Raw genomic sequence first — 230,375 nt, forward strand, 5'->3', positions numbered from 1 at the left:
TCGTGAAAGTGCGGACTCAGAGGAAGACTGTGAGGGTTTAGGGTGCCATTTAGGACAGGGCCTCTGCTGTCTCAGATGACATATTTGTCCTGTGTTGGCCACCGCAGCTTCTTATATTGCAATTTTCAACCTCACCACTAGATGCCGCTAAAATTTACACACTGCACCTTAAATGTAATGTAACTTACTCAAAAATTTCAAGTTAAGAGCAATTAAAATGCATGAGTATAAAACTGAAATCTGCCAGTTCTGCTTGCTTTAACTTTGAATTTCTAAAATTGATGTAACTGATTACCTCATTTTTCAAGTTTTGCCAACTTATTTGGGTTTACAGTGTAGATAGATAGATTAAAGACTCATCTCTGCTCTGTTGCTCTGTGGCCTTAGAGTCATTGTAAGTGTTGATTATGCATTGGATATGTTTTAAATGTGTTTGTATTGTAATTTTATATATGTAATGGCAAATGTGTTGTAACTTTTTGTTTTGCATTGCACTTCAACAACAGGTGTTATTTTTGAATGTGCTATAGAAATAACGAACATGATCGAACATGTTAATGCTTTCGGTTCCTTTTAAAAAAGAGTTTGAGGATGACACATGTAACTCATCTTATTCATACTTCTGTCTTTTTACAGCAATACACTCTTTTACATATTTCCTAGAAATCTGCTCTGGGCAAATAATCCTATTTTCCTAGAACTGCATTACTGGCAACATAAGACATACACTGTAAGTTGGGAAACAGTGAGATAGGTTACCTAAGGTTTGATTTAACTGATTTAACATTTAAATCAGACAATGTGCCACCAAAGTGTACCTGTTGAATAGACTGTATTCATAACAGCACTTTTAGTTACTTTTTCCATTTAACAACAATAACCAAAGATTAATTGGCAACCACAAAAAAATAAGAACTTCTGTCCAATGGCCTTCTGGCAAATTTTCAGCTCTTATTTGACACAAATCTGGCAAAAAAAAAAAAAATGTTTAAATATGACACCAGTTCTAACGTTCAACCAGAGGGAAACCAGAGCAGAGGAGAGACTGTGAGTCACTTTGTCCAAACTGAGGCGCTAGTCACAGCCATAGAGCAGTAGTACAACATGCAGTACACAGGGAGGAGCTTTCAACACCTTTCAGACTACTGTGGGGTGACACAGGCGTGAATGCTACAAACAGATTTTGTGGTACCCTAGGGCCTCCTTGGAAAACGCCTGTTTCTTCTATCGCAAGTTTTTCCATCTTGATAGCAGAGATGACGAGAGATGAGCTAATGTGCGAACTAGTATGTAATGTTTGGTTCTGGCTCAAAGAGCGTTACCTTCTTGGCATCCTCTCAAAGCCTAATCCCTCGCGTTCGACACCTACCTAGAATCCTTCCTCAACAACAAAAAAAGCATTACAGGAATATTACATCTTCATCTTCTCTGGTCATAAACACACACACCTGCAGCAGTTGCGCAATAAAAGTCCAATTCTGCCTTTATGAGCTTCCTCCTGCTCATGAACATCTTCAGCTGGACCAGGCCCATGTGAGGTCATCACAACCATGACATCATCACTATGAGCTTGGTCCAAAGAAGCAGGCGAGGGTCACGGCAACCTGAGGACCACAGTTGTGACGGATGCTTGTGTTTGTGTGTTTGAAGATTACTTAGTAACCACTTGGTAATGTTGTTGAGAACCACCAGTTGGCATCCTCAGTTTTATTCAAGGATGTGTAAACTGTGACCAAACATCTGACAAAAAAATGGACTGTTAACTTATTATTTACACTACCAATCAAAAGTTTGGAATAATTAAGATTTTTTAGTGTTTTTGAAAGTCTCATACACTACCATTCAAAAGTTTGGAAACATTACTATTTTAATGTATTCGAAAGAAGTATCTTCTACTCATCAAGCCTGCATTTATTTGATCAAAAATACAGAAAATGTGTCCCCTGAATGTGTCTGTGAAGTTTCAGCTCAAAATACCCCATAGATTTTTTTTAATTAATTTTTTTAACTGCCTATTTTGGGGCATCATTAACTATGCACCGATTCAGGCTGCGGCCCCTTTAAATCTCTCACTCCCTGCCCTCCCGAGCTCTTGACTATAAGTGCAGTTATACAGTGCATAAACAAAGTTCACACAGCTAATATAACCCTCAAATGGATCTTTACAAGATGTTCGTCATTCATGCTGCATGCATGGATCGGATCATGTGAGTACAGTATTTATTTGTATGTTTACATTTGATTCTGAATGAGTTTGAGGCTATATGCTCCGTGGCTAACGGCTAATGCTACACTGTTGGAGAGATTTACAAAGAATGAAGTCGTGTTTATGAATTATACAGACTGCAAGTGTTTAATAATGAAAATAGCGATGGCTCTTGTCTCCATGAATACAGTAATAAACGATGGTAACTTTAACCACATTTAACAGTACATTAACAACATGCTAACGAAACATTTAGAAAGACAGTTTACAAATATCACTAAAAATATCATGTTATCATGGATCATGTCAGTTATTATCGCTCCATCTGCCATTTTTCGCTATTGTTCTTGCTTGCTTACCTGATTCAGCTGTGCACAGATCCAGAGGTTAATACTGGCTTGTCTAATGCCTTGAACATGAGCTGGCATATGCAAATATTGGGGTCATACATATTAATGATCCTGACTGTTACGTAACAGTCGGTGTTATGTTGAGATTCGCCTGTTTTCCGGAGGTCTTTTAAACAAATGAGATTTACATAAGAAGGAGGAGTTTGAAACTCAATGTATGTCTTTTCCATGTACTGAACTCTTGTTATTCAACTATGCCAAGGTAAATTCAATTTTTGATTCTAGGGCATCTTTAATCTTTTTTCAGCAAGGATGTTAAATTGATAAAAAGTGATAGTAAAGATTTATATTGTTAGAAATATTGAATAAATGCTGTTCTTTTTGACTATTTATTCATCAATGAATCATGAAACAAGTATCACAGTTTCCAAAAAATATTAAGCAACACAACTGTTTCCAACTTTGATAATAACTGAGTATCAAATCAGAATATTAGAATGATTTCTGAAGGATCATGTGACACAAAAGACTGGATTTAATGATGCTGAAAATACAGCTTTGCATCACAGAAATAAATTATATTTTAAAGTATATTATAATAGAAAACCATTATTTTAAATTGTAATAATATTCCACAATATTACTGTTTTTTTTTTTTTTTTGATCAAATAAATGCAGGCTTGATGAGCATAAGAGACTTCTTTCAAAAACATTAAAAATAGTAATTTTCCAAACTTTTGAATGGTAGTGTATGTTCACCAAAGCTGTGTTTATTTGACCAAAATACAGTAAAAAACAGTAATATTGTGGAATATTATTACAATAAAAAATGAATGATTTCTGAAGGAACATGTGACACTGAAAATTCTGCTTTGCCATAAAGGGAATAAATTACATTCTGAAATATATTAAAATAGAAAACAGTTATTTTAGATTATAATAATATTTCACAATATTACTGCTTTTTTAGTCAAATAAATGCAGCCTTGGTGAGCATAAAAACATTTTTAAAAACTTTATTATTAGTGTGCTTCCACCAAATCCCAGATGAACATCTGATTATCTTTAACTGACAATCCATGTTATCCATAATTGTTCTGCGTCCTGTCTCACGTCAACTTTTTGCTCTCTCTCACTCTCTCTCCACCTCTCTTAGTCATCCCAGGATGTGTCAGAATTTCTATAGTTTTTCAAGGTCATGCCCAGTGGAGCGGAGAATGGCAATCACCGGAGAGAAAGAGCAAGTGGTGCCAAACCACAGCTTTTTCCTGAACACACCCCCCTCAAACAGCCCAACCAACCTGCCCCCACCCCAGAGACACACCTCAGGTAGGGGGTAAACCACTCCTCACACCCGTCCCCTTGAACGCAAGGGGGTATAAATGGAGGTGCGAAAGAGGAGAGAGCGATTCAGAGGACGATCGGACAACCGAGATGGATCCCATGGCGAGACATATCACATTGATGTTCTTCATGGCCTGTTTGGTGTGGACGATATGTTCAGCAGCACCAATGCAGTGTCACTTCAACTCTCAAGGTGAGAGCAAATGTCCTGTTTCATGATATTCCCTTTAAATCAGTTTTATTTCAAGGCTTGAGGAGGCTCTCAAGGCTTGAGGAGATTGATATTCCTTGTGTTTGACGTCTCTCTTCACAGCTCTGTGTGAACATGATGGAAAGCAGTACTCTATGGGAGAAAGCTGGATGGAGCAGGGCTGTGTGCAGTGCACCTGTCTGCACCCCGTGGGAGTGGGATGCTGCGAAACGTAAGAACCATAACACACATTGCATCTGTTTCTCTATTGGATATGAATAAAAAGATCATCATGAATGAGAACGGTGAGATTTATTTATTTATTATTTTTGGTGCATTGAGAGCATCAATGATTCTGTGACGAACTTTTAACATCCATGGAAACTTTCCAATGCACAAAAGGCTCTGTATAGTGGAAAAAGGTTCTTCAGATTATTCGAATGGTTTTCACACTTAGAAAAAAAATTTTCTTCAAGAACTGTTCACTGAATGTTGTTTTGCAGAACCCAAAATGGTTCTTCTATGGCAGGGGTTCCCAACTCTCAAGTAGATCAGATCTACTTTCCAGTTTGGCTCCAACCTTAATCAAACTCACCTGCCTTTAACTTTAGAGTAATCCTTAAAGTATTAGTCCACTTTTAAATAAACTTTTCCTGATAATTTACTCACCCCCATGTCATCCAAGATGTTCATGTCTTTCTTTCTTCAGTTGAAAAGAAATTAAGGTTTTTGATTAAAACATTCCAGAATTTTTTTCCATATAGTAGACTTGAATGGGCACCAAATGATTGAAGGTCAAAATTAGTTTCACTGCAGCTTCAAATTGTCTACACTGTCCCAGATGAGAAATAAGGGTCTTATCTAGTGAAACCATCGCTCATTTTCTGAAAAAATTTGAAAATTATATACGTTTTAACCATAAATGCTCATCTTGAACTAGCTCTCTTCTTCTTCTCTATTAGAAATCCGGCAGTGTAGACTGCCCTCCACAGGTCAAAGTTTGAACTAATTGTTATATACTATTGAACTAGCATATTGCATATAAAAATTAGTTCAAACTTTGACCTGTGGAGGGCAGTAATACGCTTAGCAGATTCTACACTGATTGATTTCTAATAGAGAAGCTAGTTCAAGATGAGCATTTATGGTTAAAAATTATATAATTTTCATTTTTTTTTTCAGAAAATGAGCGATGGTTTCACTAGATAAGACACTTATTTCTCATCTGGGATCATGTTGAACAATTTGAAGCTGCAGTGAAACTAATTTTGACCTTCAACTGTTTGGTGCCCATTGAAGTCCACTATATGGAGAATAATCCTGGAATGTTTTCATCAAAAACTTTCATTTCTTTTCAACTGAAGAAAGAAAGACATGAACATCTTGGATGACATGGGGGTGAGTAAATTATCAGGAAAAGTTTATTTAAAAGTGGACTAATCCTTTAAGTCTTTTATTATCTTGTTCAGGTGTGTCTGAATAGGGTTGAAGCTAAACTCTGTAGGAAAGTGGTTGAGAACTCTTATTCTATGGCATCACTGTGAAAACCACCTTTTGAGACCTTTAAGAGATACTATTTAGCTGTTTTGTACTTGTTGCTACACGGAACTAGTCCATTTTGAATTGTATTTCTAATAAGTGTTCAATTACAGTGTGCATCGGCCTGTGGACTTTCCTCCCTGGTGTGAAGTTCGAGTTGAATCTCTGACCTGCCAGGTCATGCTGGTGTTGACCTCTGATCCTCGTCTGCCCTGCATTCCTGGAGAAGACAACAATGTTGACCCAAGACATGGAGCACTCAACATGAAACTAGAAGGTTAGCATGGAAGAGGAAGCCTTCAAATCATAAATCACCTGCCTGTCAGCTAACATCTGTCTCACTGTTAAGTGAGATGGGATATTACTCCTATAACAACTGTATTCTCAAAACATAACCATTACCATTTAAGGAAGCATTCTCAATTTAAAGGAAGCAAGGAAGTGTTTTGACATGTACAGCATGTAGGGGAGAACAGAGAAAGCATGTTTTTTGAATCCTGTATTGAGTAAGTGATCAGTTCTTTTTATTTGTATGGAATGGTGTGCATTATGTGTATTTGTGCCTTTTCTGCCATGTTATTATCACATCGAACAGTAGCACTCGTATGGCCTGTCATTCTCTTTTACAGTTTCTTCTCTCCATAGCCAAGATGTTTTCAAGCTCTGAGAGCAAAATTAAGTGTATTGCTGATTAAATCATTGCAATAAAACTCTTTATGAGACAAGTAATATTGTGATTCGATAATAGATTTTGTTCGTTGCTAATTTTAAGCAGCATAACCAAAGCTTCTTCTTAATCATGTATGCACTACTGTAAATATCAGCTGACAAGCTTAGTAATATATGTAACTGTTCACTAATAAATATGTATATTAAAAATATTCTCATTTCTCTTTCTATTGTCTTTTAAAGTCATCAAAATGTTCAACAAATCATCAGCTACAAATAACTCTTAAAAGATTTTATTCAGTTATGATTTGCATATAGAGAAATGTACAAAATACCTTGTAATAGAGGAAATGAAATATAACACAAACCATTTGTCATTATAATTTGCATACATTGAAATATAGACAATAAATATAGATATTTTAACACAAGAGGTAAAGCAGTCTGTTGGTCAAGGCTTAAATGTTAAAGTAGCTTAAATAAAGAATCACCATCTCATTGCATGGCAAAAGATAAGAACCAATAAAACAACTCCAAAAATAAGCTACTTCAGAATTTGGAGCACTAACAACACATCTCACAACAACAACTCGTTAGTTTTTTTGATCTTCTACTCAAATGTTGATGCTGTTTGTCCCTGTGAACTGCGAAACATATGAAGCTAGCGTGGGATTGGTGGGAAGCACTTTGATTGGCAGGTCCCAACTGAAGGTGTCCACATCCACATGCTCCGCCCCAGTCCATAATGTGACTTCTGACTGATTCTGCAGAACCACCGGTGCCTCCACTGGTTCCCGTGCTGTGACGAACTCAAAATGCAGTCGCCATCTTAACGTCACTGGGGATTAGAATTAAAATATAGAATGGAAATATTTCCTTTTTGTTGATTTAAAAATGGAAAATGAACTAAATATAAAAAATATAAAAATCCAGGCTTAAGCAAAACAAGAAATAAAGCAATAATTAAACCAGAGCATCATTATATAACCTCTTTTATGAGCAAAGGTTTTCTAACCTATATCTGTGGTGAATCCTGGTGTAACATTGAGGGGTACAGGGAGAGAGAAATGGCTGGAGGCTGTGTGCAAGCAGGACTCTAGGTGTCGGCCATGACCAGTGACACTGACAGCCTGGCCGGGTCGTCTCTGGTACTGCTCCTGGACCTCCTCTTCACTTTGCAGACTTACGGAATACTGAGCAGACATGAATACACATGAACGTTCCATGAAGCATTTACATTCTCAAAAGTCTGAGGGTCAATAAGATGTTTTTGAAAGAAATTATTTACCTTTATTCAGCAAGGATGGGTTAAATTGATCAAAAGTGACTGTAAAGACTTTTACATTGTTATAAAAAAAAAAAAAAAAAAAAATATATATATATATATATATATATATATATATATATATATATATATATATATATATATATATATATATTTAAAATAATTTGAGTATTCAGCAGCACAACAGTTTTCATCATTGATAATAATAAGAAATGTTTCTTGAGCACCAAATCAGCATATTGGAATGATTTCTATTGGATCATGTGACACTACAAAACTCAGCTTTGCATTACATGAATAAATTATGTAAATATTTTAAAATGTAATAATATTTAACAATATTACTCTTTTACTGTATTTTTGATGAAATAAATGCAGCTTTGGTGAGCATCAGAGACTTCTTTCAAAAACATTTTAAAAATATAGCTGCAAGTAGCAGGCCTTTAAAGGGATAGTTTGCCCAAAAATGCAAATTCTGTCATCATTTACTCACCCTCAAGTTGTTCCAAACCTGTATGAGTTTCTTTCTTCTGCTGAAGATAAAGGAAGATATTTTGAAGAGTATGGGAAACTGAACAGTTCTGGGGCACCACTTACTTCCATAGTATTTTTTTCCCTACTATGGAAGTCAATGGTGCCCCAAAGCAGCCTGGTTACAAACTTTCTTCAAAATATCTTCTTTTATGTTCAGCAGAAGAAAGAAATTCATACAAGTTTGGAACAACTTGAGGGTGAGTAAATGATGACGGAATTTTCATTTTTGGGTGAACTGTCCCTTTAAGCACATGCATAAAAAGGTATAATGTTTTAATTAGCAAGCCTGTAACCATCTTGATCATAGATGGAAAAGACCATTTACAGCAAATACAGGCAATTTCCCATAGGAAATGTATGGTTTATAAAGCTTTTTAACAGTTATTGAGGTTGAGCCAAAAACCTAGGACTAGTTCGCCAAAGTTGTTTTTTGAAACAATCTCCAATATTTAACAAACGATTCGATGGACAGCGGCAGTCCTAGCGGCAAAGTTGCTCAGAATGTGGAGTTGTACCATGTGGTATGAACAGTGTTGGGGAAAGTTACTTAGTAAGTAATAAGTAATGCATTACAATATTGCGTTACTCCCTAAAAAAGTAACTAATTGCGTTACTTCATTACTTTTTATGAAAAGTAATGCGTTACATTACTTTTGCGTTACTTTTTCTCACTGGGGCTGGGCTTGTTTGTTTTTTAATAACAACAAAAAAGTTCTATTTTTGGCAAAAGGGCCCTTTCACACCAAAAGTGAAATGAATAAGCCTCAAGCTGAAGGAAAAGCATATTTACACCTGTACAGTAGAGGGCGCAGCTCAAACAAACCTTTCTAATCTAAAGTATTTTTTGCTTATTAGTATGGTTGAATTAGGTATATTGAAGATCAGCAGCAAAGACATTGGTTAATAATTGAGATTAAATACATAAAGTATTTTTGTGTAATTTAATATAGTTAATTATTACAGGTTTGCAAAAAATTCTGAGATTGCATTTCACTGTTTTTATTCATTTTGAGGAATACTGAATGTTTTCGTGCAAGTGAGATAAGTAAATGCACGTTCACATTTAGTCTAAAACTACAATAACCCTCATGTTCACACAGCGCACACAACACCTCTGCACTTTATTTCTCTCAGCATGGGGACAGGAGAGCTGTCAGTCAATAAATGTGAAAAAGTAACTTGCGTTACTTATTAGAAAAAGTAACTTAGATATTTTGTTGTAAATTGAAAAAGTAATGCGTTACTTTACTAGTTACTTGAAAAAGTAATCTGATTATGTAACTCAAGTTACTTGTAATGAGTTACCCCCAACACTGGGTATGAATGGGCAGGCCCAGCGAGTTTCATTAGGAACGGCCTCCGTTAACCTTGTCTGATAGCTTCATTGGCATTTTTTTGAGATACGTGAATCATACGTCTTCACAGGCAATTTTGGCACCTTGGACAAAGACACTGTATGCCAATTTTCAAATCAGTCAGACTTGCATAGTTGCAGCCATTTTTATCTTTTTCCATGTTATAGTGGCCAGTCCCTGCGTCCTTCATGCAACAGAATGAGCTCATATGTGTGCAGAATTTGGTGAAAATATCTCATTCCGTTCACGAGTTATAGGCATTTTAGTAAAATGCCCACTTCAAACGTTTTGGCGGCCCTTAGAGACCATGAATCAAAATGTAAACTTTTTTTGATAATTATTGACTCCAGAGAATCTTGCTGCACTGGTTTGGTTCCGATCGGGCCAAAAACCTAGGACTAGTTCGCAAAAGTATGTATCCAAAATACCTGAAAATTTCACAGAGCGATGATCAAATCCATGCATGAGCCAAGGATTCCAATAATATAAGACACTTGAGACACAACGGTTTAGGAGTTATGAGCGATCAGGGCGAGTCTCTGTGACACTGTAGACGTGTGTTTTCAGCACTACACGCTTGAACCCCTAAAAAATCCTACTGCCCCAAACTTTTGAACAGTAGTGTATACTATACCTGTAAACATGGAATATCCCCTTCTGAGAATGTGAAGGTGCCAATGACATCTTCTCCGAGCCTGTACACGGTCTTAAAGATGCAGAACTTAGCCACCTTTCCCCGCACATTTGTGATGTTGAACATATCTGTGAAAGAAATGCATGTGCTCATTACCAAAATTAACAGCTGACACACAATTCAAAACTGAGCAGAGGACTAAAACATGATCATAGATAATGACAAACACATGAGGCTTCCCACAATCACTACAAACCACATTCACTCACGCACATGGGCATCGACGTGAGGTGGTGATCATTAGCATATCCAGAGCTCTTTCTAGCGGTCTTGTATCTCTTCGGCTTCCTTCCTCCTCCTCCAGGAAGGGGTTTGAGGGAGCCACTTCCTCATCTTGAGGGAACGGAGGCTCTGGCATGCCTGGAAAAGAACATCTTCTTACTATGGTGTGGGACATTATATTTAGACCTATTAGCATCATCCAAAACAAGCTAAAGTTTCTAGTTACAAATATAGAGACACTCTATTTATTCATTGTGGCATATTTGTCACTCATGGTTAATTTATTCAGCAACAGTTGGTCTCAATATGGTGGCCAACATGAAGAGGAAAACTGCTTTTTCTAAGCTGATATTAATCAAATCCTCATTTTATGTGAGTATACGTCATTTTACACTTGTTTCTAAAAAGATTAATAGTTTCTTTGGGTGTAAAAATAAAATAATTGGGGGGAAAATATTAATGCATCTCAAATGCAGCCTGGTGAAAATGAATCTCTGTTTGCATGGACGAGGCTGAAAGGAAAACCATACACAAAGAGGGCTAAAAAAACATGTGTGCAACCTACCATGCAGCACTAGAACTCTGAAAGGGACTCGCAGTAACTTGATGGGTGAGTTGACTCGCTGACAGCCAATTGTGAGCTTGTACACATATTTCACCGCCTGACCCCGGAAACTGGGTGGACCGTCAGTGGGCACAACCTCACTATAGGTATCTGAACGAGGGGAAAACAATATTTGGAGGTAAAAAAAAAAAAAAAAAAAAAAACTTAGCAGAGTTCTGCTGCAAATGTGTGGTGTCTCCTGTAGTTCAGGATGCCAGGCATAATGCGCAATTACATATAGCTGAACTGTTGGTCCTGTGTCATGAGCCAGTTTACAGTGAAATATTACCCTGATTATGGGGGTTCACTTCTTATTACTTAAAGGATTAGTTCACTTTCAAATAAAATTTTCCTAATAAGTTTACTCACCCCCATGTCATCCAAGATGTTCATGTCTTTCTTTCTTCAGTCGAAAAGAAATGAAGGTTTTTGATGAAAACATTCCAGGATTATTCTCCATATAGTGGACTTCAATGGCCTCCGAACTGTTGAAGGTCAAAATTACAGTTTCAGTGCAGCTTCAAAGGGCTTTAAACGATACCAGACGAGGAATAAGGGTCTTATCTAGCAAAACGACCGGTCATTTTCGAAAAAAATGTAATTGTATATGCTTTATATAAACAAATGATCGCCTTCCACATGCTTCCGCCAAAAGCGCACTTTCGTATTCTTCAAAAAGCTTACGCTGTATGTATTCAACTTACGGAACAAACGCAGCGCCAGTTCCATTTGTTCCGTAAGCTGAATAAGGAAGGCGTAGGACATAAAGCGTAAGCTTTTTGAAGAATATGAAAGTGCGCTTTTGGCGGAAGCACTTGGAAGGCGATTATTTGTTTATATAAAGCATATACATTTACATTTTTTTTCTAACATGACCGATCGTTTCGCTAGATAAGACCCTTATTCCTCATCTGGTATCGTTTAAAGCCCTTTGAAGCTGCACTGAAACTGTAATTTTGACCTTCAACCGTTTGGAGGCCATTGAAGTCCACTATAAGGAGAATAATCCTGGAATGTTTTCATCAAAAACCTTAATTTCTTTTCAACTGAAGAAAGAAGGAAATGGACATCTTGGATGACATGGGGGTGAGTAAATTATCAGGAAAATTTTATTTGTAAGTGAACTAATCCTTTAAAGTTGTGAGAATGTAAACAACACAAACTCCGTACAAAAAGAAAATGTAATGTGTCATCTAAAAGTGTGTTTCAAATGCAGTTTCTTACAGGTCTTGCTCTCTCCGGGGTCCAAACGAAGGTCACAGAACAAGATCTTAGGCGGTGTGTCCAGCACACACTGCCCTCGTTCACCTGGATCAATGAAGAAACAGGGAAATCGTGAAATCTCTACTCATGCTCTAAATTCATGATTCTGTTCATGTAATTCATGCTCCATTTTAAGATATTTAAATGTAACATATTCTTATTAATACTGTGTAACTGAGTATTCTGCATATGGCAAGAACATCATACTCATCAACAGAACTATTTGCAGTTTCCACAACCTGAATGTTTGTACTGCAACTGCCAAAATCAGAAAAATATTTGGAATACTTTCTGTTCCAAATTAACTAATATTTACTTCTGACATACGACAACCATTTAGATATGGCCGTTTTAAAAAACTGATCATGATTCTGGTCACTTTACCTTTGATTCAATATTAAAAAAATTTGTAAAATAAGTGTGAGATCAGCTTCTTATTTTTCACCTCTGCTTGGTATCAGCACAGTGTCACTCTCAGCTTGCACGTCCTGTTTGGTGCCCTGAGCGGGCAGAGCCACGCGACTCTCGCTGGCATGGAACTGGCAGTGAATCTGAGCACTGGCCCAAGCCAACATCTCACTGTGGAAGATGAACAGACTCATTCAGGAGTGTCAGCACATATTTTGACTAAAATGTGGAGAAACACCAAAGCACGGCAGCATTTCACTTGTTAATGAGGCAGTGGACAAAAAGCAACCTTGCACATTACATTCATGCTGATTATGGTGTTCTTTACCTGCTGGCAGATGTAGACAGATGTGATATGGGGTTTGTGAAGGTTATGAGACACTCCAAAACCTCCCCGGCCAAAAACACAGGCCCTCGTGCCATAGATGCCACCACCTCAATCATCTAAGGAAAAAAAAAAAAAAACGGAGAGGGAGAAAAACGTTACATGCAAGGCACTTAAAGGATTAGTTCACTTTCAAATAAATTTTCCTGATAATTTACTCACCCCCATGTCATCCAAGATGTTCATGTCTTTCTTTCTTCAGTTGAAAAGAAATTAAAGTTTTTGATGAAAACATTCCAGGATTATTCTCATTATAGTGGACTTCAATGGCCTCCAAACTGTTGAAGATCAAAATTACAGTTTCAGTGCAGCTTCAAAGGGCTTTAAACGATCCCAGACGAGGAATAAGGGTCTTATCTAGCGAAACGATCTGTCATTTTCGAAAAAAAAATGTAAATGTATATGCTTTGTATAAACAAATGAACGTCTTCCAAGTGCTTCCACCAAAACCACACTTTCGTATTCTTCAAAAGGCTTACGCTGTATGTCCTACGCCTTCCCTATTCTACTTACGGAAAAAATGGAACTGGCACTGCGTTTGTTCCGTAAGTAGAATAGGGAAGGTGTAGGACATACAGCGTAAGCTTTTTGTAGAATACGAAAATGCGGTTTTGGCCGAAGCACTTGGAAGGCGAACATTTGTGTTTATAAAGCATATACATTTACATTTTTTTCCAAAAATGACCGATTGTTTCTCTAGATAAGACCCTTATTCCTCGTCTGGTATCGTTTAAAGCTGCACTGAAACTGTCATTTAGACCTTCAACAGTTTGGAGGCCATTGAAGTCCACTATAAGGAGAATAATCCTTGAATGTTTTCATCAAAAACCTTCATTTCTTTTCGACTGAAGAAAGAAAGACATGAACATCTTGGATGACATGGGGGTGAGCAAATTATCAGGAAATTTTATTTGAAAGTGAACTAATACTTTAATAGATGTTGATTGGTTTGTTGGCTGCTGTAATGTTTTTTTGTTTTGTTTGTTTGTTTGTTATCTAAACTAGGCGACCAGGGGTGTATTCCAGAAAGCAGGGTTAACTTACTGTCACATATACCCTGAACTCTCGGTTGATTAACCCAAACCTTGCTTACTCGTGGTATGCTGGTTCCAAAAATGTGGCCGGGAGTAAGTTCAGCCAACCCAGAGTATGTTCCCGGTTAACACACAAGACATTCTCAACAGAGCGACGAATCGATGATTCACCATGGAAACAGACGCTAAGAAAAAGCGCCATTCTACTTCATTCTTCTTCTTTTGTTTAATGGCGATTTACATAACCTACTTGGTGCACATCTCCACCTATTGGGTGGTTATGCAATCATTTTTTTAATCTTAATATTGTTTGTTTGATGCTAATTATTTAATAAGATATCACATATATGATATGTATTTTATTATAGAAATGATAGCATAGAAAATGAATTCATATATTAGAATTGAATAAACATTTAGATATTGTATAATATAACATTGTGTATATAACTGTAACTATATAGCAAATTTAGATACATTAATATAACCATATTGATAATATAATACGCATCTGAATTCCTCTTAAGCTAACTAATCCTTGAACATAACCTGCTCCGGAGCAGGTTATGTTCAGAGAGCAAGTTGCTATGGCTACTTACATACCCTAAAAGTTACCTCCGTTTTTGGAACCGAAAGTTGAGGTTATCCGCTTACTTACTCTTAAACATACCCAGGTATGCCACATAACCTGCTTTCTGGAATACCCCCCTGCTAAGACCAGCAAACCAGCGTAAACCGGTTTAAGATGTTTTAGCAAGGTAGAGAGTAAATCATGCAAAAGATAAACATTGTAAAGTATAGCGTAGTCTTAATGAATTTACATTTGAACGTATTTAATACCTGTGACACTGATTAAAAGAGCAAGAATCTTCTAATTAATCTGACAGGAACATATGTGCAAAACTAGACTGTAGATACAGAGCAGCTAACATCTATATTTAAAGAGCACAAGTCGTGCAGCGAATGTTTACTATGTTGTTAGTAGGTAGTCTTAACATTATTTCATTAGTTCCCTTTACAATACCTCGAAGCTGCTTAAAACAAAGGACCACTATTTCTTCCCGTCGATATTTTCAACGTCTTATCCCTGACCACAGAAATTAAAAGACAGAGTTCCCGGCGACGCTCCAGCAACTTAAAAACAAAACAACATGAGACGGTTTTCTCTGGGCCATTATGAGGTTTCCCTGAGTTTTTCCAAACGTCATTCAGGCTACATTTATAAATGGAAAATTAAATGTTCCCATAATATGGACATTGACTAGATAAAAATGTTCGTTATGTATATTATTTTGTATTAGTCATTACAACATAACATGAGAAAGTATAAGATGTCATCGTTTTATCAACTCCGGTATAGCGATGTCCAATTCGTGAACAAATCATTCTTATGAATCGATTCCTTTGAATGATTCAGTTGAACGGGTTCACTGTCTGAACGATTTGTTCTCTCGGTACCTCAATAATAGCTTTCTGAGTGAATATAACACATGTGTTTAACATACTGCTATACTGTGGCTTTACTGAAACGTTTTAGAATAAAACATATCAGACGGCTTAGTTTGTCAGGATCTTTGAAGCAAACTGTTCAAAAGAACCGATTCGAAGAAACGAGCACTCGCGATGAGCCACTCGCATTGGCTCCGTGGCAAATGTGACGTAGACGTTCCAAACCAAAGATAAAAAGGGGTGGTCGGTTTTCATCAAAACAAAACTGATAAGGAAAACGTAACGTTTAGTTGTTTTAATAGTCAAGTGATGGCTTTTGAGACAATATATATATACAGAACTAGGTGTATGTTTCTTTGTCAAATACTGAGATGACGACACTGCTGGAAGTCGCTCCCCCGAGTGTGTGCTCAATGGTTTAAGCCAACAGAAGGCCCTACTGTACTGCATTATCACTGGGAATTGATCTCGGACTTTGACCAGTTCATTTTTAAGAGATGGCGATTCGCTGTTCTGCATAAGAATATGTGTTCTTTACCGTCTTATGAATGCTAAATGTATGCTTTTCGTATATAAAATTAGCTTTTGCTGTTCACTTTGAAACATTTTCCCAAGATCCAGCCGTAAAAAGGTGGAACAGCAGCAGCCGCAGGGACACCGGGTGGCTCTTCTGACACGGTCATGCTGGCGAGCGTCAAAACAAGTGCAGCTCGCCACTGATGCGCAGGCAAGGGTAAGAGAGATTTACATTGTACATTGTGGGTTAGATAACAATGGGAAAGACATTAATTATGCATATGGAAGTCTAAAAAGCAAATATGACAAGTAACCAGAAGTTTAGAAAGAGGCGATGAGGTTCAGAAGCATTATTGGACAATATTGCAATAGATCTTTCATTGAATGTGACTTGCCCGATTCTGTAAAGGTGCTCCGTTTCCTAAATAGGCCGAAAATGAAGTTTTACTATTTTTAAAAGTAAAACAAACAGGATGATTGTGTGTCTAAGGTAGGCCTAATAATATCAATTGATCTTATTTTTATATGAGCTGTAGCCTATACAATTTTTACAACACTGACCAGAGTTTGGGACATGTTTAAATACAGTAAATAAAAAATTAACAAAAGTGTAAAAAATGAATGGAAAACTACAGCAGAAAAGAATCATGATTACAAAAAAAAAAAAAAAGAAAAAGAAAAAAATGTCAGAGGTTTAAGGAATGTTCTGTTATTTTGTAAAGGTGAGAAATCACGGATAAAATATGGGACAGAGCTTTTTCATCTATTTTCATCATGTGTCAAATCAAGGTTGTTTATTGCTTTAGCCTTTAAATAAAGGGAGTAGCCTATATTGATTAACGCTTTTATCTATTTTGCATTTTTTAAAGGATTTAGGGAGCCGATCTTTACACTTCTGGTTCGGACTGGTGATCTGAGAGCTTTGGACTATTCACCTGGCCAAATTAATAACATAATAATAACTCATTTTAATATATGAAGACCAGTGGTGTAATGTAATGAAGTACTTAAGTATTTTTTGGGAGAATCTGTACTTTACTTGAGTTTTTATATTTCTGTCAACTTTTACTTTTACTCCGATACATTTCCCCAAAGCATTTTCGTTACTGAGAGGATGCTAACATTAGTAGTACCTCAAGCGGTTAAAACAATGTGACAAAAACACCAACTGTTTAATGTCACGATTGTTACCATTCATTTGCATTAGTTTATATCCATTTGTTCGCTGTTATGCATTCATTATCCAGCGATGTTGCATATTTAAACTGTATTCTCATCATGCAGCGACAGAAACATAAATCAGAAATGCATTCGATTTCAGTTCTTTTATCAGCACTGAAACGCATATTTTGATTATATAATCATCAAGTTTTCTAAAATAGAGCCGAATAATGTGTGAAAGTATACATATAATAGACCCATGCTATATGCCTTTGTGTGTAAAGATACACTTAGAGGCTTTTGCATCTGAAGTCTTCATTTATATATATATATATATATATATATATATATATATATATATATATATATATATATATATATATATATATATATATATATGGGTATATGTAGGTTATGTCATGACATTGAATGATTTTAAGTGTTAAGTGCAGTCGAGAATCTCAAGACAGGCTTAGGGTGTGCAGACATGTTATTAATTTGGCCAGGTGAATTGTACCAGACGGAAAAGGTTACATTTGCCTGAAGTAAGGGTGAAATGAAGGAAAGGGCAAGGTTTGTTAGTTAATTGAACAGTAAGGGATCAGATTACATCCCCAAGAACATGGTTGTTGCTGGCAGTTGAACTCTGTCGTTCCGTCACCCTGGTGACAGGTGAACTTTGTGTTCGTATGTAGATTACCTGCCTGTGCAAGCAGATCAAACGTGATCTCAGCTCTTACCTGCACAACGCAGTAGGAAAGATGTCATTTCTAGATTCATCATGCGTCAAATCAAGGTTGTTTAGTGCTTTTGCCTTTAAATAAATGGAATAGCCTATATGGATTAACACTTCTATCTATTTTGCATTTTTTAAAGGATTTAGAGAGCCGATCTTTACACTTCTCGTTTGGTCTGGTGATCTGAGAGCTTTGGACTATGGATTTAAATGACAGGACATCTCTAGCCGAGCTGATGAGCCGGTACGTTTCTACAGAAACAGGATTTGGTGTCCCCAAGGATGGATGGCGGATCTGTCTGGCACACGAGTTCAAAGAGAAGCGGAAACCATTTCAAGCCAAAGATGTCTCGATATCCAACATGATTATGCATCTTTCTTTAGGTGTCAGGTATGTTTAACAATACATATTTCAGTAGAGGATCCCCAGATTTACTTGTTCATTCATCTGTTTTTTCTCGCTTCAACTATAGTAAGCACAATTTACTAAAGAATAGACTATTTTCTTCACATCATAGGCTGTTAAAATAGACCATTCTATATATCTCAAAGGCTTATATAGTTGAAATAGGAACAGGAAATGTTGTTAAGTGGTTCTATTTTGACATGTTTACATTCCCTTCTGCTAAACCCTTCTCCACTTGGTTCTTATTAGCCAGCTTTAATCAACCAGTGTTTTAAGGTAATTGATAACATCTTTATAAAAAGAGGACAACTCATTCTGTTTATTGCATCTCACATACTAGTTAAAGGGTTAGTTCACCCCAAAATTCTGTCATTTATTACTCGCCCTCATGTTGTTCCACACCCGTAAGTATGGAAGAGGATTAGGGCCAAGCAATAATAAAAAAATAAAACCATCTCGAGATTAAAGTTGTTAAATTTCGAGAAAAAAGTCGAAATAGAATGTTGAGAATAAAGTCATTAAATTACGAGAAAAAAGTCGTTAAATTACAAGAAAAATGTCAAGATAAAATGTTGAGAATAAAGTCATTAAAATACGAGAAAAAAGTCGTTAAATTACGAGAACAAATTCGTTAAATTATAAGAAAAATGTCGTTAAATTTCGAGAAAAAAGTCGAGATAAAATGTTGAGAATAAAGTAATTAAATTATGAGAAAAAAGTCATTAAATTACGAGAACAAATTAGTTAAATTACGAATTTGTTCTCAATTTAACGTCTTTTTTCTCCTAATTTAATTACTTTATTCTCATAATTTAATGAGTTTATTCTCAACATTTTATCTTGCCTTTTTTCTCCTAATTTAATGACTTTATTCTCATAATTTAATGAGTTTATTCTCAACATTTTATCTCAACTTTTTTCTCGAAATTTAACCACATTTTTCTCATAATTTAACGAATTTGTTCTCGTAATTTAACGACTTTTTTCTCGTAATTTAATTACTTTATTCTCAACATTTTATTTCGACTTTTTTCTCGAAATTTAACCAGTTTTTTCTCGAAATTTAACAACTTTAATCTCGAGATGGTTTTATTTTTTTTTATTATTGTTTGGCCCTAATCCTCTGCCGTACGTAAGACCTTCGGTGAGTAATTAATGACATCATTTTTTATTTATTTATTTATTTTTTTTTGGTGAACTAACCCTTTAATTATGCAGGCGATCAGCACTGTGATTGACGTGAGTAATGAAATCTTTAGAATCGACCCCTATTTACCTGTGCCAGGTGAGGCTGTTATTCCTCTCTGACTAGTTAGACTGTTACATTGTAACTAATACATTTCTATGAAGTTCCTCTCTTCCTCAAGAATGGTCTTGCAATAAACAGCTTGATCACTTTTAGCTTGGGTTTAGACACTGTTGTTTGACACTATTAATTTTTCTTCAACATCAAGCTATTGCTGCATGGAATTTTCCACTGAAGCTGGTTAATCATTGTCTGTATCAGTCAATATTGTCCCTGTGTGGTGTTTTATTCCACGTTAATGACTGACACAAAAACTGCCATGAGCTTTATAAATCTTTATTGTGCGTTTCAGCAACTCTGCTTCAGTATGTAAAGACTGTATTCATGTTGCTTAGTCTTCACCACACTTGATTGAGTAATCACAGTCCATACTAGCATAGAGCCACAGCTAACCCTTCATAGTAGGTGAAGGTTGCACATTTTTAATGCGAAAATATATAAAATAACATCAGCAATGAACAGACAATGGAAAGAAAAACAGAGACAGTTGACAGCTTTTTCCGTCTTTCCCATAATGCCATCTGCCCTGTTATGTTTGTGTGAATCAGTCTCTGTTTCTAAGCGCTGTTGTGCTGAGTGCGACGACTGAAAACAGCTGCGTGTGCATTATAGCGGGATAATGAGGGAGACAGAAAGGAATGAGTTGGATGGAGTGGTTTGAGAGTGACTTAACGGAAATGTTGTATATGTGAGAGAGGTTAATCATTAGGACTGACTTTTGATCTGAGAATCATTGTTGAACACTTGATCTTTGAAATCAACCCAAACAAACACTCCCCTTCCTTCATTGCAAGAGGCAATATCTCTTTATCATAGCAGAAGCAAAGCAAAATAAAACTTCATGAAAAATAAAGCGAAGATGATGAACGAATGACAAGGAAGTACAAAAAATGACATACACTAGTATATACAAGCAAGAGTTTTCAGCAGCACACACTCAAATTCAGCACACACTCCATTTTCAGGCCTTCCTGCTTAAAGGGTTAGTTCACCCAAAAATGAAAATATCTTTATCTTCGGAAAACAAATTAAGATTTTTGATGAAATCCGATGGCTTAGCGAGGCCTGCATAGACAGCAATGGTACTTCCTCTGTCAAGATCCATTAATGTAATAAAAACATATTTAAATCAGTTCATGTGAGTACAGTGGTTCAATATTAATATTATAAAGCGACGAGATTTTTTTTTTTTTTTTTGTGCACAAAAAATAAACACATTTTTAACAATATCTAGTGATGGCCGATTTCAAAACACTGCTTCATGAAGCTTCGGAGCTTTACGAATCAAATCGGCGGTTCGGAGCGCCAAAGTCACGTGATTTCAGCAGTTTGGCTTTTTGATACGCGATCCAAATCACTAATTCGACTCATTCATAACGCTCCGAAGCGGTGTTTTGAAATCGGCCATCACTATATATTGTTAAAAAGTCGTTATTTTGTTTTTTTGGCGCACAAAAAATACTCTCGTTGCTTTATAATATTAATATTGAACCACTGTACTCACATGAACTGATTTAAATATGTTTTCAGTACCTTTATGGATCTTGAGAGAGGAAATGTCATTGCTGTCTATGCAGGCCTCACTGAGCCATCGGATTTCATCAACAATATCTTAATTTGTGTTCCGAAGATGAGCGAAGGTCTTACGGGTGTGGAGCGGCATGAGGGTGAGTAATAAATGACATTATTTTCATTTTTGGGTGAACTAACCCTTTAAGTCTTTTCTTTTTTGTAATGTCACTCAGCCATGTCTCTTTCTACAGTCTTTAATCAAAACCCCCTCTTGTTCACTCTCTCTCCTCCACCATTATGAATGTATACGCCTCCTATTGCTGATTGGCTTCGAGTTTATTGTGGTGCTGCTCGGTCTGAGCCACTTTCAACTGAGTTTTTCAGAAATTGCTTACTGCACCTTTAAGAAGTTGAATTGTGATTTATACACATAGATACATGTCACTATATTCAACAAAGTCTCAGTTACCCATCTTCACTGTACATTAATATCACTTAAAGACTGTTTGTGTGTATTACAGAGAGAAAGGTCAGTTTTGTAAATTTCTCCTTGCTTTATGTTTGTCTGAGCAGGTATCTGAGATGGTGGTACAAAAAGACCCAGGTTGAGAAGAAGGCTCCTTTTATTGATATGTTTAGGGCTTTACCACTGAACCAAATTTATGGTAAGGGCAAAGACAAACAGAAGTATCAAAGCAATAACAGAACTCTTAAAATGACTCAATGTAATGGAGGATGTTTTTCGTGCAGGTGCTCCTCTTGGTGGCATTGGGGGAGGCAGTATCACACGTGGATGGAGGGGGGATTTCTGCCGGTGGCAACTAAATCCCGGAATGTACCACTACAAAACCGTTATTGCTAACCAGGTAAAAAGCCATACTACCATTCAAAAGTTTAAAGTCAGTAAGATTTTTATTTTATTTTATTTTTTACATTTTATTTTTTATTTATTTTTTAATTGCACACATCATGAACAACCAGCACTACACACAACCATAAACATAACAAAATTAAACAGGGAGGGAGGGGAGGGGGGGGGGGGGGTACATATGCAGTATGTCCTTTATAACACAATGGAGGGAAAAGAAAACATATCCAATTTACATTAGCATATATATAAATAGCCAAATAAACAGGGAAATATAAATGTATTTATTATTAAAAATTATTATTTATTATTAAAATTAACAATTTTCCCCTTATGGGTATATACTGGAATCTTCAATAATCCCTAGAGACTTCACTGGTTCTTTCCATATTTTACCCATGAGATGGAACCTAAGTTTTTCCAAAGATATAAGATCCTTTATCATAGCTAACCAATCCCTATACAGTGGGGGGTTATCTCCAACCCATTTATTCATAATGGCCTTCCTTGCCAACATCAACAAGGGGTGAACAACATCTTTGTGTTCCTCAAAAGGAGGTGGTAAAATACCAAGTAAACACATAGAAGGTGAGGCTTGAACTATTACTTTACATATGTCTGAGAGGGCCTTGCAAATTAAACACCAAAAATGTTTTATCTTATTACATTCCCACAGACAATGGAAAAAAGTACCAAGAGAATCTTTGCACTTCATACAATTAAATGACACCTGTTGGTTAAATTTACTTCATGTATATGGTGACACATAAGCCCGGTGTGCTATATTAAAGGGATAGTTCACCCAAAAATGAAAATTTGATGTTTATCTGCTTACCCCCAGCGCATCCAAGATGTAGGTGTCTTTGTTTCTTCAGTAGAACACAAATGATGATTTTTAACTGCAACCGCTGCCGTCTGTCAGTGGTATAATGCAAGTCAGCGGGAACTTGGACTATAAGAGTAAATAAAACACGACAGACAAATCCAAATTAAACCCTGCGGCTCGTGACAACACATTGATGTCTTAAGACACGAAACGATCGGTTTGTGTGAGAAACCGAACAGTATTTATATAATTTTTTACCTCTAATACACCACTATGTCCAACTGCCTTCATCACTCGATTAGTTTGGTCTGATCGCGCTCTGACAGCGGCAGTGATGTCTCGCGCATATACTTCAATGAGAGCGAGACATCACTGCCATTGTCAGAGCGCGATCAGACCAAACGAATCGAATGATGAATGCCGTTGGACATAGTGGTGTATTAGAGGTAAAAAATTATATAAATACTGTTGGGTTTCTCGCACAAACCGATCGTTTCTTGTCTTAGGACATCAATGTATCGTCACGAGCTGCAGGGTTTAATTTGGACTTGTCTAAGCAAGTTTTATTTACTCTTATTATAGAAGTTCCCATCCACTAGCATTATTTGACTGACAGACAGCAACGGTTGGAGTTAAAAATCATCATTTGTGTTCTACTGAAGAAACAAAGACACCTACATCTTGGATGCTCTGGGGGTAAGCAGATAAACATCAAATTTTCATTTTTGGGTGAACTATCCCTTTAAACTGCATTTCTCTGAATTTGTTGCAGACAGAAATAATGGCAGGAAGCTTAAAGGTGCCATCGAACGTTTTTTTACAAGATGTAATATAAGTCTAAGGTGTCCCCTGAATGTGTCTGTGAAGTTGCAGCTCAAAATACCCCATATATTTTTTTAAATTAATTTTTTTAACTGCCTATTTTGAGGCATAATTAGAAATGCGCCGATTCAGGCTGTGGCCCCTTTAATTGCTCGCGCTCTCCGCCCCCCCAGAGCTCTCGACTCTATCACTGCATAAACAAAGTTCACACAGCTAATATAACCCTCAAAATGGATCTTTACAAAGTGTTCGTAATGCAGCATGTCTAATCGCGTAAGTATAGTATTTATTTGGATGTTTACATTTGATTCTGAATGAGTTTGATAGTGCTCCGTGGCTAAAGCTAACATTACACACTGTTGGAGAGATTTATAAAGAATGAAGTTGTGTTTATGAATTATACAGACTGCAAGTGTTTAATAATGAAAATAATGATGGCTGTTGTCTCCGTGAATACAGTAAGAAACGATGGTAACTTTAACCACATTTAACAGTACATTAGCAACATGCTAACGAAACATTTAGAAAGACAATTTACAAATATCACTAAAAATATCATGTTATCATGTCAGTTATTATTGCTCCATCTGCCATTTTTCGCTGTTGTCCTTGCTTGCTTACCTAGCCTGATGATTCAGCTGTGCACAGATCCAGACGTTAATACTGGCTGCCCTTGTGTAATGCCTCAATCATGGGCTGGCATATGCAAATATTGGGGGCGTACACCCCGACTGTTATGTAACAGTAGGTGTTATGTTGAGATTCGTCTGTTCTTCAGAGGTCTTTTAAACAAATGAGATTTATATAAGAAGGAGGAAACAATGGTGTTTGAGACTCACTGTATGTCATTTCCTTGCCGAGGTAAATTCAATTTTCAATTCGATGGCACCTTTAATAATGTATTTTTTATGTTTTATATATATATATATATATATATACATATATATAAATTTTAGCAAGGATGCATTCAATTGATCAAAAGTGACAGTAAAGACATTTATAATGGTTTTTTTTTTTTTTTTTTTTTTTTAATATTCCAAATAAATGCTGTTCTTTAGTACTTTCTATTCATCAAAGAATCATGAAAAAAAATGTGCCATGGTTTCCACATCAATATTGAGATGCTCAGTTGTTTTCAGCATTGATAATAAATGTTTCTTGATCATGAAATCACCATATAAGAATGATTTCTGAAGGATCATGTGACATTGAAGACTGGAGCAATGACAGCTGAAAAATAAACTTTGCCATATTTCACAATATTATGTTTGATTTTTACTGTATTTTTGATCAAACAAATGCAGCCTTGGTGAGCATTTTTTTCAAAAACAGTTAAAAAAATCTTACAGACCCCAATCTCTTGAACGGTAGTGTATGTCTAAATATAGGTGTATTAACTAGTATTTTGTATTCATTATGACTCTGAAAAATGAGTAAATCAATTAGTCTTTTGGTATGTAATCCATGTGACATCAGTGGGTTATGGGCAAGTGTATGTTGTTATATATGCAGGTGTTCAGATCTCTCCTTCACCCATTTTAAGTCTGTTTTAACTGTCTTTATCTCCTAGTTTACAGTATGTCTGCGCAGGGGGGGTCAGACAGTATACCAGCAGGTGTTGTCCACAGAACGACCCCCAACTCTTCATGGTTGGAACTGGGGTTATTGTGGTGAATACGCCTTTTACCATGCCCTGTACCCACGAGCCTGGACCATCTACCACCTGCCTGGCCAGAACGTCACTCTCACCTGCAGGCAGGTGTCACCTGTCATCCCTCACGACTACAAGGTGACAAGCACATTGTACACACACACTCATTCAACAACGACTTATTAAAAGTGACAATAGAAGCATTTATTATACTACAAATTTCTGTATTAAATAAATGCTGCTCTTTTCTGTTCGTCAAAGAATCCTGAAATAAATGTATCACACTTTGTAAGCAGCACAACTGTTTTCAACATTGATAATACTGAAGTAAATTATTGAGCACCAAATCAGCATATTAGAAAATATTTCTGAAAGGTCATGTGACACTAAAGATTGGAGTAATGGCTGCTGAAAATTCAGCTTCGCCATTACAGGAATGAGTTTAAGTTTAAAGGTGCCCTAGAACGTTCTTTCACAAGATGTAATATAAGTCTAAGGTGTCCCCTGAATGTGTCTGTGAAGTTTCAGCTCAAAATACCCCATAGATTTTTTTTTTATTAATTTTTTTAACTGCCTATTTTGGGGCATCATTAACTATGCACCGATTCAGGCTGCGCGGCCCCTTTAAATCTCGCGCTCCCTGCCCCCCGAGCTCTCGACTATAAGTGCAGTTAAACAGAGCATAAACAAAGTTCACACAGCTAATATAACCCTCAAATGGATCTTTACAAGATGTCCATCATTCATGCTGCATGCATGCGTCGGATCATGTGAGTATAGTATTTATTTGGATGTTTACATTTGATTCTGAATGAGTTTGAGGCTTTATGCTCTGTGGCTAACGGGCTAATGCTACACTGTTGGAGAGATTTACAAAGATTGAAGTTGTGAAGTTTTGAATTATTCAGACTGCAAGTTTAAAAATAGTGACCGCTCTCTTGTCTCCACGAATACAGTAAGAAACGATGGTAACTTTAACCACATTTAACAGTACATTAGCAACATGCTAACGAAACATTTAGAAAGACAGTTTACAAATATCACTAAAAATATCATGTTATCATGGATCATGTCAGTTATTATCGCTCCATCTGCCATTTTTCGCTATTGTTCTTGCTTGCTTAACTAGTCTGATGATTCAGCTGTGCACAGATCCAGACGTTAATACTGGCTGCCCTTGTGTAATGCCTTGATCATGGGCTGGCATATGCAAATTTGGGGGCGTACATATTAATGATCCCCACTGTTACGTAACAGTCAGTGTTATGTTGAGATTCGCCTGTTTTCTGGAGGTCTTTTAATCAAATGAGATTTATATAAGAAGGAGGAAACAATGGAGTTTGAAACTCAACGTATGTCTTTTCCATGTACTGAACTCTTGTTATTCAACTATGCCAAGGTAAATTCAATTTTTGATTCTAGGGCACCTTTAAAATATATAAAAAGTGGATTTTTTTAATATATATTGTAGTAGATGAAATTTGCTGTTTCAAAACTAATTTCTTTTTCAGTAATAATGTGAAATACATACATAAAAATGTTGTGAGTTTTGTTTTCAAATTTGAATCCACCAAATTTGCAGCTTCAAAACGAATCTCTTTTTGTCTTTCTCAGGACTCCAGTCTTCCTGTGGCTGTGTTTGTGTGGGACATTGAGAATAAGAACGACTACGCTCTTGATGTTTCCATAATGTTCACGATGGTTAATGGGTCAGGCCATGAAGACGATAAGAGTGGGGGCCACTGGAATGAACCATTTCACCTTGAAAAAGAGGGAGAATCTGTGTCTGGGGTTTTACTGCATCACCAGACGCCTGTCAACCCTTACACTCTGTGTATAGCTGCAAGAGAAAAGGTAATGCATCAGTGTAAATCTATAAGCACCAGGTTTTGCTTGTAGTAAATGCAGGAAAACAACTCCTCACAGACAAAAGAATCATGCCAAACAGGTTCCACCATCAGCTCGCTGTACTATGTGAGCTCCCTTTTTCCTGTGCAAATAAGAGTATTATAAATGTGAAAGACATGTTAAAGACAGCTTAAGCTGTTGATTACTGTTGATTGCATTTCATTCTGCTGTGAAACACATACACAAAAAAATATATAAGTGTTTTTGAAAGTCAGTGGAGTCCAATGTTAATTTGGACCCTACTGACTGTCATTTTATATATTAAACATTCTTCAAACTATATTTTATGTTCCACTGAAGACATACAGGTTTGTAATGGCATTAAATTATGACAGAATTAAAATGGTGATGGTGAATTCTCCTTTAAAATCTAGCTAGGTAGCTCACTAGGTTTTGAGACTGTTGTTGTGCTTCCCCTCAGTCTGACCGAGAGATCAGTCACCAGACAGCGTTTAGCCCAAAGGGAACCTGTAGTGCTCTGTGGAGTGACCTCATGACCGATGGACGGCTCAACTCGCCTATGGACTCCAGCACACCCACACAGAAAGGGGAGGAAGTGGCGGCAGCCCTGGCTGTGAGCTGCTCGGTGCCTGCTAACAATCACAACAGTGTGGAGTTCAGCTTGGCCTGGGATATGCCTAAAATCACATTTGGCTCCAGAGAGAGAATATATGTCAGGTATGTGTATATGAACAAATGATAAATCTCTTCCTTTCATGGAGCTTATAAATACATACATTATTTGCTACTTGCTGGCTGGCTTTCAGTGGGAGGGAGATTCTCATTCTAGAGAGCATTTGATTGGACAAAAAATAGTGCAGAGCACCATGAGTCATCAAAATATTTGGCCTGTTTTCCGAGAAGTGAACAACTGTAAATTTTTAATGCAAACAGCAGCATTAAGTTGTGCAGGGGGAAATTATTTCAGGTCAGAGAATCCAGATGAATTAGACCATGATGTATAAATATTTTAATGATTAAAAAAAAAAGTGGATTATTTTCGGCGTTTCCAACATATGGTGACACAAAACTTGCTTGTGTTTGTTCTTTGATCTGCTCTCTAATCTTTCTTTCATTCTCTATACATTTTGGATCAGGTTACCTTGTACAGACTGACGTCTTTCTGTTCTATAGTGTGTGTGTGAATTGGGTGTCACAGAGATGGTATTTAATTTTTATCAAGCACAAGAATGTTTAACCACAACAGAAAATAAGTTTTTTTTAATATTGCATTTAAAAGACCCTATGATGTGATTAAAGATCCATGTACACTATTATTCAAAAGTCAAAAATTTGAGGTCAGTAAGGTTTTTTTTTTATTATTAATACTTTTATTCATCAAGGATGCATTAAATTGATCAAAAGTGACAGTAAAGACTTTTACATTGTTACAAAAACATTCTATTTCAAATAAATGTCTTTATGTCCCAGTATAGTCCTTAAAGGGTTAGTTCACCCAAAAATGAAAATTATGTCACTAATGACTCACCCTCATGTCGTTCCAAACCCGTAAGACCTCCGTTCATCTTCGGAACACAGTTTAAGATATTTTAGATTTAGTTCGAGAGCTTTCTGTCCCTCCATTGAAAATGTATGTACGGTAGACTGTCCATGTCCAGAAACGTAATAAAAACGTCATCAAAGTAGTCCATGTGACATCAGTGGGTTAGTTAGAAGTTTTTGAAGCATCGAAAATACATTTTGGTCCAAAAATAACAAAAACTACGACTTTATTCAGCATTGTCTTCTCTTCCGGAATCCTTTCCATTGAATTGATTCCATTGAATTGATTCAACTGAATTGATTCCATTGAATCCTTTCACCTGTCGGCGTTGGTAATGCACTTTTACATCATTGTTTTTGGTGATTAGGATATCCGCGACATGCACACTTATGCACCATTTTAAAAAATAGCTTGAATACAGCGTGCGTCTCCCTCAGACTGTAAACGAAACTCTGGCGCACCAGATAACACGTCAGCAGCGTCTTACATCAGCAGTGCGCTGCAGTTCACTGAGGAGTCATGAACCCGGATGAACAACAGACCTGGAAGAGAATACAATGCTGAATAAAGTCGTAGTTTTTGTTATTTTTGGACCAAAATGTATTTTTGATGCTTCAAAAACTTCTAACTAACCCACTGATGTCACATGGACTACTTTGATGATGTTTTTATTACCTTTCTGGACATGGACAGTATACCTTACATACATTTTCAATGGAGGGACAGAAAGCTCTCGGACTAAATCTAAAATATCTTAAACTATGTTCCGAAGATGAACGGAGGTCTTACGGGTTTGGAACGACATGAGGGTGAGTCATTAATGACATAATTTTCATTTTTGGGTGAACTAACCCTTTAAAGTAGACAGAGTGCATTTATGATTTACAGTTCTCTTAATTGAGAAAAAATATTGATAAAAGAACTTAATGTCTTAAATGAAGACACAAACACTTTGATATGTCTTTTTCATGCTTCATGTTTCAAAAGGAAACCGCACTTGTCAAGCGATTTCAAAAGATTTTTACAAGGAAGTGGTGAGGCTGTGATATAAGCTTCATGAACGGAAGATGCTAATAATAAATGAGCTCAGAAAACATCAGGAAACTTCTGAAGGGTCACAGTTTGTGCTCCATACAAATTCAAATAACAGCAGCACTGATGATTCGTTTAATCTCGGAGAACCTAGGAAACGATGCATAAATACTACAAATTAAAAAAAATGTCATTACTTTTGTTTGCATTGTGTTAATGAGAATGAGACTTTGTTGCATTACAAAAATAATGGGAATTGGGAATAATGTGCTTAATTGTTATATGAAGATCTTAATGGTCCTAGAAATATGCTTTATTTCGTTTATGCAATATATAATTTTGAGATGAGGAAATGATACACTTTGATGCTATGAAATAATAACCGTGTGTGTATGGTGTTCGTTTCAGGAGATACACGCGTTATTATGGCACTAAAGGAGACGCTGCCCCATCTCTGTCTCACTACGCGCTCACACACTACAGTAAATGGGAGGAGAGCATTGATGAGTGGCAGAGGCCGATTCTACAGGATGGGTAAAAAGAAATGTCATTTCCCCTTGAAAAATTTAAGCTTGATGGCATAACAGCACACCCTGTCAGTTAATCAAGTTCACGGCTGATTTGTGTGACTCTTATTATTTACAAAAGACTGTGTGTAAGCGGGCAGTCATCTTTCTTGTAAATTGAATTGACTACTATTTGTCTGTTGGGCATAGACAAGAGCAACTCTTATATGTCATTTTATGCATATTACTCTTTTGTTTCACCATACTGTTGAGTGCACTTCATATAGAATGAATTGTGTGTTTTGAGTGGTATTGCCCGAGTCACATGCAGCATCCTAATTCTGAGTGTCCACTTTTGTTTCAACATAAGGCAGCTATTCTTTTCAGTTGTAAGGCTGATTAATTTGTTAATGTTTGGCCATTTTGAGATTAGCGGTATCAGCGATATCCATGCCAGCTTGGCATAACTCTTTGTCGTGTCATTTTTAAAATTTACTGACAGCCTTGTCATTGGACAAAGCACATTTTCTATATTTACTAAATGTTGTGTGAAATAATTTATTTCAGGATTAATTTTGTGTTTCATTTTATTAAAATCTATCAGTCACCGGTAGACCTAAACACTGTGTTCTTCTAGGTCTCTTCCGTCTTGGTATAAATCTGCTCTGTTTAATGAGCTCTACTTTGTTGTGGATGGTGGAACTGTGTGGGTGGAGCTTCCAGAGGACGCTGATATCAGCGGTGGGCTTCGTCCTGAGGACGGGGGGCTTCCAGCCCAACCTGAAGTTGTCAAGGAGTACGGCCGATTCGCTTACCTTGAGGGTACGACAGTAGGGCTGTAACCTTCAACATTTACCTTAAAGGATTAGTTCATTTTAAAATGAAAATTACCCCAAGCTTTACTCACCCTCAAGCCATCCTATATGGCTTTCTTCTTTCTGATGAACACAGTCGGAGTTATATTAAAGGTGCCATCGAATTGAAAATTGAATTTACCTCAGCATAGTTGAATAACAAGAGTTCAGTACATGGAAATGACATACAGTGAGTCTCAAACTCCATTGTTTCCTCCTTCTTATGTAAATCTCATTTGTTTTAAAGACCTCAGAAAAACAGGCGAATCTCAACATAACACCGACTGTTACGTAACAGTCGGGATCATTAATATGTATGACCCCAATATTTGCATATGCCAGCTCATGTTCAAGGCATTACACAAGGGCAGCCAGTATTAACGTCTGGATCTGTGCACAGCTGAATCATCAGACTAGGTAAGCAAGCAAGAACAATAGCGAAAAATGGCAGATGGAGCAATAATAACTGACATGATCCATGATAACATGATATTTTTAGTGATATTTGTAAATTGTCTTTCTAAATGTTTCGTTAGCATGTTGCTAATGTACTGTTAAATGTGGTTAAAGTTACCATCGTTTATTACTGTAATCACGGAGACAAGAGAGTCGTCGCTATTTTCATTATTAAACACTTGCAGTCTGTATAATTCATAAACACAACTTCATTCTTTATAAATCTCTCCAACAGTGTGTGATGTTAGCTTTAGCCATGGAGCACTATCAAACTCATTCAGAATCAAATGTAAACATCAAATAAATACTATACTTACACGATTAGACATGCTGCATGACGAACACTTTGTAAAGATCCATTTTGAGGGTCATATTAGCTGTGTGAACTTTGTTTATGCAATGATAGAGTCGAGAGCTCTGGGGGGGCGGAGAGCGCGAGCAATTAAAGGGGCCGCAGCCTGAATCGGCGCATTTCTAATTATGCCTCAAAATAGGAAGTTAAAAAAATGAATTAAAAAAAATCTATGGGGTATTTTGAGCTGCAACTTCACAGACACATTCAGGGGACACCTTAGACTTATATTACATCTTGTAAAAAAACGTTCGATGGCACCTTTAATAAATATGCTAACACATCCAAGCTTCATAATGGCAGTGAACCGGACCAACCAGTTTGAAGCTCAATAAAGTGCATCCATCCATCATAAACGTACTCCACCCGGCTCCAAGGGGTTAATAAAGGCCTTCTGAAGTGAAGCGATGCGTTTGTGTAGGAAAAATATCCATATTTAACATGTTATAAAGTAAAATATCTAGCTTCCACCAGACTGCCTTCTGTATTTAACTTACGAAGAAAGTGTAAAACTCTCACAGTTGAAAACGCTTGTGCTACGTCCTACACCTTCCATATTCAAATGACTAAAAAAGCGTAACTGACGCGACATCAGTAATGCTATTTTTCTTACACAAACACATTGCTTTGCTTCAGAAGGCCTTTATTAACCCCCCGGAGCCGGATGGAGTTTTTATTTATTTTTATTTTGGACAATTTTATTTTTTTTAGTATTAGTCATTATGTGCTTTTGTAATTTTTAATAGTTTTTTATCAGTATTCTTATATTTCTATATAGCTTTAATTTATTTTATTTCAGTTTTAGTTTTAGTCAGTCATTTTGTTGTGCTTTGTTATTTTTATTAGTTTTTATAAGTATTATATTTCTACATAGCTTTAATATATTTTTATTTCAGTTTTAGTCTTATTCATTTTTTTATGTGCTTTTGTCATTTCTATTAGTTTTTTGTTAGTATTTTTTATATTTCTATATAGCTTTAATACATTTTTATTTTAGTTTTAGTAATTTTACCCACATTTCACAGGCGAGGCTTAAGCCTAGTCTGAGACTAAAATGCATGTTTGAGCTGTTTTAACTGAAAGCAACTTACACTGACATTTTAAAATATGTCAGTGCCATTGTTTTGTTTTGTTTAAATAGTTTTAGTCATAGTTAATTATTACAACACTAGTTCTAATCAGACAAATTTTCATACTTTAGATCTCAGTTCACTAAGTTTAAATCAATTGTGTGTTTCTCACTGTCTGGTCCCAGGTCAGGAGTACAGGATGTATAACACGTATGATGTGCACTTCTATGCTTCATTCGCTCTCATCATGCTTTGGCCCAAGCTGGCTCTGAGTCTGCAGTATGATATTGGTGAGCTAAGCTTCCATTTTTCTGATAACATTGATGACAGCATTTAAATTCATTAGTAATAATGTACGTTTTGTGTTTTAAATTAATTTGTTGATACTCTCCCATTCTGTTTTGCATTTTCTGTTTGTTTAAATCTCTCTCTCTTTTATTCAGCTGGTAGTGTCGTTCAGCATGACCCTACAGAGAGGTTAAATCTAATGGATGGACAGTACTCCCCCGTCAAGACCCGGGCCGTGGTACCTCATGACATTGGAGACCCTGGTCAGTTGTGCATAATAGGATACCATGAATTCACACATATTGGTTGTGGCAAAGACAGAAAGAGAATTCACCTAAAATTAAAATTGTCATCATCTTGAACCTCATATTAATTTTTTCCTTGTGGAAAATACAAGGTATTTAGCTTCATGTTTAATTATGAGATACATTTGAGTGTCTCATTGTAGCTCAATAAAACCTACTCTTTGATTTCAAACAGACGATGAGCCATGGGTTCGTGTCAATGCTTACTTGATCCACGATACAGCCGACTGGAAGGATCTGAACTTGAAGTTTGTACTTCAGGTGTTCCGAGACTATCACCTGACTCAGGATGAGCAGTATCTGAAGGACATGTGGCCTATATGCCAAGTGAGTTGTATTGTGTTATATTTTAGTAGTTTGTATAGCATCATATTTTCTGTTTATGTGAATGTAGAGGCATATTATCAAGCGCCAAGTGTTTTAACATCTGATATTCTGGCTTATTCAGACAGTCATGGAAACAGAGTTGAAGTTTGATAAGGATGGTGATGGGCTGATAGAAAATTCTGGCTATGCAGACCAGACATATGATGGATGGAAGGTGACGGGACCCAGGTTGGGGCTTAGGATGTTTTTTATTTCATTTTATTTAAATGAAATTTCTCAGAATATTTAAACTATGATTTTTATTTTTAAATTATATTTAAAAAAAACCTGTATCATGACATAAGTTTTGTAATATCCTGTGTGGCGGCTCAAGTAACCCTTGTGTTTCTGCACTTCCAGTGCATACTGTGGCGGTCTGTGGCTTGCGTCAGTGTGCATGATGTGTAAAATGGCACGTATGCTGAATTGCGAGTCTGTTTATCAGAGATACAGAGATATTTTAGAGAGAGGAAGTGCGGCCTTTGACAGACTCCTGTGGAATGGTGAGTGTAAGCATACACAGTGCTATTTAAATGTATTTTTCCATTCCATATTAAAAACTATTCTCATGCTATTTATATGCTCATAGTATGGATGTTCAGTCTTCCATTAGGTTTGTTTCTACACTGAGGTATCATTTGGAATGTCTTTCTCTTTCTCTAATAGGCAAATACTACAATTATGACAGCAGTGGACAGAGTCTGTCCAACAGTGTAATGTCAGACCAGTGTGCAGGCCATTGGTTCCTCAGGGCATCTGGACTTGGGGATGGTGACTACCAGGTCAGCCTGAGAAAGATTTTGCAAACATTTGTTTGGATTTTTACCACTTTATTTTCATTTAAAATAATTAGGGACCAAGCACCAAAGGTGCGGAGGCACCTATTGTTATTGTTGGCATTCTTTTTAATTATTCTTCTTCCGCTCTGGGATTCTATGGCAGCCCATAGAACCGCTTGCGGGAAAGTTGTGAAATTTGGCACACAGTTATGCTGCGTTCACACCAGACGCGACTTGCGCGAATAAATGTTGGATGCTTGAACATTTTGAGTTTACTCGCTTCATTCGCGCGTGAAAATCCCTTCACAACAGACACGAATTCGCGTCATGAGAGGGGCTCTCCCGCTCCTTTATGTATCCCAGACTCTCCCACTGCTTTCTGCACACTTCCTCTGAATAAACACAACTTGTCAGTGGGGAAATAATTGTAAATTACAGCGTATAAGCTCAATTGGTCGTCTTTAGTTGGCTTGTAGTCTTAATATGTATATATATATATATATATATATATATATATATATATATATATATATATATATATATATATATATATATATATATAGCTCAAATTGAGTAAAGACCGTTTTTTACAACTTATCAGATTGTCCGACCTCCTCACTCACTTTCTTTCAAACACGATCCTTTTTATTTCTGTTTCTGTAAATGTATGAAGATGTACAGCGACGATGATTTTGTCCTCCGTTGTTGTTTCGAATTTCTGCCTCAGCTCCCTACGTCACGTCACTACTAGAGCAAGCTCCTGATTGGTTAACGCGGCGCGGAAATTCACCAAAGTTCAGATTTTTCAACTTGCGCGATTCGCGCAAATCACGCGTTAAGCGCGTCAAACGCCCGAATCGCTCAATTTTCTTGCTGCGTCATTCGCGCGAATCGCACCACAGGATGTCAATTCGCGTCTTTGCATTGACTTAACATGTACATCACTCGCGCTTACCGCTTCATTCGCGTCCGGTGTGAACGCACCATTAGAGGACAGTCTGATCTGTGTCCAAAGCAAATTTCCGCCATTTTGAATTTTCTGAAAAACCTACTTTTCCGAACTCCTAGGCTGTTACTCCGATTTTCACGAAAATTGAACCAGATCATCTTCAGGCCATGCCGACAAAAAGTTATGGAATTCAAGTCGATTTCTCAAACCGTTTTCGAAAAACACGCAAAAGAATTGTACGTAGTGCTTGCGAAAATAGACTTGAGGCTGTATCTCCGCAACGCTTTATCGTATTCAGACCAAACTTGGTACATGTCATCACAAGCATGACCTGAGGCAACATGCAGTGTTTCGGCACAGCGCCACCTACTGGTCTGGAGATACGAAAAATGGCTATTTTTGCTTATAACTTCTGATGGATTTGTCCAAAAATCATAACTTTCCTCGTTGGATTTGGGGCATCATGCCGAGTCGAATGATATCCAATTTTCCCATATCGGCTATTTTCACCAAAATTGAACCGTATCATCTTCAGACCATGCCGACAAAAAGTTATGGATTTCAAGTCGATACGTCAAACCGTTTTCGTATACCAGAGCAACGAATTTGAGACATGATGCAAAAAGGACTCTTGAAGCTGTATCTCTGCAATGCTTTGACATATTGACACCAAACTTTGCAAGTGTCATTGTCACCTCACTCTGACCATACCGCATGAATTTTGTCACAGTGCCACCTATTGGTCGAAAGTGATGAACCATTAAATCCTAATTTTTGATCATTTTTCAGCTCTTTTGCCTAAAATGACCTTAATAGGTCTTTAATTGCTCACTGTTGCAGTTGGTCTAATGCTCACAGCCATGTTGGCTGGCTTCTTGTGCTGTTTTTGTGCTTGGCCCCGTAATTGCTGCTTGCAACTATATTTTTGTATGATTTCATTAGTATAAGAAATAATGATAATATTTAAAATACGGTTCAATGACTTAACATACATGTGTTAGGTGTCATGTGCCAACAATAAACAACAGTTTTGATTTATATTTAAAGCTGCAGTCCGTGAGTTTTGCCTCTTTGTTGCCATCTGTTTGAAACTTACAATTGCAATTATTTGCGAAATTATCATTTTATGTGGGTTGTGCATTGGAACGGCTCCTCAGAGCGAATGAATCTAATGTTTTGTGGAGAATGTGTGGCTGTCGGTCACCGCACCAGTGGATACAGTACAGGCACTTCAGAATCACAGATTGACAGTCTGACAAAGTATGACAAAGTCTGAATAGTAATATGTCTGCCACATTTGTTCTGACCAACTAAGAAAAAAAAGCTTTACAATAAATCGCGCTACCAATGGTGATTAAATCTAACGATCGCTTAGCTCATATCACATCAAACCGTGCAAATTATTATTATTGTTATACTTTGTTCAAATTGTTAATGTTAACAACATCAGCATTGCGTGACTACGTGTATTTAGTGTGTATTAGCGTTACCTGTAGATTTCAATTTCTGTACAGTCTAATCTCTAATTGTCCATTTGTCATACCATACAATCTTCCATCAAAATGATAAGTTTAATTATTGCTGTGAGAAAAGGCTATAAATGATCCACCACCTGCAGCATCCTCGTATGTGATTTAGCCTACCAGCTGGGACTCATTCTTTATGTAAACAGACGTGACGTAATGACGCAAAGACGAGCATCTTCATGCTCAAATTTCCCGCGGAAACACACCAGTACCACTCAAATTAGAAAACATTATTACAAGTTTACTGTTGTGAATCGGGCTAAGGTAAGGAGATGGTTTGGACACTGGCTGGTTATGTATTGATTTTGGATAATTTTTTAACCAAAAAAAAGTTACAGACTGCAGCTTTCAATATAAACAACAATTTACACAAGTGTTCAACATAAGAAGTCTGTTATGCTCACCATGGCTGCATTTATTTGATCAAAAATTAAGTAAAACAATTATATTGTAAAATATTATTACAATTTAAAACAGTATTTTGCTGAATTCAGCTGAATTTTCAGCAGCCATTACACTGCAAAAAATGCTGTTCTTACTTAGAATTTTTGTCTTGTTTCCAGTCCAAATATCTAAAAATTCTTAGATCAAGAAGCATTTTCTTGACAAGTAAAAATTATCTTCTTGTTTTCAGAAAAAATAAGTCAAAATTAAGTGAGTTTTTCCTTAAAACGAGCAAAATAATCTGCCAGTGGGGTAAGTAAAATAATCTTAATCCAGACTGAAAACAAGATTATATATCTTATTTTTGGTTTGATATAAAATTATTTTACTTAACCCTCTGGCAGATTATTTTGCTTGTTTTAAGGAAAAACTCACTTAATTTTGACTTATTTTTTCTGAAAACAAGAAAATAATTTTTACTTGTCAAGAAAATGCTTCTTGATCTAAGATATTTTGACTAGAAACAAGACAAAAACTCTAAGTAAGAACAGCATTTTTTGCACTGATGATCCTTCAGAAATCATTAAATCATTAATATGCTGATTTGGTGCTCAAAAAAACATACATTAATACTATGATGATCACATTTGAAAATAGTTGTGCTGTTTAATGAACTGTGAAAACAGAGATACAGTTCTTTTTCAGGATTCTGTGATGAACGGAAGAGCTGTGTCCCAGTTCAGAGGCTGCATCCTTCGAAGGGCTCGGATTTAAAAGGCTTATGTTCTCCTTGGTCCATTTATGTACATAATAAAGATAATAAAGACATATAAAATTGCATCTTGGTAAAATATGTCAACATTTGAACCTTTAATTTGAAGCTTCAAAGTTTTTTGTTTGTTTGTTTTTACATTTGTATTGTTACATATTTGAGTATGTTGAAACCAATACATTTTAAAAGTGTAATCTGGCATTTTCTTTCAAAAAATTCTGTTGTTCTATCGCATTTGTACGAGCCTTCGAATTGGAACAGCCTTTGTCGCACTGCTGTGATGCATTCTGCCTTCGAATGATGCAGCCTCTGAATTGGGATGCAACTATGTGAATATTTATGTGTAAATTTATTTATATTACACAAATTATGCTATTGTTCGTTGTTAATTCATGGTCGTTCATAATACATTAAAGGATTAGTTCACTTTCAAATGAGAATTAGCCCAAGATTTACTCACCCTCAAGCCATCCTAGGTGTACATGACTCTCTTCTTTCTGATGAACACAATCGAAGATATATTAATAAATATCCTGACTCATCCGAGCTTAATAAAGGCCTTCTGAAGTGAAGCAATGCATTTGTGTAAAAAAATATCTATATTTAACAAGTTATGAAGTAAAATATCTAGTTTCCGCCAGACCGCCTTCCGTATTCAAAAAAACGGAACTGGCATCACGTAAAAAATATTTTAAAATATCTCAGATTATGTTCATCAGAAAGATGAACACCTAGGATGGCTTGAGGAGGGTGAGTTGCACTAATTTTCATTTGAAATTGAACTAATCCTTCAATGTTAATTTATACAACTTGAAATGTTTAAAAATCTATAAAGAAATAAAAAGATTAATAATTGCTGTAGAAATATTGTGCATTGCTAGTACATGATACCTAATGGTAATGAATTAAACCTAATTGTAAAGTGTTACCAAAATACAGATACATCAGTTTAGCATGGGTCATTCACATGTGAAGATTAATTGTCCTGGAGAGAAAATACGTAACATGCATTGTGTTTTACATCCATTTCTCTGTGCAGGCTTTTCCCAAGGAGAAAATTTGTAGTGCATTGAAGTCTGTGTTTGACCTCAATGTCATGAGCTTTGCAGACGGGCAGATGGGTGCAGTGAATGGGATGAGGCCAGAGGGTGTGCCTGATCGTTCCAGTGTCCAATCAGATGAGGTGTGGGTGGGAGTAGTGTACGGATTGGCAGCTACAATGATACATGAGGTAGGTCAAACCTCAGGTCATATCATCAGGTTTCAGATTAAGCAAAACGTTTAGTTTTCTCCTAATAAATCTCTCGGCATCTCCCAGGGCCTGGTGGAAGAGGGACTGCGCACTGCGGAAGGCTGTTACCGTGCTGTATGGGAGCGAATGGGAATGGCCTTCCAGACTCCCGAAGCGTATTGCGAGAAAGGCATCTATCGCTCTCTCGCTTATATGAGACCTCTGAGCATCTGGGCAATGCAGCATGCACTGAACAATCGACCAAACCACAACAAAACCACTGATGAAGATGTGGGATAGGACTGAGCTGGAGCCTTAAAAATCTGCTGAAGGGAACTTGCACTGTCGAGCCTCCATAATATACAGTAGTGACCTCTTAATCCTTGCATTTTGAACTTTAAAAGACTGTAAAAGAGTTTCGGATGCAACGTCATCGTGCCGTTGATTCACACAGAACCTAATTTCCATTATTTTGTAAAAATGACTTTTCCACTGAAAAACTGCATAAGCTTTACCACAGTCCTTCCGTGTAGCAGCTGTAAATTATAGTTTTACAAATGGAAGTGTAAAGGCCTGGTCTCAGTGAACTGACATGCTGTTCATTATGATACAGTGTGTAGGGTCATTGAATCGAGTAGTTAGAGTATGATTCTTTATAATTTTCACTTTGTTTTTATTTCAGTTATGGGAATGCTTGAAGAAAGGACAGTTTTTTTGTTTTGTTTTTAAATAGCTGTCATCGTACGTGTCATAAATCATCTATCTGAGGCTTTGACAAGTCAGTACTGTACATTATTCTATAGAATTGTAAGAGATATATAATTGAGTAAATTGGAATGAATGTTTACTGCCATCAGATTCATTTTTCCCTCACATGCATCATTAGGCATTTATATTCTCTTTAAAAGTTCTGGTGATAAGGAAATGGCAACCTGGCCAATGTTAAAAATCAAACTCAAAACCCTGAGAAGCACAAGAGGCAAGCCTGGCTTTAGTGTGTGATTTAAATCACTGACTGGAAGTGAATTTGACCTTTGTGACCTTTTAGGGAAGCCACAGCAGTGCACATTACTATTCAAAAGTTTGGGGTCGGTAAGATTCTGTCAATGATGCTCACTAAGGCTGCATTTATTTGATCAAAAATATTCAATATTGTGAAATATTATTACAATTTAAAATAACTTTTTTGTTCTGTAATTGTAATTTTATCCCTTTTATGTCCGTTCAAAGGGACTTTTTAAAATGTTACAATGTAAAATGACTTCTAAGCAGGGTTATTCTCATTAACTAAAACCATAAAACATATTCATTATTAGAAATAAAATAAACAAACTAAAATAAATACAAAAACTAGAACTTGTTTTATTTCAGCTCCTTTCCAATGCAACATTTATCATCTTCATTTAGTTTAAGTACTAAAGTAATGTGGTAGATTTTCCCCTATGCACCTGACTTAGGTTTACCCGTTTACCTGGGGCGTCTCCTAATCGACACTCAATAATATTTCGGTCAACGTCTTGACCCTTAACTTGCTGCGCAGCAACAACCAGATAGACTCCAGACTATGCCTTAGAACATGCTTTATTCACAGCCAGAAGTCCTCGTATCAATCGCAGAGAATCCCACCAGCAAGAAGAATACAACAGTTTATATAGGATAGGAGCATGGCAAAGCATTCTACAATATGACTGGTTCTTCATATGTCAAACCTCATGTTACTAGGTAAAGCAAGATGCCCAAATCATGTTTATTAGTTCGTTGGTTACTCACTATCATGGGGCTATTATATTTAGATAGTTGTCTAGCTGTCCCTAAGTGTCATTTCCACTTTTCTTATATTTGGACATGATTCAGAAACACACAGACTTAGGCCCATGCAAGGTTTGAGGACATTTAGTTTTCAGAAGCATATACATGTTATTCCTGCAAGGGAAAAGAAATGTTAGTTATGATTAATTAAAAAATTCAATCACAGTAACAAACTAAACCTTAATAAAAACTATACAGATATTTTAAAACAAACAAATAATGTAGATGTAGGCGTAGAAACATCCTAAGCTTATGAATCTTGAGATTGTGTCCTAGGGGTACTTTGATAAGAATATATTCAATTTTCAGACTCCTAACTTGCTGTGAAAGCTTGTAATATTGGCCAAAGGAATGGAGTTGTAAGTCTTGTCATAAAGTAGGCTGTTTAAAGGTGCTAAAGAGGATGTTTTGTTTTATACATTTTTGCAATATTACTTGAAACTGTCTTTACTAACTGATAAAAGACAATTTATTAGGTGCACTGAAAGTAATAATATTAATATACATCATCTGTGCACGAGGTAGGGCCTTAAAAACATCAGCCAATCGTTTACGCGATCATCGCGTAAACGATTGGCCCTCTGGCTTGTCAATCACTGCCATTACGTTACTTGCGGCTGTGCGCTCCAGTAACTTTCCACACTCCACAGGCGCTGCATGCAATGTTTTTGTCAGGAGACAGGAGTAAAAACTGCAGATTATGAGTTACCTGCGGTGAGTCCGACATAATGAATCCACTAACAGCGAATGCCGGTGGTAAACACTCGTGTTCCAATACTCGTGCACGAGTTTTGGGAGGCGTTCCCTCGAAATGAGCTGTGAAGGAGGGGGGTTGTTCTTACGCATGCGCTCATTTCAAAAACTCACTAACAGTCTTTGGTTTCTCAGTCGACGAAAAGATCCTCTTTAGCACCTTTAAATTATGTTTCTTTGAGTTATCACAAATGTGATGCCTAGATTGGGAACCGAGTAACAATCCATTTAATGATTTCTATAGCGTGCATCTAACAACAATATATGCAGTAACCAGCATAGAAATAAAATACAGCATGGAAATAATATAATTGCCTTCATGACGCAAGAGTAAAAAGCAGCAGTGCTAGTTTTTTGGTATCAGCCACCGCTAGAGGTCTATCTCGAGCCTTTCAATCTGTTTCCATCAGTTAGTACAGACTGAGATCTCTGTGGTGCACTCCTTCAGTCCTGAGTGCACCATGCCACCATCGCTCTGGAGTGCTAGAGAGGCGTCTAAAGTGCACTCGCTGTTTTGTGTGTGTGTAAGATGTGTCACACAGAGCTAGGTCTTATTTTAAACACTCTTGTTAAAAAATATATGAGAGTGCTGATAATTAATTGATGGCCCTCCCAGACTGCACAAGCTACTGTACCACACGGCTAGTCAGAGGTAGAGCAACTCACAAATTTCACAAAACAATAAACACGAAACAGTATTGTCACACTGGCGGTATGAAAACACCGTCTTTTAGCATCTACATCTATTTAATAGATGGATTCCCAGCTAACAAAAATATCTAACATTATGTTTTGATGTGAAAACGTTATTTTTGATTGTTAACTGAACGTTCAAAACAGTTTTTTTGTTATGCGAACGTTAAAGGAACATTCCATTTTATAATTTTGCAAACATTATAGGAATGTTAGCTACTTTTGATTTATTTCTAAACATTCCGAAACTAGGTATAGACCAATTTGGTGTTTGCAAACAGCGATGACGTTTTTTATGGGCGGAGCCTACCTGGTTGCAGAAAATGACAGTTGAGCAGTAGCAGTCTATGGAAGCCACGAAATAAAAGAATAAAAAAAAGTTAGTTTCGAGTTTATATCTCACAATTCTGACTTTTATTTCTCGCAAACCTGAGTTTATATCTCACATTTCTTACAAACAAAAACAGAATTGTGAGATATGCTCGTTATCCTGTAACTCGTTATACTCGTTTTCTGAATTGCAATTTATCCCGCAATTCTGACTTTTTTCCCCTCAGAATTGTGAAATAAACTCACAATTGCGAGTTATAATGGCCGAACTGGGAGTCATAAACACGCAAATGTAAGAAAAAAAGTCAGAATTGTGAAATAAAAATTGTATAGACTATGTTTAAAAGTTATCTATGGAAAATGTTATAGGTTTAAATATTATTTCATGCTGTAACTGCTATGTATGTATGTCCTCTGAACTGCATATGTGAATATTGTAATAATATGTAGACTTACTGTTTACATCAAATTCCTGCTTTAATAGTAGACTAATCCTTGCAGGTGTCATCAGTGCAGTCTGTGAAACGTCTTCGTTTAGCTTCAAAGGACGTTTTCAACGATGGTTTTCTTTAAAAATGAAGACTATATTTTTTTGCATTCCGATTCCAACATCCAGAGGCACAACAAAACGTTTTTCTCTTATTCTGTGGATTTTGCACATTTTCCTCCAATTGCTACCGCTATTTTTCTGCAACCACTATGCGCGCGCAGCTGCAAGTGACGTAATTGTGACGTCTGCTCTAAAGAGGTCTATAACATTTATTGTTGACTTTAATGTTGTGTTAAAGGATTAGTTCACTTTCAAATAAAAATTCCCTGATAATTTACTCACCCCCATGTCATCCAAGATGTTCATGTCTTTCTTTCTTCAGTCGAAAAGAAATGAAGGTTTTTGATGAAAACATTCCAGGATTATTCTCCTTATAGTGGACTTCAATGGACTATATGCACGGATTGTTCTTTAGAACTTCCGCAATAATATAAGCCAGCTCGAAAACTTCCGGTGAGATGTCATTTGCTGGTGTGTTGAGCATCAGTACTTAGTTTATAATCAGAATATAGTCACTTAAATAGTCAGGCATAGCATTAATTTAGTTATTCAAACGTAAGACAGCATAAAAAACAAATAAATAAAGACGTACCTCAGTGTTCCTCCTCTGCTAAATTCAATTCAACCATCAGTTTTCACAAAAAAAGCTTCAAAATTAAATATTTATTGTGCACTTTAGTTAGTTTAATTGAATAAAATGTGTGTTTTTACAAGTGTGCTGAAATCATTGATCTTGCGCTGCATTGACTGACAGCTGCTGTGATTACAAAGAGAGCCGTGCTCGCTTTCTGTGTCATTCATTCATGAGATTTTTTGAGTATTTCGTAGCCCTACTTCACATTGACAAAACGTATTTTTAAACCTAGTTATTTTATAATGTTTAATATTTAGTCAAAAACGAAATGAAAAACGATTAGAGGAAATGGCCGATATATGCGCAAATAAATGCTACTTTGCCGCCACCTGCTGGTTATAGTGGTAATTATTGTCTTTTTTATTTTTAAATAATTGTTTTCTATCAAATGTTGAATTTCCCACATTTTTAAATGTTCGGTTGTACAATGAGGACAATCTCAGAAGGATGAACAAATAATGTTTGCGGTCATAACATTAAAAATAACATTTGAAGTACTGGGGAAAAAAAGACACGGCGTTTTTAAACAGTCCCAATAGCTTCGTCTTTTTTGCAATCACTAAATCTGGTTTATTGGCAAATTAGGTAAATGTGATAACTGCATTAAAATATACAACATTAAAAAGTCAACCACTGATGGTTTTGTGTGTGTCGATGTACAGAGAGTACAGAATGAACAGCTAACAGTTCACCAGAAATGCCTGAGCTGGCTTAAAGACAACCAGGAAGTAACCTTGCATATAGCCTATTGGACCCAAACTGTTGAAGGTCAAAATTACAGTTTTAGTGCAGCTTCAAAAGGCTTTAAACAATACCAGACGAGGAATAAGGGTCTTATCTAGCGAAACGATCGGTCATTTTCTAAAAAAAAATTAAGAATTATATATGTTTTAACCATAGACGCTCGTCTTGAACTATTCTCTATTAGAATTCTGGCAGTGAAGATGCTGCTAAGTGTATTACTGCCCTCCACAGGTTATAGTTTAATTTTGAATTACTGGAATAATGTTTGTTCATAACTCTGAGAAAACAAAGGTTAGAAAATAAATAGTAATATAATACAAAAATAGTCCTTAATAAAATATATGTCATCCCAAAAAGACAAGCATAAAAATGAGGAATATTCAGGGTGAAACTGAAGCCAAGAAAACTGTCTGCAACACCACAGTCCTTTTCCTATTCTATCCTGTATCAGAGATTAATGAAGCACAAAGAACATTCGTACCATGAAAATGAAAAAGATAAGCTCTAAACACTTCATTGTGCTCCTGTGCTCGCTTTGGCTTGAAGATGCGGATGTGTGCCTTTACTTGCAGGCCCACAAAGATAAGTTAGCTGCTTTTGGATTTATCTAAATGAAAAATGAGATCACAAAGTGCCTGAGTAGCTAGCACATCCAAACTACGTTAATAGGTGCCCATTATTACCATTATCTTCTTCCATAACAGAAACTTAAGCTGTAATTAAATTTGAGGCATTAATGCTACCTTGCGAAATATAGCCTGAGAATATGGAAAATGGTCCTATATGTAAAGAAAGAGCAGGACAGATGCTTTAGAGCAGAGAAAGAGGGACGGTATTGAAGGTAAAATGTCTTATCTGATCTTTATTTCAGTAATTCTTTTAGCAGTGTTGGCAAAACAGAACAGTCTACAGCCTGCTAGGAACAAAAAAAAGGAGATGTGGGAGAGATTGGAAAGAGAAAAAAAGAGGGAGGAATAGAGGAAACAGAGACAAAGAGCAGACTGCACATATGAATTAACAAACTTTGGTACAAGCAGGAGAATAAGACCAAAGACCAAATATCCATTATTATACCACAATGTCAGAATTATGTTTTGACATAAAAAAGACAAGCAAGAGATGCACACATCGAGAAGCCATATCTTTGGGAAAGGCATGCCACGGAGAGAGGGGTACGTTGTGGATGCTGATTAACTTTGACAGGATAAGAGGTGGAACAGAGCCACCACATGCACCTGTTTTGGCTAGATTGGGGTGGGTGAAGGTACAGAGGAAGAAGTGAGAGTTAAGAGCTCAGAGTTCACACTGACGGATCCTTGCATAACACAATCTCCAGCTCTGTGCGGAACAGCTTCCCTCCGTCAGACAATGCCATGATGCTTTTCTTTGAGCTAGCCAGACTTTGAGGGTCAACAACCTAAAGGAGGACACACATAGACGTCTATAAGTATTCAGACCAGTCATATTGTCGCTGAAATGCAGCATCGCTGCAGCCTTAAATATTTAAGTATATATTTTTAAAAATACTGTTTGGAGGTTTGAGGGTGGTAAGATTGTTTGGGAATGAAGTCTCTTAATGCTCACTAGGACTGCATTTATTTTGATCAAAAATACTGCAGAATCAGTCATATATAAAATAACAGTTTTCTATCTTACTGTAAGATATTTTAAATAAATGTAATTTATTCCTGTGATGCAAAGCTGAATTTTCAGCGTCATTACTCCAGTCTTCAGTGTCACATGATCCTTCAGAAATCATTCTAATATGCTGATTTGGTGCTCAAGAAACAATTCTTATTTATTATATATTAATAATAATTTAAAAAAAAGTTGTGCTGCTTAATATTTTTGTGGAAACCATGATACTTTTTTCAGGATTCTTTGATAAAGTTCAAAAGAACAGCATTTATTTGAAACTGAAATCTTTTGTAACATTATAAATGTCTTAAAGGTGCCCAAGAACGTTCTTTCACAAGATGTAATATAAGTCTAAGGTGTCTCCTGAATAGTTTCAGCTCAAAATACCCCATAGATTTTTTTAAATTAATTTTTTTAACTGCCTATTTTGGGGCATCATTAACAATGCACTGATTTACACTCGGTGCCGCCCCCTTAAATCGTGTGCTCCCTGCCACACCAGCTGTCGACTATATTATAGCGCATTTACAAAGTTCACACAGCTAATATAACCCTCAAATGGATCTTTACAAGATGTTCGTCATGCATGCTGTATGCATGCTTCGAATTATGTGAGTACAGTATTTATTTGGATGTTAAAGTTTTATTCTGAGTGAATTTGAGGCTGTCCTCCGTGGCTAACGGCTAATGCTACACTGTTGGAGAGATTTATAAAGAATGAAGTTGTGTTTATGCATTATACAGACTGCAAGTGTTTAAAAAATGAAAATAGCGACGGCTCTTGTCTCCGTGAATACAGTAAGAAACGATGGTAACTTTAACCTCATTTAACAGTACATTAGCAACATGCTAACAAAACTTTTAGAAAGACAATTCACAAATATCACAAAATATCATGTAATCATGGATCATGTCAGTTATTATTGCTCCATCTGCCATTTTTCGCTGTTGTTCTTGCTTATCTAGTCTGATGATTCGGCTGTGTGCAGCTCCAGACGTTAACTGGCTGCCCTTGTGTAATCCCTTTTATAATGCTGGGAACATCATGGGCTGGCATTATGCAAATATTGGGGCGTACACCCCGACTGTTACGTAACAGTTGGTGTTATGTTGAGATTCGCCTGTTCTTTGGAGGTCGTTTAAACAAATGAGATTTATATAAGGAGGAGGAAACAATGGTGTTTGAGACTCACTGTATGTCATTTCCATGTACTGAACTCTTGTTATTTAACAATGCCAAGGTAAATTCAATTTTTGAATCTAGGGCACCTTTAAGTGTCACTTTTGATCAATTTAATGTGTCCTTGTTGAATAGAAATATTAAATTCTTTTAAAACAAATCAATCCAAAACTTTTGACCAATAGTGTATACAATACATTTCTATCCATCGATATTCATAATTTGATATTTTAAAACATCAATTTCATATAGCTTCGATTACCATTTTTCCATTCCTTTTTTGTGATATATTTGCCACTTCAAATGCACTTCAATTAAAAGAGTGCTAAAATCCCATCCAACACCAAGTTACCATTTTATGTTTTTGATAGAGGTCTCTCAGCAGTGCATCCAGTTCATGTTCATCAATGTAACCATTTCCATCCTGTTAAAGAAAAAAAGGAGAGAAACTGTTAACAGCCCATTCAATAGCTGATGGATACTATTGCAGATAGAGCAAATGCTCTAAAAAAAAATTCATCTTCCAGATGAAAACATGCACATCAAATAAACGTCTCCGTTGTGTATATGTGCTATTTAGGGAGGATGAGGTTATTGTGCTTTGTGGTTGAAATAGTTGTTATTTTTTGTGTATATGGTCATGTGTGGATTACTAACCCACAATACAAGACAAATTAACATGGACATAAACATGAGAAATATACACATTATCTGACCTTGTCATAAAAGTTGAAAATTGCTTCAAATTCTCCAGCAGATAGTTTGAAGTTCTGGTGATGAGGAGGAAAAAAAACAGACATTAGTTTATGCCCAATGTATATGTGTGTATAATGGAAGGTTTTACTGTAGTGTAATATCAATTTGCCTTTAGATTTGATTTCGAAGGTCTGAATTCTCATAACTAGAAAATAATCCTCCAAATCCTTTGGATTATAACAGAACAGTGCAGCAACATTTAGCATCATTCCTACTTAAAAAATATATATATACCATTAATAAACGTGCCGATATAAAATAATAGTGTGATGCAATCATGCCAGACATAGCACACAAAAGTCATTTAGAAAATGGCTTTGTGTAATACAGGATTGTTTATTTATTTTGATGGTATTCCACTAATATTCAATTCATATCTGAACTGCATTGCTCTTTATTCTATGTATTAATTATAGCAGTTTACAACTTACAGTTTGTCTATAGAATGATACCCTTTCATGACTGAAAAGGCAGAGGACATATCTGTCGCCATATTTTGACCCTGATAATGCAATGAGGCTAAACGTGGACCAGTTATTCCAGCCTTAACATATTTTCAGTGTTTTTGAGGAAAAAAAAGAGAGAGAGAAAAATAAGAGCGTCCAGTGAATGTGAGACTGGGCCAGATCAGTAAATCTCCAGGTTCAAGAATAATCTATGGAGATTATCGTAACTACAGTAGGATTGAAGTAATCCCTATCAAACCATGATCTCTGTGTCCGAAATCACTTACCAATCTGCCGTCAGGTTCACACACACACACACACACACAAATGTATACCCAAATACACATTCGCCTGTAATCATGCATGTTTTCTACATGACTTCAACATTGATCTAAAAAAGAAACTCTTGCCATATTGCAAATCTCAGCTTTTTCTGCTCTGATCGTATGCTACTGCCATTCTTCTGTAACCGCTTACAACTGCCAGTTTATTCATTTTTGCTTCTCGCCCTCCTAGCTTCCAGTATATCACACTTTTATTGTGCTAGTATTACTGCTGCACTCTGTTTTTGCACATTTTAGTATTCTAACCCTAAACCATGTCTTTTGTGCTACAAATGTCATTTACACTGAACTGGCATTTGTACCTCTTATTTGCCAATTTGCAACTACTATTTTTTACACTTAGTTGTTAGCAGATATATTCCATTGAGTTCGTTTACATGCACATTCTTAACCCCGTTATGCTTAATAAGACGGCAATGCACGTGGTCATGTAAAAGCATTAACCCATTTTACTTTATTGGAATAAGGTTATAAATGGCTTTAAAAATTATAACTGAAGTGCTCTTGTGTGATAAAAGCAGGCATCTATCAGCAAATGTGTAGCTGTTGAGCACGTGAACACAATGGCCAATCAGGGGTGTTTAGGATTGCGCTCAACAGTGGTCAAAATGCTAGGGTGAAATGCTGGTATCGTCAGATTTTTTTACATTTCAGTACCGACTTGGTACCGGAGTACATACTTTTTACAAGTCTTTTGTAGTAGGGGATGAGGAAATATATCATAAACCCTGAATCTTTCTTGACTCAAGAAATTACAGTATAAAAATGTGTTCTCAAGTGGTACAGTCAAAATACTGCTTATTTATTTAACATCACACCTCACATAACAAATGCAATACAGAGTCAGATACACAAATGATTAGTTTGTGACGTCACTACCGAGGAATAACCTTCAGATTTAAAAAAAAAGTCTTGTAAACAGGGTTTACTTGCATTGCCAGGTTATTGGTTAATTTAACGGGGTAAAATTAAAAAGCTGATTTTGGGGAGTTACCAGCGTATCACTGTATATGTAAAAATGCTCATTGACTCTATACCAGTTCCTGGAGGGCCACACCACTGCAGAGTTTAGATGTGTTCGACTTAACACTCTAAAAACTAATTCAGGGGACCTTTAGTCATTACTTAAATATATATATTGTTGTGAAATAAAAAATCAAGTTCTGAAATGCTGTTAGACTTTTTACTTGTAATTGTTATTTTATTGAGCTTGGATGACACACAAATTATGCCTATTGATTCGATATACTATCATGACTTCAGTTAATCAAAAATGTATTTAATTTTAAGTTCTGTTAATGTAAAATACAATCTGATGACGTGTAAACGCGTTTCATTGTTTTGAGTTGTATGAACACTTCTTTTAATTTAGACGAACTTAAGTTAAGTGAAACTGGGCTGGGATATATATTTCCCATCATGCTTTGCCCATGGCACTTGAAAGGGAGAGTAAATGCTAAAATTAAGTGTTATATAATGTTTTTTGCACAAGATTAATGGTAAGGGAGATTTAGCAGTAATTAGTGTTTTGTTATGCTAATTTAGAAGAGTTTCTGTTAATGTGGGTTTTTGGAGATTTACCATCATGGTGACAAGCCGTGCTTGGTAAGTTCATGTTACTTAGAAATGCGTTTTATTGTGTCTAAAAACCGTCTTCACCTTACTTAAAACATTATGTTGGATCAACTTAAATAGTTGCATCCATGTTGACAATTTTTAAGTTCATGTTACTTAGAAATGCATTTTATTGTGGCAAAAAACCGTCTTCACCTTACTTAAAACATTATGTTGGATCAACTTAAATAGTTGCATTCATGTTGACAATTTTTAAGTTCATGTTACTTAGAAATGCGTTTTATTGTGGCAAAAAAACGTGTTCACCTTACTTAAAACATTATGTTGGATCAACTTAAATAGTTGCATTCATGTTGACAATTTTTAAGTTCATGTTACTTAGAAATGCGTTTTATTGTGTCTAAAAACCGTCTTCACCTTACTTAAAACATTATGTTGGATCAACTTAAATAGTTGCATCCATGTTGACAATTTTTAAGTTCATGTTACTTAGAAATGTGTTTTATTGTGGCAAAAAAACGTGTTCACCTTACTTAAAACATTATGTTGGATCAATTCAAAATATTGCTTTGAATTAATGTAATTCTCCCAATTGGCTTAAGTTAAAAATTCTAGTGGAAAATGTTAACAGATTTTTTTTTTGTTGAACCAATGTTTTATTTTTTAGAGTGTTGAAGTAGCGCTGTGCAGACCAAACGGTATATGACATCAAAGTAGAGCAAGACTGATTTGAAACCATACGGAGCCTCTCGCGATACTTTGTCATACACCAATCAGTCTGCGCAGCAAAACTTCAAATTGAACACAGCTATTAGCTTCAACCTTAATTAAACACATCTGATCAAGCTAATCAAATCCTTATAGGCTTATACAGGTATGTGTGTTGAAGCAGGGTTGGAACTAGTGGCGTAACTTTGTTTTAAAAAGTGGGTGGAACAGGAGCGTGTGTGTATGGTGGGGTGAAGATTGCATATCAGAAATGTAAAACTGCCTAATAAATGCACAATTTATTGACAGAATTCATGTTTAATATGATAGTTTCATCCATACATATACAATAATACAATATATTATTAGTCTCGAGAGTATTTACTTTAGTGAATAAATATATACACTACCGTTCAAAAGTTTAGGATCGGTAAGATTTTTAATGTCTTTAAAAGAAGTTTCGTCTGCTCACCAAGGCTGCATTTATTTAAATAAAAATACAGTAAAAACAGTAATATTGTGAAATATTATTACAATTTAAAATAACTGTTTTCTATTTGGAAATATTTGAAAATGTAATTTATTCCTGTGATGCAAAGCTGAATTTTCAGCATTATTACTCCAGTCTTCAGTGTCACATGATCCTTCAGAAATCATTCTAATATGATGATTTGCTGCTCAAGAAACATTTATTGTGCACAGATGTACAAAATATTTGTGTACAATATTTTTTTTCAGGATTCTTTGATGAATATAAAGTTCAAACGAACAGCATTTATTTGAAATCTAATCTTTTGTAACATTATAAATGTCTTTACTGCCACTTTTGATTGATTTAATGCATCCTTGCTGAAAAAAAAAATTTTAATTTCTTTAAATTCTTCTCAAAAAAATAAAAATAAAAATTCTTACTGACCCCAAACTTTTGAACGGTAGTGTAAAATGTTACAAAAGCTTTGTATTTTAGATAAATGCTGTTCTTTTGAACTTTCTTCCTATCAAGGAATCCTGAAAAAAAAAAGTATACAACTGTTTTCAACATTGATAATAATAATAAATGTTTCTTGAGCAGCAGATCAGCATATTAGAATGATTTCTGAAGGATCATGTGACACTGAAGACTGGAGGAATGATGCTGAAAATTCAGCTTTTCCAACACAGAAATAAATTACATTTTATATTATATTCCAATAGAAAACAGTTATTTTAAATTGTAATAATATTTCACAATATTACTGTTTTTACTGTATTTTTAATAAAATAAATGCAATCTTGGTGAGCAGACAAAACTTCTTTTAAAAATATTAAAAATCTTACCGATCCCAAACTTTTGAACGGTAGTGTAGATCCACGTTAAGTATTCATTAGTCCTAATGGGCTAATAGTAGAATTTTTTTTATGCGTGCCAGACGATCTGGGTTCTAATCTGCTCTCGTATAGCCTTTTTTTTTCTTCCTTATATTATTAAAACCAAAGATGTTCATCAGTGATTGTATATCAAAAGCAGGGAGGGACATGTTCATGTGCATTTTGGTTTGTGATTTCACAGGAACGAATAGAGAGTCTCCGCAACAGCGTTGCGTTTCAAAAACATCCCAGAGCCAGATCGCCCCTTATCTAACACAAACGAATGACTTGCTAATCTACTAGAGATGTTTCTTTTGTATTAGTATATATCCGTGCCGCAAAATTTCAAAAAGTGGCAGGGACAATATCGACCCTGGCAAAAAGTGGTCCCGCCCGTCCCACCCGCAAATTACGCCTATGGTTGGACTTAAACTCTGTAGGCCTGTGCCCTCCAGGAGCTGAGTTTGACACCCCTGCTCTATACTTATATTTAAATAAGGTTTACTCCTTTGGCAGACACTTTTAATCAAAAGAAGAAAAAAAAAATTACATCGCATTTAAGGTTTACATTATTAGTTCATACATTCCCTGGTAAGCAAACCCATGATCTTGGTGTTGCTAATACCATGCTCTTCTGTTTGAGCCGCAGAAACACTATATTTGTACTCTGCCATCTAATCTGACATTATGAAGACTGCTTGATCTTACCTGAAACTTGAGCAGAAAATTCTCTTGCACAGGAAGCAGTCTAAAGACAAAATATAACATCCAATATTATATCATTTAAACAATATTGAATTAATATGCAACTCACTCTGAGGCCTTCTCACCTAGCCATCTCGGACAATCCCAGTTTCCCATCACCATTCAGGTCAAACATTTTAAGCTTCAGGGAAAAAAAGCATAAATTAAAGAGCAGTCGTGTGTGTTGTGTATAAGTGTGAATTGTGTGCGTCTACTCACTATGGTCTGTGTATACTCATTCAGTTTCTTGTCATCGTAATGTCTGTTTGCTTTCTTCAACAGATCTGAGAGAAAGCCCTAAGGCAAAGAAATGTTTTTATTTAGTAATGGATCTATAATAGCAATAGGAAGCTCTGTGTGACCTATTGAGTTATACCTTCAGTTCATTGGATTCAATGTATCCGCTACGGTCAGTATCATATTTTCTCCAAGCCTGAAAAATGAAACAATAGCATTAAGTCAGACACCTCCACACTTCCCACACATATGTACAGATTCTTTGCCCTGCAAAGGTGAAACGGGCAGGGTTTCAATCAAAAATGTTCAGATTTGTATGTGATTATGTCATTCTCGTCTTGATTAAACCAGTGAATTTGGTATTTGGGAATTACACTGGGATTACTGGCGAGCTGATCTAATGTGGAGGAATGCCAACCTGCCCTGATTTACCAGCATGTGTGCATTATTGCACATGTGTGTAGTCCTCTGTAATGCTAGCAAAATGTTCACAGTTCTGAACTCATCTTTACTCTTCCACAACTCAGATGTTCTACAGAACGAACATGTTTTGTATTATTTACAAAATCACCATGTTGTACAAATGAACCTCCCTTAACCCAGTTAGTCAAACATACACACACTCTGTTCTTTTATGTATTGCAGTCCATTCATAATGGATAACCTCCAGCAAATAGAGTTTTCTGTCTCTCTCTCTCTGTTTCACACAGATGCACGCAAAAGCACCTTAGCTATTCAAAGATATACATGTTTACAATAAAACAATCATTTTTGAAAATAACTAATCTCAAAACTAATGTAGAAGTTGCTAATGATGTTGGTTGGATTACTTATATGCACATTGAGTAGAGATTCATTTCACTTTAAATCTCAACAGATCACGATATCTATAAGATATGGCAACAAAATAATCATTGTGTGTTTTTGTGTGTTACATACTGCCATAAACTCTGCACTGGATCCCACATACTGTCTGAAGCACAATAGAAAATTCTGCTCTGTTGGCAGGATCTGGGCCAGCTGTAAAAGATAAAGCAAGAAAGACACGTCATCCAATCATTATCATATTTAATTATCAAAAGAAAAAGTAAAATAGTGTTCTCTTGAAAAGATACCGACATTTAAAATATATATATATATATATATATATATATATATATATATATATATATATATATATATATATATATATATATATATATATATATACAGTACTGTGCAAAAGTCTTAGGCCACCATTAGATGTTGTTTTAGCAATGATATAATGACCATATGTAATTATTTCTCAGTCTCTTTATTAGAATATAACCAGAAAATACAGTAAATTTGAATGCATTAAAAAAAATCCGGAAAAAACAGGCTAAAGTGCAATAGGCTAAAGTGGCAAGTATTTACTGACCTTCCCTTACATTTGAGCAATAGCAGGAACCTGGCTCTCTTAAACCTAAATGTATCGTAATAAAGAGACTGAAAAATATGGATGGTCAACAAAGCTGGTGGTAGCCTAAGATTGTGAACAGTACTGTATGTATGTATATATATATATATATATATATATATATATATATATATGTATGTATATATATATATATATATGTATATATATGTATATGTATATATATATATATATATGTATATATATACATATATATATATATGTATATATATATGTATATATATATATATGTGTGTGTGTATATATATATATATATATATATATATATATACATACACACACACACACATACTCACTGGCCACTTTATTAGGTATACCTGTTCAACTGCTCATTAACACAAATATCTAATCAGCCAATCACAAAGCAGGGCAGCAACTCAATGCATTTAGGTCAAGGTCAAGACGAACTGCTAAAGTTCAAAAGTTCAAACTGAGCATCAGAATGGGGAAGAAAGTTGATTTAAGTGACCTGGCAGGGTTGTTGGTACCAGACGACTGGGATTTTCACACACAACCATCTCTAGGGTTACAGAGAATTGTCAGAAAAAGAGAAAATATCCAGTGAGCGGCAGTTCTGTTGCTGAAAATGCCTTGTTGATGCCAGAGATTAGAGGAGAATGGCCCGACTGGTTCAGGCTGATATAAAGGCAACATTACCTCAAATAACCACTCGTTACAACCATTACACAAGACCACACCGGGTGCCACTCCTGTCAGCTGAAACAGGAAACTAAGGCTACAATTTGCACAGGTTCACCGAAATTGGACGAAAGAAGATTAGAAATATGTTGCCTAGTCTGAAGAGTCTGCTGCAAGCCTGCGACAGTCAGATGGTAGGCTCAGAATATGCCATAAACAACATGAAAGTATCGACGGTTCAGACTGGTGATGGTGGCGCAATGGTGTGGGGGATGTTTTCTTGGCACACTTTGGGGTCCTTATTACCAGTTGAGCATCATTTTATGACCACAGTCACATTTTCCCTCTTCCCTGTCAGTCTGTTACGCAGTTGGCGCAGTGAACGCATTACAGTGCTTGAGTCAGCGTTCGGACGTAAACACGGAAGCTCTGCAGTGCGTTCGCTGCGCCAACGGAAGAGGAAAAATTGTTGAATAAAGTCGTTATTTTTGTTTTGTTTTTGCGCACAAAAAGTATTCTCGTCACTTCATAACATTAAGGTTGAACCACTGCAGTCCACTGCAGTTTAGTACCATTCTGGACCTTGAAAGTGGTGGTTATATTGCGAATCATATACCTCTCGGATTTCATCAAAAATATCTTAATTTGTGTTCCAAAGATGACTAAAGGTCGTACAGGTGTGGAACGACATGAGGGTGAGTAATTAATGACATCATTTTCATTTTTGGGTGAACTAACCCTTTAAAATGAAATGTTTTCTATTCTTAACCACTACATTTAGACCCCAGTCTATAATTCCATTGAAATGGATTTCAGCACCATGGACAGCCGCACAGTGGAGCACAAAGCCCTTATCCAAACCAGCCTTTTTGCTACACGATCAACCAAGTGCTGCTGTTTGAGTTGATGCCTGTGTATAAAGCCTCTCTCCCTGACTTAGGAAGAGAGTGCCTGCGAGAGCTGGACAGGGATGAGAGACCATTTCATGCTCTTGGTTATCTTTTCCAGCCTCAACAGAGGAGCTCATCAATGCTGAATTACTGAAGGGACACAAAACCATACCGAAGCGAACAGTAAGTAAAGCTCTAAAAGCATCAGTCTATGACAAGTTCCACCTCTGAGTGCTCTGACACACAAACCTGGGCCTAGAGTATCGCCCTTTGTCTATAAAAAGCGAAAAGCACTTTTTAAGCCTTACAATCCAAGTAATGATTTGTTCGATTGAAGGATGTGGATAGTATTACTACATATAGGACAAATATAGTTTTATGATCATCTAATGGTTATTCTATATGTGAAACATATATAGATTGTGTGTGTGTGTGTGTGTGTGTGTGTTGGTAAGATGAATCAAAGCTGAATTTTCAGGTGCTCAGGAAACATTTCTTATTATTATCAATGTTGTAAACAGTTGTGCTGCTTAATATTTTGTGAAAACCGTGCCGCTTTCTTTTCAGAATTCTTTGATGAATAGAATGTTCAAAATAACAGCATTTATTTGAAATAGTAATCTTTTGTAACATTACAAATGTCTTTACTTATCTACTCCTATTCTGCCTTTGATTTATTTTGTTATTTGTGTGTTTTCTGCTATTCAGTATAATAAAATTGCTTATTGTAAAAAGTTAACATCTATATTCTGTTGATTTACGTTTCTCTGCTAAAAGATACTAACATAAAGTATTATTGTTCGTACCAGCAAGAATGAAAAAACAGCTACTAACTTCAAAAGATAACTTTAAAATACGTATATCTCACTAACAAAGTCAAGCAGAAAAACCCCAAAAGCAGGAAATCAGAAGATGACAGATACGACGATCCCAACATGGCTAATCTGAGGTTCCAGCTTAGACTCACACGCTGCACACAGAAGAACAGATCATTGACTCTGAATGGGCGTCTGAATGAGCTGCTGAAATCCTGCCAGCTTTCAAGATAAAGTGGCATACCTGAGATTGTGTACCAGATTGAAAAGAGAAAAACCACACTAGAAGGATTTTGTTCATAGTCATTCGTAATTTCTAATACAGTGAGATTTACATGATGCAGATCATTTGAATATACAGTACAGTAACCACATCCCTTCTGCATTAACTGCATGGTCTCTTCTAAGTAAGCTTTAATCTGGTGCACGGAGATTCTCCTCTCATCCTTTCAAAACCATTCTACCTCCACTAAGCTATATAGGACCAAGAAATAGGTCAAGAGAAAGAAATATAACTGCTAAAAACATTCAAAAGCAACAAGCCAAACAAACTTAATAGCTTCATAACTGATATTAATCGGAGAAAAGAAGGAGTTCAGTTTAGTGAGGTTTTTCTTCCAGCATAAATCATTCGATCCATTCGCTTGTGCCGTCATTATGATGGACGTCGCCCCCCATCCTCTCCCTCCCCCTCATCCATCTCTCCCTCCACTCATTCATCTCACTGCCCCTCCCTTCATCATCCCCTCGATAGATGCCACCTTTTGCCCTCCTTCAAGCCCCTAATCTGCCCTCATTGTCCTCTTTATATTTCCTCCTGGTGTTCCATTAATCTCTGCAGAACGGTCTCTCTTCGGAGCTTCAAACCTTTGGCTGTAGTCTACTTTAGTAATGAAAACGGGTGGGAATTTACCTCTGACATCTCAATCTTCCCATCGCCGTTCTCATCGAATTTCAGCATAAACTCTTTCATCCTGTCTTTGAATGAAGCATTTGAAGGATCCTGAAAACAAACCAAAGCAAACATGTCTGACATGTAAAACAGTACCGTTTCTTTTCGTTTGTTGTCAAATGTTCCAAGAGAACTGTAGCAGAAAAATCTTTAAAACACGCCATGCAGAAAATGTATTGACATAATATCAGCCAGATGGTATCTGCTCAGATGGCATGTGCATTAGGCTAGATTAATCTAGGCATCTCATTCTGTAGTTCTTAATAACTGTATGCGACATTCAGATCACCACTTATCGAGTACAACTGCATCTGATGTTTTTACCATAATTAATGAACACACACACACACGCAATGCTTGACTCACCACACTTTTCCGCGCTATCTCGAGCTCACGAATGAAATGTTCCAGTTCCTTCCCTTCAATGCAGCCGTTCCCTAGAAGAAAATTAACTTAAGTTCATTTATTTAATGATGAGTTTAACTCACATTGTCTGATGTAACATGACAATCAGTTTCTCTTTATAATCAGTTCTTGTCTCGTTGATTTAAACTGCTGAAGGACAGATTATAGATAAATTCATTGAGCTTCAAAGGGATTTTGTCCATATATTTCTTAGAAAATGATGTCTGCTTTTTACAGGGAAAATTCTTGTATCTTATACACAGTTTGCAGTTTCTCAATCTAGTCATATTTTAATTGATCTAGTTCAATTGAATTTAATTTATTGTTAACAATTTAACAATAACGGATGCTAAAGAATAGCTATTTCTGATGTGCAGATTTCAACTACTTGACTTCTCTAAAAACACCCTAAGATCATTTGCTGATCTTAGTGGGCCTCCCATCCTGGCCAGGTGGATCTGTTTGCTGGTTTTAGAAAGTTAAGGTCTGGACACTTCTTTTTTTTTTCAGATGATCTGGCAGATAGACCAGCTTAAAGGGTTAGTTCACCCAAAATAATGTCATTTATTACTCACCCTCATGCCGTTACACACCTTCGTTAATCTTCGGAACACAAATTATCAAAAAAAAAAAAAAGATATTTTAGTTGAAATCCGATGGCTCAGTGAGGCCTCCATAGCCAGCAATGACATTTCCTCTCTCAAGATCCAGAAAGGTACTAAAAACATATTTAAATCAGTTCATGGGAGTAGAGTGGTTCAATATTAATATTATAAAGCGACGAGAATATTTTTGGTGCATCAAAAAAAAAAAAAACAACGATTTATATAGTGATGGCCGATTTCAAAACACTGCTTCAGGAAGCTTCGGAGCACAAATGAATCAGTGTATCGAATCATGATTCGGATCGCGTGTCAAACCGCCAAACTGCTGAAATCACGTGACTTTGGCGCTTTGGCACTTTCATAACGCTCCGAAGCTTCCTTTCAGGATCCATCACTATATAAGTCGTTATTTTGTTTTTGTGCACCAAAAATATTGTCCTCGCTTTATAATATTAATATTGAACGACTGTACTCACATGAACTGATTTAAATATGCTTTTAATACATTAATGGATCTTGAGAGAGGAAATGTCATTGCTGGCTATGCAGGCCTCACTGAGCCATCGGATTTCAACAAAAATATCTTCATTTGTGTTCCGAAGATGAACGAAGGTCTTACGGGTGTGGAGCGAGAAGATAAAAGAAAAGAAAGAATGAAAGATAAAAATATGACACTCCCTGCTAAGCCTAAAACAGTCAAAGTTGGTTTGCTGGTCTTAGCTGGCCTCCCAGACTGGTTGTGCTGATCGGTTGTACTTTTCAGCAGGTCAGACTAGAAAACCAACTGGCCGAGTTCCATCTTTGCCATGTTGACCAGATGAAGAGCAGACTGGCAGGCCAGATTAAACTAGCTAAAAAGAGCAAAGCATCTTAGGCTGTTCCCCCCACCCAACCCCAGCAGGGCTGGTTCTCTTTCAACCCCCGCCCATCACTTTTCATCTTCGAATTCTCTCAAACGCTGACACACAAATCAATTCGAAGGAAAGATTCCATTCCAGAGCGAAATCAATAATGCCAACAATGCCTGTGGGGCATAATTTACTGAGCTGCGAAAGCGCGTGCCTAGCGCTGAAAGAAGTTAACAGGGCGATAGCAGGCAATCATCCCACCGGCGCTTTTCAATTTCCCTGAATTATTCAAGAATACGCCTGTGCGTAAAACTGCATTGCACATTGCTTGAGGATTCAACTTGAGTTAGCGTTCGTTCCGCTAGACCCGTGTTGCCAGATCCCGACCGGTTCTGACCAAAAGTATACTAAAACACTACTTTTAATGTGGGGAAAGCAAAACATGAAAATGCATTCTGGAAATAAGAAAACATCTCAAACTGCGACTGTCCATTAATATTCAAAAGCGACTTAATAAGTGGAAGTGGCTGCTCAAATAGGCTTCTTTAACTTTTTAATTTTTAAACGTGTAACTCAATGAATTACTTTCTTACAAGTCTTGGAAACTAAAATAAAAACGTAGTCTACGTAGTCAAAAATGCTAATGTTTTGAAAATAAATGAGTAGAAACAGTAGTTTTTGTTAAAGGTTTAATTCTTTGTTTGACAAGAATGCATCAGATAGTATTTCTATTTCTCCATCACTTAAAAAAAACTGCGTACGCTCAGGGACTCTTTCCAAAATCATAGCCTGTATTGACTAAGTTTTTCTATTATTATTTTTAAATTATCATTATTATTTGCTTTTGTATTTTAACATAAAATGTACAGTATACTAATAATAATTTTAATTAATTTTAAACAGCTAAGTCAAATGCAATAGCCTACATAATTCAGGGTAACGTAATAGTACGACTAAATTAATAAAGCTTTTCGTCCCGGGACGTTATACTCACCATCAGCATCGAATTTATTCCAGATGTCGAGAAACTGGGTGGCAGTGAGTTCCGCCAGGTGCAGAGAAATGGGCTCTGGTGCTTTATTCGCCATATCCTGGCTATAGTTTTTCTCTCCCTTAGGTTATATTTATTTCTTCTTCTTCTTCTTCAAAGAAACAAATGTCCTGTCTTTGAAGCACTCCTCTACCCCTATGCGAGTCACTGAAAGTAGCCTGACAGAGGCAGCAGTTTTAAACCCCCACCGCCACTGTTGACGCGAGCAGTTCACACGCTCACCAAAGGGTGGCAGTATATAGCGCGTTTAAATACAGCTTCAGCAGTCGAGTCGAGTTCATTCAGATATGTACTCCAGGAGCATCACAGCAGGATTATGGAAATTAATTCAAATCTTACGCGCTCGTACGCTTCCACGAGCAGAAAATAGCATCAAAGTTTTTATAAAGTATATTGACAGTGACCAACATTGCCTGGAGTCGCTTAGAAATATATGAAAGGCTTTATTTATAAAATGTACAGTCAGTTAATGTAAAGGCTAATATTCACACGTGTCTATATAAATGTAGCCTACTATTTAACAGAACTTGAAAGGACATTGTTCATTTTATGCTTGTCCAAAACAACATCTTGATAGATAGATAGATAGATAGATAGATAGATAGATAGATAGATAGATATGTTTAGCAGCATCAGCTGTGGGATTTTCATTCCTTGCCTCCCCCCTCTTTTCCAATATTTTAACCACTGAACGCATCCATCTATTTATAGAAAAAAGAGAGAAAATGAGACAGAACCAGAATTAGTTTGGGTGGAGCACTGGGATTACAAAATGATAGAGAGACATATGGGAGAAACTGTAAAGGCATGGACAGTACTCTGTCAGAGATTGCATAAACAAAATAAATTGACATCATTCACTCACCAGTGACAAGCTTGTCTCAGCAGTTTGGACTGATGGATGCTTACATATCTCTGCAGGTCCTGGCTGAGTTGGTGAATGTTATCCAGCACCTTTTCATTATTACCTTTTAAAAAGTCTGCTGTAATCCTGTATGACATGAGTGGTGATGAGAGACACTTGTAGAAGGATATGCTGGCAAGCCCTTTAAAACTGCACTTACTGCAAGAGAGAGCGAATGAGAGAAGGAGCATTTAAGAGATTAAAAAGGGCAGTAAGAAGGCTGGCAGAGATTAAGTAAAATCTCTTATGCTCACCAAAGCTGCATTTATTTGATCAAAAATACAGTACAAACATAAATATTGTGAAACGTTATTACAATTTAAAATAATTATTTTCTATTTGAATACATTTTAAAATTTTCAGTAGTCATCATTACTCCAGTCTTCATTGTCACATGATCCTTCAATAATAATTCTAATACACTGAAACTTGAGAATAAATGTATTATTGTCAATGTTGAAAACAGTTGTGCTGCTTAATAATTTTGTGTGAAATGGTGATATATTTTCTTCAAGATTCTTATTCTATTCTTGCATCCTTGCTAAAAAAAATCTTAACCCCAAATTTTTGGACTTTAGTGCATATACCTTTAGTGAATAAAAATAAAGGTGCAATATGTAAGAATTTTGCAGTAAAATATCCAAAAACCACTAGGCCAGTGTTATATATTTTGTTCACTTGAGTACTTACAGTATCCCAAATGTTTGCAACTATTTGTAAATCGTGAGAAAATTGCAATTTTAACCAAGGCTCCGGGACGTGTGAGGAGTCGCCTGTCAATGGCGTCATACCCGCGTTACCCTCGGTTCTTTAATATTTATATGTTTTAAAAGGCAAGGGAACAACTGTTTTGATGTATTTATAGACAGAAAACTAATTATTGTTATATAGCTCAACACATCATACTCATGACCGGAAAAGCGGAAGCGGCGCCGGTGACTGTGTCATAATAAAAGTCCTGCTGCTCGTGAGGCGTGTGTTGCGCAATCGCTCCAGCGGCCTCGTTCAGCTCCAACAACACTCGGTCCTGCTCTGCTTCACACTACAGTAACGTTAATAATTGCATCCATGAACATGATTTCTTCCCTTATCCTATCCCAATTATTTTCCACCAGCCATTGAGGTGAAGACCACATGTCCCAAGATTCCGCTCTCAAACTTGCCGTCACCAAGCTACGCCTTTGTTTTGAATAGGCCTCTAGCGACCTCTAGCGGACAAAAAATATTACATATTGCACCTTTAACAGTTCTCAGAATAGCATACTACACAATGTTAGGTGGATTCAATGGACCTATCTAAATTAAATAACACACATAAATCATATGTTTCTGCATACAAATGATGATCAGGTGCAGTTCATACATTCCTACAAAAAAAAGAAAAAAAAAAAGAAAAGAAAAAAAACAGTGCTGTACACAAACAGATTTTCCATAATCCAAATAAGTGACATTGATGACTGTCCTTCTGCCACCACAAAACATGATCTGATGCAACAGAGTGGCACATGTCCAGTGTTAGAGCTCAGTAAAGGGAATCTCCCTATAATCAGACATACAATGCCATCTGCAAAATGTACCCACATATGTAGAATGTTGTTCATCTGATGTAAAGGATAATACATATTTGAAGGCTATATGCAGTATTTTGGCTAGAACACATGCAGCATACACATATGTGCTTGATCCTTTCCAAAGTCAAGAATAAGCCATGCCATATTCATGTGGTCTGTGATGAGCATGACGTCACTAACATTAAAGATCCTCCTGCTGCAATACCATCATAATTTTACACTCAGCAGAGCTAAGACACACACAGGGAAGGTCACCTACTGTGCATGAATGGATCCAGTCACTCATACACTCTTAAAAATAAAGGTTCCAAAAAGTCTTCCACAGCCTGATGCTTTTTAGAAAAAAAAACATATAATGGTGTTTCAAAGTCCCCAGGATGACTTCCACTCTTAGAAGAAAAGGTTGTGAATAGAACCTTAAATGGTTCTGTAACGGTGGCTGTTTCAGAGGAAGTGCAGCAAACATTTATTCAAACAAACATAAAGTAAATCCAGGCAAAACTGATAAATCCAGACACGGGCAAGGAAGGCAAAACAAAACTGACAACAAGCACACGCATAACATCCATGGAAGAACAACACCAGACAAAGAACATGAGAAACACTGGGGTATACAGTTGTGGTCAGAATTATTGGTACCCTTGGTAAATATGATCAAAGATGACTGTAAAAATAAATCTGCATTGTTTATCCTTTTGATCATTAATTCATACAATTAGCAAAAATGTAACCTTTCATTGAAGGAAAAGAATTGAAAGTGGGGGAAATCACATTGTGAAATAAATGTTTTTCTCCAAAACATGTTGGGCACAATTATTGGCATCCTAAGAATTTTTCATGACTAAAATATCTCTGAAGTAGGCTATATTTCCATTCCCAGGGTGATCATGAACATGAAATTGTCCAGCCATGACTTGGCTGCCATGACAGCCATGACAGGAGTATAAACATGAGGAAACACAAAGGCCAAATTCCCTTAATCATTCATCAAAATGAGTAAAACCAAAGAATATAGTTCTGATGTGCAGCAAAAGATTGTTGAGCTTCACAAAATTGAAGGTGGCTGTAAGAAAATAGCTAAACCATTGAAAATCCCCATTTCTACTATCAGGGCATAATTGAGAAGTTCCAATCAACTAAAGATGTTATAAATCTGCCTGGAAGAGGACGTGTGTCTAAATCATCCTAATGCATGGTGAGGAGGAAAGTTTGAGTGGCCAAAGACTCCAAGGATCACAGCTGGAGAATTGCAGAGATTAGTTGAGTCTTGAGTCTCAGAAAGCCTAAAAAAAATGATCAAACAGCACCTATATCCCTACAAGTTGTTTGGGAGGGTTTCAAGAAAAGTCCTATGCTCTCATCCAGAAACAATCTCCAGCACATTCAGTTGTCAGACACGACTGGAACTTCAAAAGGGACCGACTTCTACGGTCAGATGAAACTAAAAAAAGAGCTTTTTGGCAGCAAACCCACCAGATGGGTTTGGTGCACACGTGGATAAAAAGTACCCCATGCCCACGGTTAAATATACTGCTGGATATTTAATGTTGTGGGCCTATTTTTCCGCTGGAGGTCCTGGACATCTTGTTCAGATACATGGTATCATGGATTCTATTAAATACCAACAGATAAAAAATCAAAACCTGACACTTCTGCAAGATATCCAATAATGGGCCGTGGTTGGAACTTCCATCAGGACAATAATCCAAAACAAACATCAAAACCAACACAAAAATGTGTCACTGAGCACAAAATGAAGCCTCTGCCATGGCCATCCCAGTCCCCTGACCTGAACCCTATAGAAAATGAGTGGAGTGAACTGAAGAGAAGAAGCACCAACATGGAGCTGGGAATCTGAAGGATCTGGAGAGATTCTGCATGAAGGAATGTTCTCTGATCTCTTGTCAGGTGTTCTCCAAACTCATCAGGCATTATAGGTGAAGACTCTGAGCTGTTATCTTTGCAAAAGGAGGTTGCAAAAAGGATTGAATAAAAGGGTGCCAATAATTGTGGCCAACGTGCTTTTGAGAAAAAACATTTATTTCATAATGTGATTTTCCCCCCACTTTCAATTCTTTTCCTTCAATGAAAGGTTAGATTTTTGCTAATTTTATGAATTAAAGATCAAAAGGATCTTTGATTATATTAACCAAGGGTGCCAATACTGCACACAAGGGGCGATTGGCAAACAAGAAACACCTGGGAACAATCAGAAACTAATCAACAAGAAAAAGTACAAAGGACTACAAAACATGGCACAGAACAGGAAATAAGTCCACATAAGACCTGGGAACACAGGCTGGGATCATGACAGACCCCCCCTTAAAGGTGCCAGGAGGGAAGTGGAGAGGAGACAGAACAGGGGGAGGGACAGAGGGCCTGGCCCATGAGGTGGGAGAAGGACTGGAGACTGAGGCAGATTGGGAAGCCAGGGCGGATCAGGCTGAGCAGGTGGCCGGAGCGGATCAGGCTGAGCAGGTGGCCGGAGCGGCACAGGCTGGACAGGCAGCCAGGGTGGCGCTGATGGGACGAAGATCCCCATGGCGGAGCAGAAGACCACCACAGCAGCACAGACTAGTCTGAAGACCTCCACGATGGACCAGAAGACCACTACAGTGGCAGGGATTGAACTGAAGACCCCCACAGCAGACCAGAAGAAAACCACAGTGGCGTAGACTGGACTGAAGACCCCCATGGTGGAACTGAAGACCACCACATCTGTGCAGACAAGGCTGGAGACCACCACTGTGGATCTGGCAAAGGTGGCAGAACAACAACAGAAAGCTCAGACAGATTAGTGATGGCCCCAGAGGCCAAACAGAGACAGTGGAGGATTCAAAATCTGCCTTGGCCAAAGCAGGGCTGGCAGAAATTTCAAGAGTGATCTCCATGGTCCTGTCCAGGAGAACAGGATGTTCAGGGGTGACCTTCATGGTCACATCTGTGCAGACAATTAGTTGAGAAACGACCTCTGTGGTCATGTTGATGCAGACAGGCAGCTCCAGAATGACCTCTGAGTCATGTCAGTGCAGACAGGAAACTCAGGTATGACCTCCGTGGTCGCAAAAGGGCAGACAAGAAACTCAGGAACAACCTCTGTGGTCATATCAAGACAGACAGGGAGTTCACAGGCTGGAACTGACACATGGCTGAGCTCTGGGGCAGGAGTGGGCTCTGAAGTGGGCTCATGGGGGCTCTGAAGGGGACTCCTGGGCTGAAGCTGGTTCTAGAGCAGACTCATGGACTGAAGAGCAATGTGAGGCCCAAACACACAAAATGGCCACGGCTATAACAAGCAGCACTGAGGATAACGGCAGTCTCAGAAACAGGCAGCGCTGCAGTAGACAGATTTAAGGGCACAGGCCTTAGAATGCCAGCTGCTCTTGCTGAGATCAGCTGTGGGTCTGCCAAGTTGGAGATCAGCCTCTAAAGGCCTTGAAATGCCTGGATGTCTTCAAATGCGACATTCATAACAACAGGGAACACTAGTGTGGCGGCAATGACGGCTGGAGATTCTGGCGTTGGAGGTACAGCGTGAATGTCGCATTCATCCTCCACAGCACCCACAGTAAAAGCAGACCTGCTCAGCTGCAATGCTAGGTTGATATAAATCCTAGAGTCCAAATAGGGTCCCATAGTGGCATGATCGAGCTGAACGGCTCAGATAGCCCCTCCCTCCCCCCACACACACAGAAAAAATATAATGAGGGAGACCTCCTCTATCTTGGTCAACTGAGCATTGAACCTTTTTTTCAAATAGCATCCCTTTTTCCTGTTAATGGGGCAGGAGTGGGCTCTGAAGTGGACTCATGAGCTAAAGGGGGTTCTGGAGGGGACTCCTGGGCTGAAGCTGGTTCTGAAGCAGACTCATGGACTGGAGAGCAATGTGCGGCCCAAACACACAAAATGGCCGTGCTATAACAGGCAGTACTGAGGATAACAGCAGTCTCAGAAACAGGCAGCGCTGCAGTAGATACTGTAAGGGCACAGGCCTTAGAATGCCAGCTGCTCTTGCTGAGATCAGCTGTGCGTCCGCCAAGTTGGAGATCAGCCTCTGATAGCCTTGAAACGCCTGGATGTCTTCAAATGCAACATTCATGACAACAGAGAACACTAGTGTGTCGGCAATGACGGCTGGATACTCTGTCGTGGTAGGTACAGCGTGAATGTCGCGTTCATCCTCCACAGCACCCAGAGTAAAAGCAGACCTGCTCAGCTGCAATGCCTGGTTGATATAAAATCCTAGAGTCCTATAACTTTTTTTAATAGGCGATACATGTTTGATTGATAAGATAGAGACAGAAAAGAAAGATAGAAAATGTGAGATTAAAGACAGTTCTTAAGTAAAAGATTTAGTCCTTTTTTAAATAACAAAGCTTAAAAAGAAAAGGTTCAATTTAGTAATTTATCTGAAAGGGTCACGTGGGCTGACTAAACACAAATTCTGTGTATCTGCCACTCAAGAGTGCTCAGGCTGAAGTACTAATAGTAATGGATGCGTCCTCACTCACACACACTCAGCAGTGGAACTTTCCAAATTACAGCTGGCCAGTTTTTCTCAGGAACAGAACATGCGCACACAGAGACAGTGGTAGAGACGGTGCATATATATTTATACTGTCTGGAAAATGTGTGTGTGAAAACAAAAATACTGTATGACTATATAAATACATGACTGACTTTGATCTCACCATTCAACAGAAGCAGCTCTGCAAACAGAACCAGCATCCTATAAGAAATGTTGCATGAATTATTGAAACACTCCACAAAATAAAGCACTTTCTTTAATATATCACGTCTTGGCATGCATTGCTAACTCAGTGCTGAGACCATAGAGTTATGGAGGTTTCCCCTGACAGATCAGTTTAATGTTTAACTCATAATGCATTTCATTCCACTAGAGATTAGAAGAGAGTGACATTAGAAAGAAGCTCCAAGAGCACTGGATTACTGAATGTGTGCATATGTCAAGATTTCAGAAAGATATATTATTGTGAATAATCCCATATGCAGTGCAGCTATTAGTGACATAATGTTTACGCATGTGCAAATGCAAATGCGTGTCACTTCACTTTAAGCAGTATATTCCTGTATTACTGAATCCTTTCAGGAAAATGTGCATTCATAGAAAAAGTTAAGCTGATAGTTACCAGCAGACATACTGTAATGAGGCTGAAGGAACATCCATGGAAATCCCACTCCAACTATGAATCTGTTCATAGTCCTGATGGTTTATAAACCATTAAAGGGCTTCACAGCAGGTGGCTGCTGCAGTTCTGCAAAGTGTGCAAAATTTACTCTAGTATGTGTGTTTGTATTCATCAATGTAACTCTTACTACATCAAAATGCTCATGCGGCCCATCCAATACATGTTAATGAGTGTGCTCAGGGCTTTAACAGTAGCCATGTACAGGCTGACAAATGATTTTTTTAAAAATAGCCAATAGTGTTTCGCCTAGATCACAGCTCGGCCAGAGCTGTTGAGCTTGTAAAGCCCAATATTCCTAATAATTTCTAACCGTTTCTCCTCCAAATCTCCTCCATATTGCTTTAAAATGTAGCAGTGTTTGTAGAATACAAATATGTCCGAACGTTTTGTAGTCTGAGCCGACTCGCACGTATGATCCGCTATCTCTGGATCGGAGCAGATTGTGCTCGCGCTGCGGCGGTTCACGTGACACTAACGCAAAACAGACTTTATTCGCATCAATGGAAAGCATATTTACACTATCTCCCTATATTTACACATTCCCTATCCTCTATATAGTGCACTATGTGCCATTCACCATATAGAAACTAGTAAATGTGTGAACAAATGACCGATTTCAGCCGCAGCTTCAGCTTCTGTTAATAGTGTAGGAAGGGGCGGGAATTCAGATTCTAGAGAGCATTTGATTGGACAGAAGATTTGATGAGAAGCTGAAGTTTGCAGTGATGTCATGAAAATCCGTGATCCGTTTTAGCGGAAGTTTTGAATGCTTATATCTCCTAAATGAGAATTTTGTCATTGTTTTGGAACAAACCAGCTTATTCATAACCTTAAGGTTAACATAGTTATATTAAAAGATAAATTCACGGGGATATTTAAATAGGCTTACTTAGTGGTGATCTGTTTTTTTCCGTCTGGTTTTAGAGTTTTGGGCATTTTTTTATTTTGCATAAACTATCTAGACTGGTTTTAAAGTTTGGGGCATATTTATTTCATTTTATTTTGCACAAACTATCTAGACTGGTTTACATTTCTTTCTTTTTTTTAATAATTTTTAAAATTAATATTTTGTAGATTTAAAAAAAATGGTTGCCCCTGGTAAAATAGTAAACTATAGTTATACAAGTGGTTGTGGCTTAACAGCTTATTGTCTAGAATCTTTGAACTGTTAAGATTCTAAAATAAAAAGAAAGGAAGACTTTTTTTAAGCTTTTGCATTTCAACCTGCTGTCTTTCACTATTTGTTTTACGTGTGTATTGGTTTCAATAGAAACTGAATGAAATGGTTGTATGAGGATAGTATTCTGAGATTAGCAGAAAGCCGCAGATCAGATGCAGATGCGAGCACAGAACTCTCACTCTTGCTGTGCAGAAATCCATCCATGCTAAAAATAATCACAGTGGATAGAAAGGAGTTCTTCACATTGAAGAAATGAGAAAACAATGTGTGTGGGCGTGATAAGAGAACTTGTCAGATATGTGCAGAAACATTTACCTTCACAAGACATAAGATGGCACTTCTCCACATATTTGTAGACATTTCCATAACACATTTCTAGACAGAAAAATGGCCATAGGTTGTTCACGGTCTTTTGTTGGGTCACTCAGCTGGAACCACATCTGTCAACATAAAAAATGTATAACTCAGATAACATAGCCACTGGCTCACACTTGACTATTATGTCAAAACCTTTTTACTTAGACTTAAGTGGTGAACATTGAAATAGTCACAATATTTATTAAGGAAAAGGAGCAAATGCATACCAAAAATTGGGTTGGCCAGAGCAATACTTATTTTTTCATATTCTACGTAAGAACAACAATCAACACTGGGAAACTAGGAGAGGATACAAATTTTTGGACCCCTCTATACTATTACAAATTAATGTTCTCAATAAAGCAATGAACACTGTAACAATACGACCCTGCAGTTAAATGATTTCTATACTTACGTACTGTACTGTATTTGCACTGTCTTCTTTGTATGTATCAGATGGTCATTTACTTCTTCCAATTTTAATATATATAAAAAAAATGGTCTCAAATCTCAAGCAAATGGTCCCATTGTGGTCATTTTTTTCTTTCTGGCATATTTGGGCCAATATATATATATATTTTATGTCACTTTTTATGTTTAGCAATTGCTAGAAATATCCACAGTATATTCATCATCAAATGTTTTCTTTATAATTTTTTGTTTGTTTGTTTTGTTAATTTGTTTCTTTAAAAAATAATATATGCAATAGAAGAAAATGCAAGGCAAAATAAGGAAATTGAGTTGCATTATTATAACAGCTATTAATTCATAAACACTTTTGTTTGAAAACAATGCTGTTCAATGCAAAAGATTAAGAACTAGTTTACAGTTTCAGCATAGTGTTAATGAATACATTCACACACAAGTGCCAAATGTATATGATGTACTCAACCACACACTCATGGGCTAAGCCAAAAAAGGTCAAATATTTAGCGGTCTTTTAACCATATTAATTACAAATCACTGGTCAGGAAATTAGCAAGAATTGCACAAATACTATGACTAAAGTAACATATATATATAGCCTTCCCCTTTGTTTTCTTTAAACATTCAAGCCATTCGGGTAAACTTACAGCTTTTTACAGGAAGAAGAGTCAGTGTTGTTCCACTCAATGTTAGTGCCTTCAATCAGTTCATGAATAGTTGAAAAATGTTTCCTAGTTATTTTGAGTTTAATGTGAGACCAAATATTCACTATAAAGTTCAAATCTGGACTCTGACTAGGCCATAACATTAGCCTGATGGGCTTGATCTCAAGCCACTTTTTGGTTGTCTTTGCAGTTTGGGCAGGATTGTCTTGTTGGAAAATAACATCTGATCATTCCTCATTAGATAACAGCTTTTCAATTGTGGGAAGCAAGCCATTTTGCAATATACTCCTGTACTCCAAAGCTCACCAATACCAACAGCTAAAAATGCTCCCTACACAGTCAACTCTTCCTCCATGTTTCACTGTGGTAGAGACGCATTTATTATTATACTTCTCAGCAGATTTTCAAAGACGCCGCTCTGGAGCATCACCATGCATCTTGTGTTTCATTGTGATTCATCACTCCACACAGCTTCCCATATTCTGCCAAAAAACTTCATTCTGTCTTTGATGCATTTCTGAGACAGCAATGGCTTTTTAAGTAGTGCATTTGCTTACATTTTTTCAAAATTCCTGACCAATAATTTGTTGTTAAGAAAATTAAAAGGATACTGTTTAGGTATTCTTGGCTTGGCCTTTTGTTCTCTTTTGGAGTGTATATACGACACAATATGTGCATATAGTGCCATTTGACCTTACATTTTGATAACAGTTTCTGGCCTGGTTCCACAGACAGGGCTTGGATTAAGCCAGGATTAGACCTTAGTTCAATTAGGACATTTAAGTAGCTTTTATAAACATGGCTCAGAAAAAAACATTACTGGCACTGACATATTTTAAGAAAACTTTCAGTTAAAACTAGGCCTGTCGCAATAATCAATATATCGACTTATAGCACAATATATGTACATAACCTCAATAATTTTTGGTGACGCAATATATAGCCCATTATGTTTACATGATAATGAATGTCACCAACATTTTGCCAGTCATGCTGTCATCAGCAGTTCCTACACAGAGCAGTCATCGACAGGTGAAAAAAGACGTTATTTGAGGCGTTATAGTGTTTTCCTGACAACTACAGACAGTTCTTAAGTTTTTTTTTTTACTTGTTACTTTGCACTTTTTTAGAAAATATTTACAGTTTATTCAAGTTTTTTTATTTAGGATATTACATTTTTTGATCCTTCATTTCCATGATCTAAAGAATTAAATGGCTGTGGTCATTTCCTACTTGCATTATTATGCTGTTATGATTATATATTCAGTGGCATAAAATGGTCTTAAAATGACAATAATATCCTTTATCGCAATTATTTCTGGAACAATATATCGCATAACAAAAAGTAGTTATCATGACAGACCTAGTTAAAACAGCTCAATAATGCATTTTAGTCTAGGCTTAAAGGATTAGTCCACTTTTAAATAAACTTTTCCTGATAATTTACTCACCCCCATGTCATTCAAGATGTCCATGTCTTTCTTTCTTCAGTCAAAAAGAAATTAAAGTTTTTGATGAAAACATTCCAGGATTTTTCTCCATATAGTAGACTTGAATGGGCACCAAACGATTGAAGGTCAAAATTAGTTTCACTGCAGCTTCAAATTGTTCTACACGATCCCAGATGAGAAATAAGGGTCTTATCTAGTGAAACCATCGCTCATTTTCTGAAAAAAATTGAAAATTATATAAGTTTTAACCTTAAATGCTCATCTTGAACTAGCTCTCTTCTTCTTCTCCTCTATTTGAATTCCAGCAGTGTAGATGCTTCTAAGCGTATTACTGCCCTCCTCAGGTCAAAGTTTGAACTAAATTTTATATGCAATATGCTAGTGCAAGTATATAACAATTAGTTCAAACTTTGACCTGAGGAGGGCAGTAATACACTTAGCAGTGTCTACACTGCTGGAATTCAAATAAAGAAGAAGAAGAAGAGAGCTAGTTCAAGATGAGCATTTAAGGTTAAAACTTATATAATTTTCATTTTTTTTTTCAGAAAATGAGTGATGGTTTCACTAGATAAGACCCTTATTTCTCATCTGGGATCATGTAGAACAATTTGAAACTGCAGTGAAACTAATTTTGACCTTCAATCATTTGGTGCCCATTCAAGTCTACTATAAGGAGAAAAATCCTGGAATGTTTTCATCAAAAACTTTAATTTCTTTTCGACTTAAGAAAGAAAGACATGGACATCTTGGATGACATGGGGGTGAGTAAATTATCAGGAAAAGTTTATTTAAAAGTGAACTAATCCTTTAAGCCTTGTCTGTGAAACTGGGGGTCTGTTTGTTGCTATTTATGGCCTCAACAACTAGATAATTTCATAAAAACACTCCATATATGTCCATTGAAGAAAGGTTTTAATAAATCAGCCAGGACAGAGAAATTGATCAAGGCAACTCATATAATTTCAACCATTTTAAAAAAATAGGCAATGAAACATAAATATTAAAATAAACATATTGAACAGCATATGCTGTTATATAAATATATATCCAAGAAAAAAATCTTAGTCATATGCAGCACATTAGAGTTTAAAGAAAGATTTTCCCCACTATAAATATACAAAACAATATATTCTGTGTTCCAATACACCCAATATATCCTAAATATGCACTGTGGCACTGGTACAAACTGAAGCTACGGCTTCAATTGAAGCAAACTGAGGCATGATTATACTCAAAAATAGTCTAACTGAAAAGTTCTCCCAGAGGATATAGCCATATAGGGCTAGCATTATGTGCCGTATTCAACCTGCATGAGCACATGCAGCTGCTGTCGGATGACAGCAGTATTGAAGGAAGACAGGAAACGAGGTAATTCCCCTCTGAGAAGTTCCTCTAAAGGCACAAACTGCAGAACCTGCCTCCCCAGCTCAAGTTTAACTTTCTTCATGTTCTCCATCACGTCCCGGAGAAAGTCCAGCAGCCGGGGTAGGACTGAAGGTGGAGAGAAACCCATACACACAAGAGCAGCATGAGGCCAACCAGACAAGGAACGGAATGTAATGTAACGAAAACACAGGTGGAGTGTGAAAACTAGGCCGGATGTGAAGCGGGTTAAGGCCGAACATAAGGGAATCACAAGGGCTGACCCAAGACGCTGGTTCTGCAGAGCATAAAGCACAGCGTTCAGAAGCTCAAGTTGATAGTCTGGTTGTCCGTCGTGCAACGTGGAATCCTGTACCTCACAACAAGATGGTCCTTGCAAAAACTCTGGCTGGAATTTAACGCCTACAAGTGTGCCATCACACCAAGACCGGCTTCTCAGCACCAAACAAGATGTCACATCAGGATGGCTGCAAATCTCAGATAAGATGCTTACAGGGGAGTCAGTCCTGCAGGAGTTGCACATTGGCACGGCTCTGTCTGAATGATTTACCGCCTTGACCCTCAGGTTCTCTTCCAGAGCTTCATTCAGGAAGTCTAGCATTTCTTGATCACAGAAGGTGGAACTGCAGACTTTGGGCAGGGCAGCTCCCTCAAGGGCAAACCAGGTTCCCAAATCGCACTCATCCAATGGGCCACTAAGTACAATCTCACATCCTTCTGTTCCTGCAAGATGCTTCTCAATTAATGCCCCATAATTTCCTTGAGCAAGGCGCTGCTTCCATCCCTGAAGTTCCATCTCTTTGCGCTGATTGAAAGAGCCCATTTGCTTCCTCTCGCAGTGTTTCACCCATCTGGCCACACCACCACGGCAAACCCAGCTTTTCCGAGGAAGGTAATGAACATTGAAACGTTTTGTATAAAACTCTGCTGCATATTCCCTGAGCTGCTCCAATCGCCTGCGCTGTTCTACACTCATGCCTACAAAAAGCTTAAGGTTCTCCTGGATTGTGTTAACTTGCAATGCATGGAAAAAAGCACATATCTCTTCATGCTGACTTAGAAATGAGTCTGGAATGCAGCGGCGTGGAAAGAGCGCCACAGTGGTTGACAGGTCTGGCCCGTAATTACGGATTAACTTTGAGAGCAATGGTCGAATTTGTTCTTTGGCTTGATAGTCCAAGCACACTATATACAGTTCTGAATTTCCAGACTTGCTTGTGCCTGGCTTGAAGATGTTTACAGAACGGAAGCAGCATGCAAGGAGATACAGAAGACAGACAGATGAGTGTTCAAATAGCGTGAACATCTTCAGAACAAATGAGCCTCCAGTTCCTAACAGCAGTAGCGCACAAACGGCTTCGCAATATTGTAGCGGAGCAACTAATCTCTCCTGCTCTCCTGGGTCTCCCTGACAGTCAAAGCTTCCATCTGCTGTAACCAAATCAACACAGCGCATGTTGCTCACAAATCTGGGCAGTTCCAGCAGATGCTTCTGAAGCATTATGTCGCCTGTGTTGTCGGATCCAAAGAACCACCAAGGCAGAGTGTGTGCGATGAGTCTGTCATCTGTAATAGTGCAACCACGCCCGTTGGCTTCATAGTATGGATTTAGTGTGTTCGCAATCCAGCTCCAGTCACAGTGAAGGCCACTCGTCTTTAGGAAGTGATTCAGAGCTGATATGAAGGCACCAGGGGCTTCACACAAGTGTATGGAGTTCAACTCGCCACTCTTCAAGGCATTGTCAGGAAGGAGATTAAAAGTGCCAAGGATCTCATAGAACTTGGCCCAAGCCTGCGTGCACAGCTCTGCGTTTGTTGTGGAGCGAAGGTGGGCTGTAACAGTGCCTGCTCGGTTGGTGAAACAAGTATGCTGGTGCCATACCGACAGGTCTTTATCGCTGAGTTGATTCTTCACTTCATTTAGTGATCGTTTCAGAGCCTGCAAACGTGGGTGACTTGCGTGAGGATCACAGAGCACCACACTTGGGTCAGGTAATTTCCATTCTCCTCCAGCAGGGGGAACATAACCTCTGACCTTGTTGAAGAGGTGGTGAAGCTCCGCACATATCTCCTCGTCACAAGTTTCTAGGGCATTTGATTTTTCTGGTGCCGTTCTTTTTCTCACTCCCCGGCCCCGGTTCATCTTTCAAACCTATGTTCGGTGACATCAATCACTCACAAAGCTGGAAAAGACAAAAACAATCGATCAAGATTTTTCTACATTAGCAGTATAATATGGCAGAATATGAATAGTTTAAAGGGATAGTTCAATCAAAAATGTCATCATTTATTTACTGTTGTTCCAAACCTGTATTGTCTTTCTTCTGTGGTACACACACACACACACACACACACACACACACACACACACACAAAAAAAAATATTTTAAAAAATCTTTGAAGTCAATGATAAAATAGTTTGGTTACAATTTCATGGACAAAAAAGAAAAACAACAAACACTGAAACATTTCTTTTATGTTCCACAGAAAAAAAAATTGTACATGGTTGGAATGACAGGAGTAAAATGACACAAGTTTTATTTTTGGGGTAAAGGGTTAGTTCACCCAAAAATGAAAATAAAGTAATTTATTACTCACCTTCATGTTGTTCTACACCCGTAAGACCTTTGTTCATCTTCGGAACACAAATTAAGATATTTTTGTTGAAATCCGATGGCTCAGTGAGGCCTGCATTCACAGCAATGACATTTCCTCTCTCAAGATCCATTAATGTACTAAAAACATATTTAAATCAGTTCATGTGAGTACAGTGGTTCAATATTAATATTATAAAGCGACGAGAATACTTTTGGTGCGCCAAAAAAACAAAATAATGACTTATATAGTGATGGCCGATTTCAAAACACTGCTTCAGGAAGCTTCGGAGCACAATGAATCAGCGTGTCGAATCAGCGGTTCGGAGCACCAAAGTCACGTGATTTCATCAGTATGGCGGTTTGACACGCGATCCGAATCATGATTCGATATAAAAGATTCATAACGCTCCAAAGCTTTATGAAGAAGTGTTTTGAAATCGGCCATAAGTCGTTATTTAGTTTTTTTTGGCGCATCAAAAATATTCTCGTCGCTTTATAATATTAATATTGAGCCACTGTACTCACATGAACTGATTTAAATAATGGATCTTGAGAGAGGAAATGTCATTGCTGGCTATGGAGGCCTCACTGAGCCATCGGATTTCATCAAAAACATCTTAATTTGTGCTCCGAAGATTAACGAAGGTCTTACGGGTATGGAACAATTATTTTCATTTTTGGGTGAACTAACCCTTTAATTGTAAAGCTAGTAGATATTAAACTTCTGAAATGTTTCTAGTGAGTTCCTAATAGTTTTATTCGTTTTATTACAATTCTCTATTAAATTGATATTTAGGTAGTTTTTTTTTTTTTTTAGGGTTTCAGGATACAATTTATATGAAAATGTAATGTTAGATCCTGTAACTGGACAACCATTCTTATAAGTCTGTCACCTTTTTAAAACACTTTATTGCCTTCACTGGTTCATTTTAATGATCCTGCACTTTGACAAATGTATTTTAACATTAGTTAAAATTGCACAAATATCATATATATATATATATATATATATATAATTTTTTTTTAGGTGGTCACACAACTTCCCAAAAGAACCCAGGTAAAAAATACTAGTGTTTTTGAACCATACTATAGTAAACTGTAGTATACTGTATATATTATAGTATTTACAACACTTTGTTAATGAATGCTACAGCATACAATAATATTAAATATAGTGAACTGATCTACTGTAATACTGTAGTATACTTTAGTTTTTACTACAGTAAACTGTAGTGTATTGTAATATAATATACCCTATACATTAAAGAAAACTTAGTACAGTATTGGGTAATGTAATTTGTTTATATTACTATAGTTGTTATATTATCACAGCAACTATAGAGTTTCCACAACAAATTAATTCAAGTACTTTACTATAGTATGGTTCAAAAACACTATAGTATTTACTATAAATTACTATAGTATTTTTTCAACTGAATCCCAACTACCCATTAAATTCCAGTGATGCAATTTCCTTGCATCAAGAGGAGCTTATGATTAACTCATTTTATAGACCATCAAACAAAAGTCCATGACACAATAGGAAAAACAGCCTAAAACCCCCGTGTTTTCATTTATTTCATATAAGTATCGTGGATTGCATGTCTGGCTAGCTAGCAAACAAGCTAACGAGGCTACAGTATCTTAGAAATGTAAATAAAAGCTTCGTACAAAAATTATAGTTTAATTTATCATTCTTTTACCATGTTACTTTATGAACCGCTGCTTAATATCAACCGAATCTTTAACAGAGCTGACAGATGAACGCAATCGCTGATGTGGGACTGTTGTGGTGGCTAGTTTAGTGAAGATTTGCAGGAAAATCCGATGTGTCGATTACGGCCTGCTAAATTGAACTGGAAACGAAATTGATAGTATGATTTTGCTGTTTTGCATTAACGTTTACCAGAATTCGATGTCAAGAAACTAACAGAATGAGATCTGCTTGTGCTTACCGACCTCAGCACGGGTTCAGCTTCCTCAGTGTTATGCAGCGCGACACTCGCTTACAAGCTCGGCTGTGATAGGAGGAGGGGAGTGACTTCCAGCAAGACACACTTCTGTATTTCAATTCATTGTTAAGGTTACATTGAGATGTTGAAATTAAATTGTTAATGTTTCACTTTTGCTGTTCTGACGTGTTCTTGCATTTACACTTAATATGTATATTTATGACATAACATTGACTGTTCTCATCTAGCTGTTGGCTGTCTAATAGGGTTGCCAACTTCTGCAATAAGGGACAATCGTGATTCTTTATAGGAAAATAAGGGACAGATGAGATAAGGGACACTCAACATATTTGTACTATACCACACAGTGTAGGCCTATGTCATTTCAGTATCTGCAGTCAGGTTTGAAAAAGAAAAGGTTCTCAGACATAAACACATTTGGGTAATTTCTTGTCAAAATCAACAAAATTTCAAAAACTTACCCTGCTCAAATTTTTGGTTTTCTTTTTTCTTATTTTTTCCTGAAGAAAGACAAACATAAATGAAGAAGAAAGCCAAAATATTAATTGTAATGGATGTATATTTACTAAGTTTTCCAATATTTTGTAGATTGGGGTCAGAATTACACAGTTAAATCTGTTGATGTTAGCAATCTTTGTTGCATTATATGCCAGAAGTTCAAAAATGGTAAAAAGCACTTCTTATGTTTTTCGCCCAAAGTTTGCATTTCTTTAACTCATATTACAGATATCTTAATATCCTTTTAGATTCTAATTCTTAATTTTTTTTTTCTTTTCTTAATTTTAAAGGCCCAATATGGTTAATTTCAAGGGATCTCAATGCGCCTCCATGAGTAAATTAGTACACATTTTTAATGGTCGCACATTTTTCTAAAGAAATAATGTTGAAACTGGAAATGTATCTTGTTTTTTTCTATCAACACGATTGAACATTTTTGTCTGAGTGCCATAAATAGTATTTTTCCAAAAGTTTGTGTGCCTGTAATTCTATCTCAATATCCATCTATATTCTCATTCTTAATAAACCTTTCTTTTGTAATCTTCATTTTCAAGCCCTATATGGTCCATAGATACAATGTGGCTCCATGTTCAAATTGTTGAATTTTACCCGTTTTCTATAGCTACACCAACAGATATTAAACATCAACCTCTATTCAAAACCATAAACTTAAAAAAATAAATAAATAAAAAATTGTCAGGAAGACAGGCCTACATAGATGGCATAAAATGTGAAAGCATAATAACTGAACATCTTTGAAATTTCAGCCAATAAAGCATTTTTTTTGAACAATGGCACTTAAAAGTTTGATCTAAATGTTGTTGCAAACATGAATAAATGAAAATGCATATTTTTCAATTAAAGAGAAGTAGAGAGGATTAGCTTAGTATGGGCTGCTTTGAGACTTTATTATTTTGTTCCAATAAAGTTATGGCTACTTAAATGAGCATAACATGTTTTTTTTCATTTTGACATTATTTGCATTAGTGAAAGACGACTTCCCTTTTTGATCACGTCTTCCCTCAGGGAGATTGCATGTTTTCTAGCATGGCTGTATGTTGCTGAAATCAAAACGAGAACAGTGAAAGGGATTTGCCGTTAGCGCGAGACCCGCTGGATGTGAAACAGAAGCGACCGGCCGGCAGAGTCTGCTTGGTCTTAAAGCCTTCGGCGAACGGCTATGTTCGCAAATTTGTCTCAAAGGAATGCTTAATTCTCAGTTTAGAGCATATGCCTAAGAATACGGGACAAACTGCGTATGCCTTTCATACGGAACACTTCATTGATGCCTTAAATACGGGACGATTAATACGGAACGGTTGGCAACCCTACTAATAAACTGGCTTCTGATCTGCTCTCTTACACACACACACACACACACACACACACACACACACACACACACACACGCGCACACACACACACACACACACACACACACACACACACACACGTTGGGTTTTATGGGGACTTTCCATATACTGATTTTACTTCTATACAAACTGCATATTCTATCCCCAAACACAACCCTCAGAAAACGTTCTGCATTTTTACATTTTCAAAAAAACTTAATTCGGTATGCTTTTAAGCTGTTTTCCTCAGGAGGACCAAAAAATGGTGCCACAAGGTCAAACAATTCCGGACCTTGTGGTGATATTTTGTCCATACAGCGTGGGGAATACCTCATGTTATTCATTCAGCCACAATCTAAGACAACAAAGGTACTAATAAGACATCCATTATTTAGGAATGTGTCTTTAGTTTATTATATGCCTGGTATAGTTTACAGTGACATACTATCTTTTAAATAATCCCACCAGTTAATTTCAGTTCTAGTTATTAACCATAATGACAATTGCAGAAGTCCATCTCAAGCCTTAATGCATTATATGAAGCAAAATCTGGGTTGTCAGAAAGCTGTGCATGATTTACGTACAGTTTCTTTAATCTTTTTTATGCCTTTTTGTGCCCTGTATTATTGAATGCTTTGATAATATTGTAATCTGTTCTAGTGTTATGCTTTATTGACTATGATTATAATCATTTTGATATAATCATCATATGCATTATGTGCTTTTCTTTTAATTTAATTTATTTATTTTTTTCCAAGGACATTGATACTTTTATTTAACAAGGCCACATTACATTGATCAAAAGTGACATTTATAATGTTACAAAAGCTTTCTGTTCCAAATAAATGTTGTTCTTTCAAACTTTCTATTCATTAAATGATCCTAGAAAAATGCATCACAGGTTATACAAAAATATTAAGCAGCACAACTTACTGACAATAATAAGAAATGTTTCTTGAGCACCAAATCAGACTGATTTCTGAAGCATCATGTGACACTGATGATGAAAATTCAGCTTTGCCATTACATGAATAAATTATATTTAAAAATCAGTTATGAAAATCAGAAAACAGTTATCACTACATTGTAATAATATTTAACAAAATTACTGTTTTTACTGGATTTTTTTTAATCAAATAAATGACTTGACGGAGCATAAGAGACTGAACAGTGGGTTATTTTTTATATAGATATGTTTGGATATACATATAAGCATATAGCTTTGTTAGTACATATATGACATAATTTACATTATTTGCTATTGCTTCAAATAGTGTGTGTATCTGTGTTGAATCTCTTAAACTTTCTCACACATAAAAACAGGCTGTACTATTCATTGAGCAAGATCCACTGTCCAATTCTTTGATTTATAAAACAGCATGTCTTACAACAAATTGTGTTTTAACAAACAAAATGTATTGAATTCAAATCATGTCACCCATGGAAAATGGGTGAAGAAATATTGCCACTAAGCAATAGAAATGTGCGTGAGCAGAGATAAGAGCGATGCAGAGAAATTTCCCCTGGCTCAGCATATTGGAAATATGCGGCCGTATAACTGCCTGTGCATGTGTGAATTTAAGGCACAGTAATCTGTCAGGGTCAGATCATTACTATGGAGATGACAAGCATGCTTGCATGAATGGAGCGGTTTATTGCCATGGTGACAGGCAGATTTTGACCCCATTGCTCTTGTACAGTAAATGCCCAAGAAACAGAAAAGGGTCAAGGGATAAATTCAGACCTATGTTTAAGGTTACAGTGGGAAAGAGAATAAAAAGAAAGGGCACCAAAACACTATATAGACTTATAGAAATGTATACATTTATTGTTCTCATGCCAACTAATTCTGAGACATCATTGTCAAATGAGCAACATTTAGATGACCAGAATAGAGCTGAGCTGATGTGTGGGTGCTGTCATGCATAAATGTACATGTGTGCTCAAGTGTATTCATCAACGTAAGGGCGCTTGTGCTTGCATGTGCATTCAGCTGTCTCATATGGATGCGCACTCATGCGTATGAGGGTTGCGTTAAAGTGAGCACACTTATGTTGAAATGAGTGGATTATAGAATGCAGAGTGCTAAGAGATTGATACAACTTGACAAGGGTAGAGAGAGAGTATGATATGGTTTCTTAATTGTAACATCTTATTGCTGTAATCGGAAGATTGCTGCCTTTGAGCTGGGTTAACGTCACTGTAATAAATATATATCGAAAGTCACTCAGGATTAAAGTGCCTTGTAAATGACTGCTTAGTGTTTACTTACTTTTAGGGGTCTATATATACCTTGTTCACTTTAACACATTGAGTCTCAGAGGGATTGTTAATGTTATGATCAGTGTTTTGTTCTATGTGTAACTTCAAATTGGTACCCTGCTTGAAGGGTACCAACACCAGAAAAATAATGGGGAGCACACTGACAAAAGCTCTTTGCTGTAAACTGCAGCACCTCCTAATGTCAGAGCCTGAGATCTGGCTCCCGATGGTTTAGAATGAGCTGACCTGAAATGTTAAAGGTGCAATACATAAGATTTTTGAGGTAAAATATCCAAAAACCACTAGGCCAGTGTTCAGTTGAGTACTTACAATATCCCAAATGTTTCCAACTATTTGTAAATCGTGAGAAAATTGCAATTTTAACCAAGGCTCCGGGACGTGTGAGGAGTCGCCTGTCAATTGCGTCATACCCGCGTTACCCTCGGTTTCCAGTTTTATTTTGTAGAAACCATGGAAACACCAAAAACGCTTTAATATATTACATGCTTTAATAGGCAGGGGAACATCTGTTTGGTTACGTTTATAGACAGAAAATGAATTATTGTTATATAGCTAAACACGTTTAGTCTTATTGTTTAAATCAAATTTTCTTGATTTTTTGCGAGTACCATGCTTTACCATGCCTCAGAGAAAAACACTATTTTGTCAAGTAGCTAACATAGCATAATCAGATGCAACTTTATCTTTAGCAACAGTAATACAGCATTTTCTCCATCATACAATATGTTTTAAAATTAATTGCATTCCATTTATATCAACACAAGCCATCCAGCATATTCTAAAATATATTCTAAAATCGATCTTACTGCAGTGTGTAACAGTGTCTCACAGCAGCCGCCGAGCGAACGCACAGATTAACGTTATAACATAATTTATAACATCACTCAGATGTATCTAATATGATAAACAGAGCTGCGTTACCTCATACTCATGACCGGAAAAGCGGAAGTAGCGCCGGCGACTGTGTCATAATAAAAGTCCCACTGCTCGTGAGGCATGTGCTGCTCAATCGCTCCAGCGGCCTCGTTCAGCTCCCACAACACTCGCTCCTGCTCTGCTTCATACTACAGTAACGTTAATAATCGCATCCATGAACATGATTTCTTCCCTAGTCCTATCCTTATTCTTTTGCACCATCCGTTGAGGTGAAAACCACATGTCCCAAGATTCCGCATTCAAACTTGGCGTCATCAAGCTACACCTTTGTTTTGAATGGCGGACAGAAATCTTACATAGCTACTGCACCTTTAATTTTACTAAATGTTTTATTAGCATCTTGTTATTTTTGTTTTTTTAAACTTTTGCTCCTGTTGAGAGATTTAAAACCAATCTGCAAAAAAGAAGAAGAAGAAAAAATCCCTCCTCCCAAAAAACCCCTGCAAAATATGTAACGTATTTTTGACTATATTATGTGTATTAATTCTAAATAGAAACTACTTTTTGAAGGTTCTGGGAATTGCATATCTTTAAGGGAAATATAGGGATTTTTTTATGATGCTTCTGTCAGACTCTTCAGATCAAACTTGGTGTATGTGAGTATTAGTATATTTTCTCATGTGTTTGACAGGTAATTGATTTAGACATGTTTTTGCAGTCTCTGATCATTTGGCTTTCCAGCTTAATAGCTCAATGCAGATGTTCTAACAACATGACAAACTGGACATCTCTGAACTTCTGTTAATCACATAGCTGAATGGATAAGGAAATAGTTGCTCATCAGTGTGGAAATGATTGGTAAAGAAAGGTAAGTGCTCACACTGAAGCTTTGATCATACATGCTGCGGACTGAGCTTTCATTAAATGGTTAAAATGCAGTTTGTGTATTCTCATGTCCAGAATTTCTATCATGTCACACTTCTACATGATATGAAACAACAGCTCCCCCATGTGGACTTTACAGTGTTTTGTGTATTTTATATTATATGACTCAGTTTGAGGAAAAAATATTTTCAAATAGAGACTGAAGTCTCTTTTCTGGTAACATTTAGCATTCCCAAAGAGAAAAATGTAGGCTACTTTTATTATGTTTGTTGACAATGTCACATTTTTATAGCGGAAAGTTTGAATCTTAACATTACTTTATATTGCATATTGTAAATTCTTACTATACTTTATTTATGTTGTAATTTCCCTCTATTTAGGCTGCACGTATTTTAATGTGAAATGCATGCCATCTATTTTTTTTTTTTTTTTTTTATATAGCTTTACATTTTGCTACATTAGCTTTAGTTTTTTCACACCTCGAGTTAAAGAGACTCTTCATTTATAGTTCAAGTCAAAGAAAAATATTAGTATTTCAAATAACAGGGCTGAAATAAGGAAGTCTCAACGTTATGGGAGAGCAATTCACTTCAGTTGTTGAATAAACATGTCAAGTTTGGGTATCCTTTCAGTTCGCTGTTGTAGTTTGAAAGTTATGACTCAAAAGTTGGTAATAGCCAACTTTCCTGAGTTTTCCCCGACAGTCGCACAGCGGTCAATAAAGTTCCCGCCCCTACTATAATTTCATTGGTCAGTCAGAGCAAAGCGCTGTCCTAATTGGCCGTTCCATCTGTTAATCAAATCTACTATTCAGTCTCAAGCACTTCCTCCGCTAGGAGTCCATGGAAAGCCCATCACTGGCCAACCCACCGCCTGTTCCCCTCATGCCTGGAGTCTCCGGTTGTCGTGATGAGGTTGCATCGTGATTGCATGGCGGTCGGACGGAGCTGAAAGCACAGAAGTCATGATGGAGACCGTAGAGCAACTGGTGTCTTTCCAGCACATCCATGTGCAACTGAACGGCGGCGCTCCATGGGGATTCACTCTGAAAGGAGGGCTGGAGCACGGCGAGCCACTCATCATTACTAAAGTAAGACTGGAGTTTACAAAGAGTTAGAAACTCGTACTACATGCTTGTGTGTGTCTCAGTGATTATATTCAAACACTTTGTTACATTGTGCTGAAAGTTTAACTCACAGTTTATGCTTGGATGAAATTCAACGGTGCATTGATGGATGTTTGGGAACTAGTGGCAAGGAAATGGATATGATATAAACATAAGACCAAGAGCATCCTTAATGCTCTTGTTTAAACTGTTATTTTCACAAATGATAGTCCACGAATCTCATGGGATCTGTGAATCATTGACTTTCAAGATCCATGAAAACCCAAAGAAAGGAATGAATAATCAATGTTTTCATAAGAGACAAACAATAGTGGATGATTGAACATAGGTGAAGACCAGGGCACTTCTGCATATATTACATTATCCATTCACTATCATGAGTTTTGATAGACCAAATAAATTGGTGAAGCTGATTATTCTGCCAAACAAATGGCTAAATATCGGCCTGGTTAAAGTGGTCAATTCAACCAGTGTAAGATCCAAAATCTACTGACAGCTATATCAAATGATTTGTGTTTTTAAATTTTTTTTTTTTTTTGTGAAATGCACATAAATGTATACATTTTGTGTACATCCTGGTGGAAGTGGTCATTCCAACTAGCATCAGATTCAAAATCTAGTGACCGCTGTCTCAAAGGATTTGTGTTTTCAAATACTTTACAGTGAATTTTTTGTGAAATATACATTTTGTGCACATCCTATGTATTTCATCACTCGTATTGCTCTGTTGAAATTACATCTGCTTTCAAAAGCTGAGTGCATATTATTTGTATTATAGGTTTTCATTTCATTTATTCCACATAAACTGCAGCTGCAGCCTGCAGAGATATGGGATTATGAAAATCAGGCTGTAATAAAAACGATCAGTTTTAGTAATTTCTTAGGGTTCCTTGCTGTTTTGTGTCATCAGCTCATTGAGTATTTTAATATTATTGGATAAAGTTGTTTTTTTCAATTATTAGACAATATATACAGTATGAAGAGCTCATTTTTATTATTACTGATCATTTTGTTCAACAAAAAAATTCTTTGAACATGACTAATTTCCTATATGCCTTGGGCTCATGTGTATAAAAGGTTCTGTTTAAATTACTGCACAGTAGTACCACATCCCAGTTGGTTTTACACACTAAAGATGAAGTTAAGTTAATGCTTTTTAATTTAATCCACCTATGATTGCATATCTTCCAACTAGAGAAAGTAGTGTTTTTTTTTCCTCACAGGGAGGTAAAGAAATCATGTTTTATTCCTTCTCCTTCCACCCCCATTTCATTTCCAATGGCATTTGACCAAAAAGTGTTGATTTATTTTTCTTAAATGAAGATGTTTTGGGGGGACAAGACCCCCAGAGATCACATTCCCAGACTCTGCCCTCTGAGTCAGTGGGGAGGAGGGGCTGGGGTCATGAGGGGGAGGCTGGTATTTTTTTGTCTGACAGAAGGAAGAAATTAATTTGATTTGTGCCTATTCAGCATGTCTTAGGAGTTTACAGTTGTTTATTATGGTGCTCAAAACATCTTGATAACTTGTAATGTGCGCTGAGTCCGGTTTGGCTGTGTAGTTAGTTGGTAAAATGTCTTTTCTTAGCTCTGCTGTGTTTAATTTAAAGTTTTTTAACACTTGGCATGCAGCAGTGATATTGTCCCTTTTATCGCTCCCAGGTTTTTGACATTTACATGTCATTTGATCATTGTTTCTCAATGAATCGCCAGAAAGGTCATAATGCATTCAAGATGAACACATTTTAATGATTCTGAGATAAAACTCCATTCTGAAAGAGAGTTGTTAAAAGACATGCATTACCAATATGCTTCTAAGGTGTCATTGTTGATTTATTGTAATATTGAGAAGTTTCTTGTGAGGTTTTGTAGCAGGCTGGTTAGTTCTCGGTAAGTGTCAACTCTTGGTTGGATCATGGCCAATCTGATAACCATTGAGTGGGCTTGTTAACTGCTTAACCTGAAACACATGCTTTGTTTGACACACAGACCCTGCATATGATTCTGTACGTGTCTGTATCTACCTGCATCGCTCAATTTTTGAGGACTTTATTCGGATATCATCAAAAATGTGATATACAGAGGCTTCCTCAAGTGTTGGATTTCATTATCTCTGTTTGCATGAGCCTTCTGGGGCACATGGCTCCTGTCGCTTGTCGCTGCCACTTACACTGATAGTTTTTCCATCTGATTTGGAGGCAAAGCACAACCTGCAAATCTCTTTTTTTTCTGCATGGAATTTCTTGCCCTCTGATCCTATCTTGTTCCATCTTTGCACCCAGAGGGCATTTTTTACCCCCTTCTCCCCCCAGTGGTCTTAGTAGACATTTATCTCAAACAGCAAACATAAGGACCTGGTGCCCAAGGCCAGACCCCCCCCCCCCCCCCCCCCCCCCCCCCAAGGGGTTCAACATGTGCTCACATTGAAATCCCATGATGGGTCATTGTGACCTCAGCCAGCAGCAAGAAGATATCGTGGTATGGTTTTGGAAGATTTATCAACAAAAACAGTTCATGGATAATACTAGGCATCTCTTGTGCTACATAAAAGTCTGAAAGTTGCAAGTTAAAGGGTTAGTTCACCCAAAAATGTAATTTCTGTCATTAATTACTCACCCTCATGTCGTTCCATCCCGCAAGACCTTTGTTCATCTTCGAAACACAAATTAAGATATTTTTGATGAAATCCGAGAGTTTTTTTTTTTTAATCTCCCTTAGAAAGCTATGAAATTGCCACATTCAAGGTCCAGAGAAGTACTAAAGACACCATTAAAATAGTCCATGTGACTACAGTGGGTCAACCTTAATGTTATGAAGCGATGAGAATTCTTCAAAAATAATGACTTTATTCAGCAATTTTCTCTCTACCCTGTCAGTGTCCTATGCAGTTGATGCAGTGCAGTGCTTCCATGTTTATGTCCGAACGCTGGCTCAGTATTGGCCGACGCTGTTCACGTGAGCACCACGACACGTGATGCTGATGCAGGAGCCGGCCAATACTGAGTCGGTGTTTGGACATAGAACACGGAAGCTCTGCAATGTGTCTTCAACGTAAACGTTCAATTTTTTTTTTTTTTTGTGCACAAAAAATATTCTCGTTGTTCGTAACTTTAAGGTTGAAACACTGTAGTCATGTTGACTATTTTAATGATGTCTTTATTACTTTTCTGGATCTTGAATGTGGTAATTTCGTTGCTTTCTATGGGATATAAAAAAAAAAACGTGGAAATTTATCAAAAATATTTTAATTTGTGTTCTGAAGATGAATGAAGTTCTAAAGGTGATGATACACGAGGCAACTTTTTGAGCAATGTTGCTTGGGCAATTTCCCCTTGAGAATGAGCAACAAATTTATATCTGGATTCTTTAGATCAGTCATGGGCAATTTTTTTGAGATCCTCCAATCAGAATGCAAGCAGCTGATCACATGACCGGCTTGGAGATTTCAGAAAAAATTCAAACAAGATGGCAGCCTCTCAGCCAAAGACACAAGACGCGTCACTCGTATTGTTTTGAATGGGAGAAAGTGCAACGCACAACATGGCGGAATAAGTCCCGCCTTCTAAATAAGAGCCAATCGCCGATTGGTAAAGTCATCGCGTCACTTCAGCGGCCGTTAGAAGCTCTGGTTCCTATAGTTTTTTAACACTTGGGATGCAGCAGTGATATTGTCCCTTTATCGCTCCCAGGTTTTTGACATTTACATGTCATTTGATCATTGTTTCTCAATGAATCGCCAGAAGGATCATAATGCATTCAAGATGAACACATTTTAATGATTCTGAGATAAAACTCCATTCTGAAATTGAGAATGAGCAACCAATTTATATCTGGATTCTTTAGATCAGTCATGGGCAATTTTTTGAGATCCTCCAATCAGAATGCAAGCAGCTGATCACATGACCGGCTTGGAGATTTCAGAAAAAATTCAAACAAGATGGCAGCCTCTCAGCCAAAGACACAAGACGCGTCACTCGTATTGTTTTGAATGGGAGAAAGTGCAACGCACAACATGGCGGAATAAGTCCCGCCTTCTAAATAAGAGCCAATTGCCGATTGGTAAAGTCATCGCATCACTGCAGCGGCCGTTAGAAGCTCCGGTTCCTATAGAAACAGTCAGACATGTGCCTCCGAAATTAGATACAAGAGACGCTCATTTAGAACTGCGCATGCACATTAGCTTGATCCAGCTTGAAAAATACCATTTTTTTTTATTTTTTTTTTGTCATGATTCGAGCATTTAAAAACAAAATTTATGAGATGGTTGTTGCCAGATTGCATTGGTGATTTCAAATATGAAATTTAATCGAAAGCTTGTCAAACAGCTTTAGAGAATTTGATGTTTCCCCATTCAAAGAGATAGGAGCTGCACTTGAATGCCCGAGAGGCGTTTCAAAGATGGCCGCCGAGTGAAATGACTTGTTTTAAAGGGACTTTGCTCTCATTGCAGTGGAGCAAAGAAAAGGAGAGTGAACTTATATCTTTTTACACTGGTAAGTTGTCATGCGTCAACCCAAAACAGGGAATTTACCTCATTTAATGCTTAAAATACCAACAGGTGTCCAATTTAATGTGCGTTAGCTGTAATTTAACCATCGAATGTTTTCAGTTAAACACTAAAAAGACGTGTTCCGTTTAACGTCTGTAGTGGCGTAGGCTGTAGGGCGCATGGCACGTGAATGTAGCTTTTGACGCAACCGATGTGGGTTCGAATCCGCTTTTTGCCAAACTCTTTCTTCTCCCTTTTATCATCACAAATCAGATTAGAAATGCATTTATATTTAATAAAAATGAAGAAAATATTTGAAAAGTTGAAATAAAGTGCCTAACAAGTGTTTATAATAAATTATTTATTGGGTTGGCAATACTGCCAACTGTCCGTTGCCCTATATAGTTGCCCTGTGTCTCATCAGGTTGCCCATTGACGGCAACATTGCTCAAAAAGTTGCCACGTGTATCATCACCTTTACAGGTTTTGAACGACATGAGGGTGAGTACCTCATGGCAGAAATGTAATTTTTGGGTAAACTAACCCTTTAAATGGACTCAGATGGAATTTAAAAGTATCAAACTTGGTCTTGCATCCCATTGTAACTTAATTTTGAGCTGAACATCTTTAGGGTTTCAAAGCAACTTGTCCCCTGCGTGACAAAACATTGCCAGACTTGTGATTTTCAAAATTGTGGTGGAAAAATGCATGTAAACCATTTGTTTACAAAGAATGCTTGGTTATTTTCCACATTTGTGCCTGTGCAAACCCCCAAAATCCTCAAAGGCTTTTGCATTGAAATTGGCATTGATAGAACAAATAAGGAACAGGCTGATTTATGTATAAAAACCTCATTGTTGCTGCTTCCCCCCCCCCCCCCCACCACTTTGTTAATCATCCCTCCCTCACATTCCCTCTCTTTTTTTGTTCTCCTGTTAAAGTGGAGATGGAAACATTGCGCATTTCCCTTGCATTTCTCTTTCTCTGCTGTTACGTTTATGTAGACCACATGGCACTCCAATCATCCCTCTCTTCCCACTCCTAATCGGTCAGTGGAACTTATTCTCAGGCGCTGGAGTTTTGAGGTGAAAGATTTTGGACAGAGAGATGGAAATGTTTTACTGCATCAAAATGTTTATGTTGTAAGTTTGCTGGCAGTTTGAACTTGCAGTTGAGCATAATACTTACTGCCTGTTTTATTTCTTTCCCCCTAACAGCTTTAGTTCCGGATGTATTTTCATTTTGTTAGTATATTTATTCTCTTCATAGCAGGCATATCAGTTTTAACCCATGCACCAAACCAAACAGCTTAGAGGTGAAACCCAACATTACAAACTTTGATTCAAAGCCAAAAAATAACAGAAAAAAGCACAAAGGCTGTTTTTTATTTTGAATTATTTTATGAGGAATTAACTACTTGTCCCATGAAACACTAATGACATAATCAAAATTAAACAAAATATATAAAATTAATTACTTTAATTTAATTTATAGTCAAGTTATATTTTACAATTATTTTTAGACAAGTATAGGGTTGAGTATCATATTTTATAGTAGACAAGTATAGGGTTGAGTATCTTATTTCACACAAAAACAAACCCAGCTGAACAAAGATTTGATTAAAATGAAGTGTTTTAAGGTTTTCAGGTATTCAGGTAAAGAAACTGTAATCAAATGTAAAATAACATTGCACTTTATAAATAAATTATAAATTACAAATATAGTTACAAATGTTATTCAGTCAAGAACTGAATTTTGTCTTTGACTCTTGTTGTTTGATTAACTGCAGCAATATTAGGCTGCTGTCACTTTAAGAGCTGCACGGATCCAATATACTGTTATGCGTTGAAGTCCATTATAAGGAGAATAATCCTGGAATGTTTTCATCAAAAACCTTCATTTCTTTTCGACTGATGAAAGAAAGACATGAACATCTTGGATGACATGGGGGTGTGTAAATTATCAGGAAAATTTTATTTAAAAGTGGACTAATCCTTTAAAATGCACACAAAGGAATTGATAAGACGAATTGAAATTGTAATTTTGTAACAAGTATCCGATTCCAGATTTGGAATCGATTTTCAACTTCCAACCCTAGACAAGTATAAAATACAATAAATTTAAACGCTGTTGCAAAAAAGTAACGAGTAGTGTATAATTCTTCTGGAAATATTTAAAAAATTTAAATCATACATTTTTATCTACAGAAGCACATATTGTTAACAACCTTAAAGATCATGGTAGGTCTTATAAAGGCATTTGTCTATGCATTTATTGCTAAAAAGCAGTTGCTTGAGACAATGAATGAGATTTTTATATCTAGAACTTGACTGTTGCGGCCTGATTGGAGCCATTTTTTCCACTTCTACTTCCATTTTTATCATCCCTATGTTTAAAGTGATCTCTTTGTTTAAAGTAGGATTACTTCCCCATTTCTGTTATTCAGTAACACCATACTTCTGTTTCTGGATAACTTCCCAAAGTTAAATCATATCAGTTTTGGATTGCTGTGTGGAACTCATCAGTCCTGAGAGGTAATGCTTCCTTTTCCCACTGTTATTGCAATTGGATTTAATAGAGTAAATATATTGTTTCTTCGATTATTTGATAAAAGGCTGTTTGTTTTGAACGATGTGTTGATTGTGGTGAAGTCCACAGCTGGTTATGGGTGTGGGAAGGATCTGATATGTGACCGGAATGTGAGCTTGGCTCCCGTTGCCTTTGCCTTGGGCAGCAAGGCTTTGATGGTGGGAGAGATATTGGGGTCTTATTGCCTGAGCCCCTCCACCACAAACACTCACCAGTGTTTCCACATGGTCTCTTAACCGAGCTGGGAGTGACAGGACTTCTAATCAGTGAGACATGTGTGTTCATTGTGTGTTTGTTCTCTGAGTGAATGGGTAAATAGGAAAGGCTGTAGAACGATATGATGTTATAATGATATCTGCATAAAGAAAAATATTACTGGACACTCTGATTTTATTTTATTAGCTTATTTTTTTTCCAACATTTTGGCAGCAAGCCTTTGTCTAATGAGTTTTGTGTAATTATATTTTTTGGATTTTGGTCAAGTAGAAATATTTAAATATGCTTTAAATGTAAATCGGCCCTAAATGGTGGTTGTTATATTCTTGACAGTAATCATGTGAAAATGTAACAAAAAAATATTAGGGATGCACAATATATTGGTTATCAGACTTTTGATGTGTACAGGTTGCCAGACAATATTTTAGCATTTTAAATAAAGATTCTGTCATTAATTACTCAGCTGCATGTCCAAAAACTCCATGTTCCAAACCCATGAGACCTTCATTCATCTTCGTAACGCAAATTAAAGGTGCCGTAGAACGTCTTTTTAAAAGATGTAATATAAGTCTAAGGTGTCCCCTGAATGTGTCTGTGAAGTTTCAGCTCAAAATACCCCATAGATTTTTTTTAAATAAATTTTTTTAACTGCCTATTTTGGGGCATCATTAACTATGAGCCGATTTAGGCTGCGGCCCCTTTAAATACTCAGGCTCAACGCCCACGGAGCTGGCGCTTGCCTTTAACAGCATAAACAAAGTTCACACAGCTAATATAACCCTCAAAATTGTTCTTTACAAAGTGTTCGTCATGCAGCATGTCTAATCGCGTAAGTATGGTATTTATTTGGATGTTTACATTTGATTCTGAATGAGTTTGATAGTGCTCCGTGGCTAAAGCTAACATTACACACTGTTGGAGAGATTTATAAAGAATGAAGTTGTGTTTATGAATTATACAGACTGCAAGTGTTTAAAAATGAAAATAGCTCGGCTCTTGTCTCCATGAATACAGTAATAAACGATGGTAACTTTAACCACATTTAACAGTACATTAGCAAAACATGCTAATGAAACATTTAGAAAGACAATTTACAAATATCACTAAAAATATCATGATATCATGGATCATGTCAGTTATTATTGCTCCATCTGCCATTTTTCGCTATTGTTCTTGCTTGCTTACCTAGTCTGATGATTCAGCTGTGCACATCCAGACGTCCTGCCCTTGTCTAATGGTTGATTATGGGCTGACATATGCAAATATTGGGGTCGTATATTAATGATCCTGAATGTTGAGATTCACCTGTTCGTCGGAGGTCTATTAAACAAATGAGATTTATATAAGAAGGAGGAAACAATGGTGTTTGAGACTCACTGTATGTCATTTCCATGTACTGAACTCTTGTTATTTAACTATGCCAAGATAAATTCAATTTTTAATTCTAGGGCACCTTTAAGATATTTTTTTGATGAAATCCGAGAGCTTTCTAAGAAAGTGCAATAGTAGTAAAAGGTAGTTTTGCGCACAAAAAGTATTTTGGTCACTTCATAATATTAAGGTTGAACCACTGTAGTAACATGGGCTATTTTAACAATGTCTTTGCTACTTTTCTGGGCCTTGAAAGTGGTAATTGCATTGCTGTCTGTGAGGGATCAACAGAATTTTCATTTTTGGGTGAACTAACCCTTTAAAGTTCGTCTAAACAAACAAAACAAAAGGGTTAGTTTATCCAAAAATGAAAATTTTGTCATCATTTACTCACCCTCATGTTGTTCCAAACTTTTCATTCATCTTCGGAACACAAATTAAGATATTTTTAATAAAATCTGAGCCAGTTCTGTACTCTCCATTGACAGCTACGCAACTACCACTTTGACGCTTCAAAAAGTTAATAAAGAGATCGTAAAACGAATCCATATGAATTAAGTGGTTTAGTCCAAATCTTCTATAGAAACACAATCGATTTCTATGATGAACAGATTGAATGAAGGCTTTTATTCACTGAACATTTGGCCTGTATGGAGATTATTATGTTTTTCCTAATTTGGTATAATTACATACTTAGCGTTTAACATCAGTGCAGCCTGATGAAATGTAAGTTTTATGGTCCTTTCAGGATTTTCTGTGAAGACACATGGTAAATGATGATCAGCGAGTCAGTTTTCAAAGTTCATCTGTGTTCTGCAGGGGGCCTGACCACATCAAACACTCCACCAAAAGCTTGTCGGCCAACCTCGTATCCAACATTTGGGCTCAACCAGCCGTCAAAACCACTCCAAAGTCCTCTTTTCTCCCAGGGAGGTGAGTCTGGGGGAGGGGGATTTGTGTGTGTGGAGGAGGTTAGCTGAGGGGACAAGGTCACTTCACACACATTACGACCTCAAAAGACTCACTATGGCCCTATTCATAAACGGCAGGAAACTGAGAAATGACAGGTCCTAAATTGAGCCATCATGATGCTCCTCCTCTCACCATGCATCCTCTCCTGTCTGCTATGACAGTGATGGATCAATCCAAGTTAACTTTGGTCCAAAGGTTGCTGACTTTCTGACATCCACCATTGTCTTTTTCGGAAACGAGGCCTGCTATACGCTCAATATTTGCAATTGAGGCTATAATAGAGCAATCTCAGAGCCATGGGGTGACGTCAAGCATGTCAGACTTCCAGATTTGTGATACCTCCAATATTTGCGTACATGCACACTAGCATCGGTCCAATAACAACCCAACTCGCCAAAGTAATTTATTGCCAAGTGTACTGGGAAGTGGTTTGATGTTCCTTTAATTTGCCTCGCGTTGAACTTTGTTAAAACAAAGACAATATCTGCCCGTCAGGAGGCTTCTTCTTGGCTGCACTTCAAAAATGGCTTCTCACCTCTCAACGAGAGAGACCTTATTATGAGAGCACAGACACTGCTGTTACTGGACTTGCATCAAAAGGTGGAGGTTTTCCCAGTGCACGTTTAAAGCATGATTGATCACTTTGGGATGTTTGTGGAAATGTCCACCAGCGGTGATGTATGTTGTCCTGATCATATTAAGGATGGATTTTTAAGTGAGTCGAATAAGCTGTACTGAGTTAAGAATGTGATCAAGTAACTGAACAATAAAGGCAGGTTGTTGATCTGGGTGTCATGTATGTGATTAGTGGTGTGTTAATACTGACTCTTGGTGAGTGTTGGGTTTCCAGTATGAATGCCAATTAATGTGGTCTAATAATTCAGTTTTGATATATGTGCTCATGTGCCTGGTAATATAATCTCAGAGCTGTCTGTGTTCAATTAGTAAGTTTCAGCTTTTTTTTGTTTGCATAGTTTTGTTTGATGTTTTGGAATCACTTAACTGTAGTGATGATTTGTAGAGTATTTTAAAACTATTACAGTTGTAAAGGTATAATTCACCCCAAAATGAAAATAATTGTATAATTTACATATCTAATATAGTGTTATTATAGCATTATTTATATTGTCATTTTTATTGGTTTTTGTTTTTTCTTATTAACCATAGTTTATTTTTATTTCAGTTTTAGTAATTTTAGTTTTTTAATCTAAAATTTGTTTTATATTTTATTCTATTATTGTTTTATTTTAGCTAAAGTTAACAGTAACAACACTGTTTTACGTACAGATATTGTGAATGGGGAATTAGGTGAGGTTCAAATATATAAATAAAAAAACATAAATTCTGTGCTATATGTGACCCTGGACCACAAAACCAGTCATAAGTCACACGGGTTTATTATTTGTACCAATAGCCAACAATACATTGTATGGGTCAAAATGATCAATTTTTCTGTTATGCCAAAAATCATTAGGGTATTAAGTAAAGAACATGTTACATGAAGATATTTTGTAAATTGCCTACCATAAATATATCAAAAATTTATTTTGGATTTGCATTGCTAAGGACTTCATTTGGACAACTTTAAAGGCGATTTTCTCAATATTTAGATTTTGTTTGCACCCTCAAATTCCAGATATTCAAATAGTTGTATCTCAGCCAAATATTGTCCTGTCCTAACAAAGCATGCATCAATGGAAAGCTTATTTATTCAGATGATGGATAAATCTCAATTTCAAAAAATTGATTATGACTGGTTTTGTGGTCCAGGGTCACATATTCCAAGTCGTCTGAAGCCATATGATCGTGTGTGTGTATTTATATACAGGGAGTGCAGAATTATTAGGCAAGTTGATTTTCTGATCATATTTTTTTTCCAAGTACATTTTACCAATTCCAATCCACATCAATCTTAATAACTACCATTAATATTGTTTTTAATCATTTATAAGTGATACATAATAGTTCATGAAGGCTGGAAATGAAAAACGCCTATTATTCAGGTGTGCAGAATTATTAGGCAGGTTTTCTTTTACAGGCCAAATGAGCCAAAAAAGAGATTTAACTCAGACTGAAAAGTCAAAAATGATTAAATACTCATGAGAAGGACGCAATACTAATGCAATACTAGAAATTGCAAAGTTAAAGCATGACCAATGGACAGCAAAACGCTCATTGGGTCAGCGGGGTCATACAAAAACAGGTGGAAAAGAAAAGACGCATGTTAACTGCAAAAGAATTAAGAATTAAGGTGAAGAATTAAGTGTGAAACCATCAGGAACCCTTTAGTCTCCAGCGCCACCATTTTCCAGAACTGCAACCTACCTGGAGTCTCCAGAAGTGTGAGGTGTCAGGATCTCAGAGACTTAGGCTAGCTAAAGAATCCTAAAAAATGACCCGCTCTTAATAAAAATCACAAGCTGAAGTGTTAGAAAATACATGAAGACTGGGTTTTTATAGGCCTTATAGACAGACGGCTTGAGAGTGACTCTTGAAGGACCAGCACCACATCCTCTTGTACCACCGTTTGAAGAATTCATCTTCCAAAATCTGACAGTAAGTTTTAGAAGATCATTTTTAGTCCATATCTGCAAGACGGACATTTCAGGATAAGAGATGGACTAAAAGTGAACTCCCACATCTTACTGCCAGATTCTGGAAGATAAATTCTTCAAATGGTGGTACAAGAGGATGTGGTGCTGGTCCTTCAAGAGTCACTCTCAATCTGTCTGTCTATAAGGCCTATAAAAACCCAGTCTTAATGTATTTTCTAACACTTCAGCTTGTGATTTTTATTAAGAGCAGGTCATTTTTTAGGATTCTTAAGTCGTTAATCTCGATTCTCACACTTCTGGAGACTCCAGGTAGGTTGCAGTTCTGGAAAATGGTGGCGCTGGAGACTAAAGGGTTCCTGATGGTTTCACACTTAATTCTTCACCTTAATTCTTCAATCTTTTGCAGTTAACATGCGTCTTTTCTTTTCCACCTGTTTTTGTATGACCCCGCTGACCCAATGAGCATTTTGCTGTCCATTGGTCATGCTTTAACTTTGCAATTTCTAGTATTGCATTAGTATTGCGTCCTTCTCATGAGTATTTAATCATTTTTGACTTTTCAGTCTGAGTTAAATCTCTTTTTTGGCTCATTTGGCCTGTAAAAGAAAACCTGCCTAATAATTCTGCACACCTGAATATAAGGCATTTTTCATTTCCAGCCTTCATGAACAATTATGTATCACTTATAAATGATTAAAAACAATATTAATAGTAGTTGTTATGATTGATGTGGATTGGAATTGGTAAAATGTACTTGGAAAAAAAATATGATAAAAAAATCAACTTGCCTAATAATTCTGCACTCCCTGTATACATAATTATTATACACAGAACACACACATATATATTACGTAAACACAGACTTCTATTTTGCAAACGATTAATCGCAATTAATCGTTGCAGCCCTACAATGTTCAATTTTCAGTATTATTAAATCTAATATTTGCCTTCATGTACATTGAAATATGATGTTTCCAGACACGCTGAGCCAGGTTTGATGTCAATGATGCCAAGCACCGTTGGTTATTGTTCTCTCATAACTGTTTGCAACATGCCATATTTTAATGTAAATTAACTCAAATGAAACTTGAGAGGTTGGTGCAACATAAGGATAACTAAATGATTTTTCAGACTTCCATTTTTGAATGAACTATCCTTTTAAATTGTTTCTTGGAAACACTAATTGTAGTTATTTACATGTTAGGTGTGTAATTTGTTCAGCTAGGACATTTTTAATTAAGACATTTTTAAACCATGACTGTTATAATCGTACAGCTAGGTTAATGAGCTGTTCTTTGCAGTGATTTTCTGTGGATGTTTAACATGTATGTCGAATTAGGTGTTCTTGTGCTGTTTTAATGGTCTGAGAAGGAAGTCCATGCAAACAGCATTTGGCGGTTAAGACTGTGAAGGCAAACAAATTGAGGAATGTGATAAACCAATTCTCCACAGAAAGGCATTTCTTCCTCATGAGTCTCCTTGAAGCAAAACATGCACTGTAAATCTTGTGTGTGTGATGGACTAAATGATTCTTGATGTATTTCTCTCTACTATTATTTATTTGCACTTCTTCTTAATTGTTATTTGTTGGCCACTACATTTCTTTGGTGTGTAATTTGTTCACCAAAAAGCCTTTCTTGTGAATATAGGTCATTGGCTGTTGATTCAGTTGCAGTGGTGACCCATGGCTGTGTGTCACACCTTTAAAAGTCTCGGAGCACAATGGAACTTTAGACTCAGTCGGGCCGCGGCCATAGCTCAGCTCACTGAGGTAGCGCTCTCTCATTTTCCCCCAGCCTGAGCCTTGAATGAAGCCTTTGTCACCCTCTCACTCACGCTGTCTCACCCACCTTTTCTCTCTCAGCCTCTCTCTCTCTTTCTCCCTCCACCCCCACTCCTCTGTCTGTCCTCATAAATGAAGGAGCTAAAAGCCAGCAACGATATTCTCACCCACTCTGACCTTGAATGCATCCAAGTATGTCACTTTTCCAGGTTCGCCTGCGTTCCAAGGTCTTAACTCTTACTTAGAGCAAAATCTCCCTTCCTGCGGTCCGGATCCTTCACTCCCATCTCCTCCCCATTTATGAGATCAGACCGGCTCAAGGACAGAGGTGTCCCAGCCTGCACTGGTGACCTCAGATACTGAAGAAAATGTTCTGATAAGCCCTTTGTTCTTAGTGGGGGAGCTTTGTTTCTGCTTTGCTGTAGTGCTGAGGTGTTTTCTTAGCTTCAGATAAACCAAGTTTGTGTGTGGGGAGAGATAAAGGAAACTTCAGTAGGGATAATGCATATGTCAGTCAGCCAGTCAGTCAGTTGGGTCGTGTTGTTGTGTGGAGACTCAAATCCTTGTCCAACAGTAGACAAAGGCAGTGCTGCAGAGGAGGGGGTTACTCAGGGCTCGCAACCTCATTCTTCTCTCTTTTATGAGCAGCAGAAGACTGTGATGCAAGCTTGTGTGCTTGAATGCATTCACTGACCACCAGCTTACAGAGTTTTGAATACAACTGCTCATCAATCTCTGTTGTGTGGCTCAAATGCCTCCATTAATGAGAAGATTTTGCCAAAGAAGTCACAGATGAGTCAGCAAAATGACCTAGAAAGTTCCCTTGGCATATACAGGTGCAGCTCAATAAATTAGAATGTCGTGGAAAAGTTCATTTATTTCAGTAATTCAACTCAAATTGTGGAACTCGTGTATTAAATAAATTCATTGCACACAGACTGAAGTGCTTTAAGTTCTTTATTTTAAACAGAAATGTCAGGCTTCTGAAAAGTATGTTCATTTCTATGCACTCAATACTTGGTTGGGCCTCCTTTTGCATGAATTACTGCATCAATGCGGCGTGGCATGGAGGCGATCAGCCTGTGGCACAGCTCAGGTGTAATGGAAGCCCAGGTTGCTTTGATAACGGCCTTCAGTTCATCTGCATTATTGGGTCTGGTGTCTTTCATCTTCCCCTTGACAATACCCTATAGATTCTCTATGGGGTTCAGGTCAGGCGAGTTTGCTGGCCAATCAAGCACAGTAACACCAGTCATTGAACCAGCTTTTGGTACCTTTGGCAGTGTGGGCAAATCCTGCTGGAAAATGAAATCAGCATCTCCATAAAGCTTGTCAGCAGAAGGAAGCATGAAGTGCTCTAAAATTTCCCGGTAGATGCCAGCTTGACTTCAGAAAACACAGTGGATCAACACCAGCAGATGACATGGCAGCCAAATCATCACTGACTGTGGAAACTTCACACTGGACTTCAAGCAACATGGTTTCTGTGCCTCTCCACTCTTCCTCCAGACTCTGGGACCTTGATTTCCAAATGCAATGCAAAATTTACTTTCATCTGTAAGGAGGACTTTGGACCACTGAGCAACAGTCCAGTTCTTCTTCTCCTTAGCCCAGGTAAGACGCTTCTGACATTGTCTTTGGTTCAGAAGTGGCTTGGTATGTGGAATGTGACAGTTGTAGCCCATTTCCTGAAGACGTCTGTGTGTGGTGGCTCTTGATGCACTGACTCCAGCTTCAGTCCACTCCTTTTGAAGCTCTTAAATTGGCTTCACCGGACAATCTTCTCAAGCCTGCGAATTCCTTTCACTTGTACACCTTTTCCTACCACAATTTTTCCTTCCAGTCAACTTTCCATGAATATGCTTTGGCACAGAACTCTCAGCCAGACCCTGTAGAGGGTCTTGATGATCATCTTCTGGACAACTGTCAAGTCAGCAGACTTCCCCATGACTGCTGTTGGGATAACTGACCTAAACCCCGTATTTATACCCTGAGAATGGTAATTTAATAGAACTTGAAATTAAATATTCTAATAATCTGAGATACTGATTTTTTTGATTTTGATGAGCAGCAAGCTGTAATCATCAAAATGAAAACAAAAAAGCCTGGAAATATTTTACTTTGTCTAATAAATCTAGAATATATTTAAGTTTTACTTTTTGAATTAAATTACAGAAAAAAAAAACTTTTTCATGATATTCTAATTTATTGAGATTATGAAATTACATGTAAATACATTTTAAGTTAATAATAGTAGTCAGTGAGACATGCATAAAATTGTTTTAATTATTTTTCACAATAATTATTCAAAATTCACAAAAGATATCTGAAAAAATAAAATACTTCCAATTTATTGACAAGGGAGAATTTCTGTTAATTTGCCTACTGTGCTTTATTATCTCAAAATGGTAAAAAATTTCAGCTCTATTATTGTCATGGCTGACATTGTCGAAGACTATAGATATAGAAAGATGGTTCACTCCTATTAGTTATGAATGGGAAAAATTGCAACACGCAATATGGTGGAATACATCCCGCCTTCTAAGTAAAGAGCCAATCGCTGATAAAGTCATTGCGTCACTGCAGCTGCTGTTAGAAGCTCCGGTTCCCATAGAAACCTGAGACTCGCGCTTAGGACTGCACATGCGCATTGGCTCGTCTAGCCTGAAAAATAAGCCTTTTTTTTAACGGTATTTGAACATAAGAAACAACATTTTGCTGATTTGAAATATGTTATTTAATTGTGAGTTGGCCATGCAGTTTTTGAAATTTCAGGATTCCCCCATTCAGATAGATAGGACTTGATCTTGGATGCCTGAAATAGCTGCCCAGAGACGTTGCAAATATGGCCGCCGAATGAACAGACTTTCCTTGAAAGGGACTTTCACTAGTTTTTACCATGTTACCACTTACCATTTTAATAATTGTAAGCAAACAAACAAACAAACAAAAAATAAAGTTATGCATAAAGTTTTTTTTCTTTAAGCATAGGGAAAAAAAAAAAGTTTCCAGTGACCAACCTGTTAGTTGGTTAACTGCAAGCTACTTTACCATATACTATATTTTTTGGTAACATAATTTAGTTTTTTAACTATATAATAGTTATTCAATGAGATTTTTATTTAACAAATAAATAATATATACTGTTAAAATGTATTTTTGCTAAAATTGTATGCATCACTTTTAATGTATAGGGATTTTTTTACGTTATGAAATACACTTTTTAGAATTTTTTTTTTTTAATTAAGCTTTATTAATATTCTGACTTATTTGTAAAGCACTTCAAAATACAATCACATATTAAAGGTCTTGTGAAGACATAAGGAATCACACCAAGGCGAAAGAGTTTAAGTTTCCTGGAATGAGATGGGGAAGTTTCCTGAAAAGGATTTGGGTTGGAATGGCAGCTGTTAGGCCTCGTCTTGTGGAGGCCAATGGCGGATTCTGGGCACTCTGGGGTTTCCAGAGTGACCCACTGACTCTGCTTTTGATTGCTGTGGAATGAAAGCAAAGCCTGGGATAGCTGACTGTGTGTGTATATATACTGTATGTGCGTCGGGGCATGTTTGTATTTTTTGAATGGATGTTCTGAATTGCATTCCCCCTAGATTTTGGCATTTGGTATTAATTTTCACATTGAATATGTATAAACACTTGCAGGGGAACAAATTGCTATGCAGTGAGCCAGTTGGGAACATTATTATGTTTCATCCAAGGAAATACACCTAATGATAAATACATGGCATGGTTTTAGTTTAGGTCTTAAGTTTCACTCCATGCTATAATAGCTCAGGATAAGTGTTTATTCCAGTTTTGATTTTATTGGAAATTGCATTGACTAATTCTTAACTTATGTACACATACTTAAGTCTAAAATTCAATTTTAAATGTCTAGACTAGGCCAAATGGAACTTGTAAGTAAAACGTTAGTAGGAATATAGTCCTTTCTCTGTCCTCCTCAATTGCTGTTTTTTTTTTCTTCTTCTTTTTTTTTTCTTTTGGTGCGTATGCATTCCCACACATACATGTGACTTATTTTCAACTCTTTCTTCACTCCAGCTGCTGTGATGTGTGTTGTTTTTTCCGTCAGGATAACTGTAGAGCAAAAGAGAGCCAAAACCCATATTCACCACACTTCCTAGATTTGCCTTGGATGTCTTCGTCTCACACACTTCCTCATTATCCCACACCTTTCTTTCTGTTTTTCCATGGTCTCATTTCAAGTGTGCGCGTACAGCGCATCCTTTCCCAGAGGGATCAGAGACACTTTGTATGTGATGTTTTGTCACAGGATATATAGTAATAAGTCATATAGACACAGGTCACCCTTATGCTCTGGGGCTGTTTCTGTGCTACCTCTGGCTGCTCTCTGTTCATGGATTTCTGACTGGGGAAACCATTATAGGCGTTGATAAAGCAGCACTTGTTTCAGAGTAGTGTTCTTGGACAGCCCTCCTCCATTAAAGGTCCCACTGGAAAAAGTTGTGAATTACGGCTGAAAAATGACTGTGTCCAAACATATATTGTAGGTCTTGTGAAAAATGTTATGACAGGTTTCCTTACAAATGAGTTTATTCAGAGGCTCAACCCTCCCAGATTAGTGTCAATCAACATGAAATACCGTAATGTTCTGAATATAAGATGACCCTCCCCCTTCAAGATTTATCTTTTGGAAAAAGGCTTTTTGAAGACCAGATGTCTTTTATAAAGAAAATGCTTTATTTGAAAATAATTTTCATACAGCATATTTTTAAATTTTTTAATTTTTGTATTGAACGTATTGTAAATGCTGGTAAAATGTACCAACAATCACATTCAGAAATAAATACTTTATGGCATACCATAAAATAACCTTTAGTTCTCATTTCCAGTAGATTTCAAAGACTTTTTTATGTACAGTGACAGATGTTGGCATGTCAAAAAACACAGGTGTTTGATCCGCATTACCTATCTGATCCAAGGGATATGAATGTTTTTCCTTAGCAGTTTCTCCTTAAAATTGGAGGCCAAGTGCTGGGCAAGACTTGTTCTGCGGCGTAATGCTAATCCAAATAAGAAATGAGGGGCTCACTGGTGGGTAAGTTCAGCTCTTTGGCGATATCCAGTGCCTTCAGCTGATGATGGATCTGGTTATGGGCAGACCCTCATTTAGTTTTTCTGCTATGTACTGACACTCTTGACTGTCAGTTTCTTCAAAGTGGTCGCTTTTAGGACCGCGGTAAACTTTTCTTTGACTGTTAGTGATGGTGGGATCACCATCTTCTAACATTATACACTGGCTGACATCGTATTTCTTGGCTGCTTAATGAGTTGTTTGATGAATCTGCTGCATTTATCAGTCCTGGGGGGAACACTCATTTTACATGTATTTGGCCCTCCCTGTTGTTGCTGGGTGTATTATTGACTAGGGCTGTGCAATTAATCGCAATCGCAAAACAATTGCAATTTGAGCACATGCCGTTTCTAAATCGCATAATACTGCAGTTTTATTTATTAATTTATTTATGTTTTAATTCAGAATATTTTGGAGTATTTTGGATTCGGGAGAGAGGATGTGTCAGAGAGCAAGGTAATTTGCAAGATTATTGCAATGAAACGGGGCAATATAACAAACCTGTTCCAGCACTTAAAACAGCGCCATAAACTGTATGATCAATGCATGTCGACGAAGTCCATAGAAACTAACAATAGCACACCCCAAAGCCAGCCTGAACCAACTGAACAAGTATCTGTTGTTCAAGCATTTGCAAGCATCACGCCTTACCGTAAAGACGACTTCCAAAGGCTAATACAAACACACGACAAAAGATACCAAAAGATGTCATCTCTGTTTATCAAGCTGTTAAAGGGTTAGTTCACCCAAAAATGAAAATTCTGTCATTTATTACTCACCCTCATGCTGTTCCACACCCGTAAAACCTTCGTTAATCTTCGGAACGCAAATTAAGATATTTTAGTTGAAATCCGATTGCTCAGTGAGGCCTCCATAGGGAGCAATGACATTTCCTCTCTCAAGATCCATAAAGGTACTAAAAACATATTTAAATCAGTTCATGTAAGTACAGTGGTTCAATATTAATATTATAAAGCGACGAGAATATTTTTGGTGCGCTAAAAAAAACAAAATAACGACTTATTTAGTGATGGCTGATTTCATAAATTAATCAGCGTGTCGAATCTGCTGTTTGGAGTGCAAAAGTCACGCGATTTCAGCCGTTTGACAGTTTGACACACGATCTGAATCATGATTCGATACACTGATTCATTATGCTCCGATGCTTCCTGAAGCAGTGTTTTGAAATCGGCCATCACTATATAAGTCGTTATTATTATTTTTTTTTTGGCGCACCAAAAATATTCTCGTCAGTAAAGCCGGTTCCCTGATTGCCACTAAATCGCCATCACCTGCTTTCAAATGCAGCGGCATTTAATAGACAGAGCCGTAGTTCACTGACAAGCCACGCAATATCGCGACAATGTGACACGTGACAATCGCATGCGATATATCGGTCAGCCCTACTCCCTATGAAGTCCTCACTGAGCCATCGGATTTCAACTAAAATATCTTAATTTGTGTTCTGAAGATTAACGAAGGTCTTACGGGTGTGGAACGGCATGAGGGTGAGTAAAAAATGACAAAATTTTCATTTTTGGGTGAACTAACCCTTTAATACTATGTTATTTAATTGTGAAATGTTTTGTTATGCACTTCTTGTGTACTGAATACATTTAGAATGTTGCATATTTGAAAAAGCAAAAACAAATAAAATCGCAATTGCAATATTCATTAAAAAAATTGCAATATGATTATTTTGTCCATATTGCACAGCCCTAATATTAACATGTAAGAGTCTAGAGACCCTGAATATAAGACGACTCCATTTTTTTTTTTCAGATGTATTTCTAAGAAAAAAAAAACATTGTCTTATATTCAGAACAATACAGTACTTATTCTACTTGTATGGAACATCACGTCATAAAATACAGCTTGATATGTCCATTCCGCACTCTTTTATCTCTTACAGTTTCATGCTCTCTGTCTGCATTTCACTTTGCATTCAGCGTCCAAGCATTTTTTATAAAACAGGCAACTGTGTTCCTCCTGTTCCCCATGTTTCTTTGCCTGTTGTGGGATAGGCAATGCTTGGTAAGACTCTTTTGGTTTCTAGGCAGCTCAGACGGATCGTCCTTCTGGCCAGCTGTGGCATAATGGCGGGCAGTGAGCCAGACTGGCAAAGAGCGACGCCCTGTTATTTATAGAGCGATAGAGGGGGTGACCTCATGCCGCTAGGGCTGATGCTGGGACTGGGAAACAGGGAGCCTATTCTTCACTGCTGCAGAGGCCTGCGGTCCATACAGACCCTCTACTCACTGCAGATTGGTTTTCATGCTCCTACTCTGATTAACGCGATGAATACGAGAACTGTTCTGATCCTTGATGTGTTGACGCAGGTAAACCTTTTGCATTGTTTAACAATTTAACCAAAAGCAATGAGTCCATCTTGTGAGTGAGAATTTTCTTTGCGTTGCATTTTTGCATGCATTATGCAACTATATTAAACAGTGAAATGGCCAGCAGTGGACTTCTGATAGTGGGAAAATATATTTCATTTGATATTCTATTCAACTAAATGCACTACATTTGCAAAGGAAAAAACTAATTAAATTAAGCATAAAATGTAAATTCACCTATTTAAATTCATCTATATTCTATATGCATCTTAATGATCTTTTTGTGAACTATTCATCTGTGGATGTTTCTTTATTGTGTCTGGTGTCGTATGCCGGACTTCTCCAATCATTTAGTCTGCTTAAACCCTGCCCATTTCTTACAATCCATTGTAAGCTTGCATTCAGATCTGTCTCTATCCAGTCAAAAACCCAAACCCCCGCCTTACATTTTTTAGATACCCCATTTTACTCTGATGTACATCACATCACAATACAGAAAAAATGATCTGTTGCTACTTCTGTTACATTGCGACTTTAACTGCATAATTTATTTTACTTGTTGTTGGACATGCCATTGGATATGCCTGGTGGATGGCAGAATGGGCAAAAAAATAAATAAATATGGGTCAATGATGTACAAGGATTTTTGACAGGCCAATTTTAAAATACAAAAAATAATATCTATTGCAATTGTTCAAACATTAAGAATGTTTTGTGAACATAAATTCATATTAACATTTTAAATTAAAGTGATTTTAGTGGGGTTTGTTTGTTTTGTTTTTTATCTAGATGAATTGGCCATAGCCTTAAAAATGTCATATGGTGCAACCATGATTTATCTTAAAATTAATTAATTTCTTTAACATGCTTAACATTTTACTTTTCTCAGTAATTAAAGTGTTTAGAAACAAAGTATTTGCAGTTTGCTTGAGATTCTGTAAAGAATTACTTTATATTTTTGCTTAAACTACATTTAAGAAGGCAACTTTGAAGTTAAACACTTTTTTTTCCTGTAAATCGCATAAAACTGATAAAAATGTTTTAAAAATACCATTCACTTAAGCATACTGTATCAGTGATTCATATTTCAACCACAGAAATTAGATATTTTATTTTTAATTTAACAGTTATCGTTATTATTTGTCGCACCACATGATCTGTGGTCGCTCCGAATGACACTAAGACCTTAAATTTAATAAAAATCTATTTAAAGAGATCAATAAACAATCAGTTTTATAAAAAAAAATAGATTTAAACCAGATTTTATTAAAATTTCACAGAATTTTCATGAACACAAAGTTTATGAACATTTTTTATATTACAAAAATCACATTGCAAACATAAGTACACCATTTCATTTAAGATGACTTTCATTTAAGTTTAAATGAATTAATACTTTAATTCATCAAGGACATATTAGGCTTAAATTGATCAAAAGTAACAGTAAAGACATTTATAATTTTACAAAAGATTCTATTTCAAATAAATGCTGTTGTTTTGATCTTTCTATTCATCAAGGAATCCTGACAAATAAAATATATCTCAGTTTCCACAAAAATATGAACATTGATAATATTCAGAAATGTTTCTTGAGCAGCATATCATCATATTAGAATGATTTCTGAAGGATCATGTGACACTGAAGACTGGAGTAATGATGCTGAAAATTCAGCTTTGATAGCAGGAATACATTTCAGTTTACTATTTATTCACATAGAAAACTAATATTTTAAATTGTATTAACATTTCACTCTTCTCCAAGCAAGGTGTAACTTCTTGCTGCAGGGTCAGAATTAACACGCCAGCAGTTTTTGCTTGGCATCTGGTAAAATAGATTGAAACAGTTATAAATAAATAAACAATAAATTACTAATAAATGCATAATTACCAAACTGAAATTACATGCTCTAAACATTTTTTTATATATATTTCTCATATTGTACAATACAAACATAAACTGTCTGAAATATTTTTATAAAATGACCCAAATTGCATAAAAATCTATTCCAAATGATACTAAAATAAAGTACTTTATGTATATAAATCATCAATTGAATATAAAAGCACAAAAACTGCCACTCAAAAAAATAAATCTATCATGGAAAACACTCTGCAGTGGTCACACCACATGATATTTTCAAATTCAATCAAAATTTACAGGCACAGAATTGGCCACCTAAACAAAACAAGCTAGCTTCCCACAAAAGGTCACTATGAAATGATTTGTAATAAAAGTATATATTTGCAGAGATAAGTCAATATTCATTGTTTTGAGGTCATACCACATGATATCCAAATGTGGGAACTACATACCAGCCGTTAAAAAGGTTATTTTTTTTCCAAATTTAAGACGGAGTTACAAACCTGCTCGCTGCTTCCATGGGTCCTTCACAAATTGGTATATAATGCAACTTCCTGTCTTTGAATGGATTTCAACATGTAAGTCCCAAACTGGTCGTCATATTTCATAAAATGGACATCATCGGACAAAAGTTTGTTTGTATATTATGATGGAAATATAAATACGAAATGCTTTGCAATTTTGTTCAGGATTACAAAACACGTTGGAAATCATGCCAGTTAGTGCACCACATGATATTTTGACACTTTAAATAACAGAAAATTTCAAAAAACATTAATTATTTGTAAAGTTAAAGTGAGTCCATGCATGGGAGAGGTACTACATATATATATATATATATATATATATATATATATATATATATATATATATATATATATATATATATATATATATATATATATATATATATATATATATATATATATATATATATATATATATATATGTAGGGGTGTGACGAGATCTCGTGGCACGAGATCTCGCGAGACTAAACTGTGACGAGATTTCTCGTCGAGGCGAAAAGTAGTCTCGTGATGTTGCCATGACAGAGTGTTAGGATGATTAGGAAAGAATATGCCACCGCTACGTTTACATTACGCCTCCACTGTCGTTTTGCTTTGTATTTAAATAAAAAAAAAACATTTAATTCAGTCGGATAACGGTCGCCGCCGCTCCATATTCAGAGTACGCGCGACCGTTGAAAGTGAAAGTAAACGCGAGCGCGCATTCAAGCGTGATTTCAATTCCCCGCATTTGACAGCGGCTCCCCGATGAATACAGTACAAATCATGTACAGTAAGGTCTGAAGAGACTGAAATCATACAGAAGAGAAGTCAGTCAGTTGAGTTAGTAGCAAAACCTTTTACAGTGCTTGAGTATTGTTGTCTTTTACTGCAGATGATAATTCAGTCTCAGAAAGTAGAACTGAAATGACATTCATTACAAGATGATTAGTTAAAACATTTAAAATACACCTGCAGAATATTTGTTCTAGTCATGCATTTCGCCATCTTGTCTCGTCTCGTGAGCTCAATCTCGAGTCTCGTCTCGTCTCGTGAGATACCGGTCTCGTCACACCCCTAATATATATATATAATATGGTATCTTTTTATGCATTTAAACCAAATTTTAACTGAAAAAATGCAACCAGACAGAAAATTTAGGCGTCACGTCATTGATCCATAGAGAGAGAGAGAGAGAGAGAGAGAGAGAGAGAGAGAGATGTGTGGGTGATATTTTGACTTGGTCCAGTAAGTAACCACCACAAATGCAATGGACTAAAACTACTCAGAACACCTTAGCAAGTAATTAGCAGTGACTTGGCAACTACGAATAACACCTTAGCAGAGTTTTGTCAAATTTTGCACTCACTCAGGACTAGAGACATCATACGATCTAGACTTTTTCTTTTTTTTTTTTTGAGCGTTAAACTATTTAATACTGGATTGTATACAGTGTGTAGTTCTGGGTCAGCCCAAATGTCCTTTGTGCTGAATTTAGCAAACATATTGTTGTGGGAGAGGTGAAGTCTAACTTGCTTCATCACTGTCCGACACAAACAGACACCCCTCCCTCCTGCGGTCTCCGAGTCTGGGAGTGTAAATGCATTTTTCGGTACACTGACAGCATAACTAGGAATTGCCTCTCAAAGCCGTTATTGTATTAAAACTATTCCCATCCTGGGACTTATAATTTTCGAGTCCTTCTCTTGTAATTTAAGGCGTTTCTCGCCTCCTCTAGCTAAAACTCAGACTGTATTTTATCTTGAAAAGGAGTGAGTGGAAAGGAGTCACAGTGGTGCCGTTTGTTTGCTGTAGCCTCTGGCCTCACTACTCATGTTGGGTGTTTTTATAAACACAAAAGGCAGAAAGTTCCCCCTAACATTCACCTCCTCAACCATATTTTCCACCAGGTCCCATTTGAAGAATGGGTACGGAAATTCTTATTCTTCGCATGGCATGTAAGGAGTGGTCACTCCTGAGGGAGATTAAAGGAATGGGGAGACCGAAAGGGATTTGTCACGTAGGACTGTTCAACCCTCCATAAAGGTCCCATTGTGAACTTTATTTCACGATCACCAGGGAGCAAGTCAGTGCTCATGCCCAAACCAAACAAGCAATCGTGTACTCGCACAAACACACACACACACACATATACAGGTCTGATGGAACATAGGTGTGGTTGCAGTTATTTTTATCAAGCCTCCAAGGAGAACATGAGCTCAAGGGAAAGGAAAGAACGAGTGGGAGAATGAGACTACTGGGTGGGCATACAGGAAAGGAGAGAGAGAGAGGGCAAAGGATGGAGGTTCAATGAGGTCCATGTGGTGTGTGTGCACCAGCTGACGCCAACAGTGTGACAAAAGTTCTTCACTCTGGGTTCTCTAAATAATGCAACCAGATCTGAGAGTGAACACGCACGGTTAAAGTGCCATTACATCATGGCCCCGGGCACCCGTTGAACAGATTAAGTGGAGGACAGCGGGTGAATTCTCTTTTATCTTCTTCCCTCTCATTTTATTTTGGTTTCCCGGTCTTCCTCGCAGGGAGTTGTGGAAGTTCTGAGCACTTTGGCAGCTTATGAGGTAAGAAGGTGCGTGTGAGTTGTTTTTTTTTATTGCCAAGGGGGCACTCGTGTATGCCTGCCAACTATGTGAATTTGTTCTTTTTGTGCAATAGTGTTACATATCCTGCCATAAAACATACCTGCTATGAGGGTTACCGGGCTTTTTCCAATGGAGTATGTGAAGCAGATTGGATTTTAGGGTGGAAAAAGGCTGCGTTTGTTTTGAGTTTAATGAACTAATGGAAGGTCAGGCTACATCACTTCTCTCCTGCACCTGGAGAACATACTGAACACCAATTTCATTTAAACTCACACAGAAGGTTTATTGGATTTGCTGGACATATTCAGGTCTGAGATGTTACACTCATCCAGTCAGTTGAAAAAGAGTTATTCAACAAGTGTCATCTGTGTTGCAACAAACGCATGCAACCTCTCAGAATTGAGATGAAGCCCCTCTAGTCCAGGCTGAAGGGCTTTGCGGATGTTGATTATGATATCCGTGGAAACAGTCTGTTTGGAGCAGATGGGAAGGAGGAACGGAGTGAGAAAGAGCAATGTCCTCAGAGAGGCTGTAATTGTGACCATACATAATGTTTCCATTACATGCGACCAGCTATTTTGCATTTTAAACCAGCCAAATACATGAGAAAGACTGCAGGCCACCATTCACTGAAGATCTAGACAGTCATTCAGTCAGCATTTCAGACTTATGTTATGTCTTTTCTCCTCAGTATGTCAAGAACAACCCAAGAATATCTTATAGTGGATCCAAAGGTTACGTTAAGGCCGTGACGCACAAAGCCGTCATTAAAGATCTAGCGGCAACAAAACCCGAATGTGTTGTTGCCTCACGTCGGCTGCGTCTGGGCCAAAAAGCTGCGCTTGAACACACCGCAAAGACTACAGTTAACTGCTATCTAGCATGTGTGTTCTGCGCCTGATGTGTGTAAGGAAATAACTGTCTGTATTCATATTCATAATTCAAAAAGGGACAACGAAACTAGGACTGCAGATTTACAAACCGTAAACAAAGCTTGCTTATCATTTTGAATATCAGTCATGCTGTTCACTTTCTTCATTCCATTCGGCTCATGTTATGAAAATATTTTGGTCGCTAAGCTGAACAGCCAGTCAGAGTTATCTCTTTAAAGGTGCCCTAGAACGTTCTTTCACAAGATGAAATATAAGTCTAAGGTGTCCCCTGACTGTGTCTGTGAAGTTTCAGCTCAAAATACCCCATAGATTTTTTTTTTTTATTAATTTTTTTAACTGCCTATTTTGGGGCATCATTAACTATGCACCGATTCAGGCTGCGGCCCCTTTAAATCTCGCGCTCTCTGCCCCCCCGAGCTCTCGACTATAATACAGTGCATTTACAAAGTTCACACAGCTAATATAACCCTCAAATGGATCTTTACAAGATGTTCATCATGCATACTGCATGCATGCGTTGGATCATGTGAGTATAGTATTTATTTGGATGTTTACATTTGATTCTGAATGAGTTTGAGGCTGTGTTCCGTGGCTAACGGCTAATGCTACACTATTGGAGAGATGTTGTGAAGAACTAAATTAAGTTGTGTTTATGAATTATACAGACTGCAAGTGTTTAAAAAATGAAAATAACGACAGTCTTGTCTCCTTGAATACAGTAATAAACGATGGTAACTTTAACCACATTTAACAGTACATTAGCAACATGCTAATGAAACATTTAGAAAGACAATTTACAAATATCACTAAAAATATCATGTTATCATGGATCATGTCAGCTATTATTGCTTCAGCTGTGCACAGATCCAGACGTTAATACTTGTCTAATGCCTTGAACATGAGCTGGTATGCAAATATTGGGGGCATACATATTAATGATCCCGACTGTTACGTAAAAGTCGGTGTTATGTTGAGATTCGCCTGTTTTCCGGAGGTCTTTTAAACAAATGAGATTTATATAAGAAGGAGGAAACAATGATGTTTGAGACTCACTGTATGTCATTTCCATGTACTGAACTCTTGTTATTCAACTATGCCAAGGTAAATTCAATTTTCCATTCTATGGCACCTTTAACCAATGGCCTTGACGCTGATTCAACATGTCTCCCTCCAACTAGAGCCAACGTGTAGAACACACTGCAAAAACTAGCCCAACAGACTCCCAGACGGCCCGACGTTGGCCGACCGTCTGCTGGTGTGTCACAACCCTAAAACTTTTTATCTGTTTTGAGTCAATAACTCATTCAGAAATAACTGTATCATTTAGTCATTGTTATGAAATAATTTTTAATGTCTATCTTCTCTTCTACTTCTGTCTCAAAACCATCTCTGGTCTCTTTTGAAGTCTTTGCTCTTTCAGGTCACATGAGTCGGTCAAGTGAACAGCTTCTCAGCTTCCCAATCTGAAATGACTGAACGCCACAGATTTCCACAGAATTAGAACATCCGTCATTCACAAAGTTGCCCTTTTCGGTTATTAAATATGTTTGGCTGATTTGATCAGGGCTGATATGCTTTCAGCTACCGGGTACTCTCCGGTCTGTTTAATCATTTTATCCCTTCTAAATTAATTTCACAGATTTCTGCATATTTTCCCCCAAGATCAGCACAGAAAATGCAAAACAGTCTCCAGATTCTGTCTGGTTCTGCTTATGGGACAAAAATCTTACTGAATATTTTGTGAAGTATGAACTCTATCCACATCCTGACACTCGCTGTCCCCTACCAAGCATTTTATTCAGGCCGCATGAATATTCCCTTTATGCCCCTCTGGACACGTTCTGTCTTTGATCTCCCTGAAAACCACGCTCAAATATTCCTGCAATGCTCACTGCATACACACATTCACGCACAACACATGTATCTGTTTACTCTACAATGCAGACCAAGAGTTGGCATTGGATAAGGCTTACAAAAATGGTTAAGTGTGTGTGAACAAGTTTCAGAAAGATTTGGTTTCATTGTTGAAACACGGAGGCTCACTTGTTGCAAAATGGTGACGTGTATCCAAGCATGTTTTTTTTTTACTGTCTTGAGTATGTTTACTGGTTTTGTTTCAAAGTCAAGAAAAAATAGCCTGTTTTTGCGATGCGTTGCATGCTGAACTCAGCAAAAATACAATGAAAATACAGTATAAACCTATTTAACACATTTTTTTTGTCATATACAGTAGGCTTTTATGATATCTTGATTGCTTTATTTTAAATTTTTATGCATTTGGCAGACTTTTTTTATCCAAAGTGACATCTCTGGCAATCAAGTCCATGACCTTGTCATTGCAAGTAGGGCTGTCAAACGATTAATCGCGATTAATCGCATACAAAATAAAAATTTGAGTTTGTATAATATATGTGTGAGTAATGTGTGTAATTAATATGTATATATAAATACACTCAAATTAATGTATATATTTAAGAGAAATATGTTATTTATGTACAAAAAATGTATTTATATATAATATAAATTATATAAAAATATAAATAAATACATATACTTGTAAATATTCCTCAAATATATACATGGATGTGTTTGTATTTATATATACATAATAATTACACACAGTACACTTTTATTTTGTATGCGATTAATCATGATTAATCGTTTGACAGCCCTAATTGCAAGCACTATTTTCTGTTTAAACTACTATTTTATGTTGCAGTCTAAAATAATGGAGTGAACTACTTGCCCATTGTTTAAAAAAAGCATGTCTGGCTATGTGATTTATTTACCATTTAGATGTAAATTTGAACTGCTCTAATCTAAATTAGATTTTATGGCAATCAGTTTTATGCAGTAGTTCTCAATAGTCCTGCTAGTTCTCAACAGCCCACTCCTAAACCATTTCATAATTTAATGCATTTAATAAAGGAAATGTGGTTATATATTATATACTGGTTACTGGTAATTTTTATATTATATAATATGAATCTTTTTGTATACACACAGGATGGCTCTAAAGACCAAAATGCAAAAAATGAAAATCGATTTGCGAGCTAGATTTGAATATGATTGTTAAGTCGAGTATGAAACTATCTCTAGGGCTGAATATGGCCCCCAGGCCTGTAGCTGACTTCAATTTGAACGTTTTGTGGCATTAGCTGTGTATTTGTGTAAAGAGAAATGGGCTCTAATGTAAGACCTAGAACTAAATATGATACTCCATTGTAATGTATGTGTCTGCCAAACACGAAAGTTGTACGTTTATGTTAGAAACTGAGATTTACATGTGCGTGACTGAGTGAAAGTGTGATTGTGTATGTTTTGACTGGGCTAATATTTTGTGTATGGGAATTATGTGGCTTTTGGATATGATCTTTGCCCCTTTGTCCTATTTTATGTAGGAGGCTCCCTAATGGAATAACTTGGTATTGTGTGTCTGTACATACATGTTTGATGAATGGCTCTGAACTCTGTGCATTTACAGTACAACATTGTATGTATAGTTGACTTCTGCCCCCTCTGCCCAATGTTTTTAAAAAGGAAGTGGTTACTTGTGAAATGGACAAGGCTGTGCGGGTAAACGTGCTTATCTGCAAGTAAGTTCTGTCAAGTGTGTGTGCTTCTCTGATTTAAGCATTTAACCTCTACATCCTCTTTGATGGAAGAAGAGAATATGTGTTATAAAATGGCTTTTTTTTCCCCAGAAGTCCCCGGAAATGTTTTTTTTTTCCACTCTGTGGTGTGTGGACACATATTCAAACATAATATTTAAACTTAAACTGTTTCTCTCTCTTGCCTATAGATAGAAGAGGGAGGAAAAGCAGCTCATTGTAAGAAGTTGAGAGTGGGGGATGAACTGGTGAACATTAACGGCTCTGCTCTCTACGGCTCCCGTCAAGAAGCTCTCATCCTCATCAAAGGTTCTTACAGGGTTCTCAAAATCGTCGTTCGAAGGTATACAGACACAGACATACATACGCTGACTTAAGTTGTGGCCACATATTGTTTTTCCTATTATCGAGGGCAAAATCAAGAAATTTCAATTGGAATCCACATGATCAGGAATTTTGTGTGAGGGTGAAAGATTTCTCTGTGCAGATTTTGCATCAGGTTCAGTTTGTCATGAAAAGGCTCCTTGGTTTTAAAGTGACTTCTGTGTAGGCTTCATACATCGCTACACTATTCAGGGTTTCTGCTGGTTTTAAAAAGGTCTTAAAAAGTCTTAATTTGCCCTTACCCAAATTAAGGACTTAGAAAGGTCTTAAATCAGAGCAGAACACATTAAATTCATGAAGTCATGATATTAAATGCTGCATACATTGCAAAAATGAGTATCTTCCTCAGTATTTTTCTCCTGTTTTCCAATATAAATATCTAAACCTCTTTAAATCAAGATTCATTCACTTGAGATGCAGATGTAAAATAAAGTCTTGAAAAATTGAAAAGAACAAATATGTGATAATGAGTTATGAACTTCCCTTTTCTGAGCCCATTGGCAGATATTTGTTCATGTTTTAATCATAAAACATTTTGTATCTCCAGTAAGTGCATTTTGAATTAAGAATATTTAGACAATTGCACTGGAGAACAAACTGGAAGACAAAAATAGTGAGGAAGAACAGCTTGTTTTGTAGTGTGATCAGAAGATACAGTAAAAGATATTTCCATAGTGGTTGGGAGCAGAGGTATTCAAGCTACTTCTCTGTAAAATATATTAAAGTAATGGATATCTCCCTAGACATTTACATTTAGAGAACATATTGATGTATTGTGTTCCCTTTGGTTTATTCCTTAAATATTCTTTACTTAGTCTTAAAAAGGTCTTAAAGTAGGGCTGCTCGATTATGGCAAAAATCATAATCACAATTGTTTTGGTCAATATTGAAATCATGATTATTTACCACGATTATTGGTGGGGCATATTACAAGTCTTATTTCATGATACGATTAATTTTAAATAACAGTGAAATTTCACAATTACTGATACTTCAGCAAAAACTAATACTAGGTTAACTAAAGTAATAGGTCCTCAAAACACTTACAGGAGACAAGTAAACAGTCAAATAAATAAAATAATAAAATAAGTACAACAAAACAAAAATTAAAATTAAAACAACAATGCTTTAGGTTATACAGGAAGATGTTCTAACAGTGGTATTCAGACATGTAATAGCCTACAACAGATATTGAATATAGTTATCAAATGTAAAATAACACCTCATTAAAACTTAAAAAACATTAAACATTAAAAGTTATTCAAGAGCATTTAAGAGCAAGTGATTTCATCTTTGTCTTTTGTAGTTTAATTAACATTAATGGGTTACACTTTATTGTACAGTACCATAGTTGGATTGTAATCACTCAAATAAGTACTGAGTACTATAAATTAACTACATGTACTTGCTATACAGTTACATTTAAGGTTAGGGTTTGGTTTAGGGTTAGTTACATGTAATTATGCATAATTTACTGTTATTACTATAGTAAGTACATGTAACTATGGCACTAAAATAAAGTGTTACCTTAATGACTGCAGCAGATTTATTAGGCTGCTGTCACTTTAAGAGCTGCACAGATCCAATATACTGTTACACGTTTTTTTTCTCTCAGCTGTTTACATTCATTTAAGACGTAACCAACTGTGTTTATGAAGACCTGCCAAAACTGCATTTCGACATTTTTGTGTGTAGGCTATTTGACCGTTTAGGATACATGTCCCAAGCATATACGAAGCCCACAGCATAGGCTACTTTGCATATGCGTGTTCCGCCCCGTCTCAGAGCGCACGCACAGAAAGCAGCCTAGGGAACACAGTATCTCTTTTGCAGCTTAATGCACTTTTAATAAGGCTATTTGACATCAAGCACATCATGCACATTAGCAACAGTAGACTGTAACACTTTGTAACACTCTCTTATCCGGCCGGTTTCGAATGTTAAGCATTAAGGCGCACCTCTGTGAAGGAATTGGATGGTGCACTGGGCGGAATGCGGCAGCGGCACAATAATCGCTTTACGTCAATTATATTGTTTTCATAATCGTTGGAAGCCAAAATCAAAATCAAAAAATCAATTTCTATTAATTGCACAGATCTCGCCCCCCCATTTACTACCATAGAAGGAAAAATAAATACTATGGTAGTCAATGGGGGGAGAGATCTGCTTGGTTACTGTCATTCTTCCAAATATCTTCCTTTATGTTCAGCAGAACAAAGAAATTCATACAGGTTTGGAACTACTTGAGGGTGAGTAAATGATGACAGAATTTAAATTTTTGGGTGAACTATCCCTTTAAATTCTTAAATTTAACTTCATAAAACCTTCAGAAACCTTGCTATTGACAATAGACAGTGTATTTTTTTTTTTGCCCACAAAATTTCACCCACAGTGTGATTGCACCTTTATAGTGAAACTGCCATTTTGACGTAGACACACAGACACAAACAAACACACATAAGCAAACTTAATATGCTAACTTAATATGTTTGGTGAATTTTTGTAGACTAAATCCAGTCATGTCATGCAAATTCACTGCTTTGACCAACAGAAAAATCCGTGGTTTGCAAGTGATTAGTGTGTGAACTTATCATCACTATACTATCAGTAATAGACAATAGACCTTTTTCGCTCAGAAAATTGCATAGTTATGAATGAAACTGCCATTTTGACTTCAGAAACATCACACCTAGAGGATGTGACCGGGATATGCAGTGTTTCGCAGTGGCTAAATCCACCAGTAGCCTCTGATTATGTGTCTGATGTTTATTTTAGCTGACGTGATGCAAGTTGACCTCAGCAGAGTTTGGCAGACAGGAGAGTTTTGTCACCCATGACAGACGAAATTTAATGACACACCCTGTTTGACTCACTCAGAGTAGCCTGATCTAGGATCAGATCTTCTGATATCAATATTAATTATCACTAGCTAATAGTTATCAGGAAGTAAATGTTGAAGCTGTATCCAGGTCAGTGTTGGTCTGACCACAGGGGTTCTTCCCTTTCCAGGCATGTGGACAATCAAAGTGTCATGTGATAGTGCCTCACTGTGGCTGTGTGCAGAGGCGCAGTTGAGGCGTCTAACCAACACATGCACACACTCGCAAACATTTGAAGAATTTTAGTGATGCATTCACATGCAGTTGGTGATAAATGTTTACTTTTTATTGCTAGCTTTATGTGTGCAGGGTAAATGAGGTGCTGTGTGTGTTGTTGAGTCTGGACTAGATGTCCAGTCAACTGAGTCCAGCACATTCCAGTGTGTTGAGGCCTCACTGCATTAGCAGCTACCAGACAGATGAGTGTACGTCCCACGCTCCTCCCTCTATCATCTTCTTTCTCCTCTCGCATTTATTTATACTGTCCTCCCTTCCTCCCACTCCGTAAACCTACAATCTCCTCTCTTCATTCTTTTCAACAACAGTCTCGATAAAAACCTCTATAGCTTTTATAACCACATTTTCTAGATTAAATATTCTGGTATATTTTATTCTGTATATTTATTATGTATAAATAAATACACACACATACATGTATTTATTTAAGAAATATTTACATGTATACATATTAGGGCTGTCAATCTTTTTTTTTTTTAATCACGATTAATCACTTATCATGAAATTAAGCATACACCATTCATCTTGTTTAACACGTCCATTTGCCATCATTGCCTATATCCAGAAAAGTAAACCATCAGATTGAATTGTGATTTTCCACAAAACTGTATTTTTCAGCTTTTTTCAAGGTAAATTTAGATGTCTTTCCAAAAAAAAAAAAGGACACCAAATAACCAAATGATATGATTTCATATAATTCAAACATTTATGTAGGCTACACCAAAGCACCCATAAAAAAAATCACAGCAAAAAAAAAGTGTAGTATGTGCAACAGCAAAGAGCTTGTTTACATTTTAGACAAGTCAAGTTGCGATACTGAACAGGACCACATGGAGATGCCAAAAAAAACTAAACCAACCGCCTTGACCTGCATATTTAGTAAAGGACACAGCAACATACACAGGACAAATCAAAACATATCCTGAATGTGTGTGAAAACAATGTGAATGTACTGAAATGTGTCTGTGCATAAATACAATGTGCGATCAGTGCGTCAAGAGCGCTCATACATGATTTGTTTGTGCATCAATATAACAGAGTCACGCGTGCTTAATGTCACCGCAATCGTCTTTAGTTTGATTGCAATCCTTGTCCTTCAAAACTTTCATAGCAAGAAGCTGGTTTGCTTTATCCTGCCGAGAAACATAGTTTTCATATCATCTGGCCATACAGCGGTGGGATGTTTTGATGTTCCGTTCAGACAGGAACAGCGCGATGCGGGAGGGCTCGCGCTCTTCAGATACAATGACACAATATGACAGAGAGTTTGTGTTTTAAAGCGAAACAGACACTGGAACAAATTATTCTCTCTGCCATCTCTGATATAATCAGCATGGACTTTAAGATCACATCTAACTGTTACGTAAATTACGTTATGACGCAGTTTCACATGCTTTCCGTTATTAATTCAAAATCCTTAATGCGTTAAAATAATTTGACACATTTAACGCGTTGATTTTGAATTAAACGCATGCATTAACGCGTTAACGTTGACAGCCCTAATACATATATATTTATATAATTTACATTCTCTAACATCATTCTGTAGCCATTTTGTAAGTTGTATTACCCCATTTTATATCCTCTTAATAGTTTATAATTTAAAAACCCTTATTTTTAGAAAAATAATCTGTTTATGGAGCCATATGAGAGTTAGTCTGAAGTGATGGTTTATAGTTTGAAAATTTTGAACATATTAGTATGTTTCTTACACACGCCTATCGTTGCTTCATCTACTGGGGATGTATGGATTACCGTCGTGTTTGTTTTGTGTGGTTTTTGAAGTGTCATTTTTTTGGAATACTATCTACCTTCATTACATAGGCACGCAGTGATTATTTTCCTAAAAATCTCCGTTTGTGTTCATCTGAAGAAAGAAAGTCATACACATCTGGGACAGTTTTCGGTGGAGTATCCCTTGAGCTTAACTTTATAGGTTCTTAACAGTTTATAACTTTTTTCAAAACTTATTCTCTAACCTGAGATAACATCTAGGGGTAGTTCTGTCAAACGATTAATCACGATTAATCGCATCCAAAATGAAAGTTTGTGTTTACATAATATGTGTGTGTGCGCTATGTATATTTATTATAAATCACGATTAATCGTTTGACAGCGCTATCTAGGGAAGCCCGATATATTGGTATCATATCAGTTACTTGTCGGTATTATGGATTTATTTTAATCAAAATTCGCTGAGTATTTAATTAAACTTAAAACTCATTAAATTAAATTCATAATTTTACATTTAGATTACATATGCTGTTATCTAACACTCGCGTAAAGCTAATCTTTGTAAACACTAATTTTACTAACACTGTTAAATAAAATCTTTAACAAACTTTAAGCAAATCTCTAAATATCCATTATTTATACTTTCTATCATAATGCTCAATATAATTGTTTTTTATGTATTTAGACTAAATTGTATTGAATTTTAATATCTACCATACTTCAGCTAGAATTTTATTATTTATAAATCCTTAATAATAAACTCATTTTTGAACCTCTTGAGTATGCTTTAACCTGTAAACTTATTCTGAAGCCTTTGAACAGTTTCTAACTTTTATAACCTCATTCTCTAGCTTCAGTGTTCTTTAACTTGTATGACCTCATTTTATAATCTCTCATTATTCTTTAACCTCATTCTTAAACCTCTCGACAATCTTCTAACCTCTTGACATTCTCTGTTTATCTTATCTGTAGTAAATAAACCAATTCAATATGCTGTTTATTTTGGTCCATACTCAAACACCAACCCTCACTCACAAGATTCTCAAAACACAAGAATTCTCATGAGATTTTTTTTTTATTATTATTCAACAAAACACAACCTGCTTGAGTGCACTTAAGGTATGAGAATTTAGAATCACAGTCTCAGACTGTAAACATGCTTTTAGCTGAAGAAAAATCTGAACTTTTAAACTTCTAGGTTTAGGATAGCCATCCAAACACCAGCTCTGCAGAAGCTAGCCACAGAGTCAGAGGTTCAGAAGTGAGGGAGAGGAGAGGGGTGTAGAGATGGAAAAAATTCCTTTTCTTTTTACATCCGTTTATTTGGCTGCAAGTCAGAAATGCTGCAGTCTCAGTGTTATTACCCTGCCTGTGGTTTCTCTCTTGCTGTGGTTTTCTAGGCAGCACATCCTACTCTGTGTGTGTGTGTGTGTGTGTGTGTGTGTGTGTGTGTGTGTGTGTGTGTGTGTGTGTGTTTTGTATTTTTCTGTTTGTGGGTTTGAACCCTAGTCACACCAGCGGGACTGTGCCGGAGGCTTTTGAAAGAATCAGATTTGATTGTTCTATGTGGATAGACTGTTGCTGTACATGTTGTCTTTTTGCATGTAACCTGTTTTTATATAATGCTAATGTGTTGGATTGGTTAGAACGCTTGCTTGGCAGTAAATCTAACATAGGCACTGCTGTGTCATTTAAGGTCAGTGCATTTGCCGCCATGTTTTAAATCGTGTCTGCATTGTCAGAACATTCAAACGGCTTTAACGACTTTTCATTGTCACTGTTCCTCCCCTTTAACCTTTTGCAAAAAAAAAAACGCACGCACACACACACACACACACAAAAAAAACACTATTGACCTTTCTGCATCATCTAAAATAGTTGTATCAGCTTTCTGCCGTTGTGTGTGTGTTTGTGTGTAACAGAATCTTCATTGCTGGTTTATGGCTGAAAGTAAGAGACTTAAGTATGACTGTGTATGTGAGGTTTTTGTAATGGTGTGTTTGTGTGAGTGCATCTTTGGACGTCACTAAAGGTCACATGCATCACGCAGGGCTCATTTCCAGCTCCATTTAAAGGCCAAGGAATGTATGACTATTCAGTTAGCACCATGATTGAGATTTTTTTTTTTTTTGTGTGTGTGTGTGTGTGTGTGTGTGTGTGTGTTTTTGTGACATCAGGACACAAATTTGTAGAATGACATAGGTATTACAAGGAGAGGGTGACTTATGAGGACATTACCCCATGTCCCCATTTTTCAAAAGGCTTATATATCATACAGAATGAGTTTTTTTGAGAAAGTAAAAATGTGCACAGTTTCCTGTGATGGAGAGGTTTAGGTGTAGGGGTAGAGGAGGGCGATAGAAAATACGGTTTGTACAGTATAAAAACCATTACGCCTATGGAATGTCCCTGTGTGTGTTTGTGTGTCTGTGTCTGTCTGTGTGTGTGTTTAATGCTAACCTCCCTGCCATTCATTAGAAATTTAGCTGAAATTAGTTTTTGCAGGGTAGGTTGTTTGAGCAAACAGCACACTATTCACAGTAGCATAAGAATATACAGCACTCATAAATATTGTGCAAAACAGTGGTTCTCATACTTCTCATACTAACTGTTCTGAAATGTACTTCTGTTGTAATGAGTAAGGAATAATTAACATTAGGCTATTGAATTACAGAAAAATAATGCACTCGTGTGTATAATTATTTTTCAGTAATTCAAAGGACTGGAGTCAATTGTTTCACTTATATCAGCTTGTAACGGAAACTTGAGCCATTGATAGGCAGTTATTGAGCAAGATAGAATGAGAGAGAGAGAGAGAGAGGGAGGGAGAATGACCCGAGTCTGTGAGCTCTCAACAGTGTTTGGTAGCAGCATCTCAAAGCTGTACTTTAAAAGAGCAACATTACCGCCTTGCTACTGAGAAATGTCATGCAAATTTTCACTTTGCATGACAAACTATTTTATTGAAAAAGTAAATTGCAGGTCAGTGCTGACAACAAGTTTCTGTGTGCGTGTTTCAGTCTGTGTTCAAGTGTGTGTCTGTACTGTGTGTGTGTATGTGTGCAAAGAGAGAGAGAGTAGGAGAAAGAAAGCGTGCTTTCTATAGAAAAAAAAGGTAATTTAGTGAGAGACTTTTTTTTTCATTTTTTTTTTTTTCATTATCTTTTGTTAATCATATTTGTTTGCTTTGTCAGTGTTTTATGTGGGTTTTGGTTCATTGGCTGTAAGGAAATAACTGATATGGCAAAGAGATATGGAACTGTAATGCGGTAGTCGACAAACCTGGAACTACTTCATAGCTGTTACTGGAAAATAATTGCATGCCTTGGAATGTTCGTCAACCAATCAAAATCAAGCATTCAGCAGCCCTGTGGTATAAAAATAAATAACTCCTATATATATATTGTCAGTTAAATGTCGTACATATTATTTTTTTTTAGCATTTTAATTAAGATTGTTAATATAACTTAACATTTAATAACTTAATGATTTAAATAATTTTAAAGGGGACCTATTATCCAAAATTCACTTTCATAAGGTGTTTGAACAACAGTGTGTGTGAACAACCAGCCTATAATGGTAAAAATCCACCCACTCCTTTTTTCTTTTTTTTTAATCCTCATAAATCATAAACGGTCTCTCCAAACGAGGGGTTTCAGATTTCCGAAGCCCCGCCCATGACTGTTGATCTGCCCTGTTAGCATAGACACCGCCCTGAGTGAGCCGCAGCAGTCCGCCATTTCTGTTTCCTCGCTGTAGCACCTGGAGATATACAATGTCTGCACCAAAAAAACATATATGTTCTGTTATTGGATGTACCAATGAACATAAGAGTCTCTATAGACTCTCTGCATCTGAGCCAATGAGGACACTGTAGCTGAATTCCATTTATGAAGGAAATTTGATGAAGAAAGTCGGTAAAGTGTTATACATTTGCACAAATCATTTTACACCAGACTGCTTTACAAACAAGGGTCAGTTCAACACTGGATTTGCACAAAAGATTAATATGATTATACATGCTAATCGATGAGTTGAATCAACTTGACCATTCAGAAACGTCCAGTTGCATTCTAAAAGTTGTAACTTCTTCCTGAGTCTCTCCATCAGTGTCCGACTCCGGTTCGAAGTATGTAAAGCTGAACACCCCTACTGACAATTTCTGACATTTTGGCTGTGTGAGATTCTCCAGTTTTGTTGTTGTTAAGTATCCAAAGCACAAGCTGTTAAAGCTCCGCCCTCCTCTGGAAAGCAGGCCGGAAGCAGCAGCTCATTTGCATTTAAAGGGACACCCACTAAAACAATGTGTTTTTACTCACACCTAAATAGGGGCAAATTTGACAAGCTATAAAAATGATCTGTGTGGTATTGAGCTGAAACTTCAGACTCATTCTGGAGACACCAGAGACTTATATTACATCTTTTGAAAAAGGACTTAATAGGTCCCCTTTAAGGCTTATTGGGTCCCCTTTGGTTGAGAAATACTAGTGTAAAGAAATCCGGTTGAAATGACACAACTAATTTTATTGATATTGTTCAGTAATGAAATATGTATTTTTTATCTATATTTTTGCATTAGAGCTGTTGTATTCCCCGGCTTCTCTTTGTGAATGGGAAGGTGAGCTGTACAGTTAAAGGATGTTTGTGGGATGCCATGTCCAAAGACACACTGTATTGTTTTCCTGCACACACACTTTCTATTGTTCAGCAGCAGCTGTCTGGAATGCAGATTTCATGCACTTTGTTCATTGGACCAAACTTATAATTGCCCACATTTGTGCCTTCAACTTTTGGGTTGAATACTAGTTTCTTATAAGTACTAAAAGAATGAAAATTTATTTTATAAACTGGAAGAAATTGAAGTTTGTCTAATTGATGTTATCTAAACGTGATGTGCTCTGCCTTGAGGTGTGGTGCCTATCTTGCAACAGAGAACAGTGTGCTTCTGAAATTTCTGGATGTCTGGTTCCTCCTAGTTCCAACTCCCACTTCCTGTTACACATGCTGACTGTAATAGCTGCTTTAGGAGCTGTGCTGGGAACCATGGGACAGAAATGTTTATTTACAGCAAATATCCATTGTCAGGGGCGGAAGAACTGTTTTAAAATGCATGTTTTGTCCCTGACTTAAGCCAAGTTTGAAACACAGACCTTATTTGGACTGCAAGCGTATAAGATATTTAGATTCACAAACTCTTGCTCTGACTTAAAGGAAGGGTAGCTCTTTACAGGAAAGCCACGTGAGGGAGGGAAGTGGTGCTGTCTTGCTTTGGCATATATCTCTGGAGTTATTGAGCAATTGGCACATACGCCATTTGCCAGAAAAAAAACTACTGCAATAGATTGTCCATATATAACAGCTTAAATTTTAAAGGTGCAGTGTGTCATTTCTGACCTGCTAGTGGTACCAAATGGAATTGCGATGTAATTCCCCAAAATATTTGGATTTTGATGTTGTTTAGACCACAATTTTCTTCAAAATATATGGAACAGCTGTGAGTAAATAAAGATAACATTTTCAGAAATGTTCAACTATCCCTTTAAACCACCCCAGAGCCAGAAATTGACAAGTACATGTTGAGCTGCTCAAACGAACAGGAATATTTTGAAAGCACCACAGTGTTCACACTATTGGGTGTAATTCAAATAGATGAATTACACACATTACCTTTAATCATTACCAATTTTCCATGTCTCAGCATTTCTTGTAGCATTTAAATAGAAAAAGAGCAGTTAATAAATGATGCTTTTAGCCATGTGCAAATCACATTACAGGAACCAATGGCTGTAATCTACTGTAAGAAGCCAACTGGCCAAATGCTGATATAAAGCTGTAAGCACCACTGCTCTCATGAGGAAATAAAGTGCGGAGAGCCACTTCAGTAATCATCTATCAAAGGTTGCCTGGTCTCTTTGGGAGAAACCCCAGTTGCACTTCACTCTATGAGTTTATGATCTTGTGGTTTGGAGAGGCCGTGGAGGAGAGTTATGAAAGACAGAGTCTGCAAACTCAGGAAGCTTCTAGCGGTAAGACCCTGTCCGCTGCGCTAAGGAACAAGAAAGAACAAAGGAGACTCAATGCCAAAACAATGGACATTCCTTACATTCCCAAGACCACCACCCCCCTCCTGACTTTCCACATATTAAAAACAAAACTCTAAGACCTTTCAGACTCCAAAACTTTCCATGTGCCAGCCTCAGTGTATGGTGTTATTGAATATGTTTTTGATCAAATTTGAATGGGATGTATTGGTGGGGGATAATTATTTTAATGCTTTGGCCGATAATATGAAATTTGGATAATCTTTTTTTTTTTTTTTGTAATTATTTGCTAAAGATGTTAGATTTAATAACATTTTTGTCATGACAACTCTCAAGAGTGTTTGACATGGTAATGGATCCGGCAATGTTGATATGTTTGGTCTTGGCAGAATTGATCTGCTACGTCGCTGCTGCTGCTGTGCAATTACAGGCTTGCTGCTGTACAAAATAGCATACATATATTTTCATGATTCGATTTCTATTCACATGCTTGCGGTTCTATTCGATTTGATTATTTTGGATGTAGCATATCAGTTACAGTACATGGCAAATTTTCTAATGCTGTAAACTACACATGGGAGTCAGTTGGTACTACTTTACTATAATATTGAAGGTTAAAATGAACTTATTTTTATACAAACACTTAAATTACACTCAATGATGTTTTATGATAAATAAAGTTTAATAAAGTATAATTACATAATCATATTTCTATTCCAATTCGGGGTTTTTTTTTTAAATATAAACATTTAAATCATGGCTGTCATAACTGATTTATTCAAACATGCATTAAATATTGAAGAACATTATTAATGAATATGTAATGTGCATAGCTATATTCATCAGAATGCTACTTTCTAGAGCTGACTAATGAGTTTATGGTCACTGAATATGGTTTTTCTGAAGTAAATGTGACGTTACATGACATTGTTTACAAGCTGTTTTATTGACGTCTTTCCAAGGTTGAAACACTGAATTTCGGTAAGTTGTACTGTATCTTTTAAAGGTGCCCTAGAACTTCTTTTTAAAAGATGTAATATAAGTCTAAGGTGTCCCCTGAATGTGTCTGTGAAGTTTCAGCTCAAAATACCCCATAGATTTTTTTAACTGCCTATTTTGGGGCATCATTAACTATGCACCGACATATAGGTTGCGGCCCCTTTAATTCTCGTGCTCCCCCGCCCCCGGAGCTCGCGCTTGCCTTGAACAGCATAAACACAGTTCACACAGCTAATATAACCCTCAAAATGGATCATGTGAGTATTGTATTTATTTGGATGTTTACATTTGATTCTGAATGAGTTTGATAGTGCTCCGTGGCTAAAGCTAACATTACACACTGTTGGAGAGATTTATAAAGAATGAAGTTGTGTTTATGAATTATTTTGAAGACTGCAAGTGTTTAAAAATGAAAATAGCGATGACTCTTGTCTCCGTGAATACAGTAATAAACTATGGTAACTTTAACCGCATTTAAAAGTACATTAGCAACATGCTTACAAAACATTTAGAAAGACAATTCACAAATATCACTAAAAATATCATGTAATCAAGGATCATGTCAGTTATTATTGCTCCATCTGCCATTTTTCGCTATTGTTCTTGCTTGCTTACCTAGTCTGATGATTCAGCTGTGCACAGATCCAGACATTCTGCCCTTGTCTAATGGCTTGAACATGAGCTGGCATATGCAAATATTGGGGGCGTACATATTAATGATCCCGACTGTTGCGTAACAGTCGGTGTTATGTTGAGATTCGCCTGTTCTTCGGAGGTCTTTTAAACAAATGAGATTTATATAAGAAGGAGGAAACAATGGAGTTTGAAACTCAGTGTATGTCTTTTCCATGTACTGAACTCTTGTTATTCAACTATGCCAAGGTAAATTCAATATTTAATTCTAGGGCACCTTTAACATACCTTCAGATGTTTATTCATGTTTATTTTGCACTGTAAAGGCCCCGGTATACTTCAAACGAAAAAAGAAGAGAGGATGTTCATGTGCGCTTCACGCTGCCGCTTCTCTGAGGCGCTAAAGCGATCTGTCACGTCACATTAAACAGTGCCAAAACGGTATTTATTTTTTGAATCTCATAATCAGATGGACGTCATTTGAAATCTGAGACTTTGCTTCATATCAAAAGTAACAAATCACAAAGATTATTGTGATTTATTGGATGGGAGTCGTGCTACATGTTCGGTTCATTCATCAACTGAAAACAGACTAGACTAATCGATTCTTGGGATTTAAGAATCGATATCGGTTCATAAAAATGAGAATCGATTAAAATCGAGAAATCAATATTTTTGTTTTTACCCAGCACAATAAATTACCCTTAGCAGATCTATACAGGTGGAGCTGGGGAAGGTGGAGGTTTTCTGAAAGCGCGTTGCAACTGCTAGAGAAAATGCAGACCAGTATTTGAAGGTTGAGCTGCAAGCTCATTGGCCACTGATACAGCAGGAACCAATCAGCTGTACCCTGAATGATGTGGTTGCAAGCAGATTGAGTTAAGGACTACGACATCTAGAGTTTCATGACAGAACTTTTGTATTTATCAGTGTTATTAAATTATTAGTTTTAGTAAAGATTGTCTTTTCCTTTGCTATCATATAATGCTCACTTAATCTAAATGTTAAAATAAGAGAAATGAGCATGCAGAATTGAATATATAGTAACAACCGATATGGTCTATATTGTGCATTTGTAGTTTATATAAAATGTATGAATAGTGTGCGAGTGAGTATATGCTTATATTTCAGTGGTAATAGACAAAGACATGCTCCTTTTCCTGGATTATGTCAAGTGCTCAGTCCAGACAGTCCTTCATGTGTGGGTTCGTCCTTTGGGATTGCATTACAGTCGGACTGCGCATATTGAAATTGCTTCTTTTTTATTAACAGTCCCAGGGCTCTGCGCCATAGGCTGCCTTGTCTCATCATGGTAAAAATGTTCTGTAGTATAACTCTGATATACTGGACATGTGGACAAGATGTAGGTCATCAGTTAGATTAACCTCTGTTCAGTTGCCAGGGAAAGAATAAACGAATTGCAGTGTTAACATGGATGTAGACTATGAAGCCTTGTGAACTGCTCTGCATCTGTTTTAACATCTGTTATTGAAAGTTTGTTTAGAACGGTTTGTTATTGAGTCTGCAGTCTCCCACACTTTTATTCATTTACTTTATACTGTGTGATTGAAAGGCCACCGGGGTCATGACCTGACACATCTCTCTGCTATTTTTTTCTGTCCAAAATAGTTAGGAAGGGTTTGATGTGGCTGATAAGCTTTTAGGCCGTGATGCACTTTTATATGCATTCTTTCTTTCCCCTAGAAAAGTACTAATCAGAGTGAAAGAGAATCCAAAACAACAAACATGCTATTGTGCTGGAGAGCCCAACTCTTGACTGCTCCCTTCCTGGACTGGGCTTTTCGTTGTGCCCGTACTGGTAAAAGCATGGGTGATTAAATGGAATGCAGCCTTTGCGTCTCGCACGCTTTTTTCGGGGGAGCAGGCGACCAGAGAACAAATGATGATGATGATTGCGCCAACTGAAAGTGGAGATGGGTGTGTGTGAATGCATGCATGCAGGCTTGCTTATTTATTTCACGGGAATAATACAGAATGAACTTGTTGCATATATTTTCATGCAGCAGATGCCCTTTATCTAGCTATTAGCTAATTTGAGGACAAATGTCCATTAATTTAGGGATATACAGATGAATGAAACATGGTACAATGTTTAAAAACACATATTAGTACCAACTATTTTGTACTTTGTTAGCACAAAGAAATTGAAACAGACTAATGTGATTTAGTTTTTATGCTTCTCTTTTTGCATTTTCTTTTTGAAACAGTTTGCTTCTATATGTACAGTAGGTAATGACATGACCATCTGGATCCTAGCAGAAACAGAATTCCCAGATCTCAATTACAATCTGTACAAATCACAATAGAAATGCTATATTCTTGATCTTTATTATTCTTGAACTAAAGTGACTAATTGTTACTTGGATATGGACATGGTAATTAATGTTTTTCCTGCAATAAGACAGAGAGGACTACTAACGGGCTATGATGGTTGTGAAAATAAAAGAGAGGAAGGATCTTTGACTAGAACACAGCATACAGTACTATTGACTCATCTGTGTGTGTCACCAATGTTTCTTACAATAACCAGTGACATCACACCTTAAGATAAGATCAGTTCATGGTTTAACTACCGTTCTATGCTATCATACACAATCTCAGTTCCTATAACGCATGTAAAAGCAAAATGTAAAACTTAAACCCTGGTTAGAAATTGTCACATAAGGGCATAATCCTGGGTTAATGTGTTTTTAAACCCAGAGTTAAGGCCATTTTTTTTTTCTTGTGCAATGCTAACCTCAAATTTGTGTTGTCAAAGATATATGCCGTCTCTCAATTCGCCCTCTTGTTCTATGGCCTAAAAGAATGTACTCTTTTTGTGAAGAAAATGTACTTTTGAGTGTGTAGCAGAAGAATTTTTGACCACCTCCAAAGCGCAATGGGTTGTGGTTAACATTAGTTGTTAAAGTGTGCATGGATCTGCACTTCAAATTTTGAAATAGTAGACCATCTGGGTACCTTTGGTATCATTTAAACTTGATACAATTTGGGATGCACTAATTCTAATTTCGAATTCCATTTAGGACTGATAGTATGCAAATTAGGATGCAGTAATACAGTGTGACACAATAGGGCTTTTCACATATGAAATAGTTAACCCTGCTTCATTCTAAACCCCGGGTAAATGGAATCTTGGGTTATCTTGCTTCACGTTTCACACCATTAGACAAGGGCAGAACGTCTGGATGTGCACAGCAGAATCATCAGACTAGGTAAGCAAGCAAGAACAATAGCGAAAAATGGCAGATGGAGCAATAATAACTGACATGATCCATGATATCATGATATTTTTTGTGATATTTGTAAATTGTCTTTCGTTAGCATGTTGCTAATGTACTGTTAAACGTGGTTAAAGTTACCATCGTTTCTTACTGTATTCACGGAGACAAGAGCCGTCGCTATTTTCATTTTTAAACACTTGCAGTCTGTATAATTCATAAACACAACTTCATTCTTTATAAATCTCTCCAACAGTGTGTAATGTTAGCTTTAGCCCGTTAGCCACGGAGCACTATCAAACTCATTCAGAATCCAATGTAAACATCCAAATAAATACTATACTTACATAATCAGCATGCATGACGAACATTTTGTAAAGATCAATTTTGAGGGTTATATTAGCTGTGTGAACTTTGTTTATGCAATGATAGAGTCGAGAGCTCGGGGGCGGGGAGTGCGAGCAATTAAAGGGGCCGCAGCCTGAATCGGCGCATTTCTAATGATGCCCCAAAATAAGCAGTTAAAAAAAATAATAAAAAAAAAATCTATGGGGTATTTTGAGCTGCAACTTCACAGACACATTCAGGGGACACCTTAGACTTATATTACATCTTGTAAAAAAAACGTTCTAGGGCAACTTTAACAACAGACAATCATAAATTGCCTTGATCCTTACATCATTAAAAATGTATGCCTTTGTACAGCCATTGAAACTTTCACTTCCCGTGTTTAGGTTCAGAGAAATTGTTAAAAATGTTGAACAGTGACTTAACAAACATTTTAACTAGAGTAGTGAAGAGCATAATTTGCAGAGAGAAATGTGTGTTTCAGAAGACTTAATCAGTGCATACAGATGGAGAAGCATTTATTAAAACATGTTGTGTGCTCGTCTTGTGCTGTATTTGTCTAGGCAGTGTTACTGACCTCATAAATAAGAATGTCAGCTGCGCATTTAAAAATGTGTGATCACAAAAACTGAATACTCAAGAAAAATATGGACCTTACATGGCATTGAACAATATAACCTATAATTACAATTTTAGTAATAGTTAAAGGGATAGTTCACCCAAAAATGCAAATTGTCATAATTTACTCACCCTCATGTTGTTCCAAACCTGTATGAATTTCTTTCTTCTGTGGAATTTTAAAGGTGATATTTTGAGAAATGTCTCAGTGTTATTTTTTTTTTCTCAGTGTTTGTCGATGGGTACCAAAACTCTTTGGTTACCAACATTCTTCTATCTACTCGTACAGGTTTGGAACAACATGTTGAATAATGTCAGAATGTACCTTTTTGGCTGAACTATCCCTTTAAGAATTCAACCGAAGAACCCATTAGTGGGAGGTTGTGCTCCATTATAATTTGTCCTACACGTGATTGTTGGGTTTTTCTTTTATTGTCAGTGTTGTAGCTGTTAATCAGGCTGACCCCATTCTGACTTCCATCAGCCCTTCTGATTTGAGCAGGAAAAGCTGTTTATTAAGCACAGCTGATATGAGTTAAATTTCATTTTATTCTCTCTTTCTTTCTCTCTCTCTCAGGCAGTTTCTGGAATAACAAATCACACTGTTGCTTCTCAGATGTGCTTTGCATTGTTGTGCTTTCTACACTATTGAAAAGAGCAAGAATACATGTACCTGGCCCCATGCCCCAGGGACAATGCGCCGTTTCGTCTTATTCCACCAATTTGTTTCCCTTTTTTCACATACAGTATATCTTCCTCTTCTCTCTCTTTCTCTACCTCCCCTCACTCTCTCAACACCGCTGGCCGAAATTGACTGCTCTCCCAGGGAGGCAGGAAGCGGCCCTCGCATTTTTCCCCCATTCAAACAATAATAGGAGAGAATGCTAGGTATTATTTTAGCAGTGGCTTGCCGCTTTATCTCCCCCAAACATAGTTTCCTCTCCGTCTGAGCACCGCTTCCTCTCCCCCTAATGTCATTAGAGAGAGAGTGAGTGGGAGGCTGTGTGTATGTATGCGAGCGAGAGAGAGAATATGCCGTTTAGTGGACTGAATGTTTGGTCTTCAGTTGTGACTTGAAATATTGAGAGAGAGAGACAGAGAGAGAGAGAGAGAGAGAGAGAGAGGGAGAGGGGAAGTGGGGGGAGTGTTTGTCTGTTAATTTTTTCCTGGACTAGGAATCTGGTCAGAGCCTCTGGCTGCCTCATTACAGCTAAATGACCGCCAACCTTCACTCATGTGAGCGCTGAAGCCGTTAGTGTCCTGATAAAGACTGACCACTCACTGCAGACACAGACCTCAGGGTTGTCCTTTGACTCGAGACGTTTACTGATGGTTTAAACCTGAACTTCATCTTGAACCTGAAGCTGAACAGTCTTGAATTGGATTCAACTCAGAATATTTGTTTTACTGTGAGAACATCTGGAGTTGTCAAGTGTTGTGAGTATCTCAAGAAGTTTAGTTTTGCACGGAAAACCTCAAGTGGGGGTCAAACCAGCACTTAATTCAACCTGGTTAACCTATTTCTGTTTGGTGCATTTCAGCGGAGCAGTACTGCCGTGCTAAGGCAAATGCAGTAACTACACCAACACTGAAACTGAGAAAAATGGTTTTAGAGTTTGTTTTTGTTTAGTTTTTTTTATCAATTTTGATTGCTTTGGTAATTTTGTGTTTTCTATGAATCTGAGCATATTCAGCCAAAACTGTCTCAGGACAGATCATAGTCTAAGAGTCATAAATTAGTTTTGACAGCTAGCTGTATGGAGACTCAGATCAGCTTGGTGTTATGTTTGATGTTTTAAAACTGTTAGATCAGCAGTGTTTATTGGACGAGAATGACAGTGTGAATAGCTACTGTATGAGCTGTCTTGTCAAATCTTGAATCTTTTAGGCAAATGTGGTAATTGGGATGAAATATTAATTACATTTATTGTTTATAGGTCTCTGAAAGAGACATTAACATTTTGACGAGCTTTCAGGTTTATACTGTAATTAAAAAAAAAATAGCCTCTGTTTACTAAATGTCATATTTGTTTGTGTGAATAGCATGTGTATTTTTAATGTGTATTCGTTTGTTTAATTTGTTGTATTTGAGTAAATATTCTTTTTTTGTTTACCATAACCTCGCTCTGAAAACTGCTATTAAATAGCAGATATCACTGTTTGTTTCACAAGTGTTTTTAATGTACACTACCAAGTTTAGGGTCAGTAAGATTTTTGGATTTTTTTTCAATAAGGATGAATTAAATTTGTCAAAAGTGACAGTAAAAACATTTATAATGTTGCATAAGATATTTCATTTAAATGCTTTTAGTTTTTTACTTTCTTTTGTATTAATCTTTTCCTGTTTCCATAAAAATGTTAAAGGGTTAGTTCACACAAAAATGAAAATTCTGTCATTAATTACTCACCCTCATGTCGTTCCAAACCCGTAAGACCTTCGTTCATCTTCTGAACACAAATTAAGATATTTTTGATGAAATCCGAGAGCTGTTTGACTCCTCTATAGACAGCAATTTAACCACCATTTTCACCATTTACTAAAGACATCGTTAAAATAGTCGACGTACAGTGGTTCAACCTTCACTTTATGAACCGTCGAGAATGCTTTTTGTGTGCAAAAACATAACAAAAATAATGACTTTATTCAATAATATCTTCTCTTTTGTGTCATTCTCCTAATTGTTTACGTTCAGCGCTTCCAGGTTCTACTCAGAACTCTGGCGCAGTATTGGCCGACGCATGTGTGTGTGATGCTGACGCAGGAGCCAGCCAATAATGAGTCGGCGTTCTGACGTAGAATCTGGAATCGCTGAACGTAAACGGCATATGAGAATGACACAGAAGAGAAGATATAGTTGAATAAAGTCATTATTTTTGTTTTGTTTTTGTGCACAAAAAGTATTCTCGTCGCTTCATAAAATTAAGGTTGAACGATGTCTTTAGTACCTTTCTGGACCTTGAAAGTGTTGATTATATTGCTGTCTATAAACGAGTCATATACCTTTCGAATTTCATCAAAAATATCTTAATTTGTGTTCCGAAGATGAACGAAGGTCTTATGGGTTTGCAACGATGAAGGGTGAATAATTAATGACAGAATTTTCACTAACCCTTTAAGCAGCATAGCTAGTTTCAACATTGATAATAAGAAATGTTTTATGAGCATGAAATCAACATATTAGAATGATTTCTGAAGGATCATGTGACACTGAAGACGAATAACGGCTGCTGAAAATTCAGCTTTGCCATCATATGAGTAAATTACATTTCAAAATATATTCAAATAGAAAACAATTATTTTAAATTTAATAATAAATATTTCAAAGAATTGCTGTTTTTACTGTATTTTAATTAAATAAATGCAGCCTTGGCGAGCATAAGAGACCCAAAACTTTTAAATGATAGTGTATAATGTCTCCTGTCCTGTCCTGTCCTGTCCTGTGTGTTATTCCAAAAGATTGTTGTTCCTTATATATTGCATTTTTGGCTATTTCTCACTTGCTTCTATACTTTTCTAGCCTCTCGTGGAAACACAAAAATTATTATTAGTTGAAAAATAAGCCCTTAAAATCCATTGTTCCCTCTGGATCATTATTGCCATCTGGAATGTTTGTGAATACTATACTCCTGTCAATGGAACTGATGGGATCTACCTGGAATCTGGGCCTCGTTCCATTAATGCTGCTACTTTATAAATTAATTGGCAGTTTTTTTACTGTAGATGTCTTAGAAAAAGCGTCAATCAGCCATTTCAGTAATCCAGTGGACAGCAGATATGAAAGCGTTCCAGATGGTGAAGTCAAACAGATTTCCCTTGATTCCTGTATGTGTTTGCCAAGATTGACACTGCTTTTTTGAGTATAGGTGCTTTTCTTCATTCTTGAATGCTGTGGTTTCCAGATTGTGGTTTCTTTTTGTCAGTAATTGGTACTTGGGAATATTTGGGCGATTGAGTCTGTTCACTGTATACACGTCTTTATGACTTTGTGCTTGTTTGTATCTCTGTTCTTCGAGCAGGCGCAGTGTGCCAGTGATCCGTCCCCACTCTTGGCACCTGGCAAAGCTGTCAGAGGCACCCTGCACTACGGGCACTGGTGACCCTTCAGATGGCCCCTCGGCTATGCAGCTCCACTTCACACCTCTCAGTGTACCGTGGCACTCTGGAGGTGACAACAGGTTGGTATAAATAACCATTATACAGATGAAGTAATCTGTATGACCATTCATCTCGTTTTAACATGTCATTGTTTTACATTTATTTAGACACTTTTTGAAACATTTCCATTAATCTACTAATAGCTTTAACAGATCTTTGTGTCTGTGTGAGAGGGAGAGAGAGATCTCATTGTTGAATTAGGGAATTTTGCTTCCAGCAAATTTCACAAGGAAAACAATCAGAGAGGAAGCTGGTGATCTCACATCTTATGTCAACATGTGGCTCACCGGATGCCACCACTATTTTCAGACATATGACTCAGACATTCTTCACACATCACCAGCAGAGTGACCAAAAAAACACACAAAACACACAAAAAAGCCTGTAGTACAAAACACAACATTGACTTAAAGGACTAATCTTTAACTTTTAACTTCAACTTTAATGTTTGTTTTGGGGGATTTCTTTAATGTTTTATCAACCAAATAGCCAAAATTGTCCACACACTGGAATTTTTTATGCACCTGAGAACAGACTGTTTTTGTTTTTTGTTGTTGTTGTTTTTTTGAGTTTTTTTGATGTATGAAATTTCTTTAGTGTTTTGCCGTGGAGACTGTGAAACCTAATCACAACACCTGTAACACAGAATGAAAATGCCTACATGATTATCAAATTAAAATATCTGTAAAAAATAATCTGAATTTGAGACTCATGGATCCTGTTTCCACCTGGTATTAAGATGCATTTTGGTCGATCGGATCACAAGTGGACGATGCTAAATACAGGTGTAAACAGGGTGTAAAATGTTTTGAGCTTGTCCACTTTCGACCACTTCCAGAGGTAGTGGAAAACACATTCGACTGGATTGCTTTCGTAGTGGAAACTCTCATGTTGTTGAATGTGTTCGAACAGCCGCAAAAGACCGCCTACTCTCTACCTACTAATGCGTAAACATTATGGGAAGCGTGTGCTAGCCAGACAGGTTTTAATCTTTGCCAGCTGAAGACCCAAATTTGGTTTGAAGATAAGACTTACCAAGCACAATGTTCTCTCACCATTCCTGATTTCTTCACAGCGTTCGGCGTGGTATTGTGGCTATCAGAGCAGAAACAGAAGCTAATGCTCTTCGTATGTTTTTCCATTGTCTCCAGGCATGTTCATATGTAAATTGCTTATTTTGTCCATTAGATCGAAAGATCTGAAAAAAAAACCTTACATTTACCCGCCCATAGACCCTCCCCTCGAAAAAATCAGGACAGGAGTGTTTGAAAGTGGACAAAAGAGATTAAAATACCAGGTGGAAATGGGTATGTATCTCCTTCGTCCACTCCGATCAACCAAAACGCATTTTAATACAAGGTGGAAACAGGGCCATAGTTGTCACATATAGATATAATTTGATACTGAATAGTGTAAATAGTTACTTTTTGTAAACAATTGTTGAAATCCTTATGGTGATAGTGTCACATCATCTAACTTGGTTCACTTCTGTTTCATTGTGCAGTGAGCTGTCCATGCAGTGGGGCCATATCACCAGGCACTACAGCACAGACCGCAGCAGCTCAATAGGGAGTATGGAGAGTCTGGAGAATCCTCCCAACCAGGGTTACTATGACAGTCAGCTCTCTCCCATCGATCCTGTCATCTTCAACAACAAACGTGACTCTGCTTACAGCTCATTCTCAGCCAGCTCAAACACATCTGATTACACTGTTCCTGTCAAGCCTGAGGAGACCAACTCCATGGACAACCTCCTCCAAGGTCTGGGTTCTTCCTGCAGGTATCCAGACGGAGGCCAACATTCTGCCCCCAGTGGCACTGGAAACCAGCAGGGAGAGCATCAGCGCTCCAAGATACTGTCTGACAGAACTGAAGCTAAAGTCCGACCATCGTCCTATAGCTGCGAGGAGGAACACTGTGCACCACCGCAGCCACCAATGAGGAAGGATAGCTTTAGGGCTACTAGAGGCCAACCAGCAGATAAACGTTGTGTGTCTGCTCCTGTAGGCCTCCCAAGTGTAAGTGGCTGCATGGTTGAAGAACAACCCCAAATCCAGGAAGTTTTGACAGGCAATGTTTATTTGAACGGAGCAAAGAGCAGAGACAACGAGCAAGAATGTAAAGGGTGCACCACTGAAACTTATTATACCTTAAACTCTCAGAGAGACTCAGGTGGAGATTTCAAAGCAACTGTCAGTGAGAAAAAACACTTTGAGAACTGTTCAAAATCTGTGGTGGCAACTTCACCTCCTCTGAGTCCCTTTTCACAAAGGAATATGGATGAGAACCTTGATACCCAACTTCAACCAGAACGTAAACTTCACTCAGCAATGCACAGACACAGTGCACCTGAGAAACTTCTAGCTTCTCAGCTGCGTATGATGGATATTTCTGGTGACAAAAGTGATCATCGTGCATCTCCAACTTGCCAGTGGTCACAGTCTCCTCTTTATCTGAGTGATACTAGTCCAAATAGTTCTCAGGGCAAGTGGGGAGCAAGCCGATGTTCCACGCCTGGTTCGGTGGCAACTTCCGAACTTGAGGATCCCAGGGTAGAGGAGGAACCTCTTGATTCTGGACAGAATCTGTGGGAGCAGCCCGGAAATCCCATGGGGAATGGATTCTCCCCCACTAACTCTCAGACCTATGAGAAGAACATTGGTTCTGTAGATGTGGACACTCACCTAAATGAGAATGGAGGAGAAGTGAGGGTGGATAATGGCAATGCCACAAAGCAGTCGCAGAAACGGCAGTTTCGTAGTTCCAAGTCGCGTCGCAGAAATGAGCGTTTTGCCACCAACCTCAGAAATGAGATCCAGAGGAAGAAGGCCCAGCTGCAGAAGAGTAGAAACCCTTGTGGTGAAGAGACCGTGGAAGAAGAGGTTGCAGATCTCAACACAGAGGCAGTAGCTCCTCCAGAGTACCATCAACCCAGACCCCAAACCCTCCCAAGTCCTCTTACCCATCCACCCACTGCCTCTGTGCAAATATCCAAACAGATACCTCAACAAGTTCTTGATACCACACAAGCTGAGGAACATTCCAGCATCAGGGTTGTGTGCGTCCAGTCATCTCAGACCCAAACTCAGATCCCTCAACATGCCAGACAAGTATGTGTGCATGTGGTGGAGGAGATAGCACCTGCAGGTAAACCACGTCGATGGCGTTGGACACCAGAACACAAGCTTCAACTAGAATCTGAGACCTCTGAGAGTAAGGAGAGAAAGGAGGCTACCGGACAGATGTGGTCTGGAAAAATGGTATCAACAAGAGGGAGAGCAGGTTCTTCCAGCGGTCGTTTAGGTCGATCAGATGAGTGTGACATCCCTCCCTTTGCAGACCGCAGGAGGTTTTTTGAGGAGACTAGCAGGAAGTTGAGTCAGTCTGTAACAAACTTATCAAGTCTGACAAGTCGAAATCAGAGACTGGACAAGCCGGGTAGGCTGAACCATCCATCCTCACCTGAACCTATTGAGATGGCCTCTAACCTGGGCCGGAGAAGGTTTTCGTATCAAGATGTGCCCTATGTCAACTCACTGGACACTGGGAGACAGTTTATGAGAACCCAAAAGGACCAAGAAAAAATGATGGAGAGGCTGATGGAGAGAGAGCAGGAGAAGGAGAAAATTAAGGAGCAAGAGAAACTTAGAGAACAAGAGAAGCTTAGAGAACAAGAGACGCTTAGAGAACAAGAGAGGGAGAAGGAAAGGTTAAAGAAAGAGAGGGAAAAAGAGCAACAAATGGTGAAGGACTGGGAGGAGAGGCAGAGGCTGCTTCAGAGAGAACAAGAACGGGAGTCTGGGAGAGAAACTGTTCGCTCTGAACACAATATGAACAATGACACAGTTCCTCAGTCTTCATCTCACGACGCCTATCGGAAGCAGCCGCCCACACCTCAGGTTCCTTCCTCCCTGCAGTCCTCTGAGCATTTCTATAGCAACACTACCACTAACATCCAAAAGCCTTGCTCAGCGTTCCACCCAGTGACCACCCAGCACAATCAGTATGATGGCTACCACGTGAATCCACCCTACAAGGCCAGGAGCTACACCTCAACTGAGGTAAGACTGGGAATTCAGCATTGTCCATTGTCTTAAAAAGGCATTGTCAAGCTTTTCTGATCCAGGCTCTCAGCCAACCCAGGGAACCACTAATATAAAAATGCCAGAATTTCTGACAAGCATTACCAAGCATTGCAATATATTAAATTAGTGTTGATGTGGTTTCCCATTTACCTTACTTATTAAACTCACACAGAATGATGTACAAGTATTGGGGGATAACTTATGGATGCAAATGTCAAAGTATGCATTATATATCGAATAGGCATGCACATGTCTTTGCAACATAGACACATTGTTATTAAATTATTTATGCCAGTAAGAGTATAGCTTTCCTCTTGCAATTCACTTTCAAAGAACAACCTCATAAATTCATAATGAATAGCCTGTGTATGTGCTTATAATGAATAGCCTGAACTTTCCTGAAAGAGGGTGTGATTTGCTTGCTTTATTTTGGTTATTTACAGTTCTAAGCTTCTATGAGCAATTATAAAAACATATTGTGAAGCCATTGAACCACTTTTTTCAGTTAAATAGTTTTGAATTGAAAATAGCCTAATTGCATATGGGATGGAAATTGTGGTTTAGTTCCTGTCAGAATGATACTTTTATGTTATCTGTAAAATATTATGTATCGTCTTTGTGCATTGATTTATATGCACACTGTTTGAACTGAATAAGGATGAAACTGTTTATACTCTACTTGAGCTGTTATTTTAAGACTCTTTGGTGTAGTGCCATGTAGATGGTAGTGAGACTGTTGTTTTCAATCCTCAGTGCAGACTTATTTTAATATTAGCATTCATGCAGGTCAGGATATATTGAAACTGGCCTTTCTCAGTGTCTCAAAAGGCAAAATGTTGGCTAGAACTGTATAAAAATCATAAATCGGCTCTAAAACAACAGGAAGATTGAATATGTATGCTATCTCAACAGTCACTATTCTTGATGCACGTCCTTTCGTTTTGAAAAGTGTTTGGTTTTAAAATGGTTTTAAAAGTTTCATTGTAAAACAGGAATTAATGCTCTAACTGATCTCTGAGCCATTCTTATTCATTCAGTATTTTTAGATAGACAAACTTTATTGATCCTTGAGGGCAAATTCAGGTGAATTCAAGAGGGATTTTTCCTTGTTGTGGAATCAAGCCCATGCACTCTGGATAAGAATCAGAGATACTATTCAGAAGGAAGGAACAGTTTGATATCTAACCATTGTATTTATTTTGCACTTTATGTGCTTTGAAAAATCTGGGCTCTAGATGGTTGGCACAACAGTTGTTGGAATGAACCAGTATTTGTATGGTTACATAGAGCAAACTCCTGCTTTTCTACTGTACCACTGAGCATGGCATTTAAACTCTTTTGAGAGAGGGTATATGCTAAATATGAAACTATATGCTAAATAACAGATTGGCCAAAAGGTATAAAGTTACATAAATCACTGTTTTACTGCTTTACCTATTTACCTAGGTTTTTATTATTTATATATTTTTTGCAGTTGGAATAGGGTGCAAATAGGGTTAGGTAAAAACATAATCAATGATAAATATAAGTAAAAAAATAAGTAAAAAACATATTTAACATATCTGACATAGCACGGTATGACATAGACTACCCAAAGTGTAAGAGAGGGGCTGTTGCTCCCGACTTCATGGGTCAAGGTGGCAACAACATGATAATACAATATGAATTTGCCTGTAAAATATATTTTTTAAAAATAATATTTTATTTTTTACTTATATTTAAATATATGGCAAATGTATTTTACAGGCCCATCCTGTGCAGGGACAGGAACAAACAAAAAAACTAAACCGAAACTACAGCTTAACCGAGAGGTAAGATCCTTTACTTATATACATATTGTTATTGACAAACCTGTACCTGGAAGAAGTATAGCATAACATTTCTTATTCCACAGGGACTACCCAAAGTGTAAGAGAGGGGCTGTTGCTCCCGACTTCATGGGTCAAGGTGGCAACAGCATTACAGGTGGCTGCACTGAGGAGCATCTTTTTTCACCCCTTAAAAACCGTGCTATGTCAGAGAACGACATTCGCATGGAGACACAAAATGTTCCCAATCACATTTCAAACACCAATGTCGGCAGAATGCGTGCGTCCACTCTTAGCGACCTGGATGAGAATGGAGTATGTGTCGGTGAAGTAAAGAAGAAAAAAAGGCCTCCGCCACCTCGTCCACCGCCCCCAAAATGGGAGCAGTTCCACAAGAGGCGGGCATCCCACCACAACCTCTTCTCCTCCCCGCCACTCTATTCCTCTCCCTCTTCCTCTCCACCTCGGGCACAGCCGTGCACATCCCGGCCGCCCAGCGTGCCTGAATTGACACGTCAGCGTTCCTATAGTCTTCCTCCGAGGGAGGTTTCAGAGAGCCATCACTGCTGCAGTCAGGAGTACTCCGTGGCTCCCCCCAGCCCTGCTTTTACACGTCGAGCTTTTAAACCTGTAGCTCTGCCCCCGAGAGAGAGAGACATAAACCTTCAGAACTACGACATGAGGAGAGAAATTCATCAACCTTTGCTGCATCCTGAACCATGCACGAGGTAAACCGTACCATCCAACCCCACACGTATCAAGATCCGTGATGAAGAACATGACAAATCTTTTTAACGATTTTTCTAGTTTAAAGCACATGTGCTAATTTCATAGAAGTGTACTCTTTGTATTTATGGTGATTTCATATAGTTTTGATAAACCATTTCCAAGAAAACTTGAAAATCAATAAAATAGGGCTGTTCAATGATAATTGTGATTATCGTGTACAAAATAAGAGTCTGTGGTTACGTAATATGTGTGTTTGTTCTGTGTATAAGTATTATGTATATATATAAATACACACACATACATGTATATATTTAAGAAATATATGCATGTATGTGTAAATATACAGCTATGGAATAAATTAAGAGACCACTTAACATTGATTTCTGAACTTGGAGTGGTCTCTTCATTTTTTCCATAGCTGTATATATTATATATAAATATATTTATATTATATATATAAATGTAATTTTTTATAGAAATATAAGATATTTTTCTTAAATATATACATGAATGTATGTTTATTATATGTTTATTTTATATATATATATATATATATATATATATATATATATATATATATATATATATATATATATACATAATAATTATACACAAAACAAACACACATTTATTACATAAACACAGACCCTTATTTTGTACACGATAATCACAATTATTGTTGAACAGCCCTAGGTGTAACCATTAAGTAAAAAGTAAAAACATTAGCTTTAATACATGAGGGAACACATCTCAATCATTTTTTTTATGGAAATTATTATTTGTTAGTTTCTTTTAAGTTTTTTGATTATTTATAAGCAGTGAAACAGTAAAAATAATAATAATAATATAAGACTAAGCCAGACTACTAAAGGTATTATTTACTTTTTTTTTTATTATTATTTACTATTATTTGTTGTATTTATTTATTTATTTATTTATTTTTACTTCATTATGATATACAGTACCATTTATGGGGTTGGCAAAGAAGTCTCTTGTGCTCACCAAGGTTGCATTTATTTGATCAAAAATACAGTAAAAACAGTAATATTGTGAAATATTATTACAATTTAAAATAATAATTTTTATTTTAATGTTTTAAAATGTAATGTTAATTTTGGAATTTGGAATTTTCAGCATCATTACTCCAGTCTTCAGTGTCACATGATTCTTCAGAAATCATTCCAATATGCTGATTTGATGCTCAAGAAACATTTCTTATTATTATCAATGTTGTAAACAGTTGTGCTGCTTAACTGCAATACATTGACTGTTTGATGAATAGAAAATTTAAAAGAACAGCATTTATTTGACATATAAATCTAAATGTCTTTAATGTCACTTTAGATCCATTAATGGACCCTTGCTGAATAAAAGTATCCATTTCTTTCAAAAGAAAAAAAAAATCTTACTGAACAGAAACTTCTAAATGTTATTATTGAATGAATTGCATTTTGAATAAATTACCTTCATGTCTACCCTCTTTTAGAATACCCGTCCATACTGCTGCAGCGTCAGATGAGCCTAGAGTCACACTGGTGAAGCCCATCTTTCCTGAGCATCGAGTTGAATGGGACCGGTCCAGTTCTCATTACCCTGCACAGGGCACTATTAGGTCTCTTGAAATCCCAGAAAACAGCTTGTTAGTTGGGCCTGTGTATCCAGAATCCTACTTCTCCATGAACAACTACCACTTGCAGCCCCATCAAGCAGGCTTCCCTGAAACAGCCCACAAAAACCAGATTATTTCCTCCCGCAGTCCCAGCAGTGTTGAAGATGGAAACCTGCCCCTGGAGACAGACATCGATGAGATCTGTGAGAATGAGCGAGTTGGAGAAGTTCAGAGGAGGGAAGGAGAGGACAGGATGGAGATGCAGGGTTTTGCTCGGCCTGTTATGGTGCTGGAGACCGACATTGACAACATGCCCGAGCAAGGGGCTCCAACGGCGAGAAGCATTAGAGGGCCAAGGAGCTCCCTGGTGGACTCCATTCTGGAGGATGATTATGGTATATCTAGGAATGAGCTGATTGGAGAGTTCTTTCCACACAGTGTAAATACAGAGATGGGTGGAGAGAGCTGGAGAGGGGGCTACCCAATCAGTGGATCAACACTAGAGAGGTGCGACAATCTTCTCAATTTTCTGAACTTTAACTTTCCTTTTCTTAACACTAATGTTTAAATGCCATGATAGTTATGGTTGTCATGGCATTGGCATGCTTCAGTTCGGAGCCCCTAGGGACATGCTGATGGAAGGAAACAAATATTTCAATGATTTTGTGTTCTCTCGCGAAACTTTGCGTTCGCTCAGAAAACATTTGCGTTCCATCACAAAGACTTTTGCGTTCCCCTGAGAAACTTTGCATTCGTTTGCAAAGAACTCAAAAGGTTTAGAAGCAAACGCAACGTTTCTCAGCGGAATGCAAGAGAATGCAAAAGCATTGACTTATTTTTCCTTCCATCTCGTATTTTTTTTTTCCACCACCATATCCCTTTAGGGGCTCCGTACTTCAGAGTAGTAATTCAAGATTATTGGAGTACATTTTACATGAAAATACTGTTTCAGGCTTTCTACATCAAAATGTCATGTTTAATTCTGTGTTACTTGCCATTTCTTTGTAATTATTTGTGAAATTTACTAGCAATTTCTGAGTGAAAATTGTTTCAAAAGTACATTTTACACATTTTTTCAGTGTATTACAAAGATTGTTACAGTGCCTCCACCTTCACCTCCATTTTTTTTTTTTTGCTTCTGAAATATCCATGACCTTTTTTCTAGGCCCACTAGAATGGGAACATCCACAGCACAAGTCTCACGATCAACCTGTTACGACACATCAGCTGAAAACGCGCAACTTCTTGCCAAGATTCGGGAGATCTCAAAGAGGAAAGAGGAGGAGGAAGAACTCAATTATAAGGTGAAAGATTCAGAAATGTATGGCTCGCTTATTACATACTTTGAAAATGTGATCCAGGTTCATACAATTTTTCACTTTGGTGTAATTTCAGATGTGGCCCCAAAGTTCATGGACACTTTAAATGTTACTGAAGTACATACTTCACTTTTCTAGCTTTTTTTTAAGTTGATTTTTTGGATGTATGAAGACAGTTCCTATGAAGAATTAGGAGTGAAAGTTAAAAAAATGATATATCGGTTCATTCAAAAATTGAATTGGAAAAAGTCACTATTAAAATTGACACAAAGAGCCCTACTTGATTTACATCATGTTAAAAATGTAGTTAAGTAAAACAATTTAAAAAATCTGTATTAAGATTGACAAAATATTTTTTTAAAGTATTTAAAACTGTCATACATGTGTGAATATACACTACTATTTTCTCAGTCTCTTATGCTCACCAAATCTGCATTTATTTGATCAAACATGCAGTAATATTGTAAAATATTTAATATATAATAGGTATTTTATCATTTAAAATAACACTTTTCTATTGTAAAATGAAATTTACTCCTATAATGCCAAAGCTGAATATTTAACCAATTTTTAGTCACATGATCTTTCAGAAATTCTAATGTGTTGATTTGCTGCTTAAGAAACACTTTTTATCATGAATGTTAAAAGCAGTTGTGTTGCTCAATATTTTTGATAAGAAGGTTCAAAAGAACATATATTTTAAACAGAAATCTTCTGTAACATTTGAATTGTCTTTACTGTCACTTTTGAGCAATGTAATGTAGCCCTGCTGAATAAAAGTATTAATTTCTTTCCAAAAAAAAAAAAAAAAAAAAAATTATATATATATATGTGTGTGTAAGAAATTAATACTTTTATTCAGCAGGGCTACATTACATTGCTCAAAAGTGACAGTAAAGACAATTCAAATGTTACAGAAGATTTCTGTAATATATAATTTGTATAATTTGTAATATAATTTCTGTATATATATATATATATATATATAGATATGCCACTTCTCATAGTGAATGTTTATATTTACAGAAGCAGCTGATGGAGAGCCTTCGTAAAAAGCTGGGTGTCCTGCGTGAGGCACAGAGGGGCCTGCAAGAGGATATTCGGGCCAACACTCAGCTGGGAGAGGAGGTGGAGAGCTTGGTGCTTGCTATCTGCAAGCCCAATGAGGTGGACAAATATCGTATGTTCATCGGTGACCTAGACAAAGTGACCAGCCTGCTGCTGTCACTTTCTGGGAGGCTGATCCGAGTGGAAAGCGCCTTGGACTGTGTTGACCCAGAGACCGGCCACCACGAGAGGGTGAGGAGAGATATATTGTCGCAAAATGTTAACTATATTATCACCCAGCAATATATGTTAATGTCTGCATGAAATGGAAGTTGTGATGTTTTTTTTTTCTTCCTTATTGTGACGCATATCTGAGTGAAACGGCTTCTTGGTTAAGAACAAATGTAGGGTGGGACATGATTTTGTCTATCGGGAACTGATTGGATTGTTGGACAGTAATGGTTTGTTATGGAGGAGGGTGTGCATCAACGTCACTTTCCCGCCGGAACACGCCCCCTCAGCCAGACTGAGTGGCAAAAGAGCCTGCTGCATGACTGGATTTAATAGGAGAAACTGGAAAAATGCAAGTAAAACAAATGTGTATCAGTTTAAACTAAAGGTTGGACTCGATATAGTTTTTCTTATAACTTACCAAAGATCCATGGATATTGACATGCAGCCAGGAATTGAGTTTCCTACATTTATATGTGCCTGATTTCGACTCTGGGGAAATACATTAAGCAAATTTCCCTTGTGCACGCTTTATATAAATATAATATATGTAACCTTAGGTGTAAATCCGGGTGATTACTTGTATCAATGTTATATATATCATCATTTCGTCCAGCCCTAAAACTTGTATAGTTTTTGTCAGTGTTTTTAAAAACATCCAATTGTACAGAAAATAAGATGGTAAATATTTAATTGATGAGTTGTCAGTACAATATATAACAATACAATATATAGGGTATGATTTACCTCAAAATTCAGCATATTGACACAAAATGATAACTACAAATTCATGTTTCTCTGCCTGGAGTCCAGCTGCTTCTGTGAATTGCTGCGATCTATTTGCTTCTTTTTTCTGTAGCTTTCAGCAGTCTGTAAAAATATACCTCAGATTTTGTCAAAGCTATTTGTACAGTCAATCTCAAAGCTCTTTCCCATTTTGGATGTGTTTTGTGTGTTTTTCGCAGCATTCACACTGAAAACCAATGCTGCCACTCAGTCTTTTGCCACTCAGTGGGCATAACCGCAGTCATAACGACCAACGGTGACATCACATGCATACCCTCTATTGCTGTGATGTCATGTGAGTGACAGGTTGTCCCGCCCTTGCGCTAATAAACACATCATTAGAGAAGAGAAGAGTCTGCAAGAGAGAGAAGTTATTTAGAATGAGGTCACATTAATAAAAAAAAGGATTTGCACAAATAATAAATTATTGAAGTATTTATAATAAATACTAAATACTATAATAAGAATGGACCATTTTGATTTCATGGAGACTTAAAAGTTGGATGTATAGTACATTACCTGCATACAGTACAGTACACAAACGTAAAGCAATATATAATACAATATAGGATTGATTTTTATATATATATATATATATATATATATATATATATATATATATATATATATATATATATCACCGTAAAATATCAAATATATTATCGCCCAGATCTAATTTGCTAAATGCTACAATAGAGACAGAGTGCATTTAGGCCACGCCCACACCGGGAGGGAAAATAATCCAACCGTCTCCATTGACTCCACTGAGTTTCTGCACGCTGCTCTTTCTGTAGAGCCGCCACAAATGGGCAGTATACAGTGGGGTACAGCATGCTCTAAAAAGTGTAGTCTTCACAGATCCTGAACACATACTAAATTTGTGAATCATCATGTCCCTATCATCAGACAGGTCATCATTTATATAATGTCCTAAGTATTTAACCTCATCACATACTTTAAAGAGATAGTTCACCCAAAAATGAAAATTTGATGTTTATCTGCTTACCCCCAGCGCATCCAAGATGAAGGTGACTTTGTTTCTTCAGTAGAACACAAATGATGATTTTTAACTCAAACCATTGCCGTCTGTCAGTCAAATAATGCATGTCAATGGGAACTTTTATCTATAGGAGTAAAAAAAAAACATGCACAGACAAATCCAAATTAAACCCTGCGGCTCGTGCTGACACATTGATGTCCTAAGACACGAAACGATCGGTTTGTACGAGAAACCGAACAGTATTTATATAATTTTTTACCTCTAATACACCACTATGTCCAACTGCACTGAGCGTCCGGTGTGTGAGGTGTGAAAACGCGCTCTGATGACGGAAATGATCTCTCGCGTGTATCAGTCAACGAGTGCGAGAGATCACTTCCGACTGACAGACGGCAACGGTTGGAGTTAAAAATCATCATTTGTGTTCTACTGAAGAAAGTCACCTACATCTTGGATGCCCTGGGGGTAAGCAGATAAACATCAAATTTTCATTTTTGGGTGAACTATCCCTTTAAGGATAATACCAGACAAAGAGAAGTCAGGATATGTATTTTATGTAAGGGCTTTACAAATAAAATTCATTTGCCTTGTATGCAGTAACATCTATCTATTCCTTTTTTTTTTTTTTTTTTTTGACTTTAACATTTTATTCAATGGCCATGTCATATTCTCGCTTCCTCTCTCGTTCTTTCTGTGATGTTATAGCAACAACTTCTGGAAAAGAAGAAGCAGCTGCTGGTGCAGATGGGAGAGGCTCAGGAGCTCAAGGAACATGTGGACCGGCGTGAGCAGGCTGTGGGCAGGGTGCTGGGATGTTGCCTGACCCCAGAACAGATGCGTGACTACAGTCACTTTGTGAAGATGAAAGCCGCCCTACTAGTAGAGCAGAGGCAACTGGATGACAAGATCAGGCTCGGCGAGGAGCAGCTCAGGGGACTTCGAGAGAGCCTCGGCCTGGGGCTGGGGGTCGGTCTGGGGTACGGGCATTACTGAGAAGGGCTTTAAATAATAGACGTTATTTTAAGATTACTGTTTGTGTGTCTAACAGGATTCGAATTGGACTTTGTACTGAAAAGACATTGTACTGCAGTATGTTTCAAAGAACGGACATTGCATTGATTTAACAATTGAGTGCAGAAGAGCACAGAATGATGTTAAATTTGACTACAACACTACTTGAAGTTGTCTGTTAGGACTTCGGCTGCACTAAAGTTTGCGCTTCCTCAGTTAACCTCAGTCGACGCCAAAGAACGCATGTGTGCGTATACTTCTCATTGAATACAGCAGGGGGAGTGTCCATGCACTGCTATTTATTTATTTATGTGTGTATATAATCATACACACAATATATATATATCTCTGTCAGTAAATTAGAGAAACATGGATTCAAGGTCACATTGCTTTAACAGTAATTTACAGCCTTTCTCTGCTGCACGTATCTGATTTCATTCCACTCTTTGGCATGGTTTCGTTTAAAATGTTTTGTTTTGTGAAGTATTTGTATGTACATTAATAAACGTGTACATAGTGGATGCTAAAGTGCGTCTTTAAGTCACAGAAGTTTCATTCTGTCATAACTGGAACTTTTCTTAAATGAAACGTTGTGGCCTATTATTGCAGTGTTTTCAACAAGTGACCTTTTTTAATGCTTACATTTCATATTTAGTATGCCTTATAGTACTTGTTACACCTTTCTCAGATAATTATTATTGCCAAAGATAAAGTTTATGTCTTTGTGAACATTAGAATATAAATGTGCTGTGCCTATTTTGAGGAATGACATGCATAAATGTTTTGAGAAGACCAGCCTTGCCTTACCAAAGCCCTTATGTAGACATGTTTTCTTTGAATAAGAGTTTTTAGTTAAATGAGATGCACTGTGTTTAACCTTATGTATCATCTCACACGCTGACATGGCAACTTTTGAGGCGATCGCTACTAGATTTCCTTATCTTTTTGAGAAACTGGACATTTCTCTTGAAGAAAGGAGAATGCTGCTTCATTGACCATTTACCGCCTTGAAAGTCTTTTTTTATTTTTGCAAAACAAAGGAACGTGAGATGAAGATTAAGGAAAGATTAAGAAGAGTGAGATATAGTTGATTTGTATTTGAAGGGTTTGCTGTATAGGAATGAAGAATGAATGTAAGTATTTGGTTTCAAAAATGCAGATCAAGAAGGCAAATGTGCCTTAGTGCTTATTTGTGCTGTTTTAATTTTTGCTTTACTTTGTATAAACGTTATAGTTTATTTACTATAAACTCTTGTTCGTTTGTTGTATCATACATTGTAAACAGCTGGAGATGAAAGGAAATATTTGGTCTATTGATAATTTCATCCTGTTTTTTGATTAAAAAGATTCACCTGTACAATTAAAAATATCTTATCACAGTTATGCCTCAGTTCATTCTGAAAAAGTTAGGAAACTAGCTGAAATAACATTTTAGGGACTTGACATGCTGTGTGGTGTTGCATGATATACTCCCAATATTTTGCTAATTAATTTATAATTATGCATGAAGATTTTAGAGTATTTTTAAAATACATCATCATCATCGCACTCTTTTGTTTGAACATTAATAATCATTCTAATGTTTGAGATATGACTTAATAGGTTAATAGATTGTCTTTACGTAATTAATAATCGAGGGTGTTGATTGGATGGAAGGGATGCGCAAACGTGAGCTTGAAGCTGGCGGGAAACGTAAACGATAAATAAAACGTGCAAGCATTGTTTTTTACTCGCAGCTCTTCATTGCTGGCTTACAGTAAGATACAACATGTTTGGCTTTGCACGAGCTCTCAGAAGCAAGAGATTTCCTCTCAGACAGCAAGCCTTTACCCAGCGTTTCTACGTTACCTCTAAATCTGAAAAAAGCAACGTCGGCGTTGTGGTAAGTTCAACGGGAATGCAATAATAAAGGGAAATAAGAGTGATTTTCATGAAATAGTTTTTCCGAACAGTTTTTAGTTTTTTAAAAAAAACTACTCAATTTTTCTACATAAGAATTTTAACTTGTTTTGATGTTTTTAAACATTATAACAACGCCATTAGCTCATGTTTCCGCGCTTTGTGTTGGCGTTTAGATTGTTGAAGCCATGATTCATTCAACTAATTTGAGACAGGGAGCCTGGAGCAATGGGCGTGCCGAGAGGTGAACTGAACTGAAACTACCCCTAACTTTATGGTCATGTCTCTCTATGGCTCTGTTTATGGCTCTGTCAGGGTGTGGGGGTAGAGTTAGTGCAGACAGCTGTGTCGACCAATCATAAAGACCTTACTTCACGCCCCTACCTTTAGCCACGCCCATTGCTCCAGCCTGCTGTTATCCCTACTTGGCTCATTTAGAACCTAAATAATTTAAAGGGTTAGTTCACCCGAATATTAAAATATTGTCATTTATTACTTGCCCTCAGGCTGTTCCACACCCGTAAGACCTTTGTTAATCTTCGGAACACAAATTAAGATATTTTTGTTGAAATCCAATGGTTCAGTGAGGCCTGCATAGCCAGCAATGACATTTCCTCTCTCAAGATCCATAAAGGTACTAATCAGTTAATGTGAGTACAGTGGTTCAATATTAATATTATAAAGTGACGAGAATATTTTTGGTGGACCAAAAAACAAAACAAAATGACGACTTGTATAGTGATGGCCGATTTCAAAACAATGCTTCATAAAGCTTCGGATCGTTATGAATCTTTTGTCGAATCATGATTCGGATCGCGTGTTAAACCGCCAAACTGCTGGAATCACGTGACTCTGGCGCTCCAAACTGCTGATTCGATACGTGGATTCATAATGCTCCGAAGCTTCCTGAAGCAGTGTTTTGAAATCGTCCATCATTATATAGTTTAAAATTCATTATTTTATTTTTTTTATTTTTATTTATTTTTTTTGGCGCACCAAAAATATTCTCGTCGCTTTATATTAATATTGAACCACTGTACTCACACGAACTGATTTAAATGTGTTTTTAGTACCTTTATGGATCTTGAGAGAGGAAATGCCATTGCTGGCTATGCAGGCCTCACTGAGCAATCGGATTTCAACAAAAATATCTTAATTTAACATGAACTAATAATGAACTGCACTTATACAGCATTTATTAATCTGTTAATTTCAACATTTACTAATACATTATTATAATCTTGTTAACATTAGTTAATGCACTGTGAACTAACATGAACAACTGTATTTTCATTAAAGTTAACGAAGATTAGTAAATACAGTAACAAATGTATTGCTCATGGTGAGTTCATGTTAGTTAATGCATTAACTGTTTAACTAATGAACCTTACTGTAAAGTGTTACCAAATAACCTAGTCTGTCTAGCTGCATCACTACATTAAACAGACAATACAGGTCAAACTCCTCTGAAACAATTTATGTAAAAACATTATTATGGCTCCTAAGATACACTGCATTTAAAAGTTCAATGTTATATCAAATTTCATTGCAATCAATTTTTAACTGTAACAATTACAATAATGCGTAACAATTTTGTTAACCATCAACATCATACATCAAAATAATGCCATACTTGTGCAGAAAAATTCAAGTTCTTGGTTTAGTAGGTTGTTGACCTGAATAGAGAACTGCTCGGACGTATTCAGTCCGTTTCGTGAACCTGTTCAACTTTAAAAAAAAAAAAAAAAAAAAACACAGAAGTTGGGCATTACTGGAATGTATGCGTGTCTACAGGTTTTCATACTTGCCTCCTTTTTTGCAAATATTGTGTACTCAGGCATATATCCTTCCCCTCACACTTTTAGGAGAGTGTATTTGTGATGGCCTTTATCTCTATTGCCGTCCTTGGTCCGGCTGGATGGATCCTGTCCAACTCGTCTGACTCCCACAGAAAAAAGAAATGAGGAAGGAGATTGATGCCTCCAGCTGGAGATTAGATGCATCTTTTGTAGCGCAGTGGTTTGCGTTGTACAGGATTCCAAGTGTAATTGATGTTCCCCAAACCTACTTTAGATAACCTTCAGACTGTACAAGGCATAGAATGTAAAATGAACACTTATTTCATTGTGATGTCCAAGATGAAATTAAACAAATTGATTCAATGGTGGTCATTCTTTTTGTTACTGGCTTGGATCCACATCTGATTCCCCTCTCTGTCGTCACGTTCGCAATTAATGAAGCAACCACAAATTCACTTTTGTCATGTGAGGTGTAAGTCCCTTTAATAAAACTCATGAAAGGCAGTGTAACAAAGGGAAAACACTAAAAGCAAGTTGACAACATTTACAACCACAAAAAACCTACTGTACAACCCTAATGATGCTGTCTGATGCAGTCTTTTTTTTCTGAGATTAAGAGCCTTAAGTTTTCTGTAATGGGGGGAAAAAAATCATTTTGTAATGAGTGGAAAACTGCAGTGAAAACTTTATTGTGATTAATTATAACAGAGCCTTGCATACATATGTATGACTCAACTTGGCTGGAGAGCTGGGATGGTTTCTTCACAATGGAACCACAGAATATATAGAGTATCACTTATACAGGATGTCATAGTGACCTGGGCGGTAGAGCAGGAAGATGCGTGGCTCACTTCCTTCAGGGAAGATATGATTGTTCACTGTTCCACCCTCTCCTCTGTCCATGTATTCCACTAATATGGGCACATTCAGTGCCTGTGCTAAGGCAATGATATGGATGTGGTCGCTTTCTTTCGACATGGGTTCCACCTCCTAAAAAAAAAAATAAAACATTGACTATTAGGCCGAGTATAATTGGTAACTCTTTGAATCCTGATTAATGTAGCTCAACAGGGCCGTTTCTATGCCTCAACGCCCATGTAAACAAACTCCATTTGCCACATGTTAATTTTTAAAAACATTTGTCCAGAAAACATGAAACTCTTCCATTTGTACATGGAAACAGGGCTTGACGTTAACTTTTTTTGCTCACCAGCCACTGTAGCTAGTGGTTTTCCAAAGTTACTATCCACTCAGCATTTTCACTGGCCACAATTTTGACATCAATACCATGGGGGAAAACTGCCATATAGATATTTTTAATATCTCATAATTTGGCAGCAGGTATATTAGGCTGCTGTCACTTTAAGACCTGACTGACACACTAATCCATTATATTGTTACACCTGCATTTTCTTTAACTGTTTACGTTCACTTGAAACATAACTGTTTACATGAATACTCACCAAGACCAGCATTTTGACATTATTTCGTAATTGTATTTGAATGTTTAAGTGCAGTAAGCAGCAAAAAAGAACTCAATTTAGTAGCCTACTGAGAGGCGGTGAGTAAAATTATGCACAATATGCACAATCCCACATCGAAATTCAAGCCCTGTAACGCCAACAATTTATTGGCGTTACAGGGTTATGGAGTGAGAATTGTTGCATTATTCCAAATAGATTGAGATTCACAAATAAATGTAAAAAGATTCACAAAAATGAAACAAATTCACAAATAAAAAAAAAAAAAATGCTGACGCTAATGCTGGTATGCAGGGAAGGAGACCAGAGGCCATTTTTTTTTAATGGATGTCAATGAAGGAGGCTTCACTACAATGAATAAAACACTTGTGAAGAAATAGCTCATTTAATTAATCAACTGCCTGTCCACTAATCCTTAACATGTTTTAGGCTAGACAATATTTTTGTTGGGAACTATATGTAGATTTTACTAAGAAAAACGTATTTTATAAGAGAAGGCAGAGTAGGGAATGTTGCAACAGGTAGGACTCATTTACAGCATTACCACCAGCAGATGTGTAGCAGTATTTAATAATAGGAGTTGTGAATTGTAATGACTGACTACCATGTGTGCCTATTATGCTGATGTAATGCATTTTAATGAATAAAGAGAAAATGAATAATTTAATTATAAATATTGTATTATATTGTATGTTTAATGAAAAAAAAAAAGACGTGCTCTTTCTATGGCTGTTTCAACAAATAAATTAGATGTGAATTGTAATAATTGATGACTGCTGTGTATGCCTAATAATGATATTTTAATGAATGAAGGTAAACAATAAATAAAATTATTCTTTCTCTAGCTTCCAGATTTCAACAATGAAATTACAATTACATTGTAGCGACTAGTATCACCGTTTTTTAATGAACAGATTCAATTCTAATCTTAAATGTACACAGTCTAACGAAATTCAAATTTTAAACGTTTTACTGTACCAATTTTATGGGCTTTATACTTCCTATTTGAGCCAATGCAAATTAATGAGCAAAGTTATTTCAGGGCAAGACCACCCTGCTTGTAATGCAAATCATGATTGGTTGCAGCAAGAGTGTGCTTTGATTGGTCAGTGCAATGGCTGTATTGGCTTAAAGGGTTAGTTCAACCAAAAATTAAATTTCTGTTAATTACTCTCCCTCATGTCGTTCCAAACCTGTAAGACCTTCTTTCATCTTCAGAACACAAATTGTGCACAAAAAGTATTTTTGTCCGTTCATAACATTAAGGTTGAACCACTGTAATCACATGGATTATTTGAATGAAGTCTTAAATACCTTTCTGGGCCTCAAAAGGTGCAATGAAGTTGCTGGTTCAGAAACTGGTATCTTAATTTGTGTTCCAAAGATGAATGAAGGTCTTATGGGTCTGAGATGACATGAGGGTGAGTAATTTATGACAAAAATTTAATTTTTTTGGTGAACTAACCCTTTAAGTAGATGGAGGGTGGAGTCCACTTATTTGTGGATTTGTCTGCATGTCTTGACACCAGAAATGTTTCAAAAAGTCAAAAGTTTCGCTGTTGGGGAGATGAGAAAGTGCAGCTGGTATTGTGTATCTATTCTATAGAAAATTAGTATTGGAAGCATTTCAGATATTTCAGTATCGAAAAAAAAAATTGATATTTTTGACAACACTACATTGCACTTAGTTTATTATTTCATGCCTTTTTAAAAGACTACAACTGAAAAATATATACTATATTTAAAATTCAAGTGTCAATGTCAAGCCCTGTGTGGAAATAAAATCTAAAGGTCAGTAACATACCGACATCTATCTCTTATGAAATATTTAAAAAAAAAAAAAAAATCCTTATCCTAATCAACTAATTCAACTAATATACACTGATGAGCCAAAACATTATGACTACTCACAGGTGAAGCAAATATCGTTGATCATCTCCACATATTAAGGACTGTGTAGATTAGATGGTAAGCAAACAATCAGATCTCGTAATCAACTTGTTGGATGCAGGTGAAATGGACAGGAATAAAAATCTGAGTGACTTTGAAAAGGGCCAAATTGTTATGGCAAGGCAACTGGGTCAGAATTTCTCTGAAATGGCAAGTCAGCGGTATCAACAGCGGTCCGCGGAGGGACAAACCACAAACCGGCGACATGGTGTTGGGCACCCAATGCTCACTAGCCGTGTTTACACTGCCGGTCGCGTTTCCACTGTCACTTCCGGGGCTTGATCGTGCCTCTTCGGTGCTTCCTCGGTGCCAAAAGCATGGGTTTTTCGGCCAACAAATGGTCTACTATGGTATGTCACACAAATTTATGATGGTTATAGGAGGAATGCGCCACACCACAGTGCATCGCACTCTACTACATATGGAGCTGCGTAGCTGCAGACCAATCAGAGTGCCTATGATGGCCCTTGTCCACCATCGAAAGCTCCTACAATATGCATGCGAGTGTTGGAACTGAACCTTGGAGCAGTGGAAGAAGGTCGCCTGGTCCGATGAGTCCAGTTTCTTTTACTACACGTGGAAGTGATGGCACCAGGATGCACTGTGGGATGACGACAAGCCGGTGGAGGAAGTGTGATGCTCTGGGCGATGTTCTGCTGGGAAACCCTGGGTCCGGCCATTCATGTGGACGTGAATATGACACGTGCCACCTATCTAAATGTTTATGCAGACCAGGTACACCCGTTCGTGACCCTGGAAGTGGCCTCTTTCAGCAGGATAATACGCCCTGCCACACTGCACATATTGTTCAGGAATGGTTAGAGGAACATGATGAAGAGTTCAAGGTGTTGCCCTGGTCTCCATATTCCCCAGATCTCAATCAAATTGAGCATGTGTATACCACAGATTGAGAATGCTGCATCAAGTTTGATCCACGACGGCTCCACTTCACAACCTACAGGACTTGAAGGATCTGCTGCTAACATCTTGGTGCCAGATACCATAGGACACATTCAGATGTCTTGTAGAGTCCATGCCTGGGCAGGTCAGTGCTGTTTTGGCAGCATGCAGAGGACCATGAAATATTAATCCATAATGTTTTGGCTCATCAGTAAAGAAGTTCCACTGAAAAGTACATTAAAATTAACATGTCAAAAACAAACTAGTTCACAAGTAATAATCTTTTCACCTGCTGGCAAAACTCTTTGACAGAGCGGCCGCCTTCTATGAAGTGCTGAAAGAACACATGCTCCCGCTGCAGGTATCCAGAGGTGAGAAGCCTCAGGTAAACCACTATGTAGTCAGACACGCTCTGGTCATTGAAGGAGTTCAGCAGCTCTCCAAGTGATTGCTGCTTTTCACACAGCTCAATCAAGTCCATGAACTGACAAAGGAGAGAAACCATAGTAAGCATCAATTTACAACACAGTCAACATAATTCAAATAAAAATCACAGGATTTAAGCCTTGAGTTTTGAAAAGAAGAATGCATAGTTTTTTAAGTGCTCCAATTATGCTATTTTAAAGGTTAGTTTTGGAGGTCTCCAACAGGTTTACATGCATCAAAGGTCAAAAAACACTTTCATTTTCTCATTATATACACTGCACATCACCACATTTTTCAATGATTCTCAAACGACTCATCCAAATATTCAGTCTCTCTAAAACCCTCCTTTCCGTGAGCCTACTCTGCTCTGATTGGCCAGATGGCCCAGTCTGCTGTGATTGGTCTACCGCTTACAGCGCGTGTTGGAAAACAAAATGCCTATTACCATATCTGAATTTCATCTCCAGATGCTTCCTAAAGCTCAGTGATTGTACACAATGTAAAGACAGTAACAATGTCATCAATTTTAGCATATCAACCACTGATTCTTTAAATCCTCATCCTTTGGAAGTGTGTACAAAGAGAATTTGCTTTTGCAGAGCAAAAAAAAGCATCTTCCTGACCCGAGAACAACACGAACCAGCTACAGTGTTTGAGTGTTTCGGGTCAAAGTAGATGTCGTTTGCAGGCAGCCAATAGGTTGTTTGCAATCACGTGGTTATGGTGACGCGCGAAATTCTGGTGGAGGGCAAGCAGTGAAAATTAGAATGGAAGAGATGGAGAAAAGTCCTTTCTGTGCTGGTTTAGAAAGGTATAAACAGAAAATCACAACATATGTTGTCACGTGATCCATGTTATGAAGAGGAGCGACTTTTCCACTGAATTGAAAGACTCGATTGCCATCTAGGAGGTAGATATAGAGAATGTAAAGCTGCCGTCACGCCGCGTTCAGTTCGGTTTGTTTATATCGCGCTGCCTTTCTGCTAGTGAAGTTAGGGCAGTATTTGAGTTTCTGTCGTAATTTTGAATCGAGAATCGAAATTGCTGAATCGAGAATTGCATCAGGAGCTCACATCATCGTTCAGGGAAAAAACTGGTCAGTGTAAATGCAATTTTTTGCCTTTTCTACATGTAAAAACACACAAAGGGAAGCAGGCTGAGGAGTTGACGGGAAGACACCGTATAGCAAATGTAATGTCACTGATTGAACCCACTGCACTCCCTATCACTCAATAAAATAATCACATAGCTGAGTGTTTTTGAAAGTTTTGTATTTTGTTTTGGTGTAATAATTAACATTACATTTGCGAGTATGACTCTCACTCGGCTTGTGAATGAGTATAACTTGCACACAGCCACTTCAAAACTGTTCACAAGCTTCTATGGGTTTGATTTTGGTTGTCATTTGTTACAAAAAAAAAAAAAGAAAAGTGTGTCGGTGTCTGTCCGCTGAATGCCCCTCCGATCTCCTCCGTGGTCATATGGGAAAGTGAATATTTAAAAAGACAACATTAAAACTACACTCACATTTAATGCTACACCTTTCCAAAAAAAAAGAAATGGATCGACTTCTGTCAGCTTGTAAAACATTTATTTATTTGGACATTTTCTACCATATGCTGGCTGAAGCAGCAGCGTGACACTGTTTTCACGGTAAACAGATCAACGTTGTAAACAGAATTCTACAAAACTGAAGTGAAAACATCAAATTACCATTCAATGGGATAAAAATAAAATATCTTCTCTTCCCTACAAACGTTACCATGAAGAGTGTGAATATTTAACCAAGGTAAGCAGGTATCCATATTCATTTCAGTATCGGCAGACGCAAAACGCTATAAAAAGGTGACAACTTTTAAAGTTTAAAAATGATATAAGTTATGTAAACGATAAGAGCTCCTTGTGGGTTCTCGGATTGATCGATTTGAGCAAGTATAAACGATGCAAAACATATGAAGTCTGAGTTTTTGATAGGATTCCTATATAGAAAAATCACTGCTTGCCCTCCAGCCGCGTGCAGCAGTGACGTCATGTGCAAACAACCTATTGAAGGCCATAGGCTGGCATTATGCAAATGTGTTACTGCGTTACGTATGCAGGTCCCGGAATAAGACTGGAATTTCTGACGACTCTTTTAGGTGGTTCAGAGTCAATCCTTTCCTTTGGGAGACAATAACTTCATTTATCATGCACTTTCGACTTTACAACTTTGCAGACCGCTTACATTCACAGACAGCTATATTACACATGAAAGGTAATATTCGAAGGGGCACTTTAAATAAAACCTTTTCAAACTCACAGTGTTGTGAAAGTCCTCAATAGTAAACTCAGTGAAGCCCTGGTTTACAAGGTCCAGTTTGCTCTTAGCTGCCACAGCTTTGAACCTATAGCGCCAAAATAGAGACAGGATTGATAAATAGGCATTCAATAAACTGGTTATACACTGCTAAAACAATGACAGAGCAAAACAATATACACAATATACAAAATTGCACTTCACGTAAATAAGCTTGCTGCCATCTCCTGAATTAGTGTATAATTTCCAAACAAAAGCAATGGTATCGGCTTTAAGCAACCCAAAAAAACAGTACCACTACCTTTGCAGCTCTTTGCTGTCTTCCAGTAGTGTCTCCAAATGTGCAAATCCAAAAGCTCTGTAGAAACAATTTCCATCCGGCCGTGTCTTCCGAATGTACGCATACTTTTTGTGAAGGTCCTATGAATGTAAGAGAAACGCATGTAAGAGAAACCGTTTTACAAAAGGTTTCGGGCACTTGCTAAGTAAACTCGTGAAACTGTGTTGACCTTTATCTTGAGCTGGTAAATGGTGTCCTCTGCAGCATATTCACCCTGAAGCACAGAGAGATCTTGTATGTCCGACACTAAAGGGTTAGTGGTGGCTATCTATTAAAACAAACACACACAAATAGAGGGTTAGTTCATTTACTCACCCTCATATTGTTCCAAACCTGTGTGATTTTCTTTTTCTCTGTGGCATATAAAAAGGGCAGAACGTTACTGCTCTTTTCCATACAATGAAAGTAAATAGGGAAAGATGCTGTTAATCTCTACAAAAACAATTCATATGAGTTGTGTGCTATAGTCTAAAGGGCAGTTCACACCAAGAATGATAAATATAATGCTAAAGTTGTTTTTTTTTTACTTTAAAAAGAATAACGCAGTCAAGACCACAACTATAACAATATCACAGAGAAACTGATGAACCATTTTACAGGCAATTAGAATGCTATGACTTTAAAGAGCTTGAGCATTTAAAGCAGCAGACAACAACATAAGTGCAGCGTGCTTAAAATAAACAGAATATCATTGTCCATTGGTGTGTTATAGTTATTGTTCTTGGTATCAAAATGCCTTGGGGCAATTCCATTTGATGACGTTAATGACAGAAATTACATGCTTCAGCTTTAAATTCTAGATTGTTCAAAGCTATCAAAGCCATGGTAGGTTTAGATGACTACAGCGTACAAGCTGTATAGACTACTTGCAGCCAGGGTGCTTTATTTTTGGAGCATGACAGCCCATCTCTTTAAAGGTGCAGTATGTAAGATTTCTGTCCGCCAGAGGTCGCTAGAGGCCTATTCAAAACAAAGGCGTAGCTTGATGACGCCAAGTTTGAGCGCGGAATCTTGGGACATGTGGCCTTCACCTCAATGGACGGTGGAAAAAAATAGGGATCGGACTCGGGTAGAAATCATGTCCATGGATGCGATTATTAACGTTACTGTAGTATGAAGCAGAGCAGGACCGAGTGTTGTTGGAGCTGAACGAGGCCGCTGGAGCGATTGCACAACACATGCCTCATGAGCAGCGGGACTTTTATTATGACACAGTCGCCGGCGCCGCTTCCGCTTTTCCGGTCATGAGTATGAGGTAACGCAGCTCTGTTTACCATATTAGATACATTTGAGTGTGTTAAAAATGATGTTATAACGTTACTCTGTGCATTCACTCGGTGGCTGCTATGAGAGACTGTTGCACACTGCAGTAAGATAGATCGATTTTAGAATATCATATTAAATGCTGGATGGCTTGTGTTGATAAATGGCAATTCATTTTAAAACATATTGTATGATGGAGAAAATGCTGTATTACTGTTACTAAAAATAAAGCATCTGATTATGCTATGTTAGCTACTTGACAAAATAGTGTTTTTCTCTGAGACATGGTAAAGCATGGTACTCGCAAAAAAAAAAAAATAATAATAAAATAAAGAAAATTTGACTTAAACAATAAGACTAAACGTGTTGAGCTATATAACAATAATTAGTTTTCCGTCTATAAACGTAACCAAACAGTTGTCTATTAAAACGTAAATTAAAGCGTCTTTGGTGTTTCCATGGTTTCTACAAAATAAAACCGGAAACGGAGGGTAACGCGGGTATGACGCAATTGACAGCCGACTCCTCACACGTCCCGGAGCCATCGGGATATTTTAAGTACTCAAGTGAACAAAATATATAACACTGGCCTAGTGGTTTTTGGACATTTTACTGCAAAAAACTTACATATTGCACCTTTAATTGTATAGAATTAAAAAACAGCATTAACACAGCCTAACATTTCAATGACAGAAAAAAATTATATATTAATGTTTCAGTGAACTATCACTTTAGACACATCTTGAGAAGAACTCTATTCATAACTGAAAAAATAATAATTTGACAAGACATACACAAAATCATCAGCAATTTGTTCAGTAACAAACATTTACCATATATGTATTTTTAAATGCAGCATTGAGTCATGACTCTGATCCTCACCTCTTGCTGAATGCGGTCCTGCTGTGCCATAATGGCTTCATCATGTGCGAGGCAGTTCACTCCTGCAAAATAAATAAGTGATAAAGTTTTAGAAACCTGCCACACAAGAACTGGATCTGACCCAGTGGACAGTGATGACCAATGCTGGAGTTTAGTTCTTTCACCTCATGTCATTACACGATCCGACGGAATGTAAACAAAGTCGTGTGTAATGAGTCTTCTAACCATAATCTAACTGTTATCATACAATTAAAATACACAAAGATACACCATTTATCTCCTAATACACTGATTGAATGTAAGTGAATGTTATAGTCTACAGCTGAATGGCAAATAAGGCTTCTATTCAATTTAAGCAGATGGCTTCAAATAAAATATTTTAGTAAACATTCCCTAACGAAAATCTGACAGTGCAAAAATGTAAGGAAGACTGTTTTGTTGTTGTTAAATGAGCCCAGAGTTTACTCTTTGTACAGCTAATGCTCCTGCTCTGGATTTCCTCCTCCTGCTCGTGCAGCAGTCAAAGCAGACTCTTTCTCTAATGCAAGCTCCCTCGTGCAGATGTTTTGTTTTCGCATGCCATTGATCTTTTAGACTGCGCGAGGAAATTTTATTTTTGCACTTACCCTCCATCTCTCCCTGTGATGATTCCTGCTGCTCATCCGCCATCTTGATTGAGTTCGTTTTCCACCGCCCCCTCTCTCATGTACACTTCCGGGTCGTGTCATTCAGGATAATAACACATGCTGCCAGTGTTTTGGTTTATCTTGAACGCCTTTACCTAAGCTGGGTATTTGAAATGTTGTCATTTAACAGACTTGCAGTGTCGCTGAGGACCCTTCAAAAACTGGCGGAGGCTCACAGATGGCACCATACCAGTTTGACAAGTGCGTGCATATATATTTTCAGTTTCACTTAGGTAACTGTTAGAGATTCACTTTGATGGACATCAAAGTGTCTGTAAGTGTCATTCAGTGATATTTGTCAGGTAGTATTATCAAAAAAATCACTTGCAGCATCTTTAACCTGTTAACTGTCACTGGCCCACCGCCATTACATATTTAAAACAGTAATAAACCTAAATTAATCTTGACAAACTATATATCATTTGAAAGCTTAGAATCTCTAGTTTTCATATTTGGTGACTGATTTTCAAAAATAAATTACTGAGGAGCAGTAATTTATCAATTTGCAACAAGCATATTTTCATACTCATAAGGCATGTTCAGACCTTTATTTTAAAATAGCGATGAACATGAAAAATCATTAAAGATTGGTTGAAACATGTTTGTTTTCATGCCAAGAGTTCAAAAGATAACATCCATTCAATTTTTTGAGAAAAAAAGGTATGAAAATGTTTTTAATGGGAAAAAAAGAAATACATTTATGATTGTGGCGGCGATCTATAACCCACATTCATGTTGTTTTTATATTTATTAGTGGCTGAATTCATATCAAATAATGCCAAACTTCCCATACTACTTATATATAGGATGTCTACTTCATAAATAGTATGAAAATAATGGAAATATAGGATTTAGATCACTCAAATACGGAAGAGGATTAGGGCCAAGCAATAATAAAAAAAAAAAATAAAACCATATCGAGATTAAAGTTGTTAAATTTCGAGAAAAAAGTCGAAATAAAATGTTGAGAATAAACTTGTTAAATTACGAGAAAAAAAACTCGTTAAATTTCGAGAAAAAGGTCGAGATAAAATGTTGAGAATAAAGTCATTAAATTACGAGAAAAAAGTCGAGATAAAATGTTGAGAATAAAGTCGGTAAATTACGAGAACAAATTCGTTAAATTATGAGAAAAATGTCGTTAAATTTCGAGAAAAAAGTCGAGATAAAATGTTGAGAATAAAGTCATTAAATTACGAGAAAAAAGTCGTTAAATTACGAGAACAAATTCGTTAAATTATGAGAAAAATGTCGTTAAATTTCGAGAAAAAAGTCGAGATAAAATGTTGAGAATAAACTCGTTAAATTACGAGAAAAAACTCGTTAAATTACGAGAAAAAACTCGTTAAATTTCGAGAAAAAAGTCGAGATAAAATGTTGAGAATAAAGTCATTAAATTACGAGAAAAAACTCGTTAAATTACGAGAAAAAACTCGTTAAATTTCGAGAAAAAAGTCGAGATAAAATGTTGAGAATAAACTCGTTAAATTACGAGAAAAAACTCGTTAAATTACGAGAAAAAACTCGTTAAATTTCGAGAAAAAAGTCGAGATAAAATGTTGAGAATAAAGTCATTAAATTACGAGAAAAAACTCATTACATTTCGAGAAAAAGGTTGAGATAAAATGTTGAGAATAAAGTCATTAAATTATGAGAAAAAACTCGTTAAATTTCGAGAAAAAAGTCGAGATAAAATGTTGAGAATAAAGTCATTAAATTATGAGAAAAAACTCGTTAAATTTCGAGAAAAAAGTCGAGATAAAATGTTGAGAATAAAGTCATTAAATTATGAGAAAAAACTCGTTAAATTTCGAGAAAAAGGTTGAGATAAAATGTTGAGAATAAACTCATTAAATTACGAGAAAAAACTCGTTAAATTTCGAGAAAAAAGTCGAGATAAAATGTTGAGAATAAAGTCATTAAATTACGAGAAAAAAGTCGTTAAATTACGAGAACAAATGCGTTAAATTATGAGAAAAACGTCGTTAAATTTCGAGAAAAAAGTCGAGATAAAATGTTGAGAATAAACTCGTTAAATTACGACATTTTATCTCGACTTTTTTCTCGAAATGTAACATTTTTCTCATAATTTAACGAATTTGTTCTCGTAATTTAACGACTTTTTTCTCGTAATTTAATGACTTTATTCTCAACATTTTATCTCGACTTTTTTTCTCGAAATTTAATGAGTTTTTTCTCGTAATTTAACAAGTTTATTCTCAACATTTTATCTCGACTTTTTTCTTGAAATTTAACTATTTTTTTCTTGAAATTTAATGAGTTTATTCTCAACATTTTATCTCAACCTTTTTCTCGAAATTTAACGAGTTTTTTTCTCGAAATTTAACAACTTTAATCTCGAGATGGTTTTATTTTTTTATTATTGCTTGGCCCTAATCCTCTTCCGTACTCAAACCATATATGGAAATGAAGGCGCCTTTATATGGTCAATAATGGAGCTTGGTTGTCATCTAGTGAAAAAGTGTGGTACTGCGCCCAAACAAAATCTTACTGAAAGCTCATTTTTTGAGATATCAGTCTCGAGTTTGGAACACAACTTGTTCAGATTTTTGGCTTTGATTTCCTTGCAGTTTTAGAGTAAAACTTGTTTTGTAAAATATATATTTTATATAAAATATAAACTTCTTAAACTTCTGTAACTTTTTTGTTTCACTTACATAAATTATTTCACTTCTACAGTAATCTGCCTCTTTAAAACAAGACCAACCTTATGTCTATATTCCAAATTATTCTTGAATTACAACCATTTAAGTTTGGATTGTGCATTTTCATGTCTAAAAAAAGGGGGGGGGGGTTAACAGGTTAAAAGTATTTTTATTCTATATGTTAATTATGTATTACTGGTGTTCACAGATGAGTTGATTGAAAACATGGACAAAAAAGCAACATGGGACAGATTCTACACAGAAAATGGAAGCAAAGGCCAATTCAAAAATTTTGAATGGTTCTTCGGATTTCAATCAGTCAAGGACTTCATTCTTCCTGTACTTCAGACCATGTCTCATTCCCACAGTGGCCCGTTCAACATCCTGGACATGGGTTGTGGCACATCTGCATTAGGACCCTCTATCTACAGATCATCTCCATGTGTTGTGAAGGTTACTTGTGCAGATATCTCCCCAGTGGCAGTGAAACTTATGGAGAAGCACACTAATTCTGCATCAGTACAGCCATGCAACCCATCCTCTGCTCTTGCTTTCCTGGAGCTTGACTGCACACAGTTGAGAGGACGCTTTGGGACCAGAAGCCTTGACATGATATTGGACAAGGGTACTACAGATGCTTTAGTTAGGTCTAAAGAAGGTCAAGTTAAGGCTGGACAGATAGTGAGGCAATGTTTAGAGGTGCTGAAGCCCTCAGGGGTTCTCTTGCAGTTCTCAGATGAGGATCCTGATGCCAGGCTTGTATGGCTAGAAAGAGAAGTCAGAGGAGCAGAACTGACAGCTGATGTAGGAGTGCAAGAGGTGGGGGAATTGAGAGGTGTCAGCTATTTTTGCTATCAGATTTCTCCTTGTACTAGCCCCCACTCTTAAAATACAATGCATTTAAACTTCTAAAAGGGTTTTCAAGTGACAATATAGTCTAACAATACTGAACAATATATTTTTTTTTGCACTTGCATAGTCAAAAGCCTGTTTACATTATTTGCATCAGATGAACAAATCAATGATACACTTTTGTAAAAAAAACAAAAACAATTTATTGCAAAAAAAAAAAAAAAAAAAAATGTTTTTGTCAAACATTCTGTGGTGCTTATTTTTCATCAATGTGGGAAATTACTTTAAGAATCATAACATTAAATGAAACCAACATAATTTAAAACAAAATATACAAATAAAGAGACTGTTTAGTGCTTAGTTTAACATACACAGTACACCCTCCAAAAAAACACTAGGAGAAAAACACAATAAGGCCTATAATTTCAACAAGGTCTATAACTGCCATGCAGAACCTGTGCCTTTTAACATGAAAGGCTTGGAGGATGAGATTTTGCAACAGTGTTGTGTATTACAGTCATACACAATGAGATTTTGTCTTTATGGATTTAATATCTGTAGGGATGCCGTCTCTCTCGCTTTCGTGGTTTTCTGCGTTTCTGCTTCATGACCAAGTTGTTCACTGGCCAGTAGGGGGCAGCATTATTAGCACCTTAAAAACATAACCAGCCTTTTAGCTCGACTTTACATTAATATTATATTCTGATGATTTGAGAAAATAAATAAATCTGTACCTCTGTAGAAGGCTTCCCTTTCAAAGCTCTGGTAACCTGTCAGGTCGGGAGGCAGATCATCATTGCTATACTGTGAACCGAAGCCACTGAACTGCCTCATCCTTTGGCCCTGTGTCCAGACCAGACCTGGAAGAGGAGAATAAAACTGTCACTTTAATATTAACAAAATAACCAAACATGACTAAAAACTACAACATCCACAGTGCTTATTAAAATTGTACAATTAGTGTTTCGAAATGAGTCATTATGAGGATTATTATGCTGGTTAAGTGAATCTTCTTAAAAGAGGCTTGATTGTTACCATTGTTGTAGTGGGTGGCGGGCATCACTGGTGGATAAAAGCATCTCTGGTTGCTATACGATCCTGTTAAAAAGGCATGTTTTGAATTGTGAAAGTTACTTGGAGAAAAAAATCTGTGGTTAGTAAATTTTTTAAATATTTTTGAAAGAAGTCTCTTATGCTCACCTAGGCTGTATTTATTAGATCAAAAATAGAATAAAAACAATAATATTGTGAAAAATGTTTCCTTATGATTATACATAACCCGTTTTCTTCTTCCTCCCCTCCCCCTTTTGTCCATGCTTTACTGTATGTTTGCCCTTATTTAACCAATAATGGGATCTGTAATCGTTGTAACTAAGCTCTAATGTTAAGGGCCTTCATTGCTCTTTGAAGGGAAAAAAAAGATTCTGCATCAGATGAAACAAACTAACCCTCAAATAGATTTCTTGCAAGAAACTCATCCGTCTGACAAAACGTGAGAAATTAAAGAGGTCATGGGCAGATAAAGTCTACTTTTCTTCTCATTCATTGGGGAGAAAGAAAGGATGGGCAGATAAACTGTACTTTTCTTCTCATCCATTACATCCAGTGTCTATATCCTGATACATAGACAAGTACATTTTACTTTAGCAATGACTTATAAGGATATTACGGAAGAGGATTAGGGCCAAGCAATAATAAAAAAAATAAAACCATCTCGAGATTAAAGTCGTTAAATTACGAGAAAAAAGTCGTTAAATTACGAGAACAAATTCTTTAAATTATGAGAAAAATGTCGTTAAATTTCGAGAAAAAAGTCGAGATAAAATGTTGAGAATAAACTAATTAAATTGAGAAAAATGTTGTTAAATTATGAGAACAAATTCGTTAAATTACGATTTTTTTTTCTCGTAATTTAATGACTTTATTCTCATAATTTAACAAGTTTATTCTCAACATTTTATCTCGACTTTTTTCTTGAAATTTAACAAGTTTTTTCTCATAATTTAACAAGTTTATTCTCAGCATTTTATCTCGACTTTTTTCTCGAAATTTAAGGACATTTTTCTCATAATTTAACGAATTTGTTCTCGTAATTTAACGACTTTTTTCTCGTAATTTAATGACTTTATTCTCAACATTTTATCTCAACTTTTTTCTCGAAATTTAACAAGTTTTTTCTCGTAATTTAACGAGTTTATTCTCAACATTTTATCTCGACTTTTTTCTCGAAATTGAACAACTTTAATCTCTAGATGGTTTTATTTTTTTTATTATTGCTTGGCCCTAATCCTCTTCCGTAGAATATAGAGGGAAGATTTTTTGGGGGGTTTTTTACTTTCTGGGGGGGGATTTTAATTGCATTATTTAGACAAGTCTCTTACGTGGCCTATTTTTTAAACACCCCACTCTCCAGAATGAAGATGATACTAAAATACCAATCTTCTGAATTTGAACTTGTAAACATGTGGAGAAGCAAATTTCCAAATTGTAGAGATTTTACGTTTTACTCCCATAGACATGCATCTTGTCCTAGGATAGATTATTTTTCTTCATAGAATAGCTAACATGAAGATACTACCAATGACAGATCTCTTCACCTATGGGACTAATACGGGGCATAGGGCTAAGCACAAACTTCCAAACAATGTAGACTAAACACCTCAATCCTCAATGGTAAAGCATTAATTTCTTTCATCACAGCAGAACTTAAATTATACCCAAGTATAAATGGCTCTACAGAGGCATCACCACTTTTTTTTAAAGACCAAGCTTCTGCGCACATACACACTAAAACACGCAAACCTATAGACTAATAGAATGCATTAAATGTATTCGTTTTTTCAGTAGGAAAGGTGTCATTTAAGTGGCCCCTAAAGTAATAATTTAAAATTTTTACAATGGAAGTGATTCAATCAAAAACCAACTTTAGCTCGATAATAATTTTTTCTATTGTCACTGTGAAACTGCTTTGAGACGATGTGTATTGTGAAAAGTGCTATATAAATGAAGATGACTTGACCCGACTTTGGGATTGTGCAAAAGCACATTTTAGGGGTCGGATTATTTCGTTTGCAAGTGCCAAGAAGAGAGAAAGGCTAAACAAGAAGTATTAAAACAATTAAAAATTTAGAAAAAAAACAAACCTCAAACCACAGCTACTAAAATAAAAGATGCACATAATAGCTTAATTGCTAATAAGATTTAAAGTGATCTAAGGTTTATTAACCAAAGATTATGAACATGGCAATAGGGCTAGTAGACTGTTAGCAATTACATTAAGAAAGCAAAGATCCTCAAATATTGCACAAAAAAAATAAAATAAATAAAAATCTAGTAACTCTATCAACCCCCTTAGCAAACCTGATGAATTAGCAGAATCCTTCACAGGATTCTACAAATCCCTCTAAGAAAACCTCCAATACCTGTTCAGGTGATAGTATACTGTCTGGCATCATTACTGACTGAGCTAACACAGTCAATGGAAAAAGGACTTGGATCAGCTTATTAAAGAAAGCAAAATTATTGAGAATCTCTATTTTGAAGAAGAATAAAAGTTCGGGCCCTGATGGATATATAAATTAATTCAATACTAGTTCTTCAGAACTTTTATAAAGAGCATATTACAAACTGCAATCTGGTATGGTAGCACACTTGTGGAGGGATAAAATCATTGCTGTAAATCATAAAGTGGGCAAAGATCCTGATGAATGTCAATTATTTTGGGCTATTTCATTGTTGAGCAGTGATTTTCATATATTAGCTGCCATTCTTGCAAAAATAAAATTATTAGTCAAAATATATATCCGAGAGAGATTCCAGAGAGATATTATGGATATACCTCTGGAAGTGGTCGAAAGTGGACAAGCTCAAAGCATTTTAGACCCCGTTTACACCTATATTTAGCGTTGTCCGCTTGTGATCCAAAACGCATCTTAATACCAGGTGGAAACAGGGTTTAGGAGTTAAAACCTGATCCACCATCATTCAGTGTCAGGATTCAAAAAGTGTGGGAGCTGTTCGAAATGGAACAAAGCAAGCAAATAACAAATATATTATTTTGATAGCAAATATGATTTTTCAACATCATTACAGTCTTCAGTGTCTCATGATCTTTCAGAAATTCTGATTTGGTGCTGAAGAAACATTTATCATCAATGCTAAAACAGTTGTGCTGCGTCATACTTTTCTGGAAATCATGATATATTTTTCATGATCCTTTGATGAACAAAGTTCAAAAGAACAGAATTTATTTTGTAACAATGTAAAAGTCTTTACTGTCACCTTTGATCAATTTTATGCATCCTTGCTAAATAAAAATTCTCATTTCTTTTAAAAAAAATGTACTTACTGGGACCAAACTTTTGATTGATAATGTACCTTGATAGCGAGCAGGAGCACTTGAAGTAGCTGTTTGCCAGCTATGGTTCTCACGTAATGGTGGGTGAGTATCTGCATTAATCTGGTCTGCAAAAAAGAAAAGCAGAAAATAGCAAACATAAATGGGTGACTAAGGTCACATCCACAAAAAGCCAGAGCTTTCCCTATCCGATCTTTTTCCCCCCTTGTCTTAAGAAATATCTGCGAACACATGAAACCACTGAAACCGACTCAAATCAGTGTAGTAAACAAAATAGCCTAGGTATTTCCTAGTACAATAGGTTTATTGAACATGTAGTTAGAATTAGTTCCAAAATGTAAAAATAAATTAGAGCTGCAAGCAGCGATGAAAGGGCCCTTGCACCTGGGCTCATCACCACCCGGTCCCGGTGGCTTTAGGAAACTGTGAACAGTGGGTGATATTCATTTAAGCGGATAAATAGAGGAGAAATATGATCATTTTATAATGACAATAAGTAATTTTGATGCACCACACTTCCTGCTGCCAGCAGGTGGCGCTTTGACTATAACTGAATATTGCCATGTTGATGTCTTCAGGTCAGGACTAATAAAAAACATGTGAAGTTTGGAGCAGATCAAAAATTGTAACTCAGGCATACAACAACTTCCCGTTTTGTGGCGTAAATTGCATTCATTAGCACTTAGCCAGGTGTTGTATGATTTAACGTGTTTCTAGTATGTCTGGTACTATGTGGCATATTGAAATGTGTTTCAGGGATTGAATTACAGTGTAAAGCATGCAATTTCCTGTTGCCAGCAGGTGGCGCTATGACTAATTGAATATTGGCAAATAAATTGGCATTCATGCATTTCATCACTCTGATATATCAGTGATATACCAGACATTTTATACCGCAATAACGATATATATCGTCATATAGCCCCGTCTTAATGTAGTATACATGCCAGATCAGTATGTGGCGCTGTAATTCTGCCACAGAGATATACTAAAAATGGAGAAGAAGACTTGGAGCATGCACATAAACCTTGCACGCTGTATACAAACTTCAGTAAAGCTAAGTAATGAAGCTTTACTTTAGTTAAGCTAATAGGCTCAGTAGCTTCTGCGGCACGAACAAGCATGTAGTCCGTTAATGTTGTTGTTGTTACGTGACGTAGCGGTGTCTGACTATGGTTGAGACGTGGGGTGATGACATTGTGTCACAAAATATACGGATTGGCTGTACACACGAAAAAACAACGAGTGTCGTTTTCAGATTTATCCACTCTGGGACCCACTTTCAGAAAAATATCAGTTTCAGGCTCCCAAAACGCTGGATCCATCTGAAAGAAACGCCGATGCGATACAAAATATTTACATATACATCTAAACATGTCTCCATGTGGACGGTCTCTCTGAATGATTCATGCATCTTTAAGCAATTCACCAATTAAAAATATAATTATATGAACTGTTTGTTTGGTATGGATCAATATATCCCAAAATCATAATCATAGAAGCTTATTTTACAGCTTTAAACCTCAGCTAACCAATGGCACCAACTCAATCTGCATTTCTCACCAAGTTTTGGCAGTTCCACTCCCCACGCCTGAGCCACATGCTCCAGGATGAGGCATGTGATTTTGCGATGGGCGACAGAATTCCAGTGCACACCATCATGCATCCTGTGCTGCAGGCTGAAACGAAACTGGAAGTGTAAGTCCAGCACGTCGAAGCCAAAATTATTGGCAAGAGTGGCTCCAAAGTAATTCGCCTCGATCACATCGAATCTTAATGTGGGACCCATGTGCTGAATCTGAGTTTGTGGGTAAGAAGAAAAAAGGATTATTGACTCATCACTGTTCATGAGGGTTCATACGCTACCACTCTTTTTTATTAACCACCTCTGGGACCAGGAAACCTCCCACAATCTTCTTTCCCAGAGGCATTGTCATGTTCCACACAACCAGGCTCTCTTCAGGCAAAATGGCCTTTAACTTCCTGAAGAACTTGTTAAGGTTCTCCTTGTACTCTGAAGCCCATTGACGGCTGTACCTGTGTAAAACAAAAAATCATGTTAATCAAAAAATAAATATAACATGCTAAATATCTTTTGTCTGTAACAAGCTCTAATGAAGAGCACTCGTACCTGGATATATCCCACACACAAGAGTTCACTATAACCAGGTCTGGTTTAATGCCCTGTTCAAAGTCAGCTAGGATACTCTCCATATATCGGGAGAAAACTTGCGTCACAAAATAGAAGCGGACCAAGTGGTGATCAGTACGGTACTGTCTCACTTCTCTGTACGCAGTGCCGTTATTCATCTGACCCAACCGACCGCCTTCCACCAGGCAATCCTGCTCAAACGAAACCTCACCCTAGGAAATATGGATAAGATTGATGCATCATCAGACATTGCTTAAAGGGTTAGTTCACCCAAAAATGAAAATTATGTCATTAATGACTCACCCTCATGTCGTTCCAAACCCGTAAGACCTTCGTTCATCTTCGGAACACAGTTTAAGATATTTTAGATTTAGTCCGAGAGCTTTCTGTCCCTCCATTGAAAATGTATGTACGGTATACTGTCCATGTCCAGAAAGGTAATAAAAACATCATCAAAGTAGTCCATGTGACATCAGTGGGTCAGTTAGAATTTGTTGAAGCATCGAAAATATTTTTGGTCCAAAAATAACAAAAACTACGACTTTATTCAGCATTGTCTTCTCTTCCAGAATCCTCATTGAATTGATTCCATTGAATTGATTCCATTGAATCCTTTCATCTGTCGGCGTTGGTAATGCACTTTTATGTCGCTGTAGCTGTTTTTGGCGATTAGGACATCCGCGACATGCACACTTACGCACCATTTTAAAAAATATAGCAATACCAAAATACAAACAATGTAGAATAGCTTGAATACAGCGTGCGTCTCCCTCATACTGTAAACGAAGCTCTGGCGCACCAGATAACACGTCAGCAGTGTCACTGTCCGGAGCAGAAGGGGGCGGTAATGCACCAATAAGCTGGATGCCAACCACCATAAAACAGGAAAGAAGAAGAAGAGGCGGAGTCGTGAACGCGAATTGACAACAGACCCGGAAGAGAATACAATGCTGAATAAAGTCGTAGTTTTTGTTATTTTTGGACCAAAGTGTATTTTTGATGCTTCAAAATGTCGCGGATGTCCTAATCACCAAAAACGACCATGGCGACAGATGAAAGGATTCAATGGAATCAATTCAATGGAATCAATTCAATGGAAAGGATTCCAAAAGAGAAGACAATGCTGAATAAAGTCGTAATTTTTGTTATTTTTGGACCAAAATGTATTTTCGATGCTTCAACAAATTCTAACTGACCCTCTGATGTCACATGGACTACTTTGATGATGTTTTTATTACCTTTCTGGACATGGACAGTATACCGTACATACATTTTCAATGGAGGGACAGAAAGCTCTCGGACTAAATCTAAAATATCTTAAACTGTGTTCCGAAGATGAACGGAGGTCTTACGGGTTTGGAACGACATGAGGGTGAGTCATTAATGACATAATTTTCATTTTTGGGTGAACTAACCCTTTAACCAAAAAACTTTACATGGGATAAGAGAATATTCCTATCCTTCACATACACAACAGCTTCAATTGCTCCAATATATTGATTACATGAAATAAAAATGATCAAAACTGTATATTTGAAAAGCCTTTTGCCAAAATAGCTTTTGGACACAGCACCTGATTTTTAGCTGGTCATCGGATGGTAGACCATCAACTATGTCCCAAATTTTAGCTTGACAACCTTAAAATGGTATAGCCAGCTGAAAATGTAGCTGGTCTATCATGGCCTACAGCAGAAAATGAGCAATTTAGAGCAGCTAGAAATAAGCTACCATATTCCAAAACCATAGTCTGTTTGAACATGTACATTTTAGGATTAGTAAAAGGAGACACACAATTAATGAAACATCCATTCACATACTGACCTTGTTTTTTAACTGAGATAAGCTTAAATATGAGTCTCTCTGCAGGATTAAGACTAAATCCTTGTACACTGAGCGCTGGACTGGAAAGAAGATCAAGAAATTCTTATAAAAAACAATTATTCTAATTAAAAATCAAGTGCTTTAGAGTGGGAAATCACGAATGCCATTACTATCATAATATTAATCTCCGTGAGTACTCACTTGAGTCTCCTAACACCACAACAAACTTGTTGTGGAGCAGTTGAGCTACAGGCCTCATCGTGGCTTTACTGTCACACTGAAATCAGAGGAATTGATTGAAACACACGTAAACTTTGTATTAACAAATGGCAATACGATACGCGTTGGGTTTGAATCGTTAATCCCGGGTTTCTTATTATCAAACGCCATAAACCACTAAAACTTACCCGTTAAATCATGAATTCAGTGAATGATGAGGATAAATTGCGTGTCGTAATGAGAGTTCAGTGGAGATTGTGAAGAAAAGTGAGATGTTGTTCCCCTTGCGGTTAATATGGGCAAGACATGCTAATTTATAAAAAAAAAAAAAAGCAAATGTAATATATTTAGATTAAATTCAAAATATTTTAGAATGGTGGAACCATGGTTAAAAAGTAAAGAAAAATATGCAAATGTTAAAGTATGTGTAGACCAACAAAAAAATGTACTCAGTAAAATGTCAACATACCTAACCAAAAATTTGTATTAAAAAAACAACTGAAATTTTTACTGATAATTTTGCACCTTTTATGCAAGCAAGCAATGCTGGTTTCTGGGAGATTGTCCCTGACTGCAGGAGGCAAATAATCATGTGAATGATTCAATTAAACTTTTTATTCCTTTTATCAAACTTTTATTGTTTACTTATTGTCTGTTGATTCCACTTTCATCAAGAAATATTAGGCTGTACATTTCATTTGTGAAATCTTTGCACGTAATTCTCATATAAACAGATTAACAGAGAGAAACAATTCATTGTCATAATTACAGTATATATTCATATTGCAGCACTTCTCATGTTACTGCCAATGTTGTATTCCTCATTTGTAAATCACTCTGGATTGAAGCATCTGCTAAATAAATATATGTACATGTAAGAAACCTGAACATTTATACAATCTACAATTTACAAAATCACATACACAGTTATACATAGAATTTGCAGATGAAGTACAATGAAACAAGAGTCAGATATAATACCAATCTGTAGTAATCTGTTCACGTAAAGTGCTTTTATACTGATGTCTATTCACAATACGATTGCAAGGTCAGTAAAAGGCCTCTAACCCTCGAGGTCAAACTGTGTCACGTATGGCTTCAGTCGGTCTGTCACAAATTCATCATTGCGAGGCAGCTTCTTCGTGAACGGCTTTCACTGATTCCTTGAATCCCCACTAACACGTCAACTCACACCTGTCGTTTGCTTTCCTAAACAAATGGGATCTCTATTCACGGTGATTCATTAAATGCTTTAACTTTTTGAGCTCATCACATTTAAGATCCTCCACCATTTCACCAAGATCCAGTTCTCTCTTAGACACAAAAATAGACAAAAAATGATCAGGGGTTAAAATATTTTAAAATGAGAAATTTAAAGAGAATTTTGTTTAGAAACACTTCAATAGGTAATATTTCAAATATTAAAGTAACTTGTTAGAATGTCCTTCAGATCACATTTGTGTGTGATTATCAAGTTCTAGCTATCAATTACCATTTCAGTCTTTAATCCGACTCTTGGAGATTCTATGTCCATCTCTTGCCATATATATGTGAGAGACTGTCCATGAATTTTCTTGGCAATGATTTTTCTGGGGTAGGTTGCCCAGGTCTTTCCCCAACCCTCCCCATTACATGACGTGGGACTCTCTCTCACACACACACTCACACACACACACACACACACACACACACACACACACACACACACATTTAGCATCTCCAATTCACCTATACTGCATGTTTTTACTGCATGGATTGTGGGGGAAACCGGAGCACATGAAGGAAACCCATGCAGAATATGCAAACTCTTAGACTATTATTCAGTTACATGAGAAAAATGAAACATTTAGATGCTTTTTACAATGTTTTAAGTACAAACAAAAAAAACTCTGTTTTTCTTGAGAATTATCCAACGCCTCCATGCATTTTTTTTTTTTAGAAGTAATCTTATCACTTTCTATTTTTACACTGAATTTTAATTTGCAGTTCAGTCACATCTTTATCTAAGACGATAACAATGTAGGATAGTGATTACCATCTTGAAAGGGTTCCAATAAATTTTCCTAAAGGGTGCAACAAACTAACAGTGCACAAAAAAGCTGTACAGCATTTAGTAAGTTTAGTAAAATCAATAAAGCATTTTTCATTTCCTGTGCCCACAGACATGTGACCCATTAGCTTCACATTGTGAAAAAACATCTAAAATGCGTCAAAATAAATGTCTTTGTGGTGAAAGAAACTGGTGGCTAAAATATAGATTATAGGTGTAGATAAGCAAATGTCCGGGACAAACAATCTCTGAAATTAATAAACTTTGGTTGGACTCTTTGGCTATTTTTGAGATCAGAGTATACTTTACATTTGTCAGTTTGTAGTCAGAGCTGGTTTGGATCAACACTGTTGCAGATTTTATCTGTTGACCAAACAAGTGTATGCATTTTTTATTAAAAATCTACAAAGACAAAAGTACAACAAAATTAATATTTTTTTAAGGAAGAGATTTTGCAACAGTGTTGCATATTACAGTCATACACAATGAGATGTTGTCTTGATGGATTTAATATCTGTAGGGATGCCGTCTCTCTCGGTTATGTGGTTTTTGGTGTTTCTGCTTCATGACCAAGTTGTTCACTGGCCAGTAGGGGGCAGCATTATTAGCACCTTAAAAACATAAGCAGCCTTTAAGCACAACATTACATTAATATTATATTCTGATGATTTGAGAAAATAAATAAATCTGTACCTCTGTAGAAGGCTTCCCTTTCAAAGCTCTGGTAACGTGTCGAGTGGGGAGGCAGATCATCATTGCTATACTGTGAACCGAAGCCACTGAACTGCCTCATCCTTTGGCCCTGTGTCCAGACCGGACCTGGAAGAGGAGAATAAAACTGTCACTTTAATATTAACAAAATAACCAAACATGACTAAAAACTACAACATCCACAGTGCTTATTAAAATTGTACAAGTGGTTCAAAATGAGTCATTATGAGGATTATTATGCTGGTTAAGTGAATTTTCTCAAAAGAGGCTTGATTGTTACCATTGTTGTAGTGGGTGGCGGGCATCACTGGAGGATAAAAGCATCTCTGGTTGCTATACGATCCTGTTAAAAAGGCATGTTTTGAATTGATGAAGTTACTTGGAGGGGGAAAAAAAGTTAAAAAAGTAATCTGTGTTGTGATTTTAAAAACGTAAGAGAAAAACAAATCTCTTATGCTCACCAAGACTGCATTTATTACATAAAAAAAATAGAAAGACAAAAAAAACAACAGTAATATTGTGAAATATTATCATCATTTAAAATAACCGTTTTTAAAATATATTTAATATGTAATTTATTCCTGTGATGGCAAATCAGAATTTTTCAGCAGCCATTAATCTAGTCTTCAGTGTCACATGATCTCATGTGACACTGAAGATGAATTCATGCAGCGCTGCGCAGACCGATCAACAGCTGACTTGAAGCAGTTAGAAATTTTGCCCAACGTGAGAGAGCACAGATGCCACGTCACTGTGACATATGACATCAGAGTACCGCAAGAGCGATTCGAGAGCAGACGGCCGAGTCAGTCGGCGCAGATTCTCCAGAGCGAATGCATGAGCTCTGATGATGACACAGCTGACACGCATGACAACGATCACGTGTTTCATGTTTATTCTGAAAACCTTTTTTGTTCACTGGCCAGTAAAGCGCAGCATTATTAGCACCTTAAAAACAATCTGCCTTTTAGCACAACATTACATTAATATTATATTCTGATGATTTGAGAGAAGAAAAAATAAATAAATAAATAAATCTGTACCAGTGGCGGCTGGTGCAAAAAATATTTGGGGGGGCGCAAAAAAAAAAGAAAAAAAAATATGAATAGGCTAATTGTTAAATAACCATTTAACAAGTGAAATAATAACGTATCTATCTAAAACATGGAAAATTCAGTATTTCAAGCATGCCATAGGGCTGAGATCTAAAAAAAAAAAAAAAAAAAAAAAAATCTGTATTTAATTAAAAATGTTTTTTATTTAAGATCCTGCCCAATATTGTCCTAGAAACAATGTTCATATTGAAGGCTATAAAAACAAACATGAATGTAACTGTGTAGTATATGCTATAAATTATGTGCAAAAAAGGGGTCAAATCACATTAGGCCTAGGCTACATTCTAAAATTGTACCTTTACAATCTAAAAACTATTTTAAGCAGAAATTAAATACACTAAACTAAAAATGAAAATAGATAAAAACAAAAGAACAGACTAATAATTATTATTATTTTGATAACCCTACAATAGTCACTTTACACATTTACTGCTATCGTACAAATACACTTAGTTGTAGGTTTGAAATTCTACATATGACATAATTATGTTCGCCAACAAAAACAAATTTTCAACAAATATTTTGAGCAAAATGTATTTTACTCAGATTGAACTCCGTCTGTTCGGCGCGCGGCGGCGCTCGTTCACATAAGTTTGTGCTTGCTGAAGGCTCGTCCACGCCTGAATGCAAAATGGAAATATTTTCTCGACTTTCTAACTTTTACAGATGGAGAATATGTCTGTGAAATGTAAATTATGCACTGAGGAAATTATTAAATGTCACTTCAGCTTAAAAAAAAAAAATTAATAGAGGTATGTTTGTTTCCACCAATCGCTGCACAAGTTAAGGTTACGTATTATGACGAAAGCACGTTAGTGCGAGCCCTCCCGGAACCCATAGAGATTGCATTGCAGTGCCTGCAGTTCGAAAAAAAAGTTCTTTGAATGGAAGTCTATGGGAGCATTCGGGGCAAATCTCCGCCAGACTGAAATGCCCAAAAAGAGGCGGTACTCCACAGAGCGTGACTTGACGCTGATTGGACTATATCCAGAGGCAGAACAAACAGCCTAGCAGTGACAGCTAGCGTAACTCTGTGGTTGAATGTGATTGAAAAATCCGTCCCTTTCTCACTTTGGTGGTGTGTCGCCCTATTGCCCTAATGAAGAAACCGCCCCTGATCTGTACCTCTGTAGAAGGCTTTCCTTTCAAAGCTCTGGTAACGTGTCGAGTTGGGAGGCAGATCATCATTGCTATACTGTGAACCGAAGCCACTGAACTGCCTCATCCTTTGGCCCTGTGTCCAGACCAGACCTGGAAGAGGAGAATAAAACTGTCACTTTAATATTAACAAAATAACCAAACATGACTAAAAACTACAACATCCCCAGTGCTTACTAAAATTGTACAAGTGGTTCAAAATGAGTCATTATGAGGATTATTATGCTGGTTAAGTGAATTTTCTCAAAAGTGGCTTGATTGTTAACATTGTTGTAGTGGGTGGCGGGCATCACTGGAGGATAAAAGCATCTCTGGTTGCTATACGATCCTGTTTATTAAAAAAAAAAAAGAAAAAAGAAAAAAAGTAATCTGTGTTTCAGGTAAGATTTTCTTTCTTTCTTTCTTTTTTAACGCCATACCAGCTTCAAAGGCTATATTCATGGCGAGAATAAAGTATAATTAAATCAAAGGAAGATTAAAAAAGATGTTTCAAATTTATTTCCTCTAAAAATCTTAAAACCATGCTTGGGCTCACTTGATTAAAAACCTTTTCAAAACTATCAACAGAGTAAAAACGGTTTCTCACAGGGGTAAATGTAATACAGTCTAAAAGGATATGTTTAATGGACAATGGATTTTGACAAGATGAACATTTTGGATGGTTTTCTCCTGAGAGTAAAAATTGGTGTGTCATTTTTGAATGTCCTATTCTACATCTTGTATATATAACTTGATACCATCGTTCATCAAAATAGGAATTATGTTTTTTCCTCACATCAGGATTTATTTCACACAACTTATTATTTAGACATTGATCCCATTCTGATTGCCATTTATTTTTGATGTATTCTTTTATCGTTTGTTTTAAGTCTGTAAAAGGTATAGAACACTTTATTGATTCTGTGGATAGTGCTTCTTTTGCTGCATTGTCCGCTTTCTCATTTCCAGCAATTCCTGAGTGTCCAGGTACCCAGGTAAGATTTTAAAAATGTTTTTGAAAGTCTCTTACGCTCACCAAGACTGCATTTATTAGATCAAAAATAGAATAGCGATTCAGGAGCAGATGTTTGACTCAGCTGGTACAGCTTCTCCAGAGCAAATGCATGAGCTCTGATGATGACACAGCTGACACGCATGACAACATTCGCGTGCGTTTCATGTTTATTCTGAAAACTTCAGTTCCACTAATGATCACAAATCTGTATTTATAACAGTAAAAGCCCTTTTCATGTAGTCGCGATGTTATATTGTGTCATGTTTATCAAAATAAAACTGATGAAAAAAATGTAGACCCCACTTTGGTATTTAAATAGTATATGCTTATACTGAACTTTATTCTTGTACAAACAGATGCTGTAAGCAGTACATAAAATATTGAATGAAAATGTCTTTGAAACATCTGTGTATTTGATAAATATTGCATTTATTTCACTTCAGCTGTGATAAAGGATGCAAACGCAGCACAAGCGTCACTACGGGAAGCAGAAAGTGTCCGACTTCATGTCTCCATTTTCAGATCATCCCCGAATGCAAGCGGATACTTTCACCAATCGTTACATCCAGCCGCAGCCGATGTCGAACACACCTACTCTAATATGCTGATTTGGTGCTCAAGAAACATTTCTTATTATTATCAATGTTAAAACAGTTGTGCTGCATTGGATTTTTCTGGAAACCATGATACATTTTTTATGATTATTTGATGAACAAAGTTCAAAGGAACAGAATTTATTTTGTAACAATGTAGAAGTCTTTAGTATCACTTTTGATCAATTTTATGCATCCTTGCTAAATAAAAGTGATCATTTCGTTCACAATTATATACACTACAGGTCAAAAGTTTGGAAACATTACTATTTTTAATGTTTTTGAACAAAGTCTCTTATGCTCATTAAGGCTGCATTTATTTAATATTAAATACAGAAAAAACAATAATATTGTGAAATATGATTACAATTTAAAATTATGGTTTTCTATTTTAATAAACTTTAAAATATAATTTATTTCTGTGATGCAAAGCTGAATTGTCAGCATCATTACTGCAGTCTTCAGTGTCACATGATCCTTCAGAAATCATTCTAATATGCTGATTTATTATCAATGTTGGAAACAGTTGTGCTGCTTAATATTATTTTATAACCTGTGATACTTTTTCAGAATTCTTTGATGAATAAAAAGTAAAAAAAACCATCAGCATTTATTTAAAATAGAAATCTTTTGTAACAATATACACTATCGTTAAAAGGTTTGGGGTCAGTAATTTTTTTTCTTTCTTTTTTTTTTTTTTTAAAGAAATTAACACTTTTATTCAGCACGGATGTGTTAAATTGATAAAAAGTGATAGTAAGATTTATATTGTTAGAAAAGATTTATATTTTGAATAAATGCCGTTCTTTTTAACCTTTTTTTTTTAAATCAATGAATCCTGAAAAAAGTATCACAGGTTCCAAAAAATATTAAGTAACACAACTGTTTTTAACACTGATAATAACTGAGTATCAAATCATAATATTAGAATGATTTCTCAAGGATCATGTGACACTGAAGACTGGAGTAATGATGCTGAAAATTCAGCTTTGCATCACAGAAATAAATTATATTTTAAAGTATATTAAAATAGAAAACCATAATTTTAAATTGTAATAATATTTCACAATATTATTGTTTTTTCTGTATTTATTATGAAATAAATGCAGCCTTAATGAGCATAAGAGACTTTGTTCAAAAACATTAAAAATAGTAATGTTTCCAAACTTTTGACCGGTAGTACATATATATATATATATATATATATATATATACACATACATATATATACATACATACATACATACATACATATATATACATACATATACATACATACATATATATATATATATATATATATATATATATATATATATATATATATATATATATATAAACACTTAGGCAAAACTTTTGATTGATAATGTACCTTGATAGCGAGCAGGAGCCGTTTGCCAACTACGGTTCTCACGTAATGGTGGGTGAGTATCTGCATTAATCTGGTCTGCAAAAAAGCAAAGCAAAACAGAGCAAACATAAATGGGTGACTATATGTAACATGTATCTTTAGGCAATTCATTAATTAAAAAAGTGATTATATGAACTGTTTGTTTGGTATGGATCAATATATCCCACTTTCAAAATCATAGAAGCTTATTTTACAGCTTTAAACCTCAGCTAACCAATGGCACCAACTCAATCTGCAATTCTCACCAAGTTTTGGCAGTTCCACTCCCCACGCCTGAGCCACATGCTCCAGGATGAGGCATGTGATTTTGCGATGGGCGACAGAATTCCAGTGCACACCATCATGCATCCTGTGCTGCAGGCTGAAACGAAACTGGAAGTGTAAGTCCAGCACGTCGAAGCCAAAATTATTGGCAAGAGTGGCTCCAAAGTAATTCGCCTCGATCACATCGAATCTTAATGTGGGACCCATGTGCTGAATCTGAGTTTGTGGGCAAGAAGAAAAAAGGATTATTGACTCATCCCTGTTCATGAGGGTTCATACTCTACCACTCTTTTTTATTAACCACCTCTGGGACCAGGAAACCTCCCACAATCTTCTTTCCCAGAGGCATTGTCACGTTCCACACAACCAGGCTCTCTTCAGGCAAAATGGCCTTTAACTTCCTGAAGAACTTGTTAAGGTTCTCCTTGTACTCTGAGGCCCATTGATGGCTGTACCTGTGTAAAACAAAAAATCATGTTAATCAAAAAATAAATATAACATGCTAAATATCTTTCGTCTGTAACAAGCTCTAATGAAGAGCACTCGTACCTGGATATATCCCACACACAAGAGTTCACTATAACCAGGTCTGGTTTAATGCCCTGTTCAAAGTCAGCTAGGATACTCTCCATATATCGGGAGAAAACTTGCGTCACAAAATAGAAGCGGACCAAGTGGTGATCAGTACGGTACTGTCTCACTTCTCTGTACGCAGTGCCGTTATTCATCCGACCCAACCGACCGCCTTCCACCAGGCAATCCTGCTCAAACGAAACCTCACCCTAGGAAATATGGATAAGATTGATGCATCATCAGACATTGCTTAAAGGGTTAGTTCACCCAAAAATGAAAATTATGTCATTAATGACTCACCCTCATGTCGTTCCAAACCCGTAAGACCTTCGTTCATCTTCGGAACACAGTTTAAGATATTTTAGATTTAGTCCGAGAGCTTTCTGTCCCTCCATTGAAAATGTATGTACGGTATACTGTCCATGTCCAGAAAGGTAATAAAAACATCATCAAAGTAGTCCATGTGACATCAGAGAGTCAGTTAGAATTTGTTGAAGCATCGAAAATATTTTTGGTCCAAAAATAACAAAAACTACGACTTTATTCAGCATTGTCTTCTCTTCCAGAATCCTCATTGAATTGATTCCATTGAATTGATTCCATTGAATTGATTCCATTGAATTGATTCCATTGAATTGATTCCATTGAATTGATTCCATTGAATTGATTCCATTGAATTGATTCCATTGAATCGATTCCATTGAATCCTTTCATCTGTCGGCATTGGTAATGCACTTTTACATCGCCGTGGCTGTTTTTGGCGATTAGGACATCCGCGACATGCACACTTACGCACCATTTTAAAAAATATAGCAATACCAAAATACAAACAATGTAGAATAGCTTGAATACAGCGTGCGTCTCCCTCAGACTGTAAACGAAGCTCTGGCGCACCAGATAACACGTCAGCAGTGTCACTGTCCGGAGCAGAAGGGGGCAGTAATGCACCAATAACAGGAAAGAAGAAGAAGAAGCGGAGTCGTGAACGCGAATTGACAACAGACCGGGAAGAGAAGACAATGCTGAATAAAGTCGTAGTTTTTGTTATTTTTGGACCAAAGTGTATTTTCGATGCTTCAAAATGTCGCGGATGTCCTAATCGCCAAAAACAACCACGGCGACAGATGAAAGGATTCAATGGAATCAATTCAATGGAATCAATTCAATGGAATCAATTCAGTGGAATCAATTCAATGGAATCAATTCAATGGAATCAATTCAATGGAAAGAATTCCGGAAGAGAAGACAATGCTGAATAAAGTCGTAATTTTTGTTATTTTTGGACCAAAATGCATTTTCGATGCTTCAACAAATTCTAACTGACCCTCTGATGTCACATGGACTACTTTGATGATGTTTTTATTACCTTTCTGGACATGGACAGTATACCGTACATACATTTTCAATGGAGGGACAGAAAGCTCTCGGACTAAATCTAAAATATCTTAAACTGTGTTCCGAAGATGAACGGAGGTCTTACGGGTTTGGAACGACATGAGGGTGAGTCATTAATGACATAATTTTCATTTTTGGGTGAACTAACCCTTTAACCAAAAAACTTTACATGGGATAAGAGAATATTCCTATCCTTCACATACACAACAGCTTCAATTGCTCCAATATATTGATTACAAGAAATAAAAATTATCAAAACTGTATATTTGAAAAGCCTTTTGCCAAAATAGCTTTTGGACACAGCACCTGATTTTTAGCTGGTCATCGGATGGTAGACCATCAACTATGTCCCAAATTTTAGCTTGACAACCTTAAAATGGTATAGCCAGCTGAAAATGTAGCTGGTCTATCATGGCCTACAGCAGAAAATGAGCAATTTAGAGCAGCTAGAAATAAGCTACCATATTCCAAAACCATAGTCTGTTTGAACATGTACATTTTAGGATTAGTAAAAGGAGACACACACAATTAATGAAACATCCATTCACATACTGACCTTGTTTTTTAACTGAGATAAGCTTAAATATGAGTCTCTCTGCAGGATTAAGACTAAATCCTTGTACACTGAGCGCTGGACTGGAAAGAAGATCAAGAAATTCTTATAAAAAACAATTATTCTAATTAAAAATCAAGTGCTTTAGAGTGGGAAATCACGAATGCCATTACTATCATAATATTAATCTCCGTGAGTACTCACTTGAGTCTCCTAACACCACAACAAACTTGTTGTGGAGCAGTTGAGCTACAGGCCTCATCGTGGCTTTACTGTCACACTGAAATCAGAGGAATTGATTGAAACACACGCAAACTTTGTATTAACAAATGGCAATACGATACGCGTTGGGTTTGAATCGTTAATCCCGGGTTTCTTATTATCAAACGCCATAAACCACTAAAACTTACCCGTTAAATCATGAATTCAGTGAATGATGAGGATAAATTGCGTGTCGTAATGAGAGTTCAGTGGAGATTGTGAAGAAAAGTGAGATGTTGCTCCCCTTGCGGTTAATATGGGCAAGACATGCTAATTAAAAAAAAAAAAAAAGCAAATGTAATATATTTAGATTAAATTCAAAATATTTTAGAATGGTGGAACCATGGTTAAAAAGTAAAGAAAAATATGCAAATGTTAAAGTATGTGTAGACCAACAAAAAAATGTACTCAGTAAAATGTCAACATACCTAACCAAAAATTTGTATTAAAAAAAACAAACAAAAAAACTACTGACATTTTTACTGATAATTTTGCACCTTTTATGCAAGCAAGCAATGCTGGTTTCTGGGAGATTGTCCCTGACTGCAGCAGGTAATGAATGATTATGTGAATGATTCAATTAAACTTTTTATTCCTTTTATCAAACTTTTATTGTTTACTTATTGTCTGTTGATTCCACTTTCATCAAGAAATATTAGGCTGTACATTTCATTTGTGAAATTTTTGCACATAATTCTCAAATAGATTAACAGAGAGAAACAATTTATTGTCATAATTACAGTATATATTCATATTGCAGCACTTCTCATGTTACTGCCAATGTTGTATTCCTCATTTGTAAATCACTCTGGATTGAAGCATCTGCTAAATAAATATATGTACATGTAAGAAACCTGAACATTTATACAATCTACAATTTACAAAATCACATACACAGTTATACATAGAATTTGCAGATGAAGTACAATGAAACAAGAGTCAGATATAATACCAATCTGTAGTAATCTGTTCACGTAAAGTGCTTCTATACTGATGTCTATTCACAATACGATTGCAAGGTCAGTAAAAGGCCTCTAACCCTCGAGGTCAAACTGTGTCACGTATGGCTTCAGTCGGTCTGTCACAAATTCATCATTGCGAGGCAGCTTCTTCATGAACGGCTTTCACTGATTCCTTGAATCCCCACAAACACGTCAACTCACACCTGTCGTTTGCTTTCCTAAACAAATGGGATCTCTATTCACGGTGATTCATTAAATGCTTTAACTTTTTGAGCTCATCACATTTAAGATCCTCCACCATTTCACCAAGATCCAGTTCTCTCTTAGACAAAAATAGACAAAAAATGATCAGGGGTTAAAATATTTTAAAATGAGAAATTTAAAGAGAATTTTGTTTAGAAACACTTCAATAGGTAATATTTCAAATATTAAAGTAACTTGTTAGAATGTCCTTCAGATCTCATTTGTGTGTGATTATCAAGTTCTAGCTATCAATTACCATTTCAGTCTTTAATCCGACTCTTGGAGATTCTATGTCCATCTCTTGCCATATATATGTGAGAGACTGTCCATGAATTTTCTTGGCAATGATTTTTCTGGGGTAGGTTGCCCAGGTCTTTCCCCAACCCTCCCCATTACATGACGTGGGACTCTCTCTCACACACACACACACACACGGACAATTTAGCATCTCCAATTCACCTATACTGCATGGATTGTGGGGGAAACCGGAGCACATGAAGGAAACCCATGCAGAATATGCAAACTCTTAGACTATTATTCAGTTACATGAGAAAAATGAAACATTTAGATGCTTTTTACAATGTTTTAAGTACAAACAAAAAAAACTCTGTTTTTCTTGAGAATTATCCAACGCCTCCATGCATTTTTTTTTTTTAGAAGTAATCTTATCACTTTCTATTTTTACACTGAATTTTAATTTGCAGTTCAGTCACATCTTTATCTAAGACGATAACAATGTAGGATAGTGATTACCATCTTGAAAGGGTTCCAATAAATTTTCCTAAAGGGTGCAACAAACTAACAGTGCACAAAAAAGCTGTACAGCATTTAGTAAGTTTAGTAAAATCAATAAAGCATTTTTCATTTCCTGTGCCCACAGACATGTGACCCATTAGCTTCACATTGTGAAAAAACATCTAAAATATGTCAAAATAAATGTCTTTGTCATAAAAGAAACTGGTGGCTAAAATATAGATTATAGGTGTAGATAAGCAAATGTCCGGGACAAACAATCTCTGAATTTAATAAACTTTAGTTGGACTCTTTGGCTATTTTTGAGATCAGAGTATACTTTACATTTGTCAGTTTGTAGTCAGAGCTGGTTTGGATGAACACTGTTGCAGATTTTATCTGTTGACCAAACAAGTGTATGCATTTTTTATTAAAAATCTACAAAGACAAAAGTACAACAAAATTAATATTTTTTTAAGGAAGAGATTTTGCAACAGTGTTGCATATTACAGTCATACACAATGAGATGTTGTCTGGATGGATTTAATATCTGTAGGGATGCCGTCTCTCTCGGTTATGTGGTTTTTGGTGTTTCTGCTTCATGACCAAGTTGTTCACTGGCCAGTAGGGGGCAGCATTATTAGCACCTTAAAAACATAAGCAGCCTTTAAGCACAACATTACATTAATATTATATTCTGATGATTTGAGAAAATAAATAAATATGTACCTCTGTAGAAGGCTTCCCTTTCAAAGCTCTGGTAACGTGTCGAGTTGGGAGGCAGATCATCATTGTTATACTGTGAACCGAAGCCACTGAACTGCCTCATCCTTTGGCCCTGTGTCCAGACCGGACCTGGAAGAGGAGAATAAAACTGTCACTTTAATATTAACAAAATAACCAAACATGACTAAAAACTACAACATCCACAGTGCTTATTAAAATTGTACAAGTGTATCAAAATGAGTCATTCTGAGGATTATTATGCTGGTTAAGTGAATTTTCTCAAAAGTGGCTTGATTGTTACCATTATAGTAGTTGGTGGCGGGCATCACTGGAGGATAAAAGCATCTCTGGTTGCTATACGATCCTGTTAAAAAAAGCATGTTTTGAATTGATGAAGTTACTTGGAGGGGGAAAAAAGTAAAAAAAGTAATCTGTGCTGCAGGTAAGACTTTAAAAACGTAAGAGAAAAACAAGTCTCTTATGCTCACCAAGACTGCATTTATTACATAAAAAAAATAGAAAAACAAAAAAAAAAACAACAGTAATATTGTGAAATATTATCATCATTTAAAATAACCGTTTTTAAAGGTCCCGTTCTTCCTGATCCCATGTTTCAAACTTTAGTTAGTGTGTAATGTTGTTGTTAGAGTATAAATAAAATCTGTAAAATTTTAAAGCTCAAAGTTCAATGCCAAGCGAGATATTTTATTTAACAGAAGTCGCCTACATCGAACGGCCAGTTTGGACTACATCCCTCTACTTCCTTCTTTAATGACGTCACTAAAACAGTTTTTTGACTAACCTCCGCCCACAGGAATACACAAAAAAAGGGGGCGTGGTCTTGTTGCGCTCCCACGGAGAAGAGCAAGAGTTGCGTTTGTAGAGTGTGTTTGTCGCCATGTCGTCGAAACGCTGTTATTTTCATCCTGCAGTCCAATCACCTTTGTTTGGCCTTCCTAGGGACGCTGTACTTAGAGATCAATGGTTACAATTTATGTTTAACTCGGTTCCCGAAAATTATAATCCACATGTAAAACTATGTGCAGCACATTTTGCTGAGGACAGCTTCCTCAATCTCAATCAGTTTAATGCCGGATTCGCACAAAGATTATTCTTGAAAGATGGAGCAGAAGCTGCTGTCGAATCACAACACAGGAACCGCTGGCACAATCAGAACTCGTTACGTATTTCTGAAGGAGGGACTTCATAGAACAAGGAAGTCATCAGCCCGTTTTTATGACAGTGGAAACAGCGGTATACAGATAAGTAAATTATGTGAAAAATACTGTGTTTTTTTACACGCGAAACATGAACACATGTTATATTGCACACTATAAACACAATCAAAGCTTCAAAAAAACCACGAAAAACGGGACCTTTAAAACATATTTAAAATGTAATTTATTCCTGTGATGGCAAATCAGAATTTTTCAGCAGCCATTAATCTAGTCTTCAGTGTCACATGATCTCATGTGACACTGAAGATGAATTCATGCAGCGCTGCACAGACCGATCAACAGCTGACTTGAAGCAGTTAGAAATTTTGCCCAACGTGAGAGAGCACAGATGCCACGTCACTGTGACATATGACATCAGAGTACCGCAAGAGCGATTCGAGAGCAGACGGCCGAGTCAGTCGGCGCAGATTCTCCAGAGCGAATGCATGAGCTCTGATGATGACACAGCTGACACGCATGACAACGATCACGTGTTTCATGTTTATTCTGAAAACCTTTTTTGTTCACTGGCCAGTAGGGGGCAGCACTATTAGTACCTTAAAAACAATCTGCCTTTTAGCACAACATTATTACATTAATATTATATTCTTATGATTTGAGAAAATAAATAAATCTGTACCTCTGTAGAAGGCTTTCCTTTCAAAGCTCTGGTAACGTGTCGAGTTGGGAGGCAAATCATCATTGCTATACTGTGAACAGAAGCCACTGAACTGCCTCATCCTTTGGCCCTGTGTCCAGACCGGACCTGGAAGAGGAGAATAAAACTTTATTATCAATGTTGGAAACAGTTGTGATGCTTAATATTATTTCATAACCTGTGATACTTTTTCAGAATTCTTTGATGAATAAAAAGTAAAAAAAAATATCAGCATTTATTTAAAATAGAAATCTTTTGTAACAATATACACTATCGTTAAAAGGTTTGGGGTCAGTAATTTTTTTTCTTTCTTTCTTTTTTTTTTTAAAGAAATTAACACTTTTATTCAGCACGGACGTGTTAAATTGATAAAAAGTGATAGTAAGATGTATATTGTTAGAAAAGATTTATATTTTGAATAAATGCCGTTCTTTTTAACCTTTTTTTTTAAATCAATGAATCCTGAAAAAAGTATCACAGGTTCCAAAAAAATATTAAGTAACACAACTGTTTTTAACACTGATAATAACTGAGTATCAAATCATAATATTAGAATGATTTCTCAAGGATCATGTGACACTGAAGACTGGAGTAATGATGCTGAAAATTCAGCTTTGCATCACAGAAATAAATTATATTTTAAAATATATTAAAATAGAAAACCATAATTTTAAAATTGTAATAATATTTCACAATATTATTGTTTTTTTCTGTATTTATTATGAAATAAATGCAGCCTTAATGAGCATAAGAGACTTTGTTCAAAAATATTAAAAATAGTAATGTTTCCAAACTTTTGACCGGTAGTGTGTATATATATATATATATATATATATATATATATATATATATATATATATATATATATATATATATATATATATATATATATAAACTTAGGCAAAACCTTTGATTGATAATGTACCTTGATAGCGAGCAGGAGCCGTTTGCCAACTACGGTTCTCACGTAATGGTGGGTGAGTATCTGCATTAATCTGGTCTGCAAAAAAGCAAAGCAAAAAAGAGCAAACATAAATGGGTGACTATATGTAACATGTATCTTTAGGCAATTCATTAATTAAAAAGTGATTATATGAACTGTTTGTTTGGTATGGATCAATATATCCCACTTTCAAAATCATAGAAGCTTATTTTACAGCTTTAAACCTCAGCTAACCAATGGCACCAACTCAATCTGCATTTCTCACCAAGTTTTGGCAGTTCCACTCCCCACGCCTGAGCCACATGCTCCAGGATGAGGCATGTGATTTTGCGATGGGCGACAGAATTCCAGTGCACACCATCATGCATCCTGTGCTGCAGGCTGAAACGAAACCGGAAGTGTAAGTCCAGCACATCAAAGCCAAAATTATTGGCAAGAGTGGCTCCAAAGTAATTCGCCTCGATCACATCGAATCTTAATGTGGGACCCATGTGCTGAATCTGAGTTTGTGAGCAAGAAGAAAAAAGGATTATTGACTCATCACTGTTCATGAGGGTTCATACGCTACCACTCTTTTTTATTAACCACCTCTGGGACCAGGAAACCTCCCACAATCTTCTTTCCCAGAGGCATTGTCATGTTCCACACAACCAGGCTCTCTTCAGGCAAAATGGCCTTTAACTTCCTGAAGAACTTGTTAAGGTTCTCCTTGTACTCTGAAGCCCATTGACGGCTGTACCTGTGTAAAACAAAAAATCATGTTAATCAAAAAATAAATCTTGTCTGTAACAAGCTCTAATGAAGAGCACTCGTACCTGGATATATCCCACAAACAAGAGTTCACTATAACCAGGTCTGGTTTAATGCCCTGTTCAAAGTCAGCTAGGATACTCTCCATATATCGGGAGAAAACTTGCGTTACAAAATAGAAGCGGACCAAGTGGTGATCAGTACGGTACTGTCTCACTTCTCTGTACGCAGTGCCGTTATTCATCTGACCCAACCGGCCGCCTTCCACCAGGCAATCCTGCTCAAACGAAACCTCACCCTAGGAAATATGGATAAGATTGATGCATCATCAGACATTGCTTAACAAGGAAACTTTACATGGGATAAGAGAATATTCCTATCCTTCACATACACAACAGCTTCATTTGCTCCCATATATTGATTACATGAAATAAAAATAAAATAAATAAAAATAAAATAAAAATAAAAACAATATTTGAAAAGTCTTTTGCCAAAAATAGCTTTTGGACACAGCACCTGATTTTTAGCTCACACCAGATAATAAACAACTTGGACCAGCTAGAAATCAGCTACCACAATCCAGAATATAGTATCTTAATCTTCATTTTCCAACAAAATAATTTGCTAAATTTAAAAGATTAAATGTTTCAACGTACTTCCAAGGATTAGTAAAAGGAAACAGACAATTAATGAAACATACATTCAGATACTGACCTTAGTTTTTAACTGGGATAAGCTTAAATATGAGTCTCTCTGCAGGATTAGGACTAAATCCTTGTACACTGAGCGCTGAACTGGAGAGAATAGTCTTATTAAATAGTGTTATTAAAAATTAAGTGCAGTTTATACAAGATATTAATCTCCGTGAGTACTCACATGAACTTCCTAACACTACAACAAACTTGTTGTGGAGCAGTTGAGCTACAGGCCTCATCGTGGCTTTACTGTCACACTGAAATCAGAGGAATTGATTGAAACACACGTAAACTTTGTATTAACAAATGGAAATACGATACGCGTTGGGTTTGAATCGTTAACCTCGGGTTTCTTATTATCAAACGCCATAAACCACTAAAACTTACCCGTTAAATCATGAATTCAGTGAATGATGAGGATAAATTGCGTGTCGTAATGAGAGTTCAGTGGAGATTGTGAAGAAAAGTGAGATGTTGCTCCCCTTGCGGTTAATATGGGCAAGACATGCTAATTTTTACAAAAAAAATAATAAAATAAAATTAGCAAATGTAATATATTGAGATTAAATTCAAAATATTTTAGAATGGTGGAACCATGGTTAAAACGTAAAGAAAAATATGCAAATGTTAAAGTATGTGTAGACCAACAAAAAATTTATTTAGTAAAATGTCAACATACCTAACCAAAAATTTGTATGTATATATATATATATATATATATATATATATATATATATATATATATATATATATATATATATAAAACTACTGATAAATTCTTACTGATAATTTTGCACCTTTTATGCAAGCAAGCAATGCTGGTTTCTGAGAGATTGTCCCTGACTGCAGCAGGTAATGAATGATTATGTGAATGATTCAATTAAACTTTTTATTCCTTTTATCAAACTTTTATTGTTTACTTATTGTCTGTTGATTCCACTTTCATCAAGAAATAGGCTGTACATTTCTAAACTTCATTTGTGAAATCTTTGCACATAATTCTCATATAAATAGATTAACAGAGAGAAACAATTCATTGTCATAATTACAGTATATATTCATATTGCAGCACTTCTCATGTTACTGCCAATGTTGTATTCCTCATTTGTAAATCACTCTGGATTGAAGCATCTGCTAAATAAATATATGTACATTTAAGCAACCTGAACATTTATACAATCTACAATTTACAAAATCACATACACAGTTATACTTAGAATTTACAATTGAAGTACAATGAAACAAGAGTCAGATATAATACCAATCTGTGATAATCTGTTCACGTAAAGTGCTTCTATACTGATGTCTATTCACAATATGATTGAAAGGTCTGTAAAAGGCCTCTAACCCTCGAGGCCAAACTGTGTCACATATGGCTTCAGTCGGTTTGTCACAAATTCATCATTGCGAGGCAGCTTCTTCATGAACTCGTGAATAGCTTTCACTGAGTCTTCGAATCCCCACGTCTCAACAACCAAACTCGCCAACTCACACCTGTCGCTTGCTTCATTAAGCTTCTTCCAACGAATCGAAGCTCTTTTCTCAGCGTGATTCATTAAATTCTTTAACTTCTTGAGCTCATCACATTTAAGATCCTCCATTATTTCATCAAGATCAGATATCCATTTTTTTTCTTAGACACACAAATAGACAAATAAATGTCAGGTGTTAATTTTTTTTTTCATTTTAAAATGATGTTTTAGCATTCTGTGAAGCTCAGGGAACTTCAAAGGGAATTTTGTTTGGAAACATTTCAAAAGGTTTACATTTTTACAAAATATTACAGTACCTTGATTGTTCGAATGTTCTTCAGATCTCATTTGGGTGTGATTATCTGGTTACACAAGAACAAAAAAAATTAGATGCTTTTCACAGAGTACAAAGAGCAAAAAAAAAAGTCTTACCTCTGTCTTTCTTGAGGATTATCAAACGTCTCCATATATTTTTGAAAGTGATATTACCACTTTCCTTTATTTTACGCTGAACTTTAATTTGTAGTTCAGTCACATCTTTATCTAAGAAGACCTCAAATGTAGGATGGTGATTACCATCATGCAAGAGTTCAAACAATTTTTTCTAAAGGGTACAAAAAAAAAAAAAAACTGTAATCATACACAAAAAGCTGTACAGCATTTAGTAAGGTTAGTAAAATCAATAAAGCATTTTTCATTTCCTGTGCCAACGGACATGTGCCCCATTAGCTTCACATTGTGAAAAAACAACTAAAATATATCAAAATAAATGTCTTTGTGGTGAAATAAACTGGTGGCTAAAATATAGATTATACGTGTTGATAAGCAAATGTCTGGGACAAACAATCTCTGAATTTAATTACCTTTGGTTGGATTTTTTTGGCTTCTTTTGAGATCAGAGTATACTTTGCACTTGTCATTAGTTTGCATTCAGAGCTGGTTTGGATGAACACATACTCTTGTTGCTGATTTTTTATCTGTTGACCAAACAAGAATATGTAATGTTTATTAAAAATAATCTACAAAAGCAAAAGCAGAACAAATTAAACGTTTTCAGACCTCTGAGAGTGGGACATTGCTCGGCAATAGGAAAACCCATAGTCTTTGCAGGGTTGGTGACGCATCAGGTTCCTGGAACAGCAGCACCTGCCCTTTGATCATCCTGTTATTCTGATCATTCTCATGCACAACGCCATAGTGAGATAACCGACAGACATTTACAGCTATATGCGTTTTCGAAATTTTAACTGGAGAGAGGAATTCCCGGGTGTCCTCATTGTGCATATGGACAACAGAAAGATTTCCAATTGCATCAACTGTACATAGAAAGATAAGTGGTACAAAAAAAGTCAGAATCTCAATTAAGTTTTATATACAAGTAGTTATATATATATTTACAATAAACACTTAAGACTGACTAGTACTGTGTTAATATTTTTAAAAACTACTTGTTTCTACTTATGAAGAAATAGATTTCACAACAAATGTTAGTAAAAGGCTGTTAGCAATTAGATTAAAGCTGTTCAAGTCACAAAATGTACTCCAGTTTTTGTTAAAGGTGCCCTAGAATCAAAAATTGAATTTACCTTGGCATAGTTGAATAACAAGAGTTCAGTACATGGAAATGACATACAGTGAGTCTCAAACACCATTGTTTCCTCCTTCTTGTGTAAATCTCATTTGTTTAAAAGACCTCCGAAAAAAAGGCGAATCTCAACATAACACTGACTGTTACGTAACAGTTGGGATCATTGATATGTACACCCCCAATATTTGCATATGCCAGCTCATGTTCAAGGCATTACACAAGGGCAGCCAGTATTAACGTCTGGATCTGTGCACAGCTGAATCATCAGACTAGGTAAGCAAGCAAGGACAACAACGAAAAATGGCAGATGGAGCAATAATAACTGACATGATCCATGATATCATGATATTTTTAGTGATATTTGTAAATTGTCTTTATAAATGTTTCGTTAGCATGTTGCTAATGTACTGTTAAATGTGGTTAAAGTTACCATCGTTTATTACTGTATTCACGGAGACAAGAGCCGTCGCTATTTTCATTTTTAAACACTTGCAGTCTGTATAATTCATAAACACAACTTCATTCTTTATAAATCTCTCCAACAGTGTGTAATGTTAGCTTCAGCCACGAAGCACAGCCTCAAACTCATTCAGGATCAAATGTAAACATCCAAATAAATACTATACTCACATGATCCAACGCATGCATGCAATATGCATGACAAACATCTTGTAAAGATCCATTTGAGGGTTATATTAGCTGTGTGAACTTTGTAAATGCACTGTATTATAGTCGAGAGCTCGAGGGGCGGGGAGCGCGAGATTTAAAGGGGCCACAGCCTGAATCGGTGCATATTTAATGATGCCCCAAAATAGGCAGTTAAAAAATTTATTTAAAAAAAATCTATGGGGTATTTTGAGCTGAAACTTCACAGACACATTCAGGGGACACCTTAGACTTATATTACATCTTGTAAAAACTGGTTCTAGGGCACCTTTAAACACAACTAGACTACATTACTATTCAAACTGCTAATTTTCTTTCTTTTTTTTAATTAGAAAGATTTTGTATTGACTGGCAGTGGCACTAGCTTCATCATTTACCATGTGTCTCACAGTGTGGAAGATGAAGTTCATATATTTCTCCCGTAGTGGTTTTTATATCAAACAGAGGTCCAGCAGGCTCATAGCGAGTGTTGATAAGGAGACGCATATCCCAGTGAACCACACTGTACTCTACACATCCACTTCCTTTCAATCCAAACAACAGCCCAGTTGTTCTGCACATAAAAAGGCCTTCTGATGTGTACTGAAACCTACAACAAAATAAAAATAAAACATTTGAGAAACTATTGCACAATGAAAGCTCATATTTATTTTGAAGAGAAGTAATATTTTTAAGACGTTCATTTACTCACCTGTAGGAAATCCTGCCATTATTTACTTCTAGTTCAGGCTCAAACTCCTTTATAGGATCTTCCTTCTGTGATATAAGATTAGAAATGTTTTACATGACATTTACTACTACATAACATATACATTTAAAGAATAACAAACCATTTTAACAGGTATGTTAAAGGGTTAGTTCACCCAAAAATGAAATTTCTGTCATTATTACTCACCCTCATGTCGTTCTACACCCCTAAGACCTTTGTTAATCTTCGGAACACAAATTAAGATATTTTTGATAAAATGACAAGAATAAAGTGACAAGAATACTTTTTGTGTGCCAAAAAACAAAATAATGACTTTATTCAACAATATATAGTGTATCTAGTGCATCAATATCTGGAATCTAATATCTATATTCATAAAGCTTCAAAGCTTCATTAAGTGGTGTTTTGAAATGGCCCAACACTAGATATTGTTGAATAAAGTCGTTATTTTGTTTTTTTGGCGCACAAAAAGTATTCTTGTCACTTCATAACATTAAGGTTGAACCACTGTATTTAGGTGAACTGTTTTAAATAGGTCTTTAGTAGCTTTCTGGGCATTGGAAGTGTTAATTGTCTTGCTGGTGATGCAGGCCTCACTGAGCCAACGGATTTCATCATAAATATCTTAATTTGTGTTCCGAAGATGAACGAAGGTCTTACAGGTGTGGAGCGACATGTGGATGAGTAATAAATGACATTATTTTCATTTTTGGGTGAATTAACCCTTTAATTGATTACTGATACAAGGTGGGTACTGAGAATAGCAAAATTTTGCAAAGAAAACAGTTTTGCTTATCCGTTTGTCTTAAAGCTGTTTTCTTTTGGCACAGTCATCCACTACATGCATCCTTCTTAGCTTAGTTTAGAGGTCTTCCTTCACATTACCCATTTGTTTGAAATGGTCCTGCAAGTCTTTTTACATGATCTGTTGGCATTTACTGACATTCCTCTTGTATTACTTCATCTGCACCCAACTACTGTTAGATTTTTGCTATATTATAACTGGACAATTGAATCTCACTCTGTGCTGGTCAAGCTACATAATGACATATTCATAATACTTTATAAAATGTCTGACTACTCGCACAAACATAACACAAAAGTAACAAATTCCCTGTTCCATACCATACCTTCTTTTCCATTTTGCTTTTTGATCCTGAATCTTTTGTGCTGTAATGCTGTGGTTGGGTGCATCTTCTTTTACCAGCCTGTTGGGTTTCAAAGCGTTCTTCTTCCACCAGGAGGCCAATCTCTGTTATTTGGTTGTCACAAAGGCTGTGCAAATGATTGAATAAAGATTATCAAAGGTTTAATTTTGGCAAACCAAAACTGTCATTAAAATACAAACAAAGTGGCAGTTGAGATTGACAGAACTTGTCTGTAACAAAATACAGTGGCAATGTTACAACCATTATTGGAGGTACATTGTGGATTTATAATTTATACTTATAAACAACTACTTGCATAAAAAAATAAATAATATTCAATAATTGTAGAGCACTCCATGATCTTAAATTTAAGGGTTAAATAAGTGAGACATTCATATTGTTTATCCAATAAAATGAACCAATTAAGTTTTTTACCATCACATTTTTACTTTCTTTTTCCTTTCTAATAACAGTGTACAATGATAGCTGCATAGAATATTTAACCAACACCATAATCACCATATGGTCTTTGTGAAACTGTTTCCATCTAAGGCTATGCACAGTCTCTGTACTCCTTTGTCAGTTATGTCATTTCCAGTAAGACTGAAAAAAAGACAATGTGGTTAAAACATCAGTAATCATGTGGTTAAAAAAACAAAAGAGTCATTCAGCAGCTTTTTTTTTAAAAGCCCAGCCCTTTAATTGATGATAAGCCCATGAATACTCACTCTAAAATCATAATTTTGTGAAGGTAAGGAAGGAAGAGATCCAAGCATGCATCTGTGATCTGGCAATGACTGAGATTAAGATGTGTAAGGTCCTCTGCATAATCCAAGACTAACTGCAGAGACTCACATGTACGGTAGTTAAGAGGAGTGTCACTGAGGTCCAGCTCTTTTCCAAGTGCTTTGGAAAGTGATGATGCCCATTTCAAAGACATAGCCATGGGGACATTGAAAATCAATGTCAGAAACTGACAAAGGAGGCTTTTGCCCAAGCTGTTGAGATAGAAGTTTTTGCAACCCAATCATTTAATCATATGTAGAAATACAACAATAAAAACAATTACCTAATTTATGCAAAAATATATGAGGACTCACTGAAGATGCACTTTGTGCAAAATAGGGAAGAGAACCTCAAGTGCAGAATCATCTGCTTGGCAGTCATATAAAATGAATTCTGTCTCACATGTTGATGTATTAATGGCAGAAGAAATGGCTGTAAAATCCGTAAGACTCAGAGTTAGAACATCCCCATTTTCTTGACCGAAACGGCCACTACTGAGGGAAGAACTGCAGGAGAAGTCCAGTTTGTGGTTCAGGGCACTCAAGAGGGCAGACATTGAATATCCTTGTTTTTCCATGTCCTTGGAAGCATGAAGAAAACTCAACAGCAGCTTTCTATCAACCCTAGTCCAATGAAGTACAACAGCAGTGTTAGTAAGGCCATAAGTGCATGAGTAAGTGATTCAAATTATTTTGAGTGTAAAGGCTAATTCACACTGCATCGACAGACGCAGACCAACGCCGACAGTCAACAGATTACAGCATGTCCCTTCTCAGACATTTTAATTCCTATTCAGCATGTTCAACCGTCTGTCGGTGCGGTGTAAATTGGCTTTAAAGGATTAGTCCACTTTTAAATAAACTTTTCCTGATAATTTACTCACCCCCATGTCATCCAAGATGTCCATGTCTTTCTTTCTTCAGTCAAAAAGAAATTAAAGTTTTTGATGAAAACATTCCAGGATTATTCTCCTTATAGTAGACTTCAACAGACACCAAACAGTTGAAGGTCAAAATTAGTTTCACTGCAGCTTCAAATTGTTCTCACAGTTGCAGATGAGAAATAAGGATCTTATCTAGTGAAACCATCGCTCATTTTCTGAAAAAAATTGAAAATTATATAAGTTTTAACCTTAAAGGTCCCGTTCTTCGTGATCCCATGTTTCAAACTTTAGTTAGTGTGTAATGTTGTTGTTAGAGTATAAATAAAATCTGTAAAATTTTAAAGCTCAAAGTTCAATGCCAAGCGAGATATTTTATTTAACAGAAGTCGCCTACATCGAACGGCCAGTTTGGACTACATCCCTCTACTTCCTTCTTTAATGACGTCACTAAAACAGTTTTTTGACTAACCTCCGCCCACAGGAATACACAAGAGTTGCGTTTGTAGAGTGTGTTTGTCGCCATGTCGTCGAAACGCTGTTATTTTCATCCCGCAGTCCAATCACCGGGTCTGATTCCGGCTCAAATTGATAGGGTAAAATTAAAGACATGTTTACAATAACACTGAGCGCGTGCATCTCCACGTTATGGTAAGAGGCGTGACCTTTCCGGGCAAGATGCGCTAAACTGCTGTCGAATCACAACACAGGAACCGCTGGCACAATCAGAACTCGTTACGTATTTCTGAAGGAGGGACTTCATAGAACAAGGAAGTCATCAGCCCGTTTTTATGACAGTGGAAACAGCGGTATACAGATAAGTCAATTATGTGAAAAATACTGTGTTTTTTTTACACGCGAAACATGAACACATGTTATATTGCACACTATAAACACAATCAAAGCTTCAAAAAACCACAAAAAAAACGGGACCTTTAAATGCTCATCTTGAACTAGCTCTCTTCTTCATATATATGCAATATGCTAGTTCAATAGTATATAACAATTATAAAGTGTCTACACTGCTGGAATTCTAATAGAGGAGAAGAAGAAGAGAGCTAGTTCAAGATGAGCATTTAAGATTAAAACTTATATAATTTTACATTTTTTTCAGAAAATGAGCGATGGTTTCACTAGATAAGACCCTTATTTCTCATCTGGGATCGTGTTTAACAATTTGAAGCTGCAGTGAAACTAATTTTGACCTTCAACTGTTTGGTGCCCATTGAAGTCTACTATAAGGAGAATAATCCTGGAATGTTTTCATCAAAAACTTTAATTTCTTTTCGACTGAAGAAAGAAAGACATGGACATCTTGGATGACATGGGGGTGAGTAAATTAACAGGACAAGTTTATTTAAAAGTGGACTAATCCTTTAAGTTGTACAAAAATCATGTGGACATTACCTCAGATCAGAAACTCTGTGCATAAGTTTTACAATGCTGTCCGTCTCATTACTTGGAATGACAGAGTTTAACAGGTTGAGCTTAACACCATCACTATAGTGCAGGGCAAAGCAGAGGGCTTTGCAATCAGTTGAATCCAACTCTCTCATGCAAAGGTTAATCAGGTTAGCTGAAGATTTTACTAATTTCACAATTAGATGACCTGCACGTTTTTGATATATCTCTTTCAGTGCAGCCCTGACAAATCGTGGGCTTATCCTGCATAATTAAGAAAGAATTAGTTTTATATAATTCTATTTACATAATTAAATGTAAACAAAGAAAGGTCTTGCCTTTTAAAGCAGACTGTGTCCAGTACAGCAAGAAGGCTTGGAACTTTGAGAACATTAAATCTGCCTTCTGGAAGGTCTAGTGTCACTTGCTTTTTGGTGACCTGAGCTAGATAAGATAAAACATCCCAGGACAAACCACAAGGGGACAAATCACCATCAATTTTCTCCAGGAACAACTGTGTCAGATTTTCATCTTGAGCATCATACACAACTTCTGCTAGCTGTTCCAGAGTGTCTTTATTAAATCTGTTGTCACAAAATTGTTGTTATTATACATATTTTTATAATTATTAAGTAAATAAACACTTCAAATACATGTGGTATAAAATAGCAATGACAGTTTTTTTAATGAAGTTTCCCACTTACTTAATGGACAAGGCACCCTGATGACACAGCACACAGAGCAAGTGAGGCTCAATTTTAAACTCGGAAAGGTTCAAGTTGTGGACTGTCCAGACTCTCAGAAGAGAAGTCAGGCTGCTCAATAGCTGGCAAAGTTCTCTCTCTGGCAGATGAGAGTTTGACAAAACCAAAGACAGCTCTTCCACCGTTACAGAGTTTATTTCTTTATGTGACCTAACCAGTCTTGCCAGCTTTGAAGTTGCAATTTCATTTACTCTGAAAATCAATGAATGAATGAATGAATGAATCAATCAATCAAATCAATAAAATTGTGCAATATATTTGCATCACAAAAATGATTACCTCAAGGTTTGAAGCTTTTTCATATTTGAAAAGAGGTAGGCACAACCTTGACAAGAGATCTTCTGAGGGAGAAGACTGAGGGAGATGTCCTCTTTGTCCAGCAGTTCGAAAATGTTGCCAACAGCTTTGCAGAGACGACTTGGCAGCATGTCCATCAATGAAATGCTAAAACCAAGAGATCTCAAAAGCTCAGCGATCTGTTTTGGATTCCATTCATTGTCTGCTGAGAGGACCTCACACACGGTCTGGAAAAACTGCTCATCACAGCTATAGAGAGAGTATAAGTTGTATTTAATGTAATATGTAATGCAAGTTACTACACAAATCAAACAAGAAAATCCAAGAAAGGATTTGATTAATGATTATATCTCAATATGAAACCTTAAAGGGTCAGTTCACCCAAAAATGAAAACTATGTCATTAATGACTCACCCTCATGTCATTCCAAACCCGTAAGACCTCCGTTCATCTTCAGAACACAGTTTAAGATATTTTTGATTTAGTCCGAGAGCTTTCTGTCCCTCCATTGAAAATGTATGTACGGTATACTGTCCATGTCCAGAAAGGTAATAAAAACATCATCAAAGTAGTCCATGTGACATCAGTGGGTTAATTAGAATTTTTTGAAGCATCGAAAATACATTTTGGTCCAAAATAACAAAAACTACGACTTTATTCAGCATCGTATTCTCTTCCGGAATCCTTTCCATTGAATTGATTCCACTGAATTGATTCCACTGAATTGATTCCACTGAATTGATTCCACTGAATTGATTCCATTGAATCCTTTCATCTGTCGGCGTTGGTAATGCACTTTTACGTCGCCGTGTTTTTTTTTGGTGATTAGGACATCCGCGACATGCACACTTATGCACCATTTTAAAAAAATATAGCAATACCAAAATACAAGCAATGTAGAATAGCTTGAATACAGCATGCGTCTCCCTCAGACTGTAAATGAAGCTCGAGCGCACCGGATAACACGTCAGCAGCGTCTTACATCAGCAGCGTCACTGCGGAGTCATGAACTACACTCCAGAGCAGAAGGGGGCGGTAATGCACCAATAAGCTAGATGCCAACCGCCGTAAAACAGGAAAAAAGAACAAGAAGAAGCGGAGTCGTGAACGCGAATTGATAACAGACCCGGAAGAGAATACAATGCTGAATAAAGTCGTAGTTTTTGTTATTTTTGGACCAAAATGTATTTTTGATGCTTCAAAATGTCGCGGATGTCCTAATCGCCAAAAACAACCACGGCGACGTAAAAAAGTGTATTACCAACGCCGACAGATGAAAGGATTCAATGGAATCAGTTCAATGGAATCAATTTAATGGAAAGGATTCCGGAAGAGAAGACAATGCTGAATAAAGTCATGTTATTTTTGGACCAAAATGTATTTTCGATGATTCAACAAATTCTAACTGACCCTCTGATGTCACATGGACTACTTTGATGATGTTTTTATTACCTTTCTGGACATGGACAGTATACCGTACATACATTTTCAATGGAGGGACAGAAAGCTCTCGGACTAAATCTAAAATATCTTAAACTGTGTTCCGAAGATGAACGAAGGTCTTACGGGTTTGGAACGACATGAGGGTGAGTCATTAGTGACATAATTTTCATTTTTGGGTGAACTAATCCTTTAAAGCAGAGGTCTTCAACCCTGCTTCTGGGGACCCACTGTCCTGCAGAGTTTAGTTCCAACCCTAATCAAACACACCTGAAGTATCTAACCCTGCTCTTCAGGATTGCTTGGTGTGTTAAAGCAGGTTGGAAATAAAGTTTGCAGGATAGTGGGTCACTAGGAGCAGGGTTGAAGACCTCAAGAGAGATAGTTCACCGATAAATAAAAATGCTGTCATCATGTTGTTCCAACCCTATGACTCTCTATCTTCTGTGAAACACAAATGAAGGTATTCTGAGAAATGTCTCAGTGTTTTTTGTCCATACAATGGAAGTCAATGGTAACCAAAATAGTTTAGTCTAAATAAAATGTCGAGAATAAACTCATTAAATTACGAGAAAAAAGTCGTTAAATTAGGAGAACAAATTCGTAATTTAACAAATTTGTTCTCGTAATTTAATTACTTTTTTCTCATAATTTAATTACTTTATTCTCAACATTTTATCTCGACTTTTTTCTCTAAATTTAACGACTTTTTTCTCATAATTTAACAAATTTGTTCTCGTAATTTAACAATTTTTTCTCGTAATTTAACGAGTTTATTCTCAACATTTTATCTCGACTTTTTTCTCGAAATTTAACAACTTTAATCTCGAGATGGTTTTATTTTTTTATTATTGCTTGGCCCTAATCCTCTTCCGTAGGTTTGGAATGAAAGAATAATGAAAGAATTTTCATTTTTAGACTATCCCTTTAACATTGACAAAGGAACATCAGTCATGCATTTTAATTTGAACTAATCTACTCACCAAAGTTTTGAAATATAGGGTAAACAATTTAGGAAAATCTTAAGTTTTTCTCGTTCGCATGACCAGCTCCTGAGCTCCATTGGTTTTGTGACGGCCTGAAGCTTTAGGAGTTCTATTAGAACAAATGTCTTCTCTAGTTTTAGTAGGTCCACTGTCCATACAGCAGGGGCAACCATAAGAATGGGCTTTAATGCTGGTAGTGCTGTCTTCCATGATGAACTTTCTTTCAGCTGGGTGAAGAGATCCAAAAGGAAAAAGCTCTGCATGTCTTTGCTGTCTTCAGCAAAGGGAAAGGTTGAGTAACTGCATATTGTAGAAAGGCTCTTTAGTTTCTCCTCTCCACATTCAGATGCAAGAAGGAAAAGATCAGTAAAAATCTTCACAATTTTGTGGATTTCTTTTGGCTGTCTGAGAGCAGCACTGAACCTGCAATAAAAAAGGTGCTTATTTTATATTTTAGAACTTTATCCAGTTATTTTATATGAACAATTTTCAAAAAAGTTTGTGAATTTTACTCACCTCATTTCTGTAACATAGGGCATACACTGAAGAAAAAGTTTAAGTTCACTCAGCGTGTAAGTGACGTTATCTAGTTCAGCGGGCTTCTTTAAATTTAGAGCTTCCATGGTTTGCAAGAGCAGTGACATTGATGGGTTTGAAGGCTGTACAACCCATGTGGTTGGCAATGCATAAAAAACAGGTTGCAAAACTGGAAGAACATCCATGTTCTTACCCTGTTCTTGCAGATTTAGCAAAAATTTACACTGCTCCTCAAAGTTTTCTCTTTGATTGTTGCTGAAAACAGACAGCAGATTCCTTACACATCGTTGACTAGTCTTCATCTCATAATTAGCTCCTTGAACATAGAGGTCTGTTTCTATTGCTACTTTGAACTGATGGGGGGAAATCCTGCAAAAAATAAAGAAATAAATAAAGAATATATATAAAATAAGAATTTTTTTTAAAAAAATGATTGTTGAATGTATTATAGGTGTTAAATGAAACCATATTTTTACTTGAATAAAACTAAATAATTTTAGATTACATCAGGAAGTAAGTGTTGTATGAATAAGTGTTCACTGGTTGTACCTAATGGTTGCAATATTGGATAAGCTCTCAAAAATGGCCTTCTGCAAAGATCTGGTTAGGAGTTTTTCATTTACATGAAGAAAAAGATGAACACTCTCTGATCTCTTCTTTTTAAGGACTTCTCCTATCCTTTGAAACACTTTCTGGTCTTGTGTTTCATGTGCATAGAGGTGCATTTCAAAGCTGAATAAGCTAAGCAGGCTATCAAAATCTGAAAACTGTTCTGCTTCAAAAGCCACTCTCCACATTTGAGACTGCAACCTGCTTGTTGACCTGGGAATAAAAAATGAGTGTAAAAAGCAAAATAAATACATACAATCTTATAAATCATATTTTTGTTATTGCTATAAAGTTTGTTTCACCAGCCATAAATTAACTTCTTGTACCTGAGAAATTTAAGATTTTTCAACGAGCCAAGAAGTAATTTCACCCCAGGGTCAGAAATGTTGCAATCCGTGAGGCTCAGATCAATATTCCGATGCGTAGTTTGACTGACCACATAGGATAGTACACAGCAGTGGTGGGGATCAAGGGTTTGGTCCTCTAAATCAAGCTCATACTGAACCTTTGCCAGGAAGAGCAGGCATGCCTCAGGAGACTGATACTCATAAAGACATCGACACACAAACAGGATGTTGTCAACTTCCACAAACTGCTCGAAATCACCTTCTTGATTCTGTTCTTTAGTGTAAAGGAAAGTGTCAATAATCTGTTGAAAGTACTTGGCACGTGTGGCTTCTATCTGTTCCACTGGCACCAAACACTTTATAAGATCAACCAGATTATCAGAGAGAAGTCCAGACAAAAAGGGCATGATATATTTAAGGTATTTTCCATCTTCATCGCTGTGACATTGATCAAGCACATTAGTGATCTTGTCAGGATTTAAAATGAGAAAGAGGGCTGCCCAAAACTCTTGCATTGTGTTATGCAGGAATGCATAGACTTTGCAAGAGGTTGTGGATGGGTTCCAGAATTGCTTTGTCAAGAAAGCATTTTGCACAGGGTTGTCTTCAAGATCCAAATCTGTCAGGCTCACTGTCTTTGCTAGCATTGCTTGATAGGAGGCTAGAGCTATTTTAACGATGTCCCTTTTGTTGTCCGTAATGTATTTATCTAAGTGCTCCACATTTTGGTGCCCATGTTGTTTCATGCAAAAGCGAAAAATTTGGACATACATCTCCGTAATTGTAAAAGGCTTATTCCTGGCTTCAACAGGACTTACTGAAATGCAGGCAGTTACTATGAAGGCATACAATGGTACAGAGCACAAACTGAACAACTCTGGGTTTTTCAAAGGACCAATGTCATCCGTTGTTCCCAGCATCCATTTGAAGTATTCATAGATGGACCTATGACTAAAACCCTGAACCTCTACTCGATAAGATGGCCAGTCTGACAGGTAACCTGTATCCTCAGCTTCTGGTCTGCAAGTGGTCAAGACCTTTGCATCTTTCAAAAATTCTTTCCCCATGAGCTGCTTAATCACGTTGTTTCCAGTCACATCCATGATACCATCAAAAATGAGTACAACATTCTCTGAATTGCTCTCAATATTTTCTAGAACTTGATCTGATGCTTCTTCTGGGCATATGTAATGGTGAAAAATAAGATCCTTCAACATATGAGGATTTGGATACTGGGAGAAAACTCTCATCAGTGGCTCATCAAAATAAAACATGTAACTCACTGGAATGCTTTTCTCTTCGGTCCAGAGTCTAAGAATCTCTAGTGCAACTGTTGTCTTGCCCACTCCAGGTTTCCCCACAAGTAGGATGCTTTTCTCATCATTCATTAGTAAGTCTTTGGGAGACAACATTTTCTTGTTTGTCGGAATGGAAGTCGTAAGTTTTTTTGAGCGAGATTTCTTGAATCCCTTGTTCTTCTTAAGTTTTGAAACTGTACTAGAATCTGTGTCCATAACAAGGGGTATGTATGTGAAGGGTTTGCTTTTATGCTCGTTTTTTAAAAAAGTCATGCTTTGGTTCCATTTATTTTCCAGTATTTGTCTTGCTTTCCATCTCAAAAGGCCTTGGTATGCGACACAAGGATCTGGGTCTGAAAAAAATATTTTAAAGCACATTTTTTTAAATATTTTGTTAGAGATATGATCTACAAAAATGAAAACTAGTCCATCATTTTCGGAGTAGTAAATGCATGCTCCAGACTTCCACTTGTCTGGAAAAAGGTCCATTTGTTGGCAGGTTGCCTCATACAGAACCCCGTTATTCCACCATTTTGCCTTCCCCTACTATCACTACATTCCTCAGATTAAATTTAAGGTACAAATATAAATACACTTATCTAAACCACTTTGCACAATAATCATCTTAAAAATAAGAACACAGTATACATGTGCTTGATGCTCACCTGCTAGGTTTGCAGTCTGAGATTGTGGTTCATCCTGGAAGGAGAAGCAGCTAATCCAGTGATGTAAATCCCGATCACCCAAAACAGGTCTTGGAAATACTTCAAATCTTTTTTTGTCAAGAATTTTTAAAAACTTAGAGCAGGCTTCTTCTCCTTTAGAAAAAACTATGTCGAGCAAAATCCTTATCCTATCCTGACTATTTTCTGCAGACTCAATTGAACTTAGCTCATGATTTATGAAGAATTTGCACTGGTTTAAGGCTTCAATTAAAGGATCACAGTTTAAACGTCCTTCAGTTAGCAGAGTTCGGCCATTTCCGAGGAATTCCTGTGCAGATTGCTGGGTGCTTGCCATCCTGAAGATTTTGTTCGGTTCCTGTTGTAGTAACCAAATTCTGAAAGATTAATTGTGAGAAAGAGAGAAAATAAAAGACCATGTTTGAAATCATTAGTGTTATTTTTTAGCATTTTTTTTTTGTTTACATTTTTTATAAATAATTTTTTTTTTTAAAACTCACTTTATAGCCTATATACAGTATGACACATATGTGTCACATGTTGTCACAGCCGTGGTCACACTACTTTGAGCATGTGAAATTTCTTCAGACTTTGCAATTGATGTTCACATGCAGTGGTGCCTTTTTAAAAACAAATTCAGAAAAATATACAATGTAATTATCAAACCTTAAAGAAAGATATGTGGTGAGCTCCGCTGTTATAAAATGATTCGCTTTTGAAGCCATCAGTTAACATTTTCAACCTATTTTTCAAAGAATTGTGAATTAGGTCACAACAGGTTTGTCTTTCAGGGTTCAAAAATAATCTCCCTATGAATTAAGTTTTTACTTCCAGAACCCACCAGTTCGCCCAAAAATGAAAATTCTGTTATCATTTACTCACCCTCAAGTTGTTCCAAACCTTGAGTTTCTTTCTTCTGTTGAACACAAGGTATTTTGAAGAATGTTGGTAACCAGACAGTTTGATGGTAGCCATTGACTGGAAGCTGGGATCAACATCAGAGAAGCAAGATCAGACAGGCCCAAATATGTGAAAATGCAATAGTTCCCTTTTGAGGCTGGTTCTCTCGAAATTGCGTCATTGATTCTCCTAGTCTGAAGCCCTACCGAATGGCTCTGTGCGCGTCACGCCGACCAATGACGTTCAAGTGTGTGAAAAAAGGGTGAGCGCTCCAGCTATATAAGCTGCAGCTAACGTCACTGCATTCAAATCTTTCTCCTTCATGACACCTGTCTACTTAAATCTGCATTCAAAGTGGATTATTTCCCTTCTGTGTTCCGGAGATCTTCAAGACAGGGGTGGTTCTAGGCCATTTTCAGGGGGCTTAAAGCCCCCTATCTGTCGTCTCAGCCCCCCTAAAACTGTATTCGCCTATATGAACGATCGGGCCAGTGGTGCTTTCTCAAGAAAGTTTGAAATTTACACGTGTTTTTCTTGTCAGTTTAAACAACTGATTTAATCCATTCAAGCGCAACATGCTGCAAAAGAGAAATCAGTGAGGTACTGGAGCGCTATGATAGATAGTTAATTTGCGTGCACACACATGAAGACAGCATGCAAGTACTGAATTGAGTTATTTTACATCTTCTTGAGCAAATACACACAAAATTGTGTCAAATATACACATAAACACAGTTTTAAGTGAACATAAACCGTTAAGAAAATATTGGATGTGTGTCAATATAAGGTGACATCATTAGGGTTTAAAGTGACAGCAGAATCATATACCTTCTGTTTCAATCGATTTAATCAAACAACAAAAGAGATAATCACTCACTGCTCTTAACTAGTTAGTTAATTAGTTAGTAAGTTAGATAGATAGTAGTTAGTTAGTTAGTTAGTTAGTTAGTTAGTTAGTAACTTAGTTAGATAGTAAGTTAGATTGATTGATAGTTAGATAGTAAGTTAGATTGATTGATAGTTAGATAGTAAGTTAGATAATTAGATAGTTAGTTAGTAAGTTAGATAGTAAGTTAGATTGATTGATAGTTAGATAGTAAGTTAGATAATTAGATAGTTAGTTAGTAAGTTAGATAGTAAGTTAGATTGATTGATAGTTAGATAGTAAGTTAGATAATTAGATAGTTAGTAAGTTAGATAGTAAGTTAGATTGATTGATAGTTAGATAGTAAGTTAGATAGATAATTAGATAGTAAGTTAGATAGTAAGTTAGATTGAGTGATAGTTAGATAGTAAGTTAGATAGATAATTAGATAGTTAGTTAGTAAGTTAGATAGTAAGTTAGATTGATTGATAGCTAGATAGTAAGTTAGATAGTAAGTTAGATAGATAGTTAATTAGTTAGTTAGTTAATTAGATAGATAGATAGATAGATAGATAGATAGATAGTAGTTAGATAGTTAATTAGTTAGTTAGTAGGTTAGATTGATAGTTAGATAGTAAGTTAGATAGTTAGTTAGTAACTTAGTTAGATAGTTAGTAAGTTAGATTGATGGACCCGGAAGCGCTGCCACGTGACGTCCGACTTAACCGAATAGCAGATCAGTAAGCCAACTTAAAAATGTTTGTATTGACTAAGTAGGCTACTTTTGACTTCCTATATAGTAATATAGTGGTGACAATTTAAAGATACACCACTTAGGCAGTGGTCTCTTGCTACAGATTCTCACTGAGGGCTCCAGCTAGGCAGCTTCAGCTCTCCACACCATGGCAGTGCCTCAGATGTTGTCATTGGATGAGAATGGCCAGGATACAGAAACATTTAAAGAGCTCTGAAGCTCCATCGATCTGGCCCTTTGAGCTATGAAAAAGACTGTCCAGTCCATCTGCCGCAGCATGGGGAGTTTGGTGGTATTTAACCGCCATTTGTGTCTCACGCTGACAGAGAGCCCTCTTGGATGCCCCAGCTCACGTAGCCAGATTATTCAGTGATGCTGTTGGCACATTTTCTGGAAGCCCAGAAACAATCGAAAGCCATGAGTCACTTCATGCCCAAGAATGAAGCCCGCCTTTCTCACGCTCCTATTCATATTTGTCCTCTAGATCCCTTGCCTGTTGTGAGCAAGAAAGTTTGTTGTTCAATGTTTTTGCCTTTAATAAATGCAAAAACAAACAAAACTTCTCAATATCAGAGCAACTTTTCTCATCTGCCCTTAACCCTCACATGAAATAAGTAGTTCCCCACCTCAGGGCAGAAAACTGCAGTGTGTAAAGCAAGCACTGATGCACGCACACAGTCCTCCGCCTCAGGGCAGTGAACTACCATTCACAAAGCATACACTCATATGTTCACACAGTTCCCAGCCCCAGAGCAGCAAATGACTGTACATAAAGCACACTCTCACATACACATGCAGTTCCAAGACTCAGTGCAGCGAGCAGCTGTAGGTCAAGCAAGCTCATACACACTCACACAGCACCCCGCTCAAAGGCAGCGAGCTGGTTCGTTTGAAACAGGTAAACAATCAGATATGCTTGTGCGACATAAACAACCGCCGTTACAGGGCGGTGAGTAGTTTCATGCAAAGTGTGATGTGCCAGACCACTCAGAAAAGCCCCTGTCACGAAATGGTGAACTGCCCTGTATCCAGCGCAGAATTATTCAGCCCGTCAAAACACTTGGCGAGCGATTCTGGGCATTTCAGAATGGGTGATGAGAACTATGTTAAGTGGCTACACTTTTGTCGCAGACCACTCTGCTTTAGTGGCATGATGATGTTTACTGTTCCGCCCATCTTGCGCACAGTGATACATGCACTGTTAGAGAAGCATGCAACAGAGGTGTTGCCTCTGGATGATTCAGAGTACAGCTGTTATTTTCTGGGTTCGAAAAAGGACGGCGGCCTTAAACCTATTTTGGATTTGAGACCATTGAACAGTGCACTTTCACTGCGCGCATTCAAAATGATCACCATAAAACACATCTTTCTGAGATTTGCCTTTGAGGGCGTGCCCTATCAGTTTCTGATCCTGCCCTTTGGCCTGTCATTGGCTCCATGCACGTTCACAAAATGCATGGGTGCTGCACTGTCCCCTCTAAAATGGAGCGGAATGTGTCTCCTGAAGGTCACCGTGATTTTGCCAAGTAAGACATCTTTGTTGATCCTGGAACAACATTCCAATCAACCAATCAGATGTTAGGGACAAGTTTACTGTTTATGTCAAGTTTAGGCTTGCAACCAGGGTTAGGTGCTTCTACATCAATGTTATTCAATGTTATCTTTTCCCTCTGATTTTAGAGATAAATTATGGGTAGGATTAGGTTTAGGGGTAGGAATTGGGTTAAAGGTGCCCTCAAATGAAAAACTGAATTTATCTTGGCATTGTTAAATAACAAGAGTTCAGTACATGGAAATGACATACAGTGAGTCTCAAACTCCATTGTTTCCTCCTTTTTATATAAATCTCATTTGTTTAAAAGACCTCCGAAGAACAGGCGAATCTCAACATAACACCGACTGTTAAGTAACAGTCGGGGTGTACGCCCCCAATCTTTGCATATGCCAGCTCATGTTCAAGGCATTACACAAGGGCAGCCAGTATTAACGTCTGGATGTGCACAACCAAATCATCAGACTAGGTAAGCAAGCAAGAACAATAGCGAAAAATGGCAGATGGAGCAATAATAACTGACATGATCCATGATAACATGATGTTTTTAGTGATATTTGTAAACTGTCTTTCTAAATGTTTCGTTAGCATGTTGCTAATGTACTGTTAAATGTGGTTAAAGTTACCATCGGTTATTACTGTATTCACGGAGACAAGAGCCGTCGCTATTTTCATTTTTAAACACTTGCAGTCTGTATAATGCATAAACACAACTTCATTCTTTATAAATCTCTCCAACAGAGTAGCATTAGCCGTTAGCCACGGAGCACTATCAAACTCATTCAAAATCAGAAGTAAACAATATAACAGTATACGTTACAATACTCACATAATCCGATGCATGCATGCCGCATGCATGACGAACACTTTGTAAAGATCCATTTTGAGGGTTATATTAGCTGTGTAAACTTTGTTAAGGCACTGTTCAAGGCAAGTGCGAGCTCTGTGGGCGTGGACCACGGGATTTAAAGGGGCCGTAGCATAAAATCTGCGCGTTTATAATGATGCCCCAAAATAGGCAGTTAAAAAAATTTATAAAAATAAATCTATGGGGTATTTTGATCTGAAACTTCACAGACACATTCAGGGGACACCTTAGACTTATATTACATATTTTAAAAACATAATCTAGGGCACCTTTAAGACTAAATTTTCAGACTGGAATGTTGTTCCAGTATCAACAAAATATGTTGATCCAGGAACTTGTCTTACTTGGCAAAATCACGGTGACCGTCTCCTGAACTATATATGACTGGCTGATTTGGCCCATTCTGAGAATGTGCTAAACAGTCATAAATCAAATCTCCTTCACCACTTGCAGTGCCTAGGGCTTTCTATCAAAGTGCATAAGAGCATGTTACAACCCAAGTCATGTTACAACACAAATGTCATTAAATTAATGATTTAATTTAATCGGTAGAGATCCATCTTCTACCGATTTGCATCGATTCACAAATTTTAAAAAATCGTTGCCACCTCTCAGATGCATGCAATCCCGAATACAGTTCTCTTTCACAGCTTATTGTGCTTACATGGTCAAATACACAATTATGTCAAAATGCACATTGTGTGGATGTAATGTTCTATGCGAACGTAAACAGTTAGGAGAAAATGTGTTTTATTTTTACATTTTATGAATCAATTTCTGTAGTATTTCTTACTAAATGTCAAATAAACCTAGGCTAATGCACCTGAAAATCTTATTAAAAAACTTATTTGGATATAATTTTTTTCTATTGTATTTGCCCTATTGTTTGTAATTTGCTTCTCTGTTCCTATTTTTAGTATCAAAAATAAAATCAACTGCCTTGCTTTATTACAAAAGTCATGTGTGTAATGATTGTAGTCAGCTTAAATGTCATTTGTTTTATAACATAAGAAAGAAAGAAAAAACTAAATAAATTTCAAGGTTCACATTTAATCCAGTGAGATTTTTTTCTTCAAGATCTATTAAACTGTCTACCGCAGTCAAAATAGAAAAGTAACAATACGGTAAACTAGACTCAAATCACATCGAGGTCGCATAATATTGACCCTTCTGAAACCTAAAATGACAAATGGGACACCCTACGGTCTAACGGGCACGCGCACGCAGCAGCCATAAGTGCTGAAAGTATGCTAATTGTGACGCATAAGAAACATTTCCGCTTTTTTGAGCTAACCATTGGAGGCTTGGCATGGAACTGCTTTGATAGAAAAGAATGAAAAGTGCTGTAAACTTAACCCTACCCGTCGCAAAATTGTCTGTGACTTATCTTATAAAACTGGCATTTTCGGTGTAAACTATAAATATTGATCAGTCCAAATTAATTAAAAAGCTGTCTCCTACTCTGAATCAACTGATCAAAATGATTGAGTTTCGTAGCGCTCGAATACAAGCGGACAGCACCTTCTGTTCAAAACGGTGTAAATAAAAACGCAGCCCAAACATGTATGATGCACTCATTAAAGTTTAATACATTAAATGTAATCTACAAATGGCTAATGAACCATTGACAAAAACAATAAATGTAACTATAATTTGACATAGAAATTAATTTAAATGTTGAACGAGTTAAAGTTCAAAAATATAGGCTATAGCTACATTTCTAACCTAGAACACACCAGTTTAAAAGATGGCGCACATCTGTCTACCTACCTTATTCAGTGCAACTTTTCAGATTTGCATCGCACAAACAAGATCCATAAAGCAACGACACAGGTTTGTAAAGTCACCCATGGACAAGATCCGCTCTCCAAGTCTCCATTAAGATCATAGACCAACATTACTGCTGCAGTCCAACAAGACTATGGCATATACTTTGATATAGGTCGCGTCGAAGTTCCGGGGCAGTGCGTCAGACCTAGATTTTAGGAATAATAGTGGAAGTAAGTCTTTCATTTTCGATAAGGGCAGGTAGGCTACAAATAAATCTATTCATAGATATCACTTTTTACAGTAGTAATGGGAGAAACGAAGCTGTTCGAAACTTTGAAATAATTGAACCAATTGCTCCCCAAAATGGGACATTCTAAAACGCTTAAAGTGGCTTATTGGATAGTGCATAAAACTCCGAACTAAAGCATGTTATGAGCCCAGCTGCCCAGGTTTGAACCACAACGCGGTTTGATAATGTACTCCAAACACCACATCTGCTGGTCAGAACGCCTTATAGTGTAATATATTGAAATGCAATTAACATATGTTATACCATTATTAAATATGATGTCTTTATAATATAGCCAACGTGTTATTTTATTCAATTGTAGGGATTATTTTGTTTGATTTATGGAGCTTGGTTATTTGTCAAACTGCAATATACTCAATTCCTATAGAAAAGCATTTATAACCATTTTAAAATACTTTTTAACTGTCATTAAAATTTTCAAGCATCAAAATAAAAACTAAATATTCCTGTCAAGCAATGTATTACTATGTGCACTACTACTATATGATTATTATGGTGTGTATGAAAATCTATAACATTTCAGAATATTTAAGGGTCATTTTTAATGGTCAGTGACATTGTGATGTATTAGTAGTATATTGTTAATCTGTTGTGTTTTTATTATCAATACATATGATTTATTAAGTAATTGTATGATCAGTTCTATTACTTTTTTTGTACTGCCTTGCCTCCTTTTTTATATTATATATATATATATATATAAACTTGAATCTTGAAATTTGTCAGTGGTGTTACTGGTTCCTGACAGACCAATACTCTAATATGTCATTTTCACAACATTTTTATTGTTTAATTTATCACAAATTATGAATGGGAATGAACATGAATTATGAAAGGCCTGAGCCTTACAAGTGCTATAATATTTCTGTGTAGTTAAGTCAAACTTAAAGTCTTATCCATCTTTCTTACCAAATAAACAAAACACCAAATCACAGAATCCAAGTAACACTGCAAAAGTAAAACAAGCACACAAATATTAAATAACTTCAAAGTTAAAATAGCTGGTGTACACTTTACAATTTTTAGAACTTTTTTTTTTCAGTTGAAGTGCGCTTACATGCCTTATAGCTACCTGATAATGAACTAAGAACTTAAATATGAACATATGTTTTCAAACATCAATGAACATCCAAAAGCAAAGGGTGCCAATTTGTTGAACATCTGGGAACCTAAATGTATTTCAAGGGTTGTTCAAGCTCTCATTTAGCGACTGAAGCAATCAACCAAGTGTTTGGAGTTCCACGGTCCAGCATTGTTGGCCAAGAACTGCACATTGACTTGAGTCTTGGTCTCCTGATACATCTGGGCAGCCATCTAAATGAAATATAAAACAGATTAGCCGTTTACAACAGCAGATTAGTGCACATTTATGTGCATGCAGTTTTAACTAATGAACTCAAACTCACATGCACATGGATATTATTATCCATACAAAACTATATACACATACTTTAGCATTGCGGTATGTGGTGAATGACAATAAGTCATGGTGGCCTGCCAGTGCTGAGACTTTTCTGAAGCAGAAGTACAACGCTCTTTTACAAAGTCTGCTTGATGATCCAGGACCGCTTACAAATGGAGAACTGGGAGAGAAAATTTAAAAGGAGGATATAAACTGAAAGACAATAAATTAACTGAGTGGAGTAAAGGAATAGGAATTAATATTTAAACAGATTGCACTGTTAAATAGAGAGAGATAGAAGAGATAGAACAGATAAAAAGCAAACTATAGTGTATAAACGGTACAAAAACAGCAATATTCACAAAATAATCAGATATTATTATCAGCGATTAAACGATTTCTTTTAATTATGTTGAAATATCACATGACTTCTACAAAATAAACTTTTCTATGGAAAAGATAAATGGGATTTTTACTTCCAGACACCAAATGTTGTGCTCTATTGTGGCAAACACAAACAGAGTGCAACTGGGAGGTCAGCTCCTCAAATGGTGGACATACTTACAATAGTCTAACCCAATATAGGCAATAAACTTCTGCTTAAAGGATTAGTTCACTTTCAAATAACATTTTCCTGATAATTTACTCACCCCCATGTCATCCAAGATTTTCATGTCTTTCTTTCTTCAGTCGAAAAGAAATTAAGGTTTTTGATGAAAACATTCCAGGATTATTCTCCTTATAGTGGACTTCAATGGTCTCCAGACGGTTGAAGGTCAAAATTACAGTTTTAGTGCAGCTTCAAAGGGCTTTAAACGATACCAGACGAGGAATAAGGGTCTTATCAAGCGAAACGATCGGTCATTTTCTAAAAAAATGTAAATGTAAATGCTTTATATGAACAAATGATCGCCTTCCACATGCTTCCACCAAAACAGCACTTTTGTATTCTTCAAAAAGCTTATGCTGTATGTATTCAACTTACGGAATGAATGCAGCACCAGTTCCATTTGTTCCGTAAGTTGAATAGGGAAGGCGTAGGACATACAGCGTAAGCTTTTTGAAGAATACGAATGTGTTTTTTTGGCGGAACCACTTGGAAGGCGATTATTTGTTTATAAAGCATATACATTTACATTTTTTTTTTAGAAAACGGCCGATCGTTTCACTAGATAAGACCCTTATTCCTCGTCTTGTATCGTTTAAAGCCCTTTGAAGCTGCACTAAAACTGTAATTTTGACCTTCAACCGTTTGGAGGCCACTGAAGTCCACTATAAGGAGAATAATCCTGGAATGTTTTCATCAAAAACCTTCATTTCTTTTCAACTGAAGAAAGAAAGACATGGACATCTTGGATGACATGGGGGTGAGTAAATTATCAGGAAAATTTTATTTGAAAGTGAACTAATCCTTTAAGATAAGAACGTCTTTAGTTAGTTTATCAAGTATGACTGACTTGTTGATTGCATAGCCAGTGGTGCTGTCCAGAATCTCAATACTGGAGTCTCCCAAACACCAGTTGACACTGAGGTCTTTGCAGTATTCGGTGTTCTCAACAGGCCCCACACTCTCTCCGCTCAAGAAGAAGATGGTGGTTTGTTTGAATGGAGGAGGCAGAGCATTATTCCAGCCAGTGCCCAGACGATTGTTGATGATTTCAGACACTTTCTCTGAGCAGTGTCGGGAATCACCTAGACAACAAGTGGAGAAAAGGTTCATAAATACAGCCATCCTTCTGATTGCTTGGATTTCATCTATGAATATGGAATATACACACAAAGATGTCTGTCTATAAAATGTTTGAGTAGTAAGGCTCTCTAATGCAATCATGTATCAATATATTGCAATTCATTCTCATGATATTGTGTTGATTTTTTTCAAAGTCTTTTCACATCTTCAAATGAATGTTTCCTAATTCCTACAGTTTATTAATGAAGAAGCATCTAAACAAGTGGAAACTGACTACTCAATGTGTGGTCAGAGCAGCTTCTGTGAGATGTGGTAATTGACAAAAGCAAAGTGAACCACACAAAAAAGACTTACAGAAAAAGACAGAAGCTGATACTGCAGATCTCTGTCCCACAGTTTCAATCATGATCCATTTAGCATATTTGTTAACACTCAGTCACCTGCAAATACGCACAGCTTACCAAGTACAATGCTGGTAATGTAGACTGGGTTAATAAAATGACTCAGTAGTGCCCCCTGCACTCCAGTGACAGTCCAACGGGTGAGTTTGGCACTGTCGGACATGCAACAGATACGTGCACCCCACACGCTTGGAAGCACGAAAGCAGCAGGTATGAGAGAACCTTTAGCATGGCACTGCAGCTTCAGAGTGGTGTAAGCACTGCTTTCAGACTTTCTGTGAAAGGATACATGCAGATTTCACTTATTTGAGGTTGTAAAGGTAGGTGATGTATTAAAGGGTTAGCTCAACCAAAAATGAAAATCATGTCATTAATTACTCACCCTCATGTCGTTCTACACCCGTAAGACCTTAGTTTATCTTCGGAACACAAATTAAGGTATTTTAGATGAAATTCGAGAGGTTTATGACTAGTCCATTGACAGCAATATAATCAACACTTTCAAGGTCCAGAAAGGTACTAAAGACATCGTTAAAACAGTCAATGTGACTGCAGTGGTTCAACCTTAATTTTATGAAGCGACGAGAATACTTTGTGCGCAAAAACAAAACTTTATTTAATAATTCCCTGTCATTATCCTTACTCAGTTGACGCAGTAAGCACAGTGAAGGCTTCCGTGTTTATGTCCAAACGCCGGCTCAGTATTGGTCAAAGCTGCACACATGAGCAGCACGACTCAAGCGTGTGATGCTGACGCAGGAGCCGGCCAATAATGAGTCTGCATTCTGACGTAGAACCTGGAAGCGCTGGACGTAAACAAAGTATGAGAATGACACAGAAGAGAAGATATTGTTGAATAAAGTTATTTTTGTTTAGTTTTTGCACACAAAAAGTATTCTCGTCACGTCATAAAATTAAGGTTGAACCACTGTAGTCACGTCGACTGTTTTAACGATGTCTTTAGTACCTTTCTGGACCTTGAAAGTGTTGATTATATTGCTGTCTATAAAGTAATCATATCTCTTAGATTTCATCAAAAATATCTTAAGTTGTGTTCTGAAGATGAACAAAGGTCTTACAGGTGTGGAACGTCATAAGGGTGAGTAATTTATGACAGAATTATCATTTTTGGGGGAATTAACCCTTTAACAAAGATTAATTCAGCTTCTGGTGGGCCACAGCCCTGCAGTTTAGTTCCAACCCTGCTCCAACACACTAGTTGTCTAGAAATCCTTGATTAGCATACTCAGGTGTGTTTTAGGGCTGAACTCTGTAGGACTGTGGACCTCGAGGGCCAGAGCTGAGAACCCCTGCAATATTGCATCCACCTTTTTCCTAACGAGCCTACTGCGTTTTAGATTATGGGGGTTTGGGCAAATTCCACTCAAAAAGAATGAAATGTTTTCAAATCATAAGGTTGCACTACAAATAATCTGAATGAGCTGTAAAATGTTCTATTGCAGATGTCAGAAGAATAACGTAACGCTTGGTATTTAATATGACATGGTATAGTATAACACGAATATCTATAGCAAGAGTTCTTTTCAGTGGCTGCATTCTTTTCCTCCTGATTATTTTTTTTTACCTGTGTAATGCTGCTGTAACAGTATGAAGAAATACAACATATACTGTGTATTTGTGGTCTGCTCTATGGCAAGCCGTTTTGACTTTTATTCACATCTCAGGATATTAATTCTTGATATCAACAATTCAATTGTTGATATCAGGAATTACATTTCCACTAGTAACAATGTTAATTCTTGACATCAACATTTGAATTTCCACTAGTAAAAACTAGAATTCTTGATATCTGTAAATATATTTTCATTAGTGAAATGTCACCATAGGCTGCCATTCAAATTCAATTGTTGATATCAAGAACTGATTTCTTACTAGTTGAAATTCAGAAATACAATTCTTACTAGTAAAAATCATAATTTTTGATATCAATAATTACATTGCTACTAGTAAAATGCGAATTTTTGATATCAAGAATTCAATTGTCACTAGTTGAAATGTCAGTTCTTGATATCAACAATTGAATTGCTACTAGTAAAAATGTTCATTTTTGATATCTGAAAATGTATTTCTGATATCAATATAATTTCAGATATCTAAAATGGCTTTCTTACTAGTAACAATCACATTCATGATATCAGAAACTAACATTGTCACTAGTGACAATCAAATTGTTGATATCAAAAATTATTATTTTTACTAGCTAGAATTGTATTTCTGATATGTGAAATTGGAATTTCAACTAGTAAGAAATCAGTTCTTGATATCAACAATTGAATTTGAATGGCAGCCTATGGTGACATTTCACTAGTGAAAATACAATTACAGATATCAAGAATTCTAGTTTTTACTAGTGGAAATATAATTCTTGATATCAAAAATTAGCATTTTAACTAGTGAAAATTGAATTGTTGATATCAAAAATTCATATCCTGAGAATGAATAAAAGTCAAAAGTGCTTGCCATACTGCTCTCCTGATTTAATTTATGATATATCCCATGAATAATTCACTGGAATGCATAAGAATATCTAATTTTTCTCCCCAAATCATCATGTCTCTTTGCAGTTTTGTTTTCACACGGATGCTTTAAAATGTAATTGTCTCCCTTTTTCACTTTTCACTAATCTCTATAGCAGTGTTTCTGTCAAAATGGCAGAAATCACTTTATTATCACTCAATGTACTACTGATTAAGGGAACGTACAATACAGATATATATTACTACAGTGATATTGCACATAATTGTGTGATTCACATTATTAGGTTATTCATAGTCTGTTGTAGTAATTTTTAATGGTTATACACTTTTAACGTTCGATGGATGAGTAGAATAACGTCATCTCATTGTACCCAGTTTTTGAAAATGCTTGTTATTGAGTTTTTAGGACGAACCTTTCGCTGATTTTGCTGATCGAAGTGTCATGGCGTGTAGGAAAAAGGTGGATAATGCAGTGGTTCCCAACCCTGGTCCTGGAGTACCCCCAGCACTACACGGTTTAGATGTCTCCCTTATCAAACACACCCTGATTCAACTTGTCAGCATGTTAGTGCAGGGTTGAGAACCACTGGTCTAATGCAGGAATGTCAAACTCAGATCCTAGAGCAGGGATGGGCAACTTCGTTCCTGTGGAGCCATTGTCCTGCAGAGTTTAGCTCTAACTCTGATAAAAACTCACCTGCCCATAGCTTTCTAGTGATCCTAAAGACATTGATTAGCTTTGTCCAGTTGTGTTTGCATAGGGTTGGAGCCACACTATGCAGGACAGTGTCCAAAGTTGCCCATCCCTGTCCTGGAGGATCTATAGAATGTATGCTAGCATTATATATTAAAATTATACTTACAAAACTATGCTCTGAGCTGCTCCTTTGGGGGTTTTGTTAGTGTACAGGTGAAGGTACATGCGTGGTTTTAGCTGAAGCAGTCGTTCAGATGGAACACTTTCCAATATTGAGCGCTGCTTCAGCTCTGGATCAGCACTGTAGAACAGCAGGAGCTGCTTGTACAAGTACCTGTGACACCAGACAGGACAGCAGACACATCTATCTCCTTAATATATAATTAATATATTATCTCCTTAATATATTATATTATTAACGGAGATTTGACATGCCTAATATTGGACAAATACACTCAAATACCATTTAAATAATGTTTTACCACAAGATCATACATACATATACACAAACACACATATATGAAATAGTCCTGCTCTTTGTCTCTCTCCATTTGCATATATGATGCTTAAAATCTTTGCACCTTTTGAGGGCTCTGCGGGCTATGACAATGGCGTGGCAGTCATGGACGACAGATCCCGTGTAAGAAAGCCAACCACTGCAGCAGTTCTGACCTGATCCCAGAGCTACCACTTGATACTGCTCACACTGCTGTGCATCCGTGTTACGTACCTCTGACACACACAATAAAAACATATATTTAACCATAAAAAATAAATGCCTCAGGAAAGTTTTTGGGACACACTTCACACACATATATATATATATATATTTATAATATATATTCATAAATATATTTTAATTTATTATTTTTGTTTTGGGGCCAGTGAAAAAATTAGCAGAACAAGTAGAAATCTACTTGTATCTACTTGTAAATCTATATCCTACTGGCCCAACAAAAAATAACTGTTGAGTCTTAGGCTGTGTCTAAAATCACCCCCTATATCCTTAAATAGGGCACTATTTGAGGGGACTGCCATTTGTAGTGGTGTCCGAAACCATAGTGGACGTTATTGAGTGCAATCGGTATTGAGTGCATCATGGTTAGAGAATACCCATGATGCACTGTAAGGGTCATGCCAAATGAATTCCCATGTCTCGCCAGAAGATGCCGCTGCAGGTGAATCATCCTACCATCTATTTTCCAAACTGCTGATCCAATGTGTGAACAATGTAATATCATACATGTATAAATTCCTTTTTAATTGATTATTAAAGGTGCAATATGTACTATTTCTGTCCGCTAGAGGCCTATTCAAAACAAAGGCGTAGCTTGATGACGGCAAGTTTGAGCGTGGAATCTTGGGACGTGGTCTTCACATCACAGCCGGTGGAAACAATCGGGATAGGACTCGGGAAGAAATCATGTTCATGGATGTGATTATTAACGTTACTGTAGTATGAAGCAGAGCAGGAGCGAGTGTTGTGGGAGCTGAACGAGGCCGCTGGAGCGATTGCACAACACACGCCTCACGAGCAGCGGGACTTTTATTATGACACAGTCGCCGGCGCCGCTTCCGCTTTTCCGGACATGAGTCTGAGGTAACGCAGCACTGTTTATCATATTAGATACATATGAGAGTGTTGAAAATGATGTTATAATGTTACTCTGTGCGTTCACTCGGCGGCTGCTGTGAGACACTGTTACACACTGCAGATAGATCGAATTTAGAATATCATATTAAATGCTGGGTGGCTTGTGTTGATAAATGGCATGCAATTCTTTTTAAAACATATTGTATGATGGAGAAAATGCTGTATTACTGTTACTAAAAATAAAGCTGCATCTGATTATGCTATGATAGCTACTTGACAAAATAGTGTTTTTCTCTGAGGCACGGTAAAGCATGGTACTCGCAAAAAAAAAAAAAAAATCAAGAAATTTAGATTTAAACAATAAGACTAAACGTGTCCAGCTATATAACAATAATTCATTTTCTGTCTATAAATATATCAAAACAGTTGTTCCCTTGTCTATTAAAACTAAAAATATTAAAGCGTCTTTAGTGTTTCCATGGTTTCTATAAAATAAAACCGGAAACCGAGGGTAAGGTGGGTATGACGCAATTGACAGGCGACTCCTCACACGTCCTGGAGCCTTGGTTAAAATTGCAATTTTCACACGATTTACAAACATTTGGGATATTGTAAGAACTCAAGTGAACAAAATATATAATACTGGCCTAGTGGTTTTTGGATATTTTACTGCAAAAATATTACATATTGCACCTTTAAATTGCTTAATTAAGGTTTATACATGCTAGTTTCCAGAGACAGAGTTCAAGATAAATCTTTTCATAACTACTGGAGCTGCTAGTTTGCTAAGTTTCAAACGATTATTAAATGGCAAGCACAAACTATACAAAAGCGGATGCCTTTCCGGCACACACAGTGTCCGAATTCGCTCACTCGTTTTCATTCACTCCTTCAAGTGGACTATATTAGTGGAGTAATGCAGGGAATAGTGAATGAGGGGGCGATTTCAAACACTAGTCATGAACAAAGAGTGGTCTTGTTTCAAAACACAGAGGTTGGCAGAGCTGATCTCACCTCTCTCCAGTACAAAAGCAGCAAAACAGCTCTTAGTCCTGTGGTACTCAGGGCATTCTCTGAGCAGCTTGCCAAAACGTTCAGTACACACTGCTGTTACGCGGTCTTTGTGCCAGTCCGTGAACTTCACTGAAAGAGCAAGAATTTGAGACAACAGTAATAGTAAAGAAACATCTGAAACAAAACATAATGAAAATCAGTCAGTATACCTCCTGTTCTCTGGTCCCTCCTGTGAGCGCCATCTGTGGTGTCTTCCAGCCCTTCTAGGGTTGTTTCGGCTCCTATAATACTACTCAGGCTCCATACAGAAGGGGACTCTGGGCCAGAGTCCAGGTCCTCCACTTGAGGCGAAGACTCCAATGACGGGAGATCTAGGGTATGGTGGCCTTCAGCAGAGGGTTCCTCTATATCAGCAAAGTGACATAACTCTGGGTTGGTGGTTTGACTCTCTTCTCTAGTAGACGGAGACTCTTCAAACTCGCTGTTAGGGGCAAGAGGCCTGAGACTGGCCCTGTGGAGGCCAAAGGTGGGCTCCCTCTCCGGGGCAAAGCGCATCATAAGAGTGGCAGCCATTCGGGGAAGCCGTTTCCCTTCTGCACTGACACCGTGGTTTGCCATCATCTGCTGTGAGACGACATGCAGTTTTGATGGACCTATTTGTGATCATATTAATGCACAACACAAAACATGTTGGTTTTAAAAAATGATTGTACGTTATGGGCCTGAAATATGATATGTTTATCTTAGCTAAGTGCCTAATTTTAGCTGACTGATAACAGGATACTAATATCAAATTGCGTTTACATAAAAATATACAAGAAGTAAGATGAGCTAGAGTGTAATACATAATACATAAACTGACACCTTAGCTGGGATGTATGTTGAACTATACCTGAATTGTCGAATTAATTGATCAGCGACTCGTTCACCTGCAAGGTTGAGCTAATTTTTTGGGAGCGGCCTGCTTGAGTCACGTGACGGCGACATCGAATAAAAGTGTGAGTACAGGATAAACAATTTCCAACGCAATTTTTTTATAGTAAAAAAGTTAAACATACACAATACAAATGCATTTTATATATGAAAAGCTAAATTTTTAGAAATATTTTTAAAAACCGAAAAAGTAAAAATGTCAATTGCTTGCATTTTTGACAGCTCATGGAGGTGATCAGCCTGTGGCACTGCTCAGGTGTTGGAAGCCCAGGTTGCTTTGATAGCGGCCTTCAGGTCATCTGCATTGTTGGGTCTGGTGTCTCTCATCTTCCTCTTGACAATAACCCAAAGATTCTCTCAGGCGAGTTTGCTGGCCAGTCAAGCACAGTAACACCATGGTCATTGAACCAGCTTTTGGTACCTTTGGCAGTGTGGGCAGGTGCCAAATCCTGCTGGAAAATGAAATCAGCATCTCCATAAAGCTTGTCAGCAGAAGGAAGCATGAAGTGCTGTAAAATTTCCTGGTAGATGTCTGCGTTGACTGTGGACTTCAGAAAACACAGTGGACCAACACCAGCAGATGACATGGCAGCCCAAATCATCACTGACTGTGGAAACTTCACACTGGACTTCAAGCAACATGCATTTCTGTGCCTCTCCAATCTTCCTCTAGACTCTGGGACCTTGATTTCTAAATGAAATGCAAAATTTACTTTCATCTGAAAGGAGGACTTTGGACCACTGAGCAACAGTCCAGTTCTTCTTCTCCTTAGCCCAGGTAAGACGCTTCTGACGTTGTCTTTGGTTCAGAAGTGGCTTGGTACGTGGAATGTGACAGTCGTAGCCCATTTCCTGAAGGCGTCTGTGTGTGGTGGCTCTTGATGCACTGACTCCAGCTTCAGTCCACTCCTTTTGAAGCTCTTAAATTGGCTTCACCTGACAATCTTCTCAAGCCTGCGGTCATTCCTTTAACTCATGCACCTTTTCCTACCACACTTTTTCCTTCCAGTCAATTTCCATGAATATGCTTTGGCACAGCACTCTCAGCCATCTCTTTCAGCAATGACCCTCTGTGGCTTACCCTCATTGTAGAGGGTCTTGATGATCATCTTCTGGACAACTGTCAGACTTCCCCATGACTGCTGTTGGGATTACTGACCTAAACCCAATATTTATACCCTGAGAATGGTTATTTAATAAAACTTGAAATTAAATATTCCAATAATC

At 36.7% G+C, this 230,375-nt stretch overlaps 13 protein-coding genes across 32 annotated transcripts; 4 read left to right on the forward strand and 9 right to left on the reverse strand.

Annotated features, from left to right (window-relative positions):
* The first annotated feature begins 3,551 nt into the window (after positions 1-3,551).
* Positions 3,552-6,510, forward strand: msmp1 (microseminoprotein, prostate associated 1). Its single transcript, XM_048183930.1, has 3 exons — positions 3,552-4,093; positions 4,214-4,322; positions 5,743-6,510. The coding sequence occupies exons 1-3, from the start codon at positions 3,991-3,993 to the stop codon at positions 5,909-5,911; spliced, it is 381 nt and encodes a 126-aa protein (XP_048039887.1). The 5' UTR covers positions 3,552-3,990; the 3' UTR covers positions 5,912-6,510.
* A 65-nt stretch (positions 6,511-6,575) lies between these two features.
* rgp1 (GP1 homolog, RAB6A GEF complex partner 1) lies at positions 6,576-15,412 on the reverse strand. 2 transcript variants are annotated; one of them, XM_048183928.1, is made up of 9 exons: positions 15,107-15,412; positions 12,992-13,107; positions 12,701-12,834; positions 12,217-12,300; positions 10,954-11,103; positions 10,380-10,526; positions 10,107-10,234; positions 7,314-7,491; positions 6,576-7,136 (listed from the first exon to the last, which is right to left on the reverse strand). In XM_048183928.1, exons 2-9 carry the CDS (start codon positions 13,105-13,107, stop codon positions 6,913-6,915), a joined length of 1,161 nt encoding a protein of 386 aa, XP_048039885.1. In that variant the 5' UTR covers positions 15,107-15,412; the 3' UTR covers positions 6,576-6,912. The 2 variants fall into 2 exon arrangements, with proteins under 2 accessions (XP_048039885.1, XP_048039886.1); XM_048183929.1 differs by lacking the exon at positions 15,107-15,412 and adding an exon at positions 14,923-15,040.
* A 396-nt stretch (positions 15,413-15,808) lies between these two features.
* gba2 (glucosidase, beta (bile acid) 2) lies at positions 15,809-40,470 on the forward strand. 2 transcript variants are annotated; one of them, XM_048183926.1, is made up of 17 exons: positions 15,809-16,264; positions 18,085-18,335; positions 21,742-21,833; positions 21,919-22,034; positions 25,255-25,473; positions 26,950-27,189; positions 27,665-27,921; positions 30,188-30,313; positions 30,923-31,107; positions 33,203-33,307; positions 33,461-33,568; positions 33,786-33,937; positions 34,059-34,165; positions 34,337-34,479; positions 34,643-34,758; positions 39,426-39,617; positions 39,705-40,470. In XM_048183926.1, the coding sequence occupies exons 2-17, from the start codon at positions 18,145-18,147 to the stop codon at positions 39,915-39,917; spliced, it is 2,562 nt and encodes an 853-aa protein (XP_048039883.1). In that variant the 5' UTR covers positions 15,809-16,264; positions 18,085-18,144; the 3' UTR covers positions 39,918-40,470. The 2 variants fall into 2 exon arrangements, with proteins under 2 accessions (XP_048039883.1, XP_048039884.1); XM_048183927.1 differs by lacking the exon at positions 15,809-16,264 and adding an exon at positions 17,874-18,004.
* A 5,495-nt stretch (positions 40,471-45,965) lies between these two features.
* Positions 45,966-61,979, reverse strand: calb2b (calbindin 2b). The gene is made up of 11 exons (XM_048183931.1): positions 61,710-61,979; positions 59,224-59,294; positions 58,819-58,908; positions 55,045-55,125; positions 54,245-54,301; positions 54,088-54,165; positions 53,955-54,010; positions 53,833-53,872; positions 48,665-48,718; positions 48,301-48,372; positions 45,966-46,547 (listed from the first exon to the last, which is right to left on the reverse strand). The coding sequence occupies exons 1-11, from the start codon at positions 61,801-61,803 to the stop codon at positions 46,431-46,433; spliced, it is 810 nt and encodes a 269-aa protein (XP_048039888.1). The 5' UTR covers positions 61,804-61,979; the 3' UTR covers positions 45,966-46,430.
* A 12,446-nt stretch (positions 61,980-74,425) lies between these two features.
* On the reverse strand, positions 74,426-79,591 carry cmtr2 (cap methyltransferase 2). Of its 5 annotated transcripts, none has more exons than XM_048183935.1 (3): positions 79,470-79,556; positions 77,222-77,237; positions 74,426-77,096 (listed from the first exon to the last, which is right to left on the reverse strand). In XM_048183935.1, the coding sequence occupies exon 3, from the start codon at positions 77,054-77,056 to the stop codon at positions 74,819-74,821; it is 2,238 nt and encodes a 745-aa protein (XP_048039892.1). In that variant the 5' UTR covers positions 77,057-77,096; positions 77,222-77,237; positions 79,470-79,556; the 3' UTR covers positions 74,426-74,818. The 5 variants fall into 5 exon arrangements, with proteins under 5 accessions (XP_048039892.1, XP_048039893.1, XP_048039889.1 ...); XM_048183936.1 differs by having other exon boundaries at positions 79,466-79,520; XM_048183932.1 differs by lacking the exon at positions 77,222-77,237 and having other exon boundaries at positions 79,470-79,591.
* Positions 79,592-86,189: 6,598 nt separating this feature from the next.
* Positions 86,190-153,675, forward strand: shroom4 (shroom family member 4). Of its 7 annotated transcripts, none has more exons than XM_048183940.1 (10): positions 86,190-86,467; positions 117,595-117,746; positions 138,530-138,691; positions 140,176-142,732; positions 144,503-144,567; positions 144,651-145,292; positions 146,780-147,409; positions 148,068-148,206; positions 149,248-149,520; positions 151,991-153,675. In XM_048183940.1, exons 1-10 carry the CDS (start codon positions 86,342-86,344, stop codon positions 152,276-152,278), a joined length of 5,034 nt encoding a protein of 1,677 aa, XP_048039897.1. In that variant the 5' UTR covers positions 86,190-86,341; the 3' UTR covers positions 152,279-153,675. The 7 variants fall into 7 exon arrangements, with proteins under 7 accessions (XP_048039897.1, XP_048039898.1, XP_048039895.1 ...); XM_048183941.1 differs by having other exon boundaries at positions 138,533-138,691; XM_048183938.1 differs by lacking the exon at positions 86,190-86,467 and adding an exon at positions 107,744-107,929.
* Positions 153,676-156,445: 2,770 nt separating this feature from the next.
* otub1b (OTU deubiquitinase, ubiquitin aldehyde binding 1b) lies at positions 156,446-166,332 on the reverse strand. The gene is made up of 7 exons (XM_048183954.1): positions 166,159-166,332; positions 165,533-165,594; positions 163,557-163,655; positions 163,349-163,467; positions 163,051-163,135; positions 160,615-160,809; positions 156,446-156,984 (listed from the first exon to the last, which is right to left on the reverse strand). The coding sequence occupies exons 1-7, from the start codon at positions 166,199-166,201 to the stop codon at positions 156,787-156,789; spliced, it is 801 nt and encodes a 266-aa protein (XP_048039911.1). The 5' UTR covers positions 166,202-166,332; the 3' UTR covers positions 156,446-156,786.
* Positions 166,255-171,428, forward strand: cskmt (citrate synthase lysine methyltransferase). Its single transcript, XM_048183955.1, has 2 exons — positions 166,255-166,419; positions 169,093-171,428. The coding sequence occupies exons 1-2, from the start codon at positions 166,332-166,334 to the stop codon at positions 169,770-169,772; spliced, it is 768 nt and encodes a 255-aa protein (XP_048039912.1). The 5' UTR covers positions 166,255-166,331; the 3' UTR covers positions 169,773-171,428.
* fam113 (family with sequence similarity 113) lies at positions 170,216-178,585 on the reverse strand. The gene is made up of 10 exons (XM_048183953.1): positions 178,474-178,585; positions 178,268-178,343; positions 178,067-178,146; positions 176,225-176,457; positions 175,980-176,130; positions 175,657-175,891; positions 174,114-174,200; positions 170,772-170,834; positions 170,471-170,596; positions 170,216-170,388 (listed from the first exon to the last, which is right to left on the reverse strand). Exons 2-10 carry the CDS (start codon positions 178,323-178,325, stop codon positions 170,285-170,287), a joined length of 1,137 nt encoding a protein of 378 aa, XP_048039910.1. The 5' UTR covers positions 178,326-178,343; positions 178,474-178,585; the 3' UTR covers positions 170,216-170,284.
* Positions 178,586-180,711: 2,126 nt separating this feature from the next.
* On the reverse strand, positions 180,712-189,622 carry LOC125264554 (PC-esterase domain-containing protein 1A-like). 4 transcript variants are annotated; one of them, XM_048183945.1, is made up of 12 exons: positions 189,513-189,622; positions 189,307-189,382; positions 189,106-189,185; positions 187,131-187,363; positions 186,886-187,036; positions 186,563-186,797; positions 186,279-186,353; positions 183,585-183,647; positions 183,287-183,412; positions 181,327-181,389; positions 181,029-181,154; positions 180,712-180,946 (listed from the first exon to the last, which is right to left on the reverse strand). In XM_048183945.1, the coding sequence occupies exons 2-12, from the start codon at positions 189,362-189,364 to the stop codon at positions 180,843-180,845; spliced, it is 1,314 nt and encodes a 437-aa protein (XP_048039902.1). In that variant the 5' UTR covers positions 189,365-189,382; positions 189,513-189,622; the 3' UTR covers positions 180,712-180,842. The 4 variants fall into 4 exon arrangements, with proteins under 4 accessions (XP_048039902.1, XP_048039903.1, XP_048039904.1 ...); XM_048183946.1 differs by lacking the exon at positions 183,585-183,647; XM_048183947.1 differs by lacking the exons at positions 189,307-189,382; positions 189,513-189,622 and adding an exon at positions 188,856-188,965.
* A 333-nt stretch (positions 189,623-189,955) lies between these two features.
* Positions 189,956-196,803, reverse strand: LOC125264555 (PC-esterase domain-containing protein 1A-like). Of its 3 annotated transcripts, XM_048183951.1 has the most exons (12): positions 196,677-196,803; positions 196,471-196,546; positions 196,309-196,388; positions 195,660-195,892; positions 195,433-195,583; positions 195,110-195,344; positions 194,827-194,901; positions 193,884-194,009; positions 192,328-192,390; positions 192,030-192,155; positions 191,819-191,947; positions 189,956-191,699 (listed from the first exon to the last, which is right to left on the reverse strand). In XM_048183951.1, exons 2-11 carry the CDS (start codon positions 196,526-196,528, stop codon positions 191,844-191,846), a joined length of 1,251 nt encoding a protein of 416 aa, XP_048039908.1. In that variant the 5' UTR covers positions 196,529-196,546; positions 196,677-196,803; the 3' UTR covers positions 189,956-191,699; positions 191,819-191,843. The 3 variants fall into 3 exon arrangements, with proteins under 3 accessions (XP_048039908.1, XP_048039907.1, XP_048039909.1); XM_048183950.1 differs by having other exon boundaries at positions 189,956-191,947; XM_048183952.1 differs by lacking the exons at positions 192,328-192,390; positions 193,884-194,009 and having other exon boundaries at positions 189,956-191,947.
* A 378-nt stretch (positions 196,804-197,181) lies between these two features.
* LOC125264559 lies at positions 197,182-213,383 on the reverse strand. 2 transcript variants are annotated; one of them, XM_048183957.1, is made up of 22 exons: positions 212,783-213,383; positions 212,401-212,520; positions 211,883-212,277; positions 209,899-211,570; positions 209,513-209,785; positions 208,943-209,332; positions 208,424-208,849; positions 205,983-206,249; positions 205,644-205,895; positions 205,278-205,523; positions 204,946-205,203; positions 202,973-203,281; positions 202,601-202,870; positions 202,392-202,475; positions 201,855-201,999; positions 200,707-200,771; positions 200,393-200,604; positions 198,821-199,077; positions 198,625-198,738; positions 198,194-198,365; positions 198,079-198,123; positions 197,182-197,922 (listed from the first exon to the last, which is right to left on the reverse strand). In XM_048183957.1, exons 3-22 carry the CDS (start codon positions 212,235-212,237, stop codon positions 197,633-197,635), a joined length of 6,102 nt encoding a protein of 2,033 aa, XP_048039914.1. In that variant the 5' UTR covers positions 212,238-212,277; positions 212,401-212,520; positions 212,783-213,383; the 3' UTR covers positions 197,182-197,632. The 2 variants fall into 2 exon arrangements, with proteins under 2 accessions (XP_048039914.1, XP_048039915.1); XM_048183958.1 differs by lacking the exon at positions 212,401-212,520.
* A 6,301-nt stretch (positions 213,384-219,684) lies between these two features.
* On the reverse strand, positions 219,685-229,248 carry adad2 (adenosine deaminase domain containing 2). Of its 2 annotated transcripts, none has more exons than XM_048183959.1 (9): positions 229,108-229,248; positions 228,425-228,868; positions 228,216-228,344; positions 226,189-226,339; positions 225,774-225,941; positions 222,473-222,687; positions 221,779-222,013; positions 220,370-220,502; positions 219,685-220,233 (listed from the first exon to the last, which is right to left on the reverse strand). In XM_048183959.1, the coding sequence occupies exons 2-9, from the start codon at positions 228,834-228,836 to the stop codon at positions 220,123-220,125; spliced, it is 1,554 nt and encodes a 517-aa protein (XP_048039916.1). In that variant the 5' UTR covers positions 228,837-228,868; positions 229,108-229,248; the 3' UTR covers positions 219,685-220,122. The 2 variants fall into 2 exon arrangements, with proteins under 2 accessions (XP_048039916.1, XP_048039917.1); XM_048183960.1 differs by having other exon boundaries at positions 228,425-228,839; positions 229,108-229,199.
* Positions 229,249-230,375: the final 1,127 nt, after the last annotated feature.

The sequence above is a fragment of the Megalobrama amblycephala genome, linkage group LG3 (assembly GCF_018812025.1).
Source record: "Megalobrama amblycephala isolate DHTTF-2021 linkage group LG3, ASM1881202v1, whole genome shotgun sequence".
NCBI classification, from domain to species: domain Eukaryota; kingdom Metazoa; phylum Chordata; class Actinopteri; order Cypriniformes; family Xenocyprididae; genus Megalobrama; species Megalobrama amblycephala.

Bases quoted from the DNA above. Each gene is read 5' to 3' on its own strand.
- msmp1 (XM_048183930.1), top strand. From the start codon at position 3,991: ATGGATCCCATGGCGAGACATATCACATTGATGTTCTTCATGGCCTGT. The intron at 4,094-4,213 runs GTGAGAGCAAAT...CTCTCTTCACAG, and splicing joins GTGTCACTTCAACTCTCAAG to CTCTGTGTGAACATGATGGA. The intron at 4,323-5,742 runs GTAAGAACCATA...GTTCAATTACAG, and splicing joins GGAGTGGGATGCTGCGAAAC to TGTGCATCGGCCTGTGGACT.
- rgp1 (XM_048183928.1), bottom strand. From the start codon at position 13,107: ATGATTGAGGTGGTGGCATCTATGGCACGAGGGCCTGTGTTTTTGGCC. The intron at 12,835-12,991 runs GTAAAGAACACC...CATCTTCCACAG, and splicing joins CTGTCTACATCTGCCAGCAG to TGAGATGTTGGCTTGGGCCA. The intron at 10,235-10,379 runs GTGCGTGAGTGA...TTTCTTTCACAG, and splicing joins CACCTCACGTCGATGCCCAT to ATATGTTCAACATCACAAAT.
- gba2 (XM_048183926.1), top strand. From the start codon at position 18,145: ATGGATTTAAATGACAGGACATCTCTAGCCGAGCTGATGAGCCGGTAC. The intron at 33,938-34,058 runs GTGAGTTGTATT...TGGCTTATTCAG, and splicing joins ACATGTGGCCTATATGCCAA to ACAGTCATGGAAACAGAGTT. The intron at 34,166-34,336 runs GTTGGGGCTTAG...CTGCACTTCCAG, and splicing joins TGGAAGGTGACGGGACCCAG to TGCATACTGTGGCGGTCTGT.
- calb2b (XM_048183931.1), bottom strand. From the start codon at position 61,803: ATGGCGAATAAAGCACCAGAGCCCATTTCTCTGCACCTGGCGGAACTC. The intron at 58,909-59,223 runs GTGAGTCAAGCA...GTTTGTTTTCAG, and splicing joins AGATAGCGCGGAAAAGTGTG to GATCCTTCAAATGCTTCATT. The intron at 54,302-55,044 runs GTATGTAACACA...TTCATTTTTCAG, and splicing joins CCAGTGCAGAGTTTATGGCA to GCTTGGAGAAAATATGATAC.
- cmtr2 (XM_048183932.1), bottom strand. From the start codon at position 77,056: ATGAACCGGGGCCGGGGAGTGAGAAAAAGAACGGCACCAGAAAAATCA.
- shroom4 (XM_048183938.1), top strand. From the start codon at position 107,759: ATGCCGCTAGGGCTGATGCTGGGACTGGGAAACAGGGAGCCTATTCTT. The intron at 138,692-140,175 runs GTTGGTATAAAT...TTCATTGTGCAG, and splicing joins CACTCTGGAGGTGACAACAG to TGAGCTGTCCATGCAGTGGG. The intron at 147,410-148,067 runs GTGCGACAATCT...CCTTTTTTCTAG, and splicing joins AGTGGATCAACACTAGAGAG to GCCCACTAGAATGGGAACAT.
- otub1b (XM_048183954.1), bottom strand. From the start codon at position 166,201: ATGGCGGATGAGCAGCAGGAATCATCACAGGGAGAGATGGAGG. The intron at 163,656-165,532 runs GTGAGGATCAGA...TTGTTTTAATAG, and splicing joins AGGACCGCATTCAGCAAGAG to ATAGCCACCACTAACCCTTT. The intron at 156,985-160,614 runs GTGAAAAGATTA...TTTTTTTTTTAG, and splicing joins TCAAAGAGTTTTGCCAGCAG to GAGGTGGAACCCATGTCGAA.
- cskmt (XM_048183955.1), top strand. From the start codon at position 166,332: ATGTTGTCATTTAACAGACTTGCAGTGTCGCTGAGGACCCTTCAAAAA. The intron at 166,420-169,092 runs GTGCGTGCATAT...TGGTGTTCACAG, and splicing joins GCACCATACCAGTTTGACAA to ATGAGTTGATTGAAAACATG.
- fam113 (XM_048183953.1), bottom strand. From the start codon at position 178,325: ATGAGGCCTGTAGCTCAACTGCTCCACAACAAGTTTGTTGTGGTGTTA. The intron at 176,458-178,066 runs GTCAGTATGTGA...CATATTTCCTAG, and splicing joins TATCTCAGTTAAAAAACAAG to GGTGAGGTTTCGTTTGAGCA. The intron at 170,389-170,470 runs GTACAGATTTAT...TATGTTTTTAAG, and splicing joins AAGGGAAGCCTTCTACAGAG to GTGCTAATAATGCTGCCCCC.
- LOC125264554 (XM_048183945.1), bottom strand. From the start codon at position 189,364: ATGAGGCCTGTAGCTCAACTGCTCCACAACAAGTTTGTTGTGGTGTTA. The intron at 187,364-189,105 runs GTCAGTATGTGA...CATATTTCCTAG, and splicing joins TATCTCAGTTAAAAAACAAG to GGTGAGGTTTCGTTTGAGCA. The intron at 186,354-186,562 runs GTGAGAATTGCA...GCTTTTTTGCAG, and splicing joins AGTGGAACTGCCAAAACTTG to ACCAGATTAATGCAGATACT.
- LOC125264555 (XM_048183951.1), bottom strand. From the start codon at position 196,528: ATGAGGCCTGTAGCTCAACTGCTCCACAACAAGTTTGTTGTAGTGTTA. The intron at 195,345-195,432 runs GTGGTTAATAAA...TCACAAACTCAG, and splicing joins GAGGTTTCCTGGTCCCAGAG to ATTCAGCACATGGGTCCCAC. The intron at 194,902-195,109 runs GTGAGAAATGCA...GCTTTTTTGCAG, and splicing joins AGTGGAACTGCCAAAACTTG to ACCAGATTAATGCAGATACT.
- LOC125264559 (XM_048183958.1), bottom strand. From the start codon at position 212,237: ATGGCAAGCACCCAGCAATCTGCACAGGAATTCCTCGGAAATGGCCGA. The intron at 208,850-208,942 runs GTGAGTAAAATT...TTTTTATTGCAG, and splicing joins CCCTATGTTACAGAAATGAG to GTTCAGTGCTGCTCTCAGAC. The intron at 202,000-202,391 runs GTGATTATGGTG...TCATTTGCACAG, and splicing joins AGTTTCACAAAGACCATATG to CCTTTGTGACAACCAAATAA.
- adad2 (XM_048183959.1), bottom strand. From the start codon at position 228,836: ATGATGGCAAACCACGGTGTCAGTGCAGAAGGGAAACGGCTTCCCCGA. The intron at 228,345-228,424 runs GTATACTGACTG...TTGCTCTTTCAG, and splicing joins GAGGGACCAGAGAACAGGAG to TGAAGTTCACGGACTGGCAC. The intron at 220,503-221,778 runs GTCAGTCATACT...TTTCTCTCCCAG, and splicing joins ACTGGCTATGCAATCAACAA to TTCTCCATTTGTAAGCGGTC.